At 54.4% G+C, this 280858-nt stretch overlaps 11 protein-coding genes and 1 long non-coding RNA gene across 29 annotated transcripts; 7 read left to right on the forward strand and 5 right to left on the reverse strand.

Annotated features, from left to right (window-relative positions):
• Positions 1-336: 336 nt before the first annotated feature.
• On the forward strand, positions 337-5612 carry LOC127462707 (kinesin heavy chain-like; the record flags this gene model as incomplete). Its single annotated transcript, XM_051771571.1, has 9 exons — positions 337-397; positions 484-555; positions 1209-1313; positions 2647-2860; positions 3675-3783; positions 4363-4433; positions 4542-4569; positions 4661-4748; positions 5242-5612. Coding segments are annotated over 8 exons (739 nt in total), but the record flags the coding sequence as incomplete, so codon positions are not given.
• A 13117-nt stretch (positions 5613-18729) lies between these two features.
• Positions 18730-26774, reverse strand: LOC127462726 (25-hydroxyvitamin D-1 alpha hydroxylase, mitochondrial). The gene is made up of 9 exons (XM_051771608.1): positions 26129-26774; positions 24852-25042; positions 22584-22780; positions 21617-21829; positions 20777-20934; positions 20476-20693; positions 19863-19944; positions 19511-19771; positions 18730-19430 (listed from the first exon to the last, which is right to left on the reverse strand). The coding sequence occupies exons 1-9, from the start codon at positions 26315-26317 to the stop codon at positions 19317-19319; spliced, it is 1623 nt and encodes a 540-aa protein (XP_051627568.1). The 5' UTR covers positions 26318-26774; the 3' UTR covers positions 18730-19316.
• Positions 26775-27256: 482 nt separating this feature from the next.
• METTL1 (methyltransferase 1, tRNA methylguanosine) lies at positions 27257-30231 on the reverse strand. 2 transcript variants are annotated; one of them, XM_051771573.1, is made up of 6 exons: positions 29852-30231; positions 29448-29578; positions 28821-29005; positions 28264-28377; positions 27825-27926; positions 27257-27469 (listed from the first exon to the last, which is right to left on the reverse strand). In XM_051771573.1, the coding sequence occupies exons 1-6, from the start codon at positions 29953-29955 to the stop codon at positions 27341-27343; spliced, it is 765 nt and encodes a 254-aa protein (XP_051627533.1). In that variant the 5' UTR covers positions 29956-30231; the 3' UTR covers positions 27257-27340. The 2 variants fall into 2 exon arrangements, with proteins under 2 accessions (XP_051627533.1, XP_051627535.1); XM_051771575.1 differs by having other exon boundaries at positions 29745-29989.
• Positions 30232-32546: 2315 nt separating this feature from the next.
• Positions 32547-35241, forward strand: EEF1AKMT3 (EEF1A lysine methyltransferase 3). The gene is made up of 4 exons (XM_051771609.1): positions 32547-32810; positions 33513-33624; positions 34269-34749; positions 35238-35241. Exons 1-4 carry the CDS (start codon positions 32565-32567, stop codon positions 35239-35241), a joined length of 843 nt encoding a protein of 280 aa, XP_051627569.1. The 5' UTR covers positions 32547-32564.
• Positions 35242-35754: 513 nt separating this feature from the next.
• TSFM (Ts translation elongation factor, mitochondrial) lies at positions 35755-40629 on the forward strand. The gene is made up of 6 exons (XM_051771572.1): positions 35755-35892; positions 37256-37387; positions 38096-38224; positions 38378-38485; positions 38786-38870; positions 40106-40629. The coding sequence occupies exons 1-6, from the start codon at positions 35851-35853 to the stop codon at positions 40534-40536; spliced, it is 927 nt and encodes a 308-aa protein (XP_051627532.1). The 5' UTR covers positions 35755-35850; the 3' UTR covers positions 40537-40629.
• A 3813-nt stretch (positions 40630-44442) lies between these two features.
• LOC127462706 (natural resistance-associated macrophage protein 2-like) lies at positions 44443-62851 on the reverse strand. Of its 2 annotated transcripts, none has more exons than XM_051771570.1 (17): positions 62763-62851; positions 57888-57974; positions 56401-56549; positions 55230-55355; positions 54827-54946; positions 53840-53946; positions 53290-53360; positions 53136-53203; positions 52358-52513; positions 52002-52160; positions 51384-51470; positions 50818-50937; positions 50259-50408; positions 49914-49987; positions 49445-49598; positions 48205-48258; positions 44443-45153 (listed from the first exon to the last, which is right to left on the reverse strand). In XM_051771570.1, exons 2-17 carry the CDS (start codon positions 57922-57924, stop codon positions 45076-45078), a joined length of 1710 nt encoding a protein of 569 aa, XP_051627530.1. In that variant the 5' UTR covers positions 57925-57974; positions 62763-62851; the 3' UTR covers positions 44443-45075. The 2 variants fall into 2 exon arrangements, with proteins under 2 accessions (XP_051627530.1, XP_051627529.1); XM_051771569.1 differs by lacking the exon at positions 62763-62851 and adding an exon at positions 57138-57308.
• A 2286-nt stretch (positions 62852-65137) lies between these two features.
• LETMD1 (LETM1 domain containing 1) lies at positions 65138-69881 on the forward strand. Of its 5 annotated transcripts, none has more exons than XM_051771595.1 (9): positions 65138-65356; positions 65976-66142; positions 66245-66375; positions 66544-66630; positions 67375-67542; positions 67628-67729; positions 68171-68323; positions 68571-68667; positions 69124-69881. In XM_051771595.1, exons 1-9 carry the CDS (start codon positions 65247-65249, stop codon positions 69192-69194), a joined length of 1086 nt encoding a protein of 361 aa, XP_051627555.1. In that variant the 5' UTR covers positions 65138-65246; the 3' UTR covers positions 69195-69881. The 5 variants fall into 5 exon arrangements, with proteins under 5 accessions (XP_051627555.1, XP_051627556.1, XP_051627553.1 ...); XM_051771596.1 differs by having other exon boundaries at positions 65140-65356; positions 66260-66375; XM_051771593.1 differs by having other exon boundaries at positions 65146-65356; positions 66548-66630; positions 67356-67542.
• LOC127462728 (basic salivary proline-rich protein 2-like) lies at positions 69194-79177 on the forward strand. The gene is made up of 8 exons (XM_051771610.1): positions 69194-69390; positions 70613-71058; positions 71443-71582; positions 71988-72200; positions 72753-72815; positions 72931-72986; positions 73609-73703; positions 76871-79177. The coding sequence occupies exons 1-8, from the start codon at positions 69194-69196 to the stop codon at positions 76936-76938; spliced, it is 1278 nt and encodes a 425-aa protein (XP_051627570.1). The 3' UTR covers positions 76939-79177.
• Positions 79178-80734: 1557 nt separating this feature from the next.
• LOC127462713 (zinc finger protein 501-like) lies at positions 80735-102596 on the reverse strand. Of its 8 annotated transcripts, XM_051771586.1 has the most exons (10): positions 102496-102582; positions 98195-98308; positions 91810-91882; positions 85803-86449; positions 85354-85445; positions 84591-84728; positions 83664-83743; positions 82855-82898; positions 82513-82603; positions 80735-81963 (listed from the first exon to the last, which is right to left on the reverse strand). In XM_051771586.1, the coding sequence occupies exons 8-10, from the start codon at positions 82870-82872 to the stop codon at positions 80963-80965; spliced, it is 1110 nt and encodes a 369-aa protein (XP_051627546.1). In that variant the 5' UTR covers positions 82873-82898; positions 83664-83743; positions 84591-84728; positions 85354-85445; positions 85803-86449; positions 91810-91882; positions 98195-98308; positions 102496-102582; the 3' UTR covers positions 80735-80962. The 8 variants fall into 8 exon arrangements, with proteins under 8 accessions (XP_051627546.1, XP_051627545.1, XP_051627548.1 ...); XM_051771585.1 differs by lacking the exons at positions 85354-85445; positions 91810-91882; positions 98195-98308; positions 102496-102582 and having other exon boundaries at positions 84591-84714; positions 85803-90646; XM_051771588.1 differs by lacking the exons at positions 85354-85445; positions 85803-86449; positions 91810-91882; positions 98195-98308; positions 102496-102582 and adding an exon at positions 85057-85187 and having other exon boundaries at positions 84591-84714.
• An 11308-nt stretch (positions 102597-113904) lies between these two features.
• Positions 113905-117040, forward strand: LOC127462719 (FXYD domain-containing ion transport regulator 3-like). 2 transcript variants are annotated; one of them, XM_051771605.1, is made up of 8 exons: positions 113905-114272; positions 114833-114889; positions 115146-115178; positions 115610-115633; positions 116224-116298; positions 116480-116510; positions 116619-116662; positions 116804-117014. In XM_051771605.1, exons 2-8 carry the CDS (start codon positions 114850-114852, stop codon positions 116821-116823), a joined length of 267 nt encoding a protein of 88 aa, XP_051627565.1. In that variant the 5' UTR covers positions 113905-114272; positions 114833-114849; the 3' UTR covers positions 116824-117014. The 2 variants fall into 2 exon arrangements, with proteins under 2 accessions (XP_051627565.1, XP_051627566.1); XM_051771606.1 differs by lacking the exon at positions 115146-115178 and having other exon boundaries at positions 116804-117040.
• A 45-nt stretch (positions 117041-117085) lies between these two features.
• Positions 117086-124195, reverse strand: LOC127462711 (leucine-rich repeat LGI family member 4-like). 4 transcript variants are annotated; one of them, XM_051771576.1, is made up of 9 exons: positions 124034-124195; positions 123174-123245; positions 122606-122677; positions 122237-122308; positions 121820-121891; positions 121278-121450; positions 120202-120366; positions 118837-119345; positions 117086-118007 (listed from the first exon to the last, which is right to left on the reverse strand). In XM_051771576.1, the coding sequence occupies exons 1-9, from the start codon at positions 124171-124173 to the stop codon at positions 117705-117707; spliced, it is 1578 nt and encodes a 525-aa protein (XP_051627536.1). In that variant the 5' UTR covers positions 124174-124195; the 3' UTR covers positions 117086-117704. The 4 variants fall into 4 exon arrangements, with proteins under 4 accessions (XP_051627536.1, XP_051627537.1, XP_051627538.1 ...); XM_051771577.1 differs by lacking the exon at positions 123174-123245; XM_051771578.1 differs by lacking the exon at positions 122606-122677.
• A 93836-nt stretch (positions 124196-218031) lies between these two features.
• On the forward strand, positions 218032-222299 carry LOC127462722 (uncharacterized). Its single transcript, XR_007900534.1, has 3 exons — positions 218032-218229; positions 221533-221570; positions 222021-222299. It is a non-coding gene; the product is annotated as an uncharacterized LOC127462722 (long non-coding RNA).
• Positions 222300-280858: the final 58559 nt, after the last annotated feature.

The raw sequence follows: 280858 nt of genomic DNA on the forward strand, positions 1-280858 counted from the left end.
CCATCCTCAGAGTGACCCCCCATCCTTGGAGTGACCCCCCCAACCTTGGAGTGACCCCCCCCATCCTTGGAGTGACCCCCCAACCTTGGAGTGACCCCCCCATCCTTGGAGTGACCCCCCATCCTTGGAGTGACCCCCCATCCTCAGAGTGACCCCCCAACCTTGGAGTGACCCCCCAACCTTGGAGTGACCCCCCCCATCTCTGAGGTGCCTCCCCCAACTCTGAGGTGTCCCCCCAGTCTCGGAGTGTCCCCCCCATACCCTTGGGGTTGCCCCTCCCATCCTTGGGGTGCCCCCCATCCTTGGGGTGCCCCCCTTGCACTGACCCCCCCTCAGGCTCCTCCACGAGCGCCACGAACAGTCCAAGCAGGACCTCAAGGGGCTGGAGGAGACCGTGGTAGGTGGGGGGGCCGGGGGGATTTTGGGGGGGCTCTGGGGGGGTCTGGGGTTCTCCCTGCCCCCCCTCACCCCCCGCCCCCCCAGGCCCGTGAACTCCAGACCCTCCACAACCTGCGCAAGCTGTTTGTTCAAGACGTCACGACTCGAGTCAAGAAAGTGAGGGGGGGACAAAGAGGGGGTTGGAGGGGCCCTTTGTGGGTTGAGGGGGGTCCTCAGACCAGGTGGGAGGGGTCTCAGCCCAAGTGGGGGGGTCTCAGCCCAAGTTGGGGGGTCCCCCGTTTCAGGGACATCCCCACATTTGGGGGTCCCTGCCCCATTTGGGATGGGCAATCCCTGGTTTGGGGGGGGGAGGGGGATCCCCGGTTTGAGGGGGGACAACCTGGTTGGGGGGGGGGGGCTCTGGTCTGGGGGGTCCAACTAGGGTGGGTGGGGGGATCCCTGGTCTGGAGGGGCCAGCCTGGGTTGGGGGGTGATCCCTGGTCTGGGGGGGCCAGCCGGGTTGGGGGTGATCCGTGGTGGTTGGGGGAGAGGTGTTCCTGGGGGGGGGGGAGGCAAAGGGGTGTGGGGGGGTGAGTGGGGGGTTTTCCTGGTGTGGGGGGAGCTGTTCCCCAGTGTAGGGGGGGTGTTCCCCTGGTTGGGAGTATGTTCCCCAGCGTGGGGGGTGTTCCCCAGTGTAGGGGGGGTTGTTCCCCAGTGTGGGGGGTGTTCCCCCGTGTGTGGGGGGTGTTCCCCAGTGTGGGGGGTGTTCCCCCGTGTGTGGGGGGTGTTCCCCAGGTTGGGGTCCCCTCCCGACGGGGTGTCCCCCCCAGAGCGCAGAGCTGGAGCCCGAGGACAGTGGGGGGCTGCACTCCCAGAAGCAGAAGATTTCCTTTCTTGAGAACAACCTGGAGCAGCTTACAAAGGTTCACAAACAGGTAAGGGGGGGCAAGGGGGGTCCTCACCCCATCATCCCATCACCCCCCAGCCTCCCCCACCCCATCACTCCCCCTCAGGCTCCCCCAACCCCCCTTGTTCGGCAGCCCCCTCCCTCTCCTGGTGCCCCCCAGCATCACCCCCTGGACTCTGCTCTGTCCAGCCCCCCCCTCCATCCTGCCCCCCCGCGGTGTCCCCCAGCCCCCCCCGCTCCATCCTGCCCCCCAGCCCCCCCCCCTCACACCGGCTCTGTTGCCCCCCCGCTGCCCCCCCCAGCTGGATCTCTGGGTATCCAGGGTACTGGGACCCCCTGGAACCCACACTGGGGGGTCCCGCCACTCCCCCCCCAAGCACAGGGATAGACCCCCCAAAGTCCCCCTGGAGCCCTCCCGGTTCTGCAGGGCAGGGGTCCCGCTCTGACCGGCCCTTCCCTGCCTGCTGTGCCCCCCCCCCGCTGTGGGACACCCCCCACTCTCTGCCCCTCCCGCAGCCCCCCCCTCACTGCCCCCCCCCCCCATGGCCCCACTGCTGCACGGCCATGGGGGCACTGCTGGGGGGGCTGGGGGGTGGGACCCCCCCAGGCACTGCTGGGGGGCTGGGATGGCCCAGGACCCCCCTTGGGGCGCTGCTGGGGGGCGGGACCCCCAACCCAGCACTACTGGGGGGCCGGGCTGTCCCCCCGAGCCACTGATGGGAGTCTGGGGGTCTGAGGGTGCTGTGGGGACCCCGAGGGTGCCCCCCCGGTGTGGGGCTGGGGGTGCAGCATCCGGGGGGTGCCGGGGCAGGCCCAGCCTCAGGTGTGGCTTCAGGTGTCAGTGCCGGTACAGGTGATGGGGATGGGGGTGGTGCCGGTGGACGGGGGTCCTGGGGGGGTCCCGGGGGGTCCCGGGGAATGTCCCTGTCCCGGTGCCATCCCCTGGTGTGGCACAGCCGGTCCGTGACAATGCAGAGCTGCGCTGTGAGCCCGGGACAGGGACAGGTGATGGTGCCGGTGGATGGGGATGTCCCTGTCCCGGTGCCATCCCCGGTGCCATCCGTGCGTGTCGCGCAACTGGTCCGTGACAATGCAGAGCTGCGCTGTGAGTCTGGGGGGGCAGGGACAGGGACAGGTGATGGTGATGGTGATGGTGCCGGGGGATGTCCCTGTCCCGGTGCCATCCCCTGGTGCCATCCGTGGGTGTCGCGCAGCTGGTCCGTGACAATGCAGACCTGCGCTGTGAGCCCGGGGGGTGCAGGGACAGGGACAGGTGATGGTGCCGGTGGATGGGGGTCCCGGGGGATGTCCCTGTCCTGGTGCCATCCCCGGTGCCATCCCCGGTGCCCGGTGTCGCGCAGCTGGTCCGTGACAATGCAGACCTGCGCTGTGAGCTTCCGAAGCTGGAGAAGCGGCTGCGCGCTACGGCTGGGCGAGTGCAGGCCCTGGAAGGGGCGCTGAGGGCGGCCAAGGAGGGGGCCCGGCTCGACAAGCGCCGCTACCAGCAGGAGGTGGAGCGGATCCGGGAGGCCGTCCGGGCACGGGGGGCACGCAGGGGGCCCGGAGCGCACATCGGTACGGGGGGCACGGGGGGCACGGGGGGTGCAGGGTGGGCACAGACACGGGGGGCACGCAGGGGGCCCGGAGCGCACATCGGTACGGGGGGCACGGGATGCGGAGTGGGCACGGACACGGGGGGCACGCAGGGGGCCCGGAGCGCACATCCATGCGGGGGGGCAGGGCGGGAACAGAGGATGGGAGGAGTGCAGGAGATGCGGGGGGTGCGAGGAATGCAGGGTGGGCACAGGGGGTGCGGGGTGGGCACGGACACGGGGGGTGCACAGGATGAAGGGGGCACGTGGGGTGCAGGGTGGGCACAAACACGGGGGGTGCGCAGGATGAAGGGGGCACGAGGGGCACAGGGGAGGCAGGGTGGGCGGGTGGGCACGGGCTCAGTGGGGCACAGGGGATGCAGAGGATGGAGGGGTCACAGAGGCTGCAGGGTGGGCATGGGGGAGGCAGGGAAGGAAGGGTGGGCACAGGGACAGGCAGCTGGGGTTCAGAGGGCACAGGGTGGGCACAGGAGAGAGTGCAGGGGGGTGCAGGGTGGGCACAGGCATGGGGGGTCTGGGTGGGCACAGGAGGAAGGGGCAGGGTGAGCACAGGACCGGGGGCAGGTGAGTGCAGGGTGGGCACAGGATCGGGGGCAGGTGGTGCAGGGTGGGCACGGGAGGGTGCAGGGTGGGCGCCATCCTGGCACACTCCAGGATGAAGGGGGGGGGCTGGGGGCGGGGGGCCGACCCGGGAGGTGGCCCAGACGCTGTGGGGGGAGACCCCCCTAGGGTCTCGGGTGCCCGGTGGCCCCGCTGACCCCCCCGTGCCCCCCCAGCCAAGCCGGTCCGGCCCGGGCAGGTTCCGTCGCCCCCCGGGCTGAGCTACAGCAACAGCCTCTTCCAGGGGTACCCCGGGGGGGGGGCCCTGCCCGGACCACACCCACTGTGAGCGGGGGGCGCGGGGGGGGCGCAGGAGGGGGTCAGGGGGGCTGCAAGGGGGCACAGGGGGCTCCTGGGCGGTGGGCGAGGGGGGTGCAGGACGGTGGGAGGGTGTGGGGGGTCCTGGGGGGAGGGCGGAGGGGGCACCGGGGGGATGTGGGAGGTACGGGAGGATCCTGGGGGGATGTTGAGGGGGGCACAGGGCGGCGTGGGGGGATCCAGGGGGGAACCTGGAGGGAACCTGGGGTATGTTGGAGGGGGCACAGGATGGTGTGAGGGGATGGAGGGTCCTGGAGGAAGGGTGGGGGGCACGGGGGGGATGCAGGGGGTACGGGGGGGGTCCTGATGGGAGGGCAGGGGGGCACAGGGGGTGCGGGGGGTATCAGGGGATCCTGGGGGAGGTTGGGGGGGCACAGAGGGGTGCAGGGGGCACAGGAGGTCCTGGAGGTGGGCAGGGGACTCTGAGGGGCTGGCAGTGAGGGGGCAGGGCACGAGGTGGCCCCCCCGTGCCAGCAGTGCCCAGGGGGGGTCTCAAGGCCTCTGTCCCTGTGTCCCCCTGCCCCCCCCCTTCCCGTGCCCCCCCAGCTTTGCCAGCGGCCCCCCCGCGCTGTCCAGCAGCCCCCCGGACTCCTTCCAGCAGCTCCACGTGGATAACGGTGAGGGGGGGGCGCCGGGGGCGCCGGGGGTGCCCAGTTTTGGGGGGTGGGTCCCGAGGAGGGGGTGGGTGCCCAGACCCCCCCTGGAGCCGCTGCTGTGCCTTGCAGGGAACGTGACGGACATCAACGACAACAGGTGAGGGGGGGCCGGGGGGGGGGCCCTGCTGACCCCCCCACCCCCAGGAGTGACCTGTCCTGGCCTTGCTGACCCCCCCCCCGCCCCCCAGGAGTGACCTGTCCTGCGCCTGCGAGGCCGAGGAGGCGGCGAAGCTTTTCCCCCTGCGCCAGGAGACGGCGGCCAGTTAATGCCCCCAGGTACGGGGACACCCCCCGGGGTGGGGACATCCCACACCCTGGGATGGGGACACTCGGGGACACCCTCCCCCCCCCGGGATGGGGACACCCCCCCAGGACAGGGCCACCTCTGTTCCTCGGGCACCCCCGGAGACCCCCCTTCCCTACCCCCCTCCTTCGGGTCCAAACCCCCCCCCCGGCCCCTCTCCCTCCCCCATCCCTTGGGAGCCCCCAAAACCCCTCCAGCCCCCCCCCAGCCCTTGGGTGCCCCCCAGCCCCTGTCCCCCCCCAGTCTTTGGGAACCCCCAAATCCCCCAGCTCCCCCCTCATCCCTTGGGACCCTCCAAATCCCCCCAGCCACCCCCCATCCCTCGTGTGCCCCCCAACCCCTCGAGTCCCTTCCAATTCCCCCCCCGAGTCCTGCAGGGTCTGGGGTCCCCCTCAATTCCCGGAGACCCTCCAGGGGAAGGGTTCGGCCCCCAGCCCCCCCTCCAACCCCCTTTTCCCCCCGCAGGTCCCCCGGGCCCGGCCCCGCCCGCATGTCCCGGTGTCACCCGCGTCACCCGCGTCCCGCGCTCGCGCCACGCCCGCCCCGCGCCGGGGGGGCTGCACCCCCCAGGGACCCCTCGGGACCCCCCCGGGACCCCTCTGGAGCCCCCCAATCGCGGGGGGGCCTGGCCGGGGCGGGGGCGTTGCCGGGGGTCGCCAGACCTGCCTTAACGCGGACCTGAGAATGTCGCCCCCCAAAATGGGGGGAGCAGCCCCCTCCTCACCCCCTCGCGGTCCCAAAATGGGGGGGCGCAGGTCCTGTCCCGTCCCCACAATTTGGGGGGGTGCAGCCCCCGATCCCCCGCACCGATCCCACAATGGGGGGTCACCCCGCCCCCCCACCCCACACCCCCCGCTCCGACCCCAAAATTGGGGGGGGGGAAGCCCTTGCGACCCCCCACCCCCCCCGCTTGGCCCCCCGCCTGTGTGTCCCCCCCCCGCCCGGGGGTCCCTCGGGGCTCAGCCCCCCCGGTGACCCCCAGCCCCCCTCGGGAGTCCCCGGGCCCCCCCAGCGCTGCATGGCCCCGCCCCCGCGGGAGAGCAATAAAGGCCGGAGCTGCTGAACTGTGGGGTCGGGGGCACGGGGAGGTTCGGGGTCCGGGGAGATTTGGGGTCGGGGGGGTCTTGGGGGTCCGGGGACGGACATGGAAGTTCGGGGGGTGGGAAAGGGGGAGGGAAAGGGGATTCGAGGGCGGGACGGAAATGGGGCATTCGGGGGGGGGCGGGACTTGGGGGAGGGATTTGGGGGGCGGGGAGTGGGATTTGAGGATTCAGGGAAGGCAATTTGGGGGCCCGGGGGGAGGTTTGGGGGTCGGGGAGTGTCAGAGGAGGATTTGAGGGATCCGCGGGAGATTTGGGGTCAGGGGGGTCCGGGGGAGGTTTAGGGGGTCGGGAGTTGTCAGAGGAGGATTTGGGGGCTCCGGGGCACAATGGGGGGACATGGGGAGCCGTGGGGGACAGAAATGGGGCTTTGGGGGGAAAAAGGACCCAGGGGGCTGGGAAGGGAGGGGGGGACACCCCCTGCACAGGGACCCCTGTGGGGTCACCCCTGTCCCCTGTAGAGTCACCTCTGTCCCCTATAGGGTCACCCCTGTCCCCTATAGGGTCACACCTGCCATGAGATCAGAGAACCCTCGAGGTTGGAAAGAACCCCTGAACTCATCTGGCCCAACCCCCCCTGCACTGCCTGGAACCCCCGACCCCAAACCACCCCCAAACCACCCCTGACCCCCAAAACCACTCCCGACCCCAAACCACCCCCAACCCCAAACCAACCCCAAATCATCCCCAGACCACCCCTGACCCCCAAAACCACCCCCAACCCCAAATCACCCCCAAACCACCCCTGACCCCCAAATCGCCCCTAGAGCACCCGGCTCATTAACCAAGCACAGCTCCCTCAGCCCCCTCCATTCCCCTCTGGATTTATCCCCATTCCCTCTGGATTTATCCCCATCCCCACCTGGATTTATCCCCATCCTCACCTGGATTTATCCCCATCCCCACCTGGATTTATCTCCATTCCCACTCTCTGGGGATTCCCACTTTCACCCAGTTTTTCCCCATGAAAGAGTCCCCTGTCGAAGCCCGGAGTTCCTCCAGGAGCTGCTGTGGGACATGATGCTAAACCTTCCCTGAATTCCAGAGGGACTCATCCCGAGCCCTTCTCTCATTCCCTGGGGGTCCCTTTGTCCCAGGAGGGGATCAGGGGGTCCGGCAGGACCTGCCTTTCCCAAACTCCCCTTGGCAGGGCTTGATCCTGTGTCCAGTTCCCAATTCCAGTACCCAGTTCCCAATCCCTAAACACTTAAGGAATAATAATGAATTATTAAACCATTAAAATAATAAAAATAAATCATATTAAAACAGAATATAGTATAATAAAATAAAATATAGAATAATAAAAATATTTAAAATAATAACAATGAAATAATCATGGCTGGGCTTCGTGAACGAAGATTTGGGAAGGCTCTATCCACATTTGTTACAGGCACGCTGGTGGCTTATGAGGCCAATACGAGACAGGCATGTCCGGTTGCAAAAGGCACAGCAGAAAGGCTCCTTGGATGGTATATTCTGCAAGGCACGATTCTTTTTGCGCTGTCTTTTCTCCTCAAGGGTGATCCTGCTGCGTTCTCAAAGGCATCAGCAGCGTTATAGATGGTGTGTCTCCAGGCCTCCGATTGGAGGCCAGAGTAGACCAGTTATGGTGGTCAGTATGGCCAAGGCTGAGATGTTGTTTCAGGGAGTCCTTGTATCTTTTCGTCGGGGCTCCTCTCATGTGGCAGCCGGTGGCAAGTTCACCATAAAGCAGGATCTTAGGGAGGCGGTGGTTGGTCCTTCATCCTGGAGACGTGCCCTGCCCGGCACAGCTGTGTTCTCAGCAACATGGCCTCAATACTAGTGACTGCTGCTTGTTCTAGAACAGATGTATTGGTCACATAATCTGACCAGGGGATGTTTAGGATTGAACGGAGACAGTGTTGATGGAAGCGTTCCAGGGGACACAGGTGGTGGCGGTAGATGACCCATGGTTCAGATCCATACAAGAGAGTAGACAGCACTATGGCTCTGTAAACACTGACCTTGGTACTTTTCTTCAGGTGTTTGTTTCGCCAAACTCTTTTATGGAGTTTTCCAAAAGCTCTCGATGCCTTTGCTAACCTGTTGTCTATCTCTCCGTCAATCTTACCATCCAAGGAGATGAGGCTGCCTAGGTAATTAAACTGCTGGACTGATTTGAGCTCTGATTGGCCAATGGTGATGTGGGGATGATGGGGGACTTCCTGAGGTGCAGGTTGGTAGAGAACTTCTGTGTTCTTTAGACTGACTTCCAGCCCAAAGAGCTCAGCAGCGTCTGCAAAGCAGGATGTTAAACGCTGCAGAGCTGCTTCTGTGTGAGCGACGAGGGCGGCGTCATCAGCATAAAGCAGCTCCTGGACAAGATGGTTTAAGGTCTTGGTGTGGGCCTTCAGACGCCTTACGTTGAAAAGGCTTCCATCAGTACGATATCGAATGTAGATCCCGTCCTGATCATCGAGGTCTGCCATGGCCCTTTGGAGCATCCTGCTGAAAAAGACTGTGAATAGGGTTGGAGCAAGAACACAGCCTTGTTTCACACCATTGGTTATTAGAAAGGGCTCAGAAAGTGCATTGCCATATCTGACTTGGCCGTGCTGATCCTCATGGAGTGAGATGATCATTTTGAGGAACTTGGGGGGACAACCTAAACATTCTGAAATCTGCCACAGACCTTTTCTGCTCACAGTATTGAAAGCCTTGGTGAGGTCAACAAAGGTTACATAGAGACCTTTGTTCTGTTCCCTACACTTCTCTTGCAGTTGTCTGAGAACAAACACCATGTCTATGGTGCTCCTGTTGGCTCTGAAACCACACTGACTTTCAGGTAGAATTTCTTCAGCTATAGCAGGTATTAGTCTGTTCAAGAGTATTCTTGCCAAGATTTTGCCAGCAATGGAGAGCAGAGTAATACCACGATAGTTTGAGCAGTCTGATTTAATTCCTTTCTTCTTATACAAAGTGATGATGACTGCATCTCGAAGGTCTGATGGGAGTTCGCCTGGTTCCCAACAGCACACCACAAACTCGTGAAATTTGGTGTGGAGTGCAAGGTCCCCATGTTTCCAGACTTCAGGTGGAATTCCATCAACCCCAGCTGCCTTGCCGATTTTCACCTGCTGTATGGCCTTGAGGGTTTCTCCTAAAGTGGGGGCAGTATCCAATTCATGCTTTACCAGTTGTTGTGTGATGGACTGAATTGCTGAATCTTGGACTACATAGCTGGTACTGAAAAGAGTCTGAAAGTGTTCAGACCATCGATTCAGAATGGAGGTTTTATCTGTCAGAAGTGTTTGCCCATCTGTGCTGAGTAGAGGGCTTTGGAGCTGGTATGTAGGCCTGTATGCTGTTTTCAGGGCCTCATAGAATCCTTTATGATCACCCGTGTCTGCACATAATTGAGTTTTTTCAGCTAGATCAATCCACCACTTGTTCTGGATGTCACAGAGTTTCTGTTGGAGCTTGCTGCATGTGAGACAAAAGGCTGTTTTTCTTGCGTGACAAGAAGGCAGTGCAAGGTGTGCTTGGTGGGCGGTTCTCTTCTTCCTCAGCAAGTCCTGGATTTCTTGATTGTTTTCGTCAAACCAGTCCTTGTTCTTCTTGAGGGAGAACCCTAAGGATTATTCGGAGGATTGCAGGATGCTGTTTTTAATAAGGTGCCAAGTTGATTCAGGGGAGGAATCTGCAGAATCTGTGGAATGGTTTTCGAGCCTAGTTTGAAGGTTAGCCTGGAATTTCTCTCTTACTGTGGCTGATTGGAGATTGTTAACTTGGAGTCTTCTCCTTGGGATACTGCCCCTTTTAGGTTTGAATTTGAGATTGAAGTTGAGTTTACAGTGCACAAGCTGATGGTCTGTTTGGCATTCTGTGCTGGGCATCACGCGGGTATGGTGGACATTGTGGACATCTCTCCGTCGCACCAGGATATAATCGATGAGGTGCCAATGCTTAGATCTGAGGTGCATCCAGCTTGTCTTCAGACTATTTTTCTGCTGGAAGATAGTGTTAGTGATGGTGAGCTGTTGCTCTGCACAGAATTCTAGCAGAAGTCGACCATTATCGTTGCAGTTTCCAACACCGTGCTTGCCTAATATTCCTTTCCAGGCTTCAGAATTTTTACCCACTCTGGCGTTGAAATCACCAAGGATAATGATCTTATCATCAGCAGGCACCTTTTGGGTAAGGCAGCGCAGGTCAGCGTAAAATTTATCTTTTTCAGCAGGGTCAGCTTGGAGAGTTGGGGTGTATATACTGACGTGTCGGTTGTTGTGGAGTGGAAGGCACAGGGAGATAATGCGGTCAGAGTGACCTCTTGGCAGATTTTCGAGTTTTGGAACATTAGAGTTTTTGATCATGAAGCCAACTCCTGAGAGATGTTTTTCGGTTCTGGGCTTACCTGACCAAAAGAGTGTGTAACTGGCACCATGTTCTCTGAGGCTGCCTTCTTCATGAAGGCGAACTTCACTGAGAGTGGCAATGTCGATGTTGAGACGAGCCAGCTCATGGGCAATTAGGGCAGAACAACACTCAGGACATCCGCTGTCCGCAGAATCGAGCATGGTTCTGATGTTCCAACATGCTAGAGTTAATTTAGGTACACCTTTGGAGGCAGGTGCGTGCCTTTGTCTTTTATCTTTGTGTGACCGCACTGGAAGAAGATGCCCGTTGGCCTGCGGTTAACCAACTGGGTGAAAGTGGAGATGAGCTTTGTTTAGGCCACCTTTTCTAGGCCCCTCTCCGAGTGCAGCAAGCAGTGCTGTCCTTGAAAAGGCTGCTTGGTGGTTCAGGGTGCTGCCCCAAGAGACTGTCATCTCCGGTCAGTCTCAAATGACCAATGCCCTGAACCGCCTGCATGCAGGGTTGGGTCTGCGGCTCCCAGTGCACCTCTCACCTGCCGTTTCGACCTCGCCCGTCGCTACAGGACTTTTTGCATGTGGGTAAAGGCTTCAAGCCTGCACAATGGATTTTTAGGTGAGATGCAGTATGTGCAGAACTGAGCCCACCCTTTAATCCTGAGGTTCATCTGCCAGGGCCGAGCTTGCTTGGACGGTGGCAGCGAGGTCCTCAGGACGTAGGTTTGATTAGAGTGACCTTCTCTTAGATGGATGGCCTTACAGGGCTGACGAGCTCCATCTGCCCAGGTTTGGGATTAGAGTTGTCCTTCTCCTAGGATGACTGCCAGAAGGCTAACAAGCTCATCCTGCCCACAGATGTATTGTGTCTGACCCTGCTGTTTTCACCTGTCTGGCATGGGTGACCCTACCAAAGGCGTGTACCATTGCCAGCATAGCTCACAACCGCATAGGGGCACACAGGCTACGTTCCTGTTAGAACGGTTTGGGCAAGTCTTACATTTCCTACTTTACTATCACCTATTTATATACAACCATGAGGAGATCCCCAGGAACAACCCTTTGTCCTGCCCACCTTTCAGGATGTAACAGAGCAAAGCAAATATATCCAGAACATGCTGAACCTGGGCAGTAGCCACAGGTGAGCCAAAACCAAACAGACAAACAAACCGACCAACCGTTCTGGCCCCCGTACACATCCAAGGCTGGGGTGCCTTTCAAGGCCCCAGCTTGGCTGGGACCCCCATCACTCTAAAGGAACCCCACTATCCACTCTGACCATATCCTTCCTCCACTGTGTTACCACATATCTTCAGGCACACTGCTCACCTGTGACACTTCATACAGGAGTGCCCCGCTCTCCCTCCTGCCAATCAGAGGACCCCCATGGCCCACACGATACCCCTCCCCTCTCTTCCCGTACCCCCACTCCCCCGTATCCCCCCTCCCATCCTCTGTACCCCCCTTACCCCCAAACCTGGAACGGCAAACCTCTGTGTGCTCCGAAGCTGCTCTCTCCTCCTCCACGGGCGTGCAGCAACTGCCAGCAAGGCTCCCCCACTCTCTCTCTCCCCTCTCCTGTCGTGGCCGCGCCTGGGGCCTGAACCGCGGTGCCGGGGGGGACTCCCGGGGGACTCCCAGGCAGCCCAGGACCCCGCCACACACACGCACCAGCCCGGACCCACCACAATGAAATAATAATAAATAATAAATTAATAAAATAATAAAAAAATAAAAAGTATTCTAAACAATATTAAAGTAAACTATAAAATAAAACATAGAATAATAAAGTATAGAATATATAGAATAATATATAATGTGTATTGTAAAATGTACAATCATAAAATAAAATATAGAATAGTAAAATAATAAAAATAATAAAAATTAATTAAAATATTTAAATAGTAATAAATAATATTAAAATAAAATAAAATATAGACGAATAAAAATATAAAAATGCTAACAATAAAATAATAAAATTAATAAATTAATAATAGTAAAATAATAGTAAAATAATTTTAAAATATAGAATAAAATATAGAAGAATAAAATACAGAATAACAAAAGAAAGAATAATGCAGAATATTATCCAATATCCCTGGATTTGACCCGTCAGGGGTGGATAAATCCCCTCCAATATCCCTGGAATGGTCCCCAACCCCAAAACCAGCCCCCAACCCCCAACCCAGTCCCAAAACTGTTCCCTTCCCATCCCGTTGTGGTGGTCTCAGGGATTTCCAGGATCCCAAATCCAACCCTATTCCCAACCCCACGGCCTCTGGATAAACTCCGGAATAAAACCCTCTTCCAGGCCACGCCCGGGCAAATCCCGGCGGGATTTCTCAGGGATTAAAGGAATTCTGCTGAACACTCAATCCCGCGGAAAACAAGGGAAAGAGAAGCCGATGGGATAATTAAGGGATTTGCTGCCTCACCAGGAGCACACCCAGGAGCCCTCGGAAAACGCACCAAGGGGGGGGGGGGGGGGAAAGGTCCTGGTAGGGAAAACTCCGCCCGGGGAATTCCAAAATAAACATGGAAATGGAGGAATTTCCCCCCCAGGCTGCTGAGTTATCCCGGGATTATTGATGATGCATGGGGGATTGGCAGGCACAGGCTGGGAAGGGCAGGGAGGGCACCGGGAAGGGGAAAAAAAGGATAAAAAATGGAATTGTTCTGGAGGGGCAGAGCCCTGCCCACATCCAGGATCCCGGGGAGATTCCCAGGGATGCGTCTGAACTAAGAGAGGAGGGATTGCGGTGGGATATCAGGAAGGGATTCATCCCTGGGAGGATGGGGAGGCCCTGGGATGGAATTCCCAGGGAAGCTGTGGCTGCCCCTGCATCCCTGGGAGTGTCCAAGGCCGGGTTGGATCCCCTGGGATGGTGGGAGGTGTCCCTGCCCGTGGAAAGGTGGGATGGGATGGGATTTAAGGTCCTTTCCCATCCAAACCATTCCATGGTTGCGTGTGCTGCTTTAGGTTGGATCTCAGGGATAAATTCCTCCCTGGGAGGGTGGGGAGGCCCTGGAATGGAATTCCCAGAGGATTCCCCATCCCTGGGAGTGTCCAAGGCCGGGTTGGATCCCGCTGGTCCATGGGAAGTGTCCAAGACGGATTTTAAAGTCCCTGATTCCATGAAAACGCCCCATCCCGGCGGGATCGGTTCTCCCTCATCCGTGAGCTCGCGGCGCCCTCTGCTCCTCACCCCGGGGATAAACCCGGCCTAAAATTAAACCCCGGGGTCGGTTTAACCCTAAAACCTCCCCCCGGAGCCTCTTTAACCTCCTTCAGCCCCCGAGCATTTATAATTTACCTTTCATTTATAAGGGTTTAAAGGATTTTCTATGATTTTTATATGATTTTATGATTTTTACATGATTTTTAGCGAAGTGGTTTAAATAACATTTATATCTTATTTATTTCTATTATATTCCTGTGGTATTTACTGATATAAATTTATATCAATAAATTCAATGCGACTTTTAAAAATGAGATTTGAAGAACATTTATATCTTACTTATTTATATTACATTTATATGGGTTTACAAAGCTTCAATGTGATTTTTTAAGATGTGATTTAAAAATAATTTGTGTCTCATTTATTTATATTACATTTGTATGGTTTTACATGACTTTGATGCTAAAAAATAAGATTTGAAAAACATATTTATTTCTAGAACATTTATATGGGTTTATATGATTTTTATATGATTTTTATATGATTTTTAATGACGTGGTTTAAATAACATTTATATCCTATTTATTTCTATTACATTCCTGCAGTGTTTACTGATATAAATTTATATCAATAAATTCAATGCAACTTTTAAAAATGGGATTTGAAGAATATTTATATCTTATTTATTTATATTACATTTATATGGATTTACACGACTTTAATTTGATTTTTTAAAGTTTATATCTCCTTTATTTATATTAGATTTTTATGGTTTTATATGACTTTATTTGGGGGTTAAAAAATAAGATTTGAAAAACATTTATACCTCATTTATTTCTAGAACATTTTAATGGTTTTATACGACTTTTATCCGATTTTAACGGTGTGATTTCAGTAATATTTCTATGTTATTTATTTACATAAGTAACACCTGAATTATAAATAACACGTACTAACATATAAATAAATATAAAAATAATATATCATATATGACGATAAAAATAATAAATGATATAAAGAATAAACACAAATAAATAATATTAATAATGGGTATAAATAATAAAAATTAATTAATTAATTAATAATAAAAATATAAATTATATGGGTTAGATAGGTTTATGCGTTTTGAACAACATTTCAACGTCATTTATTTAAACAAAATGTGCATTTTTAACGACTTAAACACGATTTTTATACCATTTAAGCACCATTTAAATATTATTTAAACACTTTCACCCCCCCCAGGCCTGAGGCCCCGCCGGGTCGCCATGGCAACGCTGGGGGACGACTTTCAAGGTGACACCGGGGGGGGGGTCGCGCCGTCTCCGCCGCCCGGCAAGGCGGGAACTAATTTTTTTTTTTTATTTTACACAAACCCCTCAAATCTCATTTTTTCGCCCCAAAAAGCGCCGCGGTGGCGCCGGTGGCGCTGTCGTTTGTCCTTATTGTTGTCGCTTGTCCCTTATTGCTGGGCCGCCCGGGCCGCCTCGGAACGTTCGTGGCGCGGAACGTTCGTGCTCGGGTTGCGGTTGGCGCCCGGCGCGCCCGCGGGGGAGGCGGGGAAATGGCGGCGCCCACGGGCGGGGGGTCCCGCGGGCCCGATCCCGGCGGGGGGGCCCGAGGGCTCGATCCGGGAGCGGCTCCCTACGGGAACTTCCCGAATTATTCCCGCTTCCACCCGCCCGAGGGCCGCGTCCACCTCGTGCCCCCCGGGCTCCTGCAGACGCTGTTCCCCGAGGGCCCCGCCCGGTCCTGGCGCTCGATGTGGGCTGTAACTATCCTGGTCACCCCGCACTGGGGGTGGGACCCCCCCAAATCTGCCCCCCCCGCATCCCAGTGTGATCGTCTGACCCCTCCCCCCCATCGCGGCCCTTTGGGGGCTGGGGGGGCTCCTGGAGCCCCCCAATCCAACCCCCCCAGCCCCCATCCCAGTCCAAACTGGTTCTTCCTGGTTATTTATCCACCGGGGCTGGGACCTCCCTCCATGTGTGTCCCCTGACGGGGGGCAGGGGGGCACCTCCCGCCCGCTGCCCTGCGGGGGGGTCTCTGTGCCCCCCCCCAAAATAAACACGTGACACCAACTGTGGCTTCGGCTCATTTTGGGGGGGCCCCCACCCCTGTGTCCCCCCCATGGGGCTCTGACACCCCCTCTGCCCCCCCCAGTGATACCCGACCCCCGGGGGGGGGCCACTGCCCATCCCCCTTTATTGGGAGGGAAACGGGGGGGCCCAAAACCAGACACACCCCCCATAAGGGGGTTTCCTCCCCCCCGGGTGGACTCGGGGGAGGCTTCAGGGGGTGTTTTTGGGGCGGTCACTTCTTGCCCCCCCCGCAGGTCCTGAGGGGCGGGGGGGGGTCAGGGGGTGTTTTTGGGTGTGGGGGGGTCACCCCTCACCCCTCACCCCCCTGCAGTGCCCCGGGGGGGTGTTCAGGGGGTGTTTTTTGGGGGGGTCAGAGATGTTTGGGGGGGTTCAGAGCTATTTGGGTGGGGGGGTTCAGAGGTGTTTTGGGGGGGTCAGGAGTGTTTTGGAAGGGGAGGGGCTCACCCTTTCCCCCCCCCCCCCCCCCGGGGTCTCAGGGCCGTGTTTGCGGGTCCTGCCCCCCCCGAGCTCCAACACCAACGTCCCCCCGGGGGGGGGAGCGGGACCTGCCCAGCCCCCCCTCGGCCTGGGCACAGGGACAGGGGGACACGGGGGGGGACAGAGCCTGGGGGGCACCCACTGCGGCTCCGGGCCCCCCATTGCTGCCCCCGCCCCATCCCTGCCCCAGGACCCCAACGGGGGCTCCCAAACCCCCTGGGACCCCCCCGGGGGCAGCGCCGGGGGTGGGGACAGGGACAGGGAGAGGGGGCAGGGACAGGGAGAGGGGACAGGGAGAGGGACAGGGAGAGGGGACAGGGGACAGGGAGAGGGACAGGGAGGGGGACAGGGGACAGGGAACAGGGACAGGGGACAGAGACAGGGACGGGAGACAGGGACAGGGACAGGGATAGTGAAGGGACAGGGAGGGGAGGGAACAGGGAGGGGACAGAGAGGGGACAGGGACAGGGACAGGGACAGGGAACAGGGGACAGGGACAGGGACAGGAACAGGGACAGGGACAGGGACAGGGACAGGGACAGGGACAGGGACAGCGCCGTGGGGCCGCCGTGGCTCTCCCCGGCCGATGTTGGGGTGCCCGAGGGGCCGCAGCAGGACCCCCTCCCGCACGGTCCCGGGGGGCAGCCGCGCCCCCGCCGTGGGCACCGCGGGTCCCTCAGGGCCACCAAGTGCCCGCCCGGCCGGTCCCGGGGGCAGCACCCCCAGCTCGGCCCCCGGCTCGTCCCGCACCTCCCGGGCCATCCTGGGGGCCCGCGACCCTCAGAGGGCCCCCCAAAGCTCCCCCCCTCCGCAGCCCCCCCGCCCCGAACCGTCTGTGCCATCCTGGGGTGCCCAAACCCACCGGTGGGAACCAGGGTACCCCCCGGCCCCCAAAGGCAGACCCTGGCACCCAAACCCACCGGCCCCAGCCCTGCCCCCCAAACCCACCGGCCCCCCCCGGTACCACCCTCCCGTGACCCCCAAAACCTCAACCGCCCCCAGCCCCCCCAAACCAGTCCCTGCTCCCCCGGGACCCCCTCGGAACCCACCCCCTCAGGTGACCCCCAGCACCTCAATCCTCCCCCCAGTGACCCCCTGCACCTCCAAACAAGCGCCCCCCGAGCCCCCCCCGGCTCCCTCCGACCCCCCAACCCCGAACCAGCGCCCCCCGCCCAGAGCCCCCCGGGCCGTGGGGGATCCCTCGGGGGTGGGGGGGGCAAGGTTTAGGGGCCCCAGTTTTGGGGTCTCACGGGGTGGGGGAGGGGTTGGGGTCCCCGGGCCTCCCTCCCCTGGTGGCCTCGCGCCCCTCCCCCCCCGGCTCCCCCAGGTGTCCCCAACGTCCCCAGGTGCCCCCACAGACACCCCCCCCCAGACCTCCCCTCCCCCCCGGGACCCCCAGCCCGCTCGGATTGCGGGGGGGTTTCTCACCTTGCGGCTTCCAGAAGGTTCCTCACCTGAGGTGGCTCCGGGTCACCCCCGGTCACCCCCGTGTCCCCCCCGGGGCTCAGGGACGGCTCCGGGATGGGCCCCCCCCTCACCTAGACCCTCCCCCGGACCTTCCCGCCCTGTTCGCCCCTCCCCCACCCGCGGGTCCTCCGCTGGTGACACCCCCGACCCAGGTGACACCCCCGACCCAGGTGACATCCCCGACCCAGGTGACATCCCCTACACAGGTGACATCCCCGACCCAGGTGACACCCCCCTGACCCAGGTGACATCCCCGACCCAGGTGACATCCCCTACACAGGTGACATCCCTGACCCAGGTGACACCCCTGATCCAGGTGACACCCCCGACCCAGGTGACACCCGGCCGGGGGGCACAGCCCCCCCAGCACCCACCGGGCATTACTGGGCCGGGGGGGGGCAGGTGAGCCCAGGTGAGCCCAGGTGAGCTCAGGCGAGCTCAGGGGTGCCCAAGTGAGCCCGGGGGTGCCCCGATCAGTCCAGGGGTGCCCAGCTGTGCCCAGGTGAGCCCAGGGGTGCCCGGGGGTGCCCCGATCATCCAGGGGTACCCAGCTGTGCCCAGGTGAGCCCAGGGGTGCTCAGATCAGTCCAGGTGAGCCCAGCTGTGCCCAGGTGAGCCCAGGGGTGCCCCAGGGCGCCCCGATCAGTCCAGGGGTGCCCAGCTGTGCCCAGGGGTGCCCCGGGGCGCCCCGATCAGTCCAGGGGTGCCCAGCTGTGCCCAGGTGAGCCCAGGGGTGCTCAGACCAGTCCAGGTGAGCCCAGCTGTGCCCAGGTGAGCCCAATCCTCCTCCTGACCTCCCCTTGTCCCTCCCCCTCCCCTCCCTGCCCACCTGTGTCACCTGGGGGGGTCCCCCTGGGGGGTGTCCCGCGGGTGCCCCGGGGGGGGAGGGGCGGTCACCGCGCTCCGCCGCCCCAGGGTCCCCACGAGGGTCCAGAGTCCCCCGTGCTGACGTCAGACCCTCCCAGCCGGGACATTGACCCCCCCCGGGGGTGGCACCGACCGGGTTAACCCCCCCCGGACACCCCTCACCCCTCCTGGGCTCCCCCCGACCCTCCCCCCCCCTTGGGGACACCGGGTGGGGCTCCAACCCTCCCCCCCCGTGGCTCCCCTCCCCCCACCCGTGAGGCCACGCCCCCCTTGGGCAAACCTGGGCAGGTTGGGGCGGGTCCCCCCCACCCCGGGGGGGTCACGGGGGGGTTGAGTCACAGGGGGGAGGGGCAGGAGCTCCAGAGGTACCAAAATCACTTTATTGGCCAATAAATAAACCCGGAATCACCGGGGGAGGGGGGGGACAAAGGGGGGAGGGGAGGGTCACCAGCAGTGCTGGGGCCACCACGGGGTTGGGGGGCCACCATCAGGGTCACTGGGGCCACCACAGGGGCAGGGACACAGATGTGGTCAAGGCCACCATCGGGGTCATTGAGGCCACCGTGGGGCTGGGGGGGCCACCACTGGGGTCAAGACCACCCCCCAGGATCGGGGCTGTGCCACAGTCACTGTCCCTGGGGGTCAAGGCCACTGCAGGGCCGGGGTCACCACCAGGTCTGGAGTCCCCACGAGGGTCAGGGACCCCCTGGGATGGGGACACGATGGTATTGGGGACGCCACGGGGGGAGGGGTCGCCGCCGAGGTTGAGGCCACCACTGGGGGCTGGTGAGGTCACCACCGGGGTCGAGGCCTCCCCACTGTCCCCAACATCCTCAGTGTCCCCGGTGTCCTCAGTGTCACAGAGTCCCTGATGGCCCTGGGGTCCTCAGTGTCCACAACATCCCCGGTGTTCCCGGTGTCCTCGGTGTCCCTGCTGTTCCCGATGTCCTTGGTGTCCCTGATGTCCCCGATGTCCCTGCTGTCCCTGCTGTTCCCAGTGTCCTCGGTGTCCCCGTGTCACCGCTCAAGGAAGCGCAGCCCGATGGGGGTGCCGGGGGCCAGCAGGGTTCGGGTCATGGGGGTCACACGGCCCCCCCCGGGCTCTGGACGCACCTCAAACTGCAGCAGGATCTGGGGGGTAGGGACAGGTGAGGGACACGGGAGGGGACACGGGCACCCCAGGGGACACGGGGACAGCGGGGGACACCCACCTGTGCCAGCGCCATGTGCAGCTGCAGCTCGGCCAAGCGGCGCCCGACGCAGCTCCGGGGGCCGAGGCCGAAGGGCAGCGAGGCAAAGGGGTGCCCGGGGCCGGGGGCGGCACCGGGGGTGTCACTGGGGTCCCCCGGGGTGTCCCCAAAGCCGTCCCCGGGGTCCCGGTGGCGCAGCCAGCGCTCCGGGCGGAAGGTGTCGGGCGCCGGGAAGAAGCGGCTGTCGCGGGACGTGGCGTAGTGGCAGAGGGTGATGAGGGTCTGGGGGGACACTGGGGTCAGGGGGACACGCTGGGGACCTCCCGGGGACCCCCGGGGGGTGGGGGTGTATGGGGGTGTCCCCCGGGCTCACCTGGCGCGGCACCAGGTACTCGCCCACGCGGATGTCGCGGTCGGGGACCACGCGGGCGTTGGCCGGGATGACGGGGTACAGCCTGGGGGCACGGGGGTGTCACCTCCCTGGCCTCGGCCTCAGTCCTGACTCTCCTGTCCCCATCATCATCCCTTCCTTGTCCCCATCCCCACCCTCGACTCCATCCTCATCCTCCCCCTCATCCTGATCCCCCCCATCCTCAGCATCGTTCCCATCCCCCTCCTTATCCCCATTTCAACCCCCACCCCCATGTCCCCGTCCTTGTGTCCCTGTCCCCACCCCCATCCCCGTGTCCCCATTTTAACCCCCACCCCCATGTCCCCATCCCTGTGTCCCCGTCCCTGTGTCCCTGCCCCCATTTTAACCCCCACCCCCATGTCCCCGTCCCTGTGTCCCTGTCCCACCCCCATCCCTGTGTCCCCATTTTAACCCCCATCCTCATCCCCATGTCCCCGTCCCTGTGTCCCTGTCCCCACCCCATCCCCGTGTCCCCATTTTAACCCCCATCCTCATCCCCATGTCCCCATCCCTGTGTCCCTGTCCCCACCCCATCCCCGTGTCCCCCCCCCCCCCCGTCCCCTGTCCCTGTCACCTGAGTGTCTCCTTCACCACCGCCCTCAGCAGTGGCAGCCGTCGCAGCGCGGCCGCGGTGGCACCGGCGCCGGCCCCGTCACTGCCGGTGACAGCGTTGGTGACACCGTCGGTGCCACCGTCGGTGGCAGTGGCGGCCACCAGCTCTCGGTGCAGGGCCGCCTGTGCCCCCGGGTGCCGGGCCAGCTCGTACAGGCTCCAGGCCAGCGTGCTGGCCACCTGGGGACACGGGCACGCGGGTGACACGGGGACATCGGCAGCCCCACGGGGACCACGGGGACGCCCCGGTGTCCCCCCCTCACCGTGTCCACCCCCGCCAGCAGCAGCTCGGTGACGTTCCCGTAGATGCTGCTCATGGGGAGCCGCTCCCGGGCCAGCAGGTCGGTGACACAGGTGTCCCCCGGGGCCAGCGGCCCCCGCGCTGCCACCGCGGCCACGCGACGGTCCACGTGTGCCTTGGCTGGGGACAACAACACCCTGTGAGCGTCACCATGGCCACGGGACAACAACACCCCCTCAGTGTCACTGTGGCCATGGGACAACAACACCCCCTCAGTGTCACCACCACCTCCTGTCCACGTATCCCTTGGCTGGGGGGGACGACACCGTGGCACTGTCACCATGGTCATGGGTCCCCACAGGATGTCTCTGTGTCCCCAAGGGATGTTCCCATGTCCCCAGTGGGTGTTCCCATGTCCCCAGTGGGTGTCCCCATGTCCCCAGTGGGTGTCCCCGTGTCCCCAGGGGATGTTCCCATGTCCCCAGTGGGTGTCCCCATGTCCCCAGGGGATGTCCCCGTGTCCCCAGGGGATGTTCCCATGTCCCCAAGGGATGTCCCCGTGTCCCCAAGGGATGTCCCCATGTCCCCAGGGGATATTCCCATGTCCCCAGTGGGTGTCCCCGTGTCCCCAGTGAATGTCCCCGTGTCCCCAGGGGATATCCCCATGTCCCCAGTGAATGTCCCCGTGTCCCCAGGGGATGTTCCCATGTCCCCAGTGGGTGTCCCCGTGTCCCCAGTGAATGTCCCCGTGTCCCCAAGGGATGTCCCCATGTCCCCAGGGGATGTTCCCATGTCCACAGTGGGTGTCCCCGTGTCCCCAGAGGATGTCCCCGTGTCCCTGCAGTGTCCCCTGTCCCCTCACTGAAGGCGAAGAGCTGGTCCCATGCTCGGCAGAAGGCGTCCCAGGGCGCGGGGACGAGGCGCAGGAGGGGCCTGGGCAGTGCCATCGTCACCAGGGTCAGTGCCAGCACCGCCCCCACACACCGGATCACACCCTCAGTGGCCTCGGTGGCCTCGGGGTCCCCGTTGTCCTCCAGGCAGCCCAGGCGGGAGGAGAACAGCACCCAGGAGATGGCTGGGGGGACACGGGGACATTGGGGACATGGGGACACTGGGGGCAGGGGCACACGGGTGATATGGGGCACCCTGGGGACCATGGGAGACCCTGGGAACATGGGGGGACCCTGGGAATATGGGGGACCCTGGGGACAGGGGGCACATGGGGACAATGGGAATATGGGGAGACACTGGGGACAGGGGGACACTGGGCACACGGACATGATGGGAATGGGGGGGACACTGGGACTTGGGGCACCCTGGGGACCATGGAAGACCCCAGGGACAGTGGGATGGGGAACCTAAGAGTCCCTGGGGACACGGGGGGACACGGGAGACCTGGGGACTTGGTGAGTCCCTTGGGGGGACAGGGAGGATCCCTGTAGGGGGAGGTTCCAGCCTCGGGGGGGTCCAGGCCTTAGAGAGGGACATGAGGGACCCTTTGGGGAGACACAGGGACACAGGTGGGGGACAGAGGGACAGAGACCCGGGTGGGGTACAGGGACACAGGGGACAGGACACGGAGGGGACACTCAGGAAGGGGGGAGAGGGGACAGAAGCAGGGACAAGGACATGGGGGATGCCAGGACACGGGGAGGGACAAGAACAGGGAGGACAGTGATACGGGGGGGGATGGGGACACAGTGACACGGGTGGAGGACAGAGACGGGGGACACAGGGGACACAGGTGGGACCCAGGGCACACGGATGGGACATGGGGGACATGGGACAGCCCTGAGGGAGCGTCCCTGCCCTTTAGGGTCGCCCCTCACCCTCGAGGCCGAAGCGGTTGAACTCGGTGCCGATGTCGGACACGACCCCCCCAGGGTGGCGTCGCCGCAGCCGCCGCAGCCGCGTCACCAGCTCGGCCACCGCCGCTGCCACCGGGCCAGCGAAGGCCTCGGCCGCCCCCGGCAGCAGCAGCCCCCGGGCCAGGACCCGCCGCGACCCCCACCAGGCCTCCCCCTCCCTGTGGGGGGACACACTCAGAGCCGGCACCGGGGACAAGGGGACGGGGACACGGGGGGCACAGCAGGACACGGGGTCACAGGGGGGACGGGGACACGGGGGGCACAGCAGGACACGGGGTCACAGGGGGGACGGGGACACGGGGGGCACAGCAGGACACGGGGTCACAGGGGGGACGGGGACACGGGGGGCACAGCAGGACACGGGGTCACAGGGGGGACAGGGACACGGGGGGCACAGCAGGACACGGGGTCACAGGGGGGACGGGGACACGGGGGGCACAGCAGGACACGGGGTCACAGGGGGGGCAGGGACACGGGGGGCACAGCAGGACACGGGGTCACAGGGGGGGCAGGGACACGGGGGGCACAGCAGGATGAGGGGTCACAGGGGGGACAGGGACACGGGGGGCACAGCAGGACACGGGGTCACAGAGGGGACAGGGACACAGGGGGTATGGTAGGACATGGGCACGGGGTAACAGGGGGGACGGGGACACGGGGGGCACAGCAGGACACAGGGTCACAGGGGGGACAGGGACACAGGGGGCATGGTGGGACATGGGCACGGGGTCACAGGGGGACAGGGACACGGGGCCCTTGAGGACAAGGACATGAGGCACAGGGGGCACAACAGGACAGGGTCACAGGTCATGGGGGGCACAGGGGGGACAGGAGGGCCATGGGGGACAAGGGGCACGACATGGGACATGGGGGCCATGGGGGACACGGGACATAGACACGGGTTGGGAACAGGGGGCATGGGGGACCATAGGGGATAAGGGGCACAGCGTGGGACATGTGGGGACATGGGGGACACGGATGACAGACAGAGGACATAGACAAGGGTGGGGGACAGAGGACATGGGTGGGAGATGGGAACAGAGGTGACACAGCGTGGAGGGGACATGGGGGATACACGGGAATGGGGGGACATGGGATACGACCATGGAGGACATGGGGGACAGGGGGGGACAGAGGTGGGGGACGGGGACACAGGTGACAGGGCAAGGAGGATACAGGGGACACTGAGGAATGGGGGAGTGGGGACAGGGACAAGGACATGGGGGGCTTGGGGGGGATGGGGAACAAGGACATGGGGGAAATGAGGGAGTGGGACAGTGATACAGGTGGGGGAGGGGGACACGAGTGACATGGGTGAGGGACAGAGACAGGGGGGACACAGGTGGGACACAGGGGGGACACAGGGGGGACCAGGGGGATGCGGCCCCCTCCGAGGCAGCCCCAGGGTCCCACCAAGTGTCACCCGTGAGAGGTCCCTGCGCCCCCGGGGGTGGTTGGGGGGTGACAGAGGGGCGGGGTGTGGTGGCTGCGCAGGGGTTTGGGGTCCCTCCCCCCGCCCCTGCCGGGGCCGGGCCCCCCCCGGGCAGTTACTCACATCCGTGGGGGTGGGGTGGGGGGGGAGGGCGGGGGGGATGTGGGGGGGCGGGGGGGTTGAATCACTCCTGAGTCACCTCGGGCCCCCCCCGCACCCCATGAGCCCTTCCCGGAACGGGCCGGGGTGGGGGGGGATGGAGCCCCACGGGGTAGAGACCCCCCCCAACCCCAGAGAGCCCCAGGAGTCCTGCGTGACCCCCCCCTCTGTGAGACCCCCCCGTGTGACCCTCCAGATCCCACATGCAGCCCCCAAGCCCCTGTGCATGGGGTGGGGTCACCTCCCAACAGTGACCCCCGGCCTCCCTGTCCAGCCCCCAAAACCCAACCCCAGCCTGAAGACCCCCAATGGGCAGACCCCAGACCCCCCCAGCCCATTTACAGCCCACAGCCCCCCCGGGCAGCCCCCAAAGCCCATCCACAGCCCCCAGACCTCACAAACATCCCCCCCATGGGGAACACCCAGATCCCCCAGGCAGTCCCCAGCGCCCCCCCAGCCCTCCACTCTCAACCCCGCCCCGCCCACAGCCCCCCCATTCACAGCCCCCAACCCCCCCGGCAGCCCCCAAATCCTGCCCACAGCCCCCCACGACCAACCCCCATGGGAGGTTCCCCCCAGAGTCCCCCCATCAGCCCCCCCCGGCCCCCTCCCCTTGGTGACCCCCCCAATAGACTCACAGTGTGAGGAGCCCCCCCGGGACCCCCCGGAGGGCCCGGTGGTCCTTCCAGGGGCAGCGGAGGGCGCGGGCGGGGTCGGGCCCCTCCTGGCGCAGCACCTGAGCCACGAGCGCGGGCTCGGCCACGTGAACCGTGAGCACCGGCCCGAACCGGGCCTTCCACAGCGGCCCGAACCGCGCCCGGCCGTGCACCTGGGGGGCACGGGGGGGTCACACCGGCCCCAGCGGGGCTCCCACGGCTCCCCCGGCACCCGGTTCGGGGGCAGGAGGGGCTCGGGGGCACCGGCGGTCGCACAGACCCGGCCTCGGGCTGGGGGGCACCGGGGGCGCACCGGGAGGTCACACCGGGGGTCCTTGGGCAGGGAGGGGTCGGACAGGATCGGCTGCAGCGCGGGCCGGGGGGGTCTCGGTCTCCCCGCGGTCCCCGCCCCGCTGTGCCCCCCGGGGGCACGGGGGGGCACCCCCGGTACCCCGTCCCCGGTGCCGCTGCCCCACCCCCGGCACTGAGGGGACACCGGGAGCTGGTGTCCCTGCGCAGCCCCGATCCCAACCCCCCCCACACCCTGCGGATCAGTTTGGGGTCCCCCGACCCTCCCCCAGCCCCGGGGCAGTGGGGGGGGTCCCCTTTGCCGCCCTCCCAAGCCCCAGGGATTGAAATCAGGGTCTCCCCACACCCTGGAGTGTGGAGGGACCGCGGTGCCTCCCGTTCCCCCCAGGACTCGAGGGGGTGGGTCTGGGGTATCCCGTGTCTCCTCCAAGCTCCAGGTCGGTGACCCAGAGCCCCCCCAGCCCCTCCGTACCCTCCCCCAGGACAGCAGGACCAGGACCCCGCCGGGCCCTGCCGGCTCCAGAGCAGCACGAAGAGGGTGTCCCCCCCACCTCCAAGCCCCAAGTGGTGGCAGCAGGGTCTCCCCGTCCCTTCCAGTGGGATTGGGGCCCCTTTGTCCCCTCCAAGCCCTAGGTGGTGGGATCAGACCCCCGGGCAGCCCCCAACCCACCCAGCCCACAGCCCCCCCGCTCACAGCCCCCTCGCCCCCTGGGCAGCCTCCAAACCCCGTCCACAGCTCTCAGACTCCCATGGGGAACACCCGATCCCCCGGGCAGCCCCCCATGGGGAACACCCGACCCCCCGGGCAGCCCCCCATGGGGAGCGCCCTGTCCCCTCCAAGCCCCAGATGGGGGTCTCGCTGTCCCTTCACCCCCTCCAAGCCCCAGGGCAGAGAGCCCCGCACCCCTGGCCCGGAGGGGCTGCCTGTCCCCCCTCCCCGGCCCCATTACCTGCATCTCGTGCAGCCTCCGCACCCCCCCCCGGCACAGCAGCTCGAAGATGAAGGAGGAGGAGCTCGGCCCCGGCATCTCCGCCAGGCCTCGGGGGCGTGGGGGGGCCGGGGGACGCCGCGGGACCCCCGGCTCGGGCAGGGAGTGGGACAGGACAGCCCGGAGTGGGGGACGCGGGGTGGGGGGCATGGCGGGTTGGGGGGCTCGGGTGGAATACGGGTGGCACTGGTGGTACCGGGTGACGCGGGGGCGACGGGGGGGACACGGGTAGCGCTGGTGGCACCGGAGGGAGCGGGGGACAGCAGGGGAGGGTCGCGGGGGGGATCTCCGGGGGTGTCTCGGGGCCGATCCTCGACTGAGCCGCGGCCCCGGGGCCGGGCCTTTATAGCGCCCACGAGGAGCCGTCGGGGCCACGCCCCCTCTGCCAGGACCACGCCCCCAAAACAACAAACCCCGCCCGTTTCCTAATTGACACGCCCCATGGGCGCTAAGCCCCGCCCATCTCCGAGGGTTGATTGGTATGTGGGGTCCCCTCGGGCCAATCAGCGCCAGGAGGAGGCGGGGCCTCGGCGGAAAGCTCCGCCCCCCTCCCGGAGTGGGCAGAACCGGGGGCGCGAACGGGGCCGGACCCCCAAAAAAGCACCAAATCCCCCCCCCAACCCGCCCTCCCAGTCACAAACTGGTCCCAGCCCCCCCCCAACTGGATGTGCGGCATTTTGGGTTGGGGGGGTGCCTTCCCACGGGGGGAGGAGGGGACACGCAGTGGCCCCGCCCAGTCCCAGTCCCAGCAGTGCACCCCAGTCCCGGGGAGGGGCTGGTCTGACCCCCCGGGACACACGCACGGCGGTTCCCCCCCACCCCGTCCCGCATTCCCGGGAATTTCCGCCTTGCGCCACCGGGCGGGGCCTCTGGAAACCCCCCCGCGTGGGGAAGGGGGGGTCACTGGGGTCCCCCCAACCCCCCCGGGGGTTTCCTGCGATGGGGAAACTGAGGCAGGAACCGGCCCCGCCCTCCCCATTTCTGGGGAAGGTGCAATTCCCGGCAGCCCCCGTGGGGCGGGGGAGGGGGAGTGACATATTCCCCCTGGAGGGATTTTGGGGTGGGGGGGTTGGAAACACGAGGTTTGGAGACGCTTTGCGGCTTTATTAAAAAATGGGGGTGCGGGGGAGGGTCCCCGGGGGCTCGCGGGGGTCCGGCCCCCCCCCCGGCCCCTCAGGGCCCCCCCGGGGGGGGGTCGGGGCGGCGGCGGAACACGGCGGTGCGGGGGGGCCGCCCGGCCCGCTGGGCTCGTTGCCCCTCCTCCGTCACCGCCGGCAGCAGCGGCACCAGCGGGTCCGTGGCCTGGGGGGCACAGGGGGGCTGGGACCCCGGGGACAGCAGGGACCCCCCTGGGGACACCAGGGAGCCCCCCAGGACACCAGGGACAACCTGGGAACCCCCCAGGGGCATTGGGGATCCCTCCAAGTACCGCCCCCCACTGACCCCTCTGTGACTTCCCCTTGTCCCCTAGAAGCCCCCCATGACACCCAGTCAGTTCCCCAGTGCCCCCCAGCGCCTCCCACAATGTTCCCCCCCACACTCCTGCGCCCCCAATTGCCCCCCAGTGCTCCCCCATAACACCCAGTGCTCCCCAGTCAATCCCCAGTGCCCCCCTGTGTTCCCCAATCCTCCCCCAGTGCCCCCCAGTGTCCCTCACCAGCTGGGCAGGGGGCAGGGGCTCAAACAGGGGGTGCTCCCCGAAATGCTGCAGCATCCACTGGTGCAGCTCAGGGACATCTGTCACCGTGTACACCAGGCCCTGGACCCCAAATCAGAGACACCCATATCAGGGACACCCCCAAATCAGGGACACCCCAACCCCCCCCTCCGTGTACACCAGGCCCTGGGGGCCCCAAAATCAGGGACACCCCAAAACTCCCCAATCCCAGCAGGGCCGGACCCCAGCAATGCCAGGTGATCCTGGGGGGGGCTGGTACCCCCGGGGGGTCAGGGTGGCTCTGGGGGCTCAGGGAAGGGCGGTAGGAGCGTGGGGGCTCACCCCAGGGCACAGCACGTGAGGGGACACAGAGGCGGGTTGGGGAGCCCTGGGGGGGTCAGGGTGGTTGTGGGGGGGTCAGCGGGGTCAGGGGTCTCACCCCAGGCCGCAGCACGAAGCCGTACTCCGCCAGCATCGCGGGGCTGATGATCCTCCACTTGTGCTTCGTGCGCTTGAAATGGGGGTCGGGGAACAGGAAAAACAGCTTGGAGAGCTGGGGGGCGGGGGTGGGGGCGTCAGAGGGGCAGCACCCCACTGGCACTGACCCCCCAGACCCCACACAGACCCCTTGAGTGGGGGCAGGACGAGGTACCCGGGGAGGGGGGGACGGGGGGACTGGGGGCGTTCCTGGGACGTGCAGAGGGTCTGGGGGGATCCTGTCCTGGAAAGGGGGTCCTGGGAGTATCAAGGTTGGAAAGAGTCCTAAGGGTCCTGGGTGGGGCTGGGGCTGTTGGGTGGGGAGACCCAGGGGTGCTGGGGTGTCCCAGGGGTGGGGGGGTTTTGAGGGGTCTCAGGGATCCTACCTGGACCCTGTGGAAGAAGTGGGGCAGGTGTTCCAGGGGTTCCCCGGGGGCTGGGGTCCCAGAGGGGTTTCAGGGGGGGTTCCCGGGGACACAGATGTTTCAGGGGGTGTTGGGGGGGTCCCGGGGGTCCCACCTGTGCCCTGTGGAAGAAGTGGGGCAGGTGTTTCATGGCGTTGCCCCTCACACAGGCCACGTTGCCGAAGTGGCCGGGCCGGGCCGCCCGGAGCGCCCGGAGCCGCGCCCGCGTGAAGGCGGCCACCTTCCCTCGGAGCTCCAGCCCCAGGGCCAGGGTCTGGGGGAACAGCTCTGCCAGGGCCACTGCGGGGGACACGGGGTCAGGGACACCCTCAAAACACCCCCTGGCACCCCGTAAACCCAAGGGGGGCCCTGGGTCAGGACCCCCCCAGCACCCCCAAACAGCCCGGGGGGGCCACAGGGTCGGGGACACCTCAACACCCCCCCAGTGCCACTTTCTGCCTCAGCTCCACCCCCAGCTTGGAGGGGGCTGGGATGGGGGGGCAGACCCCAAGGGATCTCCCCTGCAATCCCTGGCCCCCCCGTTCCCCACTCGCCCCAACCATCCCCCCTCCCCCAAGACCTCCCCCTACCTGCACTCCCCAGGGACCCCCCGCCCCCCCCGGTACCCTCATCTCCTCCTCCCCAGGCCCCCTCCGCTCACCGAGCAGCCCCCCCGTACCCACAGAGCCCCCCGTTCTCACCGAGCAGCCCCCCCGTACCCACAGAGCCCCCCCGTTCTCACCGAGCAGCCCCCCGTACCCGCACCCCACGTCCGCGAACTCCACGCGGGCCGGGGGGGTCCCGGGGGGGGCGTTGGGCGGGAAAAACGCCGGGAACAGCGAGGCCCAGTCCATGTCCTGCGGCCGGGGGGGGCTGCGGGGGGGCACCGGCGGTCAGGGGGGGCCCGGGGGGGCCGTTACCGCGGAGGGGGCCCCGGGGGGCCGTGCGGGGGTCCCGGCCCGGGTGTTACCGGGGGGGCCCCGGAGGGGATGGAGCACGAGGGGGGGCCCAGGCCGGGTGTTCGGGGGGTCCAGGTTACCATGGTTACGCACGGGGCCGTGATGGGGGTCCCGGTACCGTCCCGGGCGCTGCCGGGGGCGGTCCCGGGGGAGTCCCGGGGGGTTTTGGGGTGTCCCCGCAACTCACTAGCGCAGGGTGTGATCTGCCAGCGGGTTCGAGTGCGCGCGCTGGCGGTAAAAGCGCTTCTGGGGCGGCGCCGGCGCCTCCTCCTCCCCCCCCTGCGCCGCCATCGCGGCTCCGGCGGCGCGCGAGTGACGTCACGGATGGGCGCTGATACTGACGTCACCGTACCCCGCGAGCCACGCCCATCTATGTTCCAGAGCGCCCCCTGGCGGCCCCACTCCTCCCAGTGCCCACCAGTTGCCCCACTGCTTCCCAGTGTCCCCCCGGGCTCCCAGTATTCCCAGTTCCTTCAGTGTCCCTCAGTCTTTCCCGTCTTCCCCGTCTCCAGTCCCACCAGTGCCCCCAGTATCCCCAATCTCACCAGTTGTCCCCAGTCTCCCCCAGTGTCCCCAGTGCTCCCAGTGCCCTCCCAGTGCTCCCCAGTGTTCCCAGTGCTCCCAGTACCCCCCAGTGTCCCCAGTGCTCCCCCAGCGCTCCCCCCCGTGTCCCCAGTGCCTCCCCAGTCCTCCCCAGTGCTCCCAGTGCCCTCCAGTTGCCCCACTGCTTCCCAGTGTCCCCCCGTGCTCCCAGTCTGCCCAGTCCCTTCAGTGTCCCCCAGTCCTTCCCGTCTCCCCCGTGTCTCCAGTCCCACCAGTGCCCCCAGTATCCCCCAATCTCCCCAACTGCCCCCCGTCTCCCCAGTCCCCCCACGCCCCCAGTTCACCAGTCCCCACCCACCAGTCCCGTCCCTCCAGTGCTCCCAGTTCCCCCACCGCTCTCCGTCCCCCCAGTGACCCCAAGTTCCCCCAACACCTCCGGTCTCTCCAGTCTCCCCCAGTCCGACCCCCCCCAGTCTCCCCAGTCCTCCCAGTCCCATCCCCTCCCCCCCCCCCCGGCAATCCCTCCAGCATTCCCAGTCCCACCCCTCCCCGTCCTCCCAATCCCCCCAGCATTCCCAGTCCCATCCCTCCCCCCGTCCTCGCAATCCCCCCAGTCCCATCCCTCCCCCGGGCTGTTCCCGCTCGGGGTCATTTGGGGAATTTGGCTGCGGCGAAACCAGGGGCGATTTCTGGGAACCCCGGAGGGTGCTGGGGGGGTCGGTCTGGAGAGGGAACCGGACCTGCCCAGCCCGGGGGGACTTCCAGGAACGGCCCCGCGGGAGGAGAGACCGGAGGGGGCGGGGAGGGGGGGGACGCGGGGACCAAACCCTCCCCCACTCCCCCCCTCTGGGCTCCCCGACCCCCCCGCCCCTCCCTAACCCCCCAGGGCCACCATTAACCCGCTGACGCGGGTGGTGACGCGGCCGCGTGGGGGGTCCCGGGGGAGTCCAGGGACACTCCGGGGGGGCTCGTGGGGGGGGAAGGTTGTTCATTACCCCGAGGGATCCCCCCGGGTCACTCCCTGCCCCCCCCCCTCCAGTTACTGGTTATCCCGGCGATCCCGACTCGGGTGGCACCGGGAGCGGGGCTGTGGCACCGCAGAGGTGGCACTGAGAGGGTCCCGGGGGGGGGCTGGCATCGCGACCCCCTCCCTGGCCAGGGACAGAGGGACAGGGACACCGGTGACAGCAGGGACAGGGGGACAGGAAGGAGGGACAGTGGGACAGGGACAGCTGGGACAAGAAGTGCATAAGGGACACAAGGGCCAGGGACAAGCAGGAGCCAGGGACACCAGGGACAGGGGTATGGGGCCAGGGACACCAGGGACACCAGGGACAGGGGTATGGGGCCAGGGACAGCCAGGGACACCAGGGACAGGGATTGGGGCCAGGGACAGCCAAGGACACCAGGGACAGGGGGTATGGGGCCAGGGACAGCCAGGGACACCAGGGACAGGGATTGGGGCCAGGGATAGCCAGGGACACCAGGGACAGGGGGTATGGGGCCAGGGATAGCCAGGGACACCAGGGACAGGGGGGATGGGGCCAGGGACAGCCAGGGACACCAAGGACAGGGATATGGGGCCAGGGACAGCCAGGGACACCAAGGACAGGGACTCTCAGATCAGGGACATCATGGCCAAGGCCACCAGGGCCAGGGACACAAGGGATCAGGGACACCAAGGGGGAAAAGGACAAGGGGACAGGGGCATTGGGGTCAGGGACACGGGGACGGGGACAGGGACACCCTGAGCAGGGACACCAGAGCCTTGGGGACACTGCAGACACTGGGGGTGGCTCTGAGCCGTGGTGGCACTGGTGACACTGGTGTTGATGGGACAGTGACAGGAGCAGGAGGGGACAGAGGGTGGCATCGGGAAAAAACCCCAGAGGGAGCGGGGGTTCCGGTCGGGGTGACATGGGGACAAGGCTGGGAGGGAGGTGACAACGGTGACAGGATTGGGGAGACTGTGACACCAGGGATGGGGCAGGGGACACTGGGAGACACTGGGGGACATCCGTATGGGGAAGGGGACAGTGGGACCGGGCAGGGGACAGAGTTATGGGGCAGGGAACACCGGGATGGGGAGGGAGCAGGTCAGGGGACAGCAGGGACACAGCAGGAGACGCTGGGACATGGGATGGGACGAGGGGCAGGTGACAGTGGGGGACAACGGGAGAGGGGACACCGGGTGACACCAGGGTGGGGGAGGGGACCCCGGACCCCCTCGGGCACGGCGGGGGCGGGGCCAAGCGGGGACGGGGGCGGAGCTCCAGACACCGCCCCCGGGGGGGTGTGGCTTAGCACAGACCAACCAATCACGTGCGGAGGCGCGACCCGGCCCCGCACTTTCCAAGATGGCGGCGCCCACGGGCCACGTGGGGCCCGGGGGAGGGGGGGAGGAGGAGGAGGAGGAGGAGGAGGAGGAAGAGGAAGGGGAAGGGGAAGGGGAAGAGGGGCTGCGGGCCGTGTTCCCCCGCGACCCCGAGCTCTTTGCCGAGTCCTTCCCGGCGCGGCGCCGGTTCCGCCTGTGCGGGCGCGTCCTGCGCATCGCGGAGCTGCACGGGCCGGGGCTCGGCACGGCCGGGAACGTCTGGGAGGCGGTGAGGGGGCACCGGGGGGGGCTGAGGGGCGGGCGGCACGGCGGGGGCTGGGGGAGTCCCGGGGCGCGTTGTGGGTGTGGGGATAACGGGAGTACCGGGGGGCGGGTGGGGACATCCCGGGGGTACCGGAGCGGGCGGTGACATCCCGGGGGACCGGGGGGTGGGTGGGGACATCCTGGGGGTACCGGAGCGGGCGGTGACATCCCGGGGGTACCGGAGCGGGCGGTGACATCCCGGGGGACCGGGGGGTGGGTGGGGACATCCCGGGGGTACCGGAGCGGGCGGTGACATCCCGGGGGACCGGGGGGTGGGTGGGGACATCCTGGGGGTACCGGAGCGGGCGGTGACATCCCGGGGGACCGGGGGGTGGGTGGGGACATCCCGGGGATACCGGGGGGGGGCGGTGACATCCCAGGGGACCGGGGGATGGTGGGGACATCGCAGGGGTACCGCGAGTGATACCGGGGGGTACTGGGGGCTGAAGGGGTCCGGGGGAGTCCGGGGGGGACACACGCGGCATCCCGGGGGTACCAGGAGGGTGAGGCGGCGATGGGGCACCCCGAGAAAACGGGGGTAAGGGGGGGGTCACTGGGGGTGGGGGCGGACCCTGAGGAGGACGGGGGCACTGGGTGGGGGATTCCCTAAGGATCCCTATGGCCGGGGGGTGCTGCCCCCCACCCCACTCCCCCTGTGCCCCCCCAGGCCCTGTCCCTGTGCCGGTTCCTGGGGGAGCAGCGCCTGGACTTGGGGGGGCGGCGGGTTCTGGAGCTGGGGGCGGGCACTGGCATCGTGGGGATCTTCGCTGCCATGCTGGGTGCGGGGGGGGGCACCGGGAGGGCACCGGGAGGGCCAGTGGGGGCACCGGGGAGGGCGGGGGGCACTCATGGGGTTGGGGCGGAAGCTTATGGGGGTGGAGAGGGCACCTGAGGGGTGAGGGGAGGCATCTGTGGGGCTGGAAGGGCACACCCTTGGAGTTGGGGGGGGCAGCCGTGGGGCTGAGGGGCACTTATGGGCTGAGAGGGCACCCATGGGTTTGGGGGGGGCTCATGTGGAGCTGGGGGGGTCCCTGTTCCCCTGCCCAGTACAGAATTTGGTACTGTTGTGAGCAGCAGGTTTATTGGGGTCTGGGGGCTCCACGGGTGGTGCCTCCCCCCCTTCCCTGGGGTTTATTGGGGTCTGGGGGCTCCGGGAAGGGTTTTGGGAGGTGCAGTGGGGGTGACCCCCATTCTGACACGGGGCTAAAAGGGGTCTTTTGGGGATGGTTTATTGAGGTCCGGGGGTTCCCGGTGGGTTTGGGGGGGTCCACTGGGGATGGCTCTACTCTTACCCGGGGTTTATTGGGGTCCTGGGGGGGGGTCTCGGTGTGGCGCACCCCACTTTGCCCCGGGGTTTATTGGGGTCTGGGGGTTCCAGGGGGGCGTGGGGGTGCCCCGCTCTGACCCCCCTGTCCCGGGGCAGGGGCGGAGGTGACGCTCACGGACCGTCCGGCGGCGCTGCCGCAACTCCGGGAGAACGTTCGGCAGAACTTCCCGGGGGGGGGTCCCCCGAGGGGGTCGCGGGGGGGGCCCCGCGGGTGCGGGCGCTGCGCTGGGGGCGGGACCAGCGCCGCTTCCCCCCCAGATTCCACCTGGTGCTGGGCTCCGACATCGTGTACGACCCCCGCGCCTTCGGCCCCCTCCTGGGCACCCTCCGGCACCCTCGTGGCCCCCCCGGGCCGGGCCCTGCTCAGCGCCCGCCGGCGGGGGGGGGACGCGGGGACCCCCCGTTTCTTCGGGCAGATGTTGCCCCCGTTTTTTCGGGTGCAGCTGCTGCGGAGAGACCCCGAGAAGGACATCGAGATCTACGGACTGACCCCCCGAGAGGGGGAGCAGCTCCCGGGGGGGCTGGGGGGGTCCCGAGGGGGATTAAATGGCCTCGAGGGGCCTCAGATCAGCGCGTTGTGTGGGATTTGGGGGAGTTTGGGATTTGGGGGGGTCGGGGGGGGGGGCCGGGGGGTCGGTTTCTCTGCTGGGTGGGGGGAGGCAGCTGGACAAGGCTGGGGGGGCTCTGTAAAGGTCAAAGGGCTCCGTGAGGGTCGGAGGGCTTTAGAGAGGCTGGAGGGGTTTTGGAGGAGGGGCTCTCTGAGAGTCGAGGTGCCTCTGGAAAGGCCCTGGGGGGTCTCTGGGGGTGTGGAGGGGCCAGGGGGGCTCTGTAAAGGTGGGGGATGGTTCTGTGAGGGTCTGAGGGGCTTTGGGGGGGGTACTTATGGGGGGTGGGGAGGGGGTGCACCACGTCATGGGGGCTCATGGGGGGCGGGGGGGTCTGGAGGGGGGTTAAATGGCCCCGAGGGGCCTCAGCTCGGCCTACTGTGTGTGACCTGGGGGGAGTGGGGGGGGGGGCAATCTGGTGGGGGAGGGCAGCTGGACAAGGCTGGGGGGGTCTTTAAAGGTAAGGGGTGGGGCTCTGAGGGTCGAGGGGGGGCCTTAGACCTGGGGGGAGTGTGTTACGGTCGGGGGGCCTTTGGAAAGGCCTCGGGGGGGTCTGTGGGGGGCTCTCTGAGGGTCGGGGGGTAGCCTCTGTAAAGGCCTTGGGGGGGTCTCTGAGGGTGTGGAGGGGCCCGGGGGGGCTCTAAGGTCGAGGGGAGTTTAGAAAGGCCTTGGGGGGGGGTCATGGGGGTAGGGGGTGCACTCTCTGCCGGGGCCGCTCACGAGGGGCTGGGAAAGAGGTCCGGAGGGGGATTAAATGATCCCAAGGGGCCTCAGCTCGGCCCCGGTGTGTGATCGGGGGGGGCGGGAGGGGGTTTGGGGTGGGGCGGCCAGTCCGAGGTGGTGGGGGCTGGTTCTCTGCTGGTTGGGGACATGGCCGGGCAAGGCGGGGGGGGCTTTAAAGAGCCTGGAGGGTCTGTGAGGGTCGGGGGGCTTTGGAAAAGCCTCATTGGGTTTATGGGGGGGGTCGGGGCCGGGGGGCTTCTGGGACCCGGCGGGGGGTCGGTCGCGCTTCAGTGACATCACGGGGCGGGCGGAGCCGTGACGTCATCGGGGCGCGCCGCGGGCAGCCCGGGATGCAGCGCGCGGTGCTGAGCGCGCTCGGGGGGGCGGCGCGGGTGAGACCCCCGGGACCCCCCCTGGGAACCCACCCCTGGGAACCCCCATGGGAACCCACCCCGGGAACCCCCCATGGGAACCCACCCCGGGAACCCACCCCGGGACCCCCCCATGGGAACCCACCCCCGGGAACCCACCCCGGGACCCCCCATGGGAACCCACCCCTGGGAACCCACCCCGGGAACCCCCATGGGAACCCACCCCGGGACCCCCCATGGGAACCCACCCCTGGGAACCCACCCCGGGAACCCCCCATGGGAACCCACCCCGAGAACCCCACCCCTGAGAACCCACCCCGGGAACCCCCCATGGGAACCCACCCCGAGAACCCACCCCTGAGAACCCACCCCGGGAACCCACCCCGGGAACCCCCATGGGAACCCACCCCGGGAACCCACCCCTGAGAACCCACCCCGGGAACCCACCCCGGGAACCCCCCATGGGAACCCACCCCTGGGAACCCACCCCGGGAACCCACCCCAGGGACCCCCATGGGAACCCACCCCTGAGAACCCACCCCCGGGACCCCACCCCGGGACCCCCCCATGGGAACCCACCCCGGGACCCCCCCATGGGAACCCACCCTGGGAACCCCCCATGGGAACCCACCCCTGGGAACCCACCCCGGGACCCCCCATGGGAACCCCACCCCGGGAACCCACCCCCGGGACCCCCACCCCTTGGAACCCCCCATGGGAACCCACCCCTGGGAACCCACCCCCGGGACCCCCCCATGGGAACCCACCCCTGAGAACCCACCCCGGGAACCCCCCATGGGAACCCACCCCGGGACCCACCATGGGAACCCACCCCTGGGAACCCACCCCCGGGACCCCCCCATGGGAACCCACCCCTGAGAACCCACCCCGGGAACCCCACATGGGAACCCACCCCGGGAACCCTCCATGGGAACACACCCCTGGGAACCCACCCCCGGGAACCCCCATGGGAACCCACCCCCGGGAACCCTCCATGGGAACACACCCCCGGAACCCACCCCTGAGAACCCACCCCGGGACCCCCCCATGGGAACCCACCCCTGAGAACCCACCCCGGGACCCCCCCCATGGGAACCCACCCCGGGACCCCCACATGGGAACCCACCCCTGGGACCCCCCGGTACCCCCCATCTCCCACTGGGACCCCCTCCTGGGCACACCGACCTCCGGGACCCCCCGGGCCCCTCCCCATGGGACCCGTGACCCCCCTCCCCGGGCACCCCCCGTGGCCCATCCCGCACCCCCGGGCACCCCCATCCCCGGGACCCTCCCCTGTCCCACGGGGACCCCTCGTGTCACCCCCACCCCGGGATCCCCTGCCCCCCATGCCCAGGGGTCCCGCCGCACTGACCCCCCCCCGCAGGCCCCCCCGTGCCGGTGGCTGAGCGCGGCCCCCCCCGCGCTGCGGGAGCTGCGGGAGCTGCGGGCGCGGACGGGGCAGCCGGTGCTGCGCTGCCGGGAGGCGCTGGAGCGGGCGGGGGGCGACCTGCGGCAGGTGGGGGCGACGGGGAGGCCGGGGGGGGCACCTGTGGGAGGTGGGGGGGACCTGCGGCACGTGAGGGGGTGGTCGGGACACCGGGGGGGCACCTGAGGGGGAGGGAGGGGGCGCGGCAGGAACTGAGGGGGCCCGGGGCAGGTGAGCAGGGACAGGGAAGGGAAAGGGGGGCTTGGGGGGGATGCGGGACCTAGGGGATGGGGGGGGAGGCCAGGAGGGGGGATGGGGAGCTGGGGGGGATGGGGGGTGCAACCAGAGTGGGGAAGGGTTGGGAGGGGGGAGAACTGGGGGAGAACTTGGGGGGAGCCTTGGGATCTCCCCTTGTAGTGGGGAAGTAGAGGGGAGGAGCTGGGGGGACTCTGGAGGTCCCAAGGGGTCCTTGGGGCAGCTGAACTGGGGCAGCCCTGTCCCTGGGGGGGTGGAGCTGCAGGGTTGGGGTCTGTGCCCCCACAGCAGGATCACCCTGTGTCCCCCCTGTGAGCCCCCACATCCCCCCAGGCTGAGGCCTGGCTGGGGGCTGGGTCCCTGGGGACACTGGGGTGACCCTACACTGGGGTGACCCTACACTGGGGTGACCCCGTGCCCCCCATTTGTCCCCCCCAGGCCGAGGCCTGGCTGGGGGCTGGGTCCCCCGGGGACACTGGGGTGACCCTACACTGGGGTGACCCTACACTGGGGTGACCCTGTGCCCCCCATTTGTCCCCCCAGGCCGAGGCCTGGCTGGAGGCCGAGTCCCGCCGCCGGGGCTGGGCTCGGGCCGTGGCCCCCGGAGCCCCCCGGGCCCGAGAGGGGCTTGTGGGGGTCCTGAGCGAGGGCTCCGCTGCTGCCATGGTGGAGGTGAGTGAGGGAGGACTGGGGGGGGTCCCCCAAACCCCCTGCCCATGTCCCCTAAGGGGTCCTCACATCCCCGGGGTCACTGCGTCTCCCCCCCGACAAGCCCCCAGGGGGGTCTCCCTGTCGCCGGGGTCATCGTGTTCCCCCCCCCCCCAGGTGAACTGTGAGACGGATTTCGTGGCTCGGACCCCTGAGTTCCAGCAGCTGGTGGAGATGGCGGCCAGGGGGGTCCTGGGGCACTGCCAGGGGGCTGCGGGCACCAAGGTGGGGGCTGGGGGGGTTGAGGTGTCGGGGGAGTTTGAGGTCTTGGGTGGGGGCGTTGGGGGGAGTTTTGGGGTGCCAGGGTGATGTTGGGGTGCTGGGGGGAGTTGGGGGCGTTCTGGGATGCTGGGGGGTTTTGGGGTGCTGAGGGGGTTTGGCGTGTTGGGTGGGGGAGCTGGGTGGATTTGAGGTGCCAGGGTGATGTTGGGATGCTGGGGGTGTTGAGGGGAGGTCTGCGGTGCCAGGGGAGGGTTTGGGGTGCCAGGGGAGGGTTTGGGGTGCCCCCATGACTCCCCCCCCCAGCACCTGCTGCGAGAGGATGAACTGGCCCAGCTGCGGGTGGGGGACAAGGGGGACCTGCTGAGTGACCACCTGGCACTGGCCATGGGTGAGTGGGGAACCCAGTGCTCCCAGTCTGCCCAGTGCCCCTCCTGTGCCCCTCCCAGTGCTCCCAGTCTGCCCAGTGCCCCTCCTGTATCCATCCCGTGCCCATCCCAGTGCTCCCCAGTCTGCCCAGTGCCTGTCCCATGCCCATCCCAATTCCTCAGCCCATCCCAAACCACCCTCAGCCCCCACCCCCAGTGACCCTCCCAGTGCCCCCAGTATCCCAGGGATCTGGTATTGCCCTGGGACCCCCCCCACTGTCACCCCCAGTGCCTCAGAGACCTGGCACTGTCCCAGTGCTCCCCAGTCCCCCCAGTCCTGGTACTGGGGGGGGGGGGGGGCAGAGCCCCTGGACAGTTCCTGGGGCCCAGGATGTGGCCTGGAAGGACTCTGGGTGGGGGAGAGTGATCCATGACCCCCCCCAGTTTTGGGGTACAGACTTTGACTCCCCTCTCCCCCATTTTGGAAGTTCAGGCTTGCCCCCACTCCCCTGTTTTGGGGGTGTAGGCTGGGACCCCCCATTTCAGGGGGTGCAGACTGTGACACCCTGGTTTGGGGGTGCAGGCTCTGCCTCCTTTCTCACCCATTTCAGGGGGCAAAGTCTGTGCCCCCCATATGCCCCCAGTTTTGGGGTGCAGGCTGTGTCCCCTCTCCCTCAATTTTGGGGCTCAGCCCATGCCCCTCCCACATTTTGGTGTTCACCCCGTGTCCCCCCCATTTTGGGGCTCACCCCATGCCCTCCCCCCCCATTTTGGTGTTCACCCCGTGTCCCCCCCATCCCCATTTTGGGGCTCACCCTGTGCCCTCCCCCCCCATTATAGGGTTCACCCTGTGCCCCCCCCCCCCCATTTTGGTGTTCACCCCGTGTCCCCCCCCATTTTGAGGTTCACCCTGTGTCCCCCCATCCCTATTTAGGTGTTCACCCCCTGCCCTCCCCCCCCATTTTGGGGTTCACCCCGTGCCCCCCCCCCTAGTTTTGGGGCTCACCCCGTGCCCTCCCCCCAGTTTTGGTGTTCACTCCGTGCCCCCCCCCCCCAGTTTTGGGGCTCACCCCGTGCCCCCCCCCCGCAGTTTTGGGGCTCACCCCCGTGCCCCCCCCCCAGTTTTGGGGCTCACCCCGTGCCCCCCCCCCCCAGTTTTGGGGCTCACCCCGTGCCCCCCCCCCCCCAGTTTTGGGGCTCACCCCGTGCCCCCCCCCCAGTTTTGGGGCTCACCCCGTGCCCCCCCTGTCCCCCACAGGCCGCCTGGGCGAGCGCCTGTCCCTGTGCCGGGCCGGGTGGCTCCGGGCCCCGGGGGGGTTCGTGGCCACCTACACGCACGGGTGGGTCCCCCCCGGTCCCCCCGTGGCCATGGGCACCTACGGGGCTCTGGTGGCCTGCGGGGGGCCCGGCCCGGGGCCCCCCCCGGCGGAGCTGCGGGAGTTGGGGCGCAGGGTGGCCCAGCACGTGGTGGGGTTGGCGCCCACCGCGCTGGGGACCCCCGAGGACGAGCTGGGGGGGGACGGGGAGACGCGGCTGCTGGCACAGGGGGCCCTCCTGGAGCCGGGGGTGCCCCTGGGCCGGTACCTGCGGGACCGGGGGGGGCTCCAGGTCTGGGACTTCCTGCGCTTCCAGTGCGGGGAGGAGCCCCCCGAGGAGCCCCCCCGGGACCCCCCCGCGTCGCCGGCATGAGGGGGTGTGGCTCGGCCCCTCCCCCGGAGCCAGTTTGGGCGGCCCCGCCCAGATTTGGGGGGGATGAAGCTGAATAAAGGTGTGAAGGAAGGAGCCCAGAGTATTTTGTGGGATCTCCAACCCCCCCTCCCCCAGGACTGCTCCCCGACCCCTCCATGCCCCTGCCGGCCCCCCCAAGGACCCCCATTTCCTGCTGGTTTTTAATGTCAAATCGATACAAAAAGGGGCCCAAACCCCTGGGGGGGGTGTGATGGACTGGGGGGGTGCCCAGGAAACCCCAAACCCTCGGGGGGTGGGAAGGAAGGAGGAGGGAGGATGGCTGGGGGTGGGAGGGGGTGCCCAGGACACCCCAAAACCGGGGGGGGCACAGGGAGGCTGTTTTGGGGTATTTTCTCTCACCCCTCGGGCTGTTTGGTGGTGACCCGGGGGTGTAAATGGGGACGCCCCTCGGCACCCTCATTGTGGGGGGGTGACACCCCTGAGGGGGCACAGGGGAGACCCCAGTGTGGGTGTCGGGTTTGGGGGGGTGTGGGGACCCTCTCCCCCATTCCCGGGCTGCCGTGGGGTGCCCCCAGCCCCGGGTCCCTCATGGAGGGGGGGAGACGGCACGGATGGGGAGGGGCGAGAGGGGGGAGATCACAGGGTGTCCCGGGTGGCGTCTGGGGGGGTGTCTCCCCATCCCGTCCCTGCCTCCGGGGTGAGGGTCCCTGGTGGGACGGGGGGGTCGGTGGTCACAAGGGACATGGAGGGAGGGGACGTGGGGGAGGGCAGGGGACAAAGGTGATCTGGGGGGGTGACAGACGTTGGGGCCGAGGGGCGGTGGTAGCGGGGGGGGACACACAGGTGGCAGGAGCTTGGGGACAAGGAATGAGGGGAGGGGGGCCAGAGATGGCACCCCCCCCCCCCCCGCCGTACCCCCCCTTCCCTGACGTCACCGGCCGCCTCCCGGGACAAGTAACCGGGAACAGGCCGGGCTGGAACAGCCTATCCTGGATTACTTGAACCGGGCCGAGGCCCTCGGACTGGCCCCCCCTCGCTTCGGAGCCCCCCCAAGACACTCCTCCCGACCCCCCTCCCTCCGGAACCCCCGGCACCCCCCCTCTCGCCCCAAACCCCCGCGTCCTGAGCCCTCCAACACATCCTCCCTCCCCCCTGGACCCCCCAAAAACCCTCTTTCCCCCTCCTCCGGACCCCCCAACAACCTCCTCCTCCTCCTCCCTCCCCGGACCCCCGCGGACCCCCGAACACCCCTCTCTTCCCCCCCCGGACTCCCCAACACACTCCTTCCCCCCACTCCGGAGCCCCCAGCACCCCCTCCCGCCCGTCCCCCCCCCCCGGGTGGTCCCGGGGGGTCCCTGTCCCCGCCCGCTCCCGGGGTCCCAGAGGGGTGTTGGTTTGGGGACACCCCCCAGCCCCAGAGCGGGGTGTCCCCCCCCCCCCCCCGCGGCCTCGGGGCTGCCCAAACCCCCCTCCGGGACTGGGGGGTGGGGGCGTGTCCCGGGGGTGACAGCGAGGGGGGGGCCACCACCCGGGGGGCTCAGCCGACCCCCCCCATCCCGGGGGGCTCAGCCCTGCCCCCCCCCCCCCGGGGGCTCACCCGCCCCCCCATCCCGGGGTCTCAGCCCCGGCCCCTCGCGGTGCCGCCCCCTCCCCTCCCCTCCCCTCCCCCCCCGTACCTGCCGTTCCCGCCGCCGTCCGGCCCGGGGGGGTGGGGGGGCAGTGGGGGAGGGGCGGGGGGTGTCCCCGTGCCGGGGTGGGGGAGGGGCGAGGGTGGGGGCGGGGGGGCCGCGCGCGCCCACCGGAGGAAACGGGGCCGCGGCGGTTTCAAGGCCCCCCGAGAGGGGGGAGGGGGCGGGGGCGGGGCCCAGGGGGGTTGGGGGAGGGGCGGCCTCGTCCGGAGCCTTTCGTTATTTTGGGTATTTCGGGATTTTCGTTATTTTCGTGATTTTTTGTGACGGACGCTCCGGGGGGGGCGGGGCCCGGGGGGGGCCTTGAAACGGTCCGCGGGCGCAGATTGGCTGCGCGGGGCGGGGGCGGGGCCTGGGGGCGGGAATTGGCTGGCCCGGAAAGGGGGCGGGGCCAGCGCGTGTTTACCTTGCGAAGTGCCCGCGCGGGGGGCGGGGCCTCCGCGGGACACGCCCCAGTGTGAGAGGCGGTGCCTTCCGGGACACGCCCACAGACGGGTGGGTGGGGCCTTCACGCGACCCGCCCCCAGCACTGAAAGGGCGGGGCTCCCGGGACACACCCTCCGGCGGGAAAGGGGCGGGGTCTGGGCAGTGGCCCCGCCCACTCTGAATCTCCCAGCCCAGAGGCCCCCGGGCCCCGGAATTTGAGCCCCTTTTCTGCCTTAAATGCCGTGGAATTATTAATTTTGTTTAATAAGACAGAGAATTCCCACTTTTCCCAGTTTATTTATTATTTTTGTATTAAGAAATGATTCGTTATATATTTTATTAATATATATCTAAACTACATCATTATATTTTATATAATTAATATAAGCAAATATATATAATATATACTTTGTACTATAAAATATATGTTATAATATATCATTATAATATAATAGTTAATATATTATATATAATTTGTTATATGCTGTTTTATAATATATAATTATGTAATATATCATTATATACAATGTATTATATATAATATCTATAATATGTATAGATATTATATTGAATATATTATTATTTTTACCAAATATAACTCAAAATTCCTCCTGTTTCAACCCTGAATTCAACCTATTTCCCGCCAAATTCCTCAGTTTCACTCCAAATTCCTTCTTTTTCATCCCAATTCCATCTGTTTCACCCCAAATTCCACCTACTTCGCCTCAAACTCCTCCCGTTTCAAACAAATTCCTTTTGTTTTCCCTCAAATTCCTATTTGTGTCCAAATAAATTCCACCTATTTCACCCCAATTCTCTCCTATTTCAGCCAAATTTCTCCCGTTTCTCCCCAAATTTCTCCAAAGGAAACTGTATTGGTTTGTTTTAAGGAAAATCCAGGGGCGAAAAGAGGAATTTGGGATTTTTCTTTTTAAGGAAAATCTGGGGGAAGGAGGATCCCGAATCCCGCGGGAGGGAGTGTGGCTGCCGGGGCCGGGGCGCTCTGGGGGTGCCCGAGGGGATCCCATCGGGATCCCAGATCCGCCGGGATCCGTTGGGAGCTGCTTTTCCACCGGAATCACGTCGGAGCCGGATCTTCCCGGAGCTGCTTCCCGGAGGTTGGATCCGCATCTCGCAATTCCCAGTTTCCCAGGGATCTGAACGCGCAGGTCCCAACGGGCTCAGTCCCCCGGATCCCGCGGGATTCGCAGCCACATCCTGGGGGGTTTGGCTCTTCCTCAGTTCGGAGCGGAATTCATCCCAGGGCAGCCCAGCCGCAATTCCAGGGACAAAGGGGGGAAAGCGGGAATTTTCCGGCCGGCGCGGGGAGCGGGGCCGCCGGACTGGGAGCGGACTGGGAGCGTCCTGCTGGCAAACTGGGACCGGGACTGGACTGGGAAGGGTCTGGTATCGCCCTCCGGGGGCGGGGCGATGGGGCCGGGGGGGCAGCAGCCCCTTCCCGTGGGTCTCCCAGACCACCCCCCAACCCCCCCGTCCCCCTTTCCCTGTTCCCCCCGGGGTTCCCGAGGGGAGAGCAGCGGGAATGGGGCGAGCAGGGACCCCGGACACCCCCAAGGGACACGGGGACGTCCCCAGTGTCACCCCCCCAAGTCCGCGACCCCCCCTTTCCCCCCAGTGGGACGGCTTTGGGTCTCCGCCAAAAATCCAATTCCCGGCGAATCCCGGCTGGATCCGGCACCTCCGGCACCACCTTGGACCTGCCTGCAGGTGCCACTGGTGCGACGTGGGCACGGGAAACTGGGGGTTGATGGAATTCCTCGGGAAAACAGACTGGGAGTATAATTTTTATTTCTGAAACGGAGTGAAACTTGAAAAGGAAACAATTCCCTTTCCAACTGGAAATTCCAACCAACTGCTCCATCGTGTTCTCTGAGAATTGCTGCCCTTGAAACCTTCTGAGGGTTCATTTGGGGCTACAGGAGCACCCAAAAACCATGGGAATGCTGGGAAACAGCTTAGTCCCCTGTGTCAGCCCTGGCCCAAGGCCAGAGCCTGGCGGCAAACCTGGCTTTTAATGAGAATTTCAGAAACAGCCTGGAATATCTCCTCTTAGGGAAAACTCCCAAGGCTCATCTCACCAACCCCCTGGAGAGAGAGGGATGGAAATCCGGGAAATATCAACGGACCTTTCCCGGATCAGCTGTTTTGGGGGGGGGGAATGGGGGAAATCCCCCTGGACTGGAGGGCTGGGCCGGGTCTCCCCAAGACCCACCGGCTCCGCAGCTCCTCCCGATCCCGATCCCACCGTTCTCCCGGGAATCCCGGCTCCGCTCCTGCCGCGTCCCGGGGCTGTGCCGCGCTGGGGGACGGGGGTCCCGCGGCCCGGGGGGGCCTGGGGGTCTGTCCTGCCGCGCTGGGTGACAGAGGGGTCCCGGGGGAGCCCGATCGGATCCCGGCGCCGGGATCACCTGGTGACGGAGGTGTCGGAGTCCACGTGTCCCAGGAGGAAGAGCTCGGGGCGGGCAGCGAAGCCCAGGCGGCCCTGGGGGGGGAAGGCGACAGTTAGAGCCGAGGGCAGTTAATGAGCCCGCACTGAGCCCGGTTTAATGAAGCCCGAGCTCAGACGGGTTTAATGAAGCCCAAAACGAGCCTAATTTAACGACGCCTAAACTGAGTCTGGTTTAACAAAGACCAAATTGAGACGGGTTTAATGAAGCTCAAGTTGAGAAGGGTTTAACAAAGCCTGAATTAAGCCTGATTCAACAAAGGCGAAGTTGAGCCAGATCTAATGAGACTGAGCTGCACAGAGTTTAATGAAGCAAAGCGGATCTGAGTTTAACGAAACCCCAGCTGAGCCCAGTTTAGCAAAGCCCGGGTGGGCACCGAGGTGGCAGTGCCGGCCATGGCTCCGGCATTACCACGTGCCCCGTTAATTAGTGCTCTGACCCAGCGCCGACGGGACCACTGTTAATTGGGAACGCATCCCGGTGTTAATTGGGGCAGGTCCCGGTGTTAATTGGGAACAGATCCCGGTGTTAATTGGGGCGGGTCCCGGTGTTAATTAGGAACAGATCCTGGTGTTAATTGGGGCGGGTCCCGGCCCGGCCCCACCCACAGCTCCGAGTCGATCCCTCCCGCAGACTCAATTAACTCCTGCTCCAGCTTAATTAAACTGGAGGGTGGATGAGCCTTAATTAGCACTGACAGCATAGGCGGGTTAATTACAGGAGGACGCTCCGAACCCTCGCGATGAGCCCGGATGATCTTGGTGTTAAACGGCGCCGAGCCCGGGCTGGGCTGGGCTGGAGTTGAGGCTCCGGGTCGGGGGAGGGAGAAAGGGGGGTAAGAAAGCAGGGAAAAAAACTGGAATTCCGTGTTTTTCAGCGCAGGGGTGGGTCGGGCCGGAGCAGGGCAGGATGGACGGGCCGTGTCCTGGATCCCACTGAAGGAATTCCAGCGGGAAGGCACCGCAGAGTGACGGACCCTCCACTCTCCCGCTGATGACACGGTCAGTGTGACCCCGGGAGCGAATCCCGCGGGATGGGGACGTGCCCCCCCCGGGAGCTCGTCCTACTGACACAGCTCCGTGAGCACTGGGGGCTCCACCACAGCCAGGAACGGCCGGCGATCGGAGCAGACCCCAAAAAACGACCCAGGAAGCCAAGTTGGAAAAGTCTCCGTGTTTTAATGGCGAAGGGGGTTCACACAACCGGGGAAAACTCCAAATTAGCGCAGCGAGGAGCGGAGCCCACGGACAGGGACCCGATCCAGAGGCTCTGCCATGGAGCTGCTGCCACGCAGTCAGTGTTTCAGTGTTTCAGTGTTTCAGCCACGAGAGCTGACCCCTCCCAAACCAACGTTCCTGATCCAGGAGAGCCAGGGGGTGTGTACAGTGGGATTCTGGAGCCGGAGTCCGACCCGTCCCCTCCCACCCCTGAATTCCCAGGGATCGTGGCTGTTGGGTTGTGGGAATGGGTGTAAAACCTATAAGTGTCACACTACAGGGTTAAATCCTGCTGGAATTCTGGGATAATGACCTGAAAACTGAGAATCCATCACGTCCTAATCCTTGCTTGGGTCAGGGGAAGCCACAAGGCTCAGTTCATTTGGGAAAGGGTGGGAAAAGTGGATACAATCCTGTCTCTAATTAGAGTGTTTTCCTGCTGGGCTCTGGGTGTTGTCACCCGTGTCCCTGGAATGTGTCCTGGACACCATGGAATAACCCCAGATCTTGGGCAGTGATGGATAAAGCCCTATGGAAGCCCCTAAGCAGGAAGGGGCTGCCCCGACCTGCTCCAATCCTGGGAGCAAGCCAGGTTTGCTCATGGAAGGGAAGAAATCCCAGTGACCACTGGATCCCAAAATGGCATCAGGGCAGCATTCCCAAGGGTTGGGGATTTTATTTCAGAGAGAATTCCCTGCCTGGGACAGGGGGTACAGGGAAAGGCTGATGGAATTACAAGGAAGCCTCATTACAGCAAGGGTTGGAGACCCTGGCACTGGCCAGCCCTGCTCCAAGGATCCCAAATAATCCAGGGCCAGGCTGGGTGGGAGCTGTGACACCCACTTGGGAGGGGAGCCTCTCACCCCCACCCCTGCTCCATCCTGCTAGATCCATAAAGCATTTTGGGATCTAAATCCATGGAGCTATGCCTCTGCCATGCCTCCAGGTGGACAGAGAAGGGAGTTCCCCTAATTAACCCTAATTTCCATGATCCAGAGATCCAAACCCATCCCACCAGGCAGGATGAGACTCCAACTCCCCCTAGAGCTGGAGATCTGAGAGATGCCCCGTTCCCTCTATCCCAATCTGTTCTGTTGCACTTGGGTTGCATTCCCAGCAAAGCTTCTCCCAAAAAACCCAAAACTCATTAAACACCAGCTGAAAGTGAGGTGGGGGAATTTAAATCTGGGAAAAGCAGGAGCAGCAAGGAAACCCCTGGAAAAGACTCTGGAGCTTCCACAGCCTGATTTTGAGCCATAATCCAGGGATTTTTGAGAACTCCAAGAGTATTTCCACAGGTCACAGGGAATAAAGTCACAAAATCATAAATAACCACAAACTCGTTTCCTTTGCTGACCCCCAAATCCCACATTGGGCCAGTAAAAACCAGTAGTGACAATATCAATGCTGAGGTTTCCCATCCTCGTGGGATTTCCCTGGGAATGGGAAGTGTTTTCCAGTGAAAAAGGACCAAATTTGGTCAGGCCAGGGTGGCAGAGGTAGATCCGGCTGTAGTGTCACCCCGGTCCCCAAATGCCACCCAAAAGGGGGATTTGGGTTTTTTGTAGCTTATTTGTCTGGATTATCCAGGACAGAGCTCCTGGGAGTCAGTGTTTGTGCTACTTGGGGTCAAACACCCCGGGATGAGGAATCTGGGGGGATTTAAAGGACAATGAGGACAGGAGGGGTCAGGCTGCTCCCATGTGCCCCCCAGCCCGGGGGGAGTTTGGGGGCTCAGCAAAGGAACAGCAGCAGGATTCCGGCAGTGCCGGGCGAACGCGGCTCCGGCGGCTCCGGCGGGTCCGGGCCCCCCCATTATTTGGGGGTCTGGGGCGGCGGCTCCAGGTGCAGGGTCCGGGTGACGCTTACCGTGTTCCCGCAGGCCAGGAAGGAGGCGCCCAGGGCGATGAGGCACAGCCACGTCTGCGGGGACACCAGGGGACAGTCAGGGAAGGGACAGAGGAGGGGCACAGGGTCAGGGAGTCGTGGAACCCTGGCATGGGTCGGGGTGGAAAAGCCTCTGGGATCGTTGGGCCAGCACTGGCACCAGCACTGCCAAGGCCACCACTGACCATGTCCCCAGGTGCCACATCCACACAGCTGGTAAATCCCCCCAGGGACAGGCACCTCTCTCTGCCCTGGGCAGCTGTGCCAGGGCTGGACACCCCTTTCCAGGAAGGGGTTTCCCCCAATATCCAGCCTAAACCTCCCCTGAGGCCGTTTCCTCTCCTCCTGTCACCTGGGAGCAGAGCAGAGCCCAACCCCGCCCCGGCTGCCCCTCCTGTCAGGAAGATGTTGGGGAGGGAGAAGGTCCCCCTGAGCCTCCTTTTCTCCAGGCTGAGCCCCCCCAGCTCCCTCAGTTCTCCAGCCCCTTCCCAGCTCCATTCCCAGCTCTGGACATGCTCCAGCCCCTCTGTGTTCTGCACTGGGGACCCCAAACCTCAGCTGGGGTGGGGGTGAAGCTCCACTAATGACCCCACAGAGTGATCCATTGGGAGGTCCCTCACTGGATCAGAGATTGGCCACTCAAGGAGTTGTGGCCAATGGCTCCATGCCCAGAGGATGAGTGGGGTCCCTGAGGGTCTAAACTGGGACCAGTATCCGGGAACAGCCTTATTGGGGACACAGATGGGGGTCACGTGCAGGTGACATCGAGCTGAGGGGGCAGGTGACAGCCCAGGGGGGCTCATCCCACAGCAGGGGAGGGGGTTCTGCCCCTCTGCCCCCTCAGGGGAGACCCCACCTGCAGAGCTGCCCCCAGCTCTGGGGCACCAACACAGGGAGGATGTGGAGCTGTTGGAGCAAGTCCAGAGGAGGATTTTGGGAAGGAATTCCTCCCTGTGAGGGTGGGGGGGCACGGGCATCGATTTCCCAGAGGATCTCTGGAAGTGTTCAAGGCCAGGCTGGATGGGGCTGGGAGGTGGAAGGTGTCCCTGTGCACAGCAGGGATGAAATAACCCTTAAGGTGCCTCCCAGCCCACCCCACCCCGTGGCTCCATGGTCACTCCATGATTTTCCACCTCTGTGACACACAGGCAGGGACAGAGGAGCCGTGTGCTGTTCCAAAGTCTTCCCAGCTGGGAGGGGGCCCAGGTGGAGCCCAACTCACCAGGTAGGCCACGAAGGACAGGTAGATGACACTGAGCACGGCGGCCCCGATGTACAGGCCCAGGTTGTGGAGGTCCCTCACGTAGGCCACCACGAAGTACATGTTGATGCTGCAGATGAGGAGGATCAGGAGGCCCCCGGCCACCTTCCAGAACCTGGGGGCAAGGAGAGACACAGCGGGGTGAGCACAATGGGGGGGATGGCCCAGGCCAGGAGGTGCCCCAGGTGAGGTGCTCCAGGTGAGGAGGTGCCCCAGGTGAAGAGGTTCCCAGGTGAGGTGCCCCAGGTGAGGAGGTTCCCAGGTGAGGAGGTGCCCCAGGTGAGGAGGTTCCCAGGTGAGGTGCCCCAGGTGAGGAGGTTCCCAGGTGAGGAGGTTCCCAGGTGAGGAGGTGCCCAGGTGAGGACGTGCCCAGGTGAGGACGTGCCCAGGTGAGGGGCAGGTGTGACCAGGGGGTTCCCGTGGTACTCACAGGCCATTGGCGAAGTCGTGCATCACAGTGGGCAGGCTGGTGAAGGTGAGCACTGGGATCAGTGCAAAGGGGAGCTGGAACAGGCAGGAAAACAGGGAAGAATGAAGAGTGGGAAGTGGCCTGATTATCATGGAGTGCTGGAACAGTTTGGGTGGGAAGGGACCTTAATGCTCATCCCCACCCCCTGCCATGGGTAGGGAGGGACTCCTTCCACTGACCAGGTTGTTCCAAGCCCCATCCGAGCTGGTCTTGAGCACCTGGGGGCTGGGAGGGGCCTGATCCCACCTGGCTGGGAACACCTGGGGCTGGGAGGGGCCTGACTCCACCCGGCTGCCCCCTGCTCACCTGGAGGCTCATGAGGACGTTGAGGAAGTCGTTCATGCCCGTCAGGTGCTCGACGTCCTGGAAGATGGCGACGAAGAGGGTGGGGGTGACGGCGATGGAGCGCGTGAGCAGCACCCGGGCAAAGCGGGACCAGCGCAGGTTCAGGAACCCCTGGGGGGGCACAGGGTGGGCGAGGGGTGAGAAAGGGCTGAGCAGCGAGGAGAGTGGAGCACAGGAGCAGCACAGGGCCAGGAACCCCTGGGGGGGCACAGGGGTGAGGGGGTGAGATGGCAACGAGGGAGGGCTGAGGAGGGAGTGAGGAGTATGGGGTGAGGAGTACAGAGGAGTAATGAGTAAGGAGTACTGAATACAGAGTAAGGAGTATGGAGAAGGTAGTGAAGAGTAAAGAGTAAGCAGTAAGGAGTACAGAGTGAGTAAGGAGTGAGGAGTAAGGAGTACTGAATACAGAGTAAGAAGTACAGAGGAGATGAGTCCGGAACACGAAGCAAGGAGTACAGAGTAAGGAGCACAGAACCCAGAGCAAGGAGGGAGCAGGGGGTGAGGAGCAGGGGGATGGTACCTCCATGACGAACTGGCCCGAGTAGGTGCCCGTCATGGTGGAGCTCTGCCCGGCCGCCAGGATCCCGATGGCCCAGATGTAGAGGGCGGCAGGGCCGAAGTAACACCCCAAAACAACGCCCTGGAACAGGATGGGGGGCAGCTCTGTCATCTGAGTGAGGGGTGGGCTCAAGGACCCCCAGGATCTCTTCCCCCTGACTCTGTGTTCAGGGATCCCTTTGCTGGTCCCAGTCCCCAATGCTCCCAGTTTACCCAGAAGCAGCAGCTGCCACCAGACAGGGCCACCAGCTGCCCCAGATGTGGCTGTGCCAACCCAGGGACACCAGATGGGGTCATGAGGCTGTCCCCTCACCAGGAACACCAGACAGGATCACCAGCTGCCCCAGATGTTGCTGTCCCTCCTTGGGGACACTGGACAGGGTCACTAGGCTGTCCCAGATGTGGCTGTCCCACCCCAGGGACACTAGATGGAGTCACCAGGCTGTCTCAGATGTGGTTGTCCCCACCCTGGGGACCCTAGACAAGGCCAACAGGATGTCCCCAAGCCACTCCCCTGGGGACACTCACCCCCTTGTATATGTCCACCTCCAGTGTCTCGTTGTTGTTGGGGAAGAGCGAGGAGTGGGGGCTGCTGGAGTTGACACAGACCTGGTTCTGCAAGGGCACAGAAGGGCAGGAATCAGGGAATGGGCTGGGGTGGAAAAGCTTTTGGGATCATTGGGTCCAGTGGTGACCCCAGCACTGCCAAGGCCACCACTGACTATGCCCCCAAGTGCCACATCCACACAGTTGTTAAATCCCCTCAGGGATAGGGACTCCACCCCTGCCCTGAGCAGCCTGTTCCATGAAGGAATTTTCCCTAAAATCCAACCTAAACATCCCCCAGCAGCCTTTTCCTCTCGTCCTGTCACTTGGGAGCAGAGTCCAATCCCCATCTGGCTGCAGGGAATTGCAGAGCCAGAAGGTCCCCCCTGAGCCTCCTTCTCTCCAGGCTGAGCCCCCCCAGCTCCCTCAGCTGCTCCTGCTGCTCCAGCCCCTTCCCAGCTCCGTTCCTGGCTCTGGACATGCTCCAGCCCCTTGAGGTCTTTGACCCCAGGACGCAGGGCTGGGCCTCAGCAGTGCCCAGCACAGGGGAAGGGGCACTGCCTTGGTCCCTCAGTCCCAGTCTGTCCCAGTCCCCCTCACCACGTCCGCGTTGGTCTTGTTGAAAAAGGCCTCAGCGAAGACGGCGACCACGAAGATGTTGATGATGAAGGACACGAAGAGCGCGATGCACGACTCGATGAAGAAATACTTGTTGGCATCTCGCACCTGCCGCTTGTTCGAGCGATCCACCTGCCTGGACTGGGGGACAGGGACAGGATGGGGGGTGGGAATTCACGGTTATCCTCGGAATTATGGCTGATTGAAGCGATGGTGGGACACAGAACATGCCCTCAGGTCCCACACCCCACAATGGCCACGAGCTCCTCTGAGGGGGTTTTCCGTGTCCCCCTCCCACGGTGGGACCCTCAGGACCCTCCCCACCCCCAGGTGCTCACCTTGACCAGGGCAGAGTGCAGGTACATGTTGTGGGGCATGATGACAGCGCCCACGATGCCCACGGCCTGCTCCAGCTGGGGCGTCCCACAGTCCTTGCAGTAGGGGATGAACAGCCCCTGCAGCACCTTCTCCTGGTTGGGCTTCACCGTGATGTACTGGGGACAGGAAAATGGGGGATTTGGGGCTGTGACACGTTGGCTGCTCCACAGCTGATATGTGGCTGTTTTGGTAAAAAACGAAACCACGAGCCGACTCAAATCTGCCCAAAATGTGGCTTTTAAGTGTCCATCACCATGTTTGGTGCTGATTTGGGATCGTAGGATTGAATCACGGACTTGTTAGGGTTGAAAGAGTCTCTGGGATCGTTGGGTCCAGCACTGGCACCAGCACTGCCGAGGCCACCACTGACCATGTCCCCAGGTGCCACATCCACACAGCTGGTAAATCCCCCCAGGGACAGGCACCTCTCTCTGCCCTGGGCAGCTGTGCCAGGGCTGGATACCCCTTTCCAGGAAGGGATTTCCCCTAATATCCAGCCTAAACCTCCCCTGAGGCCGTTTCCTCTCCTCCTGTCACCTGGGAGCAGAGCAGAGCCCAACCCCGCCCCGGCTGCCCCTCCTGTCAGGAAGATGTTGGGGAGGGAGAAGGTCCCCTCTGAGCCTCCTTTTCTCCAGGCTGAGCCCCCCCAGCTCCCTCAGTTCTCCAGCCCCTTCCCAGCTCCATTCCCAGCTCTGGACACGCTCCAGCCCCTCAGTGTCTCCTGGAGACAGGGGGTACCTCGTATCCAAAGGTCAGTGCCATGATGGTGATCAGGAACCCAAAAAACGCCTCCAGCTTCCGCAGGCCTGCGAGGAGGGAAAGGCCCCTTGTCAGCAACCCGAGAAACCCTCAATCTCAGATTTAATTCCTGGAATTCTGAAGGATAAATTACCATATTTGTCGAGGAAGAGGAAGACAAAGGTGTCAGCGATGGTGATGAGCACCCCCCCCCAGAGCGGGATCCTGCAGGAGAGAGTGGGGTCAGTGCACACCCAGAGTCCCAAATGCCCTTTATTTAGGGCTTTTTCTGGGATGGATCTGCATGTCCAGGGGTTCTTCCCAGCCTGAGCAGGCGTTGGGATGTGCAGGGCTGTGTCCTGCTCTGAGGGAGGCGACCCTCTGAATCCTGAGGGAAACCCCAGGTCTGTCTGTTCCAGTTCCATTTCCTGCCTTCCCAGCTCAAAGGACGCCTTCCCAGGAATCCTCTATGGGATGTGGAGTTTGGCAGGAAGCTGCACCCCAATTGTGTACCAGTCAGAGCTAAAACCAACTCCAGCCCCTGTGGGTCCCACAGTTGAAATCCAGCACTGGAGGCTGAGTCAGCGATGAGACCTCGACTGGTGGGGGTGACTCACGTCCTCAGGGCTGAGCTGGGGGCATTTACGGGGTGATAGAGTTTTTGGTTCCCCTTTCTCCTCATTTCCTGCACAACCCCAACTCACTTGCCCACAGAGAGCAGGTTGATGGCGATGGCCGAGCCGATGACCTCCTGCATGTCCGAGCCGATGATGGCGAGTTCCACCATCAGCCACAGGATGATCCGAGGGAACTGGGGGCAAAGAAACACCCAATGCCATGAAAAACAGGGGAAAATGTCTCCTCCCACGGGGCTGTGGTGATCTCATGTGCAGGAATGGGATCCTCTCCCTGCCCTGGTTGTTGGTGACCATCACTGCAGCTGCCCTGGAGCTGAAATCCCAGCTCCTGTGGCAATCCCGGGGAGGATCCGGGTCACTTGTGTCACCCCATTCCTGCCCTCGATACGTCCTATTGTGAGAGTGAGACGTGGTATTTCCCTGTATGGACACACTGGGAAGGAGCACTGGGACATGTTCCAGGTGGGAGCACTGACACGGTGTCGGGGTTGGAGCACAGAGACCAGGCACCCCCAGTGTCCCCACAGCCCTTCCCAGTGCACAGGGCTGGGACATTCCCAGTGTCCCCACAGCCCTTCCCAGTGCACAGGGCTGGGACATTCCCAGTGTCCCCACAGCCCCTGCCCGGGCCAGCCTTGCTCATCATCATCAGCCCTTCCTTACACAAGCCTGAGGAACTCCCAAGCAGAGGATGGAACAGCCAGGGAGTGGTTTTGACCTAAAGGGCCGTTTCTCTCTCTCTAATTCCTTGGGATTATTTCAGTATTCCTACCTCAGGAGGCAGCTGAAAATCCCGGATTTTCTTCCTGACTGGCAAATACCAACATCCCTCCCCTCCCTCCTTGTGCTTCCCAAGCCGGGACAGCACTGAGGGACCCCAAAACATCCTCCACCTGCCCCATTAACAGCCCAGGCCCTCACCAAGCCCTCATGGCACCACCAAGGACATGGGGGGGTTCACTCACCTTTTGACCCCCCCATCTCCTCCAGCCCCCCAGCACTGTCCCCAGCCCCCCTTGGCACCCCCGAGGGCCCCGTGGGGGTGTCACCCACCTTGTGGTACTGGCGGTGGCAGACCTCAGCCAGGTGCAGCCCCGTGACCACCCCCAGCCGCGCCGCCAGGCGCTGCAGCAGCAGCCCGATGACCGTGGCCAGCAGCAGCACCCACAGGAGCTGGGACAGGGACACAGGGGGGACACGCAGATATGAAGACACAAATAGGTGGGGAGACACAGAGAGCCACCCACAAGGCCCCAGGCCTGCCCCAAGCCCACAGTTCTGTGTTGAAAATCAAATTATTGACATTTTTGAGGCAATTACACACCAGGAGCTGCGTGGGACGGGATGGATCCAAAGGGACACAAAGGCAGGATCTAGGACCCTCCTGCCCCCCGCCCCCGGGTGTTCCCACCACCACCAGCCCCACATTCCAGATGGGATGTGGGTCTCCCCTGACCTTGAAGCCGGCGACGGCCCCGGACTGCAGGTCGGACTCGATGTTCCCGGGGTCCAGGTAAGCGATGCTCATCAGGAACCCGGGGCCCGTGAACGCCCACAGCTTGCGGAAGCTGAAGCAGGAATGCTGTGGGAAAGGAGGGACATGAGCAGGGCTTGGGGCAGCGCCCTCACTGACACTGCAGACAGCAGCTGGAGGGTCAGCCTGAGCCTTAACCCCATCCTAACTGATCAGCCTGAGCCTTAACCCTGTCCTAAACTGATCAGCCTGAGCCTTAACCCTGTCCTAAACTGATCAGCCTGAGCCTTAACCCTGTCCTAAACTGATCAGCCTGAGCCTTAACCCCATCCTAAACTGATCAGCCTGAACCTTAACCCTGTCCTAAACTGATCAGCCTGAGCCTTAACCCTGCCCTAAACTGATCAGCCTGAGCCTTAACCCTGTCCTAAACTGATCAGCCTGAGCCTTAACCCTGTCCTAAACTGATCAGCCTGAGCCTTAACCCTGTCCTAAACTGATCAGCCTGATCCTTAACCCCATCCTAAAATCCTGCCTATTCCTTAATCCCATCCCAAAGTCTGCTTTAGGATGTCTGGTCCCAGTCTGAGGAGTTTAGGCTGAGAATAAAGGCCAAGGCCACGCTCAAGGAATCTCAGGGGGGAGTGGGATCCTCCCTCCCCAGCAGCCAAAACTGGGGGCTCCAGCCAAGGGCAGAGGCACCCACAGCCCTGGGATGGGACAAGGGACAAGGAGACAGGGCTGTCACAAGGCCAGCCAAGGCTCCTGCTCCCTGATAAGGGAACACAGGGCCAGGTCCCTCCCTGAGGTATGACAAGGCCTTTCCCTGCTCCAAGCAGGAGCCAAATCCCAAGGGATGAATCATTAACATGGCCCTCACCCCTCTCCAGACCACAGGAGACACCTCCCCCACTTCCCTCCCAAATCTCCATCTCCCAGTCACCCTTCCCAATCTAGGAGACCCCTCAGCCTTTCTCTCCCAAATCTCCATCCCCAGGTCCCACTTCCTAGTCCAGGAGAACTCCATCCCCTCCTCTTCCAAATCCCCATCTCCAGACCACCCTTCCCAATCCAGGCTGGAAGGGGAAGTGGTGCCCATGGGAATGACTCAGGTGCCTGAGGCAGATTTTTCCATGGGGTTTTTCTCCCTCACCGTCTCATCCTCGGGGATTGGGATCTTGCTGTCGAAGTAGGTGGTGAAGGGCTCCTCCTCGGTGTCCTCGGGGGGCTGCAGGGGGCTCCTGCTGCTGGAGATGGTGCTGACCACCCCCCCGAGTCCCCCGGGCTCCCCAGAGACATCCTCTGCAGGGAGAGAGGGAATGGGAATAGTGAGAATCCCTGGAAAGACAAGAAATTCTGGCGAGGGCTGGCAAGCCCCACAGGCAGAGTAGAACGAGCCAGCCAATGCTAATTAGGTGATAAAGAGATAATTAAATCAAAATATCCCACAATGCTGCACCCCCCAGAGCCTGCTGCTGTCCTGGAATCTCCTCTCCCGCCCGGTCCCAGGCTGGAGCCAGGGATTTATTTATTCCAACTAATTTTAAAAGCCCCATCCCAGAACACAATGTGGAGTGAGGGCAGTGCCAGTGCCCCTGCAATGATTAACCAGGCTGGATGACCCAGATTCCATGGAAACCTGGGGCTGCTCCTGCACCACTATCCCAGACTCTCCCAGCTGGATCCCAGAGACACACGTCTGGAAGTGAGGGACAGCTGGGAGATACCACACAACTCTCCCCCCAGGGAGAGCCAGCACTGAGAGAATTCCAGGAGTTTCAAAAGGTAAGGAGTGAGGAGAATGTCCAGGAATGGACACACTCATTCCCACATTCCAACCCCAGCCCCCCCCACCTCCAGCAGAAGTCTCGATCCCGATCCCGTACTCACTCCCAATCCTGTTCTCACTCCCAGTCCTGCTCTCTCTCCCACTCTCCCCACGGGACATTTCCCTCCGGGAGCAGCGTCCCAGCGCTCTGGGCTCGGACAGGGCAGCTCTTGGCCCAGCTCTCCTATTGCATCACCACCGAGCTCCTCCTTTTCCCGGGGCCTCCCAGAAACCTGCCAGGGCCACATTTACATAAGGGATTTGGAGCTGCCCAGGTGTGCAGAGATCCCTGCCCAGGACATTCCTGCCAAGACGTTCCTGCACAAGCTGGGCTGGTTCGGCTGGTTCAGCCAGGCTGAGACCCCAGGGTGCTGTGAACCTCCTGCTCGGATCACCCCAGCACCCTGGGGCTCATCCTGGCACCCATCCCAGCACCCCGGGGCTTATCTGGCACCCACGACTTATCTCAGCACCCTAGGGCTCATCCTGGCACCCTGGAACTCATCCCAGAGCCCAGAGTTCATCCTGGCACCGCAGGACTCATCCTGGCACCCCAGGACTCATCCTGCCACCCTGGGATTCATCCCGGAGCCCAGAGCTCATCCTGGCACCCCAGGACTCATCCTGGCATCACCCTGGGGCTCAACCCGGCACCTTGGGGCTCATCCTGGTATCCCGGGGCTCATCCTGGTATCCCAGGACTCATCCCAGCACCCCAGGGCTCATCCCAGCAGCTCCAGATGAGCCTGGAATGAAGGAAAGGAAGGAGGATGAGGAGGGCAGCCCCCACCCCATGCCCGGTCCAGCCTCACCGTAGGACGCCTTCCGCTCCATGTCCGAGCTCCCCATGGTGGGGCCTTTCCTGTGCTCCAGGGACTGGTTTATTCTGGACACATTGGCTGCAAAGGAGAAGGGAAAAATCCTGTCAGGAAGGAGAATCAGAGCTGGCAGGAGAGTGGGGACAGCCAACAGCTCTGGCAGGGACAGATTCACTTCCCAGGCTCTTTTCCAGCTCTAAGAAATCTGGCAGGGATGGACTCACTTCCTGGGCCCTTTTCCAGCTCTGAGGGTCCTCGTAAGGATGGGAGGGGTAATTTGGGCTGGGACCTGCTGGGAAAGTCCCCCATCCTCCCCCTAAAAAGGACTGACGGGCACCAACGTGGCAGGAGTGTCCACAGGCAGCTGGAGCTGGTTGTGAAACTCCAGTCCAGGAAACAAGGGTGGAATTTCCTCACTGTGGAAACCACATCCCATCCCCTCCTTCCTGGTGCTTATGGCACCCCTGGCACCCACAGCACCCTCCAAACCCTCCCAGAACCCCACCATCACCCCTCAAACCCTCCCAGCATTCCCCCAGCTATCCCAGGCATTGGGAATTGGGTTAAGGGCAGGTTTAACTCCTTCATCATGATCTGGGTTTAAATCCAACCCACGCAGGACTGAGCCAGAATCTGGGCTGGGGCTGGGACTGGAGCAGGAGGGAACCAGAAACTGGGATGGGACTGGGAATGGAGCAAGAGGGAATCAGAAACTAGGATGGGGATGCAGCAGGAGGGAGCTGGGGATGAGCTGGCACCCTCCAGGCTCTGGAGGTTCAACCCCCTCAAGCCCCCAAGGACGAGCCAAAGTCCCTCAGTTTGGTCTGTAAAGCACTTAATCCCTCCTCAAATCCCATTGGATTTGAATGGGAGATTTCCATAAAACAAAGGAATACTGGTTCAGTGAGGATGTAAAAGAAAATCATCAGCCAGGGATTCGGTTTAAGCGATTTGAACCAATTTTAAGGTTTTAAAGATGAATTCCCAGTTTCACAACCAGCCCCGGAGGTGGGTTGTGACTGAGCCAGGTGCTGAAATCACTTGAGACGGGCTAAAACACCTGAGAGGGACTGAAATCCCCCCAAAGATGCCAAAGTCACCTGAGAGGTGGGGAGACACTGCTGGAGCCACAATTGTTGGGTTTCCACCCAGACCACCCCAGGTTTGGAGTGATGACTCCAGGGGAACGTGGGCACTGACCCCTCTGGACCCCCAAAATCCCCACTCCCACCGAGGCACAGGGGGGAGTTGTGTTATTCCCCCACTTTAACCTGGAGTGTTTGCACAAGCACGTGGAGTCATGGAATATTGGAATGTTCCCAAAAAGATCACCGAGGCCAACTCCTGGCCCTGCACGGGACACCCCAAAAATCCCCTTGGACACCCTCTGCCCCTTCCGGGCTCTGATCACCCCAAACTGCCACACGCCGTGGGGAGAAAGGGGAGGAAACACCTCCAGGAGCTGGATTTGATCCCTGTAGGTCCCTTCCAACTGGGATATTCCATAACCTCCTGCCACCTCCCAGCCACAGCCCCGGACTTGCCCCAGCAGTTCCCCCCTGACCCAGGACCACCTCCCAGCTCCGACCCCACCACTTCCCTTCTTTGTTAAGCCCCAAACCCCACAGCTTCCACTAAAACAAACCCCTGAAGTTCAGCAATAAGCCACCTTTTCCCAAATTGTGATCCAGGAGAAGCAGCCTTACCCTGGCAGTGAGTCCCACCGGAGCCTCACTCCGTGAGGGGCGAGGAGGACAATCCTGAGGGAACGTTCGTTACAGACCCACCTCAGTATCTGCCCCCACACCAGCCCAGCCCGGGCAAGGGTGGGAGGGGGCCCCTTATCTGCTCCAGCAGCTGCTGGGCTGGGAGATGGATCCACCCCCAGCACAGGGAACGTGTCCCACGGGTGCCCAGAGAGCCCTCTGTGGGAAGGTGACCCCAGGGACCCCACCTGGCTGCCCCTGCTGTCAGGCAGGTGTGGAGAGGGAGAAGGTCCCCCCTGAGTCTCCTCTTCTCCAGGCTGAGCCCCCCCCAGTCCCCCCAGCCACTCCTGGTGCTCCAGCCCCTTCCCCAGCTCTGTTCCCAGCTCCAGCCCCTCAATGTCCTGCACTGGGGACCCAAAACTGATTCCAGGATTTGGGGTTTGGCCCCAGCAGTGCCCAGCACAAGGGGACGGGCACTGCCCTGGTCCCAGTGGCCGTGCTGTGGCTGAGACGAGCCAGGTGCCCGTGGCCTCCCTGCCCACCTGGGCACACCCGTGTCCTTTCCCACGGGACACAGGCGTGGGCTCACCAGGCTCTGCCTCCTGGTGGTCAAACCCCCACTGTGACCCCACTGCTGTTACACCCAACAGTCCCAGGCATTCCCAGGGGAACATTCCCTGGAATACCACAAGCCCTGAGCAGAACATCACGAGGTCACTCCACAAACCCGCCGACACGACACGGTGCTGCTGTGCAGGCCTTCTCCACCCACAGAGCAAACAACAATCAAGGAACAACGGGCCCTTGTTCCACCCCCCCCTTCAAACCCACTGTCCAACGGGTCCTTCCAACAGCCACAGGCTCATCCTGCTTCTGCTCCTCCCCTCGGGGCACAGGAGCAGCCTGGCCCCGTGCTGGGAGCAGTTCCTGCCATTGAGGTCTCGTGCCTTTGATGTGGGGCTTTGAGCTGGGCTGGTCCCTGCAGGGCAGGCAGGATCCTCACGGATCCTTCTGGAGCAGTTTTGGGGCCAACATCTTGTTTTGCTCCACACACAGACACCCTGTGGGCTGGTGGTGACACCGGGAGCCCTTCACCTGCTCACCCTGACCCCTTAGTCCAGCCCCTCCAGGTGATGTCCCACTGGGAGCCCCAGGCACAACACCCCAAACTGGCACAGACAGCCCATCGTCCCAGCAAAGGTAACTGGTGAACTGGGTGGTGACTGGTGCTGGGGTAATGGTTGGACGGGATGATCTCAGAGAGCTTTTCCAGCCTTGATTCCCCAATTCCACTCCCTTGACCATATTCCAGGTGTCCCCTGGCACTGGCACCACCAGGGTTGGGACCTGGAAAATCTTTTCCTTTGCACAGACCTGGGGGGGTCCCTGTGGGGAGCAGCACAGGGTCCATCCCTATGGGATTCCTCCCCCCTCCCTCTGCCCCACTCCTACCCATGACCTGAGAGGACAAAGCCAGCAGCGACCTCTGCTCCGGTTGCACGAGGACAGGTCACCTGCCCACATCTGAACAGGTCAGACCAGCTTGTTTCCTGCCCATCCCTCACCCCATCCCACATTCCGGAGCTGGGATATGCCTGGGTGCAGGAGGGCACGGGGGGCTGAGCCCAGCCCTGCTCACCTGCTCACACAGGTGTCCTCTCCAGGAAATTTGGAGCATGACCTGGTTCTTTCCACAGAAACACACGGAAACAACTCCCTGGCAGGGAGGAGCAGCTTCCTCCCAGCCTGCTCAGGAGCAGCTCTCTTCCCAGCCTGCCCAACTCCTGGATTTGGGAGCCGAGCGTGGGACAGGCGGCTGACGCACACCTGAGACTGCGAGAACTTTCACCACCTGTAATAAACCACGCGCGTCCAACCCACAACAACACGGGGCCGTTATTCCACCACCGGCTGCACCGTCCCGCTCTCCCACACCTCGGGAGCTCGTCCGAGGGCTCCCCTGCCCGTGGCCGAGCCTCCTCCCAGCGCAGGGAGGGCCGGAACCCCTCCCGAGCGCACCTTCACCCACAGCCACGCGCGGACCTCGGCCGGGAGCGCAGAGCCCCGCCCGGACACAGCGACATTCCCTGAACTGCTCCGGGAACGGGGAGAGCAGAGCCCCGCCCGGACACAGCGACATTCCCTGAACTGCTCCGGGAACGGGGAGAGCAGAGCCCCGCCCGGACACAGCGACATTCCCTGAACTGCTCCGGGAACGGGGAGAGCAGAGCCCCGCCCGGACACAGCGACATTCCCTGAAGTGCCCCGGGAACGGGGAGAGCAGAGCCCTGCCCGGACACAGCGACGTTCCCTGAAGTGCCCCGGGAATGGGGAGAGCAGAGCCCCGCCCGGACACAGCGACATTCCCTGAAGTGCCCCGGGAGGCTCCGGCACGGGCCGGACTCACCGTCCGCACCGGGAGGCTCCGGAGCTGGGACCGGGGACACCGGATGGGGGATCTGCAGGGACAAGGACACGTGTCCGGGAACCTCCGCCCGGGCAGGACGAGCTCCACGGGATCTCAGAGATTCAAGGGTTCCATGGCGGGGATCCCGGGGCTCTGTGACTGTGATCCCAGAGGTCCCAGGGCTCCATGGGTAATCCCAGGGTTCCATGGCTGTGACCCCGGGGATTCGAGAGATCCCAGGGTTTCATGGCTGTGATCCCGGGGCTCCCAGGGCTCCGTGGCTGTGCTCCCAACGCACCCCAGCCCCGCTATAGGGTCGCTGCACCCCCAGCACCTCGGAAGAGTGAGGGAAGAGCCTGGGGGGCCCCGGAGCCCCCCAGATCCCAAGGAGGAGCCCAGAGGACGAGACTCGGTGCCGCCGCCCCCGCGGTGCCCGCCCGCAGGGACCCCCGGGACACCCCAAGGTCACCGGGGGTCCCCCAGCCCCGCGATGGTGGGGGGGCAGCGCCCGGGGGGCCGCGAGAGGCCCTGAGTGCTGGGGGGTGTGTGTGGGGGCGCAACGGCTCCATGGCCCCCCTTGTAAACCCACCCCGTGGTCCCGCAGCACATCGAGCAGAACCCCCGGGCAGGATTCCCCTCCCCAGAACCCCCGGGGACGCGCCCCCGAGGCAGGATCCCCCCGCTCCAAGGGGAACCTCCCCCTGGAGGGGAGTGGGACCACCCTCGAGAGGTCCCCCCGTTCCCCTCATGGCTCACCGGCCCCGGCCGCCCCCGGCCCCGCCGCCGCCTCATCCCCGGCCCGGCCGGAGCCGCGTCCCGGCGCGCGGAGCCGCGTCACGGGGCGGGACCGGGGGAGGGACCGGGGATGGCGCGGGGAACAGCGGGGGGGGATCGGGAGGTACCGGGGGGGAGCTCCGGGGGGCAATTGGGGATGGTACTGGGGGCGGCACCTGGGCTAGGCCCCCGTGCGGGGGGGTCACCTTGGAGGTGACAGGACCCCGGTGCAGTCCCAGTATGGGGGGCCGGGAGGGCCTTGACACCCCCGTGGTCTTGGGGTCGGGGGCAGAGCCCCAGCTCTGGGTTGAACCCAGTGGGGGGGCTGAGCCCCAGTGAGGCCCCAGGAGGGTCCCAGGACCCCAGTGTAGTCCCCAGTATGGGGGTCGGGGCACTCCCGTGGTCCTGGGGTCGAGGGCAGAACCCCAGCTCTGGGTTGAACCCAGTGGGGAGGCTGAGCCCCAGTGAGGCCCCAGGAGAGTCCCAGGACCCCGTGGTGGTGATGAGGGGGCACACCAGCTGCAGCATCCCCCTGCTCCCACTCTGAGCTTTTCCTAACAGCCGCTCATTCCACCCCAAATCGTGGATCCCTTTGGAGCCCAAGAGCCCTCCTGGAACTCCCCTCGCCCCCCCAGCAGCGCTTTTGGTACCAAAATACCTCTGTTTTTCTCTCCCAGTTCCCAGACTTTTGGCGCCCTCCAGTGCTGGTTCCCCCCCTGACTGCTCCCATCTCTCCCAGATGGGATTGCTCCCTTCTCTCCCAGAAAACCCCGTGTTTTGGGGGAGAACGGCCTGACAGGGCTTTTCTTTCATTTGCTGCTTGTTTTTCCAGAGGGAAACTCTGCTCCTTCCAGAGTTCTTCTTCCATGCCTTCTCTTGGAAACTTGGAATAATTTGTTTTCAACCGCTCCCTTCCCAAGGAACAACCCCATGGATTTAACTGGGAATGGGACACGGCTCCTGCCGGCTGGGCACTGCTAAGGGTATTGCTAAGTGACCAAATTCTGGGAAAATGAGAAATCCAGGAGATGAGAAACTCCCTGATTCACCTTCAGCCTTGACCCGACAGTGCAAGCATCAGAGATGGGAATAACCCATCACTGCCCACCTGAACCCAGGTGTGACCGACCCCACAGGCAGCCTGGGCATGGGAAACTGTCTGAATCCCCCAAATCCCGGGTGTTTTAGGCTGGGGCCGGTGCCAGCCCCCGGGGGGGGGGTGTCAGTACTCACCCAGCTCGCAGCCGGGGGTGGGTTTGGTGGGCATGATGGTGCTCCTGCCGCACTCTTCGAGGCCCGAGGGTGTCCCACTCTCCCCTGGGGGTGTCCCTCCCTATTTAAGGGGTGTCCCCTCCTTCCCTCCCTCGCCTCCACCCGGAGCAGAGTTCCCGAGGGAGCTCGGAGGCGCCTCAAAGGCTCCTCAAAGGCTCCCGAAATCTCCGGCATCTCCTGATCATTAATTGACTCCCAATTAACCCTCTTTGAAGTGGCCCCGTGGCCGGGGCTGAGGAGCCTCCGGCGGCTCCGCTGATCCACGAGGGCCGGACTCTGATCGGGCCCGCGCGGGCACCGCGGGTCCCTCCGGTACGTGCAGGGAGGATCGTCCCGCGGGATCGATCCGCCCTTATCGGCCCTCCCGGGGGCAGCGATAACCCCCTCCCCAGATAAACAACAGCTGAGTGAGCAGTGCCTGGGCCCGGGAGGGGAGGGCACAGGGTGGGGACAGCACGGGGGGTGCGTGACGGGAGCCACGCGCCCGGGGGGGGGCACAGGGGGGCCGGCTGGAGGGAGGGAAGAGCATCCCAGAAGGATCCCTCCAAGGATCCCCGGGACATGGAGGGGCTGAAAGAGGTCTGAGAAGAGGCAACGCAGAACTTGGATTATGGGAATTCCCGAGGAGCTTTGCTGGGGGTCCTGGTTCCCTTTGCTGGGGGATTTGGCCTCCCCCGTGCCCGGACAGCGGGGGAAGGGGGGGGGGGCGGGAGAGGCCCCGCCACGGGCCCCTCAAAGGCCGGGAGGAGATTTACCCCCGGTGAAGCGGGAGGAGGGTCCCGGTCCAGGCTCCGGGCTGGGGGTCCCGCTGGCAGAGGGAAGGGGGGGACCTGTTCAGGCCAGAGGTCCCGGGGCCGGTCCCGGGGGTGAGGGATCGGTCCGGGCCGGGGGTCCCGGGGCCGGTCCCGGGGGTGAGGGATCGGTCCGGGCCGGGGGTCCCGGGGCCGGTCCCGGGGGTGAGGGATCGGTCCGGGCCGGGGGTCCCGGGGCCGGTCCCGGGGGTGAGGGATCGGTCCGGGCTCCGGGCCGGGGGTCCAGGGGCCGATACCGGGGGTGAGGGATCGGTCCGGGCCGGGGGTCCCGGGGCCGGTACCGGAAGGGGGGGGAGGGTGATTGGTCCAGGCCCCGCCCCCGGAGCACCAGCAGCCAATCAGCGGCCGCAGCGCCACGTGACCGCCGCCCGTGACCGCCAAGATGGCGCTGTCCAGGGCCGCCGCCCGCGGGGTGCTCTGGCGCCTCGGCCCCGCCGCCCTCGGCCCCCGGCGCGGCCGCATGGAGCCGCTCCCCGTGCTGGAGGCGCCCAGGTGAGCGGAGACCGCCCTCCGGGGCAGCCACGGCCCGTGGGACACAACCTCCTCAGGGGCAGCCGCCCGCACCGCAGCCCTGATCCCCCCCCAAACACCGACCGCAGCCCCCCCCAAATACTGACCGCGGGCCCCGACCCCCCCCCTAAAAACACAGACCGCGGGCCCCGACCCCCCCCCCAAAAAACACAGGCCGCGGGCCCCGACCCTTCCCAAAAACACCGACTGCGGGCCTCGACCCTTCCCAATACCGACCGCAGCCCTGACCCTCCACCAAATACAGCCTCCATCCCTTACTCCCCTGGTCCTCCCCCGTTACGCCCCCGGTACTGGCCATGGCCCCTCCCTCCCCTGCCGTTGCTCAGGCCCCAGTGCCCCCTCAGTGCCCCCCTTACTCCACAAACCCCCATTCCCGCGGTGCTGTTCCCTGCCCTGGTGCCACCTGGTTTCCTCCTCCCCGAGGCCCCCGGGCCCTGGTTGATTCCCAGGCCCCGCTCTCCCCCCAACCCTGGCCCGGGGGGGTCCCAGGTCTTCCTCACCTCTCCGGGGGGCTCCCAGCACCCCCTCACCTCTCTGGGGACATCCTGGGCCCAAAGCTGACCTGGGGGCGGTGGTGCAGGTGCCAGGTGTTCAGGTCCCAGGAACGTCCCCTCTCCTCCCGGGCCACCTCCCGGGCCCTCGTGGCTGCTGTGGCCGCCATGGCCCGGAGGGTCAACGCCAGGTACGAGCGTTACCTGGAGAGGAGCTTCCCCAGGTTCTACGTCCTGTACAGCACCTTCACCTCAGGTGAGTCCCGAGGGGGAGCCCAAAAGTGGGTCCCAGGAGGTGGGATGTATCCTGCTGCTCCAGGTGGAACAGCGACAGCAGCAGCACCACCCCCGGATTCAGTGCTCTGTCCAACAGGAATCCAGGCGCTGTTCCTGGAGGTGAAGGAGATCGGCAGGATCAGATTCAGGATGTCCCGGCAGCGGCTGAAGGTGCAGCAGCTCCCGTACCGGGACATGGAGCGGCTGCGCCAGGTGAGCCCCCTCCCCATGGAAAAGGGCTGGAATTCCTGGGGGATGCACCCCCTCTGCCTAAACACAGGGACTGGAAGCTGCAGCCACCGCTGGGGCCGTGAACTGCAGGGACTCGCAGGGGGTTTGGGGGGTTTGGTGTCGGATCCTGACTCTCTCCTCCGTCTGGAGGCAGTTCCGCAGGGACGCGCTCAAGGCCATTCCCATTGGGATCATCGCCATCCCACCCTTCGCCAACTTCCTGGTCATCGTCCTGATGTGAGTACTGGGGTCCCTGACCCCCAGATTCCAGGGAATTGGGGTTTTCAGAATGAAGAATCCGACCACCCTCTCCCTGTCAGGACAAACACCCAGATCCTGAGGAGCCGGGTGCTGGATTTGCTATCCTGGCTTCTGGGGCCATTGTCTTACCCAAAGAAATCATGGAATCAATTAAAATAATTTAATAAAAGAACTATCAGAGAGACCCTCCCTGGAGTGTCCTCAGCCACGGGCACCTCCATGCACAATCCCTTGGAGTGTCCCTGTCCCCACCAGCTCTTCCGGAACCAGGATAAATCCCCACTAAATCCTGGGATTTTGCAGCTCTGCTGCCCCTCCTGGGGCTCCCAGTCCTGGTTAATGTCCTTGTCTGTGACCTCAGCTCACGGGGGACATGAGGGAAGGCTCTGTAGGGGCCAGGCTGGATATGTGGGATCAGTGGGATCAGGCTGATGGGGTGAGGTCCTGCCCTGGGCTCCCCACGGCCCTGTGGAATAAAATGGAACGCTCCAGGCTGGGGGCAGAACGGGAAAGGACCTGGGGGGGCTGGACATGAGGCCACAGGCACCTGGCTTGTGTCAGCCACAGCGTGGGGACACGGCCAGCGCTGGCCTTGGCAGCGCCCAGGGCTTTCCTTGGCCTCCTCCACAGCCCAGACCCCACCTGCCCCATGCCCCCTGTACCATTCCCTCCCTCAATCCATCTCTCCTCTCTCACCCCAGGTATTTCTTCCCACGGCAGCTCCTGATCCGCTACTTCTGGACGCCGCAGCAGCAGCTGGAATTCCTGGATGTCTATGATTCCATCCGGAGGGACTCATACCCGGGCGTGGTGCAGAGCCTGGCGCTGGCCGCGCAGTCCCTGCCCGAGCCCCGGCCCCGGGAGCTCCTGCAGCAGCTCTGCTCCCAGGTACATCCCCCTCGGTCACACCATCACCCCTTGGGGGGGTTGTCACCTGGCAGAGGTGTCACCTGCCCTCCTGGGGCTCTTGCAGGTGCAGGGAGGTGCCCGGCCCCGCCTGGCCCAGCTCTTGGCCGTGAGGAGTTTGTTCTCGGGGTCTCCACTGGTGCTGAACAGGCTCCAGGTGGATCATGTGGTGAGTCCAGCTCAGTGCAGGTGCTGCCCTGCTCAGGTGTGCCTCAAACTGGGGTTCTGTGCCCCAAAACCAGTCCACGTGTGGATGAAAAGCTGGACAGGTGGCCCTGAAATCCCCCCGTATCCTGGGCTTGTCCCCATCCCATGGGCAGCAGGCGAGGGGGGCTCAGGTGAGACCCCACCTGCAGTGCTGCCTCCAGCTCCCAACATCAGGAGGACATGGAGCTGCTGTGAGTGAACCCAGAGGAGGACTGTGGGAAGGAATTCCTCCCTGTGAAGGTGGGGAGGCACTGGGTGGGATTTCCCAGGGAATGCCCCATCCCTGGAAGTGTTCAAGGCCAGGCTGGATGGGCCACTCGGGCAGGTGGCAGTGCTGTGGGTCCCACCGCTGTTTCAGGAGGGGTTGGATATCACCCAGGTGACCTTCCCCTGTGTCTTGCAGAGGGCCCTGAGCCAGGTGCTGTTCCTGACCCCCCACTTACCGGCCGTTCTCCTGCGGCATCGCCTGCTGAGCCACATCCTGGAGATCCGGCACCTGGACCGGGCCCTGCTGCGCCTGGGGCTGGGGCAGCTCTCTGAGGAGGAGCTGCGAGCGGTGAGGACCCTCAGCACCCCATCCCAGGGCTGTGTCACCCCAGGTGTCACCTTGGGGCACAGGGGGGTCCCCCAGACCCACCCTGGGTGGGTGGTGGTTGCCCTCTCCTGAGAAGTGTTCTCCCAGCCTGTTTCCCACATTGGGATCACACCTGGAGCCACACCCGGGCCCCTGCTCGTGCCATGGCAGGATCCTGGTGTGATGCTGGTGCTCCACGTGCCCACCCCGACCATCTGTGTCCCCCTAGGCCTGTTACCTGCGTGGGCTCAACTCCACTCACCTGGGCCGGGCCGAGTGCTGGGCGTGGCTGGAGCAGTGGCTCCAGCTCTCCTGTGAGCTCCAAGGTACCTGCTGGGGGGACACACACACAGCGGGGCCCCCCGGCTTCTCTGGGCACAGGGAGTGTCGCTCCTGGGGAATTCTGGGGTGAAAGGGGGACTGCGTCCCGCTCTGGGCTGCCAGGTGTGCCTGTCCCACAGAGCTCTGGTGGCAGATTCCATCCCCAGGGGAAAGAAAATGGGAATGGGAGGGAAGTGGAGTGCCCCCATACCCATCCCAGTGCTCCCAGTCTTCCCAGTTCTCATCCCAGTGCTCCCCTAATGCCCAGTGTCCCCTATGTCCACTCCTGTGCCTGCTGCAGGGCCCTGATCTACTCACTGCCCATCCCATGCCCATCCCAGCACCCCCAATGTCCCCCAGTGCCCCTCCCATCCCGGTCCCAGCACTCCCAGTCTGCCCAGGGCTCCCCTGTGCCAGTCCCAGTGCCCCCAGTCTCCGACCCTGATCCCGTGTTCTTCCAGCTTCCGAAGCTTCTCTCCTGGCCCACAGCATGGTCCTGCTGTCCCTCAACTACAGCCGGCCCTCAGAGTGATGGCCCTGTGCCCCTCACCCGGCCTGGTGCCCCTCACCTTGGCCCTGTGCCCCGACCTGGTGATCCCCAGGCTGGTGCTGCCGAGATCCGGGCGCTTTGCTGAGCCAGCGCCGGGTCCTCACTCCCCTCGGCGCCGTCGGGAGCAGCTGCTGCTCCAGGGCCGAGCACGACCAGGAGACATGGCTTCGTTATCCCAGTAATTAACTGCATCCCGCTAATTATGGGAGACAGAGGGTGGCTCCCTGGCCCGGGGATGGTTCCGTCGGATCCAGGGACTTTGTGCCGGAGGCTTTTCCCTTGTTTCTTTTCTCCACTGGACAGTCTTAAATGTAACCCCCCACCCCAAAGGGTTCAGAAACGGCCCCAAATCCCCCCTTGGAACCCCCTAAATCCCTGTAAGACCTTCCCAGGAGGATTCTGGGGGTTTGTCTGTCCGGAGCAGGCAGAGGGAGGGAGGGGTCAGGGCTGGGAACATCCCCGAGGGGGGTGGGAAGGGCCGAGTGGGGGGTCCCCAGGCTGCCTCCTCCAAATTCAGCCTCGTTGGAGCTAATTAGACCTTTCCACCTCTGTGTTTCCCACTGGGCAGTGGCGGCTCCGGGGGCTTCAGGGGGTTAAACCTCCCCCTCCACCCCGCCCTGCATGAGGAATTCCCGAACTTCCGAGGTTTATTAAAGCCCAAAGGAATCAGCGGCTTCGGTGTCTTTTGGGAGGGGGCCTTGGTGGCGCTCTGTCCCTCTGGGAGGGGACACTGGGAATGGGGACACCTGGAAAATGTCCCTTTTGAAGCATTTTTGGGGTATAAAGTGGTAGGACATTCCCCCCCTTCTCACTGTTTTTTGGGAATTGGTGACTGCTCCCATGAGGAATTCACTGTGAGGGGATTTAACCCCCTTAAAGCCACAACTCACCGTCCAATTTAACCACTTCTTTTTCAACTTAAATACTCCCTTTAAATACAGCGTTATGCAGGGCAGAAAAGGCTGGGGAAAATTAGTAGTATTGTGGAGAAGCTTTGGATTCACAACATTTGGGAAACTAAAAATGAGAAAGCCAGTGGGAGCTGGGAGGGGGGTGGGGACACACCCAGATTTCAGGGAGCAGGGGACTTAGAAGCACAGGATTGAGCAGGACCCAGTGTTAGTGTGGATTAAATCCAATAAAAGTTATATTAAAAGGCAAAGATCCCCTCAGGTTGCCCCAGGAACAGCGAAATCTGGGTAAAAGTAGAATAAATCCTGTTACTTCTTGCCTTTTTGGGAAGCATCATCTGTCCCCACACCAGGGGATCCATCGGGAGCTGTCACCACCTCTGGGACACGGGGCTGTGGGGAGCAGGGGGGCTGTGGGGATGGAAGCTACAGGAAATAGGGATTTTGACCTTCAGGCTCCGTCACCCCTCAGCCCGTGTCACCTCTCAGTCAGTGTCACCTCTCATCCCCTGTCACCACATCCTGGGCCCCCGGGGGGCGGGGGCGACACGTTCTGCCCCGTCCCCATCCTGTCCCCGGCGGTGCCACGAGCGGGGCCGCGCAGTCCCCAGGGCGCGGTCCCCCCGGCGCGGTGCCCTCGGGACGGGTGGCGATGCTGCCGGGGCGGCGGTGGCGCCGGGCCGGGCCGGCCGTGCCCCTGCGGGCGCTGTTCGGGTACCGGTACCGGGCGGAGAACGGGCGGGAGGTGGCGATGGCCGCGGGGGAGCGGCTGCTGCTGCTCCGCAGGGCCACCCCGGACTGGTGGCAGGTGCGGCGGCCCGGGGACCCCCCCTGGGCGCGACCCTTCTTCGTCCCCGCCGCCTACGTGGCCGAGGAGGAGCCGGGTGACAGCGGGACCCGGAGCCCGCGGCCCCCCGGGCAGCCCGCGGGGACGGGTGGGTGGGGCGGGGGGGACCGGGCTGGGGTCACGGAGCTGATGGGGGTTGGGGGGCACTGGGAGGACGGAGCCGTGGGTTGGGCACACGGGGCTGGAGGGGCACGGGGCTGGGGGGCACAGGGAGAAGGGAGCTGTGGGGCTGAGAGGGCACTGGGAGAACGGGCTGGGGGTCCTGGGCTGGGAGTCTGGGTGCCCAAGGCTGGGGGTACACTGGGGCTGGGGGACAGCGGGGACGCGGGGATGGGGATATTGGGGGCACCAGGGGCAGGGGGACACGGGAAACCAGGGCTGTGGCCCGGGGGTGGTGGGAGTGTCTGTGCCCCCTCGCCGGCAGCACGGAGGATCATTTTGTGTGGGTGGGTGCCCTCCTCTCTGCCCCCAGGCCTGGGGGGGCGGCAGTGCTGCTCGCCGGAGGACCTGTGTGCCCCTTCCGTGTCCCCCCCCCGCGCCGAGGGCACCGGCCAGTTGGCAGGGGGGGTCACCCCCGCCCCCGCGCAGTGCCAGTCCCAGCAGGACACTGGGGTGAGTGGGGGCTGGGTTACCCCCCTGGACACCTGTGCCCCCCAGACCTGCTCCTCTCAGAGCCCCCCTCCGCAGTTTTACCGGGGCTCCCTATCCCTGTCCCCCCAGCCCTGCACCTCTGTGCCCCCTCCCGTGTCCCCCCCTGCACTCTCCAACCTGTCCCTCGCCACTTCCCCCCCTCCCCCGCTCCCACTGCGGGGCACTGGAGGAAGTTGGGGGGCGGGGGGAGGGCACCGTGCCGGGAGGGGGGCACTTGGGGGCTGGGGAGATACGACAGGGCAGGCTGGGGGGCAGGATAACGGGGACACGGGGGGGGCACAGCAGGGCTGGGGGTGCGCTGTGGGCATTGCCCGTGTGCCCCCCCCAGTTCGGGTCCTGCCTCTCAACCCTTTCCCCCCCCCCAAGGTGTCTCCCCCGGGACCCACCACGATCTCCCGCAACCCGGAGGGGCTGCAGCGGGAGGGGCGGGGGGCCGCGCCCCCCGTGCCGGCCGGGCCCCCCCTGCAGGTTTTGGGGTCCTGGGAGCGGCACCGGGACCCCGAGAGCGGCCGCTGCTTTTTTTACAGCCCCGAGAGTGGCACCAGCTCCTGGAAACCCCCCCGGCTGCATCGGGACCGGGTGGGCACTGGGGGGGGGGTGGGCACTGGGGGGGGGGGGTGGGCACGGAAAGACAGCGGGGGAGGGAGGGAGTAGGGCGCTGCCAGCCCCTCACCAGTGGGGTCTGCACCCCCAGCCCCTACATAGCCCCCCCACTGACCACCTCCAGCTCCCACCCCCGGTCTCCTTTAGCCCCTCCCCGCTCCCTCATCGTGCCCTCGTGCCCCCCAATGTCCCGTCTTGCTCTCACACCCCCCTTTTGCCCCCCCCACGGCCCCCCAACTTCTCGATTCTCCCAAATTATCCTCCCCCAATATCTTCTCTCTCCAACCCGTGTGACCCCACTACTGCCCCTCCTGACCCCTCCAGTTCCTCACCACTGACCCCCCGACTCCCACAATGCCCCCCAGTTCCCTCTCGACCCCCCCAGTGCCCTCTCGCTGCCACCCTTGTCCCTGCACAGCCACATTGGTGCCCCAATTAGAGCCAGCGCTAACTATGTGTGGGGGGACAGTCCTGGGGGGTCGGTCCTGGGGTCCTCCGAGGCTGATTGTGTCCCTTGTGTCCCCCCAGGGCCGCCCCCTCCCTGCCGAGTCCCCCACGGACGACGGCAGAACAGAGCCCCAGGGTGTGGGGGTGAGCTGGGGGATGGGGAGGAGGGGGGCACGCCGGGGGGGGCAGGGCAAGGGGGGGTAACGGGGAGCACTGGGGAGGGTGTGGGGGCTCCCTCACACTGTCCCCACCCCAGCAGGTGATCCATGGCGGGAGCCTCGCCCACCACGGCCCTGAGGACTGGGGGGCCGACCTGTGAGTTACCCCAAAACTGCGGGGCTGGGGGGGGGCTGAGGTGGTCGGGGGGGGCTGGGGGGGGCTGGGGAGGGCGGGGTCAGCCCAGACCCTGTCCCGTGGGAGGTGCCCAAGGCTCGGCAGCTGCACAGGACTGAGGTTGCCAAGAAGGGCAGGAGGCTCAGGGGGTCACAGGGGGGAGAAGGGGGTCTACCAGGCTGGGGGTGTGGGGGGGCTCTTGTGCAGGGGCTGTGCCAGGCTGGGGTCCCCACAGAGGTTCTGGGCTTCCTGGGGCTGGGGGGCTGTGCCAGGCTGGGGGGAGGGATCAGACCTGGGGTGCTGCCAGTGCCCAACAGGGCTCTGCTGGCATGGGGGGCACACCCGGCTGGGCAGGGTGTGGGTGTGTCCCTCACCTGCTCCCCCAGGAAGAGCTGGGGGGGCTTCTGGGTTCTACTCCTGGCTGGGAACAGCCCTGTCTCCCACGAGGAGCCCCAGGGGTTGGTACCCCCGAGGGAGGGGGGCATAGGGGTAAGGGGCAGCAGGGGGAAGGGGCTGTGGGGGAGTTTGGGGGGCTGTGGAGGGATCTGGGGAGCTGTGGAGGCACAGGAGGCAGAGCTGCCCTGACAGCCTGTGCCCCCCCCAGTGCCCCGGCAGCAGCCCCCCAAGAGCAGCATGGATTCATGGGGGGCTGCCCTGGCCTGAACCCTGACCCCACAGAGCAGGAAGAAGGTCCTCCAGGTGAGTGGGCTGGGACCCCCAGCTGGGGCCACTGAAGTGGGCCCATGGGATGGGACCCCCACAGTGGGACCCCTGGATGGATCCCTGGGCTGGGGGGATGGGGGTGCCTACACCAGGGGGTTGGGGGGCTCTCCAGAACAGCCCAGGGACTCCCTGCACATATGGGGTCCCCAAAATGTCCCTCGTGTCCTTCCCGGGGGCAGGGGGTGTGTGTACAGACCCCCTTGGGTTAGGGGCACCCCCAGAGCCCCCCACTGAGGGGAAGCAAGACACCCCTGGAGTGCAGGGGTCCTGTGGGGGTCCCTGCCCCCTCCATCTCCCCCTGCCCACAGTTCTGCCCTGGGACAGGGAATGAGTTCCTGCCGAGGATCTGGGAGTGGGGCTGGGCCAGGGGGGAACAGGGGGTCCCCAGGGCTGGCCCTGTTCTCCTCCCCAGGACCTGTAAACCCCGTGGGCTCACCTAGGGGGGATGGAGCCCTGGGGGAGCTCAGGGGGACAGGGATGAGGCTCTAAGTGGGTTTGGGGGTCTGAGTGGGGAGAGCAGAGCTCACGGCCAGCGTGGCCACGACTGTGACCCCCAGATGGCCTCACAAGTGCCCCCCAGGCCCAGGAGAAGCAGCAGGCAAGGAGCTGCCTCAGGCTCTTCCAGGCCAAGGGGCCCCAGAGCTTGCAGAGAGGGGGGAGAGGGGGCTCAGCCGAGGTGGGGATCCCCCCAAATCCCCCCCACCTTCGTGTCCCCCCCAAACCTCCTTTGGTCCCCAGACTGGTGGAGGAGGAGGGGCTGAGTGCTCTGTGAGCCTTGGCTGCCTGTCCCCAGTGGGTCCCAGTGCCCCCCGCCTTACCCAGTGTCCCTGCCCTGAGTCACCTGGTGCTCTCAGGGTCCCCACCTTGTCCCTGTCCCCTGTGTCATCATCCTCCCGAGACCAATCCCAGAACTACCCCCAGTCCCTGTGCACCCACTGGTCCCAGGAACTCCCTCCGGCCCAGTGACTCTTACTGGTCCCAGTGTCCTCTGCCAGTCCCAGTTTCCTTCCCTTCCTTCACACTGCCCTCCCTCCCCCTACCATTCCCTCCTGCACCCCACCAGTCCCATTTGCCCCCTACCAGTTCTCTCCATCCCAGTTTGCCCAGTGCCTCCCATCCCCATGTGCCTCAGTAGCCCCATCCCAGTGTGCCCAGTGCCCCTGTGGGACTTTGCAGGGCCTGGGCTTGAGCAGGCACTGGGCTGAGCAAAAAAAACCCTGAATTTTGAGGGATTGTGAGGGGGTTTTGCCTTTCATTCTGGAAAATAATTTTGCTGCCTAGTGGTGCCAGAGCTATGGGACTGAGTGGCATTTTGTGGTGCCCCAAATCCCCCCACAAAGCTGCCCCAGCCCCTCTCTCCACAAATCCCCGGGCTCTTTAGTGCCAGCCTTTACTTTTGGTTTCTTGCCTGCTCCCTTCCCCTTGGGGGGATTTTGGATGCCCTGCCTCACCACGTGCCCAACAATGACAAGCCCATCCTGCCTTGCACCAACAATGCTCTTGAAAGCACCACCAGCCCCCTCAGTCCCCCTGCACTGCCACCGCTCACACAACGCCGGGCTGGGTTCACTTCTGGGCCCCTCAGTGCCACAAGCACACGGAGCTGCCCTGCTCCAGCCCTGCAGCTCCTCTCAGTCATCTCCCGGCTCGGCTGCAGACGCTGCCCTTGGCCTCACCCAGCCCAGCCCCGACTGCCTGCGGGGACTGCACCACGCTTTGCACAAGCACCAAAAGCAGTCCCGCCACAGCCTCTGCCCGCAGGGCACACACACCAGGCCCTGCCTGGGGCTGCCACGCAGGGAGCTGCTGCTGCTGCCGCGGGGCAGCGGGGACAGAGCCTCGGGGATGTGGCGCAGCAGGGTCAGGGGCCCAGGCAGCTGCCAGGCGGCAAGGCCTGAGCCCCGAGCCAGCAGCAGCACCGGGCCCTGCCCATGGTGCTCCCGCCCAAGGCTGGGCCCTGCAGGCAGGGCAGAACCCCCTCCCTGGGGCGGCCTCGCTGCCCCGGCCCTCGGCCGGCCCAGCCTCTCCCTGTGCGCGCTCCCCACAGCACAGGCTGCGCTGGGGCATTTGCTGCGGGGCCCTGCAGAGCTGCCCCGAGGGAACACCTCCTCTGGGAGGTCACGGCCTATCCTCTCCATTCTGGAATGGCCCCTGGCAACCAAAGAACCAGCGCCCCACAGCCCCACGGTGTAGCCCCAGCCCTGTGCCACGGGCCTCCAGGGCTTCCCGTGACAAAGCACCCCCTCCAAACCCTTGTCAGGTATGAAATTGGCTGACAGGGCTCACGGATGCTTTTAGGAAATAGGTACAAGCTTTTCTTGAATACCTGGGGGTCATTTTTTTAATTATTAGTGTTTAGAGTTATCCATTTGAGGGCAGGATGTCCTCTAGGCCACTGTTTTGTTCCATTTTGAGTGAGAAATATTTTTCAAAGAAATGGGATGGAGTTGAAGTTGTGTGTGTTGGCAAGAAGGGATTTCAGTTCAGAGAAATCAATCCAATGGAAGAGTCAGAAGATCTCTCAGTTCTGTGGGATGTGAGTGTAACACCAGTGGTGTGGAATAAGAGGTAGAGACTGTGTTGGGTGTGGCTGAGCTGGAGTTCCTCTTCCCACAGCCCCCTCCCAGTGCTGGGCTCTGCAGGGGGAGCTGGCAAGGGGTAGAGAACATGACCCTGTTTTGGCTCCTGCTGGGCAGGGCTGGCACAGCATCAGTGCTGTCTCCCAACATTCCCCCCATCCAGGGGCTGGGGGTGGGCACAGCCAGGTCAGCTGAGCCCAATGAGCCCAAGGGATATTCCAGCCCCTGTGCCCATGCCAGCTCAGATAGAAAAGCTGAGGGAAGGAGGAGAAAAGGGGGCAGTAGTTATTCCCAGAGTTTGCCTTCCGGAAAGTGCCGCACCATGCTGAGGGGAAGGACAAAATAAACCTTTTTTTTTTGGCGGTGAGGGGAAAAGATGTTTTTAGGGCTCCCTGAGGCCCTTGGGGAGAGTGACAGGAATGTTCCGTTGGTGTCTTTCCAGACTGGCTCCCTCTGAGCTGCCCCTGCAGGGGGAGGGGTTCCCGAACCCACTGCTCTGAAAACCTTCCAAGGCCTTTGCAGAACCACTGCTTGGGGTTGAATTGTGTTTTCTGCTCCTTGCAGGCTCAGCTGACCACAAACAGGCCTTTTTTGTGTCCACCAAACCTGTAAATCGTTGCCCTTTAAAGTAACAAGTCAGCATCGACTGATTGCGAGAGATTTGTTGTGCCCACATAATATGTGGTGTTTGTACTGCCAAAACCTCCAGTGTGACATCCCTCTCACTTCAGACCTTGTGCAGTGAAATAAACCTTTTCTCCTGCTTTAATGTGACAAGAAGGATGAGGTGTCCAAGCCATGACGTGAATCTCCCAAGTATTATCAGCGTCAATGATTCCAGGGAGCACAAGAGGCCTGCATGAGTTGTGGATGAGCACTCTAACAAAAATGCACTGTAACCGTTCCCTAGCGGTCCCCAAACCCCCGTGGGGAGTAACTGCACAGCTGTATCAGTTAACAAGACTGACTGGGAGATGACCAGGTCCACTCCGGCACTCCCTGTGGTGGCTGGCAGAGAGCAGGGACACGGGGCCGGAGGAGGCGGCGGTGGAAGTGGATGTGTGGGGCCGGGCTGAGCGCTGCATTTGCGGGTGCGGCAGAAGCAGTGGCACAGGGTGAGGGGTTTAGCAGGGCTGTTCCCGAGGCACCTTGTGATGAGTCATTGTCAGCAGGAGGCAGATATAAATCTGCTCTTTTTCAGAATCGACCCAGGGTGGGTCAAGAGGATCACTGGGGTTTGAGTCTTGGGTTGTGAGCGGGAATTGTTTCTCCTTAGAATCATTCTCTGCGAGGGGTGCACCCACCAAAGAAAGTAAATCAGTTCCATTTGTGGCTTACAGGTGGCTTAATGCCGAAAACACCTGTTGCCATGTTGACAATAAATTTAAAGCTTTTTCACAGCTTTTTCATACGGCAACATTCAAGTTTCCCTCTAGAGGAAACCAGGAGCAATTGTCACGTACCCAAACTAGCAGCGTTACCAACGACAACTGGCAGACATTACTGCTTTATATCTTTAATATCTTTGTGAGTATCTGCATCTGATTTTTTTTGTTCCCGTGTTAGTGATTCCCATGGTTCCCAGCTGCTCACCTGCTGTCCTGCAGAGGTGATGGATGCACACAGTCAAATCCTGTCCCGGGTCGCTGTCCTGGTTCAGCTGGGCTATGCCACTGGAATTCCGGCTATATTTTCTGGATTAATTTTGCATGCTCCACTTCGGCAACATTTGTGGCATACTGGGGCATGGACCCCAAGGAGTGTGGTATAATGGAATAATTTATTGCAGTTTATATACCATGTTACATCAGCAGTAAATTCCTCTTGGTAATTTTTCTCTGTATCTGCTTTATGTCCTTGAGAAACATAGTCCCAAGCAATTTCCCACACACAAGGATACATCTCACCACATCCGCATTTATCTTGCCAAGTTCTCCTTCTGAGTTTCTCCCAGGGTCATAGAATCTCAGTTCCCTACAGGTTTTCACAGCAGTGGGGTTGGGAACCCCTCTCCCTGCAGGGTCAGCTCAGTCCAGTGTAGTGGATTGGCTCTGACTAGAGGCCAGGTACCCACTAAAGCTGCTCTCTCAGTCCCCTCTGCAACTGGACAGAGGAGAGAAAATATAACGAAGGGTTGATGAGTTGAGATAAGGACTGGGAGAGATCATTCACTGGTCATCGTCATGGGCAAAACAGACTCAAAGTGGGGATATTAAATAAATATATTATCAACAGAATCAGAACAGGAGAATGAGAAGTAAAATACATTTCAAAACCATCTTTCCCCACCCCTCCTTCCTTCCAGGTTCTCCCTCCTCCCCCCCCACTGCTGCAGGGGGACAGGGAATGGGGGTTACGGTCAGTTGCTCTTCCTGTTGCTGCTCAGGGAGAGGAGTTGGAGTCCTTCCCCTGATCCCGTGGGGTCCCTCCCACGGGAGAGAGTTCTTCACCAACTTCTCCAACGTGAGCCCATCCCACGGGCAACAGTTCTTCCCAAACTGCTGCAACATGGGTCATTTTTCCATGGGGTCAGTCCTTCAGGCTCAGACTGCTCCAGCGTGGTCCCCCACAGGGCCACAGGTCCTACCAGGAAAACCGACTCCAGCGTGGGCCCCTCTCCCCGCGGGTCAGCAGGTCCCTGCCAGGACCCTGCTCCAGCAGGGGCCTCCCACGGGGTCCCTGCCTCCTTCGGGCACCCCCTGCTCCGGTGTGGGTGGATCTCTGCACTCCCCTGTGCCCTGTGGGCTGCAGGGGCACAGCTCCTGCCCATGGTCTCCTCCTCCTCCCGCCCTGCCCTCGGTGTCTGCAGAGCCGGCCACACGTTCTCACTCTGCTCTTCTCGGGCTGCAATTTCATCTGCCCAATCACTTTTTTTTCTCCTTCTTAAATATGTTATCACAGAGGCGTTTCTGTCACTCCTGATGGGCTCGGCCTCGGTGGGTCCATCCTGGAGCTGCTGGAATTGGCTCTGGACATGGGGGAAGCTTCTGGAAGCTTCTCAAAGAAGCCACTCCTGTAGCCCCCCCGCTACCAAAACCTGGCCATGCAAACCCATATACATAGATGTATATTAATATATGTATGTAATTCATTTATTATATAATATCTAATATCTATTTATATTCTTATGTAATGATATGAATATATAATATATAAATGTTATATATAACTCTCTATATAATATAAATATTATATAAAAATCTATTAAAACTTATAAATATCTGTAAAAATATATTAAAATAAATAAAATAGATAAATATATTTATATTCAATAATATTCAATATATTTTATGTGCAATATAATAATTTTATGATAAATTATACTTTATATATTTCTATTTATGTAAATGTATTTTCTATTTATATTATATAATTATTTTTTATTTTATACTATTTTATCCTTAGAAATATTTTATATATCTATTTTATAAATTTATTTGTAAAGTGTAAATAACAATCTCAGAAGCAATGTATTGGTTTGATAATAAATCAATTATAGAGGAAATTTTTCAGTTCAGTCTTGATTTTTCAGCAGGTCTTTTTCCCTTGGGGAATTTCTAAAATATTCTAAAATTGAAAAAACTCTGTTAAAATAAATATTTTTTTCTGATCCGTTGACCAGTATAATTTAATATTTATTGATTTCATATGGAATAATTAACTTCTTCATCTTTTTTTTCAACAAGATCGAAGAAGGAGGAGGTGGGAGGTAAATGCTCCCTAAAATTTAATTTTAAAAAGTTTTAATGAATTAATTTTTAAAAAATATTTTTAAAAAATTATTTACATTTATTGAAGAAAAAGGAATTAAAATTGTAAAGGAAACGTAATTAAAGTTTTTAAATTCTACAGAGAATGCAGATGGGAAAACTGGCGTTCTCGTTTATTTCACCCTCATTTTGTAGGACTTTTTTTGAGAAAACCAAAGAATTCTCCAGGAAAAAATGGATTTTGGGGTTCTGCCCCCTCCCTCCACCAGACACAGCAGGACCCCAGTGAGCTGCCGGCCCCGCTCGCCCTCGGTGCCCACCTGGTGCCCCCTCACTGTGCCCGGAGCCGGTGTGGAATTCCTGGAGCAGCTGGATGGCAAACGGCACCCGGGGGGTCTGGACTGCTCCCAGCCCCCTGGCCCCCCTCACCTCTCTGGGGACACCCCCCTCCCCCAGGAAATTTGAGGTCTCCCCAGATCCCTGTCTCCCTCCCTTCAAAAATTTGGGGTCTCCCCAAATCTTTTCTCTCCCCCCCCAAAATTTGGGGCATTCCCAAATCCTTGTGTTCCCCCTAAGCTCCCTGGGTCCCCTCAGATCTCTGGAACACCCCTCCCAACATTCCAGGACTCCCAATCCCTCTCCACCCTCCAGTTCTGGACTGCCCCAGGGACCCCCCATCCCAGATTCTACAGAATTTTTGGAGAAAACAGGAAATTCAGTCAGAAAATGCCATGTTTTTGCACAGTTTTGCCATGTGGTTTCAGAAAGGGATAAAGGTCATGCCACAAAAAGCAAAAATATGGGGAAACCCACCAAATCCAAGCATTGCCCTGCATTCCAAGTTTCTGCTATTGCATTTTGTGGGATTATTTAGGGGAAAAACACCAGGAAAAATCTTTGGAGAGGAATTTTGGGATCCAGCCCAAAGTCCAGCATAGGTCCCTCCCTATGCTGGACATGGCGGGACCCTGGCGAGTTCTCGGCATTGCTCAATCCTGGCACTGACCCCAGTGACCACCCGGGTCTGTGCCCAGCCAGTGACCCCCACACTGTGCTGGAATCCATCACGGAATTCCCGGCGGAGCTGGGCAGTGAACATCACCTGGAGGTCACGCCGGCGTCCCCGGAGCACCGCGGTGCATTCCGAGCGCGCCGGCACCTCCTCCCGCACCTCGTGGGGCCCGTGGGACACGAACTTAGCGATGCTGGCCGCGCCCACCCACGGCAGGGAGGTGACGTTGGCCGCAGCCCAGCCCGGCCCGGTGAGGACCAACGGGGCCGCCCGGAGCGTCCCGCGCACGGTGGCCAGCGCGGGGTGATCTGAGCGCCACGTGTGCTCCGTCTCCGTGGCCTCTTCCAAGAAGGTGGACCCTGGGGCTGCCCCACAGCCTTCGTTCTGCACTGGAGCCTCGGCCAAGACCACGTCCTCAGAATGTTCCAGTGCCGTGCTCAGGTTGTAGGCAACGTCCACGATGGAGATGTCGGATGGGCCCGTCTTGACTACCAAGACTTGATACCACTTGTACCAAACCTCCTCCCCCCCCAGTGCCACGAAAAGTGCCCGGTGCTCCTTGGAGACCTTTCCAAGCCCATCCCGGCTCCGCCCCACGAAGATGTCAACCGATGGGCAACTCTCCACAGCATTTTCTGGGACGGTGCCAAAGGAATCATCCACCCAATCCAAGGTCTCAAAGCCGCCGGCGTTGACTAAGATGTTGAAGTTGGAGGTGTGCTTCTCCTGTCCCCTGTTCGGGAAGTAGCAATAGGGGCCCCTGACGGGATCGTAGGAGCCGGAATTGCAGCCGAGCTCCATCGTGGAACAGATGAATTCCAGGCGCCCGGTATGGCGGTTCCAGCTGGAGACGGCGTCGGGGGGAAGACGGCCTTGGAAGGGCTCCCACTTGAGGTGGGAAGGGGGACCCTGGTCTCGCTTTCGGATGGGAGTGTCTGAGGAGGTAATGGGGGGGGTTGAAAAAAGGGGAGGAGTTTTTGGGAAAAGGAGGGAATTCTGTCCCGGACTGGAGGGTGGGAGAGGCCAGAGGGATGTTCTGGAAGAGGTGGGTGGGGTTGGGTTGGAACTGGGGTCAAGGGTCAGTGACTGGGCTACTGGGAGGGGACAGGGCACACTGGGAGAGGATTGGGGGGCACTGGGATAGACTGGGAGAGGGAGGAACTGGGTCACTGGGAAGGGATTGGTGGGCACTGTGAGGGACTGGAATATACTGTGAGGGAACTGGGATGTACTGAGCGGGGAACTGGGATCACTGGGAGAGAATTGGGAGGGGCTGGGCATGAAATGGGATTTATTGGAAGGGGAACTGGGGTCACTGGGAGAGGACTGGGGGGCACTGGGATAGACAGGGTTGGGACTGGGATATGCTGGGAGGGAACTGGGATATAATGGGAGGGGATTGGGGGAACTGGAAGGCATTGGGACATACTGGGAGGGAGGGAACTGGGAGGGACTGGAAGGGGCTGGGAGGGCCCAAGACTCACTGAGGACATCCAGGAGCCTACTTCCTGGCACTTCCACGGCTGGAATTCCCAGAATTCCCAAAATTCCAAGGTCAAGCAAGAGGAGGAAGATCTGGGGGGGAACCATGGGAGGCGTCACCTACTCCCATCCAAATTACCACATCTCAAATTCCTCTTTTTCCACTGACATTTTAAGATGAAATCCCCCAAATTCCTTGATTTTGGATTTAATTAAATTAATTTCATTTAATTTTGAATTTTTTAAGAATTAAAATTTTCTGGCTCTGGGAAAAAAATCCCTGTTTTTGCCCCGAAATGCTTCAAAATTCCCAAAAGATCTTTAAATCCTGAGCCCAGCCATACCTGGAGCAGTGGCATCATGGATCCACTGGAGTCTGTGGGAAAATCTGAAATTTAAAAAAAAAACACATGAATTTTAGCAGCCCTGGGGCCATGACCCCTCGAAATCCACATTTTGGGATCCCCATTCCCAAGTTTCACATTTTGGGGTCTCTCCATCCAAATTTTGGGATCCATCCCTCAAAAATTTGGGATCCCCCCTTCCAAAAAACCCCATTTTGGGGCTCCCCATCTCTAAATGTTGGGGTCTCCCTTCCCAAAATCCAAATCTTGGGACTTCTTGTTTCCCAAATTCCATATTTTACGGTTCCCCAAATCCCAGGTCCATATTTTGGTGTTCCCCCTTTTCAAACTCCACATTTTGGGGTTCCCTCCCTCCAAATTTTGCATTCCCTTCCCAAATCCAAATTTTGGGGTTGCCAGACTCCATATTTTGTAGTCCCCCCTCAAACTCCAAATTTTGGGGTCTCCAATTCCCAAATTCCATGTTTTGGGTTCCCCTGTTCCCAAACACCAAAATGTGAGGTTCTTTTGTTCCCAAAATGCACATTTTGGGGTCTCTCTCTCTAAATTTTGGGATCCCCCTTCCCAAAATTGACATTTTGGGATTCTCCACTTCCCAAATACACATTTTGGAGTTCCTCAGCTCCGAATTTTGGGATCCCTCCTCCCAAACTCCTCATTTTTAGGCTGCCGAATTCCCAGATCCACGTTTTGGGCTCCCTCTCCCCCCGATCCAAATTTCGGGGTCTCACCTCCCAAAATCAACATTTTGGGGCTCCTCAGCTCCATATTATGGGGTCCCTCCTTACCTCTGATCCGATTTCCGCGTAAATCACTTTTTTTTGGTTGTTTTCAGTCCTTCCGAGCTGTTTTCTGTGATATTTGAGCCCTGAAAAGTCCCCCCAAAACCAGGAAAAACGTCAAAAAATGTAAAAAATAAAAAAGGAAGTGGGATTTTGTGGGAGATTTTTCTGCATTTTGGGGACTTTTCACTTCACTTTTCAGGGGTTGTTTTTAAATTTGAGTCCCAGAATTGTCCTGGAGTCCCAAAACACAGCTTGAAAATAGGAGTTTTTGAGGGAAATCCCCGTAATTCCTGTTTTTCCCTTTGGTGAATTAAAAAAAATAACATTTTTTAGGAATAATCTTTGTTTTATTCTCAAAAGTGGCAAAGTCTCTGGGGCCCCAAAAATCAGCTCAAAGACCACAAGATCAGCCAAGGACCCAAAAAATGACCCCAAAACTCAGCCCAATGATCTCAAAAATGAGGCAAAAATGAGGCAAAAGACACCCAAAATCAGGTCAAAGACCTGGAAAATGAGGTAAAAGACCCAAAAAATAGTCCCAAACACCCCAAGAGTGAGCCCAAAGTCCCCCAAATCAGCCTAAAGACCCCCTAAATAAGGCAACCCCCCCCCAATCTGTTCAAAGACCTCCAAAATGATCCAAAATACCCATCTAATCAGCCCAAAACCCCGCAAAATCAGCCCAAAGAACCTCAAAATGAGTCTTAAGTCCCCAAAATGGTCCAAAATATGCCCAAAAATTCACCCAAACACCCCAAAATTGAGCCAAAACACCCACAAATGAGCTCAAAGACCCCAAAAATCAGCCTAAATCACCCAAGAAATGGGCTCAAAAACCCCCAAAATCAGCCCAAGGACCATGAAAATGAGGCCAAAGACCCCCCAAATCACTGAAACATACAAACGTGAGCCAAAAGACCCCAAAATCACCTGGGGTCACCTGCCTGCAGCTGCAGGGGGTCTGTTTGTGTGGACATGGATCGGTCTGGAGTGGGAAGGTGCAGGATCTGGGCAGGATCTGCTCCGGTGGCCTCTCCGCTCGCCAAGCCAGGACCTGGGAGAGGGGGGCTTTGGAGGGGGCAAAAGTGAGGAAAATATGGAAAAACATAGAAATAAAGAGAAGGAAAAGCCCAAGGGCAGGGCAAGGAGGGGAGCAGCCCTGGAGCCCCCCCGAACCCCCGGGATCCTCCTGGGGTGCCCCCCCAGGGCACAGGTACCCCTGGGAGGCTGCACCAGACCCTGGTCAGCCCAAAATCTGAGGCCACCAGTGAAGGAGCCGTGACCCCTGTGCCCACCCAGCCGTTCCCCGTCCCTAGGACCCCCATTCCCGTGGTAACCCCATTCCCTAGGTCCCCCTCCCTGGCACCTGCATCCCAGGACTCCCATTCCCTGGGACCTCCATTCCCTGGGACTTCAATCCCCTTAATCATATCTCCTGGGCCCCCCATTCCCCCAGAACCCCCAATCCAACAGGGCTGCCCACTCTGCCCTCCCATGGTTACAACTCAGGACTTTTCACCATATTTGCCCACAGAACTTTCCAGCTCTGCCCCCTTCCTTCCCATTGGTTGATGAATTTCAGTGTCATTACACAATCACTGCAAATAGTCCCCAAAACCACCCAGATTTGGTACAACCTTAAAATTAATAATTCCGGGATGTCCCTGTGACATCCATGTGTGGAGGGACACACCTGGCACAGGTGCCTGGTGGTGCTGGAGCCCAGCCAACGTGGGCAAGATCCCAGTGGCAGCTTCAGGTGGTGTCCTGGAGGGCAGGAAGCGACTGGAATGGGCAAAATTAAGTGGGAAAGGGCAAGAATGGGTGGGAATGTGGGGAATGGGGATGATCCTTGACTTCTCAAAGGACTCAGGGCCCTCACTGTGGCCAGGGGGCAAACTGGTCTTACCAGTGGGCCTTTATACAACTTTATCCCACAGGATTAAGGATGGCAAAGCAAATACATTTATATAAATATATAGGATTTATTCTGATAATGATTAGACAAAAAGACCTTAATTAGAATTATTTACTACACCATGTAGGAGCTACAACTATTAGTAGAGTATAGAGCACTAGGAAGCAATATTGAAGCAATTATAGCAAAGCTGGCAAAATCAAGTAGAGCTTGATGTGACTCACCCAGACCAACAATTGTGGGTAAAGGAGTGATCTTGAGGGGCGTCCCCACTCCGAGGAGGAATCTCCACACTCCAAGAAGGGATAATTCAGAAGATCCTTCCCTTAAAATTTGGGCTTTTATAGTATTGTTACAATCTGCTTAAATGTTGCAGAAAGAACTTCAGATTCAAATATTCTCTTGAACAAAATTAAAACTCACACAAGTTATCCGCTGATACCAAAATTGATTTTATTAATTGCTAAGAGATGCAAAGAGAAAGAGGAAAAAATAAGAAAAGGTTGGAAAATGCTAAGATTACTTCTAGAAGTAGAGAAAAGATACCACCAAAACTACCTTTCTGCCAAGTTGGGGGGGGAGAAGCAGTTTCTGCCCTTTTTTTTCTCTGTCTCTGCTGCTTTTCGATGTTATCTCTTTAGCTGGGGGGGGTGTTAGCAGTTTTAGTTCTCTGGAATGCAGCCAGGATGTGTGGTTTCCCTGCTCATGCTGAGCCATGTCCCAGGCCATGCAGGGTGCTGGTTCAGCTGCACCTTTCGGCCCCCAGAAATATGGTCAGGGTGGAAGGATAAGATGCAACTCATGCAGGTGGCACGGTGGGTCTCAGTCCTCTCCAGGCCGGCACAGTTCCAGTCTCCAGTGGCAGCACCTGCTGGCAGAGGAAAGGTGAGGGGGAGGTGGGGAGAGATTCTCAGCTTCAATAACCAGTTCTCTCTCCCTTTCCTCTCTCCTTGATTTTCCAAAATTTTCCCTCAACTTTTATAGTGTTCAAAGGAGGTTGTACATGGTTTCTTGGCACGTAGCCCTATTCAGATGTCTGAGGAGATATGATAACCATAAACAATAGCAGGATCTTTTGGCAGGAAAGCTCCGGGGAAGCTCTGGTGAGAACTTCTGGCAGAAAGCTGACAGAGAATTTTTGGTAGGAAGTTTTGACAGGCAGAAACAATGACAAAACATTATTTCTGGCATTTCTATATTACCTGTGTGTTACAAGTATAAAGTGCAAGTCTGTCAGTCAGGTGTGTCCAGGTTGAACCAGTTCAGCAGCTCTGGAGAAGTTCTCAGTGGTGTCACTTGTTTCTTCCTCTATCTGGTGATTTTCCCAACTCTGCCACATCTTCATTCTCAAATTTTGGGATCAATGAGTCCAGTTTGTTCCAGCATCACTCGACCTCAAGAGCAGCAGGACCGCACTTCTCCATTCCCCAGTGAGGGCTTTGCAAATAGTGCATTGTTTGAGTTGTTTTTCCCCATTCCAAGCTACAGGTTCCCTGGGATGCCACATTGGATAAACCAGTTACACCAGTTCCGTTGGAGAATAAAACCAGTTAAAGCAGTTATATTGGAGAATACAATAGTTACACCAGTTCCAATAGAGAATTAAACCCAGATACAACAGGGCTTTATGGAAACAAAGGTACCCTGGGACCTTTCAGAACCCCATGGAATCAAGGCCTCATTTTGACACTGAGGGGCCTAATGGAATACAGGGGTCCATTGTGACACTGCAGAATGTCATGGGGTCATTTTGACATTGTGGAACCTCATGGAATCAAGGGGCCATTTGACACTGAGGAACTGATGGAATCAGGGGACCACTGTGACACTGCAGGGCCTCATGGAACCAAAGGAACACAGGGAGACTGTGGAATCTCATGGAACCAAGGGGCCACTGTGACATGCAGGGCCTCATGGAACCAAAGCAATCCTGAGACATTTTGGAACCTCATGAAATCAATGGGCCATTCAAAGAATCACAGAATGTGCTGAGTTGGAAGGGACCCACAAGGATCATTGAGTCCAACTCTTAACCTTGTACAAGACCATCCCCAAGAGTCACACCATGTGCCTTAGAGTATCATACAGATACTTCTTGAGCTTTGTCAGCCTTGGTGCTGTGACCACTGTCCTGGGGAGCCTGGTCAGTGCCCAACCAGCCTCTGGGGGAAGAACCTTTTTCTAATATCCAACCTAACCCTGCCCTGACACAGCTCCAGGCCATTCCCTGGGGTGCTGTCCCTGGTCCTCACAGAGCAGAGCTCAGGGCCTGCCCCTCCTCTGACCCTCTCAAGGAAGCTGGAACTGCACTGAGGTCTCCCCTCAGTCTCCTCTGCTCCAGTTGAACACACCAAGTGCCCTCAGTGTCCTCACACGCCTTCAAATCAAGGTCCTTACTCATCTTCCTTACGCTCCTTTGGACACTCTCTAATGGCTCAATCTCTCCCTTCCACTGTGTCCCCCCAAACTGCCCCAATGGGGCAGGTGAGGCCGCCCCAGGGCAGAGCAGAGCGGGACAATCCCCTCCCTGGCCTGGCCGGCCATGCTGGGCCTGATGCCCCCAGGACAGGCTTGGCCCTCCTGGTTGCCAGGGCACTGCTGACTGTCAGAGACTGAAATGGTTAAAGATTTATGCATTCTAGGAGACTCTTGCAAGATTTTGACCTTTGCATTGTACCTCTGATAGGCAGTTGGGCCTGTCCCTGCCTCCAGCGAAGAGACAAGTTTGCAGGCTTTTGACTGTTGTATTATACCTCTGATGGGCAATTGGGCCCATCCCTCCCTCCAGTGCTGAAGGTGTCAAGCCCCGAAAAGGCAGGACCTCTGATGGCCCATAAAAACCCATCCCCTCCTCTGCCAATCTTAAAAAGGCGGGAACCAGGCCAGACACAGAAACTGCGCAGGCCCAGGGAGAGTTTGGAGGCTGGAGGCATGGCCCGTGACACTGACCATGGATATAATAACTCATAACTTCTTGGCGTGTGGGGGCTTCCCTCCTTCACCCCCAGCAGATCAAGGCCACCACTTCAACTCACAGACATGGAAGCAGCAACTACCAAGTGTCATCGCTGGACCCCGTGGGTGGTGACTATGGACATCTGTGCGCTCTCAGCTTTTCATTACTCTCCCTTACTCTTATCCTGTCTTTCTCTCCCCTATGCATTTTCTCCCCCCCCAAAGGTTATCTCTATGCCACGTTGTTACATGACAACACCCAAACTGCTAGCATACCTGTTGATACAAAATTGTTAAAATAAACCTTACCAATATATGTTTTCAGACACCGATTATTCAGTGTCGTTTCACTCTAATCCACCCCAAGGGAATTATTGATAAGAACCTGGGTTACCCTCCTCCCCTTTTTCTGGGGTGGGTCGTAACACTGACTCGTGGCCAAGTGGCCACCAACCAGGACCCCCAGGGCCCTTTTCTGGCACTGCTTTCCAGCCTCTCATTCCCAGTCTGTCCATACATCCAGGATTGTCCCATCCCAGGGGCAGAATCCAGCACTTCTCCTTGTTGAACTTCCTGTGGTTGGTGATTGCCCAGCCCCCGGATTTGTCCAGGTCTCTCTGCAGGGCCTCCCTGTCTTCAAAGGAGTCAACAGCTTCTCCCAGTTTTGTGTCATCTGCAAAGTGTCCTTTCCAGTCCTGTGTCCAAGTAATTTATGAAGATGTTGAAGAGCACAGGGCCCAAGATTGAGCCCTATGGAACCCCACTAGTGACAGGTCACCAGTCTGATGTCACCCTCTGTGCTCGACCCATGAGCCAATTGCTCACCCACCCCATGATGTGTTTGCCCAGCCATGGGCTGATGGACTCCAGCATGTGCAAAAAACATTTTCAATCCTGAAGTCTGCTCTCCTCATGGCCAGAGCTGAGGTTTTGCTGGCATTTCTCCTCCTGTAACAGAGATTTAAAACTCGATCCCTTCATGGTTGCTGTGGCCAAGATGGCCCCAATCTCCACTTGCTCATGAGATCCTCTCTGTGGACAAGTAGCAGATCAAGGAGGGCACTGATCTGAGTCAGCTCCCTTAGGATCTGTTTCATCAAGTTGTCATCCAGGTTTTTCCAGGGGTCTCTAGGGTTTCTAAGGAGCCATGAGGTCACTGGTTGTGACAGGTGCTGCATGATGACATCCCAGAGGTCTCTCGGGTCCTAAAGATCCATTAAGTCATGCACAGTAACAGGGGCTCCATGGTGACATCAGAGGTGTCTCCAGCCTGCTCAGAAGTAGAGAGGTCACAGACAAGCACACGGTGACACCTCAAGTTGTTTTGCCAAGGGGATGAGGGTCAGCACGAGAGACACAGACACCAACCTTAAGGAACAAGTGCGTAATGTTACTTTAATGCAAAACAGCAGAGAATTGCAAAAAGATAAGCTCAGTAATGCACCTCATCGTTACTACAAAGACTGTCTACAGTCACTAAGAAATCACCAGTTACCCTGATACATTACCAGCATCCAGACCTGCAGGTCACCTGGGGAACCCCGGTCACAGCAAAGGGTCAGAGAACCCCTCTCGGGATCTGGGAAGTCCTATGCAGGCCATCCAATCATAGGGGAGGTCTCTATCTTTGCTGTGAGAGGGTCCAGCTTTTATACTGTTGAACAAACAAACTTACATAACCACTAGTGTGGAAAACATCTGGCTTCCTTCTCTCCTTGGGTTTCACCTAAAGCCTGGCCAGGGCTTAAGGGGAAAACCAAGGGAGTCATCCTGCACCATCTGCTGCCAAACAAGGCCAGGGATCCACTTCCATGGCCTTGACTAGTCTCTAAATACAGAAAGATAAATATACTCATATTTTGCTGACAATCATACATATTTCATTAATGAACAGATACAAATGTTATTCACTAATGAGAGAACAAAAATATATCTTACTAATAAGCACACATATTTACACAGGTGTAGTCTTATCACAGTACCTATTTTACTAACAAGCATACATAGATTTTGCTGATAAGCGGATACATGACTTAATACAACATTAGGTTGAAAGGTTCATCTAAAGGTCAACCTTGGCTCAGGGCCTGTTGTTCAGGCCTCAGCACTCCAGTGGGTCACCAGCTGTGGCTGAAGCTCTTCCTGCATTTCAAGGACTTGTAAGGCTTCTCCCTGGTGTGGATCTGCTGATGGCGGAGCAGGGTGGAGCTGTCTCTGAAGCTCTTCCCACATTCCAAGCACTTGTAGGGCCGTTCCCCCGTGTGGATCATCTGGTGGCGGATCAGGCTGGAACTGTGGCTGACGCTCTTCCCACATTCCAAGCACTTGTAGGGCTTTTCTCCAGTGCGGATGCTCTGGTGGCAAACCAGTTCAGAGCTGTGGTTGAAGCTCTTCCCGCGCTCCAAGGACCTGTAAGGTTTCTCCCTGATGTGGATCTGCTGATGGCGGAGCAGGGTGGAGCTGTCTCTGAAGCTCTTCCCACATTCCAAGCACTTGTAGGGCCGTTCCCCCGTGTGGATCATCTGGTGGCGGATCAGGCTGGAACTGTGGCTGACGCTCTTCCCACATTCCAAGCACTTGTAGGGCTTCTCCCTAGTGTGGATGCTCTGGTGGCGAACCAGTTCAGATCTGTGGTTGAAGCTCTTCCTGCATTCCAAGCACTTGTAGGTCTTCTCCACAGTATGGATCTTCTGGTGGCTGATAAGGTTGGAGCTCTTTCTGAAGCTCTTCCCACATTCCAAGCACTTGTAGGGTCGTTTTCCCCTGTGGATCATCTGGTGGCGGATCAGGTTGCAATTGTGACTGAAATTCTTCCCACATTCCAAGCACCTGAAGGGCTTCTCCCTGCTGGGAGGCTGCTCAGGGACCACTAGGTCGGAGCTCCGGCTCAAGTTCCAGCCGCCTTCCCGGCACAGGCTGGCTCTTTCCTCCTCAGAGCACCCTGGGCTGGCTTTGGAGCCCCTCCTTGTTGGGTATCTCTGTGGCTTTTCCTCCCCGCTGCCTTCCTGCGCCGGGGAGCCCTTCAAAACGGCCTCTCCCACCAGGGTCTCACGGGGGGATTTGTCCTCCGTGCTCTCCGTCCTCAGCTCGGGGCCTGGGGCAGGAAGGAAGAAGGACAGGGAGGGGATTTGCCTCCGGCCCACAGGGAAGGCCAAGGACATCCCCCCAACTCCGGCCCCGGCAGGACGGCGATGGCAGCGGGGTTGTCCTGTAGCCGGGGCCATGCTCGGCTGGAAGATGCAGGACAAAGCAAAGGGGCACTGACTTCCTCCTCACCTGCCTGGGTGTCCTGGGGCATCTTCCTCACAGCCTCCTCCTCCATCCAGCCAAGGTTTGGGAATCAGAAATCCTGTTTTGGTGGGAAAAAACCCAAAACAGGTTTTGGGTGTGAGCACATTGGGTTGGGGATTCCTCCTGGAATGGTATCCATAAAAACCTCCAAAACATGAAGATTCAGCCCCAAAAAACCCTCCCAGGAGTTCCCCCTCTCTAGTCTCTCCACTTTGGGGTTCTGGGGGTCCCCCTGTCCAGGCTGCTCGTGGTGCCGTGTGTATTGGGGGTCACCCTTCTCCAGGATCTCTGCCCCCTCCAGGCTGCCAGTGGCCTTGGGAATCCCAGGAGTGTCTCCTCTCCAGACTCCTCACTTTGGGGTCCTGGAGTTCCTCCCGCTCCATGGTTCTGCTTAGGGATGCCGGGGGCTTTGGGGGTCAAGGGGTCCATTCTCCCTTCGCTCTCTGATTCTGGGTGCTGGATTCCCAGGGGTTCCCCCTCTCCTGGGTCTCACCCTCTCCAGGCTGCTGGGGGTCCTCTCTTTCCAGGCTCCAGTTTCAGTATCCCAGAGGTCCTCTCCTCCAGATTTTCTCCTCTCCTGGATGCTACATGTCCCAGGGTTCTCCCATCTCTGTGCTCCCCCCCTCCCCAGGCTGCTGGGGTTCACCCAGCTCCAGTATCACCCCTCTCCACTCTCCCCACTCTGGGGGTCCCGGCGTTCCCCACCTGGGTCTGCTGGAGGTCCCCAAAACTGGTGGACGCCCCCTGAGATGGGACACGTGGCTCCTGCCTGCTGGCACCTGCTGGGACCCCCACCAAAAAAACCTACCTGCTGGGGACCCCCCAGTATCTCCCCAAGGGGCATTTGCAGTTCATTCTGGAGTCTTTAAGCTGCAAACATCCCCTCCCCCCAAAAACCCAACATGGACCCCCCAAGATATCTGGGGCGAGCTCCCCCTCCCCAGTCATCTGTGGAATGCAGGTGGGGCGATGCTTCCAGGGTGGGAGGAACTGTGATGGTTGTTCCTCCTCTTCCTCTTCCTCCTTTTCCTGCTCCCCCACTTCCTCTATTCTTCCTCTTCCCCCTGCTCCTCCTCTTCCTGCTCCTCCTCCTCCATCCCTCCTCCTCCTTCTCCTCCCTAACTCCACCTCCTTCTCCTACCTCCACCCCTTCTTCCACTCCTTTCTGCATCCCTCCTCTTCCTCCCCCAGGCCCAGCACCCACCCTTGGTCCTCCCTTCCCCCCAAACCCATCCCATCCTGCAGGAGGAGCAGCGACAGAGCTGGGGCAGGTCGGGATGGGGCAGCGCTGGGCTCTTGGCTGCTTCCACCCCCTGGGGGGGATCCCAGGAAGGGCAAAAGAACAGGAAAAGGGGCAAAAGTGGTGGATGGAGATAAAAATTTGGGGGTTTTGGTCCCCCCCGGGTGGGCACTTCCAGCCTTTTGGGCTCATCTCAGGAGGCTGGAGATCTTGGAGGGGGGAATGCAGAGATGGATGGGGGATCCCAAGGGATTTTGGGAACAGCATGAGGGGTTGTGGGAGCCCCTTGCTGGGGGGTCGGGCTGGAGACCCCCTGGTGCTCCCGGAGCCCTGGGCTGGGGGGTTGTCACCACTTTCTCCTGCCTGGGGGGCTCTGGGGGAACCTCAGCTCCTTGGGCTCTTCCTCCACAGAGCTTAGAGGGACCCTCCTCAAGATGGGTCCTCCAGGTGTTCCAGGAGCTTTGGGCTCATCCTGGGAGTGACTGGGCTACACTGGGAGTGACTGGAAGGGACTGGGATAATACAGAGAGTGTCTGTAACCATACTGGGAATGACTAGGACCACACTGGGAGCAACTGGGAGCAAGTAGGAGTGACTGGATCTATACTGAGGGCAACTGGGTGTGACTGGGTGTGGCAGGAGAGCCTACCCCTGATAAAACCTAAAATCCAATCAGAGAATGCACACAATGCAAGCCATCAGCTGCTGGTGCCACAGTGTTGCCTTGGTGTTATTGTGCTAAAACCACCCTGGGTCACCAGACATCGAGTCATCATCAGCTGCTCGAGGGGCTGTAAAGGTGTGACTGGCAGTCAATCACTTTATACTATACAAGTCCAGTCCCCTCTCATACAGTCAGGTTCTTCTGACACAACCCTCCCTGGGGTGTAGGTGTGGAGATTCCTCCCTTGGCTGGGGACACCTCCAAGGTCACTCCTGCAGGTTGAGAGCAGAGATCTCCCCAGAAGTGTTGGTCTGGGTGAGTTACATCCATCTCTAATTAATAATTATTTCCTTTTTGCAGGCTTTAATATAATTGCTTCTGGCTGGGAGTCCCCTGGGAGTCTCCCCCCAGCGCCGCAGGTGAGTGGTGGGGTCCTGGGTTGCTGGGAGCCCCCCCCGTGCCACGGGTGAGTGGTGGGGTCCCGGGTTGCTGGGAGCCCCCCCCGTGCCACGGGTGAGCGGTGGGTCCGGGCTGGTGCGTGTGTGTGGCGGGGTCCTGGGCTGCCTGGGAGTCCCCCGGGAGTCCCCCCCGGCACCGCGGTTCAGGCCCCAGGCGCGGCCACGACAGGAGAGGGGAGAGAGAGAGTGGGGGAGCCTTGCTGGCAGTTGCTGCACGCCCGTGGAGGAGGAGAGAGCAGCTTCGGAGCACACAGAGGTTTGCCGTTCCAGGTTTGGGGGTAAGGGGGGTACAGAGGATGGGAGGGGGGATACGGGGGAGTGGGGGTACGGGAAGAGAGGGGAGGGGTATCGTGTGGGCCATGGGGGTCCTCTGATTGGCAGGAGGGAGAGCGGGGCACTCCTGTATGAAGTGTCACAGGTGAGCAGTGTGCCTGAAGATATGTGGTAACACAGTGGAGGAAGGATATGGTCAGAGTGGATAGTGGGGTTCCTTTAGAGTGATGGGGGTCCCAGCCAAGCTGGGGCCTTGAAAGGCACCCCAGCCTTGGATGTGTACGGGGGCCAGAACGGTTGGTCGGTTTGTTTGTCTGTTTGGTTTTGGCTCACCTGTGGCTACTGCCCAGGTTCAGCATGTTCTGGATATATTTGCTTTGCTCTGTTACGTCCTGAAAGGTGGGCAGGACAAAGGGTTGTTCCTGGGGATCTCCTCATGGTTGTATATAAATAGGTGATAGTAAAGTAGGAAATGTAAGACTTGCCCAAACCGTTCTAACAGGAACGTAGCCTGTGTGCCCCTATGCGGTTGTGAGCTATGCTGGCAATGGTACACGCCTTTGGTAGGGTCACCCATGCCAGACAGGTGAAAACAGCAGGGTCAGACACAATACATCTGTGGGCAGGATGAGCTTGTTAGCCTTCTGGCAGTCATCCTAGGAGAAGGACAACTCTAATCCCAAACCTGGGCAGATGGAGCTCGTCAGCCCTGTAAGGCCATCCATCTAAGAGAAGGTCACTCTAATCAAACCTACGTCCTGAGGACCTCGCTGCCACCGTCCAAGCTCGCTCGGCCCTGGCAGATGAACCTCAGGATTAAAGGGTGGGCTCAGTTCTGCACATACTGCATCTCACCTAAAAATCCATTGTGCAGGCTTGAAGCCTTTACCCACATGCAAAAAGTCCTGTAGCGACGGGCGAGGTCGAAACGGCAGGTGAGAGGTGCACTGGGAGCCGCAGACCCAACCCTGCATGCAGGCGGTTCAGGGCATTGGTCATTTGAGACTGACCGGAGATGACAGTCTCTTGGGGCAGCACCCTGAACCACCAAGCAGCCTTTTCAAGGACAGCACTGCTTGCTGCACTCGGAGAGGGGCCTAGAAAAGGTGGCCTAAACAAAGCTCATCTCCACTTTCACCCAGTTGGTTAACCGCAGGCCAACGGGCATCTTCTTCCAGTGCGGTCACACAAAGATAAAAGACAAAGGCACGCACCTGCCTCCAAAGGTGTACCTAAATTAACTCTAGCATGTTGGAACATCAGAACCATGCTCGATTCTGCGGACAGCGGATGTCCTGAGTGTTGTTCTGCCCTAATTGCCCATGAGCTGGCTCGTCTCAACATCGACATTGCCACTCTCAGTGAAGTTCGCCTTCATGAAGAAGGCAGCCTCAGAGAACATGGTGCCAGTTACACACTCTTTTGGTCAGGTAAGCCCAGAACCGAAAAACATCTCTCAGGAGTCTGCTTCATGATCAAAAACTCTATTGTTCCTAAACTCGAAAATCTGCCAAGAGGTCACTCTGACCGCATTATCTCCCTGTGCCTTCCACTCCACAACAACCGACACGTCAGTATATACACCCCAACTCTCCAAGCTGACCCTGCTGAAAAAGATAAATTTTACGCTGACCTGCGCTGCCTTACCCAAAAGGTGCCTGCTGATGATAAGATCATTATCCTTGGTGATTTCAACGCCAGAGTGGGTAAAAATTCTGAAGCCTGGAAAGGAATATTAGGCAAGCACGGTGTTGGAAACTGCAACGATAATGGTCGACTTCTGCTAGAATTCTGTGCAGAGCAACAGCTCACCATCACTAACACTATCTTCCAGCAGAAAAATAGTCTGAAGACAAGCTGGATGCACCTCAGATCTAAGCATTGGCACCTCATCGATTATGTCTTGGGGCGACAGAGAGATGCCCGCGATGTCCTCCATACCCGCGTGATGCCCAGCACAGAATGCCAAACAGACCATCAGCTTGTGCACTGTAAACTCAACTTCAATCTCAAATTCAAACCTAAAAGGGGCAGTATCCCAAGGAGAAGACTCCAAGTTAACAATCTCCAATCAGCCACAGTAAGAGAGAAATTCCAGGCTAACCTTCAAACTAGGCTCGAAAACCATTCCACAGATTCTGCAGATTCCTCCCCTGAATCAACTTGGCACCTTATTAAAAACAGCATCCTGCAATCCTCTGAATAATCCTTAGGGTTCTCCCTCAAGAAGAACAAGGACTGGTTTGACGAAAACAATCAAGAAATCCAGGACTTGCTGAGGAAGAAGAGAACCGCCCACCAAGCACACCTTGCACTGCCTTCTTGTCACGCAAGAAAAACAGCCTTTTGTCTCACATGCAGCAAGCTCCAACAGAAACTCTGTGACATCCAGAACAAGTGGTGGATTGATCTAGCTGAAAAAACTCAATTATGTGCAGACACAGGTGATCATAAAGGATTCTATGAGGCCCTGAAAACAGCATACAGGCCTACATACCAGCTCCAAAGCCCTCTACTCAGCACAGATGGGCAAACACTTCTGACAGATAAAACCTCCATTCTGAATCGATGGTCTGAACACTTTCAGACTCTTTTCAGTACCAGCTATGTAGTCCAAGATTCAGCAATTCAGTCCATCACACAACAACTGGTAAAGCATGAATTGGATACTGCCCCCACTTTAGGAGAAACCCTCAAGGCCATACAGCAGGTGAAAATCGGCAAGGCAGCTGGGGTTGACGGAATTCCACCTGAAGTCTGGAAACATGGGGACCTTGCACTCCACACCAAATTTCACGAGTTTGTGGTGTGATGTTGGGAACCAGGCGAACTCCCATCAGACCTTCGAGATGCAGTCATCATCACTTTGTATAAGAAGAAAGGAATTAAATCAGACTGCTCAAACTATCGTGGTATTACTCTGCTCTCCATTGCTGGCAAAATCTTGGCAAGAATACTCTTGAACAGACTAATACTCTTGAAGAATACTCTTGAAGAATACTCTTGAAGAATACTCTTGAACCTGCTATAGCTGAAGAAATTCTACCTGAAAGTCAGTGTGGTTTCAGAGCCAACAGGAGCACCACAGACATGATGTTTGTTCTCAGACAACTGCAAGAGAAGTGTAGGGAACAGAACAAAGGTCTCTATGTAACCTTTGTTGACCTCACCAAGGCTTTCAATACTGTGAGCAGAAAAGGTCTGTGGCAGATTTCAGAATGTTTAGGTTGTCCCCCCAAGTTCCTCAAAATGATCATCTCACTCCATGAGGATCAGCACGGCCAAGTCAGATATGGCAATGCACTTTCTGAGCCCTTTCTAATAACCAATGGTGTGAAACAAGGCTGTGTTCTTGCTCCAACCCTATTCACAGTCTTTTTCAGCAGGATGCTCCAAAGGGCCACGGCAGACCTCGATGATCAGGACGGGATCTACATTCGATATCGTACTGATGGAAGCCTTTTCAACGTAAGGCGTCTGAAGGCCCACACCAAGACCTTAAACCATCTTGTCCAGGAGCTGCTTTATGCTGATGACGCCGCCCTTGTCGCTCACACAGAAGCAGCTCTGCAGCGTTTAACATCCTGCTTTGCAGACGCTGCTGAGCTCTTTGGGCTGGAAGTCAGTCTAAAGAAGACAGAAGTTCTCTACCAACCTGCACCTCAGGAAGTCCCCCATCATCCCCACATCACCATTGGCCAATCAGAGCTCAAATCAGTCCAGCAGTTTAATTACCTAGGCAGCCTCATCTCCTTGGATGGTAAGATTGACGGGGAGACAGACAACAGGTTAGCAAAGGCATCGAGAGCTTTTGGAAAACTCCATAAAAGAGTTTGGCGAAACAAACACCTGAAGAAAAGTACCAAGATCAGTGTTTACAGAGCCATAGTGCTGTCTACTCTCTTGTATGGATCTGAACCATGGGTCATCTACCGCCACCACCTGTGTCCCCTGGAACGCTTCCATCAACACTGTCTCCGTTCAATCCTAAACATCCACTGCTCAGATGATGTGACCAATCCATCTGTTCTAGAACAGGCAGCAGTCACAAGCATTCAGGCCATGTTGCTGAGAACACAGCTGTGCTGGGCAGGGCACATCTCCAGGATGAAGGACCAACCACCGCCTCCCTAAGATCCTGCTTTATGGTGAACTTGCCACCGGCTGCCACATGAGAGGAGCCCCGACGAAAAGATACAAGGACTCCCTGAAACAACATCTCAGCCTTGGCCATACTGACCACCATAACTGGTCTACTCTGGCCTCCAATCGGAGGCCTGGAGACACACCATCTATAACGCTGCTGATGCTTTTGAGAACGCAGCAGGATCACCCTTGAGGAGAAAAGGCAACGCAGAAAGAATTGTGCCTTGCAGAATATACCATCTAAGGAGCCTTTCTGCTGTGCCTTTTGCAACCGGACATGCCTGTTGGCCTTTTCAGCCACCAACGCGCTTGCGACAAACGTGGGCAGAGCCCTTCCCAAATCTTCGTTCACGAAGCCCAGCCATGAATATAATTGCTTCAATAATTGCTTCAATATAGTGCACTGTCCTATCTTACACTGTACTACTAGTAGTTTTAGCCTTTATATTGTCTAGTAAATAATTCTGTTTAAGATCTTTTGTCTGATCATTTGTTAAAATAAATGATTCATTTTATATAAATATTCTCATTTGCCAATTATTAAAACCTGCGGGACAAAAGTGGTTCAATCACACCTCCGTAATTCCTTAAATTTAAACTGTTGACACAGTCCAAGGCTGAGATTGGATTCAGGTGCACCCAGGCTCTTCTCCAAGCAGGGGTTTAGGAAGCCAGGGAGTCCTTTCTGCCCCTTGGGACTCGAGGGCAGGACTTCTTAATAAATTTTGTCTAAGCCTCCGTGACACTGGGACCATGCTGGGAGAGACTGGGATCATGCTGAGACTATACTAGGGGCAACTGGGTGCAACAGGGATCACAGTGGGAGGAACAGGAAGCAACTGCAACCATGCTGGGGGCAACTGGGATCATACTGGGATTGCACTGTGAGCAACTGGGCCCATGCTGGGGGAGACTGGGATCACACTGGGACTGACTGGGACTACACTAGGGGCAACTGGGAAGACACTGTGAGGAACAGGGAGCAACTGGAACCACGTTGGGGGCAACTGGGATCACACTAATGGTGACTTGGATCATACTGGGAGTGACAAGGAGCATGCTGGGGGCAACTAGGACCATGTTATGGGCAACTGGGATATAGTGGGAGCAACTGAGATAATGCTTAAGGTGATTGGGGTCATACTGGGAGTGACTGGGACCACACTGAGGGTGACTGGATTTGACTGTGAGCAACTGGGATCATGCTGAAAGCAACTGGGAGTGACTGAGAGGATGCTGGGGGTGACTGGAACCACAGTGGGGGTGAAAGGAAGCAACTGGAACCATGTGGGGGGCAACTGGGCTCATACTGGGAGAAACTGGGAGTGACAGGAACAGTACTGGGACTACCTGGCAGTGACTGGGCTCATACTGGGAGAAACTGGGAGTGACAGGAACAGTACTGGGACTACCTGGCAGTGACTGGGATCATACTGGGGGTGACTGGGAGTGACAGGACAGTACTGGGACTACCTGGCAGTGACTGGGATCATACTGGGGGTGACTGGCAGCATCTGGGACCATGCTGGGAGCAAATGGCATCACACTGCAAGTGACTGGGTTGATACTGGGAACAAATAGAATCATGATGGAGGCAACTGGGATCATACTGGGAGTGACTGCAAGCGACTGGCATCATACTGGAATCATACTGGGAGTGGTGGGCAGTGACTAGGATCATACAGGAGGTGACTGGGATCATACTGGCATTGACAGAGAGCAACTGGGATCATATTGGGGCAACTGGAATCATACTGGGAGTGACTGGGATTATAGTGGGTGTGAATAAGACCTTAGTGGGGGTTACTAGGAGCTACTGGGATCATGCTGGGAGCCAACTGGGGACACACTGGGAGCAACTGGGATCAACTGGCAGATACTGGAATGATGCATGGAGTACTAAGACCACAGTTGGGGCAACTGGGATCATACTGAGAGCAACTGGGGCCACACTGGGAGTGTCAGTAACCATACTGGTGGTGACTGGGACAACATTGGGAGTGACTATGTTTACACTGGGGGCAACTGGGAGTAACTGGAACCCTGTTGGGGGGGACTGGGATCATACTGGACTCATACTGGGAGGGACTGGCACTATGCTGGGGGAAACTGGGACTATAGTGTGTGCAAGTGGGATGTAGTAGCGGGCTTATACTGGAGGTGACTGGGCTCGTACTGGGAGTGACTGGGCTCTGGGAAGCGCAAGATGGGGAGGAGGAGAAGCGCAACCCCTCCCACTGCTCTGCATTGCCAAAATCCTTGTTCCCAGTTCCCACTCTGGCCCTGACCAGCAGATCCACTCTGGGATCCCTTTCCCTGCCACTTCCCTGCCCTCTGCCTGCCTTCCCGCCACTGGAAATCTGCACTTTGGAACCTCATCCCATTGTTTCCTCCTTCTCTTCCCTATTATTGTCAGGGTCCCCCTGCACCCCGTTTTCTCAGGGACTGGGAACCCCTGGTCATTCCCGGTTTTCCAGCCCCCAGACCCCTCTTTCTTTGACTCCAAGATCCCCCTGCCCCCCTTTCCTGGCCTTCCTGCCTCTCCCAGTCCCTGAATCCCCCTTTTCCTTGAGCCCGGAGACCATGGTCCCTCATTCCCAGCCATCCCAGGTCACCTCACCCTCAGCCCCCCCTTTCCTTGACTCCAGGACCCCCTGAAGCCCCTTCCCAGCTCTCACAGCTCTCCCAGTTCCCCTCTTTTCTTGACCCTGGGACCTCCCAGATCCCCAGATCTCCATGTCTCCCTAGTTCCCCACTCCCGGCGCTTCCTGCAGGGGGGTCCTGGAGTATCCCACGACCCCCTGAACCCCCCATTCCTGTGCACTGAGACCCCCCCCGAACTCCCTTATCTGAGACTGGGACCCCCTGCACCCACTTCCCTGGCTCCAGGACACTCCTGTTCCCCTTTTCCTGGCCATCCTGCTTCTCCCAGACTCCACAATCCCTTTTCCTTTATCTTGGGACCCCTGGACCCCCATTCCTGGGCATCAGGACCCCCCTGCACTCCCTTACCCAGCACTAAGCGCCCCTTGAGCCCCTTTTCCCAGCCATCCCACCTCTCCAAGCCCCCAAACCCTCTCTTTTCCTTGACCCTAGCACACCCTGGACCCCCATTCCTGACTCTCTCAGTCCCCAACCCCTCCTTTCCTCAACACTCAGGACCCCCTGAACCCCCTTCCCACGCATCCTGGGTCTGCCCATCCAATGAACCATCTTTCCCTGACACTGAAGGCCCCTGGACCCCACTTTCCTGGGCACAGGGATCCTCTGGTCCCCCTATCCTTCCTCTCCCCACTGTTAGTCCTGCCTTTTCTTGACCTTGGGACCCACCTGATCCCCCATTCCCAGGCACTGGGACCTTCCTGCACTCCCTTCCCTCGCTCCAGAACCCCCCTGGAATCATACTGCCTTATCCTGCACCAATACCTACCTGCACCTCCTTTCCTGCCTATCCCACCTCTCCCTGCTCCCAGACTCCCTTTTTCCTTAACTCTTGGACTCCACTTGATCCCCATTCCTCCCTTTCTGAGACCCCCTTTGCTTCACATCAGGGACCCCCTGAGACCCTTCACAGCCATCCCCTGTCTCCCCACCTCGTGACCCCCTTTCTCTGACACCAGGGACCCCCGGATCCCCCTTTTCTGGGCACAAGGTCCCCCTGGACCGCCCCATCCCACGTCTCCAAGCCCACTCATCCTCTTTTCTTCGAAACCCCCTTCCCCGGCACCGTGTCCCCCCTGCACCTCCTTATCCTGCACCAATACACCCCTGCACCCCCTTTCCCGACCATCCCACCTCTCCTCACCCCCGGCCTCTCCCGCCTTGACTCTGGGACCACCCCCAGCCCCCCCAAGCCCCCGTGTCCCCCCAGTGCCCCCTCCCTGCGTTACCTGTCGGTGGCGGGGTCGGAGCCCGGCCCGCGGCTCCCCCCGTTGGCGGCCGGTCCGGCGGGGCCTGCAGGGGCCGCGGAGGCCGCGGATGGGCGGGAGCGGGAGGAGGGAGGGAGGAGAGGGAGGTGGGGTCTGGGAGGAGCCGGAGCCGCCGGAGCGGAGAGAAAAAGAGGAGGGGGAGGCAGGGGCGAGACGGGGGCGCGGCGGGAGCGGGAGGAGAGGCCGGGAGGCCGCAGCTCCCCCGCCCGCATCGCTGAGGTGAGCGCGGGGGGAGCTCGTCCCCAGGATCTTGGACAGTCTCTGGGTTTGTTGTGTTTTTGGGGGAGGGGATGTCTGGAGCTTGGAGGACTCTAAAGCTGAGCCGCAAATGCCCCTTGGGGGGATATTGGGGTCCCCGGGAGGTGTTTTTTTGGGGGTCTCGGTGGCGGTTCCCGGCAGAGCCGCGGTGATGGGTGGGCGATGTGAGGTGGGGGTTGTTCTTCCTGGGTCAGGCCCTTCATTGCCAGCCCAGAGCACGGAGAGGGGGCACCCCTGGGACCCTGAAACGGGGAGCCCGTACACGAGGGACCCCCGAGACCTCCTTCAGCCTGGAGAGGGGGGGGACACAGGAGAGGGGAGACCCCTGGGATACTGAAGTAGGGAGCCCAGAGAGGGGGCAACCCAGGATTCCCCGGACCCCTGGCAGCCTGGAGAAGGGGGAGCACAGGAGAGGGGGAACCCCTGCGAACTCGGCACCCCGAAGCAGAGAGTCAGGGGAGAAGGGACCCCTGGGACTCCCCAAACCCCCAGCATCCTTAAACGGGGGGCTACAGAGAGGGGGGACCCCAGGACTCCAAAGCAGGGAGACTAGAGATGGGGGACCCCTGGGATTCCCAGGACCCCTGGCAGCCCAGAGAGGGGAGACCCCCAGTACACACAGGACCCCCAACAGCCTGGACATGGGGGACCTCCAGAACCCCAGAGAGGAGAGACCAGAGAGAGGGGAGCCCTGGGAGGGTTTTTTTAGGATGAATCTTGGTGGTTTGGGCTGAGTCTTGGGAATGCAGAGAGGACATGGTGCTGGGGAAGGGAGTTTCCAGATGATCCAAGGGTGAAGGGGGATGCAGGGACTTGGAGAAGTGGGATGGGGAGTCCAGGGGAAACAGGGCATCTAGAGGGTCCTCCTGTCCAGGAAAGGATGGTCCAGTAGTCTACTGTGTCAGGGAAAGGTGGTTCACAGGATGGGGAGACCTGGGACGGCTGGGAAGGATTCAGGGAGTCCATGGTGTGAAGGAAGGGGGCTCTGGGAAAGGCAGGAATGCAAGTCCAGGGGGTCCCAGGGTCAAGGAAAGGGGGAGCCTGGGGGCTGGGAGAGGTGGGATGGGCAGGAAAGGGGTACAGGGAGGTATTGGGGCAGGATAAGAGGATGAAGGGGGGTTGGAGCTGGGGAAGGGGGTGCAGGTGGGTCCCAGTGCCTGGGAATGGGGGATCAGGTGGGTCCCAAGGTCAAGAAAAGGCCTTGGGGTGGGACTAGGGGTGGGAATAGGACAGATGTGGGGTCCAGGGTGTCCCTGTGCCCAGGAAAGTGGGGTCCAGGGGCCTCCAGTGTCAGGGAAAGATGGTTCACTGGGTGGGGAGACCCAGGATGTGTGGGAAGGAGGTTCAGGGGGTGTTGAGGAAAGGAGGAGTTGGGGACTGGGAGAGTCAGGAATGGGGGTCGAGGGGGTGTCAGGGTCAAGGAAAGAGGGAAACTGGGAGAGCTGTGAGAGCCGGGAAGGGGCTTTGGGATGTCCCAGGGTCAAGGAAAGGGGAAGCTGGGGGTGAGGTGACATGGGATGGCCAGGACTGGGGGCTTGGGTGTCCCCGCGGTCAAGGAAACAGGGGGATCCAGGGACTGGGAGAGGTGGGATGGTCAAGAAAGGGGGGTGGGGGGATCCTGAAGTCAAAGAAAGAGGGGTCTGGAAAACCGGGAATGGCTGGGCAGGGAGGTCCCAGGCCAAGGGGAGCAGGAAGAGGAGGAAGAACACCTGGTGGGGGCTGCCAAGATCCCTGGAGTGGGGAGAGTGGAGAGGGGTGATACAGGAACTGGGGGAACCCCAGCAACCTGGACGAGACAGGGGGAACCTGCAGAGGGGGGAGGCTCGGGAGTTCAGGAACCCTGAAATGGGGGCCTGGAGTGGGGGTATCCTTGGGACCCCCAGGACCCTGAAGTGAGGAGCCTGGAGATGGAGGAGTCCTGGGACCCTTGCAGCCTGGATAAGGGGACCCAGAGAAAGGGGAGCTCACAGAAGGGAGACCACTGGCAACCTGGAGGTGGGGACAGCTCTGGGACAATGAAGTGGGAGCCCAGAGAGGGGGGACCTCTGGGATTCCCTGCACCCCCATCAGCCTGGAGAGTGGGAGACCCCAGAGAGGCAGGAACCCTGGGATCCCCAGCACCGCAAAGCAGAGAGTCAGGGGAGAAGGGACCCCTGAAAGCATCCCTAAGCAGGGGGACCCTGGAGGGGGAGCAAATCCAGGACCCCCAGCAGCCCAGAGAAGGTGGTCATCCCTCAGAACACCAAAGTGGGAAGACCAGATAGGGATCCCCAGCAGCCCAGAGAGGGTGGGGACCCTGGAAAGGGGGGACCCCCAATACATGCGGGACCCCCAGCAACCCCAACAGGGGGGACCCCCAGAACCCCAAAGTGGAGAAACCAGAGAGGGGGGACTCTGGGGAGCATTTTCTGGTCTGAATCTTGGAGTTCTGGGTTTTTTGGGGGGCTGAAACTTGGTATTTAGGAGGTTTTTTTGGGCACAGGATGCCTGGTGACTTCTAGAGATGGACTTGGGCAGGAGGAACCCCCAACCCAACGGGCTCACACCCTGTTTTTCCCACCAAAACAGGATTTCTCATTCCCAAACCTTGGCTGGATGGAGGAGGAGGCTGTGAGGAAGAGGAAGATGCCCCAGGACACCCAGACAGGTGAGGAGGAAGTCAGTGCCCCTTTCCTCCTCTGTTGTCCTGCATCTTCCAGCTGAGTATCGCCCCTGGCTGCAGGACAACCTCGCTGCTGTCCTGCCAGGGATGGATTTGAGGGGATCTCCTTCCCCTTCCCCTTCTCTCTCTGGGCTGGAACAGATGAACAGGAGTGTCCAGTCCCATAGGCCGAGATGACACAATGAATCTCTGCAGTTCCTGCAAAGTAGAGCCTAAACCATTAAACAATTTTGCTGATTAACCTTCCTTTATGTGAATAGGGAGCATGTTGTTTTCCGTCTTGGATTGTATGTGGATCTTTAATATGGCCATAGACAAGGCCTGAACCCACATCATAGATGTTTCTTGACAAACCCTGTTTATTTGTGCTTTGTGAGTCGATGAAGTGTGACTCTCTGTCTGATGACAATCTCACAGGAACCCCGAATCTTGGAATTCCTGCATCTTTACTGTGTGAGAGGAACTCAAGCTTTTATCACATAAAGTGATTAACTGCCAGTCAGAGATCTATAGGCCAGTTAGGAGCTTACCAGCAGCAGGCTGTGTCTGAATGCAACACCAAACAGCACCCTGGCAGTGCCAGTAGCTCACCACAGAGAGCTTGCACTCTCTGGACAGATTCCAGACCTTACTGAGGGGACAGGCCATCCCACCACAGTCTGCCCCAGACTGCAGTCGATCATCTTTACCTCATGGAGTGATAGTGCAGGTACCTCTTGCCTCCATGAGTAAAAGCATCCTCATGTATTGGGTCAGGTGCACTCATGGATATGTGAACACCAACAAAACAGCTGTATTACAATAAAGCTAGGAAGCAATCTAAGCAAACCATTTAAGTGATCTAAACAAATCATCCCAACAACGATGTTACCACTTTGTCTCAAAGATTGCAGGCAAGATGCAAGTCAGGTCTCAGGGTCCCATGGGGAGAGTCCACAGAAGCAGTGCTGTTGCAGTGCTGCAGCCGCCTTCTCATCCCCCTTTCTGTCTGTGCTGGTTTAAAAGTTAACCAGCAGGGGGAATGAACCCAACTCAAAGGAGAGATTATAAGTCAGAATAACAATTTATTAAAATAATACAGTAAGTACAATAATACAAACAAACAATTGGTCTCAACCCACAAAAACCCAAATGTGTAACCCAGTACCCTGGGGCCTGAACAAAGTGGTGTTCCTTGGGCCCTGTTTGAGTCCAAAGTAAAGGGAGAGGGGAAGAACCTGCTGGTGGGAGAGCTGCTGCAGTCTGGCCAGAAGTGGTGATCGCAGTCCAGTGGTGGTCTAAGTCTGGTTGAGAGCGATGAGATGCAGCCGTCCTCTGGATCCCACGAGTGGGTTGAAAAATGTTCCAAAACTCCAAGATTATATATCCTCCAGTTCAGGCAGGAATGCTTGGTACTCCCCTCAGGGCGGGGAGTTCACAAAGGGTGTGAGGACAGAAACATCCTTCTATCTCACAGGCCTCTTAACACCTAGTTTATAGCCTGAGGAGTCAGGCTCTATGGGCAGAGGGTGCGAATAGTCTATTGACAACAATAGTCTAGTTTCTGGGAAATGACATGGAAGGCTATAGAATACAGTTTTGGGTTACACCCACCATGCTCTATGGGCAGAGGGTGCGAATAGTCTATTGACAACAATAGTCTAGTTTCTGGGAAATGACATGGAAGGCTATAGAATACAGTTTTGGGTTACACCCATCATGATGAACTGATCTCAGCTGTCCTAACTAGGACACTGTCCTAACGCAGGACTTTTCTTCTGTGAAACTCAGCTTTCACACACTCCTAAATGACACTGGATAAGAAAACATTTTAGAGGCATAAGGTACATAAATTTGATCTCACAATCCCATGAAATCCTATGTGGATTTTCCTACCAAACCATCCCTTCAGGAGGAATCCCTTTCACAGGCTGCAGTAGCCAGAGACACAGATATTCCAAACAGCATTTACAAACTGCTGTTAAACTGCTGGGACAGAACATATACAAATATGAACATTGCAAACTTTAAAGCAATCAGTGTAGCAAAAGCAATATAAGCTTTCAATTCTTCTGTAATTAAAATAACAGAGAAGCCTAAAAGAAACATAGAACAGATGACAACAAAAACAAATACAATGGTCATGGCACTGTCTGGTGTTCTGACAGTATTATTCAAATTGCAGTCTGATTCTTGTATATGCACCACCTTTGGAGATCATAGGCTCATCTTACAACAGTTCTTAGCCATGTCAGAAGCCTTTCCTTATTGGTCTTTCTTGTTTACTTACTCCTGACCCATTTCAGGAATTCTTATTACAGTCCAAAACCTCTTGTCTTGGTGTGTCTCACTTGCAGTTGTTCAGGTCTTTGTTCACTTCTGCATAAAAGCTGTTTCCATCCATATCACTTTCAGTCCGAGTTCTGGTGGCACAGTTTCCAAGTCTGTCTGGTGAAATGGACTTTCTGCAAACAGTCAACTTGACACATTGTTAGTTCACACTGAGAGCAAAACAGTGCCCCCCTTTTGATTTTGCCACAGCCCCCCGAGCTCAGTCAGGGCACAGAGGGCAGGAATATTCACAGGCTGTGAGCCTGAAACAGGCCCAGAGCACACAGGGGCCAATGTAGGTAGCTCTTCTTCCCTCCCTTTTCGTGTCAGCCAGTCCAGCGGGCAGGGGAGGGCCCACGGCGGTGGCCGCCCGGTCCGTGGGACAGTGCCGGTCCTTCAGCCTTCGGTGCCGCGTCCGTTCCTGCCGGGCTCCATTGGGAACCCCCCCGCCGTTCACCGCAGGGACGGGGCCAGACCAAGTCTCGGGCAGCCTTCCCTTTTGACCTTTCCTTTTCGCTGGTGTAAAAAGTATCTTGCCCAGTTTTCGACTACTCCTGGGCTCTTGCTATAGCAACGACCGCGAGCCAGGAGCTCGATCGGGCCGGGGCGGGCCGGGGCCGGACCCTTCGTTCCCTCCCCGAGGCAGGGCCGGCCGGCCCAGGCGGCGGCTCCGCCCGCGGCGGCTTCGGGGGGCCGAAACTGGGCTTCCCAAGTCTATGGGGGAAAACCAAGGGTGTCGGGGGAGAGTGGGGGCGATCGAGCCGCCCTCGGTAACCAAAGCGACCGTTTCGCCGCTCGCTGCAAAAGCGGCGACTTCCCCCGGAGGGCCGGCGGCGGTGCCGCTTGGGACAGCGCCGCTTGCAGCAGCCGCCGCTCCATCCCCGCTTGCCGCAGCACAAGCGGCGGCTTCGCTTGTAGAAGGCGTTTTGCCTACAGAGGCGGAGAGACCTGGCGCGAGGGGGCAGCGGCAGCATTCGGAGTCTCCCCCCTTTTGAAACAGGAGCGGCAGCAGCTCTGGCGGGGGCAGCTTCCTCCCTGTGTGCCACGGGCATCTCGCCCCCGGCTGCTGAACGGCCGGAGTCAGCGCTGTCAGCGGAGTCAGCGCTGACAGCGGCGGAGGGGCCGGGGCGGGGGGGCCAAGGGCCGAGCGGGGGTGCTCCAGCTCCCCTCCCGCCGCAGCTGCTCCTCGGCCACGCCACTCTCCTCACAAGTGCCTCCAGCATCTCCAAGACGGGCAGGTGTGGACAGCGGCGAAATCGGGTCCGGGGCTGAGCTGCGTCAGGTCCCGACCCAGCACGGTCGAGATGTGGTAGACATCGGCGGCTATCAGCTGGAACGGACTCTTCTCCAGAGCCCTCTTCGGGCTACCATCGATATCCTCCATTCTGGAGGATTTAGAAAAGCCAGAAAAAAACTGCAGCTAAAACTTCCGGCATGGGATTCAAACCCGTGGTGCTCTGGATTACCAAACGGGCTTTACTTTCCACACACCAAAAGCAACTTCAGGCCAGGGCAGGGTATTTTAAAGTAGAAAGGCGTCCCTTTCCTTCTGGCTGTACCAAGCCCCCTGAGTAACCACAGCACTACGGTCCACTGTCTACTGTCCCTGCCTTGCCTTCACCGAAGCTGTGCCGGGGGGGTCCTCCACCTGCACCCCCTTAAGCGTCCCAGGCCAGTCGAATTGCCCATCCAGGCGAAACACTTTTCATCCACAGACTGGGAAAACACCGACTTTTGCAACAACAGGGGCCCAAGTCTCACTTCCCAGCCCCACTGTGTTCCCAATTTCCAGAGAAAACCCCACTTAATAATTGCTAGCAAAATTACCCAAAGGACCTGCTCTTTTATCTCACCCTTGATTTTTAGAAGCTGGGGCTTCTCAAGATCACTGCGGGAATTCTCCAAAATGTGCTGGCAGAAGAAGAATTTCCTGCAGGATGAAATTTCCCAATCCAGAGTCCCAGGTGTTCCAGGGTGCTGGATTTCAATTTCCACCTTTCAGACACCAAACTGTTGCCTAAAAGACTGTGGAGAAAAAGACTCCAGGCCAATTTAGTGTAGGAGATAAGATAAAGAGAGTAGGTCCTTGTCCTAGTTAGAACAGCTGGGACCAGCTCATTACTGTGTGGGTGTAACCCAAAACTGTGTATTCTACATCCTCTGTGCCATTTCCCAGGAACTGTTAACAATAGACCATTTGCAGCAGCTGCCCAGAGCACACCTGACCCCTCAGGCTATAAAATGGGTGTTAAGAGGCCTGTGAGATAGGAGGATGCTCCTGTCCTCACACCCATTGTGAAACTCCCTGACCTGAGGGAGGTACTGGGCATTCCTGCCTGAACCTGAGGGTATATAATCTTGGGGTCTTGGGACTTCTAGTACCACTCGTGGGATCCAGAGAAGGACCAGAACCTTGACCGGACTGTAACCACCACTCAACCAGACTGAGACCACCACTCTCAACCAGACTGCCACCATCACTCGCACCAACAGTTTTTTTGTGGGAAATAGGGCCTAGAAAAACCGTACCTCTTTGCAGAAAACCGTACCTTTGCAGGAGTGGCTCATTACAGGGGTGAGCTGCAGCTCCTAAAAATGCCATTTCAACTCCTGTTTCAACTGCCACAGCTGTTTCAACTGCCATGACAGGTAGCAGCCAATCAAATGCTGCAGTCACAGATTTTACCTTATTAGGTATGATTATCTATTGGTGTTGGGTTATAAAGGGAGGGCTGCTACTGCAAAAGACTTGTCTCAGCTACACCCCCCTGAGTCCGTGCCTCAATACGCCACAGTTTTTCTCCTCTCCTTTTACTTTTGGACCTGGAGAACCACATGGGGCTCAGCACAGGAGCCAACGAACAACATCCTGTTCGTGCCCCATGGTGCCGGGTTATACATCTGGGGTTTTGTGGGCTAAACCCAATTGTTTGTCTGTGTAATTGTATTCATTGTATTATTTTTATTAAATTGTTATTCTGATTTATAATCTCTCTTGAGTTGGGTTCATTTCCCCTGCTGGTTTACCTTTAAACCAGCACAGGCCTTTAATCTCGGGCCTGAGGCCCAGGGAATGCACCTGACACACGACTCCAGACAGGGGTTCTATGACTTTATAATAAGGTCCATCCAATCCCAGATTTGTCCACCCCCGGGTCTGCCCCCTGACACGCCCCTTTGGGAATTGGGTTTGGGGTCTTTGGGACCCCTTCTTTGCAGCACACACAGTTCCTGGAGTTCCTGCAGAGTTCTGGGCTCGAAGGTCGCTGTGTCTGTGTGATATCTTCTGGTCCAGGCCTTGGGTTGTTTTTCTCCAATTCTACCTTGACAAGAAGACTAAACACGCTGAGGGAATTTAGAGGGATTGATCCGGAATGGGGTAAGAGAGTTGGGGATGTGTAAGTACTATGTTAAGGGTAAGGGATATAATACAGCTACATTAAAATCTACATTCACCACACAGCTGCTTCTAAAATCTACAAAAGCTAAAAAAAACCCCAAAAGCTCTGAGGCATCAAGGGACACAGGTCAGGAGCTGCCCCCCACCTCCCAGCACCCCACAGCAGGTTGGGAGTTCGGGCCCACCCTTGACCCCCCCCTCTCTCATCCCCCTTTCCCATCCCTTTTTTGTGCTTCCAATAATTTATCTTGGCTTCTCCTACTTTTCTTTCTTTCTCTCCTCTCATTTGGTTTTAGAAAATGAAGTTGGATTATCCTTTTGGAATCCAACATCTGGCCTCATTTGGGCCTTAACCTTGCTTGGGGGTATCTTAGAACCCAATTCCTCCCCTCATTTGTGAGTTAAGGCAAACTTTGCCAAATATCACTAAAAATCCCCCTAATTTCACCCCCAAGCCCCTTAATTCCACTCAAAATTCCCTTAGTTCCACGTAAAATTCCCCTCATTTCTCCCCAAATCCCTGATTTCATCCTAAATCCTCTTAATTCCACTGAAGATCCCCTTAATTCCACCTAAAATCCCCCAAATATCACCCCAAATCTCTTAATTCAACCCCAAAATCCCATAATTCCAACTAACCCCTCAATCTCATGGGAATTCCCTTAATTCCACCCCAAATCCCCTTAATTTTACCTAAAATCCCCCTAATGTTACCCCAAATTCTTTAACTGTACCCAAAATTCCCTTAGACCCTTCTAAAATCCCCACAGTTTCACCTGAAGTCCCACTGATTTCACCCCAGATGCCCAAGATTTCATCAAAAATCCCCTTAATTTCACACAACACCCCCTTAAGCCAGCCCACCCCCCATATTCACCCCAAATCCCTGATTTCACCTCAAATTGACTCAATTCACCTCAAAAGTCCGTGAACTCCACCTAAAATCCTCCAAAATCATAAAAAAACCCTAATTTCACCCCAAATCCACTTAATTCCACCCAAGATTCTCCTAATTCCATCCAAAATCCCCCCAATATCACCACAAATGACCTTAATTCCACTTAAAATTCCCTTAATTCCACCTAAAATATCCCTAATTTCACCCCAAATCCCTTAATTCAACCCGAAATTCCCTTAATCCCTCCTACAATCCCCATAATTTCACCCCAAATCCCCCAGATTCCACCAAAAATTGCCTTAATTTCACACAAAATTCCTTTAATTCCACCTGAATACCCCTAATTTCAACTCAAATCTCCTGATTTTCATCTCATATCACAATGGTTCTACTCAAGGTTGCCTTAGCTCCACCTCAAATCCCCATAATTTCATCAAAATCCTCCTGATTTCACCCCAAATCTCTTTAATTCCAGTCAAAATCCCCTTAATCCCACCTAAAATCCCCATAATCTCATAAAAATCCCCAATTTCACCCCAAATCTCCTTAATTCCAGTCAAAATTCCCTTAATCCAACCTAAAATTTCCATAATTTCACCCCAAATCTTCGATTTCACCTCAAGTGCCCTTAATTCCACCCCAAATCCCCAAGCTATCCCCCAAAATCCATTCATTCAATCCCCAAATCCCTTAATTTCTCCCCCCCCAATCTCACCGAAATCTCCCTGATTTCAATCAAAACTCCCTGAATTCCACCTAAAATTCCCAAAGCCCCCTCCAGGCCCCCAACACAACCCCCCCTCCGGCCCCCAGAGCCCCCACAAGCCCCCTTTAGTGATCCCCCAGAGCCTCCCTTTCCTATGGGGTCTGTCCTCCGAGGACTTGGGGGCCCAAGGGGGCACTTGGGGGTCAGAGAGGGAATTTAGGGATCCGATGAGGCATTATGGGGCACTTATGGGGCACTTGGGGGTCAGGGGAGGGAATTTGGGTGTCCAGGTGGGCACTGGGGAGGCACTTAGGGGTGCTGGGTGGCACTTCTGGGACAGTTTGGGGTCCAGGGAAGCACTTGGAGGACGCTTGGGCGTCTAGAGGGGCACTTGAGGAGGGTCAGGGGAGGGAATTTGGGGGCACTTGAGGGTCTGGGGGCACTTGGGGGGCTGCAAACCCCGCTACAATGGGGCTCCGTGGGGCCGCGGGGGGTGATGGGAGTTGTAGTCCCGGCTATAAATAGCGCTCTATGGGGCCGCGGTGCATGACGGGAGTTGTAGTCTCGGAAGGGACTAAAGGGGCTCTGGCTCCAGGCCCCTTCCCACCTCCCCCTTCTCGGACGCGGATTGGCTGCGGGCTTTGACGGGCGGGCACTGCGACCAATGGGGGGCGCTAGAGGCGAAAACAGCTCAGGTTACCTTTGCAGACCCTCGCAGTAAAGACCAGTTCATTCCCAGGCCCTCCCAGTATAGCCCCATTCAGTCCCAGTCCCGCCCAATATAGTCCAGTTCATCCCCAGTACCGCCCAGTTCATACTCAGGCCCTCCCAGTACAGCCCGGTTCCCCTCAGTCCCTTCCAGTCTCCCCCAGTCCCTCCTCTAGTGTCCCCAGTCTCTCCAGTCCAACTCAGTTTCCCCCATCCCTCCGTCCACCCAGGTGACCCCCAGGGTCCTCCAGTATGTCCCATTCCATCCCAGTGTCATTCCTAGCATGTCCCAGTGTCCCCCAGCACTCCCCAGTGTCTCCCCCAGTCCCTCTCCATTCCCCCAGTGTCCTCCCCAGCACTCCCAGTGTCCCCCAGTACGTCCCAGTACGTCCCAGTATCATTCACGACATTCCCAGCGTCCGCCAGTATGTCCCAATTCCCCCAGTGTCTCCCATAGTGTCCCCCAGTATGTCCCGGTCCATACCAGTATCACCTCCAGTATGTCCCAGTATGAACTCCAGCATGTCCTAGCCCTCCCCAGTGCCCCCCTCAGCGTTCTCAGTGTCCTCCAGTCCCCCCCAGTATCACTCCCAGTATGACCCAGTGTCCATCTGAGTCCACCCCAGTTGCTGCCACAGTCCATTCCAGTCTGCCAGCCGTGACCACGCCCCCTCAGCCATGGCCACTCCCCTTCAGCAGTGACCACGCCCCTCAGACGTGGTCACGCCCCCCAGGTTTCGCCCCCCAGGTTTCACCCCCCAGTTTTACCAGTTTTACCTGTGGCTGCTCTGGGAAGGTGAGTGATCCCCCCAGTCCCTCCTCAGACCTCCTCAGTTACCCTCCAGTCCCTCCTATTTAACCCCTGGTTCCCTACAGCCTGTCCCACTTACCTCCAGTCCCTCCCAGTTACCCTCCAGTCCCCCCCAGTCTCTTCCAGTCCCCCTGCAGTTGCTCCTAATCCACTTCCAGTTCCCCCCAGTCCCTCCCAGTGCCCCCCAGTGGCTCCCACTCTCCCTCGAGTCCCCTCCTAGTCCGTCCAGTTGTTCCAAGTCCCCCGTAAATTGGGCTCCCAGTAACTCAGTGCCCCCCACTTCCCTCCCAGTCCCCCCCACTCCCTCACAGTTCCTTCCAATCCCCCCAGTGCCCTCCAATTCCCTCCCAGTCCCCCCCACTCCCTCCCAGTTCCTTCCAATCCCCCCAGTAGCCCCCTGCCCCTCCCAGTCCCGCCCTGCTCAGGAATCCCAGTGACTCACCTGCCCCTCCCCCACCCGGACGCCCGGGATTCCCGGGGGGGGCGCCCCCTCCCCCCCATTCCCGGTTTTTCGGGAACCCCTGGAATCTTCCCCTCCTCCCCAGGGGTCAAAAATCACGAGATGGAGCGGGAAAGCCTGAGGGTGCTGGTGCTACTGGGAGGTACTGGGAGGGACTGGGGGGAGATTGGGGGAGGCTGGGGGAGAACTGGGGGGAACTGGAGGGGACTGGGAGCATTTGAGGAGGAACTGGGATATGTATATACTGGGAGGGAACTGGGAGGTACTGCGGGAGGACTGGGTAGGGACTGGGAGCAACTGGGAGGGAACTGGGGAGGACTGGGGAACTGGGTTTATTTGGAACTGGGAGGAACTGGTACCACTGATCCCCCCCAAAATGGTTCCCCTCCCCATCCCAGTTCTGTCCATGGCGAGAGGGACCCCCCACCCTGGTGAGTGACTGGGACAAACTGGGACCAACTGGGAGGGGGGGGCTGTACTGGGAGTGGGGTGGGGTCATACTGGGAATGGAGAGGGTCATACTGGGAGTGGGGGTGTGGTCCATACTGGGTTATACTGGGATGGGGGCCATACTGGTTTATAGTGGTATGGGGAGGTCCATACTGGTATGAGGGGGCCATACTAGGTTATGCTGGGATGTGAGGGATCCATACTGGTTTATACTGGGATGAGGGCTCATACTGGTTTGTACCGGTATGGGAGGCTCATACTGGGTTGAGGGGAGCCCACAATGGTTTATACTGAGATGGAAGGGTCCATAGTGGGTCCATACTGGGTTATACTGGGATGGGAGTGCCTACACCGGTTTATACTGGGGTGGGGAAGTCCATACTGGTCCCTCTGACTCTTCCCCTCCCCTCAGATGCCAACAATCCCTTCCAGTACGGTGAGTGGGGACCAGTTTGGGGGGACTGGGGGAACTGGGAGGGAATTGGGGAGGACTGGGAAAAAAACGGGGGGGACTGGGAGGGGTAGGGGGCAAATGGAGATGTCCACTGGCGTGTCCCCAGGCGTGTCCCCTGGTGTGTCCCAGGTGTGTCCCCAGGTGTGTCCCCCGGTGTGTCCCCAGGTGTGTTCCAGGTGTGTCCCCCATTGTGTCCCCAGGTGTGTTCCAGGTGTGTCCCCCATTGTGTCCCCAGGTGTGTCCCCGGTGAATCCCCAGGTGTGTCCCCCGGTGTGTCCCCAGGTGTGTTCCAGGTGTGTCCCCCATTGTGTCCCCAGGTGTGTCCCCGGTGAATCCCCAGGTGTGTCCCCAGGTGTGTCCCCCGGTGTGTTCCAGGTGTGTTCCAGGTGTGTCCCCCATTGTGTCCCCAGGTGTGTCCCTGGTGAATCCCCAGGTGTGTCCCCAGGTGTGTCCCAGGCTTGTCCGAAGGTGTGTCCTCAGGCGTGTGCCAGATGTGTCCCCAGGTGTTTCCCGAGGTGTTTCCTAGGTGTGTCCCCAGCTGTGTCCCAGGTGTGACAGGTGTGTCCCTCCAGACTGGCATCACCTGCGTGTGGCCGGGTTGGGCATGGCTGCCTTCCTGTGTGTCCTGGGCTTCATCGTCCTGCTCAGTGAGTGTCACCTGTGCCAACTGGGGATGTCCCCAGTTTCACCTGGCGGGGGTGGCAGCAATGTTACCTGCACGGTGTTTGTGTCACCTGGGGGGTCCCCAATGCCACCTGGGGGTCCCTAATGTCACCCGGGGGGTCCCTGTGTCACCTTCTTTGTGTCACCTGTTGTGTCTCCTGACAGGTGGGAAGTGCAAGTGCCGGAGCAAGGCCAGGTGGGACAGGGGAACACTGGGGGGACACTGGGAGGATGGGGGGGAATTGGGGGGACAAGGGGACATTGGAGACACAGAGGTGTCCCTGACCCTGCCCACTCCCCACAGCCACCAACGACACCCCCCTGAGATGTCACACCTGGTTGGAACAGGTGAGTGTCCTCTCCCCCCTTGGGGACATCTGGGGTACTTGGGGACAAGGGGGAGGGCACTGGGGACAAAGGGGGGACTTCGGGACATCTGGGGGACCTTAGGGACAATGGGGACCCCCCTAATCCCCCCTCTCTTCACAGGAGCCGTCAGCACGTGCTGAGGTGTCCCCAAGTGTCCCCGAGTGTCCCCAAGTGCAGCGACACATGGAGGGGGGAGGGATGGGTTTATTTTGGGGTGGAACCCCCCAAAAACGGCCCAACAAATGGGGAAAATGAATAAAAAAGGTTAAAAAAAAAAGAGGTAATTTGGTTCTTGGGGGGTGGTGGCACTTGGCGGACATCAGGGGGGACAGGGGACAGTGCTGGGGGGTGGCACGTGGAGGGGACCAGGTGACACGGGTAGATAGTGGCCTCAGGGACATCAGGGGGATGGTGGCACCAGGAGAGGACATCAGCTTGATGGTGGCTTTGGGGACGGTGGGTGGCACATGGAGGGGACACAAGGCCAATGGGGACATTGCAGTGACAGTGGCCTTGGGGACATAGGGTTGGTGGTGGCACCAGGAGGGGACATTGTGCCAGTGGTGATACTGTGGTGACGGTGGCCTTGGGGACATCGGGGCATTGGTGGCACCAAAAGATGAAATTGGGCCAATGGTGACATCAGGTTGAAGGTGGCTTTGGAGTTGGTGGTGGCACCAGGAGGGGACAGGGGACATCAGGGCCATGGTGACAGCAGGAAGTGACACAAGTTCAGTGGTGACATCAGGCTGATGGTGGCCTTGGGGATATTGTGGCAGTGGTGTCACCAGGAGGGGACAAGGTGAGGTGGTGGCCTTGGGGACATCAGGGCAGTGATGACACCAGGAGGGAACACGAGGCCAATGGGGTCATCAGGGGGAGGGTGGCACCAGGTCCATGATGGTGAGGGGGATGATGTCCCCATGTCCCTCAGGTGACCAGGTCCATGGTCACATGGTGTCCCCCCATCCCTCAAGTGATCAGTCCGTGGTGACATGATGGTTGATGTCCCCATGTCCTCTCATGCCTCGAGGTCTATGGTCATGTGCTGGTAGATCTGGGTGGCCCCTTTGAAGCTAGAGGCCACAAGGAAGTGCCATTGGCCAATGGTGACAGGGACAAAGGCGCGGGGGGTGGGTACCAGCAGCTCCTGGGTGGGCTCCAGGTGCCCCTCGGGGCCCAGGCGGAACACACGGCTCAGGGCAAAGTCGTTGCCCAGCAGGACGTAGCGGTGGCCACTCAAGGTCAGTGGCTGGAAGATCATCGACCCCCGAGCCGGGACCTGCTGGATCTCCCGGAACATGGAGCCCTCCCAGCGCATCACCTGGAAAGGAGGACAGCGGTGGGAGGTGGGTGGGGTGGGAGGTAGGATCATGGGTTGGGTTGGGTTGGGTGGTGGGATCGTGGAAAGGGTTGGGTTGGGTGGTGGGACGATCAGATGGGTGATGGGATCATGGGATGGATTGGGAAGGGTGGTGCGATCATGGGGTGCATTGAGTTGTGTTGGCTTTTATTGGGTTGTGTTGGGTGGTGGAGTCATGGAATGGCTTGGGTTGGGTGGTGGGATCATGGGAAGGGTGGTGGGATCATGGGATGGGTGGTGGAATCATGGGAAGGAGCGGGCTGGGTGGTGGGATCATGGGATGGATTGGAAAGGGTGATGAGATTGTGGGATGGGTGGTGGGGTCATGGGGAAGACGTTGTGGCACCCCATGACCACATGATGGTGATGGATGCCCACGGACCCATGATCTCAGTGGATCCCTATAACAACATGACCCTGGTGACCCCCATAGCCCCATGACCCTGATGTACCCCCACGGACCTACAACTTTGATGGTTCCCCATAACCACGTGATGGTGTTGGACCCCAACAGACCCATGATGATGCAGGACCCGCATGACTCTGATGACTCTCATGACAGTGGTGGCCCCCTATGACCATATGACCTTGTCGATCCCCCATAGCCACATGACTCCTGGTATCCCCCATGGCCTCATGATGTTGCTGGACCCCCATGGACCCCTGATGACCCCCATGACCACATGATTCTGATGGCCCCCCATAACCACACAACCCTGATATGCTCCATGACCCTGGTAACCCTCCATGACCCCTGCCCACCCCTGCCCACTCCCCCGACCCCCCCCACCTTGGCGTCCCCCAGGAACCGTGTGAGGCACAGGAACACGTGTCCCCTCAGCCGGAAGTGCTTCGCCGCGTACACGTCGGGCACGTGGGGGATGTCAGTGTGGGGGGTGAAGAGCCCCCCGCTCCACCGGTACACGAGGGGTCTCCTGGCCCCTGAACACACCACGAGTGCTGGGCGCCCGCCCAGCTCCAGGAACTCCAGGTGGGTGTCGCGGTGCCACGCCCGGAGGGTCTGGTGGGGGTAGAAGCCGCGCCCACCCCACCGGAACACGGTGCTGGTGCCGCCCTTGGAGCTGTCGGCCACGCCCAGGTACAGGTGGCCCCCGAGACGGGCGGTGGCCACGGCGTGGGGGCGACGCAGCCGCCCCGCTCCGAGGCTCTGGTGGCGAACAAAGGTGGCCCCGGGGCCACCAGAGCGGCGCCAGACCCAGGAACCACCCCGGAGCTGGGCCACCACCACCAAGAGGGACCCACCAAGGGGCAGCGGGTGGCAGGCCACTGGAGAGGAGCCTGTGGGGACAATGGGGACAGTGAGGTTATGGGGGGTAAGGGGTTGGGGATGCTGGGGTGGTGGGGACAAGGCACTGGGGACACTGGGGATTTTGGGGATGTTGAGAACACTGGAGACATCTCTATGGGACATTGGGGACATTGAGGTCTCTGTGGGGACATTGGGGATGTTGGGAACACGGGGACATTGGGGTGGTGGTGACAGGGCTATGGGGACATTGGGATGATGGGGACAAGGCTATGGGGACATTGGGCACATTGGGGACACTGGGAACATTGGGGACACTGTGGATGTTGGGGTGGTGGAGACGTCTCTACAGGGACAGGAGCTGTCCCCAAGCTGGGCCACCACCACCAGGAGAGACCCACCAGTGGGTGACAGGCCACTGAGGAGGAGCCTGGGGGGACAGTGAGGACGGTGGGGTTAAAGGGGGAGGGGTGGGGGCAAGGAGTTGAAAACATTGGGGACATTGGGAACATTGGGGACATTGGGGACATTGGAGACACTGGGAACGTTGGGGACATTGGGGACACTGGGAACATTGAGGTGGTGGGGATGTCTCTGTGGGGATGTCTCTGTGGGGACACTGAGGACATTGGGGTTGGGGTGGTGGGGACTGGGCTGTGGGGACACTGGGGACATTGGGGTTAGGGTGGTGGTTTTGGTCTCCTCCAGCCCATTTTTGAGGTCTCTCAACCCATTTTTTACATCCCTCACCCCATTTTTCAGGTCCCTCACCCCATTTTTGTGGTCCGTTACTCCATTTTTGAGGTTCCTCACCCCATTTTTGGGCCCCCCTTGGCTGTTTTCAGGATCACCCCACCCAGGGTGGGTTTTGGGTCCCCCCAGACTCACTGTTGATGATGGTGGGGGCCCGGAACCTCCCAGCCAGTTGGTCCCACTCCAGGAGGGCGCAGGCACCGGCAAAGGGTTGGGCCAGGGCCACCCCCTGGTGCCCCCCTAGCGTGAAAGACTCGGCCCCCAGGGATGAGAAGGGCAGGGACTGGAATGGCCGGAGCTCTGGGAACACAGGGACATCATGGGGACACCATGGGGACAGCTCAATGCCACCCCCAAGGAAATGGGAACATCCTGGGGATACCCCACTGCCACCCCCAGGGACATGGGGACACCCTGGGGACACCCCAGAAACACCCCACTGTCACCCCTGGGGATATGGGGACAACCCCAAGGACACAGGACATGAGAACATCCTGGGGACACCTAAAGGAACATGGAGACATCCCAGGGACATCACAGGGACATGGGGACACCATGGAGACAGCCCAATGCCACCCCCAGTGCCCCCCCCACGTGAAGGAATTGGCCCCCAGAGATGAGAAGGGCAGGGACTGGAACAGGCAGCGCTCAGGACACAGGGACACTGTGGGGGTGGCATGGGGACATCGTGGGGACAGCCTAGGTACAGCTCTGGGGGCATGGGGACACACTGGGGACACCCCCTGCCAACCCCGGGGACATGGGGACAGCCTTGGGACACTCCTGAGGACATGGGGACACCCCGGAGGACAAGCCCCATGCCACCCCCCAGGGACACAGGGACACCATGAGGACACCCCAGAGACATCTCCAGGCATGTGGGGACATCCCATGGACATTCCAAGGACATGAGGACACCTCAGGGACACCCTCAGGGACACTATGGAGACCTTTGGGGGACACTTTGGGGATACTTTGCTGCCACCTCTGGGGACACCAAAGGGACACTCTGGTTCCTTGGGGACACTTTGGAGGCTCTTGGGGCACCTCAAGGACACTCTGGGGACACTGGGGATACTTTAGGGACATTGGGGTCCATAGGTGTGTTTGTACCCCCAGCCCCGGGTGCCCAGTCCCCCCAAGTCCCTCCCAGTCCCTGCCAATCTCCTCCCAATCCCTTCTCAGTCCCTCCCAGTGCTCCCAGTTCCCACCTGCCCGCTGGCACTGGAAGTCCTGGGGGTCCAGGTGGGCAAGGGGGGTCCCTTGGTGGGGGGAGGGGCTGCGGCAGCGCCCAGCAGTCTCGGGGGAGGAGGGGACTGTCCCCAGCCACGACAGGAGCCACCGCAGGCGACAATCACAGCGGAACGGGTTCCCCCGCAGGTCCCTGCACCACCAAGTGTCACCAAAGTGTCACCAGGTGTCACCAAAATGTCCCCAAATGTCACTAAATGTCCCCACGTGTCACCAAATGCCCCAAATCCCTCCAAGTCCCCCAATGTCCCCCTGATGTCCCCAATGTACCCCAAAACCCTCAATGTCCCCAATCCCCCCCAATGTCCCCATGTTCCCAAAGTCCCTATACCTCCCCCAATGTCCCGAATGTCCCCAATGCCCCGTCCTCCAATGCCCCCCATCCCCACAATGTCCCCAATGTCTCCAATGTCCCCAATCCCCCAATGTCCCCAATGTTCCCAACACTCCCCGCTTCCCTCCCTGTCCCCAATGTCCCCAGTGTCCGCACGGTGTCACTCACAGGTGGCTCAGGGTCTCCAGCCCCTGGAAGAGCCCCTGAGGCAGTGTCTCCAGGCGGTTGTTGGCCAAACTCCTGTGGGGACGTTGGGGGAACACTGGGGACATTGGGGACATTGAGGGGGACATAGGGAGAACATTGTGGGGTTTGGAGGGCTTGGGGACACCTGGGGGCACTTGGGGACATTGGGGACAGCTGGGGACAGGGAAATGGGGGCATCTGGGGACACCCGGCGACACATGGGGACATGGGGACAGGGACACAGGGACAGGAACATGGGGACACCTGGGGACAGGAACATGGGGACATTTGGGGACATCTGGGGACATGAGGACACCTGGGGATATTTGGGGACACCCTAATGTCCCCAATCCCCCCCAATGTGCCCCATGTCCCCCCAGTGTCCCCAGCGTCACTCACAGGAACAGGAGCCCCCGGAGGCCCCGCAGGGCAGTGGGTTCGATGGTCCCGACCTCGTTGTCCTCGATGAACCTGCGGCACCAGTTCACACCAGTTTGCACCAGTTCATACCAGTTCTCACCAGTTCACACAAGTTCAACTCAGTATCCCCCCACCCAGTACAGCCCAGTCCCTCCCCATTGTTCCCCCAGTTCCTCCCAGTACAGCCCAGTTTATCCCAGTCCACCCTAGTCCCTCCCCAGTGTCTCCCCAGTCCAGCCCAGTCCCTCCTCAATGTCTCTCCAGTTCCTCCCCAGTCCCTTCCAGTCCATTCCCAGTGCCCTCCCAATCCCTCCCCAGTCCCCCTCAGTCCCTTCCAGTCCCTCTCACAGGTACTCCAGTAACACCAGTCCAGCAAAGGCCCCGTCCCCGATGGTCCCCAAGCTCCCGGCGGTGACCAACCTGTGGGGACACCCCAGGGACACTCTGAGGACACTTTGGGGCTATTTAGGGCCAATGAAGAGACATTTGGGGCCATTTAAGGACTCTTGGGAACACCTTGGGGACATATGTGGACATTTTGGGATCACTTTAGGAACACTTCAGGACCATTTGGGGACTCCTGGGAACACCTTGGGGACATTTGGGGACATTGAGATAACATTTGGGGACACTCTGAAGACATTTGGGGACATTTGGAGACCCTTTGGGGACACACTGGGGACACTGAGGGGATCTTGGGGATATCTGGGGACATTGAGGTGACATTTGGGGACATTTGGTGATACTTTGGGGCCATTTGGGGCCATTGGTGACACTTTCGGGACACTTTGGGGACACTGAAGACATTTTGGGGACACAGAGGTAACACTTGGGGACACGTTGGGGACAGATTGGGGACACTGGTGTGACATTTGGGGCCATTTGGGGACACTTTGAGGACATTGGGGTCACTCACAGCAGCTGCAGGGTCGGGGTGTGGCGGAAGCTGCCCTCGGCCAGGACCTCGATGTGCCACCGAACCAGTGACCTGGGGGAACCGGGTGAACTGGGAGGGACTGGGAAGGCATTGGGGAAGACTGGGAGGACCAAACTGGGATAAACTGGGGACACAGGGGCCAAACTGGGCTGAACTGAGAGAAAGCAGGAACAACTTGGGCCAAACTGGAGTCAAACTGGGCTAAATTGGGGTAAACTGAGGTAAAACTGGGAGAAACTGGGACCAAACTGCACTAAACTGGTCCAAGTCAGTCCTAAACTGGGAGAAACTGGAGCTAAACTGGACCGAATCAGTATCTGACTGGGCCATACTCATCCCAGCCAGCCCTAAACTGGTACTAAACTGGTCTAAACCAGCCACAACCTGGACCCAGCCCCGCCCATCCCGTGCAGGGGGCGTGGCTTCGAATGATGACGTCACAAGGCGGGCGGGGCCTCATTGGGGGGTCCGTGGGAGTCCCCACTGAGGGCTCACGGAAGGGGTTCAGGGGGTACCCAAAAAGCAGGAGGTCAAAGGGGAGGTCCCGGAAGGGGGTTTCCCATGGGGGAGGTCATTTTGGGGGTCCCAGGAGTATTTTTTTGGGGGGGTTTCCTAAAAGGGGGGGAGGGGGGTGCCCAGGAGGGGAGGGGTCACCGGGGAGTTTCTGGGGGATCTGCAAGGACAAGTCGCGGGAAGGTTCTGGGGGGGGTCCCCAAAGGGGGGGGTCGTGGGGGGGACTCAGGAGGGGCACCACATTTGAGGGGGTCCCAAAGGGAGGAGGGGATAAAAGGGGGTTCCTCAAAGTGGGGGGTCCCCAAAGTGGAGGGGGGGTCACTCACAGTGTGGCCAGGCGGGGGGGGAGCCCCCGGGGGATCCCCCCGGCCCCCCCCCGGCACAGGGCGCTCTCCCGGTCGCACTCGCAGCCCCCCGGGCAGCCGCCGCCGCCCCGGAGGGGTGCCCCAAACCCACCCCCCCACATCGGGACCCCTCCAAAGACCCTCCCCACCCCCAGCAACACCAGCAGCACCAGCGCGGCCCCCTCCGCCCCCATGGAGCCCCTCCAAATAGCCCCCCCCAAAATGATTGCCCAAAACTGGCCCCCCCAAAAGCCTCCCCCTAAAATTGCCCCCTCCGAAACTGCCCTCCCAAAAGGCCCCCCTACAACTGCGCTCCGAAACTCTCCTCCCCGAACTGACCCCCCGCAAAAGAATCCTAAATCTTCCCTCCCAATGCCCCCGAAACTTCCCGTCCCCGAAGTGACCCCCCTCAAGAGACCTCCCCCTAAACCTGCCCCCGAAACTTCCACCCTCGAAGTGACCCACCCAAAAGACCACCCTAAAACTTCCCCCCCAAAAGCCCCCTAAATCTGCCCCCCAAAAACTCCTCCCCGAACCCACCCCGCAAAAAACCCCCTAAATCTGCCCCCCAAAACCGCCCCCCCGATCCGACCCCGCCCAAAAGACCTCCTAAATCTCCCCCTCTAAAACCCCCTTAAATCTTCCTCCCTAAAAGCCCCCTAAACCTTCGCTCCCCAAAACCTGCCCCCTCCCAGACTGACCCCCGCTCTCCGCCCTCCCCGCTCCCCCTTCACCGGACCCCCGACGCCCCCTCGCCCAATAAAAGCCCCCCCAAATCGGGGTCCCCCCGCCCCCCGGGCTCGGCTGCGGCTCTCACGGTGGCGGGCGGGGTGGGCGGGGCTTATGAGTTATGGACACGCCCATCCGTGTCTGGTCACGCCCAGTCAGCGGTGGCCACGCCCCCTCCCAATACAAAGGGGCCGCTGTTGGTCCCTGGCCTGGAGCCACTGGGGACAGAGGGGGCCTTGTACTGGGAGCACTGGGAGGGACTGGGGGGGCTCCCAGGCGGCAGGGGGAGGGGACTAGGAGCACTGGGAGGACCTGGGGGGCTCCCAGGGGGGACTTGGAGGCAGCTGGGAGCACTGGGAGGCAACTGGGTGGAGGCAATTTGGAGCAGTACTGGGAGGGACTGGAGGTTACTGGGGAGCTCTATGGGGGGACTGTGAGACACTGGGAGTCAACTGCGGGGAGCTGGGAGTTACTGGGAGTGGTACTGGAGAGGGACTGGAGGTTATTGGGAGCACTGAGAGGGACTGGGGGGCTCTGAGGGAGGACTGGGAGGCAACTGGTGAGTGCTGGGAAATCACGGGGAGGCAACTGGCAGTCACTGGGAAGGACTGGGTGCTAATGATGGTGGTATTGGGAGGTACTGGAAGGAACTGGAGGTTAATGGGAGCCTTGAGTGGGACTGCAGGGCTCTGAGAAGGGACTGGGGGGGCAGGGGAAGACACTGAGAGTCAACAGGGAGCACTGGGAGGCAACTGGAGGGTGCTGGGAGTTACTGGGAGTGGTATGGGAAAGGTGCTGGGAGGGACTGGGAGCACTGAGAGGGACTGGGGGCTCTGAAGTGGGACTGGGAGACACTGGATGGCGACTGGTGGTGCTGGAGAGTCACTGGGAGGCAACTGGTGGTGCTGGGGAGTCACTGGGAGGCAACTGGGGGGTGCTGGGAGTTACTGGGAGTGGTACTGGAAGGGACTGGAGGTTACTAAAAGCACTGGGAGGGACTGAGGGGCTCCCAGGGAGGACTGAGGGGGTGGGAGGAGGCAACTGGGTGCAGCTGGGAGTTACTGGGAGTGGTACTGGGGAGGGACTGGAGGTTACTGGGAGCATTGGGAGGGACTGGGGAGCTCTGAGGGGGGACTGGGAGGTGCTGGGAGTTACTGAGACAGGTACTGAGGAAGGGACTGGGATGGACTGGAGGTTACTGGGAGCATTGGGAGGGACTTCAGGGCTCCCAGGGGGGACTGGGAGAAACTAGGAGGCAACTGGGAGGTGCTGGGGGGCACTGGGAGGCAAGTGGGGGGATGTGGGAGTTACTTGGAGTGGTACTGGGAGTCAACTGGAGGTTACTGGGAGAGTTACTTGGAAGAACCAGAAGTCAACTGGTGGGTGCTGAAGGCAACTGGGAGGCAACTGGAAAGCACTGGAAGGTGCTGGGGAGGAACTGGGAGAAACTAGGAGGCAACTGAGAGACACTGGAGGTTACTGGGAGACAACTGGGGGGCAGTGGGGAGAAAATGGTAGCTACTGTGGGCAACTGGGAGATGCTGGAGGTTACTGGTGGGCACTGGAGAGTTACTAGGAGGTGCTAGGGAGTTGCTTAGGGGCAACTGGGGACACTGGTTGCTACTGGAAAAGGTAACTGAGAGGCCTTGGAGGTTACTGGGAGAGACTGGAGGGCTCTGAGGGGGGACTGGGGAGGGGTGGGGAAAGTTATTGGGAGCACTGGGAGGCAACTGGGGGCTCTGAGAGTTGCTGGGAGGCAACTAGGGGCTGCTGGAAATTACTGGGAAAGGTACTGGGACCCTGGTATTACTGGGGTGGGGGATCACTGGGAGCTGCTGGTGGAATCACTGAGGACTAAGGAGAGGCCCTGGGCTTACTGAGGGTTTACTGGGAGGGTCACTGGGAGCTACTGGTGAGCACTGGGGGTTACTGGTGAAACAAAGAATTAACACCGAGATTTGATCAGTGTTAAACGGCAAATCTCTATTGCCAGCACTGGGTCGCACTGGGGATAAATCCTTCCATAAGTGCTCTGATGACCAGTTGATTACAAAACTTTATATTCATCTTGTCTCAGAAATATTTTACATAAACACACCCATTGATCAGTGTTACAATTTACGGTGTTTTGCTGCCATCTACAATCCTTTTGCAAGAAATACAGTCCCTCTGATGGTCATTTGGTGGTCGTTTTTCATAGTCTTCCTCACTTGACACATGCTCAAGGTCTATTGTCTCGTTTCCAAACCTCAAAACACATTCTTTGTTTTTGGATGGGTAGATTCACAGCCTTGGAGGCTGGTTTCTGACTGGTTACTCCTTTTAAATGATACAAAAATGTTATCTACATAATTTCTACTTACAAAATTGTATTTCTTATCTAAAGGTAATAGGGTTCTCAGGCAAGCAAAAATATTTATCAGCATTATTTTATAAGGCGAATTTCTCAGGCTAGCTAAGCTAAAGTATTTTAAAGTGTTAACAGTTCCTTTCGTAGCAAAGCCTCTGCCCGCAGGGCACACACACCAGGCCCTGCCTGGGGCTGCCACGCAGGGAGCTGCTGCTGCTGCCGCGGGGCAGCGGGGACGGAGCCTCGGGGATGTGGCGCAGCAGGGTCAGGGGCCCAGGCAGCTGGCAGGCGGCAAGGCCTGAGCCCCGAGCCAGCAGCAGCACCGGGCCCTGCCCATGGTGCTCCCGCCCAAGGCTGGGCCCTGCAGGCAGGGCAGAACCCCCTCCCTGGGGCGGCCTCGCTGCCCCGGCCCTCGTCCGGCCCAGCCTCTCCCTGTGCGCGCTCCCCACAGCACAGGCTGCGCTGGGGCATTTGCTGCGGGGCCCTGCAGAGCTGCCCCGAGGGAACACCTCCTCTGGGAGGTCACGGCCTATCCTCTCCATTCCGGAATGGCCCCTGGCAACCAAAGAACCAGCGCCCCACAGCCCCACGGTGTAGCCCCAGCCCTGTGCCACGGGCCTCCAGGGCTTCCCGTGACAAAGCACCCCCTCCAAACCCTTGTCAGGTATGAAATTGGCTGACAGGGCTCACGGATGCTTTTAGGAAATAGGTACAAGCTTTTCTTGAATACTGGGGGGTCACTTTTTTTGTTCTTAATCTTTGGAGTTCTCTATTTGAGGACAGGATGTCCTAGAGCCTACTGTTGTGTTGCATTTGGAGTGAGAAATCTTTTTCCAAGAAATCCAGATTGCATGTATGATGCACATGTATCAAGTCCCCAGTGCAAAGCCCTCCCCTGATCTTCACCAACACTGCCCATTCTCATCCATCTTTTGGGAAGACAAAGATGTCAGGCTTTAGTTTCTAAATCAGGAACCCTTGAAAACATCTGTTTAGGAACTGACAGCAAGATCACTTAGGAGCAACCAGCAAAGGAGTTGGCAGGAACTGTCCAGAGGTACATCTGGAAGAGAGGGGTGAGACCACCAAGGCCTCCAACGCCTTTGAGCCACTTCCAGGGGAGAAGTGGAGTGGCACCCCAAAACTGAGTGTCTGGAGGGCTGAGGATTGGGGGAAAACGGGAACAGAGTGAAGGGGTAAATGGACCCCCAAACTAATCAGGAATGGGCTGAGACTCCGAAACTCAGCAGGTCAGGGTTGGAAACAGCCCCAAACCGAGCTGGGGTATTAGGGAAGGGTTCGAGACATACTGAAGCTTGAAAACCATGACACCATTAAAAGCTTCACAAAACCCAATATTTATTACCAAGAGGTGGCCAACAAAATGAACAAACCCAAAAGAGAGGAAGGAGAGAAATAAGCCCACAGCACGACCTCGCCAGTTACCCAGCTGTTGCCCATAAAGTTCTCTTACTGACCTAGCTTGCCTATAATTACCCAGAGCAGAAGCTGCATCCTTGGAGAGTCAGTAAGTTCACAAACTGGCAGGCGTCCCCGCCAAAGGCAATGTTGTCCTTGGTATGAAGTTAGCTCCCTTCCAAGAAAGGACTACCTACTTTTATACAATTAACTGAGTGACCACAACCCCCCAGGTGTGGCCAGCACCGCCCAGCCCGAGGCCCTCAGTCCCACCTCCCGGTTATGTCAGTGCACCTCTTCCGCGCATGCGTGAGAACTTTGGAAATCCCCTCACGCACACGCAGTGTGCTTTGGGGGTCTTTTCTAATTGAGTTGGGGGTCGAGCCTTCCTCCTCCTCATCACTTTCTCCTTCAAGCGACCTTGGAGGACAAGTAGCCAATCACAGAACACCAATTAAAACAGTTTATACACAAGTTCTCCCTCCATGGATGAATTCACTGTTTTATCAGTGAACTTGGCAGGGAGAATATAAACTCCTGCAGGTGGCTGGGGCCAAACACAGACCAAAAGTATCAGCATAAATTCACCCCGGTGCATGGGGGAAAGCTGGGGACTTTGGAGATGATGGGAAAGGGGTGGGAGAGGGGGGGAAAGGGAGGTTGGATGGCAGGCAGGGGGATGGTGGGAAGGGGGGTTCTGTGGAGGTCTCCACCATCCCCCATCACTTGAGCCCTCAAGCAGTTACCTGGGGCAGGGGGAGGATCCAGACTGGAGGGGTCCCCAAGCCCTTTGTCCATCCCTGGGGGGCTGATGGGAGAGTTTCCTGCACCTAGTGGCCGGTTCTGTGGCAGCCCTGTGGCAGAGCGGGGTAGGAAAGGGGAGTCCAGGGTGACCACCTGAGCTCCCAACCTGCTGAGGGGTGCTGGGGGCTCCTGGAAAGCAGGGGCACCCCCTGACCTTTGTCCCTCTCGACACAGGGGTGTTCCCTTTTCTGGGAAAGCTGAGTGTCACTTCCTGACCATCCCTGACCGGGAGAGGTTTGTGGACACATCTACACCTGGCAGCAGCTTGGACACTTCACCATTGAATTGGGCAGTTTGTGGGGAACACCCCATATGGGGAGACCCAGGCCAGGCCCTGGAACAGCCAACCGGAATTACTGGAGAACAGATGGGCTCAAGGGGACATGAACTGCCAGCACAATTATGAGATTGTGACCCCATTCACCTGGCCTGGGCAAGCCTGATGTTGTGGAAACCTCCCCTAAATCTCCCCAGGAACCCCAAAATTGCCTGAATATCTCCTCCAACCCCAAATTCCCCCCAAATCCCTGTAAAATGGAGGGGCTTTAAATGTCTTTGTTCAATTTCTTTATTTTTACTCCACTTTGGCGTGGTTTTAAGGGATGAAGATGCCTCAAAAGAAAAACCAGGGCCAAAGTAAAAGGATTTACATACTGGTAGTGTGTGAGTGTCTGTGGGGTTGGATTGGATGGGTGAAAGTGCCTTTTTTGGAGGGGTTTCCATCCCAGTTTCTCCAAAATATTGGTCTTTGCCCCATCATCACTGGGAGGTGAAAGATGCCTATGGGCAATAGAGAATTAGAATCATGGAATTGTATAGGCTGGATAGGATCTCGAAGATCATTCAGAGTTTTTTGATACCACCAGAAGAAATGATTGGATGGAGTAGGTGATCTTTCTGGGGTCTAAAGTCAACAAATCTGCTCCTCCCAATGAATTTCTGACATCAGTCTGCATCCCGATGGATGTTCCTCCCCCTGCGGTCATCCAGGTGCCTATGGGGAACCAGCAGGATGTGGAGACCACCAGCCTGTCATCTTCCCAATGTGGAACACTGGCAACATGGGTCACCAGGTGGGCCACCAACATGTGACCTCCAGTGCGTGATGAAGTTGGAGCAGCGGACAAAGCTCTTTCTGCAGTTTGGGCACTCGTAGGGCTTCCCTTACCGGTGTCTCCACTGGTGTTTGGTTAAGGCAGAGCTCATGATGAAACTCTTCCCATACTCAGGACACTTGTAGGGCCTCTGTCCTGTGTGAATGTGCCAGTAAGTGACGAGGCAGGAGTTGCAACTGAAGCTCTTCCTGCAGTTGGGGCAGTGGAAGGGCCTCTCCCTCACATAGATCTGCTGATGCTTGATGGGATGGGAGCTGCTCCATCTCAGCAGCTGAGTCTTCCCTCACTCGGACACTTGTATGGCTTCTCCCTGGTGTGCAGGCACTGCTGGGTGATGAGGATGGAGCTGTTGCTGAAGCTCTTCCTACATTTTAAGTGCCACTAGGGTGTAGTGGATGAGAACCAAGAATTGATGCCCACTCATGACTATGAGAAACATGATAAAGTATGTCTTTGATAAATAGTATTTGATAAAGTATATAGTTGTTATGACTGTATGTTGGAAAAAGGTAGGAAACACATGTGTGCAGCTGTTCCATGACCTCCACATTTGACCACAATGGAGCACCTGGCCAGCAACCTAGGAATTCTCACAGTTACCTGTAACTCTGGGCATCAGCTGTAATGGGGCTTCTCAGAGGAATTGTGGTCCTGGATGTTGAGCATTAGGTGGCAATTGGTGATGCATTTCTTCTTAGTCATTGTTCTTTCTCCCTCTGTGTCATGGTTTGAGATCCCCAAAATCTAATTCCCTAGTCTAAGCCCCCTCCCCCATCCCAACCTAGTATAAGATGTGGGGTTTTTTTCCAGACAAAACATGAGACTCAGAATGGGGGAAAGGGAATATATTACAATGACTGTACAAATAAATATTATAATACATTATACACATGATCACAACTATCTCTACCATGACATAAGTATTTACAATGGATCAGATGTCTTCTCCCCTCCAAATAAAAGTCCAGGAGGGAAGAAGGACAGATCCCTTCTTCAGAGCAGCAATGTCTCTAAGGCAGCAGTCATCTGTCCTCTTCACAATGCAGCAGCTGATAGCTGGATTTCTTTTCAATACACAAGGGGATCTCCAAGCCCCTTGGCCCATCATCTCCAAACGAGGGTCTTTCAAGACACAAGGGGGTCTCCTTTCACTCCTCTTGGTTCTCCTTTGACTCCAAGCAAAGACCTCACCTGTGGACTGCCAGCAGGGACTAAACTCGCTTCACCACAGGCATATCACGAAATGCAGGGGCATCTTTGTGAAAGTCCCTTCCTCAGGGGTTCACCCCTGAGTCAGAACATCTTGGGCAGCATTCAGTTGCAAGCCTTTGCCCCAAGAGTTCTACCAGAGCTCCTGTGCTCTGTCTCAGGCTGCCACCTTGGCAGCAGTGGTGAGGGGGGGTGGGGGGAAAGGCCAAGGTCACCCCCCTCTGCATTCCTCTCCGTCCCGGTCCAGCTTCAGGACGCTTTTAAGCTTCTCAACTCCTCTCTCTCTCTAGTGCTGCATGTCCAAGACTCCTCTCCTTAATAGGAGTCCACCTCCCTCCTTTCTCAGAGGTCTCAAAGGAGTTTTGGGGGGTCTGGTTCAGTTCTTACCCCCAAAACTCTGTAGCTCTGCTGCTGACTCTCTTTTCTCGGCTCTCCTTCCAGGAGTCCTCTCTGCGGTGCATGCCGTTTGTTGTTTGGTTCAGTTCTTATCTGTCCTGGCTCTTAGCCATAGTCTCTGGACGCTGCTTCTGCTGCTGCTCTGTCTCTGCTCACTCACAGTGGAGAAAACTTTCTTAGCTCTCACCTGCAAGCACCTAGCCCAACTTTATGCTGTTCCAGGTCCCCGCAGGCCCCCGCTGGGGGCTTGGGGGCCAAAGCCCCCCCCAGGGGGCTTCTGTGCTCTGCTCCTCGTGGCCTCAGAACATGGCTACCACTTCTACAACCCAACTACAACTAACCTTCTCTTCCGTTTGCTTGTGGTATGTTTATATTTCGCAGGAGCGCAGATTGGACAAAACTTCAAAACTTCCAGGGGTCACCACCACCCGGGGTTTTACCATTTTTTTAACTTCAGGGGGAAAACCTGGTTCAAACCACTACACTCTAGGCAATAATGATTTGATGCATCACTAATTTTCTTTTGTACTATATACATATCTGATTTGTTTTATTGTGCTTATTTAGGCAACTGTTCATATTATACAACGACTAGTGTATAGTCATCCTGTTGAGCACCCAGCCTGCCAGCAAAACAAATGTGGCATCACAGCGCAGGGTACAAAATGAATACTTTTTTAATGTAAAGAAAAATGTTGCTAAGACAAATATAGAACTGGATATTCCTGGTTGGGAACAGTTACCTTGTTGTGTTTTGGTCCCTGAGTGGTCATGTTACGGTGTCTGTGAGAACTAGGACTCCAATTTGAAGGAGGCAGAACCCCTTAATGCAGTGAAATGCTTACAGAAGGTTTCAGTAGAGAAAGGAAAGGAAGTCAATGCTCTAGGGAGATGAGGATGGGTTTTGCATGCCGCATATTGAAAACAACATCATCAGAGAGAACAAATGAGTAAGGACAAGATTAATTTGGAGAAGCAAGTATGTGAATTGCAGGGGAAAAAGTTATGGGGCAATGCCGAATGTTGCAACTATTAATGGACAAGTTGGACACTTATCAAACAGTGGCAGAAAGAGTGGCTGCCCGGGTAGCCCAATATAAATATTGAAAGCAAAAGGGTTGAGTAAATAGAAAAAAAGAGCATGCTCTGTTGAAAGAGGCAGGGATGGACTAGGATCCTGAAAAATGGGTTGGAAATATCTGGGATTCAACCAATTTCGATAGTAGTTCAGAAGGTCAAGTGTTTGCTGAAGCAAAGACAATAATACAAAAGAAATTGGAAGGTGATCCTACTGGTTATCCAGTTAGGCATGATGTTGTGGAAGACTTTACTCAGTATGAAATCAACGATATTATGGATAGATTTAAACAAAAGCCTGGAGAGTCTTTAATCTCCTGGATAGTCAGGCTGCATGATTTTGGAGCCTATGGGATTAAATTATACTCGGATGACAGTAAGAAGTTTGCAATGTTAAGTTCTGATTCATTTGTTCAGGATGCCTTCTGAGGCTCAGTTGGAGAGACTAATTCCTTGTCTGTAGTGGGGGAAGAATAGAATAGAAAATAGCCCATGGAAAGGGAGCAGCCAGGTGCAGATGGGCCCTGTAATAGTCTACAGAATTGTATTCAGCATATTAAGGCGGAAAAAATGAAGACTCCTGGTTTTATTGGTGGTCCAGACACTATGCTGCAAAATGGCATTATCAGCTCCAATTCGAAAGAGGATTACTAAGAGAGCTCCACATTAATATAAGTGTGTTTTTATGACTTTACTGTTAAATGAAAAAGGGAACCCTACAGGAGAAATCATAGAGAAAATCCAGTACCTTTGGTCTGGGAGGAATCTTCGTCCATGTTCAGTTTTGGCCCTCCGATGGCCAATTTATGAAGGGGCTCCTGCCCTCAAACAACTGCCCTTCCAGAAAGGAAAAAAAAGCCCTACCCATCTGTCTCTCCCCTGCCGTTGGTGCAGCACTCTGGGCACTACGTGCACAGCAAGAGCTTTCTGGGAGGGCACCTTTGGTCTGGGAGGAATCTTCGTCCGTATTCACTTTTGGGCCTCAGACGACCCATTTAGGAATGGGGCTCCTGCCACCAACGATTGCCCTTCCAACCAGGAAAAAAGGCCTGACCCTCTGTCTCTCCCCTGCCATTGGTGCAGCATTCTGGGCACTAGGTGCATACGGACGAAGATGCCTCCCAGAACAAAGGTGCCATGAGAGAAAGCTCTTGCTGCCAATAGAGTACCCAGACTGACAAACCAACTTCACCACAAAGCCAAAGCTTCCAGGCTTTCTTTCCTGGGGATAAGGGCTGTTGTTTCCTGTTTTCAGCCCTGCCTCCCAACTGCCAGCCTGACTCCCAAAATTCCATACAAACAAAGATTCCTCCCACAGCAACGATGCCAGCACAGAAAGCTCTTGCTGCCCATGGAGTGCCCAGCCTGGTCCACCAAGTGAACCACCACAAAACCAAAGCTTCCAGTCTTTCTTTCCTGGGAATAATGGCTGTTGTTTCCTGTTTTCAGACCTGTCTCCCAACTGCCAGCCTTACTCCCAAAATTGCATACGGACAAAGATTCCTTCCACACCAAAGGTGCCAGCACAGAAAGCTCTTGCTGCCAATAGGCTACCAAGGCTGGCCCACCAACTGCACCACAAAGCCAAAGCTTCCAGTCTTTCTTTCCTGGGGATATGGACTGTTGTTTCCTGTTTTCAGCCCTGCCTCCCAACTGCCAGCCTGACTCCCAAAATTGCATACAGACGATGATTCCTCCCACAGCAAAGAGGCCAGCACAGAAAGCTCTTGCTGCCAATGGAGTCTCCAGGCTGAGAAACCAACTGAACCACCAAAACAAAACATCCAGGCTTTCTTTCCTGGGGATAAGGGCTGTGGTTTCCTGTTTTCAGCCCTGCCTCCCAACTGACAGTCCAACTCCCAAAATTGCATACGGACGAAGATTCCTCCCACACCAAAGGTACCAGCACAGAAAACTCTTGCTGCCAATAGACTACCCAGGCTAAAAACCAACTGAACCACAAAGCCAAAGCTTCCAGGCTTTGTTTCCTGGGGATAAGGGCTGTTGTTTCCTGTTTTCAGCCCTGCCTCTCAACTGACAGCCCTATTCCCAAAATTGCATACAGACGGAGATTTCTCCCATAACAAAGGTTACAGCACAGAAAGCTCTTGCTGCCCATGGATTGAGAAACCTGGCCCACCAACTGCCACAGAAAGCTAAAGCTTCCAGGCTTTCTTTCCTGGCCAGAAGGGCTGTTGTTTCCTGTTTTCAGCCCTTCCTCCCATCTATCAGCCCTACTTCAAAAATTGCATACGATTCCTTCCAGCCCAAAGAGCCATCATGGAAAGCTCTTGCTGCTCATGGAGTGCCAAGCCTGGCCCAAAAACTGAACCACAAAGCCAAAGCTTCCAGGCTTTCTTTCCTGGTGATAACGACTGTTGTTTCCTGTTTTCAGCTGTGTCTGGCAACTGCCAGCCCGACACTGAAAATTCCATATGGATGAAGATTCGTCCTGCAACAAAGGTGCCAGAATAGAAAACTCTTGCTGCCCATGGAGTCCTCAGGCTGACCCACCAACTGCACCACAAAACCAAAGCTTCCAGGCTTTTTTTCCTGGGAATAAAGGCTGTTGTTTTCTGTTTTCAGACCTGCCTCCCAACTGCCTGCCCGACTCCCAAAATTGCATACAAAGATTCCTCCCAGACCGAAAGTGCCAGCACAGAAAGCTCTTGCTGCCCATGGAGTGCCCAGTGTGGCTCACCAACTGCACCACAAAGCCAAAGCTTCCAGTCTTCCTTTCCTGAGGAGAATGGTTGTTGTTTCCTGTTTTCAGCCCTGCACTGAAACTGTCAGCCTGACTCCAAAAATTGCATATGGAGGAAGATTTGTCCCATAACAAATATGCCAGGACAGAAAGCTTTTACTACCCATGGAGCACCCAGGCTGGCCCACCAGCTGCACCACAAAGCAAAAGCTTCCAGGCTTTCTTTGCTGGGGACAAGGGCTGTTGTTTCCTGTTTTCGACCCTTCACTTATTCTGCCTGCCTGAGTCCCAAAATTTCCATCTGGACGAACATTCCTCGCAGATCAAAGATGCCAGCAAAGACACAGGGACATTGGTGACATCACTGAGGACAAGGGTGCCACCCCTGGGGACAAAAGTGACATCACACAAACATCGGAGAGAACCTTGAGGACACGGGTGCCACCTCTGGGGACATCAGTCACATCACAGGGACATTGGTGACATCACTGCAGTAAAAGAGGTGGAATTTTATTTTGAGAGAGAAGGAGGGAAATAGAGGACTGTTGGGTGCTGGAAGAGCATTAGGAGAGTATTGGGAGATTTGGGAGTCCCCCCAAATTTGTGGGGGACTCACAGTGATAGGTAAGTCTTCAGAAAAGCACCAGATCAAGGATCTGGACATTTTTGTCTTATTTGAGGTCTTCTTCCTACGTTTAACACGCTGAGTGCTCCAGACACCCCTTTCTCTAACCTTCCCTTCCATGTCTCAAAAGCCTGCCCCTTATCAAGGGGCTTTTTGGCCAAAGGGATTCCCCACCAATGTCTAGGACTATGTTCCCTGTTTCTCACAATTGGTCAACTTACCCTTGCAGTTCTCCACCTGTATTTTGGATCATTTCTGTCATGCTGCTCACAGCAGCACTGCCAGGGAGCATCAGCCTTTGGTTTTTCCAGAGCTGTCAGTGTAAGATCCGAGCGCCCTGGAAGTTTAAGTCTAAGGGTTGTAGTGTGTCAGCCCTCTGGCCTGCAGGCAGGGACAGGCAATTAGCATTTCTGTGGCACAGCTGCCCTTCGCAACAGTATTTCCATCCTACCAAGGGATCTCCTCGGGTTGTGCCTGAAGTTTAGGTCTTCTTGTAAGTCCTCTCTCAAGAATATATTGAGGAGAAAAAACACCAGTGAACCTCTCAAGAGTGGCACTGTGTTAGGTGAAAGAACTCAGCAGTGTCTGTGCACTTCCAGGCTCCTGGGAGAGACATGAAGGACCACCAGGGTGTGATCTATTGCCATGTGCACTGGAAAACCCAGGTCAACTCCGCAGGGCATTCATCACAGACCTGCCAACCACTCTTGCTTGGCACTCACAGTAGAACAACTACTTCCAGCATTGGCTTCTCACCCAGCCCACAGAGGTTCTTTAGCCTTCCCTGGAGAGACACGGAAGGACTAGACAGGGTGTCTCTGTTTGCATTGCACAGACAAGTCTTGAGCACACACCTGGTGTTGGTGCGGGGAGATGACCCTGAGCAAGTACAAATGCCATCAGCCTCCTGGGGGAGCCTTGAAGTTACATGGGACAAGGAGTGTCTCTGTGTCACTTTGCATTTACAGTCCTAAACGCTGGCAAAACCCTGGATGCAGCTCTGGGGTGTGCTTCTGTGGCCAGAGCTCCCCATGTCCATCTCTCAGGCGGTGGGGCATCTCAGATAGTGGCAGAGCAGGTGGCACCCCACAGGGCTGAGGTGCATCCAGGCTCCGGGCATGGTAGCAGGACCCCCAGGATGCTGCCCCTGCTGCCATGAACTGTCTGTGTCTGTGTGCAAGGGAAGAACTCGTGTGTCTGAAAACCCTTGCGTGACCGAGCAGTGAGCCCCTGTCAGGGCACCACTGACTCTTGGCCAACTGGCCATCCACCAGGACCCCAGAGACCATTTTCCAGCACTGTTACGCAGCATGTCATTCCCAGTCTGTCCGTACATCCGGGGTTGCCCCATCCCAGGGACAGAATCCGGCAGAAGCTCACTTCTTCCAAATGTATAAAACTCTGTTGTGTTTCTTTGCTCAGCAGAATGCATGGGCGGGCGAAACCCCCTGTATCCCCCGGCCGTAATAAAAGTGTGCTTTACATATTGTTTAAGGATTTCTTTGAATCAGTCTCTGTGTTTAAAAATACAAAGGGCCCTTGGGTCTTTTTTTCTTTTCCTGAGATCCTTTACCCCAGACCTTTCTTTGAATTTCAGGGACAGTTCTGTGTGCAGGGATGGATAGGAAAAGACTCCTGGCATGGTAGATCTTCCAGGAAGCGCCATACTTGGTCTTCCAGAGCTGCTCTCTTTAACTTCCACCCTCTGATCTGATCCACCTCTGATTGCTGATGTAAAACCTGAGTGCTCTGCCAGCTTGGTCACAGTTCTGCTGAGTGTCACTCCTGCAATGCAGGCAGGGACAGGCCACGGGCACCGCTGGGACAGAACCGAGCTCCAAAAGGAAAGGGGATCTCCTCAGGGCAGTGCCTGAAGGCTCAAGTGTTCTTTCAAAGTTGCTGCCAAGAACAACCTCCAGGAAGTTTCCTGCTGCATAAAGCACCACCGAAGAGCTGAAGTTGGTGACTGTACAGGATGGGGGCACACAGCCCTGTCCCTTCCACAGCCAGGCCTCCATGAATACTCTTGAAGGATCAACAGTGACCAAAACAGTCTGGTCTGTGACCCTATTTTCTGGGCCCCCTGCTCAAGGGGCCCCAGTGCACTCATCACAGACCAGTCCCTTGCAATCACTGTTCCCAGCACTGGTCTATCTCTCCACCTCATAAGGATTGTTTGTTCCCCATGGAGGAACATCAAATGAGCATATTTGCACTGTAAAGAAGAGAGTTAAGCATTCACACTGTGTGTGTGTATGTGTGTGTGTGGAGAGAGGAATCAGAGTGAGCACAAACGCCATCAGCTACTTCTAGAGAGGCCAGGAAGGACAGTGTCTTGAGATCACTTCATTTTGAGAGTCACATCCCCTTGGAAACCACCTGAATGCAGCCCTGGGAAGTGCTTCTGTGAACAGAGCTCCCTGTGTCTGTCCCTCAGGCCGTGGGGCATCTCAGAGAGGGGCAGAGCAGGGTCTCTGACAGCCCAGCACAAGGCTGTGACCAACAGGTTGTCACAGGGACTGGGAGATCCCCTCTGCCTGAGGGCCTGGGCTCACTCCAGCAATGGGGCTTCTCTTTGGGCTGCCCCATCCCTCGTGCTGAGTGCAGGATGGGACAGCAGCTGGCACAACTGGGCCCTGTCTGTGCCAGCAGCTGAAAGGAGTAGCCTGGGGACAGCACACGGAAGCTGCTGCTGTCAGGGCAGGGAAAAGGCCCCAGGAAGGCTGAGGGGTTGGCATGCTTCTGGAAAGGCTGTGTCCCACCTGCTGGAGCTTTCCTAGGAGGAAGGAAACTGCCCGAGACAGAGACAGTGCCCCACACTGCAGTTGGAAAGGTGGAGAGAGGGGACGAGGAGAAAGAAATGTCCCTGCAAGGGCATTGCTGTGGGAGGAGAAGCATCCAGAAGGAGGAGATCACTCTATGTGTGTATTTGAAGTAACAGAGTGTGAGGGTGGGAAGTGGTCAAGGAAGGGTTGCAAACAGCAGGGGTGAGAGCCGGGGGGGAAGTCGGATGGGTGTCTGCAGCCTGCAGGGAAACAGAAGCGGCTGTAGGACAGCACAGGACAAGTTGTGCTGGAGATGGTCAAGGGCACTGGCAAGGCATGTTAACTATTGCTTTTAGGACCAGAGCTTGCTTCATAGATGTCAGAAGATTGCTTTAAAACATATTTTTGCAGCCAGACCTTATCACCATCGATGACAAACCTTATTAACCTGTCACAACTTGTATTAATAAAGAGTTTTATTCCCTGAACTGTTGGAGTAAGTTCTTTCAGTTGCCAGTGGCGGGAAACACTTCAGCAGGGTCTGCTGAGGGGTCTTCATGTTGTTGGCTGAGATCCCCCTGACAAGGGCACTCAAATCACCCTCTGATCTTGTGAATCTTTACATGAAGGATCTCATTACAAGATGCCACGGACTGGTTGGACACAAGGGTCTTATAATAGATTAGTAGTAGTAACGTAATTTACTCATCAAATTAGTAGTAGTAAAATAATTTATTCATTCAATCGTATTGAGTGTTCTATTTCTATATATATTATTGTAATCAATGTTCTGTTAAGGCCGAAAGACTGTAAGTTGCAAAATGGGTAATTAACCTGTCAGTACTATAGGCTGATAGTCCTGCAGCTGCAGTTCTTAAGCTGACAAAACAAGTTATTATGCCTTACTGAATAAGTCTTTGTATATTGTCTAAATGTGTACGCCTAAAGTAACGAAGGGAAGGACAAGGATCAAAGGGTCAAGTACGAAGACGATAAAAAGTACCCAAGATGGACATCTGGAGACACTCACACAGTAGGCATCAAGGACGAAAAATTACCTAAAACTATGGAAAGGGAAGTACCTGGCAAGTGAAAACTAGCTTGCAAAAGACCCAACCAGAACCAGGCTTGTGAACTCGGATCCAATAGAAGGATAACAAGTGACTATGGGAAGGGAATTGACAATGGTATAAAGAATACTGGTTTTGCCCACTGCTTTGCTGGCCGTGTGTGGAGCAGGGGTCTCCCCCGCAGCCCAGTGGGCTTTTTTGTTTATTTGCATTTTATATAAATCTTTAATAAATTATTGCTGCTATATTTCAGCATAAGTTTCATTTACTTATAACAGTCTCGACTTTCCTGGGGGCACTGACAGGCAAAAATCTAAACTCCCTCCTTTCGGGTGGCATTAAATTGCTGCAGCAAAGTAGGATAATCTGCTGCAAAAATACAAATCTCTGCCTTCCCAGGCTGGGAAAGACTTGGTTCAAAGGTTTCAGAAAGTTAAGGAGAAAATTGTGGTACGCATGAAACAATGTCAGGCTAAGCAGAAATGTAAGGAAGGAAATGGTAAAGGTACAATTCGTGTAGTGTTATAAACCTGTTTGTCTTGTGCACAATAAGAAGCTAAAAATTCACCTGCTTCTGAATGGATTTCTGATGTTGGGTCTACTGTTTTGAAATCAGAAAATGTGGTGTTGAAGTCATCGTTAGCCTTTGAGTGGGAAACAGGAGAAAAATCAGATAAACTTGTTGCTAAAAATGAGCTGCTTCAAACTGAGGTTGACCACCTTCAAAGTCTTGTTGCATCAGAGGGCAGAGAGAAAACTGTTGCTAAAAAAACAGGCTCCTGGTTTGGTCAGGCAACTTCATAAACCAGTGTCTTACCCTGGCATTGAGACTTGGGAAACCACAGAGAACTCCGATTCTAAGTCTGAGGACAGACAGAAACCAGGAGACTTTGAAGTTCAACTGATGTTTCTACAGTCTCCCAACTTTCCTCACATTAATGAAAATTGGCTCATTGAGGATAATGAGGATGCAGCTTCTGCTATGGGGAATTCTAAGCATTCTGGGATCAGTAAGACAACCTGGTAAGTAACATTTGAGTCAATGGGGGGTTGTCTTGGGGGCTTGTTTCCCTTCTTTTTTCTGTCTCTCAGTTTCTCATTTTGTTTGCTACTTTCTTTGGAATAAATGTTGTTTTGTTCAGCTTTCAACTGTGTACTGGTTTCAGTTTTGGCAATCTCCCTGCTACACGCAGACATAACAAACAAATGACAGCATCAGCAGATGCCTTTCCATTCCTCTTTCCCTTCCCATTCCCCGTTCCTCTTCCCTTCCCATTCCCACAGCCAACACACTATTCCATTTCTCACTTTAACAAAGCTCTTTTCTCCGTCAAGCCCCTCAAAGGCGCCAAGGCCACATAGGAGGCCACACACAAACAGTACTCCTCTTCCCACTTGACACCACCTTCCCCCTCACTGTTCTACAGGGAACACCAGGAATCTGCTCGCAGAGGCCTCTCGTTTCCCATCAGGAGCTCAGCACAAGGAACTAAAGGAGCTCAAGCCTTAGGTCACAAGAGCTGACAGCGAGGAAACTTGGGGAGCAAACTAATGCTGCTAACACGGACCCAGCTGAATCCAGCACACAATCACAGAATCCAAGAGTCCTTCAGCTTGGAAAAGACCTCCAAGCTCACTGAGTCTTGTGCAGCCCCTCCCCTGCAGGGACTGGATGATGCTTTGCACAAGCACCAAAAGGAATGTTGTGAAAGCCATGGCCTGCAGGAGGACACAGAGAAGGGCTTGGTTGGGGCTGGGAAGGAGGGAGCTGGCGCTGGGGGAGCGGGGATGGAGCCTTGGGGATGTGGCGCAGCAAGGACAGGGGCCCAGGCAGCTGGCAGGCGGCAAGGCCTCACCCCCTGCCCCAGCAGCAGCACCGGGCCCTGCCCAAGGCGCTCCTGCCAGGGGCTGGGCCATGCAGGCAGGGGCAGAACCCACTCCCTGGGGCGGCCTTGCTGCCCTGGCCCTTGTCCGACCCAGCCTCTCCCTGTGTGCGTGCTCCCCACAGCACAGGCTGCACTGGGCAGCATCCCCTGATGGGCCCTGCAGAGCTGCCCCACGGGGACACTTCCCTTTTATGTCACAGGTGCCACAGCCTGTCCCAGCCAGCCCTGCCCATTGTCCCCACCCCGGCTCAGTGACTCACAGTGGCCCCTGGCAACCAAAGAACCAAAGCCCCACACCCCCAGAGTGCAGCCCTACCCATGTGCAAGGGGCCCCCAAAGGGTTCCCTGCACAAAGCAGCCCCTCCAAACCCTTGTCAGATAGAAAACTGGGGGACATGACCCTTGGATGCTTTTAGTACAGAGATACAAGCTTTTCTTGAATAATGGAGGGGCTCACTTTTTTATTATTAATATTTACAGTTATCCATTTGGGGACAGGATGTCCTACAGACTAATGTGGTGTCACATTTGGAGTGAAAAGTACTTTTCAAAGAAACCCAGGGTGCATGGGTGATGCAGAGGAAGCTGCCAAGTCACCCAATGTGAAGCTCAACATTGCTTGGCACCAGCACTGCCCTTTCACACACATCTTTGGCAAAGGCAAAGATGTCAGGGTTTAGTTTCTAAATCAGTAACACTTGACAAGACCTCTTTATGAACTGACAGCAAGAGAACTTAGGAGCAGCTTAGGGTTGGCAAGTGTAGGAGCCCAGAAGAGAAGGGGCTGATGGGTATGTCGTGATTACTGACAGCTGGATGGTTGTGGAACCGAGCAAGGACTGCTGGTAAAATAGAAAGAACAACATGTGACTGGGGAAGGGGCCATGTTTGGGAGTAGGGCAGCATCCTAGGGCAGCACTTTTCCTGGACAGACATCCTTGTTCCGGTTCCGACAGACACAAAAACAAGTGACAGCATCAGCATCAGCATCAGCTCCTCTTTGCCTTGCCTTGCCAGACACGAAAGACATCACCTGCTGGACTCTGCCCGAACACCAGCCCCCTCCTTACCCTTCTCAACCACAGCCTGCACACACCCACAGCTGCCAGGGCCAACTGGCTGTTTCTCTTCTCTTTTCTGCCTGGGGGTGAAGGAAGAAGGACAGCGAGGGCATTTGCCTTCGGACCAGAGGGAAGGGGAAGGAGATCCCCCCAAATCCATCCCTGGCATGATGGGGGCTGGGGGGGATATTGGGGGACCCCCAAGAGTATTTTCAAGGGGGGGAAGGATGGGGGCACCCACAGGGGGTTGGGGGGGAGGGACCCAGGAATCTCGTGGTGGGACACTGGGGGGTTCCCAGTAGTTTCTTGGGGGGGTTGACCCTCAGCAGTCCGGGGTGGAAAAATGGACGGAGGAATCCGCCGTAAAGGGTTGGGGAGACCCAAAAGATTCTAGGAGGGGGTCGGGAGGGACCCAGGAGTCCTGAAGAGTGTTTGGGGGTCCCCAGGAGGGAGTCTGGTGGTCTGAGGTGGTCCCAGGAGATTTTGAAGGGTTAAGGGGATGCACAGGAGATTTGGGGGGAGGGGGAAAGGTGGAGGGCCGGTCCCCAGGAGGGGGGCTTTTGGAGGGTCCCCAGGATTCTTGGGGGGATCTGGGCAGTTCCCGAGAGTCTTGGGGGAGATTCGGAGGGGTCACCAGGAGCCCACAGACCCCCCGAACTCACCCGACACCACCATGGCCTCGTTGGGGCCGCACGTGAAAAACAGCGCGGCGGGGGGAGACCCTGGGGCCGGGATCAATCGGGACCAATCGGGGTCAATCCCGATCCTCCCCTCCCCCCCCCGCCCCGCTCCCGGTAGCCCCCGCGGAAGTTTCGACGTTCTATTGGGTGACTCACCGGCACAAGGACAGGGGCCCAGCAGAATTTGGCAATGACGTCATTCCAGCAGAGCCGTTCTATTGGCTGCGACCCACGAGGGAGCCCCAAAACCTGTTCATGGCTTGGGGGGGAAGGACAACCGGCACGGCCGGGAACGGGGGTGCAGAGGGTGTTCCAGTGCCCAGGAAAGGGGCAAAAAACTTTCCCCTCTCCCTCCCAGTGCCCCCTCAGCCCATCCCAGTGTCTCCCCTCTCTCCCAGTGCCCCCTCAGCCCATCCCAGTCTCTCCCCTCTCTCCCAGTGCCCCCTCAGCCCATCCCAGTCTCTCCCCTGCTCTCCCAGTGCCCCCTCAACCCATCCCAGTGTCTCTCCTCTCCCCCAGTGCCCTCTCAGCCCATCCCGGTCTCTCCCCTGCTCTCCCAGTGCCCCCCCAGCCCATCCCAGTGTCTCCCCCAGTGCCCCCTCAGCCCATCCCGGTCTCTCCCCTGCTCTCCCAGTGCCCCCGTCCATCGAGGTCCCAGCCCGGCCCTGCCCCCTGCTCTGCTCCGGCCTGGATTTCTCCCCTGCAGGGGCCCTGAGGCGGCTCCAGGGCGGGCGGGAGCTTTCGGGGCAGGGGGTGGCTCCTGACATGCTGCTGGAACTGCCCCTGCCTGGGCGGGCCCGTCAGCCTGGGGCACCTCCTCAGCCGAGCCTGGGGGACGGGCCGGCAACTGGGAGGGGCTTTGGGAAGGAATGGGGAGGCTGAGAAGGGGTTGGGGGTCGTGCGGGTAACTGGGAAGGGGTTTGGGGGAGCTTGGAGGGTTGGGAGGGAGGTTTGGAGATTGGGGTGACTGTGAGGGGTTTTGGGGAATCGTCGGGGGTCTGGGAAGGAACTGGGAGAGAGTTTGGGGGCATCCTCGAGGGGAAGGGGGCAACTAGGAGAGGGTTTGAAAGGCCCTGGGAGGGCTGGAGGTAACTGGGAGGGGTTTGGGGGCATCTTGTGGGTTTTTGTGGGTCTGGGAGGCAGTCTGGGGGCCTCGGAGGGTTTAAGGGGAAGTTGGGAGTGTCCTGTGGGACCGGGATGGGATTTGAGGGCTCCTGGAGGGGCTGGGAGGGCTTTATGCCTTTATACTGCGGGCATTGTCAAGTATTGATGGGGTAATCCGTGAGTTGACTGTTTCATAATCATCCAAATTTTAACAAGACTTTGAAGGTGGTCAACCTCAGTTTGAAGCAGCTCATTTTTAGCAACAAATTTATCCGATTTTTCTCCTGTTTCCCTCTCAAAGGCTAACGATGACTTCAACACCACATTTTCTGATTTCAAAACAGTAGATTCAACATCAGAAATCCATTCATGACTTCCCTGTCACCACTCCATCCGAATGTCTGTGCACTCACTGTGACCTGAGAGAAACCTGCCTGTTTGCAGCGCACTGACTGGGCAACTTTTTTTTTGCAGGTGGAAAAGGGCAGATAAAGAAAAAACAGATGGGTCCAGCAGAAGTGATGCTGCTTCTGTCAAAGGCAGAGCAGAGGCCGAAAGCACTTTAGGAAGTTACTTGCAGAAGCACTTGTACATTCCAAGTTACAGCTCAGCAGTCTCAGTGACTTGTCCAACATGGGAGCTCCTTTTCCATTTCTCAACCCCCAGATTCCTCAGGAGCAGGAAACTGAAAACACTGCCTCAGAAAAGCTCCTTCCTTCCTAATAATTGTGCTTTGCCCTTCCCATTTGACAGCGCTCTTGGAAATGTGCTGGTGTGATCTGGATCTGTGAGCAGCCGGAAACCAGGAAGACCCTGCCTGGCTCCTGCTGGGGTTCTCGCCACCCACCGAGAGCTTCTCCTTGCAGAGGTGTGGGCAACTACCCAGGCAGGATGAGACCTGACCCCAGCAGGCAGCAAAGTCCCTGCCCTGGCACGAAGAACCCCGGAGCACAGGGACCCTGCTCTGCAGGACAGCCCTGGGCACCCCTGACTGCACCCTGTTATGGGTTATACATCTGAAAGAGGAATTTTCCCTTCCCCTGCTTTCCCTGTAAGAGAAACAGAGTTTGAAGGGGGAAGGGAATCGATTATCCTTACATGGGAAGTGGCTGGCCTGGTTAATGACCCATTGACTGCTGGAGTGAGGGGGGGGATGGTTGGGCAAACGGGAGGACGGGTTAGACAGCAGAGTACTCTGACCAGGACTGAGACGGGGATATTCAGGCATTTCTAGAGAAAAAGCCTGGGAGCCAGCTCTCTTTTCCTGGTTCTTTCGTCTTGGTGAGACCTGACCACCGACCCTGCGCCGCGAATGCCTCGTGACTCCCGCTGGGACTGACGAGTCGTTTCTTCTTCTTTTCATCAGAGAGGTCTGTGCTTGCTGGGAGAAAGAGGGGAGAGCCCTGGAACACTACCACCTGGGAACAGTGAGTCCTCCTGGGGGGTGAACTTTTTCTTTCCTTGCCCCTTCCTTCCACTGAGGAAAGGGGCCCCAATTCCCTTCTCGGCTTCTCCTGCGGGCCGGGACTGCTCCCTCCAGACCCCTCTTCCCACGTGGTGACTGCCGGAGCCTGACAGCGTCCCTGCTGACCACGACAGGTACTGCAGGTCCTACAGCTCCAGCCATCCCCCAGCGTCCCTGCTGACCACGACAGGTACTGCAGGTCCTACAGCTCCAGCCATCCCCCAGCGCCCCTGCTGACCACGACAGGTACTGCAGGTCCTACAGCTTCAGTGATCCCACAGCACCCCTGCTGACCATGACAGGTACTGCAGGTCCTACAGCTTTAGTGATCCCACAGTACCCCTGCTGACCACGACAGGTACTGCAGGTCCTACAGCTCCAGCCATCCCCCAGCGCCCCTGCTGACAATGACAGGTACTGCAGGTCCTACAGCTTTAGTGATCCCCCAGCGCCCCTGCTGACCACAACAGGGCACTGCAGGTCCTACAACTTCAGTGATCCCCCAGCGCCCCTGCTGACCATGACAGGTACTGCAGGTCCTACAGCTTCAGTGATCCCACAGCGCCCCTGCTGACCACAACCGGGCACTGCAGGTCCTACAGCTTTAGTGATCCCACAGCACCCCTGCTGACCATGACAGGTACTGCAGGCCCTACAGCTTCAGCGATCCCCCAGCGCCCCTGTTGACCATGACAGGTACTGCAGGTCCTACAGCTTTAGCGATCCAACAGCGCCCCTGTTGACCATGACAGGTACTGCAGGTCCTACAGCTTTAGCGATCCAACAGCGCCCCTGCAGGCAACAATTGGGACTGCGCTAAGGGACAAAGAAGTATTCCCTAAGACTTTTTTTTGTGTTTTGTTACTGTTGTTGCCAATATATATATCTTTTAATAAAGGGTTGTTATTTCTTCTGGTTTTTTTCCACACTTCCTCGATTAAAGCCCCTTAATTTTGGATTCACAATTGCTGAGAGAGGAGTTTGATCTATTTCATAACTCATGCTCTTTAGCAAACATTCTAGTCTCTTCAGACTTAGACAACTTCCACCTTCTCACCCCGCAGCCATCCCTGGCAAAAGGAGTCCACCTGCGATGTCCCTCTGATGGTGCTGCAGGGAAGGCCTGCCCTGGAGAACATCCTCCTCCTGTGCAACAGAGAAACTGGGAGAGTCCTGACAGATGTGCAAGGCTGTGGGATGTGGTAGCTTTAGGAGATTCCTCCAGGAACACAAGCGACACTGCCCTGCACCTGTAGACTCACTCTGCAGAGGAGTGTGAAGTTGTGTCCCCAAGTTGTGTCTCAGCTGAACACCTCCCATCTTTCTGCTGCCTTTAACCTCCCTTTGCCTTTCTTCTCTTCTCTCGTGCCTACAGGCAGTGCCCTCGGCCCTGCTGGGCTGTGCAGAGGAGCTGCTCCTGGGCAGAGCTGTCTCTCTGCAGTGCTGCCCGCTTGCCAGGATTTCCCTGTGTGCCAGGAGCCCGGCCCAGCTGAGCAGCACAGCAAGAGCCAAAGGCAGCCCTTTCTCTGCCCCTCTGGGTTCCCCGCAGGTGTCCCTGGGGCTCCAGGGGAACCTGCTGTGGAACAGACTGAAGGAAACAATGATGTTCCCTCTTCTCCCCTCTTCAGTGACACTTCTTTCCAGCAGTGACACTTCTTTCCAGCAGTGACATTTCTCCTCTTAGAAAATTACCAGGGTATGATGATCACCTTTTCTAGTTTCATCATTACACAGGACACCAGGAGGGTGACAGCAAAGGATCTGGTAACTCCCTGGCACAGCGGGGGTTTTCCTGGAGTCACACAGAGAAATGTGTCAGGGCTCTGAGAGGTGTCCAACCCTGAGCTGGACTGATGCACACACGGGGGTGTTCAGAGACACGAGTCCTTCCCTGGCACACACACAGGCAGTTCATTGCAGCAGGGGCAGTGTCTCCCTGGGCTCCTGCTACCACTCCCAGAACCTGGAGCCACCTCAGCCCTGTAATGCTCCCACCCTGCCCACTCCTACACTTCAGATGAACATTGGGGTTTTCTAGTCACTGGAACTGCCCAGACCAGCCCCTCCCTGGTGCCCCCATCTCCCTGCCCCGCCCCAGCCCAGCAGAGCAGCACAGTCGTTTCTGGTCCTGCAGCAAGAAAGGGAGGCAATAGAGGACAGAGACAGTGACTGCATGTCTGGACTGCTCAGGAGATCATCAGTTCAGGCGGCAGTTCCTGCAGCCCCAGGGCCAGACCCGCTTCCCAGTGGCCCAGGCAGCTGCTGCCACGTGGGCACAAGCTCTGCTGCCCAGGAGGGTCCTGTAGTGCAGGGCTTTGCAGATGGACATGTAGCAGTCGTAGGACATGATGGTGAGAAGGGCAAGCTCTGCTGTGATCAAGAAGAAAAGCAAAAAACACCTGTGCAGCTCATCCTGAGTAGAACATGCCCCTGGTGTTCCAGAGGGAATTGGCCATGGCTTTGGGGAGAGTGGTGCAGATGCAGCCCGGGTGTGTGAGGGAGAGGTGGAGCAGGAAGAAGTCCCTGGGGGGTGTGCAGGTGGTGGTGGCAGGCTACGGCGCTGAGGATGAGGCCGTTGCCCAGGAGGGCAGCCAGGGAGAGGCCCAGGAAGAAGCAGAAGTGCAAGAGCTGCAGCCAGGAGGAGGAAGTGGGGGATGGAGCTGCTGTTGGACATGAGCTTCCTCCGGGCATCAGGAAATGTCCAAGGAGGAAAAGGCAGTGAAAACTTTGGGGCAGGTTTCCTAGATCAAACCCATGAATTCCTCTGAGCATCTACCCTCATCCCAAGTATCTGCAGTCACACATATATAGATTCTGGACTGTAGAAGACAAGCTTAGCATGACTTTAAGATGATTTCTTCTCAATTTTTTGATTTACTTTTCTACTGCCAGGTCTGAGAGGGGCATCGTGGAACCAAAGGAACCCTGAGACATTTCAGAATCCCACATGTGTTGGGTCTGTCTGAGCTGGAGTTCATTTTCTCACTGCAGGCGTCACAGTGCTGTGCTTTGCATTGGGAGCTACAAAGGGGTTAATCACACCAGTGCTTTGGCAACTGCTGAGCAGGGCTGGTGCAGCATCTGCACTGTCGTCTTTGTCCCCTGAATCGGGGGCAAGATCATGGGAGGCGATACAGACAGGTCAGTTGAGCCAAATGGACCAAAGGGACATTGCAGAATATATGGCGTCAGCTCAGCTACAAGAGCTCAGGAAAGGAACAGGAAAGGGGGAAAATCCATTTTTTTACAATACATGCCTTCTGAGCGGCTTCTCTGTGTGGTGAAGCCCTGCTTCCCATGAAGTGGCCAGGTATCGCTGCTGACAGGAAGTAGAGAGAAAATCTTTTTATTTTCCTCTTCACTTATGCATGCGCAAACTTTGGCTTTTGCTTTAGTAAAGTGCCTGATCTCAAGGTAGAAATAATTTTCCATCTTATTCTGTCTCTTCTGTCTGGCTGGGAAGGGCAGCAATAGAGCAGCTTGGTGGGCACCTGGCATCCAGGTAAGGTCAACCCACTGCAACATTGCAGGGTCTCATGGAACCAAAGGACTGCTGGGAGACTGGGGGAACTCACGGAATCAAGTGGCCGTCGTGGCACTGCCCTGCATCATAGAAGCAAATGTTCCCTGGGAAACTACAGAAACCAGGGACTTAAGGGACATCATTGGGATGTGCGGGACCTCATGGAATTAAACAAACCGTGGGATGTCTTTGGAACTTCATGGAATCAAAGGGATAAAACAAAAGAATTAAACCCCATGACCAGAAACCATTGGATCGAACATTTCTTTAATATGCCAACTGGGGATTCATGGGGGTACTCTGCCATGCATGAATCAAAGAATCAGTATAAATTTCGGAGTATAAATACAGTGATACTTGAAAGACCCTCCCCTTCACAAGCAGTCCAAAATTCTCTTACGATTTTAGGGTCAAATAGCCTCTTGGATTTTATTCGTGGAGCAAGACTGCCATCTAGCGTCCATTTCTTCTGGGAGGGGCAGTCGTTTTCACAGAGCGGTCTTCTCCCTTAGCAGGCCTCGTAGCATCTCTGATTGATCTATCCGACCCCTAACCCCTAAACTAAATGCTTTAGGACCAGCTAAGACGTGTCTTAGAACTTCCCATTTGCTTAAACAATGTATAATTGACTTTCTTCTTAACAGAACAATCTCTTATTAAACAAGTTTTCTGAGGCCTGTAAGCTAATTTCTTGAAGATGGGCATATGATACACTCTCTATTAGTTTCCATGTATCATCTACATTCTCTCTCCTACAACTAATTGTAGTCTTAAAAGAAAAGAAAAGACTGCTACCATGCCAAGAAAGCAAACCCCTTTGTTGATTAGGATTTTTATCTAAGAAAAACTTCCCATTTACAAAGCCATTAAGGATGGAGATCCTCTCTCATTTCAGTGCCATTGTGACAATATGGGGCCTCATGTAACACATGGAACACAGAACACTGCACATTCCCAAGCAATCAAGGGGCCATTGTAACACTCCAGGGCCTCATGGAAGACGGAGGCCCCGCAGAGAGACCTCAAATCAGAGGTTTGGGCAATCCTCAACCAAAAGACTTTCAACAAGGGGAAGTGCCAGATTCTGTCCCTGTGATGGGGCAACCCCGAATGTCCGGACAGACTGGGAATGTTATTCTGCATAACAGCGCTGGAAAATGGCCTCTGGGGTCCTGGTGGATGGCCAGCTGGCCAAGAGTCAGTGGTGCTCTGGCGGGGGCTCACTGCTCGGTCACAGGAGGGTTTTCAGACACACGAGTCCTTCGCTTGCACACAGACACAGAGAGTTCATGGCAGCAGGGGTAGTATCTCCTGGGGTTCCTGCTGCCACGCCAGGAGCCTGGATGCACCTAAGCCCTTGTGGGGTGCCACCTGCTCTACCACTATCTGAGATGCCCCACCGCCTGAGAGATGGAAACGCGGAACTCTGTCCAAGAGAAGCACATCCCAGAGCTGCACGCATGGGCTTTGCCGGGATTTAGAACCGTAAATGCAATGTGACACCGAGACACTCTTTGTCCCACATAACTTCAAGGTCTCCCCAGGAGGCTGATGGCAATTGTTCTTGCTCAGGGTCATCTCCCCACACCAACAGCAGGTGTGTGCTCAAGACTTGTCTGTGCAATGCAAACAGATACACGCTGTCTAGTTCTTCCGGTCTCTCCAAGGAAGGCAAAAGAATCTCTGTGTGCCGGGTGAGAAGCCAGTGCTGGAAGTTGTGGTTCTATTGTGAGTGCCAAGAGCGGATGGCAGGTTTGTGATGAATGCCCTGAGGAGATGACCTGGGTTTTCCAGTGCACATGGCAATAGATCACACCCTGCTTTGGGGGTCATTTATGTCCTTCGGAGGTGACAGAGATGGGAAAGAGAATGAAATTTTTGAATGTGCCTCTGAGTGCCCCTCAACCTGCTGCAAATGTGCAGATTCCAGTACATCCAGTTCAGGTGTGAGAGGCTGTTCCCTGGTCTTCTGAGCAAGAAGAGCTGGACGAGGGACACAGCAGAACTCGCTTACTGAGACTGCATCTCCATGAATCCCAAAGCAAGTGCGAGGGGTTATGCCACGTCCGAGTTTTCTCAGGGGAAGGTGTTTCTCCCATGCATTGCCTCCCCGTGGCACTGGTGCCACAGTCCCCGAGAAAACCACAAGTGGTCTTTGTCCCTAGCAAAAGTGCTCCTACTGCTAGTAGGGATGTTCCACGGGAAAGGCCAGGAGAGGTTGAGTCCGGAGGGCACTGAGCCCGGAGGGATGTTCTGCCTCTCGTGCCCCTCGACCATTCTCGCAAACCCAGCCCGGCCCCGCCGGTTCTACGGTGCTGAGCACGGACCGCTGCCGCGCTGCCGCCGCTGTCGCCTGGCCTCTGCCTCCAACCAGTACCCGAGGAGAGCCCGAGAGGCGCCAGCGCCTGTCCCAGCCCCGGGGCGGATTTGTGGGAGGAGGAGAGGGGAGGAGGGAGAGAAAACAGAGGAGGCGGAGAGGAGGCGGCCCACCAGGAGCAGAGAGTTGGGGCTCGCGGGGGCAGCGAGGCGCCGGGAAGCGGATCGGTGGCTGCGGCGCTGTCGGAGAGCGGGGCTGGTGTCGCTGGTCGCGGTTTTGATCTGTGCGCAGGGCTGGCGGCCGGAGACCGTATCCATTCCTACCGGCAGCTCCCGGGTCACAGCCCCGAGTTCCTCGTACGCGCTGCTAAATTGTCCAGAGAGCTGCGGGCGCCATCGGGGTGGTTGTTGGTGACGGGAGACGGTCTTTCCGCCGTCCTCTGGCTCTCCGCACCCCATCATGGGAACGCGGCTCTGTATTCCTGGGCCCTGGCGGACACGGACTCATTGACACTGTCGGTTAATTGGTTCTACGGCAGAGCAAATTAGCACCCCTATGAAAATATGGCTTTTTATTCCTAAACAGAGCGCAGGCTTTCGACAGAACGCCTGAGTGCAAAGTGATTTATACAGCACAGGGCAACGCAAATCTGAGCATCCTGCTGTCAGCTGCCATGTGTGTCCCTAGCTTCTCTTGAGGCATCGTCTCCTGGTTACTCTGATCCACTCCAGGCAGGAGCCGCGATTCTCTGGTTCATGAAGATCTTTCTCTTTGGAGAGGAGGAGGGGTTCTTGCCTTGCCTGGAGTGTTGAAAACACAGAGAGTAAGGGTCCGCAAGATTTGGAGTGTCACTCGTCAAGGATCTGAACACTACATCTCGGACGTGTTCTGAAGAAGCTGTGAAGGCAGACAGTGCGAAGGAGCGAGGTGCAACCAAGCCAGACCAAGCGTTAGAGGTGGTGAGAGAGGAAAGCAAAGCAGTAAGAAAGGAGAGACCTCCAGCCATGTGACCCTGGCCTCAGGAAGGATGGTTGCAGGACCATCCTTCATTAACCTCTCAGTAAAAATGCAGAATTCTCAGCTTCCTCTACATGTGTTCTCTCTCCTCTGATACTTAAGATGGTAGAAAATTTTCAGGAGCACACAGGCATAAGGAGCGTGAACTCGATAATGCTCTTCCACCTGGGAAGCATGTGAAAACCTCTGTTTCCTGTGGTGTGATGGGTGCCTGGGATCCCTCTGGACTTGGTTTATGGAAGGGGCTGGGTGTAAGGGTCTCCATCTGCCAAGCCCCAGACCTTCCACTGCCCTGGGTGGGCCAGGGCTCTCCTAACCCCACCACTCGCAAGCAGCACTCTGGCAGTTGCCCCATGTGCTCCCTGCATGTGCGTCAGGGTCTTCATCCTGTTCCCTGCTCATCCCTCAGTACATTCCCTAGGGCATATGCTCTCCTTGCCATCGCTGGAGCTGGGATATCCAGCAGCCTTGCTGGAGCCACGTTCCTCTCAGACTTTGCGTTTTCGCAGAAGAGAAAGTCAAATCTAGAGACACTGGGCTGGTGCCCAGTAGTGCTCATCTCCCTTTCCCGGGGAGCTGGGAGAGAGGCATTCTTCCCAGGCAGATGAAGAAGGACAGGGGAAAAGCCAGAGAAGCGGAGGAGACACGTGTTCCCCGAGGAAGCTGCAAGCAACCCAGAGAGCTGAGGACAGCACGGGAAGATGTGAAAGGTGCAGAAGTGTAGAACCCCGGAGCTCCCAAAAGCACATCAGTGGGTGTGCAGCAGAGCAGGCGATTGCAACTGGGGAGGGGAGGACTACACTGCGAGCTGACCGGGAACAATCTCTGCCCATGAGTGAGACCCCAGAGCCAGGCAATGCTCAGAATGCCATCGACTGGGGGAGTCAGACGGGCTGTTGCTTGGGGAGGGAGAAACCCAAAGAGAGCATTTGAGGTACTGAAAGTACAGTTCATTTCTCGACCCTCCTGCTTCCTTTGCTCCCCCTCTAAGAGATTCGTTTCTGGCAGCTCTCTTCTCTCGGCACAGGTTAGAGATTTCTGACACTCTCGGCAAACAGGCAGGTTCGTCTCAGCATGAATTTTGGCTACCTCGTCGTCACTTTCTGCCTGGTACACCTCCTCTCTCTATCCCAGCTTTTCATAAATGCATTCTTTTTCCTCCCAGGAAATAGTCAACTGCCTTTTCAGGCCCCGTGGGGGAATACAACTGAATAGAGAAACATCGCTGCAGATCATGTACTTGCTGTCCTTCATGTGTTCACTCCAGGCGATCTTACTTCTCTAAAGAAATAAAGAGGGAAAGAAGAGAAAGCTCAGGCCTCCTTCTCTCTCTCTACTCGCCACTTCAACTTCCCTATCCCTCTCCGTCTGTCCTCTCCTCCACATGCTGCCACCAAAAGATATCTCGACTCTCTCTGCAGTCACATATTTCTCCTTTTCTAAAGAAAATCAGGAGATCATTCCAAAGCTGCTCCAGGTCTATCAAACTCTCATCTCACTAACTTTATTAATGCATCCCTTTCAACCTGCAGGCTGCCTCTGGCACGACTTCTAGTTTTCCCCGGCTGGCAACATATTCAAATCTCTCTGTTTGCAGTGGGCCATGGCTTAGGGGGGCTTCGATACACCGGGAGACCGATCGACGTCTGTGGGGAGCGGAGCTCTCAGCAGGAGCATTTCGGCTGGAGACAAATAGCACCTTAGATTTAGACTTGGGCTGTGGCACCAGTTCTACGCCGAAGCAGTGCATGGGTGAAACACCTGCCCATGAGAAATCACGGCATGGCATCTCCCACCTGCTTTGGACCAATGGAGATACAGTCTCCGTGATGAGATCCCAGTTGTGTCACTTCTCCTGCTCAGAAGACTAGGGAAAACCTGAAATATGTACGCTTGTCCTGAAAACAGAGAGTTCTAACTATTTGGGCAGCCTGGAGAAAACTGGAGGTCGTGCCAGAGGCAGCCTGGAAGCAGAATCTGACGCATTATTATTCCTCCCCTGTCCTCCTCCGACAAATCCGCCCCGGGGTTGGGACAGGCGCCGGCGCCTCTCGGGCTCTCCTCGGGTGCTGGCTGGAGGCGGAGGCCAGGCGACAGCGGCGGCAGCGCGGCGGCGGTCCGTGGTCTGCACCGTAGAACCGGCGGGGCCGGGTTGGGTGGCAGGGGTGGTGTTTGGTATCCACGATCTTCAGATTGACAGGCCATGTGCTTCTTACACCGCAATCGTCTCTTCCCTCACATCTCTCTTTTGGCACGTGGAGACTCCTGAATTGTCCTCCAGGGCAAGCGCTTGAGAGAATGGTCGAGGGGCACGAGAGGCAGAACATCCCTCCGGGCTCAGTGCCCTCCGGACTCAACCTCTCCTGGCCTTTCCCGTGGAACATCCCTGCTAGCAGTAGGAGCACTTTTGCTAGGGACAAAGACCACTTGTGGTTTTCTCGGGGACTGTGGCATAACCCCTCGCACTTGCTTTGGGATTCATGGAGATGCAGTCTCAGTAAGCGAGTTCTGCTGTGTCCCTCGTCCAGCTCTTCTTGCTCAGAGGACCAGGGAACAGCCTCTCACACCTGAACTGGATGTACTGGAATCTGCACATTTGCAGCAGGTTGAGGGGCACTCAGAGGCACATTCAAAAATTTCATTCTCTTTCCCATCTCTGTCACCTCCGAAGGACATAAATGACCACCAAAGCAGGGTGTGATCTATTGCCATGTGCACTGGAAAACCCAGGTCATCTCCTCAGGGCATTCATCACAGACCTGCCATCCGCTCTTGGCACTCACAATAGAACCACAACTTCCAGCACTGGCTTCTCACCCGGCACACAGAGATTCTTTTGCCTTCCTTGGAGAGACCGGAAGAACTAGACAGGGTGTATCTGTTTGCATTGCACAGACAAGTCTTGAGCACACACCTGCTGTTGGTGTGGGGAGATGACCCTGAGCAAGAACAATTGCCATCAACCTCCTGGGGAGACCTTGAAGTTATGTGGGACAAAGAGTGTCTCGGTGTCACATTGCATTTACGGTTCTAAATCCCGGCAAAGCCCATGCGTGTAGCTCTGGGATGTGCTTCTCTTGGACAGAGCTCCGCGTTTCCATCTCTCAGGCGGTGGGGCATCTCAGATAGTGGCAGAGCAGGTGGCACCCCACAAGGGCTTAGGTGCATCCAGGCTCCTGGCGTGGCAGCAGGAACCCCAGGAGATACTACCCCTGCTGCCATGAACTCTCTGTGTCTGTGTGCAAGCGAAGGACTCGTGTGTCTGAAAACCCTCCTGTGACCGAGCAGTGAGCCCCCACCAGAGCACCACTGACTCTTGGCCAGCTGGCCTTCCACCAGGACCCCAGAGGCCATTTTCCAGCGCTGTTATGCAGAATAACATTCCCAGTCTGTCCGGACATTCGGGGTTGCCCCATCACAGGGACAGAATCTGGCACTTCCCCTTGTTGAAAGTCTTTTGGTTGAGGATTGCCCAAACCTCTGATTTGAGGTCTCTCTGCGGGGCCTCCGTCTTCCATGAGGCCCTGGAGTGTTACAATGGCCCCTTGATTGCTTGGGAATGTGCAGTGTTCTGTGTTCCATGTGTTACATGAGGCCCCATATTGTCACAATGGCACTGAAATGAGAGAGGATCTCCATCCTTAATGGCTTTGTAAATGGGAAGTTTTTCTTAGATAAAAATCCTAATCAACAAAGGGGTTTGCTTTCTTGGCATGGTAGCAGTCTTTTCTTTTCTTTTAAGACTACAATTAGTTGTAGGAGAGAGAATGTAGATGATACATGGAAACTAATAGAGGGTGTATCATATGCCCATCTTCAAGAAATTAGCTTACAGGCCTCAGAAAACTTGTTTAATAAGAGATTGTTCTGTTAAGAAGAAAGTCAATTATACATTGTTTAAGCAAATGGGAAGTTCTAAGACACGTCTTAGCTGGTCCTAAAGCATTTAGTTTAGGGGTTAGGGGTCGGATAGATCAATCAGAGATGCTACGAGGCCTGCTAAGGGAGAAGACCACTCTGTGAAAATGACTGCCCCTCCCAGAAGAAATGGACGCTAGATGGCAGTCTTGCTCCACGAATAAAATCCAAGAGGCTATTTGACCCTAAAATCAGAAGAGAATTTTGGACTGCTTGTGAAGGGGAGGGTCTTTCAAGTATCACTGTATTTATACTCCGAAATTTATACTGATTCTTTGATTCATGCATGGCAGAGTACCCCCATGAATCCCCAGTTGGCATATTAAAGAAATGTTCGATCCAATGGTTTCTGGTCATGGGGTTTAATTCTTTTGTTTTATCCCTTTGATTCCATGAAGTTCCAAAGACATCCCACGGTTTGTTTAATTCCATGAGGTCCCGCACATCCCAATGATGTCCCTTAAGTCCCTGGTTTCTGTAGTTTCCCAGGGAACATTTGCTTCTATGATGCAGGGCAGTGCCACGACGGCCACTTGATTCCGTGAGTTCCCCCAGTCTCCCAGCAGTCCTTTGGTTCCATGAGACCCTGCAATGTTGCAGTGGGTTGACCTTACCTGGATGCCAGGTGCCCACCAAGCTGCTCTATTGCTGCCCTTCCCAGCCAGACAGAAGAGACAGAATAAGATGGAAAATTATTTCTACCTTGAGATCAGGCACTTTACTAAAGCAAAAGCCAAAGTTTGCGCATGCATAAGTGAAGAGGAAAATAAAAAGATTTTCTCTCTACTTCCTGTCAGCAGCGATACCTGGCCACTTCATGGGAAGCAGGGCTTCACCACACAGAGAAGCCGCTCAGAAGGCATGTATTGTAAAAAAATGGATTTTCCCCCTTTCCTGTTCCTTTCCTGAGCTCTTGTAGCTGAGCTGACGCCATATATTCTGCAATGTCCCTTTGGTCCATTTGGCTCAACTGACCTGTCTGTATCGCCTCCCATGATCTTGCCCCCGATTCAGGGGACGAAGCTGACAATGCAGATGCTGCACCAGCCCTGCTCAGCAGTTGCCAAAGCACTGGTGTGATTAACCCCTTTGTAGCTCCCAATGCAAAGCACAGCACTGTGACGCCTGCAGTGAGAAAATGAACTCCAGCTCAGACAGACCCAACACATGTGGGATTCTGAAATGTCTCAGGGTTCCTTTGGTTCCACGATGCCCCTCTCAGACCTGGCAGTAGAAAAGTAAATCAAAAAATTGAGAAGAAATCATCTTAAAGTCATGCTAAGCCTGTCTTCTACAGTCCAGAATCTACATATGTGTGACTGCAGATACTTGGGATGAGGGTAGATGCTCAGAGGAATTCATGGGTTTGATCTAGGAAACCTGCCCCAAAGTTTTCACTGCCTTTTCCTCCTTGGACATTTCCTGATGCCCGGAGGAAGCTCATGTCCAACAGCAGCTCCATCCCCCACTTCCTCCTCCTGGCTGCAGCTCTTGCACTTCTGCTTCTTCCTGGGCCTCTCCCTGGCTGCCCTCCTGGGCAACGGCCTCATCCTCAGCGCCGTAGCCTGCCACCACCACCTGCACACCCCCCAGGGACTTCTTCCTGCTCCACCTCTCCCTCACACACCCGGGCTGCATCTGCACCACTCTCCCCAAAGCCATGACCAATTCCCTCTGGAACACCAGGGGCATGTCCTACTCAGGATGAGCTGCACAGGTGTTTTTTGCTTTTCTTCTTTATCACAGCGGAGCTTGCCCTTCTCACCATCATGTCCTCTGACCGCTACGTGACCATCTGCAAAGTCCTTCACTACAGGACCCTCCTGGGCAGCAGAGCTTGTGCCCACGTGGCAGCAGCTGCCTGGGCCACTGGGAAGTGGGTCTGGCCCTGGGGCTGCAGGAGCTGCCACCTGAGTTGATGATCTCCTGAGCAGTCCAGACATGCAGTCACTGTCCCTGTCCTCTATTGCCTCCCTTTCTTGCTGCAGGACCAGAAACGACTGTGCTGCTCTGCTGGGCTGGGGCGGGGCAGGGAGATGGGGGGACCAGGGAGGGGTTGGTCTGGGCAGTTCCAGTGACTAGAAAACCCCAATGTTCATCTGAAGTGTAGGAGTGGGCAGGGTGGGAGCATTACAGGGCTGAGGTGGCTCCAGGCTCTGGGAGTGGTAGCAGGAGCCCAGGGAGACACTGCCCCTGCTGCAATGAACTGCCTGTGTGTGTGCCAGGGAAGGACTCGTGTCTCTGAACACCCCCGTGTGTGCATCAGTCCAGCTCAGGGTTGGACACCTCTCAGAGCCCTGACACATTTCTCTGTGTGACTCCAGGAAAACCCCCGCTGTGCCAGGGAGTTACCAGATCCTTTGCTGTCACCCTCCTGGTGTCCTGTGTAATGATGAAACTAGAAAAGGTGATCATCATACCCTGGTAATTTTCTAAGAGGAGAAATGTCACTGCTGGAAAGAAGTGTCACTGCTGGAAAGAAGTGTCACTGAAGAGGGGAGAAGAGGGAACATCATTGTTTCCTTCAGTCTGTTCCACAGCAGGTTCCCCTGGAGCCCCAGGGACACCTGCGGGGAACCCAGAGGGGCAGAGAAAGGGCTGCCTTTGGCTCTTGCTGTGCTGCTCAGCTGGACCGGGCTCCTGGCACACAGGGAAATCCTGGCAAGCGGGCAGCACTGCAGAGAGACAACTCTGCCCAGGAGCAGCTCCTCTGCACAGCCCAGCAGGGCCGAGGGCACTGCCTGTAGGCACGAGAGAAGAGAAGAAAGGCAAAGGGAGGTTAAAGGCAGCAGAAAGATGGGAGGTGTTCAGCTGAGACACAACTTGGGGACACAACTTCACACTCCTCTGCAGAGTGAGTCTACAGGTGCAGGGCAATGTCGTTTGTGTTCCTGGAGGAATCTCCTAAAGCTACCACATCCCACAGCCTTGCCCATCTGTCAGGACTCTCCCAGTTTCTCTGTTGCGCGGGAGGAGGATGTTCTCCAGGGCAGGCCTTCCCTGCAGCACCGTCAGAGGGACAGCGCAGGTGGGCTCCTTCTCCCAGGGATGGCTGCAGGGTGGGAAGGTGGGGGTGCAGCCAGGGATGCCCGGGGCTGCCCTGCAGAGCAGGGTCCCTGTGCTCCGGGGTTCTTTGTGCCAGGGCACGGACTTTGCTGCCTGCTGGGGTCAGGTCTCATCCTGCCTGGGTAGTTGCCCACCCCTCTGCAGGGAGAAGCTGTCGGTGGGTGGTGAGAACCCCAGCAGGAGCCAGGCAGGTTCTTCCTGCCGTTGGATGAGGTGTGTGTGGTCAGGGCTGTGAGAGGTCAGGGCTGCTCCCAGATCAGAAAATGTGGTGTTGAAGTCATCGTTAGCCTTTGAGAGAGAAACGGGAGAAAAATCGCATAAACTTGTTGCTAAAAATGAGCTGCTTCAAACTGAGGTTGACCACCTTAAAAGTCTTGTTAAAATTTGGGTGATTATGAAACAGTCAACTCACGGATTACCCCCATCAATACTAGACGATGCCCGCAGTATAAAGGCATAAAACCCTCCCAGCCCCTCCAGGAACCCTCAAATCCCATCCCGGTCCCACAGGACACTCCCAACTTCCCCTTAAACCCTCCGAGGCCCCCAGACTGCCTCCCAGACCCACAAAAACCCACAAGATGCCCCCAAACCCCTCCCAGTTACCTCCAGCCCTCCCAGGACCTTTCAAACCCTCTCCTAGTTGCCCCCTTCCCCTCGAGGACGCCCCCAAACTCTCTCCCAGTTCCTTCCCACATCCCCGACGATTCCCCAAAACCCCTCACAGCTGCCCCAATCTCCCCAACCTCCCTCCCAAACCCCCAAACTCCCCCAAACACCTTCCCACTTACCCCCACGACCTCCAACCCCTTCTCAGCCTCCCCATTCCTTCCCAAAGCCCCTCCCAGTTGCCGGCCCGTCCCCCAGGCTCGGGTGAGGAGGTGCCCCAGGCTGACGGGCCCGCCCAGGCAGGGGCGGTTCCAGCAGCATGTCAGGAGCCACCCCCTGCCCCGAAAGCTCCCGCCCGCCCTGGAGCCACCTCAGCTGCCCCTGCAGGGGAGAAATCCAGGGCGGAGCAGAGCAGGGGGCAGGGCCGGGCTGGGACCTCGATGGACGGGGGCACTGGGAGAGCAGGGGAGAGACCGGGATGGGCTGAGAGGGCACTGGGGGAGAGGGGAGACACTGGGATGGGCTGAGGGGGCACTGGGAGGGAGAGGGGAAAGTTTTTTGCCCCTTTCCTGGGCACTTGAACACCCTCTGCACCCCCGTTCCCGGCCGTGCTGGCTGTCCTTCCCCCCCAAGCCATGAAGAGGTTTTGGGGCTCCCTCGTGGGTCGCAGCCAATAGAACGGCTCTGCTGGAATGACGTCATTGCCAAATTCTGCTGGGCCCCTGTCCTTGTGCCGGTGAGTCACCCAATAGAACGTCGAAACTTCCGCGGGGGCTGCCGGGAGCGGGGCGGTGATGACGGGGGAGGGGAGGATCGGGATTGACCCCGATTGGTCCCGATCGATCCCGGCCCCAGGGTCTCCCCCCGCCGCGCTGTTTTTCACGTGCGGCCCCAACGAGGCCATGGTGGTGTGGGGTGAGTTCAGGGGGTCCGGGGGCTCCTGGTGACCCCTCCAAATCTCCCCCAAGACTCTCGGGAACCGCCCAGATCCCCCCCAAGACTCCTGGGGACCCTCCACCTTTCCCCCTCGTCCCCCAAATCTCCTGTGCATCCCCTTAACCCTTGAAAATCTCCTGGGACCACCTCAGACCCCCAGACTCCCTCCTGGGGACCCCCAAACACTCTTCAGGACTCCGGGGCCCCTCCCGACCCCCTCCTAGAGTCTTTTGGGTGTCACCAACCCTTTACGGCGGATTCCTCCGTCCATTTTTCCACCCCGGGCTGCTGGGGGTCCACCCCCCCAAGAAACTACTGGGAACTCCCCAGTGTCCCACCACGAGATTCCTGGGTCCCTCCCCCCCCCCAACCCCCTGTGTGTGCCCCCATCCTTTCTTCCCCTCGAAAATATTCTTGGGGGTCCCCCAATGTCTCCTCCAGCCCCCATCCTGCCAGGGATGGATTTGGGGGGATCTCCTTCCCCTTCCCTCTGGCCCGAAGGCAAATGCCCCCCCTGTCCTTCTTCCTTCGCCCCCAGGCAGAAAAGAGAAGAGAAACAGCCAGTTGGCCCTGGCAGGTGTGGGTGTGTGCAGGCTGTGGTTGAGTGGTTGAGAAGGGAGAGGAGGGGGCTGGTGTTTGGGCCAAGTCCAGCAGGTGATGTCTTTTGTATCTGGCAGTCCTTGGTCGGCTCCACGACCATCCAGCTGTCAGTGTTCATGACATACCCATCAGCCCTTCTCTTCTTGGCTCCTACACTTGCCAACCCTAAGCTGCTCCTAAGTTCTCTTGCTGTCAGTTCATAAAGAGGTCTTGTCAAGTGTTACTGATTTAGAAACTAAACCCTGACATCTTTGTCTTTGCCAAAGATGTGTGTGAAAGGGCAGTGCTGTTGCAAAGCAGTGTTGAGCTTCACATTGGGTGACTTGGCAGCTTCCTCTGCATCACCCATGCACCCTGGGTTTCTTTGAAAAGTACTTTTCACTCCAAATGTGACACCACATTAGCCTGTAGGACATCCTGTCCCCAAATGGATAACTGTAAATATTAATAATAAAAAAGTGACCCCCTCCATTATTCAAGAAAAGCTTGTATCTCTGTACTAAAAGCATCCAAGGGTCACGTCCCCCAGTTTTCTATCTGACAAGGGTTTGGAGGGCTGCTTTGTGCAGGGAACCCTTTGGGGGCCCCTTGCACATGGGTAGGGCTGCACTCTGGGGGTGTGGGGCTTTGGTTCTTTGGTTGCCAGGGGCCACTGCGAGTCACTGAGCCGGGGTGGGGACAATGGGCAGGGCTGGCTGGGACAGGCTGTGGCACCTGTGACATAAAAGGGAAGTGTCCCTGTGGGGCAGCTCTGCAGGGCCCATCAGGGGATGCTGCCCAGTGCAGCCTGTGCTGTGGGGAGCACGCACACAGGGAGAGGTTGGGCCGGACGAGGGTCAGGGTAGCAAGGCCGCCCCAGGGAGTGGGTTCTGCCCCTGCCTGCATGGCCCAGCCCCTGGCAGGAGCGCCTTGGGCAGGGCCCGGTGCTGCTGCTGGGGCAGGGGGTGAGGCCTTGCCGCCTGCCAGCTGCCTGGGCCCCTGTCCTTGCTGCGCCACATCCCCGAGGCTCCATCCCCGCTCCCCCAGTGCCAGCTCCCTCCTTCCCAGCCCCAACCAAGCCCTTCTCTGTGTCCTCCTGCAGGCCATGGCTTTCACAACATTCCTTTTAGTGCTTGTGCAAAGCATCATCCAGTCCCTGCAGGTGGTCGGGGAGGGGCTGCACAAGACTCAGTGAGCTTGGAGGTCTTTTCCAAGCTGAAGGACTCTTGGATTCTGTGATTGTGTGCTGGATTCAGCTGGGTCCGTGTTAGCAGCATTAGTTTGCTCCCAAAGTTTCCTCGCTGTCAGCTCTTGTGGCCTAAGGCTTGAGCTCCTTTAGCTCCTTGTGCTGAGCTACTGATGGGAAAGGAGAGGCCTCTGCGAGCAGATTCCTGGTGTTCCCTGTAGAACAGTGAGGGGGAAGGTGTAGTCAAGTGGGAAGAGGAGTACTGTTTGTGTGTGGCCTCCTATGTGGCCTTGGCGCCTTTGAGGGGCTTGACGGAGAAAAGAGCTTTGTTAAAGTGAGAAGTGAAATAGTGTGTTGGCTGTTCTCTCTGCAGGGAGAAGCTGTCGGTGGGGGAGGGGTCACAGAGTGGGGGAGAGGCCGTAAAGTGGGGGAGGGGCCACCGAGTGGGAGAGGGGTCACAGAATGGGGGAGGGGTCACAGAGTGGGGGAGGAGCCACAGAGTGGGGGAGGGGCCATAAAGTGGATGAGGGGCCATAGAGTGGGGGAGGAGTCAGAGAGTGGGGGAGGGGCCATGAAGTGGGAGAGGGGTCACAGAGTGGGGTAGGGGCTACAGAATGGGGTAGAGGCCACAGAATGGGGAAGGGGCCATAAAGTGTGGGAGGGGCCACGGGGTGGGGGAGGGGTCACAGCCTGGACTCGGGGGGTCAGGGCAGTGACCTCAGGGAGGGGGAGGGGTCAGGGCATGGGGTAGGGGTCTCACCTGATCCCGGGGCTATCGGGGCCATGGCGGGGTCGAACCTGGTGGGGACACCCAAGTTTTTCCCAAATTTCCCCTCATTTTTCCCAGTTTTTCATCCATTTCTCCCAAATTTCCCACTCTTTCCCCAATTTTCCCCCCATTTCCCCCATTTTTCCCAAATTTCCCCATTTTTCTCAATTTTTCCCCATTTGTTTTCCAAATTCCTTCCATTGTTCCCAAATTTCCCCCATTTTTTCCCATTTTCCCCAAATTTCCCCCCATTTTCCCCAACATTCCCCAATTTTTCATCCAATTTTACCCAAATTCCCCCATTTTTTTCTCAATTCACCCCATTTTTCCCAAATTTCCCCATTTTCCCCAAATTCCGCCATTTTTTCCCAATTTTTCCTAAATTTCCCCTAATTTTTCCCAATTATCCCCCATTTTTCCTGGTTTTTTCACCCGTTTTCCCCAAATTTCTTACTTTTTTCCCAGTTTTCCCTCCATTTCCCCTCAAAATCCCCCATTTCCCCAAATTTCTGACTTTTTCCCCAAAATTCCTCCCGTTTTTCCACATTTTCCCAGATTTTCCCCCAGTTTTCCTAAATTTCCCCCCATTTTTCCCCATTTTTATCAATTTTCCCCAAATTTCCCACTTTTTTCTCAAATTTTCCCCCATTTTTCCCAATTTTTCATTTGTGTTCACCAAATTTCCCACTTTTTTCCCTAATTTTTCCCCATTTTCCCCAAAATTCCTGGTTTTTTCCCCCCATTTTTTCCCACTGGGGAAATTTGGGAAATTTGGAAAACTGGGGACCCAAAAATCCAAGAAAATGTGGGGAAATGGGGGAAAAATGTGGGGGAAATCTGGAGAAAAATCTGTGAAAATGTGGGAAAAATGGGGGGAAAATCAGGAAAATGGTGAAAAATCTGGGAAAATGTGGGAAAATGGGGAAATTGCGGAAAATTCTGGGAAAAATGTGAGAAAAATCCGGGGAAATGGGGAAAAATGGGGAAAAATGTGGGAAATTCTGGGGAAAATGGGGAAAAATATGGGAAAATATGGAAAAATGAGGAAAAAAAGGGGGAAAATGGGGAAAAATGTGTGAAAATCTGGGAAAATGTGGGAAAAATGGGGGGAAAATCTGGGAAAATGGGGGGAAATGGAGAAAAAATCCAGGAAAATGGGGAAAAAATTGAAAAAAAACTGGGAAAATGGGGAAAATTTGGGAAAAAACCTGGGAAATTCTGGGGAAAATGGGAGAAAATCTGGGAAAAATGTGGAAAAAATGGGGGGGAAAGGGGAAAAAATGGGAAAAATCTGGGAAAATAGGGAAAAAATGGGGGGAAAATGGGGAATATTCTGGGAAAATCTGGAAATATGGGGAAAAAAATGTGAGACAAATGGGGAAAAATCTGGGAATAATGGGGGAAAATGAGGAAAAATCTGGGAAAATGTGGAAAAAAATGTGGGAAAAATCATGGAAAATGGTGGGAAATTGGGAAAAAATCCGGGGAAATGTGGGAAAAAAAGGGGGGAATTCTGGGAAAATGGGGAAAATAATTGGGAAAAAATCTGGGAAAAAATGGGCAAAATGAGAAAAAATCTGGGGAAATAGGGAGAAAATCTGGGAAAATGTGGGAAAAAATTTGGGAAAATGTGGGAAAATGGGGAAAAATCCGAGAAAATGGGGGCGAAATGGGGAAAAATCTGGGGAAAATGGGGAAAAATCTGGGAAAATGTGAAAAAATTGGGAAAAACTGTGGGAAAATGGGGGAAATGAGGAGAAATCTGTAAAAATGGGGGAAAATGAGGAAAAATGGGTGAAAATGGGAAAAAATGGGAAAAAAATCCGGAAAAATGGGGGAAATCGGGAAAAATCAAGAAAAATGAGGGAAAATGTGGGAAAATGTGGGAAAATCTGGAAGAAAATCTGGAGAAAAATCTGAGAAAATGTGGGAAAAATGGGAAAAAATGTGGGAAAAATCTGGGAAAATGTGGGAAATTGTGGGAAAAGTGGAGGAAAAATCTGGGAAAAATCCGGGAAAATGGGGAAAAAATAGGGAAAAATCTGGGAAAATCTGGGAGAAATCTGGGAAAATGGGGACAAAGTGGGGGGGAAATGCTGGAAATTCTGGGGAAAATGGGGGGAAATGGAGAAAAATGGGGAAAAATCCCAGAAAATGGGGAAAAATGGGGAAAGATTTAAAAAAATAAGAAAAAATCTTGGGAAAATCTGGGAAAAATGAGGAAAAATCTGGGAAGATGTGGAAAAATGGGAGAAAATCCAGGAAATGGGGAAAAATGGGGAAAGATAAAAAAAAATTTGGAAAAATGGGGAAAATATGGGAAATTCTGGGAAAAATCCAGGATAATGGGGGAAGAAATCTGGGCAAATCTGGGAAAAATGTGAGAAAAAATCGGGGAAAATGTGGAAAAAATGGGAAAAAAAATCTGGGAAAATCTGGAGAAAAATGTGTGAAAATCTGGGAAAATGTGGGAAAAATGTGGAAAAAATGGGGAAAAATCTGGGAAAATGGGGGGAAAATCTGGGAAAATCTGGACAAAATGGGGAAAAATCTGGGAAAATGGGGGAAAAATGGGAAAAAATCTGGGAAAATGTAGGAAAATTGGGAAAAATCTGGAAAATGGGGGGGAAATGGGGAAAAATTCAGGAAAATGTGGAAAAATGGGGGAAAATCTGGGAAAAATGGGGAAAATGGGGGGAAATGTGGAAAAATGGGGAAAAATGTGGAAAAACTGGGTTAAACTGGGAGGAACTGGGAGACACTGGGCCAGAGGGAAAGGGATGTTGCCATGGAAATGTGAGCCCGCCCCTCCCCCACCCAGCCCAGGACCCACGGGGGGGGGGAACTGGGTTAAACTGGGACATACTGGGAGTACTGGGGGGGACACTGGGGTTACTGGGATGGACACTGGGGTTACTGGGAGCTACTGGGGGGGTCACTGGGGTTACTGGGAGTTACTGGGAGCTACTGGGGGGCTTACTGGGAGTTACTGGGAGCTACTGGGGTGGACACTGGGGTTACTGGGAGTTACTGGGATGGACACTAGGATTACTGGGAGTTACTGGGAGCTACTGGGATAGACACTGGGGTTACCGGGAGCTACTAGGAGCTACTGGGGGGGTCACTGGGGTTACTGGGGGGGTCGCTGGAGATACTGGAGGCATTACTGGGGTTACTGTGAGCTACTGGGAGCCACTGGGAGCGGCCCATCCCCCTCCCTCTCCAAGGTCACCCCAAGGACACGGAGGGGGGGGAGGGGGGGAAGCCCTGCCCCCTCCCAGTCCCTCCCAGTCCCTCCCAGTTCCTCCCAGTACCTGAACTGGTCACACTGGGAGCGGCTCCAGGTCCCCCCTCCAGTTTGGGCCCCCGGGGCTATTTTTGGGACCCGGTGACGTCACTGGGGGGGAGGGGCCTCGAGGGGGTGGCCCCTCCCCTCTCCCTTCCCAGTACAGACCAGTAAGGGACCAGTAACGGCCCCAGTGGGGGGGGAGGGGAAGGAGGGAACACTGAGGGTGGGGATGGAGCAGGATGGTCCTTGAGCGTGGGGGAAGGGCAGGAGGTTCCCTGAGGGTGGGGGAAGGGCAGGACCGTCCCTGAGGGTGGGGGAGGGGTAGGCGGGTCCCTGAGGGTGGGGGAGGGGCAGGAGGGACCCCGAGGTGGGGGGAGGGGCAGGAGGGTCCTGAGGGTTGGGGAGGGGCAGGGAGGGACCCCGAAAGTGAAGGAGGGGCCCTGAGGGTCCCTGAGGGTGGGGGAAGGGTAGGAAGTTCCCTGTAGGGGGCCGGAGATTGAGAACAGTTGAAAGTGTATACAGTCGTGTATAAGATGAGAAGGTCATGTCTGACCACAAAGGACAAAAGGAGAAAAACAGGATGTCAGGTTGGGTAGTAAAAACAGGAACTTGTAACCGCAGAAGCATTGCTGACGCCAATATAGGTAACCAATGAAGAGAACCCCTTGTTCGCATGTATGGCGCGTGGACAAGGTGACTTAGCCAATAAGCTTATGCGTGATCGCGTGTACGGAAGTAAAACAAACATAAATGTAGCCATAGAAGCTTCAATAAACGGAGTTCTGCTTTACCTACATCGTATCGGTGTTCTTGCTCCCCTCCACCTGGCCGCTGCACTGTGGTGACCCCGACGTGATTCTGCACGGACGCTGCGGACGAGAGAAGGTGGAGACATCCCGGCTGCTCGAGAAGCAGGCTGCTCGAGAAGCAGGATCCTTGTTGTGGCCACGGCTGACCGGTGAGTCAGGCAGACTGCGGTCTGGACGGGATGGGTGCCGCTGTATCAGCGATAGAACGAGCTACAGTCGACGGGCTGCTCAGTGTAGCGAAAAAGACTGGGCACACGCTCCCTCGAGCTGAGCTCGTGGACTTCTTGTATTGGTGTCGGAGACGTGGTCTCTTGACTTCTTCTGATCAATTGTTTGATATCGAACATTGGGAAAAGATTGGGTCTGAATTATGGCAAAGTGTGCAGAACGGCCAAAAGGGGAGCAAGCAGATGGCACAAATCTTCCGAATAGTTCGGGAGATGATTCAACAAGTCCATGCTGACGCTGAAATCGCCACTGCTTTGCAAAAAGCCCTCGATTGTTCTACACAGCCGAAGGAAAAGGAAAAAGACGAGGAGGGAAAGGACAGTTGTGCGACGTTGATAGACTGGGAGGCAAAACCTGACCCTCCCCCATCGTCTCCCCCACTAGCAGCGCCTATGTTCCGGGGAGAGTTTGAGGATCTCATTCCCCCTTGGACCCCTAACGAGATTTCTGCTGGGACAGCTGCTGCGCCTTCTGCGCCCCCTCCCCCGGAGGCTATGGAGGTTGATCCAGCTAAAGTACCGTTACCGGAGGACGGAAAAACGTCCCCTCAGAATCCTCTTGTCGACGAGCTACGGTTGCAACGAGAGCAGATGGCTAAGTTGCTGGGGGCAATGCAAGAAATAGACTCTAAAGGGGGGAAGGGCAAAATGCGGGAATTATATGAGAAAGCGGCGAAAGCGGTACAACAAGGGATACAGAACATAGAAGAGCAGCTTACTAGGCATGAGGTGGCTGAATGGGGAGGCAGAGAGGGAATCAAACAAGCCATCCTGCAGCGTAGGTTGACAATAGCAGAAGGACAGCAGTTGATACAGCGACTTCTAGGGGCACACGAAGGGCTTACGACGAGAGAGAAAGAACAACTACAGAGGGCAGTAGACGAAGGCAGAGAGGAGATAGATGTCCGTAGGAGACTGCCTTTTGATAAACGTGGGCCAGACCCTTTTGATAGGCGTGGGGCAGACGGAGCCCGGGGGCCTCCGCGAGATGATTCTTTTGATCCGACCAGGCGCTGGAAGGGAATATTGAGTCAAGCAGACTTAAAGGGAACAGTGGTCTTTGAACCCATTGTTGCCGCTCCAGTACAGGTCCACTCTAATGGTCGTAGAGAGTGGGTTCCCTTAGATTGGGCGATGATTTCTAAATTACAGCAAAGCGTTATAGCATATGGGCCCCACAATTCCGCTGTGAAGCGACAATTGAGTGCCTTTTTGAAATATCAGGAGCTTACTCCTGCCGATATTCGGCTGATTATGGAAATTCTACTTGGTGCCACCGCGTATACAATTTTTTTGGTGAAATGGCAAGAGCGCATAGAGGCATATCAGCTACAAAATCTTAATTTACACGATGATGATCCCCTAAAGGTAGCCACGCTGGAGATGATGATGGGGTCCGGTCCATTTAGAGATCCGCAACGCCAAGCAGCCTTGCACCCTAGAATTTTAGGACAAGCTAAGGCTGCTGCTCTAGAGGCTTTTCATGCCCTGCCGCAGATAGGGAAACCGAACCCTCCTTACCTTCAAATACGGCAGGGAGAAAACGAATCCTTTTTAGGATTTGTTGATAGGATTCGTGAAGCGATCGACGCTGTGCCCGATATAGATGCAACCATTAAAACAACATTACTTAAAGAAGTTGCATCCCAAAACGCAAATCGTACTTGTAAACGCTTGTTGCAGTCGCTTCCGCAAGGTTCCACCTTAGTACAGATGATCGATCGCTGTTCGCGTGCACCTTGGGAAGAAGAGAAACAGCGCGCTAACATACATGCAGTCGCTCTTGCCGCCGCTTTGAAACAAAGCGGACTTGGGGCCGGTGATAGGGGCTCCGGAGGATGTTTTCTTTGCGGTCAGTTGGGACACATTAAGCGTGACTGCCCAAAGAAAGGCAAACAAAAAGTGGGTAAAGATGAAGGAATAGTTGGGAGTACTATTTGTCGCCGATGTGATAAGTTAGGACACAAAGCTACAGAATGTAAGTCTCGTTTTAAGAGAGATGGAACCCCTTTGCCGGTAAACTCCCAGCGCCGCGGGTTGGGCGCGGCTGCAAAGTACCCAACAATTCGACCTCTGGTAGCAGCCATGGGCCAATCCACTCCAGCTATAGACCCGCTGACTGCCCCCTTGAATTCACCGCAGTCACAGCAGGAGGAGCGGGAGTCGATCTGGCCCTGGCAAGAACAGTAACTGTATCTGATTCTTCTGTAACAGTGCTTGATTCTACTATGTCAGGACCGCTTAAAGATGGATTAAGTGCAGTACTCATTGGTCTCTCCTCAGCAAGCAGACAAGGCATATTTGTTCTCCCTAGTGTAATTGCTGTTGATTATACCGGTCCCATCAAAATAATGGTTAAGGTGTTTGCACCCCCTGTCACTCTCCATCAAGGAAGTAAAATTGCGAAATTGATCCCTTTTAAGGCTCAAGTACCAGGGGACCGAAGGCTTGGCAGTACTGGTAGTACATCCGAGCCCACAGTTTTCTTTACCACCGTGCTTACTGAGGAACGACCGACACGTCCTGTCATTATTAGCCTACGGGAAGAATCTCTTCATCCTGCGCCTGTTAATATGCTGCTCGACACGGGGGCTGATGTTACTATTATACCTTTTGACTGTTGGCCATCACATTGGCCACTAAAACCTGTGGCCATCACAGTTAATGGGGTTGGAGGAGATTCAAGATCTATGCAAAGTCAAGAGTTTGTCTGTTTTAAGGATGAGGTAGAAGGCCGAAAAGCTTGGGTAAAACCTTATGTTATGCATACCCCTCTTTGGATTCTGGGCAGAGATGCTATGAGTCAATGGAACATAACACTGAGTACTCAAAATTTACGGTAGTGGCCATTGAGGAGCAGAGGCCACCCATATTAAAAATTCAATGGGTATCTGACAATCCTGTATGGGTGCCTCAATGGCCTTTATCAGAAGAGAAGTTGCGAGCAATAGAAGCTCTGGTTGCAGAGCAATTAGAGCTGGGACATCTTAAGCCCTCTGTTAGTGAATGGAATACTCCTATTTTTACTATCAGAAAAAAATCTGGGAAGTGGCGCTTATTACATGATCTCAGAGCTGTTAACGCCATAATGAAGCCCATGGGGGCTTTACAACCTGGCCTCCCTTCCCCAGCTGCACTGCCACAACAGTGGCAACTGTTAATTATCGATTTGAAAGATTGCTTTTTCTCTATTCCACTGCATCCCGAAGATACTGAAAGATTTGCATTTACAGTCCCTCAAAAAAATGCTGGGAGACCCTCAAAACGATACGAATGGGTTGTCTTGCCACAAGGAATGCGAAATAGTCCTACAATTTGTCAATGGTATGTGGATTTAGCCTTAGATACCTGGGTAAAAGAACATTCTGAATACATTACATATCACTATATGGACGATATTTTAATCGCATCTCCTAAGCCCATGCCAGAAAAGGCTGAAAAAGACTTAATTCATAGGCTACAACAATTTGGACTTACTATTGCCCCCGAAAAAGTTCAACGACGACCCCCATGGCAATATTTAGGAATGCTTGTGACCGAAACGCGAGTTCGGCCAGGAAAATTACAATTACAGCGTTCAGTTTCTACTATAAATGATGTTCAAAAGCTAGTTGGCGATATACAATGGATTAGGACATGGTGTGGTATCACAAATGAAGATTTAGCCCCTCTTTTTTCTTTACTGAGGGGTTCCCAAGAACCATGGGAACCTAAAATGTTGACTCCAGAAGCGCTGCATGCGCTCACAATAATCGAACAAAAAATAGACCGACAACAAGCTTATCGCTATAACCCCTCTTACCCTATCTGTGTTATAATCTATGGTTCCTTTTCTAGCAGGTCAGCTCTCATTGCTCAAATCCAAGAAAAGAGTCTAACCATTTTAGAATGGGTATTTCCCCCTTTTTTACCCCCTACTACCATACTGACTCCCCAGGAATATGTAGGCCTGTTACTATTGAAAGCTAAAGAAAGAGTTCGTCTAGTGTTTGGGAAAGATCCTGACTCGTTCATTGTCCCCTGGAAAACCACACAATTGGTGCATGAATGGTCACAACAAAGTTACTCTTTTGCCTTGGCTACGGCTGGCATCGCACTCAGTACTAATTACCCTCCCCATCCTTTATTCAAGACCACCTCTATTATCACACGAGGCCCAATAGTTGTTTTGAAACCTATCCCCCATGCTCTTACTGTTTTTACAGATGCGAGCGGTCGTTCGCACAAATTTGGGTATGCTTGGAAAAAGCATGGGAAGTGGAATACCAAGGTATGGGAAGATAAAGATACTCATTCTGTACAGGTTCTTGAGCTAAAAGCTGTAGTCTGTGCCCTACACGATCATCCCAAACAAGCCCTCAATATTATTTCTGATTCAGTGTATGTTGTAGGATTAGTTAATCGCATAGATTATGCCAAGTTTGGGAAAATTAGTAACCCTTCAATTGCTATGTTACTTGTTTCTTTACGTGGGTTGATCCTTGAAAGAGCCGACCCCCTCTGGTGTACTCACATGCGCAGTCATACGACTCTCCCTGGTATCTTTGCGGAAGGCAACGCTGCCATAGATGCAACTGTGGCTAGTGGACTGGTCCTCCGCGGGTTTTCAGCCGCCCAGCAAGCGCATGCATTTTATCACCAGTCTGCCCGAGGTTTGCAAATGGAATTTGGCATCCCTCGGGCCCAGGCGCGTGCTATCGTCGCTGCCTGCCCGGACTGCGCTCGTATCTTGCCCCTCCAGACGGGGGGGGTAAATCCTCGCGGATTAGGGGCTCGAGGTGTCTGGCAAACTGATATTACTGAATTTGCTCCTTTTGGACGCTTTCGGTACATTCATGTGTCCGTAGACACGTTTAGTCATGCTGTTTGGGCTACAGCCGCTACAACTACTGCCTTTCGCGCTGTGAAATACCACTGGTTACAAGCTTTTGCAGCCTTGGGACTCCCCGGCACCATCAAGACCGACAATGGTCCCAGTTATACGGGGAAATGGGCCGCCTCATTTTTGCACCTTTGGGGAGTCAAGCATATCACTGGAGTGCCCTATAATAGCACGGGTCAGAGTATCGTAGAACGCAGACATCAGGACATTAAGCGTTTACTCCGCGTTTTGAAAAAAGAGGGGGAGCTGCTGCTCTCTCCCCAGGACAGACTGATGAAAGCCTGCTACGTATTAAATTGGAAAAATCCGGTACAGCTTCACGACAACCGTTACGTGATACCCACGGACATTCATTTTTCTAAAGAAAATCCAGTGCTGCACGTCCCCGTACAAACGTGGGACCCTCGGAGCCAACAATGGGGAACTGTACCCGATACATTACTAACCTGGGGTCGGGGTTATGCTTGTGTATCCACAGGACAGGAACAGCCTCGGTGGATACCGGCTCGGTGGGTGAAACCCTGGCTCTCCAAGGTGGATGCAGCAGCAGCCGAGGATAGCGATACAGGAAGCGCTCCGACAGCTTGACGAAACATCACGACAGCGAATACAACAAAAGGTTGCTTTAGTACAACAAAGACTGCTGCGCTCGGCGGTAGTGAAGGAGGCCAGTGGCTGGTATTACCACCAGAAACCGTCAGTGAATAATTACCTGGGCATCCTTGAATTATTATCAGTAACTGCTCGCAAAGGGTGGGACGAACAGCCTTGTTTAGTATGTCAAAGTGAGCTCTGTTTTTCCTGGGTTGCTCTAAAGTGTGGGGGTTGTAATCACAAAATTTGGTGGAATCAGAGATTACTTAATAAGAGGTGGTGTCCAAGGTGTGAGTATAGCTATTCAACCACAACGTGGGAGCAAGAACTTTTTCGCATTCAACAGCGACGTCTACACTTTGAATCGATAGAGCAGAAAATAGTAGCATACTGTAGGTGGACATTGGAGAAGGAGGTACATCGCCTAGAAAGTCAGGGGAAAACATACATACTTCAAACACGGTGCAGTCGAGCGGTACCCCTGAGATTTTTTACATCAGTAGGGCCCTTCAGAGGAAGCCCTGCTAAAGCGTTAGCAGAAGCAATTGAAAGGCTACGTAGAAATGAAAGCTATCATAGCACTGCTCGCACTGTTCGCCTCTGGCGTCACCTCTTGGCTAACGAAAATTGACCAGAGGCAAAACATGTGGCTTACATGGGCTAATCAAACTAATCTAACATCTTTTTGCCTATCCTTAGCCACACCTTCCGATCCATTTCGCACTTGTCTATTAGGCATACCCTTTCAGTCATACACCGACCTTTTGGTTATGCGAGGATGGACAAAGGTTCCAATACCCCACAATGAAAGTCAATTCATAATTCAAGTTTGCAAAGCTACAGCAAGCCTTAGCAATAACAGAAGCACTTGGGGTAATACGACCTGGTGTCAGATACAGATTGCAAAAAGAAGCAAAAATGGTTTAGCCTTGTACCAAGGGGGGCTTGCATGGTGGACACGTAAAATATTACGGGATTTAAATCATACTGGTCTAGAACCACAAGAGTTAGAATTGCTGGGCTCCAAGCCAGGAAATTATTGTGTTGTTTTCGGAGACATTTACAATAACCCAGAACACAAGCGCCCAGTCAATGACAGTGTAATAGTAACCCCCTCTAATGTTGAGATCTATAATTACAACATAGGAAGCCCCTATTGCCTAAACGGAGTAGACTTTATTGAGACGCTTAACAAATCCCCACGGCGTTTACCCCCTGCTACGTTTCTAGTCTGTGGAGATAGGGCATGGAACGGCATTCCAGCTAACCCATGGGGAGGCCCCTGTTGGTTAGGCAAATTGACTTTGTTCTCCCCGCAACTAAGAGACCTGCAGAATGTTACCCGATCACCCAAACGACAAAAAAGGAGTATAACCATGATGGATCAGAACTGCAACTCTCACATAGTTTTGTGGAGTTCCCCTATCCAAATCTTAGCTTCTATCTTTGCTCCTCATGTTTCAGCAGCCCATGCGTTGAAACAAATAACACGGCTAGCATGTTGGGCTAGGAAACAAATCAACATCACTTCTGACATTATAGGGCAACTTACTCTTGATGTTGATTCTGTAAGGCATGCGGTACTACAGAATCGAGCAGCTATTGACTTTTTGCTTTTAGCGCATGGGCATGGGTGTGCAGAGTTCGAAGGCATGTGTTGTTTTAATCTCTCTGATCACTCTGCGTCAATACATAAGAAGTTACAACAGTTACAAGACGGCATGCACGATTTAATGATCGAGAGCAACCCTTTCGATAGTTGGCTACGCTCTTGGGGAATAGGAAGCTGGCTACGCAATATAATAATAGCTTTAGCCGGTCCCTTTATCGTTATATTGCTTTGCCTTTGCTGTGGACCTTGCCTATTACAATGTCTGTTGTCGCAAATATATAAAGTGATAGACATGCTATTTGAAAAAAGAGGGGGAGATGTAGGGGGCCGGAGATTGAGAACAGTTGAAAGTGTATACAGTCGTGTATAAGATGAGAAGGTCATGTCTGACCACAAAGGACAAAAGGAGAAAAACAGGATGTCAGGTTGGGTAGTAAAAACAGGAACTTGTAACCGCAGAAGCATTGCTGACGCCAATATAGGTAACCAATGAAGAGAACCCCTTGTTCGCATGTATGGCGCGTGGACAAGGTGACTTAGCCAATAAGCTTATGCGTGATCGCGTGTACGGAAGTAAAACAAACATAAATGTAGCCATAGAAGCTTCAATAAACGGAGTTCTGCTTTACCTACATCGTATCGGTGTTCTTGCTCCCCTCCACCTGGCCGCTGCAGTTCCCCGAGGGTGGGGGAGGGGCAGGAGAGTCTCTGAGGTTGGGGGAGGGGTCCTGAGGGCCCCTGAAGGTGGGGGAGGGGCAGGGAGGGCTCCTGAGAGTGGGGGAGGGGTAGCAGGTTCACTGGGGGGAGGGGAAGGAAGGGACCCTGAGGGTGGGGGAGGGACAGGAGGGACCCTGAGGGTTGGGGAGGTGCAGGAAGGGGGGAGAGGGGCTTTGGGGGGGCCCTTAAAGGTGGGGGGAGGGGCTGAAAGTGGGTCCATCATTGGGAGGGGACACGCCCACCCAAAACCCAGTAAGTCCCAGTTGAGCTCCCAGTTCAGGGAGGGGGAGAGGATGCAAAAGACACGCCCACTTGCAGAGGCTATGGCCACCTTGGGATGGGACACGCCCACCAGGGAGAGACCACGCCCACCTAAAGAAGGGACACGCCCACCCCCAAACCACTAAGTCCCAGCTGAGTCCTGCCTTAACTGGTCCTTACTGGTCCCACCACCCCATTCCGCGTTCCAGTGACCCGTACTGGTCCATACTGGTTTATACTGGTCTATCCTGGTTTATACTGGTCTGTACTGGTCTGACCTTGATGGAGATGCTGAAGTGCCCCCAACCCCCTTAACTGGTCCTTACTGGTCCCACCACCCCATTCCGTGTTCCAGTGACCCGTACTGGTTTATATTGGTCTATACTGGTCCATACTGGTTTCTACTAATCTATACTGGTCTATACTGGTCTGTACTGGTCTGACGTTGATGGACATGCTGAAGTGCCCCCAACCCCCTTAACTGGTCCTTACTGGTCCCACCGCCTCATTCCCCGTTCCAGTCACCTGTACTGGTCCATACTGGTTTATACCGGTTTATACTGGCCCATACTGGTCTATACGGGTCTATACTGCTTTATACTGACCTGACCTTGCTGGAGATGCTGAAGTGCCCCCAACCCCCTTAACTGGTTCTTACTGGTCCCACCACCCCATTCCCCGTTCCAGGGACCCGTACTGGTTTATACTGGTTTATACTGCTCTACCCTGGTTTATACTGGTCTGTACTGGTCTGACCTTGATGGAGATGCTGAAGTACCCCCAACCCCCTTAACTGGTCCTTACTGGTCCCACTGCCCCATTCCCCATTCCAATGACCCGTACCGGTCTGTACTGGTTTATACTGGTCTATACCGGTCTATACCAGTCCATACTGGTCTATACTGGTTTATACTGGTCTGTACTGGTCTGACCTTGACGGAGATGATGAAACACCCCCAACCCCCTTAACTGGTCCTTACTGATCCCACCACCCCATTCCCTGTTTCAGTGACCCGTACTGGTTTATATCGGTTTATACTGCTCTACCCTGGTTTATACTGGTCTATACTGGTCCATACTGGTTTGTACTGGTCTGTACTGGTCTGACCTTGATGGAGATGCTGAAGTGCCCCCAACCCCCTTAACTGGTCCTTACTGGTCCCACCACCCTGCTCACTGTTCTAGTGACCTGTACTGGTCCATACTGGTCCGTACTGGTTTTTTACTGGTCTATACTGGTCTATACTGGTCTATACTGGTCTACACTGGTCTATACTGGTCTATAATGGTCTGACCTTGATGGAGATGCTGAAGTGCCCCCAAGACCCTTAACTGGTCCTTATCGGTCCCACTGCCCCATTCCCCATTCCTGTGACCCATATTGGTCTATACTGGTCCATACTGGTTTATACTGGTCTATACCGATCTATACTGGTCTATGCTGCTCTGTACTGGTCTGACCTTGCTGGAGATGCTGAAGTGCCCCCAACCCCCTTAACTGGTCCTTACTGGTCCCACCACCCTGCTCCCCATTCCATTGACCCATACTGGGTCGTGGTGGCAAGAACCCCAGCAGGAGCCAGGTGGGGTCTTCCTGCCGTTGGATGAGTGCTCTGGGAGGTCAGGGCTGCTCACAGATCCAGATCACACCAGCACATTTCCAAGAGCACTGTCAAATGGGAAGGGCAAAGCACAATTATTAGGAAGGAATGGAGCTTTTCTCAGTCAGTGTTTCCAGTTTCCTACTCCTGAGGAATCTGGGGGTTGAGAAATGGAAAAGAAACTCTCATGTTGGACAAGTCACTGAGACTCCTGAGCTGTAACTTGGAATGCACAAGTGCTTCTGTAAGCAACTTCCTAAAGTGCTTTCGGCCTCTGCTCTGCTTTTGACAGAAGCAGCATCACTTCTGCTGGACCCATCTGTTTTTTCTTTATCTGCCCTTTTCCACCTGCCTGAGGTTTCTCTCAGGTCAAAGTGAGAGCACAGACATTTGGATGGAGTGCTGACAGGGAAGTCATGAATGGATTTCTGATGTTGAATCTACTGTTTTGAAATCAGAAAATGTGGTGCTGAAGTCATCGTTAGCCTTTGAGAGGGAAACAGGAGAAAAATCGGATAAACTTGTTGCTAAAAATGAGCTGCTTCAAACTGAGGTTGACCACCTTCAAAGTCTTGTTGCGCCAGAGTGCAGAGAGAAAACTGTTGCTAAAAAAACAGGCTCCTGGTTTGGTCAGGCAACTTCATAAACCAGTGTCTTACCCTGGCATTGAGACTTGGGAAACCACAGAGAACCCTGATTCTAAGTCTCAGGAGAGAAAGAAACAAGGAGAATTTGAAGTTCAACTGATGTTTCTAGAGTCTCCCAGCTTTCCTCACATTAATGAAAATAGACTGAGTGATCCCTGTGATAATGAACAAAGGGAAGATTATTCTTTACCTCCCTCAATTTCCTTTGTACCTGATACTGAATCCACTAAAAAACCTTGGACTCAAAAAGAGAACCCGACCCAGAAAACAATTCATTCTGATTCAAGTGGTTAAAGAGCAGAAGCATTATGGCGATAAACCTGGACAAATTAAAAGCCAACCAGTGAAATCCTATCAATATATCACATACCTTGGGATTCCACTTTGTTCTCATCAACAGTTAATACAATTTCCAATGGATATGGGGACAAAATGTTGGCAGCAAAATGCCAAAGATGGGATTAAAACCCAGACAAAAAAGAATTAAAATCACTGGAGAAAAAGAAGAAACCAGTCTTCAACCAAGAGCTTCACCCTGTTACTGTTTTGTTGATATTACCTTTTTGCTTTTTATTCTAATAATCATATTGTATGTTAAAATTTGGATGATTATGAAACAGTCAGCTCACTGATTACCCCCATCAATACTAGACGATGCCCGCAGTATACACCCGTCCCAGCCCCTCCAGGAGCCCTCAAATCCCATCCTGGTCCCACAGGACACTCCCAACTTCCCCTCAAACACTCCGAGGCCCCCAGATTGACTCCCAGATCCAGAAAACTCTTGCTGCCTGCCCATGGAGTGCCCAGTGTGGCCCACCAACTGCACCACAAAGCCAAAGCTTCCAGGCTTTCTTTCCTGGGAATTAGGGCTGTTGTTTCCTATTTTCAGCCATGCCTCCCAACTGATAGCCCAACTCCCAAACTGCTAGCATGCCTGTTGATACAGAATTGTTAAAATAAACCTTGCCAGTATATGTTTTCAGACACCGATTATTTAGTGTCGTTTCACTTTAATCCACCCCAAGGGAATTATGAATAAAAACCTGAGTTACCCCCTCTCCCCTTTTCCTGGGGCGGGTTGTAACACCAATCAGCACTGACTCCGCCCAGTAGGCATAGCAAAGGAAGTTTCCTTTTGGTTTAGGGTTTAGGGTTAGGGTTAGGGTTAGGGTTAGGGTTAGGGTTTAAGGTTAGGGTTAGGGTTAGGTTTTGAGTTAGGGTTAGGGTTAGAAAGGGTTAGGGTTAGGGTTAGGAAATTTAGGGTTAGAGTTAGAGTTAGCAAAAGTTAGGGTTAGGGTTAGGTTTAGGGTTAGCAAAAGACAGGGTTACTGTTAGGGTTAGGGTTAGGGTTAGGGGTATGGGTAAGGGTTTGGGTTAGGAAGAATTTGTCTCAGTGTGGGATATAACAATCGCGGTTTTAGCCCATTCCGGACACGCAGCGGTGCCCAATAAGCCCCTCTCAGGCTATAAGCCCGATTCATTGCCCACCGTTGTCAGAATCTTTTGCTTTTTCTCTTGGGTCTCTGCTTTTGCTGTTGCTGTTCAGTTGCGTGTCTGGTAGAATACCCACCGCCGTCCGGTATGTACTCTGCTTCTATAGAGAACTGGCCCCGCCCACTGGGTGGAGTCAAGAGGTGGAGTCAGTACTGATTGGTCCGCGTCACTGGCTTTGCCTACTGGGCGGAGTCAGTGCTGATTGGTCCACACAGTAACTGCAAGCTATGCGCAAACCCTTTACCCTAACCCTAAAAAAAACCTGCAAGCTATGCGCAAACCCTTTTCCCTACCCCTCAAATTAAAAAAGAGACTGCAAGCTACTAAGGTTAGATTTAGGGTTAGGGTTAGGGTTAGGGTTAGGGTTAGGGTTAGGTTCAGGGTTAGGGTTAGGGTTAGGGTTAGGTTTTGAGTTAGGGTTAGGGTTAGAAAGGGTTAGGGTTAGGTTTAGGAAATTTAGGGTTAGGGTTAGGGTTAGGGTTAGCAAAAGACAGGGTAAGGGTTAGGGTTAGGGATAGTGTTATGGGTAAGTGTTAGGGTTAGGAAGAATTTGTCTCAGTGCGCGATCTAACAATCGCAGTTTTAGCCCATTCCGGACACGCAACGGTGCCCAATAAGCCCCTCTCAGGCTATAAGCCCGATTCACTGCCCACCGCTGTCAGAATCTTTTGCTTTTTCTCTTGGGCCTCTGCTTTTGCTGTGGCTGTTCAGTTGCGTGTCTGGCAGAATACCCACCGCCGTCCAGTATGTACTCTGCTTCTATAGAGCACTGTTCCCTAACCCCAACATTAAAAGACAGACTGGAAGCTATACGCAAACCCTGTTCCCTAACCCTAACCCTAACCAAGAGACTGCAAGCTATGCGCAAACCTTTTTCCCTAACCCTAACCTTAAAAGTGAGAATGCAAGCTATGCGCAAACCCTTTTCCCTAACCCTAACCCTAAAAACGAGACTGCAAGTTATGCGCAAACCCTCTTCCCTAACCCTAACCTTAAAAAAGAGACTGCAAACTATAAGTAAACCCTTTTCTCTGAACCTAACCTTAAAAAAGAGACTGCAAGCTATGCGCAACCCCGATTCCCTGACCCTAATCCTAAAAAAGCGAATGCAAGCTATGTGCAAACCCTGTTCCCTAACCTTAACCTTAAAAAAGAGACTGCAAGCTATGCACAAAACCAGTTCCCTAACCCTAACTTTAAAAAAGAGACTGCAAACTACTAGGGTTAGGGTTAGGGTTAGGGTAAGGGTTAGGGTTGGGGTTAAGGTTTAGGGTTAGGGTTAGGGGTAGGGTTCGGGTTAGGGTTTGGGTTAGGGTTAAGGTTAGGGTTAGGGTAAGGGTTAGGGGTTAGGGTTGGGGTTAGGGTTAAGGTTAGTCAGAATCTGTCTCAAGGCGCGATCTAACTATCGCGGTTTTACCCCATTCCAGGAACACAGTGGTGCCCAGTAAACCCCTCTTGGGCTATAAGCCCGATTCAGTGCCCACCGCTGTGAGAATCTTTTACTTTTTCTCTTGGGTCTCTGCTTTTGCTGTTGCTGTTCTGTTGCGTGTCTGGTAGAATACCCACCGCCGTCCGGTATGTACTCTGCTTCTATAGAGCACTGGGCCCGCCCACTGGGTGGAGTCAAGAGGTGGAGTCCGTGTTGATTGTTCTGCGTCACTGGTTCCGCCTCCTGGGCGGAGTCAGTGCTGATTGGTGTTACAACCCGCCCCAGGAAAAGGGGAGAGGGGGTAACTCAGGTTTTTATTCATAATTCCCTTGGGGTGGATTAAAGTGAAACGACACTAAATAATCGGTGTCTGAAAACATATACTGGCAAGGTTTATTTTAACAATTCTGTATCAACAGGCATGCTAGCAGTTTGGGTGCTGTCATACCACAATGTGACACAGAGATAACCTTTGGGGGGGGAAAGAAAATGCATAGGGGAGAGAAAGGCAGGAGAAGAGCAAGGGAGAGTAAAAGAAAGAAAAGCTGAGAGTGGACAGATGTATATAGTCACCGCCCACGGGGTCCAGCGATGCTTCCATGTCTGTCAGTTGAAGTGGTGGCCTTGATCTGCCGGGGGTGAAGGAGGGAAGTCCCCATACTCCAAGAAGTTATGAGTTATAGCCATGATTAGTGTCACGGACCATGCCTCGAGCCTCCAACATCTCGAGGGTTGCAGTCTCTCTTCTAAGGTTAGGGAACAGGCTTTGGGCATAGCTTGCAGTTACTGTGTGGACCAATTGTCAGAGACTGAAATGGTTAATGATTTATGCATTCTAGGAGACTTTTCAGGCTTTTGACTTGCATGATACCTCTGATGAGCAGTCGCGCCCCTCCCTCCCTCCAGTGCTGACGGTGTGAAGCCCTGCAAAGGCAAGAGCTGAGCTTACAGGCTTTTGACTGTTGATATATCTGATGAGGAATCAGGCCCCTCCCTCCCTCTGCTATGAGATGTTGGGGTTAGGGTTAGGGTTAAGGTTAGCAAGGGTTAGGGTTTAGGTTTTAGGGTTTACGGTTTGCGTTCCTGGAATGGGGTAAACCCGCGATAATTATATCGCGCATTGAGACAGATTCTGACTAACCCTAACCCTAACCCCAACCCTAACCCCTAACCCTTACCCTAACCCTAACCTTAACCCTAACCCGAACCCTAACCCTAACCCTAACTCTAAACCCTAACCCCAACCCTAACCCTAACCCGAACCCGAACCCGAACCCTAACCCTAACCCTAACTCTAAACCCTAACCCCAACCCTAACCCTAACCCTAACCCTAACCCTAACCCTAGTAGTTTGCAGTCTCTTTTTTAAAGTTAGGGTTAGGGAACTGGTTTTGTGCATAACTTGCAGTCTCTTTTTTAAGGTTAAGGTTAGGGAACAGGGTTTGCACATAGCTTGCATTCACTTTTTTAGGATTAGGGTCAGGGAATCGGGTTTGCGCATAGCAACACTAACCCTAAAAAAGAGACTGCAGGCTATGCGCCAACCCGGTTCCCTAACCCTAAAAAAAACCCCTAACCCTAACCCTAACTCTAACCCTAACCCTAAACCCTAACCCCAACCCTAAACCTAACCCTAACCCCAACCCTAACCCTAACCCTGATTCTAAGTCTGAGGAGAGACAGAAACCAGGAGACTTTGAAGTTCAACTGATGTTTCTACAGTCTCTCAGCTTTCCTCACATTAATGAAAATTGGCTCATTGAGGATAATGAGGATGCAGCTTCTGCTATGGGGAATTCTAAGCATTCTGGGGTCGGTAAGACAACCTGGTAAGTAACACTTGAGTGAATGGGGGGTTGTCTTGGGGGCTTGTTTCCCTTCTCTTTTCTGTCTCTCGGTTTCTCATTTTGTTTGCTACTTTCTTTGGAATAAATGTTGTTTTGTTCAGCTTTCAACTGTGTACTGGTTTCAGTTTTGGCAATCTCCCTGCTACCACGGTCCGGGGGGATGGGAAATAGGACTGAGCACTGCAATAACGGTTCTTGGCACAGTTGAGGGTTCGTGTAGCAATGCCACTTTATTCAGGGACAACAGGGGTTTAAATAAGGGGTTTAAAGTCTGAGGGGAGGATTCTGAACTGGGGAGGAGCATGGGACTGACAACTCAGGGAAAAGTGTGATAGGAAGACAGGGAAAAGGTGGGTGGAACTTCGGAGTTCCTCTTTACCTCTTTACTCCTGACGGGGTACTGCGATCCCCCTACACCGCTGACTCTGATGTCAGTGGTCTGGGCTGGCCAGCTGTACGACCAGTCCTTGGAGGCAATTATGGTGACATCCGCCCCCATGTCGAGTAGCCCTTCCACCTTGACTTTCTGAGGGTGCCTAGGTTGAGAAAAGTAGATGAGACATGTTAGAAGAGGGCGAGAGGTCTTCACCGAGGTTGTCCAGTGGACTTCCCTCAGTGATCCCTCCCTCCGCTCCTCATCTGGGGACACCACGCAGAGCAGCTCGTCGGTGGAGACCATCTTCGCCACGGGGAAGCGGTCCTCCAACTGCACGGGAGGGAGATGCACAGTTAGGCATATAGCTATATTTGTGTTCGTCAGTCCCATCAGGAGAGTAGGCACTACAATTATTCCCTTAGCCACTGCTGAAAAGTGCGATATCATCAGGTAAGTCTTATCTGGATCGACCGGGGCAGATGGTCTAACCCTGGCCTGCTCATAGGAGCTTAGGTGAGTAGACAGGTGAGTAACGGAAAGGATTATCCAATTTAGGGGAACACACTGGTTTTTAACTGAGATAGGGTCTGCTGAATTTAAAGGATCACACTGAACGGGAATGAGGTCTTTCGGAGGCTCTTGGGTAATGGGGTAGTTGGGCGCGGTGTTGGGCGCAGGATGGAGAGGAGAGCAGGGGTTATTTGTGTCGTCGCGCCCCCCTGGGCGCTCTGCTCCCCGTTTCCCTGATGTTCACAGGAGCAAGGGCGAAGATCGGGCAAAGATTGGAAGGTTACCCTTTTCCTCAGCTCTGGGGACCTCCTGGGGGGAAGGGGCTCACCATTGATATTGGTCATTGACCTACAACTAGAAGACCAATGGCGGCCCTTCCCACACCTCCCACATAGGGTCTTAGGCAAATTTGGTTCGGGGACTAACTTAGGACAATGTTTTTTGAAGTGTCCCTTTTCACCACAATTGAAACATGATTGGGGACCCATGAAAGTGGCAGCCAATAGACGTGCTTTATGGGAATTGGAACCTATATTTTTACAAGCGTCTATCATTTCGAGTAGGGAGGGATCCTTTAACATCTTCAAAGCTTTCTGACAGTCCTCATTCGCCTTTTTGATAACCAATTTATTGAATAAAATTTCCTGGTTCTCTTTTTGGTGGACCTGCCTGCTGATTGCCTCTTTTAGCCTGGTTATGAATTCTACAAAAGGTTCTTTTGGGCCTTGGTTAATAAGTGTGAAAGAAGGCGTCTGCACATAGGCATCTGTCACCCTTTTCACGGCCTCTAATGCCAATTCTTTAGTCGTTTCTAAAAATTTGGGGTCAATTCGAGCTTGATCCCCCCTACTCGAATAGTTCCCCTCCCCATAGAGCATGTCTATTGCCTGCTGAATTGGGATTCCCCTTCTTTCCATTTTGTCATTGACATATGCAGTGATTAATTTTTTCCATTCTGCCTGAAATACTGAGGACTGTACTGTTGTAAAGAGTCCTCCTATCACTGCTCTTATGTTGTAACGTATCAGCTTATAGGCCAGGAAGAAGGATTCTAGCAACTCGATGGTGAAGGGTGCCCCCAACCCATACTCTACGATGGCCTTTTTCATATCTTTTAGCATGGGGTACGATATTGGTCGCCACTTGTCGTGACGAGGGAAGAATGAGACGCTCAATATGAGAATCAGCAAGCTTCGTTTATTGATCATTGCTAACAGCTTAATATATGCTTTATAATTAGTTCATACATATTGCAAAAGCTAAGCTCATTATTGGTTCTGCTTAAATGTTGATCTCACCTCTTACTCATTTCTTTGTTGACACAGGTGGTACTCAGTTGCTTTTTGTTTTGCTAATCACAATGTCCTGTTTACCAGCCGGCTAACAGGGTACAAGGGCACTGTACCCTCGCTATCTAAGATGTTCCCACGGCCTAGGCAAGCCGTGTTCTATAGCCAATTCCCTACAAATACCCCCGTTTTTTTATTCTGGGCTAATAATGTTTTCTCTGTTATAGCACTTACACATTTAACAATACAAGAAAAAGCAATATGAACTATTACTAAAATTACAACAATTGTCAACAACCATCGTAGGTTTTTCTTTAACAAAACTTAAAACCCATTCAGACATAGAACCAAAAATAGATTGAAACCACAAGTCTATAGGACTAGTTGTTACTGTTACTTTCTTTGTGTGTTCTGCTGTTTCACTCAGGCTCTATAGTTCTTTTGTGTACAGGCTAGGCAGTTTGTGCCAGCTGGACAAGTAGTGGTTTTGATAAACACTTACTCTAGATTGAAATAATCTCAACATAAAACAGGTTTGAGTCCCATTACCACTTGTGTTATGTATATACAGTGATCCCATTAAATCTAACTCTTGGGGATCTTTTGCCAGAGTAAGACCTCGAGGGTTAGTACTAAAATAGACAGTACAAGCATGACGACAATCTGGACAAGAGACAACAACTGAGCGAGCAATAGAATGAATTAAGCTAAATCGACATCTGAAGGCTTCTGTATGCTGTGCTCTCAGTTTCTCACCAGTGCCCTCCTCCTTGCTCTCAGCCCTGTCACAAAGCTCAGGTAACATGGCCGAGGTGGGTGCTGAGGCCAGGCTGAAGGACGAACTGACATGCCCCATCTGCCTGGACATTTACAGGAACCCTATGTCTCTGGGGTGCGGTCACAGCTTCTGCAAGGAGTGCATACAGAAGGAACAGAAATATGCCAGCAGGGCCCTTCCCAGTGCCCACTCTGCCTTTACCCCACAGGCCCCCGTTCAGCCATGAAGACTTGCCTGACCTGCAAGGTCTCCCTGTGCCAAGCCCACCTGAGTAAGCATAGCACAAAGAACACTCAGAAAAAACTATGTCCTGGTGGGGCTCTGTGGTGCCCAGGTTTTGGCTGAGAGAAAATCCCCCAGTACAGTAAACTGCTGGAATGCTACTGTGAGAAGGACAAGGTCCACACCTGCACGCTGCGCTCCGCCCCCAGCTCCCACAGGGACCACAAGACCATCAGCTTAAAGGAGGCTTTTGGCCAAGCACAGCGTGTTTTTCTCAAAACTGTAAAAGAGGTAAAAAACTATGAAACTGCACTGGATCGAAGCATAGGAAACTTGCTGGAACAATCCTCTGCAAAGGAGTTCTTTAGAGTACAAACAATGCTTGAAAATTAAGACTTGGTATAACTGGTTGAGAAATGACTGCTTTGTGTACATGAACCCTAAATATTTCCAGGGTACTTTTCACTGCACCGTGTCAGGAGCAACTACTAGGCCAAAGAATTGTAGACTCTTTCTGGTTTCAGCGTCCAACACACCCAGCTAATCCTCAGTGGTTACAGCTAGCAGAAATATCATCTATATAATGACAACAAAGACAGTCAGAAAATTGCATTGGAAACATAAACCACTGACAAATTATAGAAAAGCCTTTCATTCGATGGGAGAGGGTTTTCTATGAATAACACTCATAAGGTTCTGCACGAATAATAGATGGAACTAAAAATGCACATTTTTTCTCTATCACTGGGATCTAACTGGATTGTGAGAAGATAACCTGTCAAATCAATAATAACAATGGGTTATTCAGCAGAAAGCACAGAAGGGGTCAGTAAGCCAATGCTTACTAACCATGATTGCACCAACCTGTCTGAGATCATGCAAAGGTTTTCATTTCATAGATTTTTTCTTTATCACAAACACAGGGGTAATTAAAGGATTCTGAGATGGTTCAATGTAATCAGAATCAAGCTGCCTTCTGACAAGCTGTTGCAGGGCCAACAGCTGTTCTGTAGGTAGGAGCCATTGTTTAAGTCACACAGGATCTGTATGTTCTAAAGGAAAACTCCAAGCAGTACCTCCTAATATCACAACCTTAACTCTTGGAATGACTATAGAAGTTTGTTTGTTTGTTTGTTTGGACAATTAACAGCAAGCTTTGAGCATCACAAAGAATACACGTTGCCTTCGTACAACCCTAAACATTCACTAGTCAAATTATGCAAGCAATACATCTGGTATAAAACAAGGATTAATCACAATTAGTGAGGCTATTTTGCTGAGAACACAGCTACAATGGGCAGGGCATGTTTTAAGGAGGAGAGACTAGCCGTTTTACAATTAATATTGCTACCAGCTGTTGCACGGGAGGGGTTTTGAAGACAATATATAAGGATTCTTTAAAACAACACTTCAGCTCTGGTCACACTGATCAACATAATTGGTCTGCTCTGGCCTCCAACCAGGAGGCCTGAAGACACACTATCCACAACACTACAGATGTTTTTGAGAAGGCACGCAGGATGGCCTTGACAGTCTGCCCCTGCAACGAGCTGAGCAAACAAGGCAGCAACATCGACAACTCCTGATTTAAATCCTGGAAAACACAGAAAAGCTCAAAACGACTCTCACTACTGCCATAGCAGATGCAAATGCAATTATTTGATGGTCTAAGGACCTCACCCTGGCACAAGCCTGCATTATCTCTAGCTAGTTATGTAACTAGCAACTTCTGTATCTGTCACAAAACTTGTTTCTCTACAGCATCTTGCAGCTTTTCCACAAATTGTAAGAATGGTTCCTGGGCACCTGGATGCATAGTGGTGTATTTTGTTTCGGGTTCTGCCAACCTTGCAGTCTGCACCAATGTTTGCTGGCTTATGATTTTTACTTGCTCTAAAACTAGTGGTCTCCTGCGCAGCTTACACAGCTAAGGAACAACAGCAGTGGAAAAACTCCACCTGAGACTTAACTTGCATAAATTTCATACAAGGCTGTAATAGAATATTAAATTTTTTTAAGAACTTCTTATTTAACTTCAGTTCAGATCATACAGCTAGCCGGACAGGGCTAGTCTAGAAATAACTAAAACCTCATCACTCACGGTGGGAATTTGAAGAATTCATATACCATTCAGAATAAGGATTCACTATGGTTCAACAGAATCATGTTACACACCTCTAAAATCTTAACACCGGCAGAAGGTATTTTTAAGTTTACACAGTCACACATTCATGTAGCTTTTCTCTTTCACACCACATTCAGGTGGCCACCTCAAACATGCTCCTCAATCACACACATTTTCAAGTAGTCATTGACTGTGCACTTCTTATCAGTTTCATAATTCAAAGGAAATTTATGGCATAGCCGTCATCAGCAATCTGCAAATCCTGCATAACTCTCTATGTAAAAGACAGATACAGCAAGAAAGAACAGAATATTATCTTGGAAATCTTCAACCCTTCTCATAGAGCAATGATATTCTGTCATAAAGGCAATAAAACTACTTTTGCAGGGGGCAAGACTATGTCCCCTTCTGTCTCATCGTTCCGTCTCCAAATCTTCTACCTGCACCCTGCCCCTGGGGGAAACAGCCAAATTTCATGTAAGAGGTGCGAAGTAGCAAGCTATAGGAAATTCTTAATAACCTTCTGTAATATGCAAAAGGCGAAGCACGGATGTTGCATTATTTCTAATCTTGCTTCAAAGGATTTTTCGTCAGTCTCCCTTTCTGTTTTTGAAGAAAGCATTTGAGAATGCCATGAGCACGCTGCATGCGTAACACCTATTGCTGTAAAAACAATGCAATCTTATCTGATTTATAAGTTGGGATATTGTTAATTTTAAGTTGTTTTTTCTCTTTTCCCTTTTTTCTGTGTTTTACCGTCTTTGCCTCCCCTCCGCCCCTCATTGCCGAAGGACGAAGGAGGGGGAGGAGGGACCGGGTTCACCCAAAGAAAATCAGCAGAAGGAACTTAACTTAATCACAGAGTCTGCTTAAGAAAAGACAAAAACATAGGAGAGGGAGAGAACAGCTGCAAACAGTTTCAGAGAGGGGGTGACTGGTCTAACGGGGAAAAGGAGAAACAGCTTTCCCCCTCCTCCAGCTGCACCCCTCAAGGCTTTTGCTACCATCATTAACTCGCCGCTCTAGGAAGAGGAGCGGCACCAGGGAAAAAACACTCGCTGCAAAGAAGGGAAGGGGAACGCACACCCCCCAGGACCATGGCTGTCAGCAGTGCGGGGGACACAGAGCCCCCCCGTTGCTCGCCGCGCCCGGAGCCGCCGGCGTGCACGCGTACGGGCACACCGCTCCGCACAGGTGCCCCGACCACCGCCACTGCTCCGCTGCCCGGCGCCGCCCCGTAGACACCCGCCACAGGCGGATAGACCCGGCGCCAGCACGGGTTCACTCGGCACGGCGGCATAAGCACAAAGCGCCGTGAACACAGCCACAAACGCGCAGCGCAGTCCCGCAGTACAGTTGAGATGAAAAGCTGGAAATGTCTTAAGGTGGAACTCAGTCATAGTGCTCGTAAAGTTCATCTCTGGTCCATCAGCAGTACTTTCACACTGCAGCCGTCATCTCCGATCGTCCTGGATATGCACTGCTGAGATGCTAGCACCGTGTTCATGTTGGCGGGACCCCGACTCCGATCCTTGATTTCTTGTCCCGCTCCGTCTCCCTTCAACTCCGCTCGACTCCCTTTTTACACGATTTCTCTGTATGATGGTATCTAGTAGCATTCTAATGTCCTCATACTGTGCTCTAATGCCTTTTACTATTCCAGATAACAATCGCCAAGTTGTAAGGAGGGAAGCAGCAACTTTTTCTCCCTTAGAGGCAGCAGTAAAGAGCTTATCACTAAGTTCTTTCCAAGTAGAGATAGTAAAGGCAGTTACAGTGTTCGCTTCATATCCCTGGCCCTTACATGAAAGCAGCATCTACCGCAAAGCCAGTTCGTCTAATTTTTCTTCCTTTTTTAAGCAGGATAGACTTCCATATAGATGCAACATTAGATCCCTTTTGTTCTCGGTGGCTCACCTGTCCAGGCATCTTGTCTGGTTGGCCTGGCAGTTTCTCCACTTCTGTCATGTTACATTGAGCTCCGTCTCCGCGTCAACCTACCACAACTTAACCTCATAACGTCTCCATTCTCTTTCATCAAAAACTGTATTAGGGTCCACAAAACAACTTTTAGCAACCCTCGTTGTAAGCAATCTTGGTAATTCTTTTTTCAAAGCTATACCCTTAAGTCCCCGCTTTTCTAAAAAGCACTGGAGTAATAAAAGCACCGCTTGTCTTTCCATACCTATAAATCTTCAGCGCGCTGTTGCAGCCTTTTACAAGACGTCGGCGGTGTTGTCGGCCAGGACCCTTCTGTAAGGTCACCTGGGGCGCGGAGTCCAGCTCTTTCGCCTCTTGTGCTGCTTCAGGACCGACCGGCTACTGGGTCAGACCGTGGCTTCGGGGGATGCAGATTTAACTTACCCCCTGTTCAGGTTTCGGGGACCGCAGATTCAACTTAGTCCCTTGGGGCATACAGATTTAACTTAACCCCTGGGGGATGCAGATTTAACTTACCCCCTGTTCAAGCTTCGGGGACCGCAGAATCAACTTAGTCCCTGTTCGGGCGCCATTTGTCGTGACGAGGGAAGAATGAGACGCTCAATATGAGAATCAGCAAGCTTCGTTTATTGATCATTGCTAACAGCTTAATATACGCTTTATAATTAGTTCATACATATTGCAAAAGCTAAGCTCATTATTGGTTCTGCTTAAATGTTGATCTCACCTCTTACTCATTTCTTTGTTGACACAGGTGGTACTCAGTTGCTTTTTGTTTTGCTAATCACAATGTCCTGTTTACCAGCTAGCTAACAGGGTACAAGGGCACTGTAACCTCGCTATCTAAGATGTTCCCACGGCCTAGGCAAACCGTGTTCTATAACCAATTCCCTACAGCCACTCTGGGGCCCTTCCTTCCTCTACATAGATGGGAAATGCTTTTAGGAATTCAGTGTCTTTAGCGCTAGCAGCCTCCTCCCTGAAGGCTCTCCAGATATCTGGTAGTTTAAGCTGCCATTCAGGGGAGTGCTGCATTAAGTCTATGTCCGGTTCAGGGTGGCGGCAGGCGGGGTAGGCCTCGGTGGTGTGAGGCCTATGGGCGCAGCCATCTTGCCGGAAGGAGGTCCTGACCTTCGCCTTGACCCTGTCCTTTGCCACCCTTCCGCCCCTTGAAGGTGATGTATCCGGGGAAGAGGCGGGGCTGGAGGAAAGTGGGTGTGCTCGTGGGCATGCTGGGGGAGGGATCTCTGATGCAATCAGGTGGAGGCGGAGGCTACCTGGAGGGTGGTGCTAAGGGAACCCGCCTCCTCCTTTCCTGCGCTGATTTTTCCCGCGGTGTCCCTTCCCACCTTTTCTCTGCGTGGTCCCTGGGTCCCTCCTCCTCGACGCCATTTTGAATTCGGCGCGATGGTTTCTTCCCCCTCCCGCCATCTTGTGTGTCTGTCTGCTCAGTGTCCGTCTCTGTCTGCTCAGTGTCCCTCTCTGTCCACTCAGTGTCTGTCTTGGGGAGGCTGATATTCTTGTTCATCATCTGGTGCTGTAGCACCATCAGAACTAACCTCCATGCGATGAGCGCCTCTTTAGCTATACGGTCCCCCTTATCGCTGTCCTGCCAGAGGCTGTAGCCTATGGCTTGCCACTGCTCTACGCTGGTGTCCTCGGCAAGCTGGTGACCCTTGTGGTCGAGCCATCTGGCGAGTGATTTTGCCAATTTTTTATCTAAGGGGTGACTGTGTTCTATTACAAAGTCTTTTAGGTGCCTGTATACAAATTTTTGGGAGGTTGAGAGTGTGAGTCCCATGTTGATGTTAGTCGGGTCTCAACAACAGTCTCTTGATGGAAAGTCCTCCCTTTGGTGTTCTACCGGGCTGTGGGTGTTAGGGTAGGGTGAGGAATGTCCTCAGCAGTTCACCTGTCTGGTGCGTCGACCCGTGCAGCTACCGCTGAGCCCACAGCTGTCCGCTCTGCTGAGGAGGACCGGCGGGGACGATCGCCTCTCCTCGCGTCGCCTGAACCCAGGTGAGGACACAGGAGTTCTCTCAATATGAGAGTCCTCAACTGTGCCCCACGTTGGGCGCCACTTGCCATGGTCCGGGGGGATGGGAAATGGGACCGAGCACTGCAATAACGGTTCTTGGCACAGTCGAGGGTTCGTGCAGCAATGCCACTTTATTCAGGGACAACAGGGTTTTAAATAAGGTAAGTCTGAGGGGAGGATTCTGAACTGGGGAGGAGCATGGAACTGACAACTCAGGGAAAAGTGTGATAGGGAGACAGGGAAAAGGCGGGTGGAACTTCGGAGTCTCCAGGAGAAAGGGCCAATGGGAGCTCTCTTTGCACTGCAGCAAACTGTAGCCAATCAGTGGCAGAGGAGCGGGAAAGCAGGGGAGGACAGGGTGACAAACAACTTTGGGCAGGAAAATCTGAGGGAGAAAGGGGAACAATATGGAGGTATAACAAACTTCATAAAAATTCAACAGTAAACTGGGGTACAAAAACTCCATGACAATACAGCAATAAACTGGGGTAAAACTGGGGAACAACTGTCAGTCCGGTGGATGAATTGTCCAGTGTATAAAAGTCCATCTAGTTCCCATAGATGCTTCTCCATGCCACATATCTTTCCCAATTGGTTTTTTCTTCCACCACACCCTGCTACATGCAAACATAACAAACGACAGCATCAGCAGATGTCTTTCCATTCCTCTTTCCCTTCCCATTCTCCGTTCCTCTTCCCTTCCCATTCCCACAGCCAACACACTATTTCACTTCTCACTTTAACAAAGCTCTTTTCTCCTTCAAGCCCCTCAACGGTGCCAAGGCCACATAGGAGGCCACACACAAACAGTACTCCTCTTCCCACTTGACTACACCTTCTCCCTCACTGTTCTACAGGGAACACCAGGAATCTGCTCGCAGAGGCCTCTCCTTTCCCATCAGTAGCTCAGCACAAGGAGCTAAAGGAGCTCAAGCCTTAGGCCACAAGAGCTGACAGCGAGGAAACTTTGGGAGCAAACTAATGCTGCTAACACGGACCCAGCTGAATCCAGCACACAATCACAGAATCCAAGAGTCCTTCAGCTTGGAAAAGACCTCCAAGCTCACTGAGTCTTGTGCAGCCCCTCCCTGACCGCCTGCAGGGACTGGATGATGCTTTGCACAAGCACCAAAAGGAATGTTGTGAAAGCCATGGCCTGCAGGAGGACACAGAGAAGGGCTTGGTTGGGGCTGGGAAGGAGGGAGCTGGCGCTGGGGGAGTGGGGATGGAGCCTCGGGGATGTGGCGCAGCAAGGACAGGGGCCCAGGTAGCTGGCAGGCGGCAAGGCCTCACCCCCTGCCCCAGCAGTAGCACCAGGCCCTGCCAAAGGCGCTCCTGCCAGGGGCTGGGCCCTGCAGGCAGGGGCAGAACCCACTCCCTGGGGTGGCCTTGCTGCCCTGACCCTCGTCCGGCCCAGCCTCTCCCTGTGTGCGTGCTCCCCACAGCACAGGCTGCACTGGGCAGCATCCCCTGATGGGCCCTGCAGAGCTGCCCCACGGGGACACTTCCCTTTTATGTCACAGGTGCCACAGCCTGTCCCAGCCAGCCCTGCCCATTGTCCCCACCCCGGCTCAGTGACTCACAGTGGCCCCTGGCAACCAAAGAACCAAAGCCCCACACCCCCAGAGTGCAGCCCTACCCATGTGCAAGGGGCCCCCAAAGGGTTCCCTGCACAAAGCAGCCCCTCCAAACCCTTGTCAGATAGAAAACTGGGGGACGTGACCCTTGGATGCTTTTAGTACAGAGATACAAGCTTTTCTTGAATAATGGAGGGGGGCACTTTTTAATTATTAATATTTACAGTTATCCATTTGGGGACAGGATGTCCTACAGGCTAATGTGGTGTCACATTTGGAGTGAAAAGTACTTTTCAAAGAAACCCAGGGTGCATGGGTGATGCAGAGGAAGCTGCCAAGTCACCCAATGTGAAGCTCAACACTGCTTTGCAACAGCACTGCCCTTTCACACACATCTTTGGCAAAGACAAAGATGTCAGGGTTTAGTTTCTAAATCAGTAACACTTGACAAGACCTCTTTATGAACTGACAGCAAGAGAACTTAGGAGCAGCTTAGGGTTGGCAAGTGTAGGAGCCAAGAAGAGAAGGGCTGATGGGTATGTCATGAACACTGACAGCTGGATGGTAGTGGAGCCGACCAAGGACTGCCAGATACAAAAGACATCACCTGCTGGACTTGGCCCAAACACCAGCCCCCTCCTCTCCCTTCTCAACCACTCAACCACAGCCTGCACACACCCACAGCTGCCAGGGCCAACTGGCTGTTTCTCTTCTCTTTTCTGCCTGGGGGCGAAGGAAGAAGGACAGGGAGGGCATTTGCCTTCGGACCAGAGGGAAGGGGAAGGAGATCCCCCCAAATCCATCCCTGGCAGGATGAGGGCTGGAGGAGACATTGGGGGACCCCCAAGAATATTTTCGAGGGGAAGAAAGGATGGGGGCACACACAGGGGGTTCGGGGGGGGGAGGGACCCAGGAATCTCGTGGTGGGACACTGGGGAGTTCCCAGTAGTTTCTTGGGGTGGTGGACCCCCAGCAGTCCGGGGTGGAAAAATGGACGGAGGAATCCGCCGTAAAGGGTTGGTGACACCCAAAAGACTCTAGGAGGGGGTCGGGAGGGGCCCCGGAGTCCTGAAGAGTGTTTGGGGGTCCCCAGGAGGGAGTCTGGGGCTCTGAGGTGGTCCCAGGAGATTTTCAAGGGTTAAGGGGATGCACAGGAGATTTGGGGGACGAGGGGGAAAGGCGGAGGGTCCCCAGGAGTCTTGGGGGGATCTGGGCGGTTCCCGAGAGTCTTGGGGGAGATTCGGAGGGGTCGCCAGGAGTCCCCGGACCCCCTCAACTCACCCCACACCACCATGGCCTCGTTGGGGCCGCACGTGAAAAACAGCGCGGCGGGTGGAGACCCTGGGGCCGGGATCGATCGGGACCAATCGGGTTCAATCCCGACCCTCCCCTCCCCCGCCATCACCGCCCCGCTCCCGGCAGCCCCCGCGGAAGTTTCGACGTTCTATTGGGTGACTCACCGGCACAAGGACAGGGGCCCAGCAGAATTTGGCAATGACGTCATTCCAGCAGAGCCGTTCTATTGGCTGCGACCCACGAGGGAGCCCCAAAACCTGTTCATGGCTTGGGGGGGAAGGACAGCCGGCACGGCCGGGAACGGGGGTGCAGAGGGTGTTCAAGTGCCCAGGAAAGGGGCAAAAAACTTTCCCCTCTCCCTCCCAGTGCCCCCTCAGCCCATCCCGGTCTCTCCCCTGCTCTCCCAGTGCCCCCTCAGCCCATCCCAGTGTCTCCCCCAGTGCCCTCTCAGTCCATCCCGGTCTCTCCCCTGCTCTCCCAGTGCCCCTGTCCATCGAGGTCCCAGCCCGGCCCTGCCCCCTGCTCTACTCCGGCCTGGATTTCTCCCCTGCAGGGGCAGCTGAGGTGGCTCCAGGGCGGGAGATTTCGGGGCAGGGGGTGGCTCCTGACATGCTGCTGGAACCACCCCTGCCTGGGCGGGCCCGTCAGCCTGGGGCACCTCCTCACCCGAGCCTGGGGGACAGGCCGGCAACTGGGAGGGGCTTTGGGAAGGAATGGGGAGGCTGAGAAGGGGTTGGAGGTCGTGGGGGTAAGTGGGAAGGTGTTTGGGGGAGTTTGGGGGTTTGGGAGGGAGGTTGGGGAGATTGGGGCAGCTGTGAGGGGTTTTGGGGAATCGTCGGGGATGTGGGAAGGAACTGGGAGAGAGTTTGGGGGCATCCTCGAGGGGAAGGGGGCAACTAGGAGAGGGTTTGAAAGGCCCTGGGAGGGCTGGAGGTAACTGGGAGGGGTTTGGGGGCATCTTGTGGGTTTTTGTGGGTCTGGGAGGCAGTCTGGGGGCCTCGGAGGGTTTAAGGGGAAGTTGGGAGTGTCCTGTGGGACCGGGATGGGATTTGAGGGTTCCTGGAGGGGCTGGGAGGGCTTTATGCCTTTATACTGCGGGCATTGTCTAGTATTGATGGGGGTAATCCGTGAGTTGACTGTTTCATAATCATCCAAATTTTAACAAGACTTTTAAGGTGGTCAACCTCAGTTTGAAGCAGTTCATTTTTAGCAACAAATTTATCCGATTTTTCTCCTGTTTCCCTCTCAAAGGCTAACGATGACTTCAACACCACATTTTCTGATTTCAAAACAGTAGATTCAACATCAGAAATCCATTCATGACTTCCCTGTCATCACTCCATCCGAATGTCTGTGCACTCACTGTGACCTGAGAGAAACCTGCCTGTTTGCAACGCACTGACTGGGCAACTTTTCTTTTTGCAGGTGGAAAAGGGCAGATAAAGAAAAAACAGATGGGTCCAGCAGAAGTGATGCTGCTTCTGTCAAAAGCAGAGCAGAGGCCGAAAGCACTTTAGGAAGTTGCTTACAGAAGCACTTGTGCATTCCAAGTTACAGCTCAGGAGTCTCAGTGACTTGTCCAACATGGGAGCTCCTTTTCCATTTCTCAACCCCCAGATTCCTCAGGAGTAGGAAACTGAAAACACTGCCTCAGAAAAGCTCCATTCCTTCCTAATAATTGTGCTTTGTCCTTCCCATTTGACAGTGCTCTTGGAAATGTGCTGGTGTGATCTGGATCTGGGAGCAGCCCTGACCTCCCACAGCCCTGACCACACACACCTCATCCAACGGCAGGAAGAACCTGCCTGGCTCCTGCTGGGGTTCTCACCACCCACCGACAGCTTCTCCCAGCAGAGGGGTGAGCAACTACCCAGGCAGGATGAAACCTGACCCCAGCAGGCAGCAAAGTCCCTGCCCTGGCACAAAGAACCCCGGAGCACAGGGACCCTGCTCTGCAGGACAGCCGCGGGCATCCCTGGCTGAACCCCCACCTTCCCACCCCGCAACCATCCTTGGGAGAAGGAGCCCACCTGCGCTGTCCCTCTGACGGTGCTGCAGGGAAGGCCTGCCCTGGAGAACATCCTCCTCCCGCGCAACAGAGAAACTGGGAGAGTCCTGACAGATGTGCAAGGCTGTGGGATGTGGTAGCTTTAGGAGATTCCTCCAGGAACACAAGCGACATTGCCCTGCACCTGTAGACTCACTCTGCAGAGGAGTGTGAAGTTGTGTCCCCAAGTTGTGTCTCAGCTGAACACCTCCCATCTTTCTGCTGCCTTTAACCTCCCTTTGCCTTTCTTCTCTTCTCTCGTGCCTACAGGCAGTGCCCTCGGCCCTGCTGGGCTGTGCAGAGGAGCTGCTCCTGGGCAGAGCTGTCTCTCTGCAGTGCTGCCCGCTTGCCAGGATTTCCCTGTGTGCCAGGAGCCCGGCCCAGCTGAGCAGCACAGCAAGAGCCAAAGGCAACCCTTTCTCTGCCCCTCTGGGTTCCCCACAGGTGTCCCTGGGGCTCCAGGGGAACCTGCTGTAGGACAGACTGAAGGAAACAATGATGTTCCCTCTTCTCCCCTCTTCAGTGACACATCTTTCCAGCAGAGACATTTCTCCTCTTAGAAAATTACCAGGGTATGATGATCACCTTTTCTAGTTTCATCATTACACAGGACACCAGGAGGGTGACAGCAAAGGATCTGGTAACTCCCTGGCACAGCGGGGGTTTTCCTGGAGTCACACAGAGAAATGTGTCAGGGCTCTGAGAGGTGTCCAACCCTGAGCTGGACTGATGCACACACAGGGGTGTTCAGAGACACGAGTCCTTCCCTGGCACACACACAGGCAGTTCATTGCAGCAGGGGCAGTGTCTCCCTGGGCTCCTGCTACCACTCCCAGAGCCTGGAGCCACCTCAGCCCTGTAATGCTCCCACCCTGCCCACTCCTACACTTCAGATGAACATTGGGGTTTTCTAGTCACTGGAACTGCCCAGACCAGCCCCTCCCTGGTCCCCCCATCTCCCTGCCCCGCCCCAGCCCAGCAGAGCAGCACAGTCGTTTCTGGTCCTGCAGCAAGAAAGGGAGGCAATAGAGGACAGGGACAATGACTGCATGTCTGGACTGCTCAGGAGATCATCAGCTCAGGTGGCAGCTCCTGCAGCCCCAGGGCCAGACCCGCTTCCCAGTGGCCCAGGCAGCTGCTGCCACGTGGGCACAAGCTCTGCTGCCCAGGAGGGTCCTGTAGTGAAGGACTTTGCAGATGGCCACGTAGCGGTCATAGGACATGATGGTGAGAAGGGCAAGCTCCGCTGTGATCAAGAAGAAAAGCAAAAAACACCTGTGCAGCTCATCCTGAGTAGGACATGCCCCTGGTGTTCCAGAGGGAATTGGCCATGGCTTTGGGGAGAGTGGTGCAGATGCAACCCGGGTGTGTGAGGGAGAGGTGGAGCAGGAAGAAGTCCCTGGGGGGTGTGCAGGTGGTGGTGGCAGGCTACGGCGCTGAGGATGAGGCCGTTGCCCAGGAGGGCAGCCAGGGAGATGCCCAGGAAGAAGCAGAAGTGCAAGAGCTGCAGCCAGGAGGAGGAAGTGAGGGATGGAGCTGTGTGGGAGGCGTGTCTGGATGCACAGGGGATGTGCCAGGGCGATGGGCCCGAGGGGACATGCGCAGTCACATATAACTCTATTGGCTGAAGAAGTCACATGGTACGCAGGGATTTAAGAGTGGGAATTTTGAATAAACTTCTCTTTGTCTCACCACCGCACGAGGAGCATCATTCATTCCTTGTTATACAAGGGTCGCCTGCTGCTGTTGGACATGAGCTTCCTCCGGGCATCAGGAAATGTCCAAGGAGGAAAAGGCAGTGAAAACTTTGGGACGGGTTTCCTAGATCAAACCCATGAATTCCTCTGAGCATCTACCCTCATCCCAAGTATCTGCAGTCACACATATAGAGATTCTGGACTGTAGAAGACAGGCTTAGCATGACTTTAAGATGATTTCTTCTCAATTTTTTGATTTATTTTTCTACTGCCAGGTCTGAGAGGGGCATCGTGGAACCAAAGGAACCCTGAGACATTTCAGAATCCCACATGTGTTGGGTCTGTCTGAGCTGGAGTTCGTTTTCTCACTGCAGGCGTCACAGTGCTGTGCTTTGCATTGGGAGCTACAAAGGGGTTAATCACACCAGTGCTTTGGCAACTGTTGAGCAGGGCTGGTGCAGCATCTGCATTGTCAGCTTCGTCCCCTGAATCGGGGGCAAGATCATGGGAGGCGATACAGACAGGTCAGTTGAGCCAAATGGACCAAAGGGACATTGCAGAATATATGGCGTCAGCTCAGCTACAAGAGCTCAGGAAAGGAACAGGAAAGGGGGAAAATCCATTTTTTTACAATACATGCCTTCTGAGCGGCTTCTCTGTGTGGTGAAGCCCTGCTTCCCATGAAGTGGCCAGGTATCGCTGCTGACAGGAAGTAGAGAGAAAATCTTTTTATTTCTCATCTGTCGCACACCTAGGATGAATAACTATTATTCTCAACTATAACCCCAATCTGACTTTAATTACGTTCTATCTATATACTGTAACAACTTCCGCCATCTTCTTCATCCTTAACACAACCAATACCCTAAAACTATCCACTGTTATATCCACATGAACCAAAATTCCATCACTAACCACAATCCTTATGCTCACTCTCCTCTCCCTTGCAGGTCTTCCTCCCCTAACGGGATTCCTACCCAAATGGTTAATTATTCAAGAGTTCACAAAACAAGAACTAACAGTAGTAGCCACAGCTATTACCCTACTCTCTTTACTTGGACTTTTCTTCTACCTACGACTGGCCTACTGTGCAACCATCACACTACCCCCAAACTTCACTAACTACATAAAACAATGACAAACTAACAAACCAACTAACACCCTAACCACAACCTTTACCTCCTTATCAATTATACTCCTACCACTATCTCCCGTAGTACTCGCAATCCCTTAGAAACTTAGGTTATTTAAACCGAAGGCCTTCAAAGCCTTAAACAAGGGCTAATCCCTCTTAGTTTCTGTTAAGGTACACAGGATACTAACCTGCATCTCCTGAATGCAACTCAGATGCTTTAATTAAGCTAGAACCTCCCCCTAGACAGATGGGCTTTGATCCCATAAAATTTTAGTTAACAGCTAAATGCCCCAACCAACAGGCTTCTGTCTACTAGATCCCGTTGCATGTTTAATGCACATCAATGAGCTTGCAACTCAACATGAACTTCACTAAAGAATCGATAAGAAGAGGAATCAAACCTCTGTAAAAAGGACTACAGCCTAAGGCTTCTACACTCAGCCATCTTACCTATGACTTTCATCAACCGTTGACTATTTTCCACTAACCACAAAGATATCGGCACACTTTACCTTATTTTTGGCACATGAGCTGGTATAATCGGCACAGCCCTTAGTCTCCTCATTTGAGCAGAACTAGGACAGCCAGGCACCCTTTTAGGCGATGACCAAATTTACAATGTAATCGTCACCTCACATGCCTTCGTTATAATTTTCTTTATAGTAATGCCTATTATAATCGGAGGGTTTGGTAACTGATTAGTACCATTAATAATTGGTGCCCCCGACATAGCATTTCTACGAATAAATAACATGAGCTTCTGACTACTTCCTCCATCCTTCCTACTTCTTCTAGCATCTTCTACAGTAGAAGCCGGGGCCGGAACAGGATGAACAGTATACCCACCCCTAGCCGGAAATCTAGCCCACGCCGGTGCATCAGTAGACCTTACCATCTTCTCCCTTCACCTGGCAGGTGTCTCATCCATCCTTGGGGCAATCAACTTTATCACCACAGCAATCAATATAAAACCACCTGCTCTCTCACAATACCAAACCCCTCTATTCGTTTGATCCGTCCTAATTACTGCAGTTCTACTTCTCCTCTCCCTACCAGTCCTCGCTGCTGGCATTACAATGCTTCTAACAGATTGAAACCTAAACACTACATTCTTTGACCCCGCAGGAGGCGGAGACCCAATTTTATATCAACACTTATTCTGATTTTTTGGCCATCCAGAAGTCTACATCCTTATCCTACCAGGATTCGGAATTATTTCCCATGTTGTAGCCTACTACGCCGGTAAAAAAGAACCCTTTGGCTACATAGGCATAGTCTGAGTCATATTATCCATTGGTTTCTTGGGCTTTATCGTATGAGCTCACCACATATTTACAGTTGGAATGGACGTAGATACCTGAGCTTACTTCACATCCGCCACCATAATTATTGCAATCCCCACTGGCATTAAAGTCTTCAGCTGACTAGCAACCCTACACGGTGGAACAATCAAATGAGACCCGCCCATACTATGAGCCCTAGGCTTTATTTTCCTCTTCACCATTGGTGGACTAACAGGCATCATTCTTGCCAACTCCTCCCTAGACATTGCCCTGCACGACACCTACTACGTAGTTGCACATTTCCACTATGTATTATCTATGGGGGCAGTATTCGCCATTTTAGCTCGCTTCACACATTGATTCCCACTGTTCACTGGCTACACCCTTCACTCTACATGAGCTAAAGCCCACTTTGGAGTAATATTCTTTGGGGTCAACCTAACATTCTTCCCACAACATTTCCTAGGCCTAGCTGGTATACCACGATGATACTCAGACTACCCAGATGCTTATACCCTATGAAACACCCTATCCTCCATCGGCTCCCTCATCTCCATAGTAGCTGTAATTATACTAATGTTCATTATCTGAGAAGCCTTCGCATCCAAACGGAAAGTAGTGCAACCAAAACTTACCTCCACAAACATTGAATGAATTCACGGCTGCCCTCCTCCCTACCATACCTTTGAAGAACCAGCTTTTGTCCAAGTACAAGAAAGGAAGGAATCGAACCCTCATAAGTTGGTTTCAAGCCAACCGCATCAAACCACTCATGCTTCTTTCTTATGGGTTGTTAGTAAAATCATTACATAGTCTTGTCAAGACTAAATCACAGGTGAAAACCCAGTACATCCCATCCCAACTCCATGGCCAACCACTCTCAATTTGGTTTTCAAGACGCTTCATCCCCTATTATAGAAGAACTTATTGAATTTCACGACCACGCCCTAATAGTCGCACTAGCCATTTGTAGCCTAGTCCTGTATTTACTAGCTCTTATACTTATAGAAAAACTATCCTCCAACACCGTCAACGCACAAGAAGTAGAACTAGTCTGAACAATCTTACCTGCCATTGTCCTAATTATACTAGCCCTCCCATCCCTTCAAATCCTCTACATGATAGACGAAATCGATGAGCCTGACCTCACCCTCAAAGCTACTGGCCACCAATGATACTGATCCTATGAATATACAGACTTTAAAGATTTATCTTTTGACTCTTACATACTACCAACTATGGATCTACCACTCGGTCATTTCCGCCTCCTAGAAGTTGATAACCGCATCGTCATTCCAATAGAATCCCCGATTCGAATTATTGTTACAGCTGATGACGTTCTCCACTCCTGAGCTGTTCCTAGCCTTGGTGTAAAAACCGATGCAATTCCAAGACGACTGAACCAAACTTCCTTTATCACAACCCGTCCTGGAATCTTCTACGGTCAGTGCTCAGAAATCTGTGGAGCCAACCACAGCTTCATACCTATCGTAGTAGAATCAGCCCCTCTAACACACTTCGAAAACTGATCTTCACTTCTAACATCCTAATCATTAAGAAGTTATGAACCAGCACTAACCTTTTAAGCTAGAGAAAGAGGATTATTCACCCTCCTTAATGACATGCCCCAACTAAACCCCGCACCTTGACTTTTTATCATACTAACTTCATGATTCACTTTTTCTCTTATCCTTTAACCTAAACTCTTACTATTTACCCCAACTAACTCACCCTCCAACAAAACACTACCCACTATAAAAACCCATTCCTGAAACTGACCATGAACCTAAGCTTCTTTGATCAATTCATAAGCCCAACCCTCCTCGGAATCCCCCTTATCCTCATCTCACTGTTATTCCCAACCCTATTACTTCCTTCTCCTGGCAATCGATGAGTTACAAATCGTCTTTCAACTCTTCAACTCTGATTTCTCCATTTAATCACAAAACAACTAATAACCCCATTAAACAAAAAAGGCCATAAATGAGCCCTAATCCTATCATCACTCATAATTATACTTCTAACAATTAACCTGTTAGGCCTCCTACCTTACACATTCACACCTACTACCCAACTATCAATAAACCTAGCCCTCGCCTTCCCTCTATGACTTGCCACCCTGCTAACAGGCCTACGAAACCAACCTTCAGCTTCCCTTGGACACCTCCTACCAGAAGGCACCCCAACACCTCTAATTCCTGCCCTCATCATAATTGAAACAACAAGCCTTCTCATTCGCCCTTTAGCCTTAGGAGTTCGCCTCACAGCCAACCTCACAGCAGGACACCTGCTCATCCAACTCATTTCAACAGCCACTACCGTCCTCCTTCCCATTATACCTACTGTGTCCCTTCTAACAATTCTACTCCTCTTAACAATTCTAGAAGTGGCCGTGGCAATAATCCAAGCATATGTCTTTGTACTTCTTCTAAGCCTTTACTTACAAGAAAACATTTAACCCTTAATGACACACCAAGCCCACTCATTTCACATAGTAGACCCAAGCCCTTGACCCATTTTTGGAGCAGCAGCCGCCCTCCTCACTACCTCTGGGTTAGCCATATGATTTCACCACAACTCTATCCAACTCTTACTCCTAGGCCTACTCTCTATAATCCTAGTGATACTCCAATGCGGACGTGACATCGTACGAGAAAGCACATTCCAAGGCCACCATACCCCTACAGTCCAAAAGGGTTTACGTTACGGAATAATTTTATTTATTACATCCGAAGCATTCTTCTTCCTAGGATTCTTCTGAGCATTCTTCCACTCCAGCTTAGTCCCCACTCCAGAACTCGGAGGACAATGACCTCCTATAGGAAGCAAACCTCTCAATCCAATAGAAGTCCCCCTACTAAACACTGCTATCCTCCTAGCCTCAGGAGTCACTGTCACATGAGTACATCACAGCATTACAGAGGGCAATCGGAACCAAGCTACCCAAGCCCTACTTATAACCGTCCTATTAGGATTCTACTTTACAGCACTTCAAGCAATAGAATATTATGAAGCTCCATTCTCAACTGCCGACGGAGTCTATGGATCAACCTTTTTCGTCGCCACAGGATTTCATGGTCTCCACGTAATCATTGGATCCTCCTTCCTCTTGATTTGCCTCCTCCACCTCGTAAAATTCCACTTCACATCCAACCACCACTTTGGTTTTGAAGCAGCGGCCTGATACTGACATTTTGTTGACATTATCTGACTGTTCCTCTACATAACAATCTATTGATGAGGATCTTGCCCTTCTAGTATATTAATTACAATTGACTTCCAATCTCTAAAATCTGGATCAAAACCAGAGGAAGGCAATTAACATAATCCTCTTTATATTCACAATTTCTCTATCACTATGTATTATCTTAACTTCACTAAACCTTTGATTAGCTCAAATAAATCCAGATTCAGAAAAATTATCCCCATACGAACGTGGCTTTGACCCACTGGGCTCTGCCCGCCTCCCATTTTCAATCCGATTCTTCTTTGTCGCAATCTTATTCCTCTTGTTCGACCTAGAAATTGCCCTCCTACTGCCCCTCCCATGGGTTACTCAACTCCTCTCCCCCCTCACTACCTTAACATGAACCTCCACAGTCATTCTCCTCCTCACACTAGGGCTAATTTATGAATGAATTCAAGGGGGCTTAGAATGAGCAGAATAACTTCAGAAAGTTAGTCTAGCAAAGACAGTTGATTTCGGCTCAACAAACCACAGTCCTACCCCGTGACTTTCTCAATGACCTTTCTGCATTTAAGCTTCTACTCTGCCTTCACCCTAAGTAGTCTAGGACTAGCCTTTCACCGAATACACCTAATTTCTGCCCTGCTATGCTTAGAAAGCATAATACTATCAATATACATTGCCCTCTCCATATGACCTATTCAAACCCAAACAACATCCCCCACCTTAATGCCCATTCTTATGTTAGCATTCTCAGCCTGTGAAGCAGGCGCTGGTCTAGCAGTCCTAGTAGCTTCCACCCGAACTCACGGATCGGATCATTTACACAATCTAAACCTTCTACAATGTTAGAAATTATTCTCCCTACAATCATATTACTCCCCATAACCCTCCTATCTCCTCCAAAATTCCTATGACTCAATGTCACCTCGCACAGCCTCTTAATTGCAACCGCTAGCTTACAATGACTTCCTTCAACCTATTACCCTAGCAAAAACCTATCACCATGACTTGGAACTGATCAAATTTCATCCCCCTTATTAGTTCTATCTTGTTGACTTCTACCTCTTATAATCCTGGCAAGCCAAAATCACCTTCAACAAGAACCTCCCACACGAAAATATATTTTTACCATAACCATAATCCTCACCCAACCATTCATTATCTTGGCCTTCTCAGTCTTAGAACTGATATTATTTTATATCGCATTCGAAGCTACCCTAATCCCTACCCTAATTCTAATCACACAATGGGGTAGCCAACCAGAACGTTTAAGTGCTGGAATCTACCTCTTATTTTAGACACTAATTAGTTCTCTTCCCCTATTAGTAGTGATCCTCTATCTTCACACTCAAACAGGAACTATACACATCACTATAATAAAACTTTCACACTCATCTCTTACAAACTCCTGAACAGGCCTCATATCAAGTCTAGCCCTATTGCTCGCTTTCATAGTGAAAGCTCCCCTTTACGGACTACACCTATGACTCCCAAAAGCCCACGTAGAGGCACCAATCGCAGGATCCATACTCCTAGCTGCGCTCCTCCTCAAACTTGGGGGATACGGCATTATGCGTACCTCAATAATTACAAACTCCCTATTAGACTACCTCTACTACCCATTTTTAACCCTAGCCTTATGAGGGGCACTAATGACAAGTTCCATCTGCCTACGCCAAATCGACCTTAAGTCATTAATCGCCTACTCCTCAGTAAGCCACATAGGTCTAGTCATTGCCGCAACAATAATCCAAACCCACTGATCCTTTTCAGGGGCCATAATCCTAATGATTTCACATGGACTCACCTCTTCCATACTATTTTGCCTAGCTAATACAAACTAGGAATGCATACATAGTCGTACTCTCCTTCTAACACGAGGCCTACAACCCCTTTTACCTCTAACAAGAATCTGATGGCTCCTAGCCAACCTAACAAACATAGCCCTTCCTCCTACCACTAACCTGATAGCTGAATTAACTATCATAATTGCATTCTTCAACTGATCTACATTCACCATTATCCTAACCGGAGCCGCAACTCTACTAACTGCAGCCTATACCCTCTACATACTCCTTATAACCCAACGAGGTCCAACTCCAACCTATATTACAACCACCCAAAATTCAAATACACGAGAACATCTCCTTATAACACTTCATATCCTACCCTCCCTCCTCCTCATCCTAAAACCAGAGCTAATCTCAGGAATTCCCACATGCAAACATAGTTTTAAACCAAACATTAGACTGTGATCCTAAAAATAGAAGTTAAACTCTTCTTGCCTGCCGAGGGGAGGTTTAACCAACAAGAACTGCTAACTCTTGCATCTGAGCCTAAGACCTCAGCCCCCTTACTTTTAAAGGATAATAGCAATCCACTGGTCTTAGGAGCCATTCATCTTGGTGCAAGTCCAAGTAAAAGTAATGGACTTCCCATTAATCCTCAACACCTCTATATTCTTGACCCTGGCTACCCTCTCTATACCCATCCTACTCCCCCTCCTATCCAAAAACTATCTAAACTCTCCAACAACCATCATACACACTGTTAAAACTTCCTTCATAGTTAGTTTAATTCCCATAATCCTCTCCATCTACTTAAATATGGAAAATACCACTTTCTATTGAGAATGAAAATTTATTGTGAACTTCAAAATCCCTTTTAGCCTTAAAATAGACCAATACTCCTTAACGTTTTTTCCTATTGCACTATTCGTAACATGATCTATTCTTCAATTTACAACATGATATATAGCCTCAGAACCCCACACCACAAAATTCTCTCTTTACCTTCTAATAACATATTCCTCTTATTTATCGGCTGAGAGGGAGTCGGAATTATATCCTTCCTCCTGATTGGATGGTGACACGGTCGAGCAGAAGCCAACACCGCTGCACTTCAAGCCGTACTTTACAACCGTATTGGGGATATTGGACTAATCCTCTGCATAGCATGACTAGCATCCTCAATAAACACTTGAGAAATTCAACAGCAATCCTCCCCAGACCAAATATCCCTTCTCCCTCTCTTAGGGCTCATCCTAGCCGCCACAGGTAAATCTGCCCAATTTGGCCTGCATCCATGACTCCCAGCAGCTATAGAAGGGCCAACCCCTGTATCTACCCTACTCCATTCCAGCACAATAGTAGTTGCCGGAATCTTTCTACTTATTTGCACTCACCACATATTATGTAACAACCAAATTGCCCTAACTATGTGCCTTTGTATAGGTGCCCTATCCACCCTATTTGCCGCTACATGCGCTCTTACCCAAAACGACATCAAAAAAATTATTGCTTTCTCTACATCCAGCCAACTAGGACTAATAATAGTCACTATTGGCCTAAATCTACCTCAACTAGCCTTCCTACACATCTCTACGCATGCATTCTTTAAAGCCATACTCTTCCTTTGCTCTGGGTCTATCATTCACAGCCTTAATGGTGAACAAGACATTCGAAAAATAGGAGGATTGCAGAAACTACTCCCTACAACTACCTCATGCCTGACAATTGGAAATTTAGCTCTCATAGGAACACCATTTTTAGCAGGGTTTTACTCAAAAGATCTCATTATCCAAAGTCTTAACACCTCCTATCTAAACACCTGAGCACTCCTCCTAACCCTCGTAGCTACAGCTTTTACTGCAACTTACAGCCTACGTATAGCCCTACTAGTACAAACTGACTACACCCGGATTCCCTCCATTACTCCCATCAATGAAAACAACCCAGCAGTCACAAACCCAATTACTCGTCTCGCTCTCGGAAGTATTATAGCTGGTCTATTAATTACCTCTTATATCTCCCCTACAAAAACCCCGCCTATAACCATACCACTGGTCGCAGAAACCACTGCTATCATTATTACAACATTAGGCATCATTCTGGCATTAGAACTATCAAAACTCACACATACCTTCTCTGCCCCCAAACAAAATATCACTATAAACTTCTCCAGCACTCTAGGATATTTTAACCCCCTTATACACCGCCTCAGCTCTACTAAACTCCTAAACAACGGCCAGAACATTGCATCCCATTTAATCGACCTATCCTGATATAAAAAAATAGGCCCAGAAGGACTAGTGACCCTTCAACTCAAAGTATCCAAAATCTCAACTACTCTACACTCCGGACTAATCAAAACCTATCTAGGATCCTTCGCTCTATCTATCTTAATTATAATCTTATTTACACAGAACTAAGAATTAATGGCCCCTAACTTACGGAAACATCACCCCCTTCTAAAAATAATCAACAATTCTTTAACTGACCTCCCAACACCACCAAACATTTCCGCCTGATGAAACTTTGGATCTCTTCTTGGCATCTGTCTAACAATCCAAATCACCACTGGCCTCCTACTAGCAATACATTATACAGCGGATATCACCCTGGCATTCACGTCCGTCGCCCATACATGCCGAAATGTTCAATTCGGCTGACTAATCCGAAACCTCCATGCAAACGGCGCCTCCTTCTTCTTCATATGCATTTACCTACACATTGGACGAGGATTCTACTATGGTTCCTACCTATATAAAGAAACCTGAAACACAGGAGTTATTCTCCTCTTAACTCTAATAGCAACTGCCTTCGTAGGATATGTCCTCCCATGAGGCCAAATATCATTCTGAGGCGCTACAGTAATTACTAACCTATTCTCAGCAATTCCTTACATTGGCCAAACACTTGTAGAATGAGCTTGAGGAGGATTCTCAGTTGACAACCCTACACTTACCCGGTTCTTTGCCCTCCACTTCCTCCTCCCATTCTTAATTGCAGGTCTCACCCTCATCCACTTAACTTTCTTACACAAAACAGGCTCAAACAACCCCCTAGGTATTTATTCAGACTGCGACAAAATCCCATTTCACCCCTATTTCTCAATAAAAGATATTCTAGGCCTTTTGTTCCTCCTCATTCCTCTAATAACACTTGCCATATTCTCACCCAACCTCTTAGGAGATCCAGAAAATTTTACACCTGCAAACCCATTAGTAACACCTCCCCACATTAAACCTGAGTAGTACTTCCTATTTGCATATGCCATCCTACCATCAATCCCCAACAAATTAGGAGGAGTCCTAGCCCTAGCCGCCTCCGTCTTAATTCTGTTTCTAGCCCCATTCCTCCACATGTCAAAGCAACGAACTATAACCTTCCGACCTCTCTCCCAACTTCTATTCTGAATCCTAGTAACAAATCTTTTAATCCTTACATGAATCGGTAGCCAACCAGTCGAACATCCATTTATTATCATCGGACAACTTGCCTCAACTACCTACTTCACAATCATTCTCATCTTATTCCCCATTACTAGTCTCCTAGAAAATAAGATACTCAACCTCTAACCACTCTAATAGTTTATAAAAAACGTTGGTCTTGTAAACCAAAGACTGAAGGCCGCCCCCTTCTTAGAGTTTTCCAAAAAATATCCAAGCACCCCCCAACTTTCCAATCAACACGTACATCAAGGGGAGGGCCCCCCCCCTCCCCCCATACCCTACGGTATGTATTACTTTGCATAGCATCCTCCACCACATTAGACATAACATGCATGTAGGAAAATCTGGCATACTATTATTGCAAAAACCATCCAAATTTCCATACTATCTCCCATACAATCCAAAACTTGTCATTCACAGATCTAGGCACATTCCCACACAAGGACATAACATGTCATGTTCTAGGAATAATCCCGCCAAACGAACTAAAACCTAAAACTGCTAATTTTCGCATAAAATCCTTCTCAATACGAGGAACGTCACAGAACCTAAAATCCATGGTCCATGGACCACTCACCACTTAACCTTGCTCTATGTACCAACCAAGAAGTGCTGGGTTATTTATTAGTCGTACTCCTCACGAGAAACCAGCAACCCGGCGTTAGTAATGTTTATCATGTCCAGCTTCAGGTGTATTCTTTCCCTTTCCACCAATAACCCACTCTCATAACTTGCTCTTTGTCGCCTCTGGTTCCTCGGTCAGGGCCATAACTTGCTTAATTTTCCTAAACTTGCGCTCCGTTACTAATGCTCGGCCAACCTGGACCTCGTGATCGTGGCATTTTCTCTCTTCTACACTTTTGGTTTATTTTTTTGGGGTAGATCTCAATAAGCCCTTCAGAGTGCTCCGCCAGGGGGCTCCCATATATGGTTGACATGTACCCCTTATGGTCGGCGAGCGGTTTTCTCACTTTCGCGTGAAAATTAATGATATGGTTTCAAGTGTTATTCGGTCTCATACTGTTGCACTGATGCACTGTCATGTGCTGTTGGCTTGGTTTTTCCATTACGTCTCTCATCAAGTTGCAATTTAATTAATGCACACCAGACATATTTTTTGTCGTCAATTTCACAAAAAATTACAAAACTTTTGTCATTTTTTGCAATGATCTAGGGACTTTCCCTCTATTCATCATTAATTTTTGTTTTTAAATTTTTTAACAAAAATTTCAAATTTTACAAACTTTCCATTCCCCTAATTTTCCAATTAAGACATTTGCATCATCAATTTGTTAAATTTTTTTAACACACTTTAATCTACCCCATCATTTCCTTTCATCATTCATTTGTTCATTTGTTTGTTTACACTTTAATCTACCCCATCATTTCCTTTCATCATTCATTTGTTCATTTCTTTGTTTACACTTTAATCTACCCCATCATTTCCTTTCACCCTCTTACCTCCCCAATTAATCGCCCTCACTACTCTAACTAATATTCCACCCACACACACCTTTAACAGTTGCTCCCAAACTTTTTTCCAACCCTTCAGAAAAAAAGGAATCAAACCTTTATCACCAACTCCCAAACCTGGCATTTTCATTAAACTATTCTCTGAACCACACCTCCTTAAACCGCCCGAATTGCCCCACGAGACAACCCTCCTACAAGTTCTAGCACAACAAACAACGTCAGCAACAGACCCCAGCCCGCAATTAAAAATTGTCCCACCCCCCAAGAATAAAACATAGCCGCTCCCTCAAAATCCAACCGAATAGATAAAACACCCCCACTATCCACAGTGTTTATCCCCAACCACTCTAACTCAGATAGCCCTATAATAAACACCCCACCCCCCAACACTAAAACTAACCCAGCACCATACCCAACAACCTGCCAGTCCCCTCAAGTCTCAGGAAATGGATCTGCTGCCAATGAAACCGAATACACAAAAACCACTAACATCCCACCTAAATATACCAGAAATAACACTAGTGATACAAAAGACACCCCCAAACTCATTAACCATCCACACCCTACAATAGACGCCAACACTAACCCCACTACTGCATAGTATGGAGAAGGATTGGAAGCAACTGCTAGTCCTCCCAAAATAAAACTAACACTTAAAAATAGTATAAAGTACGTCATAACAATTCCTGCTTGGCCTCTATCCAAGACCTTTGGCCTGAAAAACCATCGTTGTAATTTCAACTACAAGAACATAAAACCTTAACAAACCCGCCCACAACACTACAATCCTGCCCCTTTCTACTCTTCTAACTTCTCAACAACACATTTTTGTTATCCACTAGAACTACTTCTCCAACCACTAAACAAATCCTAAATCAATAGCAACTATTACTACAACTAAAACAAGCCCCAATAATAATCACTATGCCTATAACAGCCTTAGTCCTTGTAGCTTACAATAAAGCATAACACTGAAGATGTTAAGACGGCTATTACACATACCCAAGGACAAAAAAGACTTAGTCCTAACCTTACAGTTAGTTCTTGCCAAATATATACATGCAAGTATCCGCATCCCAGTGAAAATGCCCTCAGCACCTTAAAAAGACAGCAGGAGCAGGCATCAGGCACACCACTCCAATTGTAGCCCAAAACGCCTTGCCTAGCCACACCCCCACGGGTTTTCAGCAGTAATTAATATTAAGCAATAAGTGTAAACTTGACTTAGTTAAAGCAACTTACCAGGGTTGGTAAATCTTGTGCCAGCCACCGCGGTCACACAAGAAACCCAAATTAACTTTATACGGCGTAAAGAGTGGTTTTTCATTATCACTTCAACTAAGACTGAAATGTAACCAAGTTGTTATAAGCACAAGATGCATCCAATACTCCCATAGAAATGATCTTAGCTTCATGATCAACAAAACTCCACGAAAGCCAGGACACAAACTGGGATTAGATACCCCACTATGCCTGGCCCTAAATCCCGATGCTTTCACCACTTAAGCATCCGCCTGAGAACTACGAGCACAAACGCTTAAAACTCTAAGGACTTGGTAGTGCTCCAAACCCACCTAGAGGAACCTGTTCTATAACCGATAACCCACGATACACCCAACCATCCCTTGCCAAATCAGCCTATATACCGCCGTCGTAAGCCCACCCCTAAACTGAGGGTTTAACAGTGGGCACAACAGCAACATCCCACTAATAAGACAGGTCAAGGTATAGCTCATGAGATGGTAGAAATGGGCTACATTTTCTAGCATAGAATACCTCACGACAAGGAGTGTGAAATCACTCCTAAAAGGCGGATTTAACAGTAAAGCAGGATAATAATGCCTCCTTTAAGCTGGCTCTGAAGCACATACATACCGCCCGTCACCCTCCTCACAAGCTAGGATTAATTTTATTTATAATAAACCCCTAAGCTAGAGATGAGGCAAGTCGTAACAAGGGAAGTGTACCGGAAGGTGCACTTAGTCTACCAAGACGTAGCTATAACTAAAGCATTCAACTTACACCTGAAAGATATCTGTTCCATATCAGATCGCCTTGAAGCCTAACTCTAGCTCTTCTACCAGATTACATAGAAACTAAGTTAATACTACCCATTAAATCAAAACATTCTCTCACTCAACCTAGTATAGGCGATAGAAAGGTAAACTCAAGACGCAATAGAGATCATGTACCGTAAGGGAAGAATGAAATAGTAATGACAAACCAAGCAATAAATAGCAAAGACCAACCCTTGTACCTTTTTCATCATGATTTAGCGAGAACTACCCAAGTAAAACGCCAATTTAAGCTTGCTTCCCCGAAACCCAAGCGAGCTACTTACGAGCAGCTATCTACTGAGCAAACCCGTCTCTGTTGCAAAAGAGTGGGAAGACTCGTTAGTAGTGGTGAAAAGCCAATCGAGCTGGGTGATAGCTGGTTGCCTATGAAATGAATCTTAGTTCCCTCTTAATTCACCTCCCAGGACTACACTCAACCCACATGAAGCGAATTAAGGGCTATTTAAAGGAGGTACAGCTCCTTTAAAAAAGAATACACTCTCCCCTAGCGGATAAATTTAATTACAGCTTAATTGTGGGCCTTCAAGCAGCCACCATTAAAGAATGCGTCAAAGCTCCTCACCTAAAAAAATCTAAACTTCCTCATGACTCCCTCTTCCCCAATAGGCCAACTTATATTAAATAAGAGAATTTATGCTAAAATAAGTAACTAGGGATCCCCTCTATGGCGCAAGCTTACATTACAACATTATTAACAGTCTACAGGATATTTTTTAACCTTAACAAGACCTTATACCCAAAACTCTGTTAACCCACTTATGGAGCGCCCCCAAAGACTATTAAAATCTGTAAAAGGAACTAGGCAAATCCAAGGCCCGACTGTTTACCAAAAACATAGCCTTTAGCAAACCAAGTATTAAAGGTGAAGCCTGCCCAGTGACAATTCGTTCAACGGCCGCGGTATCCTAACCGTGCAAAGGTAGCGCAATCAATTGTCCCATAAATCGGGACTTGTATGAATGGCTTAACGAGGTCTTAGCTGTCTCCTACAGATAATCAGTGAAATTGATCTTCCCGTGCAAAAGCAGGAATAACCCCATAAGACAAGAAGACCCTGTGGAACTTTAAAATCTGCTACCACTCCCATAAACAATACTCACCCACAGGGCCTACTCCCCCGGGATTTTGCTGGTGTGCATTTTTTGGTTGGGGCGACCTTGGAGACAAACTTAACCTCCAAATATCAGACAATCCATCTTAACCAAGAACTACCCATCAACGTGCTAATAGTAACCAGACCCAATATAATTGATTAATGAACCTAGCTACCCCAGGGATAACAGTGCAATCTCCTTCAAGAGCCCACATCGACAAGGAGGTTTACGACCTCGATGTTGGATCAGGACATCCTAGTGGTGCAACCGCTACCAAGGGTTCGTTTGTTCAACGATTAACAGTCCTACGTGATCTGAGTTCAGACCGGAGTAATCCAGGTCGGTTTCTATCTATGTTACAACTCCTTCTAGTACGAAAGGATCGAAGAAGTAAGGCCTATGCCACAAGCATGTCTTCGCACCCAGTAATGAACCCAACTAAATTACTAAGAGCTCCACCATAACCCCCTCCTAGAAAAGGACCGCTAGCGTGGCAGAGCTTGGCAAATGCAGAAGGCTTAAGCCCTTTACCCAGAGGTTCAAATCCTCTCCCTAGCTCCAACGCAAACCACATGACAATTCACTTAACCCTCACTTACTTTATTATATCAATATCCTATGCTCTCTCCATCCTCATCGCCGTAGCATTTCTTACCCTAGTTGAACGTAAGATTCTAAGTTATATGCAAGCCTGAAAAGGGCCTAATATTGTAGGACCATTTGGCCTCTTACAACCTATAGCAGATGGAGTAAAGCTATTCATTAAAGAACCAATTCGTCCATCAACTTCATCCCCTTACTTATTTATATCTACTCCTATCTTAGCCCTTCTCCTAGCAATTACAATCTGAACACCACTTCCCCTACCCTTTCCCCTTACTGACCTAAACCTTGGCATACTCTTCCTTCTAGCTCTATCTAACTTGGCAGTCTACTCAATTCTATGATCAGGGTGAGCCTCTAACTCAAAATATGCCTTAATCGGCGCCCTCCGAGCAGTCGCACAAACTATCTCTTACGAAGTTACCCTAGCCATTATTCTCCTATCCGTAATTAGCCTTAGTGGTAACTACACCCTCAATACCCTAGCTACAACTCAAGAACCTCTCTACCTCATTTTCTCCTCCTGGCCCTTAGCAATAATATGATATATCTCCACTCTTACCGAAACAAACCGCGCTCCATTTGACCTGACAGAAGGAGAATCTGAACTAGTCTCAGGGTTCAACGTAGAATATGCTGCAGGGCCATTCGCCTTGTTTTTTCTTGCCGAATATGCTAATATTATACTAATAAATGCACTCACAACCATTCTATTCCTAAACCCCAGCTCACTTAATCTCCCTCAAGAACTCATTCTCCCTACTTTAGCTACAAAAACCCTCCTCCTTTCCGCAGGATTCTTATGAATCCGCGCCTCTTACCCTCGATTCCGATATGATCAACTCATACATTTGCTTTGAAAAAACTTCTTACCCCTAACATATGCCTATGGCATACCAGCCTTCCTATCTCCTATGCAGGCCTACCCCCCTACCTAAGACACTCAAGGAAATGTGCCTGAATCCAAAAGGGTTACTATGATAAAGTAAACATAGAGGTATACCAATCCTCTCATTTCCTAATTTTAGAAAAGTAGGAATCGAACCTACACTAAAGGAATCAAAATCCTCTATACTCCCTCTATATTATTTTCTAGTAAGGTCAGCTAATTAAGCTATCGGGCCCATACCCCGAAAATGATGGTTTAACTCTACCTTAAACCCCAAACCGTAAACCCTAAAACCTAAACCCTAACCCTTGCTAACCTTAACCCTAACCCTAACCCCAACATCTCATAGCAGAGGGAGGGAGGGGCCTGATTCCTCATCAGATATATCAACAGTCAAAAGCCTGTAAGCTCAGTTCTTGCCTTTTCAGGGCTTCACACCGTCAGCACTGGAGGGAGGGAGGGGCGGGACTGCTCATCAGAGGTATCATGCAAGTCAAAAGCCTGAAAAGTCTCCTAGAATGCATAAATCATTAACCATTTCAGTCTCTGACAATTGGTCCACACAGTAACTGCAAGCTATGCCCAAAGCCTGTTCCCTAACCTTAGAAGAGAGACTGCAACCCTCGAGATGTTGGAGGCTCGAGGTAAGGTCCATGACACTAATCATGGCTATAACTCATAACTTCTTGGAGTATGGGGACTTCCCTCCTTCACCCCCGGCAGATCAAGGCCACCACTTCAACTGACAGACATGGAAGCATCGCTGGACCCCACGGGCGGTGACTATATACATCTGTCCACTCTCAGCTTTTCTTTCTCTTACTCTCCCTTGCTCTTCTCCTGCCTTTCTCTCCCCTATGCATTTTCTTTCCCCCCCCAAAGGTTATCTCTGTGTCACATTGGGGTATGACAGCACCCAAACTGCTAGCATGCCTGTTGATACAGAATTGTTAAAATAAACCTTGCCAGTATATGTTTTCAGACACCGATTATTTAGTGTCGTTTCACTTTAATCCACCCCAAGGGAATCCACCCCTCCCCCAACCTCAGAGACTCTCCTGCCCCTCCCCCACCCTCGGGGAACTTCCTACCCTCAGGGCCCCTCCTTCACTTTCAGGGTCCCTCCCTGCCCCTCCCCAACCCTCAGGACCCTCCTGCCCCTCCACCCACCTCGGGGTCCCTCCTGCCCCTCCCCCACCCTCAGGGACCCGCCTACCCCTCCCCCACCCTCAGGGACGGTCCTGCCCTTCCCCCACCCTCAGGGAACCTCCTGCCCTTCCCCCACGCTCAAGGACCATCCTGCTCCATCCCCACCCTCAGTGTTCCCTCCTTCCCCTCCCCCCCCCACTGGGGCCGTTACTGGTCCCTTACTGGTCTGTACTGGGAAGGGAGAGGGGAGGGGCCGCCCCCTCGAGGCCCCTCCCCCCCAGTGACGTCACCGGGTCCCAAAAATAGCCCCGGGGGCCCAAACTGGAGGGGGGACCTGGAGCCGCTCCCAGTGGGACCAGTTCAGGTACTGGGAGGGACTGGGAGGGAACTGGGAGGGACTGGGAGGGACTGGGAGGGGCCAGGGCTTCCCCCCCTCCCCCCCCCTCCGTGTCCTTGGGGTGACCTTGGGGAGGGAGGGGGATGGGCCACTCCCAGTGGCTCCCAGTAACCCCAGTAATGCCTCCGGTATCTCCAGTGACCCCCCCAGTAACCCCAGTCACCCCCCCAGTAGCTCCCAGTAGCTCCCAGTAACCCCAGTGTCTATCCCAGTAGCTCCCAGTAACTCCCAGTAACCCCAGTGTCCACCCCAGTAGCTCCCAGTAACTCCCAGTAAGCCCCCCAGTAGCTCCCAGTAACTCCCAGTAACCCCAGTGACCCCCCCAGTAGCTCCCAGTAACCCCAGTGTCCATCCCAGTAACCCCAGTGACCCCCCCAGTAGCTCCCAGTAACTCCAGTGTCCATCCCAGTAACCTCAGTGACCCCCCAGTAGCTTCCAGTAGCTCCCAGTAACTCCCAGTGTCCCCCCCAGTGCCTCCCAGTATGTCCCAGTTTAACCCAGTTCCCCCCCCGTGGGCCCTGGGCCGGGTGGGGGAGGGGCAGGCTCACATTTCCATGGCAACATCCCTTTCCCTCTGGCCCAGTTTCTCCCAGTTCCTCCCAGTTTAACCCAGTTTTTCCACATTTTTCCCCATTTTTCCACATTTCCCCCCATTTTCCCCATTTTTCCCAGATTTTCCCCCATTTTTCCACATTTTCCTGAATTTTTCCCCATTTCCCCCCCATTTTCCAGATTTTTCCCAATTTTCCCCCATTTTCCCCATTTTTCCCCATTTTGTCCAGATTTTCCCAGATTTTCCCCCCATTTTCCCAGATTTTTTCCCATTTTTACCCCATTTTCCCAGATTTTTCCCCATTTTGTCCAGATTTTCCCAGATTTTCCCCCCATTTTCCCGGATTTTTCCCCATTTTTTCCACATTTTCACACATTTTCACACATTTTTCTCCAGATTTTCCCAGATTTTTTTTCCCATTTTTTCCACATTTTCCCCGATTTTTTCTCGCATTTTTCCCAGATTTGCCCAGATTTCTTCCCCCATTTTCCTGGATTTTTCCCAGAATTTCCCATATTTTCCCCATTTTTCCAAAATTTTTTTTATCTTTCCCCATTTTTCCCCATTTCCTGGATTTTCTCCCATTTTTTCCACATCTTCCCAGATTTTTCCCCATTTTTCCCAGATTTTCCCAAGATTTTTTCCCATTTTTTTAAATCTTTCCCCATTTTTCCCCATTTTCTGGGATTTTTCCCCATTTTTCTCCATTTCCCCCCATTTTCCCCAGAATTTCCAGCATTTCCCCCCCACTTTGTCCCCATTTTCCCAGATTTCTCCCAGATTTTCCCAGATTTTTCCCTATTTTTTCCCCATTTTCCTGGATTTTTCCCAATTTTTCCTCCACTTTTCCCACAATTTCCCACATTTTCCCAGATTTTTCCCACATTTTTTCCCATTTTTCCCACATTTTCTCAGATTTTTCTCCAGATTTTCTTCCAGATTTTCCCACATTTTCCCACATTTTCCCCCATTTTTCTTGATTTTTCCCGATTTCCCCCATTTTTCCGGATTTTTTTCCCATTTTTTCCCATTTTCACCCATTTTTCCTCATTTTCCCCCATTTTCACGGATTTCTCCTCATTTCCCCCATTTTCCCACAGTTTTTCCCAATTTTTTTACATTTGCCCAGATTTTTCCCCATTTTCCCCAGATTTTTCCCAATTTCGCCCCCATTTTCTCGGATTTTTCCCCATTTTCCCACATTTTCCCAAATTTTTTCCCACATTTTCCCAGATTTTCTCCCTATTTCCCCAGATTTTTCCTCATTTTGCCCATTTTTTCCCAATTATTTTCCCCATTTTCCCAGAATTCCCCCCTTTTTTTCCCACATTTCCCCGGATTTTTTCCCAATTTCCCACCATTTTCCATGATTTTTCCCACATTTTTTCCACATTTTCCTAGATTTTTCCTCATTTTCCCCCATTTTTCCCAGATTTTTCCCCATTTTTCTCACATTTTTTTCCCCATATTTCCAGATTTTCCCAGAATATTCCCCATTTTCCCCCCATTTTTTCCCTATTTTCCCAGATTTTTCCCATTTTTTCCCCTTCCCCCCCATTTTTTCCACATTTTTCCCAGATTTTCTCCCATTTTCCCCAGAATTTCCCAGGTTTTTTCCCAATTTTTCCCCATTTTCCCAGTTTTTTCCCAATTTTTTCCCCATTTTCCCGGATTTTTTCTCCATTTCCCCCCATTTTCCCAGATTTTCCCCACATTTTTCCCACATTTTCCCAGATTTTCACACATTTTTTCCCATTTTCCCCCTTTTTTCCTCATTTTTCCATATTTTCCCATATTTTTCCCCATTTTCCCCAGAATTTCCCACATTTTCCCCCATTTTTCCCCATTTCCCCAGATTTTTCTCACATTTTTCCCAGAATTTTCCGCAATTTCCCCATTTTCCCACATTTCCCCACATTTTTCACCATTTTCCTGATTTTCCCCCCATTTTCCCCACATTTTCACAGATTTTTCTCCAGATTTCCCCCACATTTTTCCCCCATTTCCCCACATTTTCTTGGATTTTTGGGTCCCCAGTTTTCCAAATTTCCCAAATTTCCCCAGTGGGAAAAAATGGGGGGAAAAAAACAGGAATTTGGGGGAAAATGGGGAAAAATTGGGGAAAAAAAGTGGGAAATTTTGGGAAAATTGATAAAAATGGGGAAAAATGGGGGGAAATTTAGGAAAACTGGGGGAAAATCCGGGAAAATGTGGAAAAACGGGGGAAATTTTGGGGAAAAAGTCAGAAATTTGGGGAAATGGGGGATTTTGAGGGGAAATGGAGGGAAAACAGTAAGAAATTTGGGGAAGACGGGTGAAAAATCAGGAAAAATGGGGGATAATTGGGAAAAATTAGGGGAAATTTAGGAAAAAATTGGGAAAAAATGGCGGAATTTGGGGAAAATGGGGAAATTTGGGAAAAATGGGGTGAATTGAGAAAAAAATGGGGGAATTTGGGTAAAATTGGATGAAAAATTGGGGAAAGTTGGGAAAAATGGGGGGAAATTTGGGGAAAATTTGAAAAAATGGGGGAAATTTGGGAACAATGGAAGGAATTTGGAAAACAAATGGCGAAAAATTGAGAAAAATGGGGAAATTTGGGAAAAATGGGGGAAATGGGGGGAAAATTGGGGAAAGAGTGGGAAATTTGGGAGAAATGGATGAAAAACTGGGAAAAATGAGGGGAAATTTGGGAAAAACTTGGGTGTCCCCACCAGGTTCGGCCCCGCCATGGCCCCGATAGCCCCGGGATCAGGTGAGACCCCTACCCCATGCCCTGACCCCTCCCCCTCCCCGAGGTCACTGCCCTGACCCCCCGAGTCCAGGCTGTGACCCCTCCCCCACCCCATGGCCCCTCCCACACTTTATGGCCCCTTCCCCATTCTGTGGCCCCTCATCCACTTTATGGCCCCTCCCCCACTCTGTGGCTCCTCCCCCACTCTGTGACCCCTCCCCCATTCTGTGACCCCTCTCCCACTCGGTGGTCCCTCCCCCACTTTACAGCCTCTCCCCCACTCGGTGACCCCTCCCCCACCGACAGCTTCTCCCTGCAGAGAGAACAGCCAACACACTATTTCACTTCTCACTTTAACAAAGCTCTTTTCTCCGTCAAGCCCCTCAAAGGCGCCAAGGCCACATAGGAGGCCACACACAAACAGTACTCCTCTTCCCACTTGACTACACCTTCTCCCTCACTGTTCTACAGGGAACACCAGGAATCTGCTCGCAGAGGCCTCTCCTTTCCCATCAGTAGCTCAGCACAAGGAGCTAAAGGAGCTCAAGCCTTAGGCCACAAGAGCTGACAGCGAGGAAACTTTGGGAGCAAACTAATGCTGCTAACACGGACCCAGCTGAATCCAGCACACAATCACAGAATCCAAGAGTCCTTCAGCTTGGAAAAGACCTCCAAGCTCACTGAGTCTTGTGCAGCCCCTCCCTGACCGCCTGCAGGGACTGGATGATGCTTTGCACAAGCACCAAAAGGAATGTTGTGAAAGCCATGGCCTGCAGGAGGACACAGAGAAGGGCTTGGTTGGGGCTGGGAAGGAGGGAGCTGGCGCTGGGGGAGCGGGGATGGAACCTCCGGGATGTGGCGCAGCAAGGACAGGGGCCCAGGCAGCTGGCAGGCGGCAAGGCCTCACCCCCTGCCCCAGTAGCAGCACCGGGCCCTGCCCAAGGCGCTCCTGCCAGGGGCTGGGCCATGCAGGCAGGGGCAGAACCCACTCCCTGGGGCGGCCTTGCTACCCTGACCCTCGTCCGGCCCAGCCTCTCCCTGTGTGCGTGCTCCCCACAGCACAGGCTGCACTGGGCAGCATCCCCTGATGGGCCCTGCAGAGCTGCCCCACGGGGACACTTCCCTTTTATGTCACAGGTGCCACAGCCTGTCCCAGCCAGCCCTGCCCATTGTCCCCACCCTGGCTCAGTGACTCACAGTGGCCCCTGGCAACCAAAGAACCAAAGCCCCACACCCCCAGAGTGCAGCCCTACCCATGTGCAAGGGGCCCCCAAAGGGTTCCCTGCACAAAGCAGCCCTCCAAACCCTTGTCAGATAGAAAACTGGGGGACGTGACCCTTGGATGCTTTTAGTACAGAGATACAAGCTTTTCTTGAATAATGGAGGGGGTCACTTTTTTATTATTAATATTTACAGTTATCCATTTGGGGACAGGATGTCCTACAGGCTAATGTGGTGTCACATTTGGAGTGAAAAGTACTTTTCAAAGAAACCCAGGGTGCATGGGTGATGCAGAGGAAGCTGCCAAGTCACCCAATGTGAAGCTCAACACTGCTTTGCAACAGCACTGCCCTTTCACACACATCTTTGGCAAAGACAAAGATGTCAGGGTTTAGTTTCTAAATCAGTAACACTTGACAAGACCTCTTTATGAACTGACAGCAAGAGAACTTAGGAGCAGCTTAGGGTTGGTAAGTGTAGGAGCCAAGAAGAGAAGGGCTGATGGGTATGTCATGAACACTGGCAGCTGGATGGTTGTGGAGCTTGGGGGAGATTCGGAGGGGTCACCAGGAGCCCCCGGACCCCCTGAACTCACCCCACACCACCATGGCCTCGTTGGGGCCGCACGTGAAAAACAGCGCGGCGGGGGGAGACCCTGGGGCCGGGATCGATCGGGACCAATCGGGGTCAATCCCGATCCTCCCCTCCCCCGTCATCACCGCCCCGCTCCCGGCAGCCCCCGCGGAAGTTTCGACGTTCTATTGGGTGACTCACCGGCACAAGGACAGGGGCCCAGCAGAATTTGGCAATGACGTCATTCCAGCAGAGCCGTTCTATTGGCCGCGACCCACGAGGGAGCCCCAAAACCTGTTCATGGCTTGGGGGGGAAGGACAGCCGGCACGGCCGGGAACGGGGGTGCAGAGGGTGTTCAAGTGCCCAGGAAAGGGGCAAAAAACTTTCCCCTCTCCCTCCCAGTGCCCCCTCAGCCCATCCCAGTGTCTCCCCTCTCCCCCAGTGCCCTCTCAGCCCATCCCGGTCTCTCCCCAGCTCTCCCAGTGCCCCCGTCCATCGAGGTCCCAGCCCGGCCCTGCCCCCTGCTCTGCTCCGGCCTGGATTTCTCCCCTGCAGGGGCAGCTGAGGTGGCTCCAGGGCGGGCGGGAGCTTCCGGGGCAGGGGTGGCTCCTGACATGCTGTTGGAACCGCCCCTGTCTGGGCGGGCCCGTCAGCCTGGGGCACCTCCTCACCCGAGCCTGGGGGACGGGCCGGCAACTGGGAGGGGCTTTGGGAAGGAATGGGGAGGCTGAGAAGGGGTTGGAGGTCGTGGGGGTAAGTGGGAAGGTGTTTGGGGGAGTTTGGGGGTTTGGGAGGGAGGTTGGGGAGATTGGGGCAGCTGTGAGGGGTTTTGGGGAATCGTTGGGGATGTGGGAAGGAACTGGGAGAGAGTTTGGGGGCATCCTCGAGGGGAAGGGGGCAACTAGGAGAGGGTTTGAAAGGCCCTGGGAGGGCTGGAGGTAACTGGGAGGGGTTTGGGGGCATCTTGTGGGTTTTTGTGGGTCTGGGAGGCAGTCTGGGGGCCTCGGAGGGTTTAAGGGGAAGTTGGGAGTGTCCTGTGGGACTGGGATGGGATTTGAGGGTTCCTGGAGGGGCTGGGAGGGTTTTATGCCTTTATACTGCGGGCATCGTCTAGTATTGATGGGGTAATCCATGAGTTGACTGTTTCATAATCACCCAAATTTTAACAAGACTTTGAAGGTGGTCAACCTCAGTTTGAAGCAGCTCATTTTTAGCAACAAGTTTATGCGATTTTTCTCCCGTTTCTCTCTCAAAGGCTAACGATGACTTCAACACCACATTTTCTGATCTGGGAGCAGCCCTGACCTCCCACAGCCCTGACCACACACACCTCATCCAACGGCAGGAAGAACCTGCCTGGCTCCTGCTGGGGTTCTCACCACCCACCGACAGCTTCTCCCTGCAGAGGGGTGGGCAACTACCCAGGCAGGATGAGACCTGACCCCAGCAGGCAGCAAAGTCCGTGCCCTGGCACAAAGAACCCCGGAGCACAGGGACCCTGCTCTGCAGGACAGCCCCGGGCATCCCTGGCTGCACCCCCACCTTCCCACCCTGCAGCCATCCCTGGGAGAAGGAGCCCACCTTCGCTGTCCCTCTGACGGTGCTGCAGGGAAGGCCTGCCCTGGAGAACATCCTCCTCCGGCGCAACAGAGAAACTGGGAGAGTCCTGACAGATGGGCAAGGCTGTGGGATGTGGTAGCTTTAGGAGATTCCTCCAGGAACACAAGCGACATTGCCCTGCACCTGTAGACTCACTCTGCAGAGGAGTGTGAAGTTGTGTCCCCAAGTTGTGTCTCAGCTGAACACCTCCCATCTTTCTGCTGCCTTTAACCTCCCTTTGCCTTTCTTCTCTTCTCTCGTGCCTACAGGCAGTGCCCTCGGCCCTGCTGGGCTGTGCAGAGGAGCTGCTCCTGGGCATAGTTGTCTCTCTGCAGTGCTGCCCGCTTGCCAGGATTTCCCTGTGTGCCAGGAGCCCGGCCCAGCTGAGCAGCACAACAAGAGCCAAAGGCAGCCCTTTCTCTGCCCCTCTGGGTTCCCCACAGGTGTCCCTGGCGCTCCAGGGGAACCTGCTGTGGGACAGACTGAAGGAAACAATGATGTTCCCTCTTCTCACCTCTTCAGTGACACTTCTTTCCAGCAGTGACACTTCTTTCCAGCAGTGACATTTCTCCTCTTAGAAAATTACCAGGGTATGATGATCACCTTTTCTAGTTTCATCATTACACAGGACACCAGGAGGGTGACAGCAAAGGATCTGGTAACTCCCTGGCACAGTGGGGGTTTTCCTGGAGTCACACAGAGAAATGTGTCAGGGCTCTGAGAGGTGTCCAACCCTGAGCTGGACTGATGCACACACGGGGGTGTTCAGAGACACGAGTCCTTCCCTGGCACACACACAGGCAGTTCATTGCAGCAGGGGCAGTGTCTCCCTGGGCTCCTGCTACCACTCCCAGAGCCTGGAGCCACCTCAGCCCTGTAATGCTCCCACCCTGCCCACTCCTACACTTCAGATGAACATTGGGGTTTTCTAGTCACTGGAACTGCCCAGACCAGCCCCTCCCTGGTGCCCCCATCTCCCTGCCCCGCCCCAGCCCAGCAGAGCAGCACAGTCGTTTCTGGTCCTGCAGCAAGAAAGGGAGGCAATAGAGGACAGGGACAGTGACTGCATGTCTGGACTGCTCAGGAGATCATCAGCTCAGGCGGCAGCTCCTGCAGCCCCAGGGCCAGACCCGCTTCCCAGTGGCCCAGGCAGCTGCTGCCACGTGGGCACAAGCTCTGCTGCCCAGGAGGGTCCTGTAGTGCAGGGCTTTGCAGATGGACATGTAGCAGTCGTAGGACATGATGGTGAGAAGGGCAAGCTCTGCTGTGATCAAGAAGAAAAGCAAAAAACACCTGTGCAGCTCATCCTGAGTAGAACATGCCCCTGGTGTTCCAGAGGGAATTGGCCATGGCTTTGGGGAGAGTGGTGCAGATGCAGCCCGGGTGTGTGAGGGAGAGGTGGAGCAGGAAGAAGTCCCTGGGGGGTGTGCAGGTGGTGGTGGCAGGCTACGGCGCTGAGGATGAGGCTGTTGCCCAGGAGGGCAGCCAGGGAGATGCCCAGGAAGAAGCAGAAGTGCAAGAGCTGCAGCCAGGAGGAGGAAGTGGGGGATGGAGCTGCTGTTGGACATGAGCTTCCTCCGGGTATCAGGAAATGTCCAAGGAGGAAAAGGCAGTGAAAACTTTGGGACAGGTTTCCTAGATCAAACCCATGAATTCCTCTGAGCATCTACCCTCATCCCAAGTATCTGCAGTCACACATATATAGATTCTGGACTGTAGAAGACAGGCTTAGCATGACTTTAAGATGATTTCTTCTCAATTTTTTGATTTATTTTTCTACTGCCAGGTCTGAGAGGGGCATCGTGGAACCAAAGGAACCCTGAGACATTTCAGAATCCCACATGTGTTGGGTCTGTCTGAGCTGGAGTTCGTTTTCTCACTGCAGGCGTCACAGTGCTGTGCTTTGCATTGGGAGCTACAAAGGGGTTAATCACACCAGTGCTTTGGCAACTGCTGAGCAGGGCTGGTGCAGCATCTGCATTGTCGACTTTGTCCCCTGAATCAGGGGCAAGATCATGGGAGGCGATACAGACAGGTCAGTTGAGCCAAATGGACCAAAGGGACATTGCAGAATATATGGCGTCAGCTCAGCTACAAGAGCTCAGGAAAGGAACAGGAAAGGGGGAAAATCCATTTTTTTACAATACATGCCTTCTGAGCGGCTTCTCTGTGTGGTGAAGCCCTGCTTCCCATGAAGTGGCCAGGTATCGCTGCTGACAGGAAGTAGAGAGAAAATCTTTTTATTTTCCTCTTCACTTATGCATGCGCAAACTTTGGCTTTTGCTTTAATAAAGTGCCTGATCTCAAGGTAGAAATAATTTTCCATCTTATTCTGTCTCTTCTGTCTGGTTGGGAAGGGCAGCAATAGAGTAGCTTGGTGGGCACCTGGCATCCACGTAAGGTCAACCCACTGCAACATTGCAGGGTCTCATGGAACCAAAGGACTGCTGGGAGACTGGGGGAACTCACGGAATCAAGTGGCCGTCGTGGCACTGCCCTGCATCATAGAAGCAAATGTTCCCTGGGAAACTACAGAAACCAGGGACTTAAGGGACATCATTGGGATGTGCGGGACTTCATGAAATTAAACAAACCGTGGGATGTCTTTGGAACTTCATGGAATCAAAGGGATAAAACAAAAGAATTAAACCCCATGACCAGAAACCATTGGATCGAACATTTCTTTAATATGCCAGCTGGGGATTCATGGGGGTACTCTGCCATGCATGAATCAAAGAATCAGTATAAATTTCGGAGTATAAATACAGTGATACTTGAAAGACCCTCCCCTTCACCAGGAGTCCAAAATTCTCTTCTGACTTTAGGGTCAAATAGCCTCTTGGATTTTATTCGTGGAGCAAGACTGCCATCTAGCGTCCATTTCTTCTGGGAGGGGCAGTCATTTTCACAGAGCGGTCTTCTCCCTTAGCAGGCCTCGTAGCATCTCTGATTGATCTCTCCGACCCCTAACCCCTAAACTAAATGCTTTAGGACCAGCTAAGACGCGTCTTAGAACTTCCCATTTGCTTAAATAATGTATAATTGACTTTCTTCTTAACAGAACAATCTCTTATTAAACAAGTTTTCCGAGGCCTGTAAGCTAATTTCTTGAAGATGGGTATATGATACACTCTTTATTAGTTTCCGTGTATCATCTACATTCTCTCTCCTACAACTAATTGTAGTCTTAAAAGGAAAGAAAAGACTGCTACCATGCCAAGAAAGCAAACCCCTTTGTTGATTAGGATTTTTATCTAAGAAAAACTTCTGATTTACGAAGCCATTAAGGATGGAGATCCTCTCTCATTTCAGTGCCATTGTGACAATATGGGGCCTCATGTAACACATGGAACACAGAACACTGCACATTCCCAAGCAATCAAGGGGCCATTGTAACACTCCAGGGCCTCATGGAAGACGGAGGCCCCGCAGAGAGACCTCAAATCAGAGGTTTGGGCAATCCTCAACCAGAGGACGTTCAACAAGGGGAAGTGCCAGATTCTGTCCCTGTGATGGGGCAACCCCGAATGTCCGGACAGACTGGGAATGATATTCTGCATAGCAGCGCTGGAAAATGGCCTCTGGGGTCCTGGTGGATGGCCAGTTGGCCAAGAGTCAGTGGTGCTCTGGCGGGGGCTCACTGCTCGGTCACAGGAGGGTTTTCAGACACACGAGTCCTTCGCTTGCACACAGACACAGACAGTTCATGGCAGCAGGGGTAGTATCTCCTGGGGTTCCGGCTGCCTCGCCAGGAGCCTGGATGCACATAAGCCCTTGTGTGGTACCACCTGCTCTGCCACTATCTGAGATGCCCTACCGCCTGAGAGATGGAAACGCGGAGCTCTGTCCAAGAGAAGCACATCCCAGAGCTGCACGCATGGGCTTTGCCGGGATTTAGAACCGTAAATGCAATGTGACACCGAGACACTCTTTGTCCCACATAACTTCAAGGTCTCCCCAGGAGGTTGATGGCAATTGTTCTTGCTCAGGGTCATCTCCCCACACCAACAGCAGGTGTGTGCTCAAGACTTGTCTGCGCAATGCAAACAGATACACGCTGTCTAGTTCTTCCGGTCTCTCCAAGGAAGGCAAAAGAATCTCTGTGTGCCGGGTGAGAAACCAGTGCTGGAAGTTGTGGTTCTATTGTGAGTGCCAAGAGCGGATGGCAGGTCTGTGATGAATGCCCTAAGAAGATGACCTGGGTTTTCCAGTGCACATGGCAGTAGATCACACCCTGCTTTGGTGGTCATTTATATCCTTCGGAGGTGACAGAGATGGGAAAGAGAATGAAATTTTTGAATGTGCCTCTGAGTGCCCCTCAACCTGCTGCAAATGTGCAGATTCCAGTACATCCAGTTCAGGTGTGAGAGGCTGTTCCCTGGTCCTCTGAGCAAGAAGAGCTGGACGAGGGACACAGCAGAACTCGCTTACTGAGACTGCATCTCCATGAATCCCAAAGCAAGTGCGAGGGGTTATGCCACGTCCGAGTTTTCTCAGGGGAAGGTGTTCCTCCCATGCATTGCCTCCCCGTGGCACTGGTGCCACAGTCCCCGAGAAAACCGCAAGTGGTCTTTGTCCCTAGCAAAAGTGCTCCTACTGCTATCCGGGATGTTCCACGGGAAAGGCCAGGAGAGGTTGAGTCCGGAGGGCACTGAGCCCGGAGGGATGTTCTGCCTCTCGTGCCCCTCGACCATTCTCGCAAGCGCTTGCCCTGGAGGACAATTCAGGAGTCTCCACGTACCGAAAGAGAGATGTGAGGGAAGAGCCGATGGCGGTGTAAGAAGCACATGGTCTGTCAATCTAAATATCCTCGATACCAAAAACCACCCCTGCCACCCAGCCCGGCCCCACCGGTTCTACGGTGCTGAGCACGGACCGCCGCCGCGCTGCCGCCGCTGTCACCTGGCCTCCGCCTCCAGCCAGCACCCGAGGAGAGCCCGAGAGGCGTCGGCGCCTGTCCCAGCCCCGGGGCGGATTTGTCGGAGGAGGACAGGGGAGGAGGGAGAGGAAGGCAGAGGAGGTGAAGAGGAGGCGGCCCGCCAGGAACAGAGAGTCGGGGCTGGCGGGGGCAGCGAGGCGCCGGGAAGCGAATCGGCGGCTGCGGCTCTGTCGGAGAGCGGGGCTGGTGGGGCTGGCCACGGTTTTGATCTGTGCGCAGGGTTGGCCGCCGGAGACCGTAGGGGTCGGGGCATCCCCCTGGGGTGGACGTGCATATTCCTCGAGGCTGCCCTCCTGTCTGGTAGGTTCTTCACAAAGTTCTTCTCCCGAACTATCTTCCCCGCCCTCCCTCCCTCTGGTCCATAAAGTATTCCTTGGGAACACTCATCACTTTTTTCTTTGACGAGCCGTTATTGTTTCCTTGCTTTATTCTCTGTCCTTCAGTGAATTCTTGCAGTCCGTCCTTCCCCTTTCCTACTTTTCTTCCTCTCTTCGCTTGGCTTAATCCCGCAGCTTTCCATTCTTCAGTGACTTCACCAATCCACTTCTCTTTTCCTACTCACCTCTCTCCAGCAAATATTAATAGACACACCTTTATATCCTCTTAAAATTCTTCTCCGTATTGGTTTGACTGCTGCTGTGCCCTTTGTTTTGGGAAAAAACATCCAGTGCAAAAACACTTCCGACGGCTTTTCTTCATCTCCCTGCCAGTGTCTGCAGGTAGAGTCCAGGTGCAGCAGGACCCATTGGTAGAGACCAGCGAGAGCAGTGAAATCACTAAGTGCTCAAACGCCAACATACGAAACGGTGAATTTATCCGTTCCTACCGGCAGCTCCCGGGTCACAGCCCCGAGTTCCTCAGTGCTAAATGGTCCAGAGAGCTGCTAATGGTCCAGAGAGCTGCTGGCGCCAACGGGGCGGCTGTGGGTGACGGGTGATGGTCTTTCCACCGTCCTCTGGCTCTCCGGGCACCGTCATGGAGACGAGTTGGGTATTAGCGCTTCTATTAAAACAGGGTTTTCAGCCATACAAAGAGAACAGGTTTGAGTACCTGTGTGCCAAGTGACGTAAAAAGCACAGCGCAGCGCAAGAGGCACCAGTGCTAGAACACTGAATTTACCCCTGGCCTATCAAATCCTCATCTCACTAAACTTAATAATGCGTCAGATTCTGCTTCCAGGTTGCCTCTTGCACGACCTCCAGTTTTCTCCAGGCTGCCCAAATAGTTAGAGCTCTCTGTTTCCAGGACAAGCATATATATTTCATGTGTTCCCTAGTCTTCTGAGCAGGAGAAGTGACACAACTGGGATCTCTTCACGGAGACTGTATCTCCATTGGTCCAAAACGGGTGGGAGATGCCATGCCGTGATTTCTCATGGGCAGGTGCTTCACCCATGCACTGCTTCGGCGTAGAACTGGTGCCACAGCCCAAGTCTAAAACTAAGGTGCTATTTGTCTCCAGCAGAAATGCTCCTCCTGACAACTCCCCTCCCCACAGACGTCGATCGGTCTCCCGGTGCATCGCAGCCCCCGTAAGCCATGGCCCACTGCAAACAAAGAGATTTGAATATGTTGCCAGCCGGGGAAAACTGGAAGTCGTGGCAGAGGTAGACTGCAGGTTGAAAGGGATGCATTAATAAAGTTAGTGAGATGAGAGTTTGATAGACCTGGAGCAACTTTGGAATGATCTCTTGATTTTCTTTAGAAAAGGAGAATTGTGTTACTGCAGAGAGAGTCGAGATATCTTTTGGTGGCAGCATGTGGAGGAGAGGACAGACGGAGAGGGATAGCAAAGTTGAAGTGGTGAGCAGAGAGAGAGAAGGAGGCCTGAGCTCCTGTGACCGAGCAGTGAGCCCCCACCAGAGCACCACTGACTCTTGCCAACTGACCAACCACCAGGACCCCAGAGGCCATTTTCCAGCGCTGTTATGCAGAATATCATTCCCAGTCTGTCCGGACATTCGGGGTTGCCCCATCACAGGGACAGAATCTGGCACTTCCCCTTGTTGAACGTCCTCTGGTTGAGGATTGCCCAAACCTCTGATTTGAGGTCTCTCTGCGGGGCCTCCGTCTTCCATGAGGCCCTGGAGTGTTACAATGGCCCCTTGATTGCTTGGGAATGTGCAGTGTTCTGTGTTCCATGTGTTCCATGAGGCCCCATATTGTCACAATGGCACTGAAATGAGAGAGGATCTCCATCCTTAATGGCTTCATAAATCAGAAGTTTTTCTTAGATAAAAATCCTAATCAACAAAGGGGTTTGCTTTCTTGGCATGGTAGCAGTCTTTTCTTTCCTTTTAAGACTACAATTAGTTGTAGGAGAGAGAATGTAGATGATACATGGAAACTAATAGAGAGTGTATCATATGCCCATCTTCAAGAAATTAGCTTACAGGCCTCAGAAAACTTGTTTAATTGTTTAATTGTTCTCTTAAGAAGAAAGTCTTACATTGTTTAAGCAAATGGGAAGTTCTAAGATACGTCTTAGCTGGTCCTAAAGCATTTAGTTTAGGGGTTAGGGGTCGGATAGATCAATCAGAGATGCTACGAGGCCTGCTAAGGGAGAAGACCGCTCTGTGAAAATGACTGCCCCTCCCAGAAGAAATGGACGCTAGATGGCAGTCTTGCTCCACGAATAAAATCCAAGAGGCTATTTGACCCTAAAATCGTAAGAGAATTTTGGACTGCTTGTGAAGGGGAGGGTCTTTCAAGTATCACTGTATTTATACTCCGAAATTTATACTGATTCTTTGATTCATGCATGGCAGAGTACCCCCATGAATCCCCAGCTGGCATATTAAAGAAATGTTTGATCCAATGGTTTCTAGTCATGGGGTTTAATTCTTTTGTTTTATCCCTTTGATTCCATGAAGTTCCAAAGATATCCCACGGTTTGTTTAATTCCATGAGGTCCCGCACATCCCAATGATGTCCCTTAAGTCCCTGGTTTCTGTAGTTTCCCAGGGAACATTTGCTTCTATGATGCAGGGCAGTGCCACGACGGCCACTTGATTCCGTGAATTCCCCCAGTCTCCCAGTAGTCCTTTGGTTCCATGAGACCCTGCAATGTTGCAGTGGGTTGACCTTACCTGGATGCCAGGTGCCCACGAAGCTACTCTATTGCTGCCCTTCCCAGCCAGACAGAAGAGACAGAATAAGATGGAAAATTATTTCTACCTTGAGATCAGGCACTTTACTAAAGCAAAAGCCAAAGTTTGCGCATGCATAAGTGAAGAGGAAAATAAAAAGATTTTCTCTCTACTTCCTGTCAGCAGCGATACCTGGCCACTTCATGGGAAGCAGGGCTTCACCACACAGAGAAGCCGCTCAGAAGGCATGTATTGTAAAAAAATGGATTTTCCCCCTTTCCTGTTCCTTTCCTGAGCTCTTGTCGCTGAGCTGACGCCATATATTCTGCAATGTCCCTTTGGTCCATTTGGCTCAACTGACCTGTCTGTATCGCCTCCCATGATCTTGCCCCCGATTCAGGGGACAAAGCCGACAATGCAGATGCTGCACCAGCCCTGCTCAGCAGTTGCCAAAGCACTGGTGTGATTAACCCCTTTGTAACTCCCAATGCAAAGCACAGCACTGTGACGCCTGCAGTGAGAAAATGAACTCCAGCTCAGACAGACCCAACACATGTGGGATTCTGAAATGTCTCAGGGTTCCTTTGGTTCCACGATGCCCCTCTCAGACCTGGCAGTAGAAAAATAAATCAAAAAATTGAGAAGAAATCATCTTAAAGTCATGCTAAGCCTGTCTTCTACAGTCCAGAATCTATATATGTGTGACTGCAGATACTTGGGATGAGGGTAGATGCTCAGAGGAATTCATGGGTTTGATCTAGGAAACCTGTCCCAAAGTTTTCACTGCCTTTTCCTCCTTGGACATTTCCTGATGCCCGGAGGAAGCTCATGTCCAACAGCAGCTCCATCCCCCACTTCCTCCTCCTGGCTGCAGCTCTTGCACTTCTGCTTCTTCCTGGGCCTCTCCCTGGCTGCCCTCCTGGGCAACGGCCTCATCCTCAGCGCCGTAGCCTGCCACCACCACCTGCACACCCCCCAGGGACTTCTTCCTGCTCCACCTCTCCCTCACACACCCGGGCTGCATCTGCACCACTCTCCCCAAAGCCATGGTCAATTCCCTCTGGAACACCAGGGGCATGTCCTACTCAGGATGAGCTGCACAGGTGTTTTTTGCTTTTCTTCTTGATCACAGCAGAGCTTGCCCTTCTCACCATCATGTCCTACGACTGCTACATGTCCATCTGCAAAGCCCTGCACTACAGGACCCTCCTGGGCAGCAGAGCTTGTGCCCACGTGGCAGCAGCTGCCTGGGCCACTGGGAAGCAGGTCTGACCCTGGGGCTGCAGGAGCTGCCGCCTGAGCTGATGATCTCCTGAGCAGTCCAGACATGCAGTCACTGTCCCTGTCCTCTATTGCCTCCCTTTCTTGCTGCAGGACCAGAAACGACTGTGCTGCTCTGCTGGGCTGGGGCGGGGCAGGGAGATGGGGGCACCAGGGAGGGGCTGGTCTGGGCAGTTCCAGTGACTAGAAAACCCCAATGTTCATCTGAAGTGTAGGAGTGGGCAGGGTGGGAGCATTACAGGGCTGAGGTGGCTCCAGGCTCTGGGAGTGGTAGCAGGAGCCCAGGGAGACACTGCCCCTGCTGCAATGAACTGCCTGTGTGTGTGCCAGGGAAGGACTCGTGTCTCTGAACACCCCCAGCTCAGGGTTGGACACCTCTCAGAGCCCTGACACATTTCTCTGTGTGACTCCAGGAAAACCCCCGCTGTGCCAGGGAGTTACCAGATCCTTTGCTGTCACCCTCCTGGTGTCCTGTGTAATGATGAAACTAGAAAAGGTGATCATCATACCCTGGTAATTTTCTAAGAGGAGAAAGAAGTGTCACTGAAGAGGTGAGAAGAGGGAACATCATTGTTTCCTTCAGTCTGTCCCACAGCAGGTTCCCCTGGAGCCCCAGGGACACCTGTGGGGAACCCAGAGGGGCAGAGAAAGGGCTGCCTTTGGCTCTTGCTGTGCTGCTCAGCTGGGCCGGGCTCCTGGCACACAGGGAAATCCTGGCAAGCGGGCAGCACTGCAGAGAGACAGCTCTGCCCAGGAGCAGCTCCTCTGCACAGCCCAGCAGGGCCGACGGCACTGCCTGTAGGCACGAGAGAAGAGAAGAAAGGCAAAGGGAGGTAAAGGCAGCAGAAAGATGGGAGGTGTTCAGCTGAGACACAACTTGGGGACACAACTTCACACTCCTCTGCAGAGTGAGTCTACAGGTGCAGGGCAATGTCGCTTGTGTTCCTGGAGGAATCTCCTAAAGTTACCACATCCCACAGCCTTGTGCATCTGTCAGGACTCTCCCAGTTTCTCTGTTGCGCTGGAGGAGGATGTTCTCCAGGGCAGGCCTTCCCTGCAGCACCGTCAGAGGGACAGCGCAGGTGGGCTCCTTCTCCCAGGGATGGCTGCGGGGTGGGAAGGTGGGGGTGCAGCCAGGGATGCCCGGGGCTGTCCTGCAGAGCAGGGTCCCTGTGCTCCGGGGTTCTTTGTGCCAGGGCACGGACTTTGCTGCCTGCTGGCGTCAGGTCTCATCCTGCCTGGGTAGTTGCCCACCTCTCTGCAGGGAGAAGCTGTTGGTGGGTGGTGAGAACCCCAGCAGGAGCCAGGCAGGTTCTTCCTGCCACTGGATGAGGTGTGTGTGGTCAGGGCTGTGGGAGGTCAGGGCTGCTCCCAGATCCAGATCACACCAGCACATTTCCAAGAGCACTGTCAAATGGGAAGGACAAAGCACAATTATTAGGAAGGAATGGAGCTTTTCTGAGTCAGTGTTTTCAGTTTCCTACTCCTGAGGAATCTGGGGGTTGAGAAATGGAAAAGGAGCTCCCATGTTGGACAAGTCACTGAGACTCCTGAGCTGTAACTTGGAATGCACAAGTGCTTCTGTAAGCAACTTCCTAAAGTGCTTTCGACCTCTGCTCTGCTTTTGACAGAAGCAGCATCACTTCTGCTGGTCCCATCTGTTTTTTCTTTATCTGCCCTTTTCCACCTGCAAAAAGAAAAGTTGCCCAGTCAGTGCGCTGCAAACAGGCAGGTTTCTCTCAGGTCACAGTGAGTGCACAGACATTCGGATGGAGTGGTGACAGGGAAGTCATGAATGGATTTCTGATGTTGAGTCTACTGTTTTGAAATCAGAAAATGTGGTGTTGAAGTCATCGTTAGCCTTTGAGAGGGAAACAGGAGAAAAATCTGATAAATTTGTTGCTAAAAATGAGTTGCTTCAAACTGAGGTTGACCACCTTAAAAGTCTTGTTAAAATTTGGATGATTATGAAACACGGATTACCCCCATCAATACTAGACAATGCCCGCAGTATAAAGGCATAAAGCCCTCCCAGCCCCTCCAGGAACCCTCAAATCCCATCCCGGTCCCACAGGACACTCCCAACTTCCCCTTAAACCCTCCGAGGCCCCCAGACTGCCTCCCAGACCCACAAAAACCCACAAGATGCCCCCAAACCCCTCCCAGTTACCTCCAGCCCTCCCAGGGCCTTTCAAACCCTCTCCTAGTTGCCCCCTTCCCCTCGAGGATGCCCCCAAACTCTCTCCCAGTTCCTTCCCACATCCCCGACAATTCCCCAAAACCCCTCACAGCTGCCCCAATCTCCCCAACCTCCCCAACCTCCCAAACTCCCCCAAACACCTTCCCAGTTCCCCCCACGACCTCCAACCCCTTCTCAGCCTCCCCATTCCTTCCCAAAGCCCCTCCCAGTTGCCGACCCGTCCCCCAGGCTCGGGTGAGGAGGTGCCCCAGGCTGACGGGCCCGCCCAGACAGGGGCGGTTCCAGCACACAGGCAAATGCCCTCGCTGTCCTTCCTTCGCCCCCAGGCAGAAAAGAGAAGAGAAACAGCCAGTTGGCCCTGGCAGCTGTGGGTGTGTGCAGGCTGTGGTTGAGTGGTTGAGAAGGGAGAGGAGGGGGTTGGTGTTTGGGCCAAGTCCAGCAGGTGATGTCTTTTGTATCTGGCAGTCCTTGGTCAGCTCCACGACCATCCAGCTGTCAGTGTTCATGACATACCCATCAACCCTTCTCTTCTTGGCTCCTACACTTGCCAACCCTAAGCTGCTCCTAAGTTCTCTTGCTGTCAGTTCATAAAGAGGTCTTGTCAAGTGTTACTGATTTAGAAACTAAACCCTGACATCTTTGTCTTTGCCAAAGATGTGTGTGAAAGGGCAGTGCTGTTGCAAAGCAGTGTTGAGCTTCACATTGGGTGACTTGGCAGCTTCCTCTGCATCACCCATGCACTCTGGGTTTCTTTGAAAAGTACTTTTCACTCCAAATGTGACAGCACATTAGCCTGTAGGACATCCTGTCCCCAAATGGATAACTGTAAATATTAATAATAAAAAAGTGACCCCCTCCATTATTCAAGAAAAGCTTGTATCTCTGTACTAAAAGCATCCAAGGGTCACGTCCCCCAGTTTTCTATCTGACAAGGGTTTGGAGGGCTGCTTTGTGCAGGGAACCCTTTGGGGGCCCCTTGCACATGGGTAGGGCTGCACTCTGGGGGTGTGGGGCTTTGGTTCTTTGGTTGCCAGGGGCCACTGTGAGTCACTGAGCCGGGGTGGGGACAATGGGCAGGGCTGGTTGGGACAGGCTGTGGCACCTGTGACATAAAAGGGAAGTGTCCCCGTGGGGCAGCTCTGCAGGGCCCATCAGGGGATGCTGCCCAGTGCAGCCTGTGCTGTGGGGAGCACGCACACAGGGAGAGGCTGGGTCGGACGAGGGTCAGGGCAGCAAGGTCGCCCCAGGGAGTGGGTTCTGCCCCTGCCTGCAGGGCCCAGCCCCTGGCAGGAGCGCCTTGGGCAGGGCCCGGTGCTGCTGCTGGGGCAGGGGGTGAGGCCTTGCCGCCTGCCAGCTGCCTGGGCCCCTGACCCTGCTGCGCCACATCCCCGAGGCTCCATCCCCGCTCCCCCAGCGCCAGCTCCCTCCTTCCCAGCCCCAACCAAGCCCTTCTCTGTGTCCTCCTGCAGGCCATGGCTTTCACAACATTCCTTTTGGTGCTTGTGCAAAGCATCATCCAGTCCCTGCAGGCGGTCGGGGAGGGGCTGCACAAGACTCAGTGAGCTTGGAGGTCTTTTCCATGCTGAAGGACTCTTGGATTCTGTGATTGTGTGCTGGATTCAGCTGGGTCCATGTTAGCAGCATTAGTTTGCTCCCAAAGTTTCCTCGCTGTCAGCTCTTGTGGCCTAAGGCTTGAACTCCTTTAACTCCTTGTGCTGAGCTACTGATGGGAAACGAGAGGCCTCTGCGAGCAGATTCCTGGTGTTCCCTGTAGAACAGTGAGGGAGAAGGTGTAGTCAAGTGGGAAGAGGAGTACTGTTTGTGTGTGGCCTCCTATGTGGCCTTGGCACCTTTGAGGGGCTTGACGGAGAAAAGAGCTTTGTTAAAGTGAGAAATGGAATAGTGTGTTGGCTGTTCTCTCTGCAGGGAGAAGCTGTCGGTGGGGGAGGGGTCACCGAGTGGGGGAGAGGCCGTAAAGTGGGGGAGGGGCCACCGAGTGGGAGAGGGGTCACAGAATGGGGGAGGGGTCAGAGAGTGGGGGAGGAGCCACAGAGTGGGGGAGGGGTCATAAAGTGGGGGAAGGGTCTGAGAGTGGGGGAGGGGCCATAAAGTGGATGAGGGGCCATAGAGTGGGGGAGGAGTCAGAGAGTGGGGGAGGGGCCATGAAGTGGGAGAGGGGTCACAGAGTGGGGTAGGGGCTACAGAATGGGGTAGGGGCCACAGAATGGGGAAGGGGTCATAAAGTGTGGGAGGGGCCATGGGGTGGGGGAGGGGACACAGCCTGGACTCGGGGAGTCAGGGCAGTGACCTCGGGGAGGGGGAGGGGTCAGGGCATGGGGTAGGGGTCTCACCTGATCCCGGGGCTATCGGGGCCATGGCGGGGCCGAACCTGGTGGGGACACCCAAGTTTTTCCCAAATTTCCCCTCATTTTTCCCAGTTTTTCATCCATTTCTCCCAAATTTCCCACTCTTTCCCCAATTTTCCTCCCATTTCCCCCATTTTTCCCAAATTTCCCCATTTTTCTCAATTTTTCCCCATTTGTTTTCCAAATTCCTTCCATTGTTCCCAAATTTCCCCCATTTTTTCCCATTTTCCCCAAATTTCCCCCCATTTTTCCCAACTTTCCCCAATTTTTCATCCAATTTTACCCAATTTCCCCCATTTTTTTCTCAATTCACCCCATTTTTCCCAAATTTCCCCATTTTCCCCAAATTCCGCCATTTTTTCCCAATTTTTTCCTAAATTTCCCCTAATTTTTCCCAATTATCCCCCATTTTTCCTGATTTTTCACCCCTTTTCCCCAAATTTCTTACTTTTTTCCCAGTTTTCCCTCCATTTCCCCTCAAAATCCCCCATTTCCCCAAATTTCTGACTTTTTCCCCAAAATTTCCCCCGTTTGTCCACATTTTCCCGGATTTTCCCCCAGTTTTCCTAAATTTCCCCCCATTTTCCCACCATTTTTATCAATTTTCCCCAAATTTCCCACTTTTTTCTCAAATTTTCCCCCATTTTTCCCAATTTTTCATTCGTGTTCACCAAATTTCCCACTTTTTTCCCTAATTTTTCCCCATTTTCCCCAAAATTCCTGGTTTTTTCCCCCCATTTTTTCCCACTGGGGAAATTTGGGAAATTTGGAAAACTGGGGACCCAAAAATCCAAGAAAATGTGGGGAAATGGGGGAAAAATGTGGGGGAAATCTGGAGAAAAATCTGTGAAAATGTGGGAAAAATGGGGGGAAAATCAGGAAAATGGTGAAAAATCTGGGAAAATGTGGGAAAATGGGGAAATTGCGGAAAATTCTGGGAAAAATGTGAGAAAAATCCAGGGAAATGGGGAAAAATGGGGGAAAATGTGGGAAATTCTGGGGAAAATGGGGAAAAATATGGGAAAATATGGAAAAATGAGGAAAAAAAGGGGGAAAATGGGAAAAAATGTGTGAAAATCTGGGAAAATGTGGGAAAAATGGGGGGAAAATCTGGGAAAATGGGGGGAAATGGAGAAAAAATCCGGGAAAATGGGGAAAAAATTGGGAAAAAACTGGGAAAATGGGGAAAAATTGGGAAAAAACCTGGGAAATTCTGGGGAAAATGGGAGAAAATCTGGGAAAAATGTGGAAAAAATGGGGGGGAAGGGGAAAAAATGGGAAAAATCTGGGAAAATAGGGAAAAAATGGGGAAAATGGGGAATATTCTGGGAAAATCTGGAAATATGGGGGAAAAAATGTGAGAAAAATGGGGAAAAATCTGGGAAAAATGGGGGAAAATGAGGAAAAATCTGGGAAAATGTGGAAAAAATGTGGGAAAAATCATGGAAACTGGGGGGAAATTGGGAAAAAATCCGGGGAAATGTGGGAAAAAAAGGGGGGAAATCTGGGAAAATGGGGAAAATAATTGGGAAAAAAATCTGGGAAAAAATGGGCAAAATGAGGAAAAATCTGGGGAAATAGGGAGAAAATGTGGGAAAAAATTTGGGAAAATGTGGGAAAATGGGGAAAAATCCGAGAAAATGGGGGCGAAATGGGGAAAAATCTGGGGAAAATGGGGAAAAATCTGGGCAAATGTGAAAAAATTGGGAAAAACTGTGGAAAAATGGGGGAAATGAGGAGAAATCCGTGAAAATGGGGGAAAATGAGGAAAAATGTGTGAAAATGGGAAAAAATGGGAAAAAAATCCGGAAAAATGGGGAAATCGGGAAAAATCAAGAAAAATGGGGGAAAATGTGGGAAAATGTGGGAAAATCTGGAAGAAAATCTGGAGAAAAATCTGAGAAAATGTGGGAAAAATGGGAAAAAATGTGGGAAAAATCTGGGAAAATGTGGGAAATTGTGGGAAAAGTGGAGGAAAAATCTGGGAAAAATCCGGGAAAATGGGGAAAAAATAGGGAAAAATCTGGGAAAATCTGGGAGAAATCTGGGAAAATGGGGACAAAGTGGGGGGGAAATGCTGGAAATTCTGGGGAAAATGGGGGGAAATGGAGAAAAATGGGGAAAAATCCCAGAAAATGGGGAAAAATGGGGAAAGATTTAAAAAAATAAGAAAAAATCTTGGGAAAATCTGGGAAAAATGGGGAAAAATCTGGGAAAATCTGGGAAAAATGAGGAAAAATCTGGGAAGATGTGGAAAAAATGGGAGAAAATCCAGGAAATGGGGAAAAATGGGGAAAGATCAAAAAAATTTTGGAAAAATGGGGAAAATATGGGAAATTCTGGGAAAAATCCAGGAAAATGGGGGAAGAAATCTGGGCAAATCTGGGAAAAATGTGAGAAAAAATCGGGGAAAATGTGGAAAAAATGGGAAAAAAAATCTGGGAAAATCTGGAGAACAATGTGTGAAAATCTGGGAAAATGTGGGAAAAATGTGGAAAAAATGGGGAAAAATCTGGGAAAATGGGGGGAAAATCTGGGAAAATCTGGACAAAATGGGGAAAAATCTGGGAAAATGGGGGAAAAATGGGAAAAAATCTGGGAAAATGAAGGAAAATTGGGAAAAATCTGGAAAATGGGGGGGAAATGGGGAAAAATTCAGGAAAATGTGGAAAAATGGGGGAAAATCTGGGAAAAATGGGGAAAATGGGGGGAAATGTGGAAAAATGGGGAAAAATGTGGAAAAACTGGGTTAAACTGGGAGGAACTGGGAGACACTGGGCCAGAGGGAAAGGGATGTTGCCATGGAAATGTGAGCCCGCCCCTCCCCCACCTGGCCCAGGACCCACGGGTGGGGGGGGGAACTGGGTTAAACTGGGACATACTGGGAGTACTGGGGGGGACACTGGGGTTACTGGGATGGACACTGGGGTTACTGGGAGCTACTGGGGGGGTCACTGGGGTTACTGGGAGTTACTGGGAGCTACTGGGGGGCTTACTGGGAGTTACTGGGAGCTACTGGGGTGGACACTGGGGTTACTGGGAGTTACTGGGAGCTACTGGGATAGACACTGGGGTTACTGGGAGCTACTAGGAGCTACTGGGGGGGTGACTGGGGTTACTGGGGGGGGTCGCTGGAGATACCGGAGGCATTACTGGGGTTACTGGGAGCCACTGGGAGCGGCCCATCCCCCTCCCTCCCCAAGGTCACCCCAAGGACACGGAGGGGGGGGAGGGGGGGAAGCCCTGCCCCCTCCCAGTCCCTCCCAGTCCCTCCCAGTTCCCTCCCAGTCCCTCCCAGTACCTGAACTGGTCCCACTGGGAGCGGCTCCAGGTCCCCCCTCCAGTTTGGGCCCCCGGGGCTATTTTTGGGACCCGGTGATGTCACTGGGGGGGAGGGGCCTCGAGGGGGTGGCCCCTCCCCTCTCCCTTCCCAGTACAGACCAGTAAGGGACCAGTAACGGCCCCAGTGGGGGGGGGAGGGGAAGGAGGGAACACTGAGGGTGGGGATGGAGCAGGATGGTCCTTGAGCGTGGGGGAAGGGCAGGAGGTTCCCTGAGGGTGGGGGAAGGGCAGGACCGTCCCTGAGGGTGGGGGAGGGGTAGGCGGGTCCCTGAGGGTGGGGGAGGGGCAGGAGGGACCCCGAGGTGGGGGGAGGGGCAGGAGGGTCCTGAGGGTTGGGGAGGGGCAGGGAGGGACCCCGAAAGTGAAGGAGGGGCCCTGAGGGTAGGAAGTTCCCCGAGGGTGGGGGAGGGGCAGGAGAGTCTCTGAGGTTGGGGGAGGGGTCCTGAGGGCCCCTGAAGGTGGGGGAGGGGCAGGGAGGGCTCCTGAGAGTGGGGGAGGGGTAGCAGGTTCACTGGGGGGAGGGGAAGGAAGGGACCCTGAGGGTGGGGGAGGGACAGGAGGGACCCTGAGGGTTGGGGAGGTGCAGGAAGGGGGGGGAGGGGCTTTGGGGGGGCCCTTAAAGGTGGGGGGAGGGGCTGAAAGTGGGTCCATCATTGGGAGGGGACACGCCCACCCAAACCCCAGTAAGTCCCAGTTGAGCTCCCAGTTCAGGGAGGGGGAGAGGATGCAAAAGACACGCCCACTTGCAGAGGCTATGGCCACCTTGGGATGGGACACGCCCACCAGGGAGAGACCACGCCCACCTAAAGAAGGGACACGCCCACCCCCAAACCACTAAGTCCCAGCTGAGTTCTGCCTTAACTGGTCCTTACTGGTCCCACCACCCCATTCCGCGTTCCAGTGACCCGTACTGGTCCATACTGGCTTATACTGGTCTATCCTGGTTTATACTGGTCTGTACTGGTCTGACCTTGATGGAGATGCTGAAGTGCCCCCAACCCCCTTAACTGGTCCTTACTGGTCCCACTGCCCCATTCCCCATTCCAATGACCCGTACCGGTCTGTACTGGTTTATACTGGTCTATACCGGTCTATACCAGTCCATACTGGTCTATACTGGTTTATACTGGTCTGTACTGGTCTGACCTTGACGGAGATGATGAAACACCCCCAACCCCCTTAACTGGTCCTTACTGATCCCACCACCCCATTCCCTGTTTCAGTGACCCGTACTGGTTTATATCGGTTTATACTGCTCTACCCTGGTTTATACTGGTCTATACTGGTCCATACTGGTTTGTACCGGTCTGTACTGGTCTGACCTTGATGGAGATGCTGAAGTGCCCCCAACCCCCTTAACTGGTCCTTACTGGTCCCACCACCCTGCTCGCTGTTCTAGTGACCTGTACTGGTCCATACTGGTCCATACTGGTCCGTACTGGTTTTTTACTGGTCTATACTGGTCTATACTGGTCTATACTGGTCTACACTGGTCTATACTTGTCTATAATGGTCTGACCTTGATGGAGATGCTGAAGTGCCCCCAAGCCCCTTAACTGGTCCTTATCGGTCCCACTGCCCCATTCCCCATTCCAGTGACCCATATTGGTCTATACTGGTCCATACTGGTTTATACTGGTCTATACCGATCTATACTGGTCTATGCTGCTCTGTACTGGTCTGACCTTGATGGAGATGCTGAAGTGCCCCCAACCCCCTTAACTGGTCCTTACTGGTCCCACCACCCTGCTCCCCATTCCATTGACCCATACTGGGTCGTGGTGGCAAGAACCCCAGCAGGAGCCAGGTGGGGTCTTCCTGCCATTGGATGAGTGCTCTGGGAGGTCAGGGCTGCTCACAGATCCAGATCACACCAGCACATTTCCAAGAGCACTGTCAAATGGGAAGGACAAAGCACAATTATTAGGAAGGAATGGAGCTTTTCTCAGTCAGTGTTTCCAGTTTCCTACTCCTGAGGAATCTGGGGGTTGAGAAATGGAAAAGAAACTCTCATGTTGGACAAGTCACTGAGACTCCTGAGCTGTAACTTGGAATGCACAAGTGCTTCTGTAAGCAACTTCCTAAAGTGCTTTCGGTCTCTGCTCTGCTTTTGACAGAAGCAGCATCACTTCTGCTTGACCCATCTGTTTTTTCTTTATCTGCCCTTTTCCACCTGCCTGAGGTTTCTCTCAGGTCAAAGTGAGAGCACAGACATTTGGATGGAGTGGTGACAGGGAAGTCATGAATGGATTTCTGATGTTGAATCTACTGTTTTGAAATCAGAAAATGTGGTGCTGAAGTCATCGTTAGCCTTTGAGAGGGAAACAGGAGAAAAATCGGATAAACTTGTTGCTAAAAATGAGCTGCTTCAAACTGAGGTTGACCACCTTCAAAGTCTTGTTGCGCCAGAGTGCAGAGAGAAAACTGTTGCTAAAAAAACAGGCTTCTGCTTTGGTCAGGCAACTTCATAAACCAGTGTCTTACCCTGGCATTGAGACTTGGGAAACCACAGAGAACCCTGATTCTAAGTCTCAGCAGAGAAAGAAACAAGGAGAATTTGAAGTTCAACTGATGTTTCTAGAGTCTCCCAGCTTTCCTCACATTAATGAAAATAGACTGAGTGATCCCTGTGATAATGAACAAAGGGAAGATTATTCTTTACCTCCCTCAATTTCCTTTGTGCCTGATACTGAATCCACTAAAAAACCTTGGACTCAAAAAGAGAACCCGACCCAGAAAACAACTCAATTCATTCTGATTCAAGTGGTTAAAGAGCAGAAGCATTATGGCGATAAACCTGGACAAATTAAAAGCCTACCAGTGAAATCCTATCAATATATCACATACCTTGGGATTCCACTTTGTTCTCATCAACAGTTAATACAATTTCCAATGGATATGGGGACAAAATGTTGGCAGCAAAATGCCAAAGATGGGATTAAAACCCAGACAAAAAAGAATTAAAATCACTGGAGAAAAAGAAGAAACCAGTCTTCAACCAAGAGCTTCACCCTGTTACTGTTTTGTTGATATTACCTTTTTGCTTTTTATTCTAATAATCATATTGTATGTTAAAATTTGGATGATTATGAAACAGTCAGCTCACTGATTACCCCCATCAATACTAGACGATGCCCGCAGTATACACCCGTCCCAGCCCCTCCAGGAGCCCTCAAATCCCATCCTGGTCCCACAGGACACTCCCAACTTCCCCTCAAACACTCCGAGGCCCCCAGATTGACTCCCAGATCCAGAAAACTCTTGCTGCCTGCCCATGGAGTGCCCAGTGTGGCCCACCAACTGCACCACAAAGCCAAAGCTTCCAGGCTTTCTTTCCTGGGAATTAGGGCTGTTGTTTCCTATTTTCAGCCATGCCTCCCAACTGATAGCCCAACTCCCAAACTGCTAGCATGCCTGTTGATACAGAATTGTTAAAATAAACCTTGTCAGTATATGTTTTCAGACACCGATTATTTAGTGTCGTTTCACTTTAATCCACCCCAAGGGAATTATTAATAAAAACCTGAGTTACCCCCTCTCCCCTTTTCCTGGGGCAGGTTGTAACACCAATCAGCACTGACTCCGCCCAGTAGGCATAGCAAAGGAAGTTTCCTTTTGGTTTAGGGTTTAGTGTTAGGGTTAGGGTTAGGGTTTAAGGTTAAGGTTAGGGTTAGGGTTAGGGTTAGGGTTAGGTTTTGAGTTAGGGTTAGGGTTAGAAAGGGTTAGGGTTAGGGTTAGGAAATTTAGGGTTAGAGTTAGAGTTAGCAAAAGTTAGGGTTAGGGTTAGGGTTAGGTTTAGGGTTAGCAAAAGACAGGGTTACTGTAAGGGTTAGGGTTAGGGTTAGGTTAGGGTTAGGGGTATGGGTAAGGGTTAGGGTTAGGAAGAATTTGTCTCAGTGCGCGATCTAACAATCGCGGTTTTAGCCCATTCCGGACACGCAGCGGTGCCCAATAAGCCCCTCTCAGGCTATAAGCCCGATTCATTGCCCACCGCTGTCAGAATCTTTTGCTTTTTCTCTTGGGTCTCTGCTTTTGCTGTTGCTGTTCTGTTGCGTGTCTGGCAGAATACCCACTGCCATCCGGTATGTACTCTGCTTCTATAAAGCACTGGCCCCGCCCACTGGGTAGAGTCAAGAGGTGGAGTCCGTGTTGATTGTTCTGCGTCACTGGCTCCGCCTCCTGGGCGGAGTCAGTGCTGATTGGTGTTACAACCCGCCCCAGGAAAAGGGGAGAGGGGGTAACTCAGGTTTTTATTCATAATTCCCTTGGGGTGGATTAAAGTGAAACGACACTAAATAATCGGTGTCTGAAAACATATACTGGCAAGGTTTATTTTAACAATTCTGTATCAACAGGCATGCTAGCAGTTTGGGTGCTGTCATACCACAATGTGACACAGAGATAACCTTTGGGGGGGGGAAAGAAAATGCATAGGGGAGAGAAAGGCAGGAGAAGAGCAAGGGAGAGTAAGAGAAAGAAAAGCTGAGAGTGGACAGATGTATATAGCCACCGCCCACGGGGTCCAGCGATGCTTCCATGTCTGTCAGTTGAAGTGGTGGCCTTGATCTGCTGGGGGTGAAGGAGGGAAGTCCCCATACTCCAAGAAGTTATGAGTTATAGCCATGATTAGTGTCACGGACCTTGCCTCGAGCCTCCAACATCTCGAGGGTTGCAGTCTCTCTTCTAAGGTTAGGGAACAGGCTTTGGGCATAGCTTGCAGTTACTGTGTGGACCAATTGTCAGAGACTGAAATGGTTAATGATTTATGCATTCTAGGAGACTTTTCAGGCTTTTGACTTGCATGATACCTCTGATGAGCAGTCGGACCCCTCCCTCCCTCCAGTGCTGACGGTGTGAAGCCCTGCAAAGGCAAGAGCTGAGCTTACAGGCTTTTGACTGTTGATATATCTGATGAAGAATCAGGCCCCTCCCTCCCTCTGCTATGAGATGTTTGGGTTAGGGTTAGGGTTAAGGTTAGCAAGGGTTAGGGTTTAGGTTTTAGGGTTTACGGTTTGCGTTCTTGGAATGGGGTAAACCCGCGATAATTATATCGCGCATTGAGACAGATTCTGACTAACCCTAACCCTAACCCCAACCCTAACCCCTAACCCTTACCCTAACCCTAACCTTAACCCTAACCCGAACCCTAACCCTAACCCTAACCCTAACCCTAAACCCTAACCCCAACCCTAACCCTTACCCTAACCCTAACCCTAACCCGAACCCTAACCCTAACCCTAACTCTAAACCCTAACCCCAACCCTAACCCTAACTCTAACCCTAACCCTAACCCTATGTGCTGGTTTAAAAGTTAACCAGCAGGGGGAATGAACTCAACTCAAAGGAGAGATTATAAGTCAGAATAACAATTTATTAAAATAATACAGTAAGTACAATAATACAAACAAACAATTGGTCTCAACCCACAAAAACCCAAATGTATAACCCAGTGCCCTGGGGCCTGAACAAAGTGGTGTTCCTTGGGCCCTGTTTGAGTCCAAAGTAAAGGGAGAGGGGAAGAACCTGCTGGTGGGAGAGCTGCTGCAGTCTGGCCAGAACTGGTGATCGCAGTCCAGTGGTGGTCTAAATCTGGTTGAGAGCGATGAGATGCAGCCGTCCTCTGGATCCCACGAGTGGGTTGAAAAATGTTCCAAAACTCCAAGATTATATATCCTCCAGTTCAGGCAGGAATGCTTGGTACTCTCCTCAGGGCGGGGAGTTCACAAAGGGTGTGAGGACAGAAACATCCTTCTATCTCACAGGCCTCTTAACACCTAGTTTATAGCCTGAGGAGTCAGGCTCTATGGGCAGAGGGTGCGAATAGTCTATTGACAACAATAGTCTAGTTTCTGGGAAATGACATGGAAGGCTATAGAATACAGTTTTGGGTTACACCCACCATGCTCTATGGGCAGAGGGTGCGAATAGTCTATTGACAACAATAGTCTAGTTTCTGGGAAATGACATGGAAGGCTATAGAATACAGTTTTGGGTTACACCCACCATGATGAACTGATCTCAGCTGTCCTAACTAGGACATTATCCACCCCTTATTCTATGCCATCCATGTCATGCCCAAATTAACCCCCTTTAAAAACTATATCCCTTTAAAACTATATACATCTATCTATCTATCTATATATATATATATATACAATGAAACATTACAGACCATTCTCACTCAAAATTAGGTCCCCTTGTGGTACACAACGTGTCTCCCCATCTTTTTGCATTACCCACCACGTGGAACCAGGTCCCTGAGCAAAAACAATCCCTCGGATGGGTTTGCCTTTGCTTGAGGTGGGACTAATCCAAACAGTCTTCCCTAACATTCCTCTCATATGTACCACGGGGACTTTATCTCCATCTACAGTATGCAAAAGTTCTGATTGGGCAGGGCCAGCTCGATTGATGGAACCTCGGGTGTTGACCAACCAGGTGGCCTTTGCTAAATGCAGCTCCCAGTGTTTGAGAGTCTCCCCACACAGTGCCTTCAGAGTGGTTTTCAGCAGCCCGTTGCACCGCTCAACTTTTCCAGCAGCTGGTGCATGGTAGGGGATATGATACACCCACTCAATGCCGTGCTCTTTGGCCCAGGTGTCTACAAGGCCATTCTTGAAATGGGTCCCATTATCAGACTCAATTCTCTCCGGGGTGCCGTGTCGCCACAGGACTTGTTTTTCAAGGCCCAGGATGGTATTCCGGGCAGTGGCATGAGGCACGGGGTATGTCTCCAACCATCCAGTGCTTCCTTCTACCATGGTCAGTACGTAGTGCTTACCCTGGCGGGTTTTGGGGAGCGTGATGTAGTCAACTTGCCAGGCTTCCCCATACCTGTACTTTGACCACCGTCCACCATACCATAGAGGCTTCACCCGCTTGGCCTGCTTGATGGCAGCACATGTCTCACAGTCATGGATGACCTGTGAGACAATGTCCTTGGTTAAGTCCACCCCTCGGTCACGAGCCCATCTGTATGTTGCATCTCTCCCCTGGTGACCGGAGGCGTCATGGGCCCATCGAGCCAGAAATAATTCTCCTTTGTGCTGCCAATCCAGATCTACCTGAGAGACTTTAATCCTGGCAGCTCGGTCCGCCTGCTCGTTGTTATGATGCTCCTCATTAGCCCGTTTCTTGCCTACATGAGCGTCTACGTGACGGACCTTCACACTCAGCTTCTCTACCCGGCCAGCGATGTCCTGCCACATCTCCGCCGCCCAGATGGGTTTCCCTTGGCGCTGCCAGTCGGCCTTTTTCCATCGCTCCAGCCATCCCCACAGAGCATTGGCCACCATCCATGAGTCAGTGTAGAGATAGAGTCTTGGCCACTTCTCTCGTTCAGCTATATCCAAAGCCAACTGAACGGCTTTAAGCTCTGCAAACTGATTTGACCCACCTTGTCCTTCAGTCGCTTCTGCAACTCGCCGTGTGGGACTCCATACAGCTGCCTTCCATTTTCGGTTTGTCCCTACAATGCGGCAGGAGCCATCCGTGAAGAGCACATATCGCCTTTCATCTGCGGGTAGCTTGTCATATGGTGGGGCCTCCTCAGCCCGTGTCACCTTCTCCTCCTCTTCTTCAGAGGATAGTCCGAAACTCTCACCTTCGGGCCAATTGGTGATAATTTCCAGAATCCCAGGGCGATTAGGATTCCCTATCCGGGTTCGCTGCGTGATCAGAGCCATCCACTTACTCCATGTGGCATCGGTGGCATGATGTGTGGAAGGAACTCTTCCCTTGAACATCCAGCCCAGCACTGGTAGTCGGGGTGCCAGGAGGAGCTGCGCTTCGGTGCCGATTACTTCTGAGGCAGCTCGAACTCCTTCATAGGCAGCCAGGATCTCTTTCTCAGTTGGTGTATAGCTGGCTTCAGATCCTTTGTATCCCCGACTCCAGAATCCTAGCGGTCGTCCTCGGGTCTCCCCAGGCACTTTCTGCCAGAGGCTCCAAGAAGGGCCATTCTCCCCGGCTGCGGTGTAGAGCACGTTCTTCACGTCCTGTCCTGTCCTTACTGGCCCAAGGGCTACCGCATGGGCAATCTCCTGTTTAATTTGTTCAAAGGCTTGTTGTTGTTCGGGGCCCCACTGGAAATCATTTTTCTTCCGTGTCACAAGGTAGAGAGGGCTTACAATCTGACTATACTCGGGGATATGCATCCTCCAAAAGCCCACAGCGCCTAGGAAAGCCTGTGTTTCCTTCTTGCTGGTTGGTGGGGACATGGCTGCTATTTTGTTAATCACCTCCATTGGAATTAGACGGCGTCCATCTTGCCACTTCACTCCTAGGAACTGAATTTCCTGAGCAGGTCCCTTGACCTTACTCCGTTTAATGGCAAAACCGGCTCTTAGGAGAATCTGGATTATCTTCTCTCCTTTCTCGAAGACTTCGCCCGCTGTGTTCCCCCATACAATGATGTCATCAATGTACTGTAGGTGCTCTGGAGCCTCACCCTTTTCCAGTGCAGTCTGGATCAGCCCATGGCAAATGCTGGGACTGTGTTTCCACCCCTGAGGCAGTCGATTCCAGGTGTACTGCACACCTCTCCAAGTGAAAGCAAATTGTGGCCTGCACTCCGCTGCCAAAGGAATGGAGAAAAAGGCATTGGCTATGTCAATGGTGGCATACCACTTGGCTTCCTTGGACTCCAGCTCGTACTGGAGCTCCAGCATGTCCGGCACAGCAGCACTCAGGGGTGGTGTGACTTCATTGAGTCCACGGTAATCCACCGTCAGCCTCCACTCTCCGCTGGACTTACGCACTGGCCATATAGGGCTATTAAAGGGTGAGCGAGTCTTGCTGACCACCCCCTGGGTCTCCAGTTCACGGATCATCTTTTGTATAGGGGTCACAGAGTCTCGGTCGGTGCGGTATTGCCGACGGTGCACTGTTGCTGTGGCTATCGGTACCAATTGTTCTTCAACCTTCAGCAGTCCCACAGCAGAGGGGTCCTCTGAGAGACCAGGCAAGGTGTTCAACTGTCTAATTTCCTCTGTCTCCACAGCAGCTATGCCAAAAGCCCACCGAAGTCCTTTTGGGTCTTTGAAATACCCACTCCTCAGGTAATCTATGCCAAGGATACACGGGGCCTCTGGACCAGTCACGATGGGGTGTCTGTGCCATTCCTTCCCAGTCAGGCTCACTTCAGCTTCCAGTACAGTCAGCTGTTGGGATCCCCCTGTCACCCCAGAAATGGAGATGGATTCTGCCCCTACGTATCTTGATGGCATTAATGTACATTGTGCGCCAGTGTCCACTAAAGCCTTATATCTTTGTGGCTCTGATGTGCCAGGCCACCGAATCCACACAGTCCAATAGACTCGATTGTCCCTCTCCTCTACCTGGCTAGAGGCAGGGCACCCCTAGTCCTGGTCATGGTACTCATTGTGCTCTTCTTGTGGGTATGACCTGGAGGTCCCTTCAAGAGGATCAGACGTATCATCATTCCTGTACCGTCTGGAGTCTTGCCCACGAGAGACTGGAGCAACGTTTACCCTTGAAGAGTTCTTTATGGTATTTGTTCCTCTTTTCAGTTCACGTACCCGGGCTGCTAAGGAAGAGGTGGGTTTCCCATCCCACTTCCTCATATCTTCTCCATGCTCACGGAGGTAAAACCATAGATCGCTACGTGGAGTGTACCTTCTCTCCTTAGCTGGAGGACGCTGGCTCCTGATAGCAGAGACTCTTGTTTGTCCTGGCGAGATATGGAAAATCCCTTCCTTAATTTCTTCTCTTAGCTTCTGGTGTCCCTCTTCAATTTTCTCTTCCAGGCTTCGGACGTGTTCAGCCAGTTTGGTTTCCACAGATGAGACGTGGGCTCGTAATGGGGCGGTGACAGTGTCTTCATAAATCCTGAGTTTGCTAACCAATGCTCCCACCTTGTCCTCTCCCTCCCTCCATTGCAGCGTTGCTAAGTAGCGGGAATACATTTCTGGCCCGAGTCGTGCAAACTTTAACCACATTTGGGAGGTGCACTGTACGGCATCTGGACTCTTAGGGAATCTTTCATCCTCTGAAAAGATTATCTCCAGTACAGCTAACTCCCTTAGGCACCGGATACCTTGTTCCATCGTGTTCCACTGTCCTTGCTGTACGTGGAGGTCCTCCTTGCAAAGGTATCTCTCCCTCACACTGGACAACAGTCGCCGCCAGAGGCTGAGAGTTTCCTGCCTCCTTCCAATCCCCTGATCAATGACTACATCTCGAGACAGGGATCCCAGCTGTCTGGCTTCACTCCCATCTAGGATCGTATCGTTAGCTGCGGCATCCCAGATTCGGAGCAGCCAGGTCAGAATGGACTCATTTGCCTGTCGTGTGAACTCTCTCCGGAGCTCACGTAGCTCACCCAGGGATAGGGACCGAGTGATTATTTCTGGCTCTGTCTCCTCCGGTGGATGTGAAGGTCCTGCCTCTTCGTCATCATTTGCTATGCGAACTGATTTAGTCTTTGATTTCCTTTTCTGGACAGGGGCGACTGCTATTGGTTTTGCTTGTTCTTCTGGCTCCTCGATGGTTTGTGTGGACACGGTGCTGGTTGGTTTATTTCTTTCTCCCTCTGACTCAGCTGTGGTTTGGGTGGACGTGGTATCTGCGGATTTGCTCCTTCTCTCCTCCCCCTGACAGTGCTGTGCCATGTCAAGCAGTGCCCAGTAGGCAGTGGCCAGGGCCCAGCAGGTTGCTGTGAGCTGGCCATCTCTGGAGCTGCCAGAGCATTTTTACTTCACCAGTCTTATCATGCTAACAGGATCCTGCAGTTGTTCAGGGGTGAATTTCCAGATCATTGGAGGAGAAAACTTTTCCAAATACTGGCTGATGTCCTCCCACTTCCCGTGCCACTCAGCATTATCTGCTCCCAGGGCAGGTGTCCAAACAACCTCCCTAAAAGGCACTTTTCTGACCCTAAACATGGTGTACACAGTACAGAGCAGACAGAGCAACACTAACAATAACATTATGCTGTCCTTAACATCAAAAGGGAACTCAATATTTTCAAAAACTGTTGTAGCAGGTCTGAAGGGGAAGAAGGAGGTGAGAGGCTGGAAACCATCCACCCCTGTTCCCCCAAAAAGCTGGGTACGATTTTTAATGAGGCCCCAGAGGTAGCAACCCAAACCAGGACAGGCAAACAGGACTGAATACACATTTACAATGAAACTCATTGCTTCTGATGTTAGAATGACATAAACATAATATACTAATAAAACAATTTGGATCCCTTTCCCTGGTCTTAAAGAGAGCATCAAAACAGGCAAATAATACCCCATCTGTGGAAATATGAACAGGCTCAAATACAACATCCATGTGAGTGCATCAGACAACATTGTGATCAGGGAGTTTCTATATTCAAATAGACAAATGCTTAAAATGAAATTGTGATTCTGACTTCTCTCTCTCTGCCCGACGTTTGGGCGCCAAAATGTGCTGGTTTAAAAGTTAACCAGCAGGGGGAATGAACTCAACTCAAAGGAGAGATTATAAGTCAGAATAACAATTTATTAAAATAATACAGTAAGTACAATAATACAAACAAACAATTGGTCTCAACCCACAAAAACCCAAATGTATAACCCAGTACCCTGGGGCCTGAACAAAGTGGTGTTCCTTGGGCCCTGTTTGAGTCCAAAGTAAAGGGAGAGGGGAAGAACCTGCTGGTGGGAGAGCTGCTGCAGTCTGGCCAGAACTGGTGATCGCAGTCCAGTGGTGGTCTAAATCTGGTTGAGAGCGATGAGATGCGGCCGTCCTCTGGATCCCACGAGTGGGTTGAAAAATGTTCCAAAACTCCAAGATTATATATCCTCCAGTTCAGGCAGGAATGCTTGGTACTCTCCTCAGGGCGGGGAGTTCACAAAGGGTGTGAGGACAGAAACATCCTTCTATCTCACAGGCCTCTTAACACCTAGTTTATAGCCTGAGGAGTCAGGCTCTATGGGCAGAGGGTGCGAATAGTCTATTGACAACAATAGTCTAGTTTCTGGGAAATGACATGGAAGGCTATAGAATACAGTTTTGGGTTACACCCACCATGCTCTATGGGCAGAGGGTGCGAATAGTCTATTGACAACAATAGTCTAGTTTCTGGGAAATGACATGGAAGGCTATAGAATACAGTTTTGGGTTACACCCACCATGATGAACTGATCTCAGCTGTCCTAACTAGGACACCCTAGTAGTTTGCAGTCTCTTTTTTAAAGTTAGGGTTAGGGAACTGGTTTTGTGCATAGTTTGCAGTCTCTTTTTTAAGGTTAAGGTTAGGGAACAGGGTTTGCACATAGCTTGCATTCACTTTTTTAGGATTAGGGTCAGGGAATCGGGTTTGCGCATAGCAACACTAACCTTAAAAAAGAGACTGCAAGCTATGCGCAAACCCCATTCCCTAACCCTTAAAAAACCCCTAACCCTAACCCTAACTCTAACCCTAACCCTAAACCCTAACCCCAACCCTAAACCTAACCCTAACCCTAACCCTAACCCTGATTCTAAGTCTGAGGAGAGACAGAAACCAGGAGACTTTGAAGTTCAACTGATGTTTCTACAGTCTCTCAGCTTTCCTCACATTAATGAAAATTGGTTCATTGAGGATAATGAGGATGCAGCTTCTGCTATGGGGAATTCTAAGCATTCTGGGGTCGGTAAGACAACCTGGTAAGTAACACTTGAGTGAATGGGGGGTTGTCTTGGGGGCTTGTTTCCCTTCTCTTTTCTGTCTCTCGGTTTCTCATTTTGTTTGCTACTTTCTTTGGAATAAATGTTGTTTTGTTCAGCTTTCAACTGTGTACTGGTTTCAGTTTTGGCAATCTCCCTGCTGCCACAGTCCAGGGGGATGGGAAATAGGACTGAGCACTGCAATAATGGTTCTTGGCACAGTTGAGGGTTCGTGCAGCAATGCCACTTTATTCAGGGACAACAGGGGTTTAAATAAGGGGTTTAAAGTCTGAGGGGAGGATTCTGAACTGGGGAGGAACATGGGACTGACAACTCAGGGAAAAGTGTGATAGGAAGACAGGGAAAAGGTGGGTGGAACTTCAGAGTTCCTCTTTACCTCTTTACTCCTGACGGGGTACTGCGATCCCCCTACACCGCTGACTCTGATGTCAGTGGTCTGGGCTGGTCAGCTGTACGACCAGTCCTTGGAGGCAATTATGGTGACATCCGCCCCCATGTCGAGTAACCCTTCCACCTTGACTTTCTGAGGGTGCCTAGGCTGAGAAAAGTAGATGAGACATGTTAGAAGAGGGCGAGAGGTCTTCACCGAGGTTGTCCAGTGGACTTCCCTCAGTGATCCCTCCCTCTGCTCCTCATCTGGGGACACCACGCAGAGCAGCTCGTCGGTGGAGACCATCTTCGCCACGGGGAAGCGGTCCTCCAACTGCACGGGAGGGAGATGCACAGTTAGGCATATAGCTATATTTGTGTTCGTCAGTCCCATCAGGAGAGTAGGCACTACAATTATTCCCTTAGCCACTGCTGAAAAGTGCGATATCATGAGGTAAGTCTTATCTGGATCGACCGGGGCAGATGGTCTAACCCTGGCCTGCTCATAGGAGCTTAGGTGAGTAGACGGGTGAGTAACGGAAAGGATTATCCAATTTAGGGGAACACACTGGTTTTTAACTGAGATAGGGTCTGCTGAATTTAAAGGATCACACTGAACGGGAATGAGGTCTGTCGGAGGCTCTTGGGTAATGGGGTAGTTGGGCGCGGTGTTGGGCGCAGGATGGAGCGGAGAGCAGGGGTTATTTGTGTCGTCGCGCCCCCCTGGGCGCTCTGCTCCCCGTTTCCCTGATGTTCACAGGAGCAAGGGCGAAGATCGGGCAAAGATTGGAAGGTTACCCTTTTCCTCAGCTCTGGGGACCTCCTGGGGGGAAGGGGCTCACCATTGATATTGGTCATTGACCTACAACTAGAAGACCAATGGTGGCCCTTCCCACACCTCCCACATAGGGTCTTAGGCAAATTTGGTTCGGGGACTAACTTAGGACAATGTTTTTTGAAGTGTCCCTTTTCACCACAATTGAAACATGATTGGGGACCCATGAAAGTGGCAGCCAATAGACGCGCTTTATGGGAATTGGAACCTATATTTTTACAAGCGTCTATCATTTCGAGTAGGGAGGGATCCTTTAACATCTTCAAAGCTTTCTGACAGTCCTCATTCGCCTTTTTGATAACCAATTTATTGAATAAAATTTCCTGGCTCTCTTTTTGGTGGACCTGCCTGCTGATTGCCTCTTTTAGCCTGGTTATGAATTCTACAAAAGGTTCTTTTGGGCCTTGGTTAATAAGTGTGAAAGAAGGCGTCTGCACATAGGCATCTGTCACCCTTTTCACAGCCTCTAATGCCAATTCTTTAGTCGCTTCTAAAAATTTGGGGTCAATTCGAATTTGATCCCCCCTACTCGAATAGTTCCCCTCCCCATAGAGCATGTCTATTGCCTGCTGAATTGGGATTCCCCTTCTTTCCATTTTGTCATTGACATATGCAGTGATTAATTTTTTCCATTCTGCCTGAAATACTGAGGACTGTACTGTTGTAAAGAGTCCTCCTATCACTGCTCTTATGTTGTAATGTATCAGCTTATAGGCCAGGAAGAAGGATTCTAGCAACTCGATGGTGAAGGGTGCCCCCAACCCATACTCGACGATGACCTTTTTCATATCTTTTAGCATGTCGTTACGAGGGAAGAATGAGACGCTCAATATGAGAATCAGCAAGCTTCGTTTATTGATCATTGCTAACAGCTTAATATATGCTTTATAATTAGTTCATACATATTGCAAAAGCTAAGCTCATTATTGGTTCTACTTAAATGTTGATCTCACCTCTTACTCATTTCTTTGTTGACACAGGTGGTACTCAGTTGCTTTTTGTTTTGCTAATCACAATGTCCTGTTTACCAACCAGCTAACAGGGTACAAGGGCACTGTAACCTCGCTATCTAAGATGTTCCCATGGCCTAGGCAAGCCGTGTTCTATAGCCAATTCCCTACAGCCACTCTGGGGCCCTTCCTTCCTCTACATAGATGGGAAATGCTTTTAGGAATTCAGTGTCTTTAGCGCTAGCAGCCTCCTCCCTGAAGGCTCTCCAGATATCTGGTAGCTTAAGCTGCCATTCAGGGGAGTGCTGCATTAAGTCTATGTCCGGTTCAGGGTGGCGGCAGGCAGGGTAGGCCTCGGTGGTGTGAGGCCTATGGGCACAGCCATCTTGCCGGAAGGAGGCCCTGACCTTCGCCTTGACCCTGTCCTTTGCCACCCTTCCGCCCCTTGAAGGTGATGTATCCGGGGAAGAGGTGGGGCTGGAGGAAGTGGGTGTGCTCGTGGGCATGCTGGGGGAGGGATCTCTGATGCAATCAGGTGGAGGCGGAGGCAGCCTGGAAGGTGGTGCTAAGGGAACCCGCCTCCTCCTTTCCTGCGCTGATTTTTCCCGCGGTGTCCCTTCCCGTCTTTTCTCTGCGTGGTCCCTGGGTCTCTCCTCCTCGACGCCATTTTGAATTCGGCGCGATGGTTTCTTCCCCCTCCCTCCATATTGTGTGTCTGTCTGCTCAGTGTCCGTCTCTGTCTGCTCAGTGTCCCTCTCTGTCCACTCAGTGTCTGTCTTGGGGAGACTGATATTCTTGTTCATCATCTGGTGCTGTAGCACCATCAGAACTAATCTCCATGCGATGAGCGCCTCTTTAGCTATACGGTCCCCCTTATCGCTGTCCTGCCAGAGGCTGTAGCCTATGGCTTACCACTACTCTACACTGGTGTCCTCGGCAAGCTGGTGACCCTTGTGGTCGAGCCATCTGGTGAGTGATTTTGCCAATTTTTTATCTAAGGGGTGACTGTGTTCTATTACAAAGTCTTTTAGGTGCCTGTATACAAATTTTTGGGAGGTTGAGAGTGTGAGTCCCATGTTGATGTTAGTCGGGTCTCAACAACAGTCTCTTGATGGAAAGTCCTCCCTTTGGTGTTCTGCCGGGCTGTGGGTGTTAGGGTAGGGTGAGGAATGTCCTCAGCAGTTCACCTGTCTGGTGCGTCGACCCGTGCAGCTACCGCTGAGCCCACAGCTGTCCGTTCTGCTGAGGAGGACCGGCGGGGACGATCGCCTCTCCTCGCGTCGCCTGAACCCAGGTGAGGACACAGGAGTTCTCTCAATATGAGAGTCCTCAACTGTGCCCCACGTTGGGCGCCACTTGCCATGGTCCGGGGGGATGGGAAATGGGACCGAGCACTGCAATAACGGTTCTTGGTACAGTCGAGGGTTTGTGCAGCAATGCCACTTTATTCAGGGACAACAGGGTTTTAAATAAGGTAAGTCTGAGGGGAGGATTCAGAACTGGGGAGGAGCATGGAACTGACAACTCAGGGAAAAGTGTGATAGGGAGACAGGGAAAAGGTGGGTGGAACTTCGGAGTCTCCAGGAGAAAGGGTCAATGGGAGCTCTCTTTGCACTGCAGCGAACTGTAGCCAATCAGTGGCAGAGGAGCGGGAAAGCAGGGGAGGACAGGGTGACAAACAACTTTGGGCAGGAAAATCTGAGGGAGAAAGGGGAACAATATGGAGGTATAACAAACTTCATAAAAATTCAACAGTAAACTGGGGTACATAAAACTCCATGACAATACAGCAATAAACTGGGGTAAAACTGGGGAACAACTGTCAGTCCGGTGGATGAATTGTCCAGTGTATAAAAGTCCATCTAGTTCCCATAGATGCTTCTCCATGCCACATATCTTTCCCAATTGGTTTTTTCTTCCACCACACCCTGCTACATGCAAACATAACAAACGACAGCATCAGCAGATGTCTTTCCATTCCTCTTTCCCTTCCCATTCTCCGTTCCTCTTCCCTTCCCATTCCCACAGCCAACACACTATTTCACTTCTCACTTTAACAAAGCTCTTTTCTCCTTCAGACCCCTCAAAGGTGCCAAGGCCACATAGGAGGCCACACACAAACAGTACTCCTCTTCCCACTTGACTACACCTTCTCCCTCACTGTTCTACAGGGAACACCAGGAATCTGCTCGCAGAGGCCTCTCGTTTCCCATCAGTAGCTCAGCACAAGGAGTTAAAGGAGCTCAAGCCTTAGGCCACAAGAGCTGACAGCGAGGAAACTTTGGGAGCAAACTAATGCTGCTAACACGGACCCAGCTGAATCCAGTACACAATCACAGAATCCAAGAGTCCTTCAGCTTGGAAAAGACCTCCAAGCTCACTGAGTCTTGTGCAGCCCCTCCCCGACCGCCTGCAGGGACTGGATGATGCTTTGCACAAGCACCAAAAGGAATGTTGTGAAAGCCATGGCCTGCAGGAGGACACAGAGAAGGGCTTGGTTGGGGCTGGGAAGGAGGGAGCTGGCGCTGGGGGAGTGGGGATGGAGCCTCGGGGATGTGGCGCAGCAAGGACAGGGGCCCAGGCAGCTGGCAGGCGGCAAGGCCTCACCCCCTGCCCCAGCAGCAGCACCAGGCCCTGCCCAAGGCGCTCCTGCCAGGGGCTGGGCCCTGCAGGCAGGGGCAGAAGCCAATCCCTGGGGCGGCCTTGCTACCCTGACCCTCGTCCGGCCCAACCTCTCCCTGTGTGCGTGCTCCCTACAGCACAGGCTGCACTGGGCAGCATCCCCTGATGGGCCCTGCAGAGCTGCCCCACGGGGACACTTCCCTTTTATGTCACAGGTGCCACAGCCTGTCGCAGCCAGCCCTGCCCATTGTCCCCACCCCGGCTCAGTGACTCACAGTGGCCCCTGGCAACCAAAGAACCAAAGCCCCACACCCCCAGAGTGCAGCCCTACCCATGTGCAAGGGGCCCCCAAAGGGTTCCCTGCACAAAGCAGCCCCTCCAAACCCTTGTCAGATAGAAAACTGGGGGACGTGACCCTTGGATGCTTTTAGTACAGAGATACAAGCTTTTCTTGAATAATGGAGGGGGTCACTTTTTTATTATTAATATTTACAGTTATCCATTTGGGGACAGGATGTCCTACAGGCTAATGTGGTGTCACATTTGGAGTGAAAAGTACTTTTCAAAGAAACCCAGGGTGCATGGGTGATGCAGAGGAAGCTGCCAAGTCACCCAATGTGAAGCTCAACACTGCTTTGCAACAGCACTGCCCTTTCACACACATCTTTGGCAAAGACAAAGATGTCAGGGTTTAGTTTCTAAATCAGTAACACTTGACAAGACCTCTTTATGAACTGACAGCAAGAGAACTTAGGAGCAGCTTAGGGTTGACAAGTGTAGGAGCCAAGAAGAGAAGGGTTGATGGGTATGTCATGAACACTGACAGCTGGATGGTCGTGGAGCTGACCAAGGACTGCCAGATACAAAAGACATCACCTGCTGGACTTGGCCCAAACACCAGCCCCCTCCTCTCCCTTCTCAACCACTCAACCACAGCCTGCACACACCCACAGCTGCCAGGGCCAACTGGCTGTTTCTCTTCTCTTTTCTGCCTGGGGGCGAAGGAAGAAGGACAGGGGGGGCATTTGCCTTCGGGCCAGAGGGAAGGGGAAGGAGATCCCCCCAAATCTATTCCTGGCAGGATGGGGGCTGGAGGAGACATTGGGGGACCCCCAAGAATATTTTCGAGGGGAAGAAAGGATGGGGGCACCCACAGGGGGTTGGGGGGGGGGAGGGACCCAGGAATCTCGTGGTGGGACACTGGGGAGTTCCCAGTAGTTTCTTGGGGGGGTGGACCCCCAGCAGCCCGGGGTGGAAAAATGGACGGAGGAATCCGCCGTAAAGGGTTGGTGACACCCAAAAGACTCTAGGAGGGGGTCGGGAGGGGCCCCGGAGTCCTGAAGTATGTTTGGGGGTCCCCAGGAGGGTGTCTGGGGGTCTGAGGTGGTCCCAGGAGATTTTCAAGGGTTAAGGGGATGCACAGGAGATTTGGGGGAGGACGGGGAAAGGCGGAGGGTCCCCAGGATTCTTGGGGGGATCTGGGCGGTTCCCGAGAGTCTTGGGGGAGATTTGGAGGGGTCACCAGGAGCCCCCGGACCCCCTGAACTCACCCCACACCACCATGGCCTCGTTGGGGCCGCACATGAAAAACAGCGCGGCGGGGGGAGACCCTGGGGCCGGGATCGATCGGGACCAATCGGGTTCAATCCCGATCCTCCCCTCCCCCGCCATCACCGCCCCGCTCCCGGCAGCCCCTGCGGAAGTTTTGACGTTCTATTGGGTGACTCACCAGCGCAAGGACAGGGACCCAGCAGAATTTGGCAATGACGTCATTCCAGCAGAGCCGTTCTATTGGCTGCGACCCACGAGGGAGCCCCAAAACCTGTTCATGGCTTGGGGGGGAAGGACAACCGGCACGACCGGGAACGGGGGTGCAGAGGGTGTTCAAGTGCCCAGGAAAGGGGAAAAAAACTTTCCCCTCTCCCTCCCAGTGCCCCCTCAGCCCATCCCAGTGTCTCCCCTCTCCCCCAGTGCCCCATCAACCCATCCCGGTCTCTCCCCAGCTCTCCCAGTGCCCCCGTCCATCGAGGTCCCAGCCCGGCCCTGCCCCCTGCTCTGCTCCGGCCTGGATTTCTCCCCTGCAGGGGCAGCTGAGGTGGCTCCAGGGCGGGCGGGAGCTTTCGGGGCACGGGGTGGCTCCTGACATGCTGCTGGAACCGCCCCTGGGGCACCTCCTCACCCGAGCCTGGGGGACGGGCCGGCAACTGGGAGGGGTTTTGGGAAGGAATGGGGAGGCTGAGAAGGGGTTGGAGGTCGTGGGGGTAAGTGGGAAGGTGTTTGGGGGAGTTTGGGGGTTTGGGAGGGAGGTTGGGGAGATTGGGGCAGCTGTGAGGGGTTTTGGGGAATCGTTGGGGATGTGGGAAGGAACTGGGAGAGAGTTTGGGGGCATACTCAAGGGGAAGGGGGCAACTAGGAGAGGGTTTGAAAGGTCCTGGGAGGGCTGGAGGTAACTGGGAGGGGTTTGGGGGCATCTTGTGGGTTTTTGTGGGTCTGGGAGGCAGTCTGGGGGCCTCGGAGGGTTTAAGGGGAAGTTGGGAGTGTCCTGTGGGACCGGGATGGGATTTGAGGGTTCCTGGAGGGGCTGGGAGGGTTTTATGCCTTTATACTGCGGGCATCGTCTAGTATTGATGGGGGTAATCCGTGAGTTGACTGTTTCATAATCATCCAAATTTTAACAAGACTTTGAAGGTGGTCAACCTCAGTTTGAAGCAGCTCATTTTTAGCAACAAATTTATCAGATTTTTCTCCTGTTTCCCTCTCAAAGGCTAACGATGACTTCAACACCACATTTTCTGATTTCAAAACAGTAGACTCAACATCAGAAATCCATTCATGACTTCCCTGTCACCACTCCATCCGAATGTCTGTGCACTCACTGTGGCCTGAGAGAAACCTGCCTGTTTGCAGCGCACTGACTGGGCAACTTTTCTTTTTGCAGGTGGAAAAGAGCAGATAAAGAAAAAACAGATGGGTCAAGCAGAAGTGATGCTGCTTCTGTCAAAAGCAGAGCAGAGGCCGAAAGCACTTTAGGAAGTTGCTTACAGAAGCACTTGTGCATTCCAAGTTACAGCTCAGGAGTCTCAGTGACTTGTCCAACATGGGAGCTCCTTTTCCATTTCTCAACCCCCAGATTCCTCAGGAGTAGGAAACTGAAAACACTGACTCAGAAAAGCTCCATTCCTTCCTAATAATTGTGCTTTGTCCTTCCCATTTGACAGCGCTCGTGGAAATGTGCTGGTGTGATCTGGATCTGGGAGCAACCCTGACCTCCCACAGCCCTGACCACACACACCTCATCCAACAGCAGGAAGAACCTGCCTGGCTCCTGCTGGGGTTCTCACCACCCACCGACAGCTTCTCCCTGCAGAGGGGTGGGCAACTACCCAGGCAGGATGAGACCTGACCCCAGCAGGCAGCAAAGTCCGTGCCCTGGCACAAAGAACTCCGGAGCACAGGGACCCTGCTCTGCAGGACAGCCGCGGGCATCCCTGGCTGCACCCCCACCTTCCCACCCCACAGCCATCCCTGGGAGAAGGAGCCCACCTGCACTGTCCCTCTGACGGTGCTGCAGGGAAGGCCTGCCCTGGAGAACATCCTCCTCCCGCGCAACAGAGAAACTGGGAGAGTCCTGACAGATGTGCAAGGCTGTGGGATGTGGTAGCTTTAGGAGATTCCTCCAGGAACACAAGCGACATTGCCCTGCACCTGTAGACTCACTCTGCAGAGGAGTGTGAAGTTGTGTCCCCAAGTTGTGTCTCAGCTGAACACCTCCCATCTTTCTGCTGCCTTTAACCTCCCTTTGCCTTTCTTCTCTTCTCTCGTGCCTACAGGCAGTGCCGTCGGCCCTGCTGGGCTGTGCAGAGGAGCTGCTCCTGGGCAGAGCTGTCTCTCTGCAGTGCTGCCCACTTGCCAGGATTTCCCTGTGTGCCAGGAGCCCGGCCCAGCTGAGCAGCACAGCAAGAGCCAAAGGCAGCCCTTTCTCTGCCCCTCTGGGTTCCCCACAGGTGTCCCTGGGGCTCCAGGGGAACCTGCTGTGGGACAGACTGAAGGAAACAATGATGTTCCCTCTTCTCCCCTCTTCAGTGACACTTCTTTCCAGCAGTGACACTTCTTTCCAGCAGTGACATTTCTCCTCTTAGAAAATTACCAGGGTATGATGATCACCTTTTCTAGTTTCATCATTACACAGGACACCAGGAGGGTGACAGCAAAGGATCTGGTAACTCCCTGGCACAGCGGGGGTTTTCCTGGAGTCACACAGAGAAATGTGTCAGGGCTCTGAGAGGTGTCCAACCCTGAGCTGGACTGATGCACACACGGGGGTGTTCAGAGACACGAGTCCTTCCCTGGCACACACACAGGCAGTTCATTGCAGCAGGGACAGTGTCTCCCTGGGCTCCTGCTACCACTCCCAGAATCTGGAGCCACCTCAGCCCTGTAATGCTCCCACCCTGCCCACTCCTACACTTCAGATGAACATTGGGGTTTTCTAGTCACTGGAACTGCCCAGACCAGCCCCTCCCTGGTGCCCCCATCTCCCTGCCCCGCCCCAGCCCAGCAGAGCAGCACAGTCGTTTCTGGTCCTGCAGCAAGAAAGGGAGGCAATAGAGGACAGGGACAGTGACTGCATGTCTGGACTGCTCAGGAGATCATCAACTCAGGTGGCAGCTCCTGCAGCCCCAGGGCCAGACCCGCTTCCCAGTGGCCCAGGCAGTTGCTGCCACGTGGGCACAAGCTCTGCTGCCCAGGAGGGTCCTGTAGTGAAGGACTTTGCAGATGACCACGTAACGGTCATAGGACATGATGGTGAGAAGGGCAAGCTCCACTGTGATCAAGAAGAAAAGCAAAAAACACCTGTGCAGCTCATCCTGAGTAGGACATACCCCTGGTGTTCCAGAGGGAATTGGCCATGGCTTTGGGGAGAGTGGTGCAGATGCAACCCGGGTGTGTGAGGGAGAGGTGGAGCAGGAAGAAGTCCCTGGGGGGTGTGCAGGTGGTGGTGGCAGGCTACGGCGCTGAGGATGAGGCCGTTGCCCAGGACGGCAGCCAGGGAGATGCCCAGGAAGAAGCAGAAGTGCAAGAGCTGCAGCCAGGAGGAGGAAGTGGGGGATGGAGCTGTGTGGGAGGCGTGTCTGGATGCACAGGGGATGTGCCAGGGCGATGGGCCCGAGGGGACATGCGCAGTCACATATAACTCTATTGACTGAAGAAGTCACATGGTACGCAGGGATTTAAGAGTGGGAATTTTGAATAAACTTCTCTTTGTCGCACCACCGCATGAGGAGCATCATTCATTCCTTGTTATACAAGGGTCGCCTGCTACATGTGGCGCCCGAACAGGGACATTTTTAGCCTATATTAAGTGAGATATCTATCCTGGATCAGGAGATCAGCTGGTGTCTCCGGGATCGTCTTAATTTTCGGAGACGGGAGACTTCATCAGAAAAAACCCTGACGTCAATAAACCCCGTGCTCTTAGTGACTTCTAAGAGACAGACAGTTAGTTTAGCGAGCTCAATAATAGTAAGATAGTGCACGGAAGAAGAGAAGAAAGAGTTAAGGGAGAAACCGAGAGGTCAAAGCAGCCACCGGAGAGAGCGGAGAGGGTCAACGCAACATCGAAAGCGGTGAGTGACTGGAACGCACCCCGCACGTCTAAGACTGCTCCCTGGGCGAAAGCGTGCCTGCAGCTCGGAGAACAAGCCGCGGAGCACCTTAAGATCGTCAGGGAAAGACCTGTTAGTCCCCTGAGTGTCGGTCATCTGGTAAAGCGACTCTTTGCTACCGACTGTGTGGACCACGTGCAAGAAGCGGCTTGCCGCTGCCGCGTCCTAGCAACCCCAACCACCGCTGACCCCCGCGGAGCCCCCGCTCCAGTTTTCTGTCCAGCAGAAACTGGCTGCGGTTCCCCGCCTGCTCACAGCTGCTGACTGACCCTGCGGTGTGCTTTAAAAGCACTGTCAGCAAAAAGCCCCTGCGCCGTATTCAGACCGCGTCGCGCCTTCCGACACAGCGCGCCCCCGACCCCCGCGCCGCCCAGCGAACCGCGGGAACCCCCGGAGCCGCCGCTGCCGCCGCTGCGAACGCCGCGCTCCCCGGAGACGGAGCCGGGACCACGCCAAGCCGCCGCCACGTGACTGAGACACCGTCGCCAGCGCCCCCGCTTCGTTCGCCGCTTTGCAACCCGCACACGCCGATCACCGCAGCCCCAAGCCGCCACCTCTACAGCCAGCCCCCGTGTCCGTCGCTACAGCTGCCCGTGCCTGCCGCCGCCGCTTGCCGCTTGCTACCTGCACCGGGACATCAACCGCCGCCGACGGGACGCCACAGCCCAACCAACAGTGAGCCAACACAAATCAACAAACCGACAGACCCTCTTCAGCAGTGCACCCCAGCAGCGCCAAGACACAAAGGTAACATGGGAAACTTTTTCCCTACCGAAGTATCACAGGACACAGAAGCACTGGCTGTTCTACTGAATCCTTACTATGTTCAGGTTACAAGGGCTGAATTATCAGAGTTGGTGCGGCTCATTAAAGCAGCCGTACCAGAACTACCTCTGGTTGAAGCCCTCAACATTCACATATGGGACAAAATAGGCAATCTTATCAAACTCAAGGCTCAGAGAGGGGATTCCCAAGCAAACAATGCTTACCCAGCCTGGCAAGCTATAATGACTGCATTAAGCAGATCCCACCAAAGAACGACGAACACATACACCCCCACTCAGGCTGCAAGCAGCAGCCCCACTTTTACGCGCCGCAGTTTGAACTCACAAAGCTCGGCGGGGGGAGGGGGTGGAGTCGTTCACAATTCAACTCCGGGGAAGGGAACCTGGAGCCCAAGGGACACGGACCGGCGGGAGGGAGCGGGGCCCCAGATGCGAGGTTCCAGTCAGTGGGACAGCAGCAGGGGGTCCCGTGACGGGAGTGGGGGGCTAGCCCAGCTTACTCGCCAACCCATCCCGCGCATGAATGCCGAGTACGCACCCAGGAGTGGGCACCACCATCTCGCCTGCCACGCGGTTCGGACACCGACCCGTCCTTCCCCGCCCCCGCGCCGTACTCCCCAACCACCACCACCACCCACCCACAGACAGCCGCTTTCGCCGGAGCTGCGGGGGGGGGGGAATGGGAGGAATGGGGGGAGGAGGAGAGGGATTTCAGGATAGCTCCGCCGGCAAGGGATGAAGCAACATACCGAGAAGGTACAATTGATAGGTGGGCTTTATGCAGAGAAGAGGCATTGCGGACTGGGGTCTTACAAGTTATACAAGCATGTCCAGTAATTATTGGTCCACGTCAAAGCCACAGGTTCCAACCATTACCACATGAACTAACCAAAGAACTAAGACAGTTAATGAGAGAAACTGGTGTATCATCCCCTAACACGCTTGCATTTTTAGAGTCACTAAGTTCCACATACATCTTCATGCCTCATGACTGGAGAACCTTGTTACAAATAAGCCTTTCTAACACACAATACAATGTATTGCTGAACGATTTTAGAGAAATCTGTTCTGCTTACGCTAATGACCTGCAAGCAGGGGTATCAGCACACCAACTCACAGGGGATGGGAACTATCGTTCCATAGATGCTCAAACCGGTTACAATAGAGAGGTATATGAGGTAATAGCAAAACATGCCATGCGGGCAATAAGAAAATTACCTACATCAGACAGAGATGCAAACTTGTCATTTACCAAAATAATACAGGGCCCAACAGAACCTTACACAAAATTCCTAGATCGGCTGCAATCTGCTCTGGATAGGCAGATTGAAAATGAGGAAGTCAGGGAAATCCTTAGTAGAGGACTGGCTTTCGAAAATGCTAATGTGGATTGTAAAAGAGTTCTGCAAACCCTTCCTAAGAGGGAAACTTGCAGTATCTCAGAATTAGTTCGTGCCTGCCAAGAGGTGGGTTCTTTAACACATCAATCAGATTTGCTAGCAGTAGCACTGAGTACTCAGTTAAGGACACAGCAGGGGGCCAGACCCAAAGATGGTTGTTTCATTTGTGGGGCCCCTGACCATTTCCAAAGGGACTGCCCTCAGAAACCTCTAGCATTGGCACCTCGAAAGCAACCCAAAGCAAGGAGGATGCCAAAAAACTGGAGGCGAGGGGCGCTGTCGCACGCCCCGGTACAGCAATCACATGCGACACAGGGGAACAGGCTGGCGATTTGTGCCCCCCCAGCTCAACCAGCGCTCTGTGCCCCTGCACCCCAGCCAGCGATCTGTGCCCCGCCACATCAGCCAGCGCTGGGCTGGACTTATCCAACAGGGACACAGTCCTCATAACTTCCACTGAGGTGGTGCTAATCCCGACTGGACATCGGGGTCCCCTTAATCCAGGGGTACATGCACTGCTGATTGGAAGGTCCTCTACCACCAGAATGGGTTTGTTTGTGCTGCCAGGTGTAATAGACTTGGATTCTCATAGCGAGATTCTGATAATGGCATGGACCCCTTCACCCCCCTGCTTCATCCCGAAAGGACAGAAGCTTGCTCAGTTAATCCCCTTCTACAGTACGTCGCCTGCAGGGGAGGGGGGGAGGGAGCGGGGTTCAGGGACCTTTGGCAGCACGGGACAACCACAAGTTTACTGGGCAGTAGCCATCACAGCAGCACAACAGCTCATGACGTGCCAGGTTAATGGGCACCGATTTACAGGCCTTTTGGATTCGGGAGCCAATGTTTCCATCATAAAGGACTCCGAATGGCCACTTGACTGGCCTACTGTTTGCCCAGCTGCAACCATTCAAGGGGTGGGAGGCACACAAAGACCCAGACAGAGTGCTCAAGTACTCACTGTCTTGGGACCAGAGGGGCAAGTAGCAAAGGTAGCTCCATTCATAGCCCCGATCCCTTGCTCTCTGTGGGGACGTGATATACTTTCACAGTTTGGCACAGTAATGCAAATTCCTCCTGCAAGCAGCCAGGTTTTTCAATAGGGGCCATTGGTCAGCCGTCCCAAGCACCGATTAAGCTGGTCTGGAAAAGTGACCAACCGGTCTGGGTAGACCAATGGCCCATGAAAAAAGAAAGGCTTGAACATTTAAAGATGTTTGTAGAGGAACAATTGGAAACAGGACACATTGTGCCAACAAATAGTCCCTGGAACACTCCTGTATTTTGCATTCCCAAAAAAACTGGCAAATGGAGGATGATTCAGGATCTCAGAGCAGTAAACGCAGTCATTGAGTCTATGGGGGCATTGCAACCAGGATTACCCTCACCTGCTATGCTCCCAGCGAACTGGCCTCTGACAATAATTGATTTAAAGGACTGCTTTTTCACCATATTCCTGCACCCCGAGGATGCCCCAAGGTTTGCATTTTCTATTCCAGCATTAAACAACTCACAGCCTATGTAAAGGTATCACTGGGTTGTTCTCCCTCAGGGGATGAAGAACAGTCCAACCATATGCCAAACAGTAGTTGCAAATGCTATTCAACCAGTCAGAAAACGTTTTCCCTCTGCAATAATCTACCAATACATGGATGATATTTTAATAAGCATGGTCACAGAAAATGAACTGCAAATTGTTGTTACTGCTTTAACTGATGTTGTCCAAGAAGCAGGCTTACAGGTTGCAGAAGAGAAAATCCAGCGATCGCAGCCCTGGAACTATCTTGGATGGAGAATCACGCAACAACAGATTTCCCCACAGCCGCTGCAGCTCGAGGTAAAAGACACTTTAACCTTACATGAGTTGCAAAAACTCCTGGGAGCTATTAACTGGTTAAGGCCTGTTCTAGGCTTAACCACAGAGGAGCTACACCCTCTCTTTGTGTTACTAAAGGGGGACTCTGATCTGACGTCTAATAGGGCTCTGACAGCAGAGACCAAACAGGCGTTAGACATCTGTGCCAAGGCGATCGAATCTAGGCAGAGCAGAAGGAGAGATCCTGAACTGCAAATCTGCCTGGCCTTAATTCCCAGCAGGTACCAGCCATTTGCAGTCTTATTCCAGTGGGACCAGACTGAAAAGGACCCACTGCTGGTTCTAGAATGGCTATTTCTGCCGCACACCCCACCTAAAACTCTATGGACAATTAATGAAATGTTTGCTAAGCTTGTTATTAAAGACAGAGTTCGATTACAGGAACTAGATGGAAGGGATCCAGCGGTCATCTACATTCCAGCCACGAAGGACAATTTAGCTTGGATGCTAGCTGAGGACACCGAGTTCTAAGCTGCCTTAGCAGGTTTTGATGGTAACATTTCAGTTAATCTCCCTAAGCACAAACTTTGGGCAGAAATCGGTAATTTGCCTTTAAGAACCACGACTAGATGCAGAAGTGAGCCAGTAAAAGGCCTCACAGTTTTTACAGATGCATCTGGGCGATCACAGAAAGCTGCAGTGACTTGGATAAATCCTGATACCGGACAATGGGAACAAAAACTACAGACCATGAACCAATGCTCTGTGCAGGTTCTGGAACTGGTTGCCATTCGTATTGCCTTGGAAAAGTTTTCTGAACAACCTGTTAATATTGTCACTGATTCTTGTTATGCTGCAGGGCTAGTTTCACGTCTAGAATGTTCATTTCTTCGGGATGTTTCTAACCCTCATTTGTTGTTTGAAATGCGTTGTATTTGGTTCCTTGTCAATCACAGAAGGTTTGATTTTTATATAATGCACATCAGGTCTCACACTGACATGCCAGGGCCAATAGCTGAAGGGAACCGAGAAGCTGACAAAGCAGCAATGTTCAACACAGTACCTAGAACCCTTGAGCAAGCAAAATTGTCCCATTCATTTTTCCACCAGAATGCGCGCTCTCTAAAGAGACAATTCAAAATTACTATCAATCAGGCCCGAGATATCATATTGACTTGTCCAGACTGTCAAAAAATTACCCCCATGCCATCTCAGGAAGGTGTTAACCCCAGAGGGTTAATATCCAATCAGATATGGCAAACAGATGTTACACACATCCCAGAATTTGGCCCCTTGAAATATGTACATGTAACTGTAGACACACATTCACAGTACATCACTGCTACAGCACACACAGGTGAGAAAGCCAAGGATGTAATAAGACACTGGCTAAGCTGTTTTGCTACCCTTGGCACTCCACAACAGATTAAGACCGATAACGGACCAGCATACGTCTCTGAAAAGGTAAGGAATTTCCTATCAGAATGGGGAATTTCACATATTACAGGAATTCCACACTCACCTACGGGACAAGCAATTGTAGAAAGGGCACACCGCACACTGAAAGAGATGCTAATAAAACAAAGAGGGGGGGAGAAGCTATACAGTCCGCAAGAACGTTTGTGGAAAGCCACATATGTTATCAATTTTTTAAATTGTGACAGTGCTGAAAGCAGATATGAGAAGCAGCACAAATCTCAGGCGTTTGCCTCTCCCAGGCCATTAGTCATGGTAAAAGATTTGATCTCGGGACAATGGACAGGACCTTTAGATCTTCTGACTTGGGGGAGAGGTTACGCTTGTGTGGCAACAGGAAAAGAACTGAAGTGGATTCCCTCCAGGTGTGTAAAGCCCTATTTGGATACACAATCACAGCTGCAGGAACCAGATAACTCAGGAGTTTAAAAACAGTTATGTTATGTTTCAGTTTATATTAATGACCAATGTGGTGACAAGCAAACTGCAAATATTGGTGTGTGTATGTGTATGCGTGAATGATGACGGTCGTGGTGTGTGAGATGAGTGAATGAATAAGAGAGTTGTGTGACTGGAAAACATAAAAACACAGAATACCTCACAAGACCACATTACCTACACCACAAGGTCACCTTGAAAGAATTGAGTTTTGATATGCTTACCCTGTTTCTTGAATAAAGTTTGAAATCCCCAGTTATTAAAAAACCCTCAGATTAATAAAAGTTATAGTTTACACACAGTTGGGCTAAAGGCCCCAAGTTAATAAAATAATTATCCAAGTTGCACTACCCTATAGGAATATAAGGTTTTAAAAGGTTTATATTAGAGTTAAGAAGCTAAGCGAAGCAATGCGCTGGGTCGCTGCGAAGCTTGGTAGTTTACAATGTTCTGGTTGTTTGCACTGTTTTTTGCACTGCTTTTTGTGACTTCTTTAAGATATTAGAGAGAGGGGATATGTGGGAGGCGTGTCTGGATGCACAGGGGATGTGCCAGGGCGATGGGCCCGAGGGGACATGCGCAGTCACATATAACTCTATTGGCTGAAGAAGTCACATGGTACGCAGGGATTTGAGTGGGAATTTTGAATAAACTTCTCTTTGTCTCACCACCACACGAGGAGCATCATTCATTCCTTGTTATACAAGGGTCGCCTGCTGCTGTTGGACATGAGCTTCCTCCGGGCATCAGGAAATGTCCAAGGAGGAAAAGGCAGTGAAAACTTTGGGACAGGTTTCCTAGATCAAACCCATGAATTCCTCTGAGCATCTACCCTCATCCCAAGTATCTGCAGTCACACATATATAGATTCTGGACTGTAGAAGACAGGCTTAGCATGACTTTAAGATGATTTCTTCTCAATTTTTTGATTTATTTTTCTACTGCCAGGTCTGAGAGGGGCATCGTGGAACCAAAGGAACCCTGAGACATTTCAGAATCCCACGTGTTGGGTCTGTCTGAGCTGGAGTTTATTTTCTCACTGCAGGCGTCACAGTGCTGTGCTTTGCATTGGGAGCTACAAAGGGGTTAATCACACCAGTGCTTTGGCAACTGCTGAGCAGGGCTGGTGCAGCATCTGCATTGTCGGCTTCGTCCCCTGAATCGGGGGCAAGATCACGGGAGGCGATACAGACAGGTCAGTTGAGCCAAATGGACCAAAGGGACATTGCAGAATATATGGCGTCAGCTCGGCTACAAGAGCTCAGGAAAGGAACAGGAAAGGGGGAAAATCCATTTTTTTACAATACATGCCTTCTGAGCGGCTTCTCTGTGTGGTGAAGCCCTGCTTCCCATGAAGTGGCCAGGTATCGCTGCTGACAGGAAGTAGAGAGAAAATCTTTTTATTTCTCATCTATCGCACACCTAGGATGAATAACTATTATTCTCAACTATAACCCCAATCTGACTTTAATTACGTTCTATCTATATACTGTAACAACTTCCGCCATCTTCTTCATCCTTAACACAACCAATACCCTAAAACTATCCACTGTTATATCCACATGAACCAAAATTCCATCACTAACCACAATCCTTATGCTCACTCTCCTCTCCCTTGCAGGTCTTCTCCTCCCCTAACGGGATTCCTACCCAAATGGTTAATTATTCAAGAGCTCACAAAACAAGAACAGTAGTAGCCACAGCTATTACCCTACTCTCTTTACTTGGACTTTTCTTCTACCTACGACTGGCCTACTGTGCAACCATCACACTACCCCCAAACTTCACTAACTACATAGAACAATGACAAACTAACAAACCAACTAACACCCTAACCACAACCTTTACCTCCTTATCAATTATACTCCTACCACTATCTCCCATAGTACTCGCAATCCCTTAGAAACTTAGGTTATTTAAACTGAAGGCCTTCAAAGCCTTAAACAAGGGCTAATCCCTCTTAGTTTCTGTTAAGGTACACAGGATACTAACCTGCATCTCCTGAATGCAACTCAGATGCTTTAATTAAACTAGAACCTCCCCCTAGACAGATGGGCTTTGATCCCATAAAATTTTAGTTAACAGCTAAATGCCCCAACCAACAGGTTTCTGTCTACTAGATCCCGGCGCATGTTTAATGCACATCAATGAGCTTGGAACTCAACGTGAACTTCACTACAGAATCGATAAGAAGAGGAATCAAACCTCTGTAAAAAGGACTACAACCTAACACTTCTACACTCAGCCATCTTACCTATGGCTTTCATCAACTGTTGACTATTTTTCACTAACCACAAAGATATCGGCACACTTTACCTTATTTTTGGCGCATGAGCTGGTATAATCGGCACAGCCCTTAGTCTCCTCATTCGAGCAGAACTAGGACAGCCAGGTACCCTTTTAGGCGATGACCAAATTTACAATGTAATCGTCACCGCACATGCCTTCGTTATAATTTTCTTTATAGTAATGCCTATTATAATCGGAGGGTTTGGTAACTGATTAGTACCATTAATAATTGGTGCCCCCGACATAGCATTTCCACGAATAAATAACATGAGCTTCTGACTACTTCCTCCATCCTTCCTACTTCTTCTAGCATCTTCTACAGTAGAAGCCGGGGCCGGAACAGGATGAACAGTATACCCACCCCTAGCCGGAAATCTAGCCCACGCCGGTGCATCAGTAGACCTTGCCATCTTCTCCCTTCACCTGGCAGGTGTCTCATCCATCCTTGGGGCAATCAACTTTATCACCACAGCAATCAATATAAAACCACCTGCTCTCTCACAATACCAAACCCCTCTATTCGTTTGATCCGTCCTAATTACTGCAGTTCTACTTCTCCTCTCCCTACCAGTCCTCGCTGCTGGCATTACAATACTTCTAACAGATTGAAACCTAAACACTACATTCTTTGACCCCGCAGGAGGCGGAGACCCAATTTTATATCAACACTTATTCTGATTTTTTGGCCATCCAGAAGTCTACATCCTTATCCTACCAGGATTCGGAATTATTTCCCATGTTGTAGCCTACTACACCGGTAAAAAAGAACCCTTTGGCTACATAGGCATAGTCTGAGCCATATTATCCATTGGTTTCTTGGGCTTTATCGTATGAGCTCACCACATATTTACAGTTGGAATGGACGTAGATACCCGAGCTTACTTCACATCCGCCACCATAATTATTGCAATCCCCACTGGCATTAAAGTCTTCAGCTGACTAGCAACCCTACACGGTGGAACAATCAAATGAGACCCGCCCATACTATGAGCCCTAGGCTTTATTTTCCTCTTCACCATTGGTGGACTAACAGGCATCATTCTTGCCAACTCCTCCCTAGACATTGCCCTGCACGACACCTACTACGTAGTTGCACATTTCCACTATGTATTATCTATGGGGGCAGTATTCGCCATTTTAGCTCGCTTCACACATTGATTCCCACTGTTCACTGGCTACACCCTTCACTCTACATGAGCTAAAGCCCACTTTGGAGTAATATTCTTTGGGGTCAACCTAACATTCTTCCCACAACATTTCCTAGGCCTAGCTGGTATACCACGACGATACTCAGACTACCCAGATGCTTATACCCTATGAAACACCCTATCCTCCATCGGCTCCCTCATCTCCATAGTAGCTGTAATTATACTAATGTTCATTATCTGAGAAGCCTTCGCATCCAAACGGAAAGTAGTGCAACCAGAACTTACCTCCACAAACATTGAATGAATTCACAGCTGCCCTCCTCCCTACCATACCTTTGAAGAACCAGCTTTTGTCCAAGTACAAGAAAGGAAGGAATCGAACCCTCATAAGCTGGTTTCAAGCCAACCGCATCAAACCACTCATGCTTCTTTCTTATGGGTTGTTAGTAAAATCATTACATAGTCTTGTCAAGACTAAATCACAGGTGAAAACCCAGTACATCCCATCCCAACTCCATGGCCAACCACTCTCAATTTGGTTTTCAAGACGCTTCATCCCCTATTATAGAAGAACTTATTGAATTTCACGACCACGCCCTAATAGTTGCACTAGCCATTTGTAGCCTAGTCCTGTATTTACTAGCTCTTATACTTATAGAAAAACTATCCTCCAACACCGTCGACGCACAAGAAGTAGAACTAGTCTGAACAATCTTACCTGCCATTGTCCTAATTATACTAGCCCTCCCATCCCTTCAAATCCTCTACATGATAGACGAAATCGATGAGCCTGACCTCACCCTCAAAGCTATTGGCCACCAATGATACTGATCCTACGAATATACAGACTTTAAAGATTTATCTTTTGACTCTTACATACTACCAACTATGGATCTACCACTCGGTCATTTCCACCTCCTAGAAGTTGATAACCGCATCGTCATTCCAATAGAATCCCCGATTCGAATTATTGTTACAGCTGATGACGTTCTCCACTCCTGAGCTGTTCCTAGCCTTGGTGTAAAAACCGATGCAATTCCAAGACGACTGAACCAAACTTCCTTTATCACAACCCGTCCTGGAATCTTCTACGGTCAGTGCTCAGAAATCTGTGGAGCCAACCACAGCTTCATACCTATCGTAGTAGAATCAGCCCCTCTAACACACTTCGAAAACTGATCTTCACTTCTAACATCCTAATCATTAAGAAGCTATGAACCAGCACTAACCTTTTAAGCTAGAGAAAGAGGATTATTCACCCTCCTTAATGACATGCCCCAACTAAACCCCGCACCTTGACTTTTTATCATACTAACTTCATGATTCACTTTTTCTCTTATCCTTTAACCTAAACTCTTACTATTTACCCCAACTAACTCACCCTCCAACAAAACACTACCCACTATAAAAACCCATTCCTGAAACTGACCATGAACCTAAGCTTCTTTGATCAATTCATAAGCCCAACCCTCTTCGGAATCCCCCTTATCCTCATCTCACTGTTATTCCCAACCCTATTACTTCCTTCTCCTGGCAATCGATGAGTTACAAATCGTCTTTCAACTCTTCAACTCTGATTTCTCCATTTAATCACAAAACAACTAATAACCCCATTAAACAAAAAAGGCCATAAATGAGCCCTAATCCTATCATCACTCATAATTATACTTCTAACAATTAACCTGTTAGGCCTCCTACCTTACACATTCACACCTACTACCCAACTATCAATAAACCTAGCCCTCGCCTTCCCTCTATGACTTGCCACCCTGCTAACAGGCCTACGAAACCAACCTTCAGCTTCCCTTGGACACCTCCTACCAGAAGGCACCCCAACACCTCTAATTCCTGCCCTCATCATAATTGAAACAACAAGCCTTCTCATTCGCCCTTTAGCCTTAGGAGTTCGCCTCACAGCCAACCTCACAGCAGGACACCTGCTCATCCAACTCATTTCAACAGCCACTACCGTCCTCCTTCCCATTATACCTACCGTGTCCCTTCTAACTATAACAATTCTACTCCTCTTAACAATTCTAGAAGTGGCCGTGGCAATAATCCAAGCATATGTCTTTGTACTTCTTCTAAGCCTTTACTTACAAGAAAACATTTAACCCTTAATGACACACCAAGCCCACTCATTTCACATAGTAGACCCAAGCCCTTGACCCATTTTTGGAGCAGCAGCCGCCCTCCTCACTACCTCTGGGTTAGCCATATGATTTCACCACAACTCTATCCAACTCTTACTCCTAGGCCTACTCTCTATAATCCTAGGGATACTCCAATGATGACGTGACATCGTACGAGAAAGCACATTCCAAGGCCACCATACCCCTACAGTCCAAAAGGGCTTACGTTACGGAATAATTTTATTTATTACATCCGAAGCATTCTTCTTCCTAGGATTCTTCTGAGCATTCTTCCCATTTTCAATCCGATTCTTCCTTGTCGCAATCTTATTCCTCTTGTTCGACCTAGAAATTGCCCTCCTACTGCCCCTCCCATGGGCTACTCAACTCCTCTCCCCCCTCACTACCTTAACATGAACCTCCACAGTCATTCTCCTCCTCGCACTAGGGCTAATTTATGAATGAATTCAAGGGGGCTTAGAATGAGCAGAATAACTTCAGAAAGTTGGTCTAGCAAAGACAGTTGATTTCGGCTCAACAAACCACAGTCCTACTCCGTGACTTTCTCAATGACCTTTCTGCATTTAAGTTTCTACTCTGCCTTCACCCTAAGTAGTCTAGGACTAGCCTTTCACCGAATACACCTAATTTCTGCCCTGCTATGCTTAGAAAGCATAATACTATCAATATACATTGCCCTCTCCATATGACCTATTCAAACCCAAACAACATCCCCCACCTTAATGCCCATTCTTATGTTAGCATTCTCAGCCTGTGAAGCAGGCGCTGGTCTAGCAGTCCTAGTAGCTTCCACCCGAACTCACGGATCGGATCATTTACACAATCTAAACCTTCTACAATGTTAAAAATTATTCTCCCTACAATCATATTACTCCCCATAACCCTCCTATCTCCTCCAAAATTCCTATGACTCAATGTCACCTCGCACAGCCTCTTAATTGCAACCGCTAGCTTACAATGACTTCCTTCAACCTATTACCCTAGCAAAAACCTATCACCATGACTTGGAACTGATCAAATTTCATCCCCCTTATTAGTTCTATCTTGTTGACTTCTACCTCTTATAATCCTGGCAAGCCAAAATCACCTTCAACAAGAACCTCCCACACGAAAATATATTTTTACCATAACCATAATCCTCACCCAACCATTCATTATCTTTGCCTTCTCAGCCTTAGAACTGATATTATTTTATATCGCATTCGAAGCTACCCTAATCCCTACCCTAATTCTAATCACACGATGGGGTAGCCAACCAGAACGTTTAAGTGCTGGAATCTACCTCTTATTTTAGACACTAATTAGTTCTCTTCCCCTATTAGTAGTGATCCTCTATCTTCACACTCAAACAGGAACTATACACATCACTATAATAAAACTTTCACACTCATCTCTTACAAACTCCTGAACAGGCCTCATATCAAGTCTAACCCTATTGCTCGCTTTCATAGTGAAAGCTCCCCTTTACGGACTACACCTATGACTCCCAAAAGCCCATGTAGAGGCACCAATCGCAGGATCCATACTCCTAGCTGCGCTCCTCCTCAAACTTGGGGGATACGGCATTATGCGTACCTCAATAATTACAAACTCCCTATTAGACTACCTCTACTACCCATTTTTAACCCTAGCCTTATGAGGGGCACTAATGACAAGCTCCATCTGCCTATGCCAAATTGACCTTAAGTCATTAATCGCCTACTCCTCAGTAAGCCACATAGGTCTAGTCATTGCCGCAACAATAATCCAAACCCACTGATCCTTTTCAGGGGCCATAATCCTAATGATTTCACATGGACTCACCTCTTCCATACTATTTTGCCTAGCTAATACAAACTATGAACGCATACATAGTCGTACTCTCCTTCTAACACGAGGCCTACAACCCCTTTTACCTCTAACAGGAATCTGATGGCTCCTAGCCAACCTAACAAACATAGCCCTTCCTCCTACCACTAACCTGATAGCTGAATTAACTATCATAATTGCACTCTTCAACTGATCCACCTTCACCATTATCCTAACCGGAGCCGCAACTCTACTAACTGCAGCCTATACCCTCTACATACTCCTTATAACCCAACGAGGTCCAACTCCAACCTATATTACAACCACCCAAAATTCAAATACACGAGAACATCTCCTTATAACACTTCATATCCTACCCTCCCTCCTCCTCATCCTAAAACCAGAGCTAATCTCAGGAATTCCCACATGCAAACATAGTTTTAAACCAAACATTAGACTGTGATCCTAAAAATAGAAGTTAAACTCTTCTTGCCTGCCGAGGGGAGGTTTAACCAACAAGAACTGCTAACTCTTGCATCTGAGCCTAAGACCTCAGCCCCCTTACTTTTAAAGGATAATAGCAATCCACTGGTCTTAGGAGCCATTCATCTTGGTGCAAGTCCAAGTAAAAGTAATGGACTTCCCATTAATCCTCAACACCTCTATATTCTTGACCCTGGCTACCCTCTCTATACTCATCCTACTCCCCCTCCTATCCAAAAACTATCTAAACTCTCCAACAACCATCATACACACTGTTAAAACTTCCTTCATAGTTAGTTTATTTCCCATAATCCTCTCCATCTACTTAAATATGGAAAATACCACTTTCTATTGAGAATGAAAATTTATTGCGAACTTCAAAATCCCTTTTAGCCTTAAAATAGACCAGTACTCCTTAACGTTTTTTCCTATTGCACTATTCGTAACATGATCTATTCTTCAATTTACAACATGATATATAGCCTCAGAACCCCACACCACAAAATTCTCTCTTTACCTTCTAATTTTTCTCATTGCAATACTCATCTTAATCATCGCTAATAACATATTCCTCTTATTTATCGGCTGAGAGGGAGTCGGAATTATATCCTTCCTCCTGATTGGATGGTGACACGGTCGAGCAGAAGCCAACACCGCTGCACTTCAAGCCGTACTTTACAACCGTATTGGGGATATTGGACTAATCCTCTGCATAGCATGACTAGCATCCTCAATAAACACTTGAGAAATTCAACAACAATCCTCCCCAGACCAAATATCCCTTCTCCCTCTCTTAGGGCTCATCCTAGCCGCCACAGGTAAATCCGCCCAATTTGGCCTGCATCCATGACTCCCAGCAGCTATAGAAGGGCCAACCCCTGTATCTGCCCTACTCCATTCCAGCACAATAGTAGTTGCTGGAATCTTTCTACTTATTCGCACTCACCACATATTATGTAACAACCAAATTGCCCTATGTGCCTTTGTATAGGTGCCCTATCCACCCTATTTGCCGCTACATGCGCTCTTACCCAAAATTACATCAAAAAAATTATTGCTTTCTCTACATCCAGCCAACTAGGACTAATAATAGTCACTATTGGCCTAAATCTACCTCAACTAGCCTTCCTACACATCTCTACGCATGCATTCTTTAAAGCCATACTCTTCCTTTGCTCTGGGTCTATCATTCACAGCCTTAACGGTGAACAAGACATTCGAAAAATAGGAGGATTGCAGAAACTACTCCCTACAACTACCTCATGCCTGACAATCGGAAATTTAGCTCTCATAGGAACACCATTTTTAGCAGGGTTTTACTCAAAAGATCTCATTATCCAAAGTCTTAACACCTCCTATCTAAACACCTGAGCACTCCTCCTAACCCTCGTAGCTACAGCTTTTACTGCAACTTACAGCCTACGTATAGCCCTACTAGTACAAACTGACTACACCCAGATTCCCTCCATTACTCCCATCAATGAAAACAACCCAGCAGTCACAAACCCAATTACTCGTCTCGCTCTCGGAAGTATTATAGCTGGTCTATTAATTACCTCTTATATCTCCCCTACAAAAACCCCGCCTATAACCATACCACTGGTCGCAGAAACCACTGCTATCATTATTACAACATTAGGCATCATTCTGGCATTAGAACTATCAAAACTCACACATACCTTCTCTGCCCCCAAACAAAATATCACTATAAACTTCTCCAGCACTCTAGGATATTTTAACCCCCTTATACACCGCCTCAGCTCTACTAAACTCCTAAACAACGGCCAGAACATTGCATCCCATTTAATCGACCTATCCTGA

The sequence above is a fragment of the Manacus candei genome, unplaced genomic scaffold, assembly GCF_025592945.1.
Source record: "Manacus candei isolate 608988 ecotype Guabito, Panama unplaced genomic scaffold, ASM2559294v1 h1tg000137l, whole genome shotgun sequence".
NCBI classification, from domain to species: domain Eukaryota; kingdom Metazoa; phylum Chordata; class Aves; order Passeriformes; family Pipridae; genus Manacus; species Manacus candei.

Bases quoted from the DNA above. Each gene is read 5' to 3' on its own strand.
- LOC127462726 (XM_051771608.1), bottom strand. From the start codon at position 26,317: ATGCCCCCCACCCCGCGTCCCCCACTCCGGGCTGTCCTGTCCCACTCC. The intron at 19,945-20,475 runs GTGACAGGGACA...CCGTGCCCCCAG, and splicing joins GTGGTGAAGGAGACACTCAG to GCTGTACCCCGTCATCCCGG. The intron at 19,431-19,510 runs GTGGGTGTCCCC...CCTACCCCCCAG, and splicing joins TGCACATGGCGCTGGCACAG to ATCCTGCTGCAGTTTGAGGT.
- METTL1 (XM_051771573.1), bottom strand. From the start codon at position 29,955: ATGGCGGCGCAGGGGGGGGAGGAGGAGGCGCCGGCGCCGCCCCAGAAG. The intron at 28,378-28,820 runs GTGGGACCCCCG...CCCGCCCCCCAG, and splicing joins ACTTCTTCCACAGGGCACAG to CTCTCCAAGCTGTTTTTCCT. The intron at 27,470-27,824 runs GTGAGGGACACT...TGTGCCCCCCAG, and splicing joins CCCTGCCCCCTGCCCAGCTG to GCCACGGACCCGCTGGTGCC.
- EEF1AKMT3 (XM_051771609.1), top strand. From the start codon at position 32,565: ATGGCGGCGCCCACGGGCCACGTGGGGCCCGGGGGAGGGGGGGAGGAG. The intron at 32,811-33,512 runs GTGAGGGGGCAC...GTGCCCCCCCAG, and splicing joins CCGGGAACGTCTGGGAGGCG to GCCCTGTCCCTGTGCCGGTT. The intron at 33,625-34,268 runs GTGCGGGGGGGG...GTCCCGGGGCAG, and splicing joins GATCTTCGCTGCCATGCTGG to GGGCGGAGGTGACGCTCACG.
- TSFM (XM_051771572.1), top strand. From the start codon at position 35,851: ATGCAGCGCGCGGTGCTGAGCGCGCTCGGGGGGGCGGCGCGG. The intron at 37,388-38,095 runs GTGGGGGCGACG...TTGTCCCCCCAG, and splicing joins CGGGGGGCGACCTGCGGCAG to GCCGAGGCCTGGCTGGAGGC. The intron at 38,486-38,785 runs GTGGGGGCTGGG...TCCCCCCCCCAG, and splicing joins AGGGGGCTGCGGGCACCAAG to CACCTGCTGCGAGAGGATGA.
- LOC127462706 (XM_051771569.1), bottom strand. From the start codon at position 57,195: ATGTCCCGTGGGGAGAGTGGGAGAGAGAGCAGGACTGGGAGTGAGAAC. The intron at 52,161-52,357 runs GTGAGCACCTGG...CCTGTCCCCCAG, and splicing joins TGCACTCTGCCCTGGTCAAG to TCCAGGCAGGTGGATCGCTC. The intron at 45,154-48,204 runs GTAAGCGTCACC...TTCCCCCCCCAG, and splicing joins TCCTGGCCTGCGGGAACACG to GGCCGCCTGGGCTTCGCTGC.
- LETMD1 (XM_051771593.1), top strand. From the start codon at position 65,247: ATGGCGCTGTCCAGGGCCGCCGCCCGCGGGGTGCTCTGGCGCCTCGGC. The intron at 66,631-67,355 runs GTGAGTACTGGG...CTCTCACCCCAG, and splicing joins TTCCTGGTCATCGTCCTGAT to GTATTTCTTCCCACGGCAGC. The intron at 68,668-69,123 runs GTACCTGCTGGG...GTGTTCTTCCAG, and splicing joins GCTCTCCTGTGAGCTCCAAG to CTTCCGAAGCTTCTCTCCTG.
- LOC127462728 (XM_051771610.1), top strand. From the start codon at position 69,194: ATGGCCCTGTGCCCCTCACCCGGCCTGGTGCCCCTCACCTTGGCCCTG. The intron at 69,391-70,612 runs GTAATTAACTGC...GTCACCTCTCAG, and splicing joins GACATGGCTTCGTTATCCCA to TCAGTGTCACCTCTCATCCC. The intron at 73,704-76,870 runs GTGAGTGGGCTG...TGCTCCTTGCAG, and splicing joins GCAGGAAGAAGGTCCTCCAG to GCTCAGCTGACCACAAACAG.
- LOC127462713 (XM_051771586.1), bottom strand. The intron at 81,964-82,512 runs GTGAGTCTTGGG...TTACCTCCTCAG, and splicing joins TAGGCTCCTGGATGTCCTCA to ACACTCCCATCCGAAAGCGA.
- LOC127462719 (XM_051771605.1), top strand. From the start codon at position 114,850: ATGGAGCGGGAAAGCCTGAGGGTGCTGGTGCTACTGGGAG. The intron at 115,634-116,223 runs GTGAGTGGGGAC...GTGTCCCTCCAG, and splicing joins CAACAATCCCTTCCAGTACG to ACTGGCATCACCTGCGTGTG. The intron at 116,663-116,803 runs GTGAGTGTCCTC...CTCTCTTCACAG, and splicing joins GTCACACCTGGTTGGAACAG to GAGCCGTCAGCACGTGCTGA.
- LOC127462711 (XM_051771576.1), bottom strand. From the start codon at position 124,173: ATGTGGGGGGGTGGGTTTGGGGCACCCCTCCGGGGCGGCGGCGGCTGC. The intron at 123,246-124,033 runs GTGAGTGACCCC...CGGTTCCCCCAG, and splicing joins CCCCCCCGCCTGGCCACACT to GTCACTGGTTCGGTGGCACA. The intron at 121,892-122,236 runs GTGAGTGACGCT...ACGTCCCCACAG, and splicing joins CTCCGGGGGCTCCTGTTCCT to GAGTTTGGCCAACAACCGCC.